This window comes from Lissotriton helveticus, chromosome 5_1 (genome assembly GCF_964261635.1).
Source record: "Lissotriton helveticus chromosome 5_1, aLisHel1.1, whole genome shotgun sequence".
NCBI classification, from domain to species: Eukaryota; Metazoa; Chordata; class Amphibia; order Caudata; family Salamandridae; genus Lissotriton; species Lissotriton helveticus.
In genome coordinates this window covers 812,505,773-812,794,130 of record NC_136065.1, presented here as the reverse complement: position 1 = coordinate 812,794,130, position 288,358 = coordinate 812,505,773, and the positions used below count along the sequence as shown (strand labels likewise).

General features: G+C 44.4%; 1 long non-coding RNA gene across 1 annotated transcript; it reads left to right on the top strand.

Annotated features, from left to right (window-relative positions):
- The first annotated feature begins 158,056 nt into the window (after positions 1 to 158,056).
- On the top strand, positions 158,057 to 263,475 carry LOC144753382 (uncharacterized). Its single transcript, XR_013594324.1, has 3 exons — positions 158,057 to 158,152; positions 175,573 to 175,633; positions 263,376 to 263,475. It is a non-coding gene; the product is annotated as an uncharacterized LOC144753382 (long non-coding RNA).
- Positions 263,476 to 288,358: the final 24,883 nt, after the last annotated feature.

Genomic DNA, 288,358 nt, shown 5'->3' with positions numbered 1-288,358 from the left:
TGCCAAGTTTTGAAGAGTTACAGATGAGCTAAATAGAAAAAAAACCTTTTATCTGGAGTATCAAAACTGAGTTTCCTGTGATTAATAAGGTTTCCTTTCGCATGTTTTACCAAACATCCTTCACAATTACTTACAGCTTATTTTCCTTCATTTATATTTTCCGTAATCATTTTTCTGAAAGCTGTAATGTTGCAGTTTTCATATAGACATATCTTTTACAGGTGTGGACTTCTATTTGGATAGTACGTATCCAACATATTTGTTTAAAGAATATCTTTACTTTCTGGATCATTTAATGTTAAGTATTCAATTTCTTGTACAGATTTCAAAACTCAGTTTTGTGTTGCAGCAAGACCTAGACTTATCCAGATGATTCCTCTTGAGTTCGCATGTAAACTTGCAGATGTCAATCGATCCGAAGATTTGTAGTATCCAGTTTCTCGATGTGAAAGCATCTTCACGCTGAAGGTGTACAATTTTTTGCTAAGTGTCTTCTCTTGTGAAATTTCTTTCCACATTTCTTTCAATTCTGTCTTCTCAGATTTGGTAATATATGAATTAACATAACGAGCAACAGCAATTGAGTTATCTGCAAAATACTCTTTGTCCATATTTGCATTCCACATTGTCAAAATCACTGGATTGTAATCATTAATGTACTTTGATTCTTTTGTTCTTTTTATAATGTAAGTATTTTTGGGTGATTTTTGACTGATAGTATGCCTCACTGATGACATAAAATTGTTCACTCTTCCTTTGAAAATTACTGGACGTGGAAAACCAAATCGACATTTTGTGCAAAAGTTTTCTTTTGACTTGTATTTCCGTCGACAATATTTTCCACATCGATGACTTTGAAACCTTAAAACTTGCTATCTCAAGTTGTTTCCTGCTTTTTCTTTTGATATTGTACAGGTAACATGTTGTTCAATAATAGACAGAACAGTCTCATCACTGTCGGTTCCAAATGTTGGTGCATTCTTGATCCATAACAGCATATGAATATGAGGTGCACCTCTAGGTTGATATTCCTTTCGCCAAATGAAATCAAGAACTTCACCAATAAGTGGATTCTTTTTATTACAGATGATAGACATCATAACTTCAAACCTATGATTAAAATATCTGCACACCTTTACAGGATCCAGGGACTATAGTTCTCCAGCTATCTTCAATTCAATATTCTCTATATTTGAATTTGCTTGTCGTAGAAAATCAAGTAAATCATCCCATGCACAGCTAAGTGTAACAAACCCTGTAGGGGTTCTTAAGTTCCTGAACATGAATTTTCAGTTCCCCATGACGTCAATACCAATATTCATTAGTGCCTCGTTGACATGCCATCAAATAACTAACTTTGTTTCTAATTGTTCGTCTCTTTCTTCAACTTTGTCCAACCAACCAACCACGCACGCAACCTAGGATTCATCCTTGACTCGAAACTCAGCACGACCAACCAAGTCAACGCAGTCTCCTCCACATGCTTCTACACCCTCTGCATGCTCCGCAAGATCTACAGATGGATACCGACAGACACACGGAAAATCATCACCCACGCCCTTGTCAGCAGCAGACTCAACTAAGGAAATGCCCTCTATGCCGGAGCCCTGTCCAAGCTCATCAACAGACTTCAAAGAATCCAGAATGCCTCTGCACACCTGATCCCCGATGTCACGCGCCGAGACCACATCACCCCCCACCTGAGAAACCTGCACTGGCTCCCCGTCGACAGAAGAATCTCCTTCAAACTCCTGACCCATGCACACAAGGCACTCCACAAAACCGGCCCAGCCTACCTCAACAACCGACTCTCATTCTACGTACCCAACAGAAAACTCCGCTCCGCCGACCTGTCACTGGCCGCCGTCCCACGCATTCACATAACCACTTCCGGGGGCAGGTCTTTCTCCAACCACGCCGCCAAGACTTGGAAAACCCTCCCTCTCTTCCTACAACAAAGTGAAGACCCGCAGACCTTCAGGAGACTACTCAAGACCTGGCTCTTCGACCACTAGCAGTGGCGCCCCCAGCACCTTGAGACCCTCGCGGGTAAGTAGTGCGCTTTACAAATCCTCTGATAGATTGATTGATTGATTAATTGCTTTCCAGAAACATCTGAAAAATGAATTCCCTTTTTTAATATGTGATTCACTGCATATGAAAGTGCAGAAAGGTCACTTTCAAATAAAAGATTAAACAAATATGGAATACTCTGTTGAAATCTTGGATCTTCTGAGTATAGTGGTAAAGTATATTCTGAAACTAGAATCTGAACTGATCGTTCATCATATCGTCCACCTTTTCCAGCAGGGAAGAGCTGTGGAAAACAACAACCTCCAAACTGTTTTCCCATTCCCTCATGGGAGTTCTTTTTGCTTTTTTCATCTGGAACAATTCAATACTGTCTCCTATCACTTCTTATGAGTGTGAAGTGTGTATAATGCAATGTTCGTATATTTCTTCTTTTCTGGACAACTCCACTTTTTATATTTGTCCACTGGAAATGTCTGTTTCATCTTCTAAACCTTTTTCTTGATCTTCTACATTTACAGTTGTATAGTAAATATTGTTTTGCACCAGATATAATGTAGTCTTTTCAACTTTGGTGACATCTACTAACTCTTGCCTTATTTTCCTACTCTTTGTAGGTACACTATTAACAAGTATGACTACAGGTTCAATATCCTCTCTTTCTATAAATACACAACTCTTCCTTTTAAACCTCTTTGTAGATCTGTTGGAGGCAGCTTACCTGTTTTAAGCTCCATACGAATTATAGCCTGAAACCGGTGCACAGACTTAATAAGGATCGGCTCATATGTATTTAAATCTTTAAGTTCTGGAGGCATAGCTACTAATTTTAGGTCACTATGGACGGTTCTAGCTGGCATTTTGTTCTCTTCTAATTTATTGTAACAATATCTACAAATACATTGCAAAATAGCCAACTCAAAACGACCTTCCACAATCAAATAAGCACCAAATTCCCTTCATTTCTTATTGTTTTCCTTTTCACTTTTTAAAAACACATCTACATTCCTAGTATGAATTTTGCAGTGAGTACGTCAGCAACAAATACAAATATAGTTGGAATTTTCACCAGAAACTATTTCAGACTTTCTTCTTTTTCAAACTTCACAACAGTAGTATCTTCCATCTCTTCTTCAACACCTACACTTATCAAACTCTCACTGTCTCTACACTCCTCTTGACCTGCAAAGAAACGTAACTCTATATCATCACAAACCTTTTTTACATCCAACACTGAACCATGCAAAAGAGCTGTGTTAATGTAATTTAGACATAATGCAGGACTTTTCACATAGTATAATCCTCTTACTAACTTCCACATTTCAGAATGATGAACTGCTAACATTCTTAAATGATGAAAATGACTTTGACACACTTTCTTATAAAGACAAGCCAGAGAATGACCTTGCAGCCCTGCATTTTTTCTCACTTTGCAAGGATCCAGTCCTTATAATATCTTAATCTTCTGTTTCACAGTTTTTGTCCATATTCTCCTAAGAAATGTAGTAATATATCAATAGATTCCTGTCTTATACTACACATACTACTACAATGCCATATAAACACTGGAGACTGGGTATGTCTTCCTTGAACTTCCTCAGCTATTACTTCTTCCACATTTCTAAGAACCATCTTTTCTTTTTCAATTGGACAACCATTTTTAAGTTCGTAACAACGACCACAGGTATCAACTGCGTGAACTAATATATTTTTGTTAAAAATAGCTTTCTTCATTAAAAAAGGTTCCGTACTAGAAAAATGCTTCCATTCCCCAGAAAATATTTTACCAAAGTTAGTTCTATTTCCAATTCTTTTTCGTTTACATTTCTCCTTCATAGACTGCATTATTGTATTTAAAGTTTTCAATCTGTTTAAAACTGAGATACCCATTTTCTTTTCAATTCAAATGCTTTTTCAATCACACTTAAAATCTCTTTTATTTGTTTGTAAAATTCTGATCACTTTTTGGATTTTTTTAACACATTTTGTAGTACTCTATTTTTATACAATCTTTTTCTAATCTCTAAAAATTGTTTCTTCCTTCTTTCAACATATTTTTTTCTGACAATCCAATTTTCAATTTTTTGGTACGTTTTTGTTTTGCTTTTGTTTCACTGTATTCCTTTTGTCTCTCTCTTCCTTATTTTCAGAATTTGTTTGACTCTTTAAAACTTTTTTCACAAATTGTTTAGCTCTCTTACCAGAAGAGTTTTTCTTTAACGGTCCATGTTGTAGTTGATCTTATTTTTATTTTTTCTCTTCTCTTTAGATATGCTTGTTTTTTTCTTCTCTTTTCCTTTGTCCTAATATTTATCCAAGCTATCTGTAGAAAAATATATTTTTTAAACTGTTTAATATAATTAAAATAATTTTATACAAACATTCACATGTATAAATATAAAAATACATTCAACTTTAAAACTACAAACATATCCACATATATTTTTCACATTATAGTAACACTTACAGCTCAGATATGTTGTACCATTTTCTATTACATTTTTTAAGCCCAATAGCCTAATTTTTGCCATGAGTGATTTCAGGATTGCAAAGGTAATATCTGTGTGAATGAACCAGTGAATAGCTAATGCATTAATTCCATGAGATTAGAGAACTACTGTGGTAGTGCTTCAGTGATTGGAGAAGTGTAAAGGTAGTGGATAGACACTGGCTAAGTGATTGGAAGAGTGCATAGATCCAAACAGGGTGATCAGAGGAGTGCATAGGTAGTGTATGGGTGATTGAACACGTGCATAGCTAATGCATTGATGATTGCATGATTGCAAAAGTAATGTCTGGGGATTAGAGAAATACATAGGTAATGTCTGTTGATTCCATGAGTGCACAGTTAAAATCTGAGGGATTTCAGGGGTGCAAAAGTAGTGCCTGGGTGACTTAAAAAGTGCTTTGGTAGTGGCTGTGTGATCGAAGGATTTCAGATGTAGTGGCTGGTTGATCGAAGGAGTGCAGTGGTAGAGTGTGGGTGATTGCATGAGAACAAGGGTAGTGCTTGGATGATTGTAAAAGTACTAGGGTAGTTCCTGGGTGGGTGGGAGTGATTGGATAAGTACATGGTGCTAGATGGGTGATAGCAGGAGTGCATAGGGTGTGACAGTATGATTGCTGGACTGCATGGGCACTACCTGGATAATTGGAGGAGTGAATCAGTAGTATGTAGCTGGTTAGAGGTTTCCATGGACAATGCACAGAGGACTGTAGCAGTGCATATGTTAGTGTCTGTGTCCTTGCATGACTATGTGGGTAGTGACAGGATGATTACAGTGCTGCTAAGAAAGTGTATGGTGAATTTATAAGTATTTCAGTATTGGCAGAGTGATTGACTAAAGAAGTATGTCTGGGGGCTTACACGAGTACATAGGCAATGCCTAGTGATTCCATGAGTGCTGGGGTAATGTCTGGGACATTTTAAGAGTATATACAAACTACTTGAGTGATAATATCTCTACAAACATATCACAAACCTCACTTTTGTGCTGCTGCTTAATCATTCTACAACTACTTATAATGATACACTAGTCAAATACAAAGCAGGAACCATTCACATGTCTCTGCTATAAGTCTCACCATAGTCCTGAAACATGCATGGATGTATCTTTACCACAACACTATGTATACCTCATAAATTCACAGAAAAAACTTCAAATGTAAACCAAACACCAAAAATGATGTGGCATATTTCGACTGTACTTCTCTAAAGACTTATAAAAACTAGTCTAATCACTATTACCTTAACTCAAAATATACAATCCCAATTCGAAAGCAACACCTAAAATGATGCGGTATACTACAAATGTACATACCCACAAACTGAAACAAGCTACCATAATCAGCAATCCATATTCCAAAATACACATAATACTAAACAACATTTTAATACATTACAACAAACTGTTATAAACATTTCTACATTTAATATTATATATGTCAAATTTCAAAGTACATGATTTATATTTTACCTTTAAAAACAAAGCCAGCACATAATACTCCTCACAAATGTATAACTCACCTTTCAAATTGATTTGTGGATTCTGAAGTATCAATAACTTAGAATAGATTTTCTCATGCACACAATCAATATACACCACTGCTCACAGCAAAGCAAAACCACACATATACATGCAAATAACAAATCACATTGCTTTCCAGATTATTTTAAATTCTAAAACTCATTTCTATTGGTTACACATATCAACCATTGCTAACTGACTTCTAACTGAACCCAAACTGCTTCTGGAATGTTTTGGAGTCTCACCTCCACCATGCACCATAAGTGGTGGCACCGCGAATCCATAGAGAGTTCAAAAATATATTACAAATAATTTTAACACTTCTAAAGATGGCACTAACTTGGGAAGTCTCACTGTAATAACATATTGCTTTAATATTAATAACAAATTCACATTTTAATTCTACAGTTAACTTTCAACCATAACCACCATTCTGCTTAATACCTGTTTCCATAGCAACAGTTCATGGGACACTCAACTGAACTCACAGGTCACAATTTCAGCATATTTTCATGTTCACCACACAATGTTGCAAATACAAACAGCAGGTGTGGTTGACTTTACAAAATATGAGCTTATTCTAGTTACTGTACCTTTCAAACATGTTTTACTAACCAATAAGAAACATGCTATTTAAAGACAGAAACATGCACCCTATTTTTCACTGTTCAATGTTCTTAAACAACCAATCATTCCTCTTCTTTTTCAAAAATTGCATCTTATACACCCTCTACCAGTTGCCTACTTCAGCTACAGACCTCTTTTCAGCGCATCCAGACTTCCCGTCAAGATGCCTAGAGTGTGGATTGCGCGAAACAGCTATGTTTCCTGGTGCAAAAGGTATGCTGAACACAGAGGTATTGACAAAGATTTAGCTTTACCAAATGTGAATTTTAAACGGAATGGACAAAAAGGATTAAAGTGGCACCAATTGATGCCTTTGGTTAAAACCTTTTCACATCTCCAACCCCCTGACCACATCATTATCCACTGTGGTGGCAATGACCTAGGCACATTGACTGGGTTATTGCTGGAAATGCTAATGAAGGACACCTTTGCAGAATTGATGTTGCTTTTTTCCAAACAGTCTTTGTATACTCTAACATATACCAAAGACAGAAATGGAAGTGGTCCAATCAATTCTGTCCACAAATTGAACAAGCTAGAAAAACTGTCAATAAAGCAGTTTCTGCTTATCTCAGAGACCATAGGATGGGCTCCATATACAACAACAAGCTGCGTTTCGATATGGATGGCATCTACAGGAGTGATGGTGTACACTTCACAGATAAGGGAAACAGAATCCTTCTCAACAACCTAAGGCTCTGCATCGGCACTTACATGTAGCTACAAAAATCTCCAAATATGAAAAAGGGCTCTTTTTTTGAGCCACCCTTTAACCCAACATATAATCTAGTTTTACAATTTTTTTAAACTTATTTATGCTTGGAGTTGCGCACCCATCACGACTTCAAAAGCCACACACCCATCACATTCACACTAGGGGGCCATGGGCACACTCAATATAATTATAGGAATGCCCCCGGGGCCTGACCTACCCGGGATATCATTTATATGAAGTGGGAAAGGCCCCACTTAATTTTTTTACATCTATATTCACACACCCAGAGCGCATTCGGATGTTTTAAAAAATATATATATACTATTTTTGGGTCCAGGGGTCCATGTGGGACGCCCTGAGCAGGCCTAGGGGGTCAGGGTGTTTCTACCCTGTAATCATTTTTCTAATGTTTTCTTGTGACTTGGTTCTACCGAGTCACAAGATGGCTGCCAACACTTCCTGGTTTGGAGAGTTGGCAGCCAATTAAAATGAAGCTCGTGGTCGGGAGGGTCACAAACCCACAGCAGCCAGAGATATCGAAACTTTTATTTTTTGAATTTCTCAGCCATTACTAAACGGGTTCACACCATTTTAAAATGCACTATCTTTTTGCCAAATGTGGTGTAATTCCGTTTAGCAGTACGGGCTGTAGCCTTGGCTAAAGTTTCCTATGGAAATGAACATGGGAAAAACACTTTTTGGGACCCCTCTTTTTTCTCAGCCCCCGCTTGACAAATCATCCCTAAACTTTCAGGATAGAAGCTGACCTGGATAGACCTTTTTTATAGAATTTCACGAAGATTCATCAAACAACGCCAAAGGTTCTTAGCAAATCAAAAAACGCTTTTCCTTTTGAAACTAGGTCCTAATTAAAACTATCTACTGACGAACAACAGTAGATAATATATATATATAATCTACTGTTGTTGTCAGTAGGTAGTTATAATCATATACTGGCGGTCACCAGTAGGTAGTTATAGTTAGGATGTAGTTTCCATTGGAAGAGCATTTTTGGTTTTGCCAATAAATTTGGAGTTGTTTGACAAATCTTCCCAAAATTTTCAAAACTAATGTGCCACTCACCTCAGCTGCTCTCTTGAGTTTTCAGGGTGATCTGCCAATCAGTGCAGAGAAAAATGGGGTGACCAAAAACGCGTTTTCCCCAAGTTAATTTCCGTGGGGAATTTTAGACTAAACTAGAGCCCCAACGGCTGAACAGAATTACATCAAATATGGCAGAAAGGTAGCTGTTGGTCCAGAAAGTGACCATTTTGTGAATTGTTGTAAATCCATTCAGTAGTTTTAGAGTTGTTTAAAGAAAGTTCCAGTTGTATATTCAGGGGCGGGGAGGGTTCATGATTCTGACGCTGGGCTATGCAAATGCATGCAGCAGTAGGTCAGTTGTAATTCAATGACTGCAATTGGAGGAAAATATTGTAGCCGCCAGTTCATGTTGCGGATCCAGACTGGGAGATTGTGTAAAAGGATTTAAAAAAAGCTAAAAGCGGTCAGGGTTGAAGTACCTTGACCCCATGGATGCGCTGTAGGGGTCTGTTAGTGTTTTTTTATAAGTTTTAGAAAGGCAAGTTCCTTTTTTTCCCAAATGCGGTTGGGGTCACAACCACATTGCAGCACTCAGCTTGGCCTCCGTTTAAAGCAGTGGTGAAGTCATGCATCCCGCTGGGCTTTGGACCATCATTTTATGAAGCCAGTGCTGGTCCCGGGGAATATTTGTACATAGCAAAAAGGTATCAGAGAGGTGAGGGTAGGGAAACCAGACCCTATAACTGTATTGTAGGGCATTCAGAATATTGTAAACTGTTCTTTTTGCCATGTGTCAAGAATCTCAACACTGTTGCTGTGCTCAGCACAGCCCCCTGTGTAAAAGTGCAAAGGAGTCACAAACTAGTAATGCATGCACTAACAGGCACACAGACATTCATACATCCACACACAACCCACTGATAGCGTCATGCAACCAGAATCATCCAAATAGTGACAAATCTATTCAAAGACTCATGCAACCACTCATGTATCTACTCAGACACTCATGCACCCACTCATAGACCTACTCAGATAGTGATGCACCCACTTGCAGACCCACTCAGACACTCACACACCCACTCACAGACCTGTTTGTAGACTTGTGCACCCACTCCTGAACTCACTCAAACAGTCAAACACCCACTCAAGACCAGGCCTGGAAGAAGTGACAAAAAACGGTAGCGTTACATAAGCGTAAGATCTTCGTGCCGCTCAGGTACAAATTCTGAGTGACAGTTCGCGCTCATGAGCTTTCTGTTGGCGAGTGCGTGTGGGGAAAAAACTCTGCTCCTTATGCGGAGCAGAGTTTTCTGGACTTTGCAACCTCTGAGGAGTGCAGAAAACTATAAAAACTCTGGTAACTGAGCGGAGTTCACTGCCCAGGCCTACTCAAGACCCATTTAGATACTCATATTCTGATTCAAACTCATAGCCCTTTATCAAGTCTTTTACTTCTAGGTACTATCCCGGCCAAACGCAGTGAGAAATTTGCACACTTGCTGCCATTCTTGGCTGGGGTTATCAATTCTTCTATTTCATATCCGTATTCAAAGTGCAGGCCATTTATCAAGCCTTTTTGTTGTAGCTACTACCCCGGCCGAAGGCAGTAGGAAATTTGCACACTTGCTGCCTTTCTTGGCTGGGGTTATCAATTATTCTTGAATTTCATATTCTGATTCAAAGTCAAGACCCTTTATCGAGCCTTTTGGCTGTAGCTACTACCCCGGCCGAAGGCAGTGGGTAATTTGCACTCTTCTAGCCTTTCTTATTTTTTACATTATTCATCTTCCACTCAATCAACACATCATCTACACATACACACACATACTTGCTCCTTTTTTTAACTGGGGTTATCAATTATTCTTGAATTTCACATTCTGATTCAAAGTCAAGGCCCTTTATCAAGCCTTTTTGTTATAGCTACTACCTCGGCCAAACACAACAGGACATGGCAAGAATATGAAAAACATCTAAATCTACAGCACTACATGCCAAAAAGAAATGCTTACTGTGTAAGTGACATGTGCCATTGTTAAGATATAAAATCTGTCAATAGAAAAGAAACATGTTCTCAGTGAAGTGAAATGACTTTTTGTGATATATTAGAAACTATTTTCACAACTTCTTTACTGTTGTATGTTGTTACAGTGTTTTTTCTCCTCATGTTCAATATCTTAAGCTACACTGCAACTATTTTCACAACTTCATTACTGTAATATCGATGTTTGTAGTACTCACATAAAACATTTTATGACACCTTGAAACTATTTTTAAACCTGGATTACTATAATATCAGTGTTTCAACTGCTTTCATAAAACTTTTTTGGATATATTTCAACTATTCTAAAAAATTCTTTACTGTAATATCAGTGTTTGAGTTGGTAACTGAAAATAAATGTGATACATTGTACAGTGTGGCTCACTACAATTTTAAAACAGATATGTGATAGTGTTTGCTGGAACTGTAAGGATACAGACCGAGGTATTCAAGGTATAAAACACAAGTATGACGGTGCATGGAAGAGTGCATACATAGTCTATAGGAGTTTGAAGCAGTCCATGCCTTAAGGCCCACTTTGCATCATGAGTACTTCAGTACTACCTGAATGATTCCAAGTCTGCAAGAAGTGTGTCTCAAACCATTATTATTTTATAATAATACATTTACTCTTGTAACATCTCAAAATTTAATAGAACTTTTAAAATAATTTCATCATGTATTTCATTTTCCTGCTTATCAATTTCAAAAGTCATATAATCATACTCGATGTCATCTAATGCTTCCGCAAAATCAGCATCCAAGATTTCGTCTACAAAATTACAACTGATATCTGCAGCATTGATTTCTTCCTCTTCATTGTAGCTATTTACAAAAAGTATGTTCAACTCTTCTATGACACTGTTATTAATTTCAAAACCGTCTTCCAACTTGTTTTGTTGATTTTCCATACTATTTTTCTTATTTTGTAGGTCCTTCTACAAAAACATAAACACTTCATTCTATCCTGACTGTAATATCAGCATATTTTGTACTTGAGTGTGTATTATTTTGAAAACATTCGAAAAATAAATACAATAAATACAGTGTCACTATGCATTGTGTCAAGTGCTTTACTTAGCATATATAAGAATGTTACCTTTCATTGTAATCACATACAAACCAAAACAAGATACAACACTGCAACTAAAGCACACTACATAATGGTACAAAGCATCTCATTGGAATGTTGGGTATTAGGATAACATACACAGCTCACATATAAAATGATTTTAGAAACTTGTTACTTTTTCGATGATAAGGATTAGTACTTTCTTTCCGAGAACACTTGAATATTTAGAAGAGTAAAGTAAGAGGTGAAGAACACAGGTAAGAAGTTACATCTCAAGATGCAAGAATGGATGAAAAGGGTGGTCCAAAATCTCAGTGCAGAGTACTAATATCGACGTAGAAATATCGCCTGACATTAATATCTCCGCAGAAATATCGAGTGGAACAAATATAGACAACAAAAATATAGTTTGACCAGAATATCGACTGACAGGTAAGTAATATCGGTAACAATAATATAGTTGTAATAAATATCGTTTACAAAAATATGGTTTACAAAAATATCGAATTATTAATAATGTTATGTATTTTAGTGTTTTAAATGAGAATTGTTTGTTATTTTATTATATGTTTTGGAATTGTATTAGTTATTAATGTTTTTTATGTTTAATTTTGTGTTATTACTTCCGTAGCAGGTTGTGGGTTTATAGGGGAATAGGGTGGGAAGTAATTTAATTATATGAAACTAATTGATTAATTAATGTGTTAATTAATTAATAATAGTGTAATAATTAGTTGTTAATTAATTTCAATTAGTCAATTAATAATTAATTATGTTAATTGTTTAATTAATTTTAGGTGTGTGTTGGGGAGTTCATACGTGTAAATGGTATGAAGGGTGGTAATTAATTAATTTATTATTGATTAATTAATAAATAATTTTTAAATTAGTAATTATTAATTGTAAATGTGTAATTATTTTAGGTGTGTGTTGTGGTGTTTTTAAGTGTATATGGTGTGAAAGCTGGTAATTAATTAATTAATTAATTAAAAAATATATATTAATTTTCATTAATTAATTAGTAAATATTATATGTAATTGTGTAATTAATTGTAGGTGTGTGTGGTGGATATTATAGTTTTAAATAATGTGTGTAATTTGTATTATCTTTTTTTTATTTTTTTATCCTCATTTGCCAACTCGCCACCCAGTTTACTAACTATTCCACCTGCTGTTTTTTTTTGATCTCATATGCTAGTATATTGAGGAAAAGATATCGGGGTCACCTCCACAAAGTCCGGCCAACGCGTTATCCGAGCCCTTGGTGCCTTTTGACCCATCCGGTGTGCCCATCTAGTCCTCATTCCTGGAGCCTGAGTGTCAACCCAAATACTAGCGAGATAGGCGTGGGGCCTAATCATAGGATTGATCTTGCTTTGTTCGATGAACAATTCAAAAAAAAAAATCCTACATACCAATCACCCAAAATGTAAAAGAAAAGGTACCCAGAATGCTAGTTTTTTTTTTTGCTGGTGTGATTCAACATATCTAATTTAGCTGTATATCTCATTGACTTTATCCAGTCCAAAACATTTGGAGAGAGGGAGGAGACCCATAACTTACAAAGTTCTCTACGTGCCAGTAATATGGCATAAAAAATCAATTTCACATTATCATTAATTCTGTTTTCCTCTGGGTCAATCCTCCCAGTAATTATAAGTTTGGGGCTTACCTCTATTTGTAGATTCAGAGCTTGAGATAGACAGTTACTCACATCTTGCCAGAAGCCCCTTATCTCCGGGCAAGAGATAAACATATGGAGGTCGTCGGCGTTGGGGGTCTTACATTTGGCGCACTCCACCACTCCACTTGTTTTGAGTTTCGTCAATCTGCGTGGAGTCCAGGTTTCTCCTTAAATTTGCAGGTTTAACTCTCTGTATAGTAAAGCCATAGATACTTGCCATTGGTTTTCTGTTGCAATCTTTGGCAAGCTTTGCTTCCACAGGACCTCCGGAAGTAAGAAAGGGCCATCTTCCATCTCCAACATTGACCAATACCACAAGGCCACCTCTTTCTTAAAAGACCCCTCCATCGCCAATTTTGCCTCGAAGTCATTCTGTGTTCCAATTCGAGATTCGACGCCCTTCGCCCAGCTCTGAATCTGTAAGTATTTATATCTTGAGAAGACTTGCCCCCACCTTTGTTGGCATTCACTCCATGCCAACAAATTACCCTCCTGAAACAGGTCCTTCCATCTCTGAACTGAGCCCTCTCTCTTTAATGGAGTTGCCAATGAATCCTTTGTCCAAGGCGGAGACCCTGGTGAGTCCCATATTGGAGCCATACAACTCAAATATGGTATCTTTAAATATTTCCTGATCTTGTACCACATCTCCGCAAAATCATATAGAACTTTCAGCCTAACCTTTTCAAAGAACTTAGTATCTGAAAACTTATACAAAAAACAAAATCTGTATAACCACCATTCTTTAACCCCTTCCACACTCATGACGAGCTGGGCTCGTCATGAGGTAGCCTCCTGCTACGCTGATGACGAGCCCAGCTCGTCATGTAACATGTGTTTTTGTTGCTTCCAGCACACAGCGGGAAAATGCATAGCATCGATGTGGTTAACATCACACCAAATAAATCACCAATTGGTAACTGAAAGCAGGTACCCAATAGCATCCTACAATTTTTCAATCCAAAAGCCCGTGCATAAATTTGCAGGTCTGGGGCAGCCAACCCTCCTTTACAAAGGCTCCATCTTATTTTCTTCCATGACAGTCGTGACCCCTTTGATGCCCAAATAAAAGAAGCTATCTCGCTCTGGAGTTTGACTAACCACTCCTTTCGAAACCAAGCGGAATAACCTCAAACAGAAAAGTTACCTTTGGCAGGATCAGCATCTTCACTAAATTAGTTCTGCCATATAATGACAAGGGTAAATTCATCCATCCTTTGAGCATGGCCGAAACTTCTTGTTTAACTCTGAAGAAGTTTGTTTTCGCCAAATCCGCAATCTTATGAGTAACCCTCACCCCCAGGTATCTCATATCCGCCTTAGTGACTAGCCCCTCTGTGGACAAGTTCCAAGCCATAATCTCAGTTTTTTCTTGGTTGCTCTTATAACCCGAGACAGCTCCAAAGTCCTTAGTAATACCTGTCAGGGCATCCAAAGAGCCATGCAAATTTGAAGAAAGAATAACAATATCATCTGCATAAAGGCCTATTTTTTGTTACCAATGTGCCACCCCAAAAGGCAGAATCCTGTTTGAGCTCCTTATTTTACAAGCCAGGGGTTCTATATATAAATTAAACAAAAGTGGTGACATAGGACAACCTTGTCTCGTACCGCGCATAATTTGCACGGGTGGAGTTAATGATCCATTAACCAGAACTCTGGATGTCGGAGAGTCATAGAGAGAAAAGATAGAGTCAGTAAACCTCTTTCCCAAATTAAAGTGTTGTAGAAGAGATTTTAAGAAAACGAAATTAACTCGATCAAAAGCCTTGGCGGCATCTAAAGGGATTCCCACCAAGGGAAGATCATTTGTGACTGCCATATCTATACTGCCAATAAGAGCAAAAGTTTGTTCTTTTAAATAACGACCCCTAATGAAGCCTTTTTGATCTTGGTGTATCAGCTTAGGAATCACTAGACTTAACCTATCAGCAAGAATCTTTGTGAAGAGCTTATAATCACAATTGAGGAGTGATATAGGTCTGTACGAATCTAACGATCTAGGGGATTTGCCAGGTTTAAGTAGCAAAGTAATAATAGCCTCGTTCCATGTACTCGGTATAGCTGCTCCACCCATAAAGATTTGATTAAATAAGTTACACAATACAGGAGCCAATTCTTCTACTAAAGTCTTATAGACTTCGGAAGGGAGGCCATCTGGACCTGATGCCTTCCCCCTTTTACTCTCCTTAATGACCTTGACCACCTCTTCTATCGTAATGTCGTTATTTAGCACCACCTTCAGATCTTCCGCAAGGGGCTCCACCTCCTGCAGCCATACCTCTATCTCCTCTAGCCTCGGGTGTAAATCCTCCCTATATGTATCCTCAAAAAAGGTGTGGAAGGCTTCTGCTATCCCTTTACTATCAATAATCAGAGACCCTGTAGCTGAGGTCTTAACCCCTTTAATTTGATTCCGAAGCAAGTCTTTTTTAGCTTTCCAAGCTAGCAATTTACTGCACCCTTCACCATAGGAGAAATGCGCTAGCTGGCTAGCCTCCCATTTTTCCTTAACTCTTTGTGACAATATAGTTGGTAATTCTAGCTTTAACTCAAACAGTTTGTTCTTTACCTCCTCCTCACCCAATATCCCCCCCCCCCTGAATCTGCATCTCCTCCCATGTGCGAATTTCCATCTCCAAATCCAAAACTTTCCTCCTGTATAATCTTCTCCTCTTGGCGCCCTGTGCTCCCAACCTCCCTCTCAAAAAAGCCTTGCAGGTGTCCCAAACAAATTCCGCTTTAGCCGAGCCCTCATTAACCTCAAGAAATGCTTGTATCTCACTCCTCAAGATACCTACATATTCCGTATCTAAGAGGACTGTCCGATCCATCCTGAAAAGTTGAAGTCGAACCCTCCGCTCCTAGTATTAACTTCAAGGCCACAGCCGAATGGTCAGAAAGGTGCGCCCCCAGATGTTCCACTTCCGTAACCTCATCCTTCAATCTTACATCGACCAAGAAATAGTCTATACGGGACTTATGGTTATATTTCTTATTATGGAAAGTGTATCCTACCTTCTACCCTGCTTTTATTCTCCAAATATCACAAAGACCCTGCTGAGCAGTGAGAAGTTTTATCCTGGCTGCCATCTTGCTATTTACTACTGCCCTGTTGTTGTTTGACTTATCTAGTTTATGATCTAACACAACATTAAAATCTCCTGCCATGATTATTTTACCAGAGAAATCCAGCAGTTCTGCAGCTAACTCATCCAGAGGGGTTTCATCATCTACATTTGGCCCATAATAACCAACCACTACTAGCTGTTCCCCGGCCACCCTCAATTTCACAATTGCCCATCTTCCACTCTTGTCCGCCACCTTATCTTCCATAGAAATATTAACCCCCTTTCTAACCAATATTGCGACACCTTTTGTCACTATCTCTTGAGGAGTGTAGAAAGCACTAGCAATCCACCGTTGTGAGGAAAAGATATCCTTACTCTCACTTGCAGATAGGTGCGTCTCTTGTAAGATTATCACATGTGCTGGGGAATCTTCAAGATACTTCAAAATCAGCTGCCTCCTGGACTTCACTCGCAAACCATTAACATTCCATGTAAGGAACCTTAACTCCACAGGCTTAACCCCATTCATCTCTGCTATCCCATCTTCTCCTTAGACTGGTGACAAGAATGCTCCTGAGGATGTTTTTTCGTTTTTCTCCCGTCCCGCCCTCACCTCCCAACCCTAATCCCCACCCCCCAGACCCCCCTCCCTCCCTCAACCAACACCCAACCCCTCCCCTGGAAAAACCCAACCAAAACATCCATGGCCAGTAGGCCCATTGGATGTCTTTGAGTGACGGTGCATCATTACCAACTACATTTTCTTTTTCAGTATATCATTAGTGCTGAGCTCGCTATTCTCCTTGGCACTGCTCAAAAAAATCATCCACCTCCTCAGTACTCTGAAATGTAAACATTTTATTCTGCCACATGACCTTCAAAAACACTGGAAACTTCAACTGAACTGTGGCCCCTAGTGCTCTAAGCGGTTCCATGCGCTTCCCCAGCTCCCATTGTCTATTTGCTGTCGCAGGAGATAGGTCTGATCTGATATCCACAGAGATTCCATCTATTATTATACTTTTCCTTTTTAAAGCCAATGCTAAGATCTTTTCCTTCAGGTTATAGGTCAAAAAATTAACTAGAACCTTCCTAGGTTTGGAGCGGTTCGGGTTCAACCGGAAGGGATCTCGGTGAATCCTCTGTATATCTTTAAGAAGAAATTCTTCTGACTCTTCTAGCTCTAACTCTGTTTTTAACAAGTGTACTATATAGGTCTTGATATCCGTCCCCTCCTTTCCTTCGGGTAATTTTAAAATTTTCAGATTATTCCTCCTCTGCATATTTTCTAGCCTTTCGACCCTATCTTCTATCTCAAGTTCTCTAGACTTAATAGCGACAATCTCCTTGTGATTATCAAAGACCCTCTCCCGCATCACTTTTACTTCTGACTCCAGGACTTCTGTGCGGGCACTCAGAATATCAAACTTAGTCTCAAGTTGGCTGCAGGAGGCTCTAATACTCTCTTGATTTTTCTTCGAGTCTTCAAAACTTCTATTCGACGCCTCAAACCCCTCATGAATATCCTTCTCCAGTTTCCTAAGAAGCGCCCCTACCGTGAGGTCCGAGGTATCAAGTTCAAGATCCACAAGCTTCTTCTCTGAGTCTGTGTGGATTAAATCAACACCCTCTCCCGCTGCCTCCCCCTGTGAGCTTACTCCGCCAGTTAATCCCACACTTAACTGTGGAGAGATATCAATTCTATCTGCTGCTGAATCAACACTTGACTGTATTGACTTATCCGAGTTGTCCGTGCCAGCTATTTGCTCCAGCTCTCCTTCATCCGCCATAGTGAAGACTTGAAATCTATTGGGAGTTGTATGTCGTGACCAATCTTGAGCTGCAATATTCTCTAAATTATTTACTAAACTAGAATCCTCTTCTGAATCTAGTTGGGATTTTAGCTGATTATTTAGAGTGTCTTGTGCTTTTAAAACCAGAATTTTTGGGACAGGTTTAAAGAAAGTAGTGAGGGAAGGTGTCGTTACTAACTGATGATTAAGCTTCTTTTTCCAGCTCCTTTTTTTTAACTGGCTCCACCCAATTCTCCTCTCCCCTGACAACTATCTTCTGCAAATTTTTCAGCTTATCAGAGGAAACCCCCAACTCTACTTTCTTAATACTTCTTAAGGGGTACCGGGGGGCTCCACTCTCGTTGTTGCTTTATCCTTACCGTTACCGTTGCCCACTTTCTGTTCCACCTCTAGCTCCTTCTCAGCTGCTCCCGTCTTTCCTACCAGCTTCCTAGTGTCGGCTAACTTAAGTGACAGTCCTTCCAGGGATTCCACACCTTTTCCTCGCCCACCAACTCCTCTCGGAGAAGACCTGGCCACTGCTAAACGACCTCCATTTAACTCTAATGCTGCTCTTCTCCAAGTAGCAGTCCGTGTAGATATTACGGGGCGCTGCACACTTTCATCTTCATCCAGCCCCTCCCAAAGCTGCGTAGATCCCTCAACCTCCGCCATGCGACACCGAGCAAAAAGTCTGAATCACTAAACTACTGAATTACTGAATCACATTGGCTGTAACAAAAAACAGTATGAGATATGCCCGATTATCAAACTGTGAGCTCTCTGTGTCCATATCTCCTCCCAGAGCCCCCAGTACCTCTGATACCTCCAAGCAAGTCCAAGCAAGTCCAAGCAAGCCCAGGCCAGACCTCCGCCTCCGCTGAAAATAACCGAGCAGCTACAGTTAATTTTCCAGACCATCATTGCAGGGGTAACGTTTCTGTGTTTTTTTTTACTCTCTTTTTTTTTCAAACAGTGGCCATTATCTGCCAGCGACCACAAACAAGACAGCTTCAGAACCGGACTGTGCTGAGCAATTCACGGCTCCTCCTCTCCTCGGAACCTCCGCACTGAGTTCGGCGGCTGGAAAAACTAGCACAACAACATGACAGAAGAGCCGAAAACAAGCCACAGGCGAGTCCACTGCAGCCCGGAGCTCGACAGGCTACAACCACGATGAGCGATCAGCCAAATGCTCTAAACGCCGTTCCTCTTCCCGTTATCTCCTAGCGGGAGGAGCACTCAGTGACCAGACAAACAAAACGCCGAAGCAGCATCTGCATCCTGTAACCACCGCCGAGCTTCATCGGGGGCTCCAAGCCCCCAACCGGACCGAGAAACCGACCGAGAAACTGCTCAGCCGCACCCAGGTAAGAGCCTTAAACAACTAACAGCAACAGGCGCCCAGCACTTTGCAGTAGCACCGCCACTCTCCCGACACCCGCGACCCGCTACCTAGCCGGCCGCCATGTTTTTCCTCCGCAGTAGCACCGCCACTCTCCCGACACCCGCGACCCCAATTTGTATTATCTTTGATAATAATAATATATTTAAAGGTATATATTAATTATGTTTATATTGGAAATTAAATAAAAAAATGTTTTGATAGTTAGTTTTTTTATTGTTTTGTGCTCCAGCGCTTTCCTTACTATTGTACTCACTGGAGTGGGAATAGTAATTTCTACCCCTACGCTATCCAACGCTTTCCCTACTGTTGCACTCTCTGGAGTGGGAATAGTAATTTTCACCCCTACGCTATCCAACTCTTTCCCTACTGTTGCACTCTCTGGAGTGGGAATAGTAATTTTCACCCCTACGATATCCAACGCTTTCCCTACTGTTGCACTCTCTGGAGTAGGAATAGTAATTTTCACCCCTACGCTATCCAACGCTTTCCCTACTGTTGCACTCTCTGGAGTGGGAATAGTAATTTTTACCCCTACGCTATCCAACGCTTTCTCTACTGTTGCACTCTCTGGAGTGGGAATAGTACATTTTACCCCTACGCTATCCAATGTTTTCCCTACTGTTGCACTCTCTGGAGTGGGAATAGTAATTTTTACCCCTACGCTATCCAGCGCTTTTCCTACTGTTGCACTGTCTGGAGTGGGAATAGTAATTTTTACCCCTACGCTATCCAACGTTTTCCCTACTGTTACAGTCTATGGAGTGGGAATAGTAATTTTTACTCCTACGCTATCCAACGCTTTCCCTACTGTTGCACTCACTGGAGTGGGAATAGTAATTTTTACCCCTACGCTATCCAACACTTTCCCTACTGTTGCACCCTTTGGAGTGGGAATAGTAATTTTTACCCCTACTCTATCCAACACTTTCTCTACTGTTGCACCCTCTGGAGTGGGAATAGTAATTTTTACCCCTACGCTATCCAGCGCTTTCCCTACTGTTGCCCTGTCTGGAGTGGGAATAGTAATTTTTACCCCTACGCTATCCAACGCTTTCCCTACTGTTGCACCCTTTGGAGTGGGAATAGTAATTTTTACCCCTACTCTATCCAACTCTTTCTCTACTGTTGCACCCTCTGGAGTGGGAATAGTAATTTTTACCCCTACGCTATCCAGCGCTTTCCCTATTGTTGCCCTGTCTGGAGTGGGAATAGTAATTTTTACCCCTACGCTATCCAACGCTTTCCCTACTGTTGCACTCTCTGGAGTGGGAATAGTAATTTTTACCCCTATGCTATCCAACGCTTTCCCTACTGTTGCACCTTTTGGAGTGGGAATAGTAATTTTTACCCCTACGCTATCCAGCGCTTTCCCTACTGTTGCACCCTTTGGAGTGGGAATAGTAATTTTTACCCCTACGCTATCCAACGCTTTCCCTACTGTTGCACCCTCTGGAGTGGGAATAGTAATTTTTACCCCTAGGCTATCCAATGCTTTCCCTACTGTTGCACTCTTTGGAGTGGGAATAGTAATTTTTACCCCTTTGCTATCAAATGTTTTCACTACTAATGTTTGTATTTTGTTATTAAATGTATGTATTAATATTTTTTAATACTTTAATGTGTTAATTAAATATAGAATAATATTTTTTATTCAAAAAGTTTTATATATGTGTTTATTTTTATAAAATATTAAAGTTTATAAATTAAATAAAGATAATAATAAAATGTAATTAAGAAAATATATGTATATGTACACATTTATTGTGTTTACATTAATTAAATTAAGTTTATTTGTTATAATTAGTTAAAATATAAATGTAATTTAATTTATTTTGTTAATAATATTAATATTATTTAATTATTTAATTTAAGTCATTTTATTTTTTAAAGTCGATATTTTTTACATCTATAGTTTTTTACATCTATATTTTTGAGTCGATAATGTTGTACTTACCTGTTTAAGTATAGGCATTCGATATTTTTGTAGTCGATATTTTTACATCTATATTTTTGTTAACTATATTTTTGTTGTCGATATTTAAACATGGAACCCAAAATCTCCATGTACAATACCCAGTGGAAACATTTTAAAAGCGGGTACACTCAAGGAATTCTATAATGTGCAATAAGTGTTGACGATAGCACCACACAGAATGGGCAAGAACGATAAAATAATGGATTGTATGTGCTTGGACTATGATGAGAATACACTGTAGAAGGACCACAGTCAAGTGAAAAGATGAAATACTTAAGACATAGCAAACGAAGTGACAACAAGAATCAGCAGGGTCGAAAAGTGGTGGAGGATGGGTTTCTTAACCCGTGTCCTACCTACTGTGTTGTAAACTTAAAACAGTGATGACAGCAGTGCCTTACTTTCACTCCCCCATTACGTTGTCATTTAGGGTTGAGGGAGAAAAAGGAAAGGAGTAAACTACATGTCTACAGATGTACTGCTATGTTCAGAACACTGGATCAAGCACTGAATAAACAAACTCAGATACAAAAGAAAATACACAAAACATACACAAAGGAAAGCTACACAAATAAGATGGTAACTCTTGAACACAAACTGGTAAGTCAACAAAACAACAAAAAGGCTAAGGACACTGCAACGGATGCTACGCTGTAGAACTCCTTGTCAGGTCCATGAAACTGTGCGGGCAGCTGGTAGGAGCCTACACAGGATGGTGGCAGTACGAGGCCCCTGGAGAAACTTGGGGGAGTGGCGGTCCCAGGGGCTGTAAGGTGAGGCTGTGAGCCCCCCCGCATACGTCAAAATAAAACCACCCCGTAGGGTGGCGTTCCCAGGGCTCCGAGGGCCTTACAAGCCCCCCATCAAGGAAAAAAAAAAACCCGGACTTGGGCCCCCGGGGGCTAATTAAGAATGAAACTGACTTCTATTTCTTTTTTCCTTTTCTGCCGCGTACGCGTACGATACACATACCCCCGATTTCTTATTATTTTTAAAAAAAATAAAAAATTGCAACCTAAAGATTCATGTAGGACCCCCTGATCAGGCCTAGAGGGTCAGGATGTTTCTACCCTGCCCCATTTTCTTATTTTTCAACTTTCTTTTACTGTTTTCTTGTCACTCGGTTCTACCGAGGCACAAGATGGCTGCCAATACTTCCTGGTTTGCAGTGTTGACACACAGTAAACATCCAATCAACATGCAGCTCGTGCTCATAATTGTACGGTTTTTGGTACACTTACTGTACGCGTAGGGGGAGGGGGAGAGGGGGGCAGCTGAAAACTTAAAAAGAAAAGCCCCAAGGAGGTTGCGGTCCCCGTAGCTATAGGGAGGGCAGCCGTAAGCCCCCGGCAAACTTCAAAATGAAACCCCGGGGAGTGTCGTTCCCCGGGACTCCAGAGACCTTACAAGCCCCCCATTATCATAAAAAAATGCCCCCGGGATTTGGCCCAGCTAAAACTGACTTCTACTTTTGTTTTTTCCTTTTCCATCGTGTACGCGTACAATACACGTACCCTGCGATTTCTTATTTAAAAAAATAATATTTGGACCTAAAGATCCATACGGGACCCCCTGAACAGGCCTACAGAGTCAGGATGTTTCTACCCTGCCCCCTTTCCTTATTTTTCAACTTTGTTTTACTGTTTTCTTCTGACTCGGTTCTGTCGAGGCACAAGATGGCCGCCAACACTTCCTGGTTTCGAGTGTTGACAGACAGTTGACATCCAATCAGCATGCAGCTCGTGCTCGTAATTGAACGGATCTCCGTACGTGTGCAGTACTTCGTCTCTGGATATCGCTATGATTTTACTTGTGATTTTCTCAGGAACTACTGAACGGATTTACGCCATTTAACAAAAAGCACAATCTGCAAACTGAACTCTACCTCTCTGCTAAATTTGGTGTAATTCCGTTCAGCCGTTCGGGCTGTCAAGTGGTTGTAAACATTCAAAATGAGGAACTGTTCGCAGCCATTTTGTGCCTCGGTAGAAGCGAGGCTGAGGAAGTCAGTGGAATATGTGTTCAAAACGGAGAATGGGGGCAGGGTAGAAATAATTTTACCCTCTACACCAGCTTAGGGGGTCCCAGAAGGACCCCCAGGGCATACATTTTTTGTTGTTGTTAAAGAAATGGCAGGTGCATTTACGGTGCGTGGACTGTGCCATAAAATAAATAAAATAAAATGGATTTTTTAAAATAATTAGTCTCTGGGGGTTTAAATACTGGGGGTAAAATTATTACATTTTATGTGGGGCCCAGAGGGGCCCCATAGCCTCGGGGATCATCAGCCCCCGGGGCTAATAAGAAAAAAATGGTGGGGGGAGGGGTAGAAGGTCCTCAAAGCCGCGGGGACCATCACCCCTCGGGGGTTTATGTATTGTGGGAGGGGGACTACATGGCTCCTCCTGGAGCACTCGAGGGCCCCGTTACACCCCCAGGCTACAAAAAAATGATGCTACAAAAAAATGATGGCTGGGAAGGGGGGCTGTAAGGTCTCCAAAGCCCCGGGGACCACCACTTCGCGGGGCTTTATGTATTGTGGAAGGGCCGGCTTTTGCAGTGTCCCGGGGTGCCTATCCCGCCCTCTCAGAGCAAGGAAATCTGTTCTCGCATTTCAAAATCTAAATCAGATTGCTTTTCCACATGGGGAGCTGCAAGTTAGTAGCTTGTGATGTGGAAAAGTAATGTCGGCTCCCAAACACGTAGAAGTGGTGCATCAAAGGCACTGGGGTCACGCACACTACAGATTATGAGTCGTGCATTGGTCCCCATTTTTAAAAAAGGGGACAGGCAGGACCCATCCTGCTACCGCCCAATTTCTCTCATAGACACCTTAATGAAGGTAGCGGGACGCATCATTTTAAAACGTGTGCAAAATTGGGTCGAAGATACTAACACCCTCTCGATCTTCCAGTATGGTTTCCGGCAAGGTAGGGGGACGGTTGAGCAGAGTCTTTAATTTCAAAATATACTATAGCAAAAAGAGGGAACCTTTTTATTACTTTTATAGATTTAAGTTCAGCTTTCGATTTTGTTAAACATAAACAATTGTGGGCAACACTAGAAAGCCTTGGTCTGGACCCCCCAATTCTCAATTTTATTAGAGAACTTTATAGGGATGCAGGAGCGAGGGTACGCTTTTGACAAAAGGGAGAGTGCTCGCCAAGATTTCCTATTAGGAGGGGAGTAAGACAAGGGTGCATTTTGGCACCCCTACTCTTCTCCCTCTATATTAATGAAATTGGCGATCATTTGAATAGCTTTCCCTATGACTACCCCGTGGTGCGGGGCTGCCCTGTCCCCATCATTTTATATGCGGACGCCGCCGCAATTTTATCCCGGAGCAGTTTGGGCCTTCAAAGGGCTGTTTCTAAGTTCACACTCTTCATGAGGGAAAAGGGACTGAAAGTGAATATTACAAAAACTTTTTCTATGTCTTGCTGTCAGGGAACGAAAAAAATACCCTGCCCCATTTTTATTCAAAACAGAAAAATAGAGACAACAGACCAATTCCCGTACCTTGGAATTTATTTTTTATAAGAAATCCACTTGGAAAAATGCAATTATAGCTAGAAAATTAGCTTTTTCCAAAGTGATTGGAGCTCTGCAGAATTTTGCTATTAAAATTGGGGGCAGACCTGTTAAGGAGCTGTCTGTTATTTATAAGGCTAAATGTGTGACCACGGCCACTTATGGTTCAGGGGTATGGGGGATCGATTCTGCACTTTGTATCCAACAAATGGAGAATCGTTTCCTCCGGTACTTCCTTGGGGTTCCTAAATCAACCTCTACTTTTTTCATTCATATAGAACTCGGTCTACCATATATCTCAGACATTATAACGACGGAACCCATTCTGCTATGGCACAAGCTCTGGTTAACCCCTGAGACAACCTTTAATCGCAACACCATAACTGACTGCCTGCAACTAGATGGTGCAAAGCGAATTAAATGGTTGTCGGTGGTAGAAAAAATGATGAATGACATTGGTCACCCGGAGTTTTTAAAAAATCCGCTTAGCATGGAATCAATCTCAAGGAAAGGGTTACGCAAATTGGTCATGGACCATTTAGAGAACAAAAGATGGAACATGGAGAAGATAAAAAAGACTGTCTTAGCCTATCAATATATTACTCCTGACCGGGGCCTCCAATTATATCTTACTAGTGATATTAATTGCTATGCCAGAACGCTCCTAACCAGATTTAGAATGGGTTCTTTTTTCCGACTAATCACATTTCCATCTTGTAATGATTGGTCGAGACAAACACTGCCTTGTCCCTGTGACGATACAGCCCCCAAATCGAATTTGCACTGCACCTTATTCTGTAAATTTTATCAAGTTCCCAGAAAAATGTTGCTTAGACCAATTCTCAAGGAGTGGGGCCTCCGTTCTTGTAAAGACGCTTTTTGTAGACTACAAAGGATGGAGACTCCGGAAGTGATGAATATTCTATTTAAATTCTTGAAATTATTGGTAAAATTTAGAAATTCGATGTAATAATTAAACGGACTGTATATATTTTATAAATTGTTTTAAAATATAGGGGTCCGAGAATCGGATACATTTTTTAATCATGAGTGTGATAAACCTCTCCCTTTTTTAATTCTAATTGAAATAGCACTGGCTCTTTGTAACATACATTTGTACGTGTATTGTGTCTTGTATGTATATGTGTTTTGACAATTGTATGCTTTTATGATATGAAATTTATATCGAAATAAAGCTTTTTGAATTTGAATTTTGAATTTGAGTCGTGCATCCAGGGCGTGCACACCAGGGGCCGCACTGAGCGCTGCGTTGGGTGCGAAGCTTTTACTTTTTCAGTAAAAAATAGCCCCTACCAGTACTTTCAAATATTCCCAGGGATCATATTCCCCGGGTCTTATAAAAAATGTTGGGGACCGTAAGAGGAGTCAGTATGCCCCCACGGTCCCGCCGGTTTCCGGCAATCTTCAGGGGCCGGCATTGCTTTTCCGCAATGGGATATGCTAACTTGCACATGGGAAAGCAATCTGCTTTGGATTTTGAAAGTGAGAACAGATTTCACTGCTCTGTCTTTCAAAATGCAAAATAAGTTTGCTATGGGAGGGTGGGAACCGTGAGAGCCCCGCCCTGTCAAAGTAAACAGCAGAGTCGTATATACTTCTTTTTTTTATTTACTTTTATTATAACAATAAATAACTGGAAACGTAACTTAAAGATATCAATACAATAAATAACTAGATACATAACTTTAGCAAAACAATATAATAAACAAAATGTGATATGGACTCCAATAGAAGTAAAGTAGGTAATCTGCAAAACAAAAAAGAAAATTAGTGTTTAAAATTAGATTGATGTGACTAAATGAGGTCAAACATTACAAGTCAAAGTAACACTTGACGATTTTTCCTTATTTTTATGTGTGCAGTGTGGCTGATACATTTGACTTGTCTTATAGGCGCACGTTCAAGCGGTGTCTGTATGGAAGTGCTACTGCATCAGATTTACACTATGGGTTAATTGGTCTTTAAAATGATACAGAGATGAGACAGAATTAGGTGAGAGATTAAGTCATTATGCAGGACAATATTCTTTAGGGCTTACTACAAGACTGTTGCGCCACATTTGTGTTACTTTTCTCATGTTGAAAGCGCCGCTAAAGTGGGGCAAAGGGCTTGTAAATAAGGTGTTTTAATTCTAATACATTTAATTGGCGGGATTGTATATGTAGGACGCTCTGCATACCTTGTGTAAACACTGTGACCAACAGAGTTCACAACTTGAACTCAGCTTTGGTTCTACACATCAGAATGGACAGCAGCGTCCATAACTTTAAAAGAGAAAGAGAAACGATATGAGAGAGAGTGAGAGAGAAAGAGAGAAAAAACATTAAAACATGAGAGAGAGAAAGTTATAGATGGAGCAGTTAATACTGGAGAAAATACTCGTAGCTCACCTTTTGCCTCCGTTGTGTGCCCAAGGACCTGCTGCTTCATAGTGCACCCTCCAGATTAGTGATCTGAAAGCTAGTTTAGAGAGTTAGTAATAGCATAGTACATACAAATGGACACGTATATATATATTTTTTTGTACACTCAGGATATTATATTACAACAGGTTCCACTGTAAGGAGGTGTCTGTGCGCTGTTTTTTTCCAAAGTACTATATCTCATGCATTCAAACTGCATAGCGCAGAGTTCTCAATATTGGGAATCTAGACTGTTGCACCCCATTGACTCGCAAAGTCCGGAGGTGAGTTTTTTTCTTTGGAAGTCAGAGGCAGATTTAGAAGCTACTTGCGCCATATTTCCCATGTTAAAAGTGACACAAAAGTGGCGCAAGGGGCTTGTAAATCTGTCCATCAGACTGTTGTAACCTATCTATTCTCACTGCTCTGAGGTAATTGTACATTCCTACGCAGTGAAGCTGCTGCACACTACCCACTTTCTCCTTTTACTGATGACTTGAGGTTGTTTCCAAAACAAGCTTTTTTGCTCACCTTGTGCCATAGGCCTGATTCAAATAGGGTGCACTAGGTGTCGAAGCAGCTTTCTCAGAAGTTGTTACGATGGCCACGCATCATTGCAGAATCCTCGTACGTTGAGTTTTAGAGGTGTTGGGGGGGAACGTAAATTTGTGAAATACAACCTGTAAGATAAGAAGTAAGTTAACATTGTGTGTAATTCTTTTATCAAAAGAGAGAGGAAGTGAGAGAGTGACTGCAAAGAATATTCGCAGCTCAACTTTCTGTCACCAGTGTGTTTTTCACCACGTGCTGGGACATAATGTACCCTGAAGCTCTACATCTAAAAGATAGGAAAAGAAAGATGTTATGAGTGGTAATTGTTACTATCTTAATGTGGAGTTTAATAACATCCCCCTTTCACACACATTCCCTCTCATATTTAAAATAACTATTTGTATAGTTTATATTCCGGACATTTGAGCGATTAAAAAAACTTTCCTGCTATTGGAAAAAATATATATACATGGAATTTGATACACTATATAGGACTGCGTTCGGCTAAATCACTGCGTCGCTTTTTTGTATCCAGTCTGCTGCACCCCATCGACTCCCTCCAATGCGCACCCCCAGGCCTCACTGCTCCCTTTTTGTGGACAGGACACCTTCTACATCATGTAGTCTCAATCTGCCACTAAGAAGTCTCACATATGGTGCCGAGACTTGATATCGGTATGGCTAATGACATACTCTTGCTCCCATCATCATCATCGCAGGTTCTTTACCCACTCAGTCCTTCTGGTACCACTAACTCAGTGACAGAAGAGGCCATACACATAGTGGTGGGCCCACTGTTCGGTGGTTCGGGCCTACATGAGTCGTCCGAACCACCAGGACGGGCCATCACAGCGCTTGCGATGGGAGCAACTCTTAAATGGCGTAGAGCACGTGCGCCCGTCTTTTTTATAGGTAGGGTCACGTGTGTAGTGACGCATGTGCTTGATGGGTGTGGTGTGGGTGTATACCAGCCATGAGGGAGTGTGTGTGCCATTCTGACAACTAGACCTGGAACTAAGAAATCACTACAATGGAAATCTGGGTCATGTAGCTTTGTTGTGTTTTCCTGGAAGCGTAAGGGCAGTGGGCTGGCCTGATAAATGCCAATGCTGCATGAGGCTCTGAACCACTCCGGAGCTATGGGCGTGGTCCCGTCGTGAGCTATATGAGAAATTAAGTTATTCGGTTATCCGTTTTGTAGTGCTGACGTCATCCGGGTCTTAAAAGCAAATGTGTCATTATATCTGTAAAGTTCCACAACTTGGCCAATATGGAAGGTACTGACTCTATATCTCTATATTCACTCATAGTTGCATACATAAAACATGGTGGACATGACACATTTCTGTGATTATGAATGTTTGTTGTGTATTCAGTGGAGTGTTGTAGCTGTAGTAATACAGGGCTGTGAAAGGTTTAAGTTGAAGTTTTTGGCACATGAAGGGCAGCTAATTTATATATGTATGTGGTCATTCAGGTACACTGTACAACTTGAGGCTGAAAATCAGTGTTCGAGTCTCAGAGTTGCATGCACATCCTGTTATTGTAGAGTAATGATGTAATGTACGCGTGCCTGAAAATGTATTGTAAATATGGTGCTCATGTAAATAGCTGGTGTAGTTTTGGGTTGATTTTGCGCTATATAAATATACTTTTTTTTTTAAAACAGAGGAATAGCCCACACTGATTGTCACAGGTAAGTTGGTTGCATACACTATTTATAGTGCAATATAAAGTGGTAGGGTGGAGGAGCAGCATTTTCCAAACACAATAAATACACAGAGACCGATAGATAGTTGAAGTGGGTACAGGCACATGAGCTCAATGGGACCTTGCTACTTTACAACATGAGCTCAACTCCATTTTATTACGTTGTTGTTGGTAACAAGTAGAATAGTAATCATGATATCATATACAGATATTTATTCATAACGGTTTATGACTTCTGTTGGACAAAGGTAGGAATATTGTAAGTGAAATAATGTACAGAACCTTCTATCGTAAAGGGTTCATGAGTTGTGGCGCACTGAAGTAGGTGCGGTTTGTGTGGAGCCTGCAACGATGCGTGGTTCAGGCAGACCGCACTGGTAAAAATGTGTTTTGTCTTTTGAATTTTGCCTTAACAAGGGCACGTGGCAATTATTTACGGTGTACTGAGTTAGTGGTACTTGTGGTATTTATCGTGTGCTCACCCTCCGTTGATGCGTGGTCTGAGCGGGATGCACTCTAATTATTCACTGTTGCATACTGGACTATATGAACTTTGAGGGGGGGAACTAGCATCAATGGTTATCAATTGCTCTGTAAACTAGGTCAACTGATTGCCCCCATAACAAATTAAACGATTGCATTTCACGTAGTGCATTCTAACTTTCTTAAAATGAGGACGTATGTCTGGTGGCGATGTTGAAGGTGATGTCCCAGAGGTACTTGGTATTGCCGGTGGTGGAGGTACATTTTGCCACAATTTTCTACATTCTTTGTTATTATAGTTCACAGAATGCAACAATTGAAGGAGCTTGCGCATACTAGCAGTGCAAGAGCAATATTTTTTCTCTGCTTTAAATTATTCGAGGCTGAATTTAATTCTGTCAGTAGTGTAGATGAAAAGGTAAATTCAAGTTGTGAAACCTACTGTGCACAGTGTATATGGAAGCTAGTAGTCCAAACAGTTATAGAATAATGCTTTTTCCACTTGTTTTAACAAAATCTGAATACATACAGTATAATTGTCTCTGCATTAAATAAATCAAGGTTGAATTTCGTACTGTCTATAGTGTAGATGCAAAGGTGAATTTAAGTTTTAAACTCTGCTGTCCGCAGTGTACATCTTAGGGTGGAGTGCATCATCAGCAAACATAGTGGAAGTGGAAGATCGAACATATATGCAGAATGCATTTGATTATTCAACTAAATCTATAAGTGATATAAAAAAATATTTGAAGGAAGCATACTATAGTGATATTGTCTCGGTTTTGATAGGTATTATACTTATTTTGGTTTCCACTGAGTTAGTGGTACCTGAAATAACAAGGTTCTGTGGAGCCTGCGATGATATGTGGACTGGGCAAGACGTACTGATAGTAATGTTTTTTGTCTTGTGAATTCTGGCTTAGTAAGGGCAAGTGGTGATTTCATGTAGGTTTGAGGGAGGTTACTTTATATGGTACTGCACTTTAAACATAATGAATGAAGAATCAGTTCAATTCTGCCTGAAAACGGCCATGTGGTGATAAATTATGGTGCACTGAGTTAGTAGTACCTTTGGGACTGAGCGAATATGTAACCTGCGATGATGCGTGGTCCGGATAGGCCGCACTGGGGATAATTTTTTTTACTTCAGAATTTTGCGTTAATAAAGGCTTGTGGTGATTATTTATGGTGAACTGAGTTAGTGGTATGTCTGCTGTTTAGCGTGTGCTCATCCTGCGATGATACGTGGTCTGAAGGGCTGCACTCAAAGAACTGAATGTTGCATATTGGATTGTACGTATTTTGAGGGGGGAAAAAAGTGCTATCAATGGTTATGAATTCCTCAGCAACAAAATTATCAGAATCAGATGATTCTTCCAGTGGTGTTGCCATTTTTGTCTCCAAAAAAGAAATTCAGGTTTTCAATGAAGAAAAAGTGAGGTTCAAAGTGTGACCTATGCTATCCATAGTGTAGACTATCATTAAGTGTACCTTTGCACTTGCAGCATGAAATTTATTATTCAGGAAAATCTATATGTGATATAAAAAAAAGTTGTTAAAGGAAGCCTAATAAAGGGATATTGTATAGGTTTTGATAAATGTTAGTTTGGTATTGTAGTCTGCAAACAATAAATCAACAGTGTAATAAATTGTAGGCTCTGATGACCGCAGTGTAGGCAGGAGGCAGCGGTTAGCAAGAGCCCATGACTACATGACATTGATTAGAGATGCACAGTACTGGTAATTTAGTGTGTGTGCACGCAGCGATGATAAGTGGTGGAAAGAGTTAGTGGCACCTGAAGCAACAAAGTTCTGTGGAGTATGCGATGATGCGTGGTCCAAGCAGGACGCACTGTTAGCAAAGTCTTTAAAATCAAGTTTTCTAATAAAAATTGGTTGTCCATTCACAGAAGTAAGTTGAAGTATATCTCCAAAAACTATGATATATTTTCTTCTAAATAAGTCATCTCATTCAATACAGTCACGTGGCGATGATTTCCTTGTGCACTGAGTTAGTAGTACCTGTGGTGCTGAGCTTGTACGTACCCTGCGATGATGCGGGTTCGGAGGGGAGGCACAGTAATTGAAGTATTGTCTTTTGTTGATTAAATTCTGCATGAATTCCATTTAAAAGTGACAATATGCCTCACTGTGACATACAACTGTTCATTCTTCTTTGCGATGATTTATGGTGCACTGAGTTAGTAGTACTTTCGGCGCTGAGTTTGTACAGACCTTGCGATAATGAGTGGTAAAGGGGGGACCGCATTTTGACCAATGTTTTTTCTCTATTGAATTCTGCTTGAATACGGCCACGTGGCGATGAATTATGGTGCACTAAGTTAGTACTACCTTTGGGACTGAGCGTATACGTAACCTACGATGATGTTTAGTCCGGGCAGGCCGCACTGGGAGCCATGTTTCTTGCCTAGTGAATTCTGCCTTAATGAGGCCACGTGGAGATGACTTGTGGTGCAGTGAGTTAGTGGTACCTGAAGAACTCAGCATGTGCGCACCCTGCGATGATTCGTGGTTCGGGCAGGTCACATTGGTACAATGTCTCTTGGCTATCAGAATGTGTCATGTGCAATTGCCATTCCACCTGAATCATGAGCCCTCACAATGTAGATCGAAGGCAGTTGTCAGCACAGATATCGATGAATGACTTTTGTGACTTATGTAAATGCAATCTGAACATATGCAGTAGAATTGCCTCTAAATTTAAAAAATCAAGGATGAATTCCCTAGTGTTCGTAGTGTAGATGGAAAGTTGAATTCAAGTTGTGAACCCTGCTGTCAGCAGAGTAAATCTTGGCAAGAGTCCACAGAAACATCGACGAATGCTTTTTTGACACATACGTTAACAAAATCTGACGACACAGTAGAATTGTCTCTGTCTTCAATAAGTCGAGAGTGAATTCAATTTTGATTGTAGTGCTTCACCACTTCTGGTATCAAGTGGTAAACTCTGTTAATCGCAATTGACATTTGAAGGTAGTACTTAGTACAGACACAGGAGAACATTTTTTGTGGCATCAATTAATAAAATTGACTCTTCCTTTCATAAATCAAGGCTAACTTGCATGCTGTCCGTAATTGTCTCTGTATTAAATCAATGAAGGCTGAATTTCCTACTGTTCAAACTTTAACAAAATCTGAGGACATAGTGCAATTGTTTCTGTTTTAAATAAATCAAGACTGAATTCAATGTTTTCTGTAGTGCTGATGCGCAACTGGTATCAAGTTGTCAACTCTACTGATCGCAGAATAGGTTGAAGGCAGTTCTCAGCACAGATACTGAAGACACATTTAGATCCAAAGTTGAATTCAAGTTGTGAACCCTGCTGTCCGCAATGTTCATGGAAACCACTAGTCGATACAGACATAAGTCTGTGGTGGAGTAGTGCTGAGTTCGCAATCGGCCTGTATCGAGGAAGCACGTGGTCATGGTGGCAGCCACGTGGTAGGGTGGGGACCTTTGCTACGGCGCAGTCTCTTCTCTTTGCAGAAGTGAACCACGCCTAAGGCGTAGCCTAATTATTTGTAGTCTTAAGTTGACGTTGTTTACGTTGGACTAGCCCACTCCGCTTCTGGAGGGGGGTGAACACAGGTACATGACCGTAATATTCCCTAGTGTCGGAGATAATATGGTTGCGTCCATTATTCAGTACACTACACGTATCAATGGTATATGTACACACTGAAAAGTTTTTGATTTCTATAGTGAATTGTGTATAGTATTTACCGGTAGTCTTAGCGTTGTGTACATTATTGTTGATGTTCGAGTTCATTCCCTTATACATACTTGGTTGCTACATCTCTGTAGATTACGCTAGTGTACTGTTGAGGAGATATATTATTTTGGAGAGGTCCGTAGTACTGTTTTGCGCTACCTCTGAGGTAGTAGGGGGAGGCATAAGTGAATATGGTTGTGGTGATCGTGGCGCTGGATATTTTGATTTTGTTGGGTGTGGGAAGTGTATAATTAGAAACTCTATCACATATTGCTATTTAAACATGAGTGTGAGTGGAATGTAATTCTCGCAGTACATATTCAATGTTCTTACATGACTTAAATGTTGATGTTAATTTGTTAGTGGTAAGAGGAACTATTGCCTGATTTTTAGGTAGCAATATTTTTAAAATTATATTTTGGAAGCACAATATTTATGCTTTTGATATATTGTCAGTGAACCATGAAATTGTCAGTATGCAACTTTATGCAGTTTCATATAACTACTCACCATTTGCATTAAAAATTTACTGTGAATGCAACAAATAACAGAACATGAGCAAAAATGATTTGTTTAAATGCATCTTCAATGCAAAGATTGAAATTAACCCTGGGCGGTGAACTCCACTCCGCTCACGGAGTCTGTAGAGTTTTCCACACTCTGCGTTACGCGGAGCTTGCGGAATTCAGAAAAACTCTTCTTCGTGCAGCGGAGAAGAGTTTTTTTCCTCGCTCGAGTTCACCAACATCTGGTTGGCAAGCGGGAGCGATAAAAATCCACCTCCTGGCAAGATTTTTCCTTGTTCGCGATCGTCAACATCAAGTTGGCGAGCGTGGAAAATAAACCTCCAGGTGAGATTTCTCATTGCGGGGGGACGTCAGGTTTCTCATTGCGAGTGGTTGCATATGCTTGCGACCGCCCGCGTAGAGAAACTGCCCATTCGCATTGAGAAAGCTGCCGCTCCAGTAAAAATCTACATTAGCACCAGAAAAGAAAAGAAGGGACCTTGCGCTGTTCATGATCCTAATCGTAATGATTGCACAGTGTGGACAAGCATCCAGCAATGTGCAATCACCGCAAACAGCATTTTTCTATGAAAATCCACCGCTTGCGGAGCACCGCGTAGTGCAATGGAGATTTTTTGCCAGTTCATGGCAACTCCGTGAACTCTGCCCTGGGTTCATTGAGATGAAGGTGCATTTTGTACCTAACTATAGAGCAAAATGACAGATTTCAGTTTCACATAATTATGCCTAATTTCAAGTAATTTTGTTAAAGTTTCACTTAATTACATGAAAGCAAATTACACACATTCTGCACACCCCTAGTACAGGTGACTTCCCAATGAACCTTTACAAAGCATTTCAGAATAATTTAGCAGAATACTTAGCCAAAATGTTCAATTTAATGGGGGGTATGAAGAGTTGCAAATCCACCATATACATGGTCTTCCTAAAAGCAAGGAAAGATCCCTGTCAACAAATAGCTTCCTTTTAACAGTGGTGTAAAGCTATTTACAAGGAGCCTGGTTACAACACTATACCTGATCTTGTCAGAACTGATCACCCCATCCTATTGCAATTTGTCTGAGGACTATGTGCCCACATCAGTACAATTCTAGTGGTGAATCGCTTTGGCATAGCTACTAAAAATAAATCCCCAATGATCCTTCTCTTGCTTGATGCGGAGTAGGGCTTCAACAGAGTAGATTAGTTATACATCCAAAATGTCCTTTCCATAACTGCTTTAGCTCAGTCATGTCTTCCTTTATTATGGAAAATGATGTAAATTCCAGCATCTCAAATAAAAAGATATATGAAACGACTGCATATGTTTTATCTAATGAGGAAACAAGACAAGAATGACCTCTGTCCCCTATAATATTCGATCTTGCCTTCGGATCACTATCAATAGAATCATCAATATACAAGCTATATAAGGCATAAATAATAAAGGCAAGATGTTCAAACTTACACTTTTGCTGATGATATATTATGTTTCTTGACTCACCTGGCTGTGTCCATCGAAGCTCTTAAAGAAGAATTCAAAACCTTCCCTAGAGTTTCAGGATTGCATACTAACTATACTAAATCTTCGGGGATAGGAAGCACAAATCCGTCCCAAAACACAAATCAATTTATCCAAAGTGAAGGTTTCACATATACAAAGTGAGCTTTCCTTCTCTCAGAATATGGGCACTGGCATGATGATTATTAATTGCACTCTACCCTCATTTTGGGATATTCTTTTAAATAATCTGCCATTGGGATAGGCTGAACCTTTCATGGATTAGTAGAGCTAACAGTATCAAGATAAACTTTGTTCACCGTTTACTGTATGTAGTTTAAATGATCCCGACTACTTCAAACAGATTTCGAAAGCGCTACAATCTTGTCTTGTCTCTTGTTTTCATACTATTTTGTAAAAGACATACAAAAGGAGGTCTATTTCTTCCTGATGTCTTAAGCTATAGTGCTCAGATCCAAGCAGCCATTGATCAATGCAATCACAAAAGATAAAGTCTTGCCTCATGGTTGTAAAAGCACCCTCTACGATCCCATTACAACATTTACTCTCTTTCCATTATAGATCAGACAGATATACTCCTGTATATCATATATATAGTGCTTGACTCCTGGAAGTTGTTTGCCTGTTAAGAGAGAGTAGCATCCATTCCTAACCCCGGAACCCATTGTCACAGAAGTCTGATTAACCACCCGGCCAACACGACTCCCTTTTAGAACCATTATGGGCATGGTCCACATAGACTAGGAGATGTTATAAGGGACTGGAACCAGTTGTACTACTCAATATCTAACTCCTCAATATTGTGGTACCAGAATATCAAGGACAGAAGTTCAAGGGACGAAATATTGAAATGTGGGTGCATATAGGGAACTAAGGATTTCCTATTCCTAACTCCACATCTATGTACCTTGAAGATATATGTACTTCACAGGCGATATATATGGAGTGAGTTATAGAAAGTTTATACTTACTTACATGTTGATATTTCTGTTCAATATTTTGTCCTTGATCTTGTGTCGCATCGCCATACTGGGATCAATATTCAGGGTACACACCTATATAATCCAAAAATCCAGGAAAGAATGCAAAGCCTCTTTATACAGTATAGAGAAGAGACAAGTTTAAACTAATACAGGCTTTATACTGTGAAAGCATCAGGGAAAGATAAACTAAGGGCAGATATGCGATGATTTTAGTAGAGTAAATATTTGATCAGGCCTCAAACCGTAAGGGCATTTCCTTGCTTATATCAGGCCTTTGACACACAAAACAGAAAAGGTATGACATTATTATATGATACAATGGGAGGAAGAGCTTGTGAGAGGCATAGATGAGGAAGAGTGGGAATCTAAAGGGATAACGGTGATGACATCTTCCATTTGCACCGCTGTTTAGACAAAATATCAAGTTGCAAATATCTACAGACAAGAATATCAGACCTAAAATATTGTGACATGGAAATATCGATGTCAAGAATATTGATTTGACAGTAAGTAAATTTGATTTTTGAAAAATAGAAGTCTTTAATATAATTTGCAAAAATATAGTTGTTTATAATATAGTTTTTAAATCAGTGTTTATTTTATTTATTTATTTATTTTATTCAATTTATATAGCGCGTTATACCCTGGGGTCTCTAAGCGCTTGTCCAGGTAACATCGCTAGATTCCTAATTGAGCACAAACAGACAAATTTCAAGTTTTACAGCCAGCCTTACAACCCCGCCCAAGCATCCTGACATAGCACAGTTTTTAGCTTCTTGCGGAAGGCCATCAAATTAGACTCCCTCCGCAGATCGGTCAGCAAATTGTTCCATACTGCAGGGAGAGTATTTGATATCGCACGTCCACCCACCGTAACTAATCTGGCGCGTGGTTGGGTGAGACGAGAGGCATCAGCAGATCTTAATGCCCTGCCCGGTATGTATGGAGTTAGACGGGTCTTGATGTATCCTGGGGCCTTACCATACAGTGACTTATGAGCAATGCATAGCCCTTTAAAGAGCACTCTCTGTCTCACCGGCAGCCAATGTAGCTGGCGTAAAAGTGGGGACGCGTGCGAGTTCCTAGGTTTCTTAAAGATGAGCCGAGCGGCGTCGTTCATCACCACTTGGAGTTTGTTGAGAAGTTTTTGGGGCAATCCTATGTAAAGCGAATTGCCATAATCCAACCTTGAGAGTATCATTGCGGAGACCGCCTGTCTCAAGGTTGAAAATGACAAGAGTGGTGCGATTTTCCTGAGTTTACGTAATAGTCCCACACAAGTTCCGACCACCATACTAACTTGCTTCCGCATGGATAGTTTATCATCCACATGGATACCTAGACTCTTAACCGTCGCTGCAGGTACTGGGGGAGGACCGAGTTCTAAGGGCCAAAACCCATCATGCCAAGGGCTGCCCGCCAAAGTAATTGGTAGAACCTCAGTCTTGTCAGGGTTAATTTTTAGAGAATTTAGTGACATCCAGTTAGTTATATGCTTAAGGATGTTTTGCAACCTTGTGGACACCCCAGGGACCTCATCCATTTGGATGAGGATTTGGGTGTCATCAGCATAGTTGTATACCTGACAATCCATTTGATTCAGGAGGGCAATCAGTGGTTGTAAGTATATGTTAAATAGCAGCGGTGACAAAGCTGACCCCTGCGGCACTCCGCACGATGTTACCGTTGCTGTGGAGACTAATTCACCCAGCTGCACTCTCTGTGTTCTTCCTGACAGGAAGGAGGCAAACCAGGTGAGAGCTGTGCCCTGGATGCCAGAATCTCTCACCGCGACAATAGTTGTTTATGACACACGGTGTCAAACGCCGCGGAGAGGTCTAGCAACACCAGGGCGCCAGGCATCTTTCTGTCCGCCCTACTCCTGAGCTCATCTAGAATGGATAGCATAACCAGTTCCGTGCTGTGATTCGCACGGAATCCCGATTGATTGTATTCCAGCAGGCTGTTCCTTTCCAGATGGTCCGAAAGGCAAGGAAGTACCTGCTGCTCCAACACTTTAGCAAGGAAAGGGATCTACGATATGGGTCTGAAATTTTTCATGCATTTCACATCTGCCCCAGGTTTTTTTGGCAGAGGCACTACGCAAGCTTCCTTAAAGGCAAGCGGAACCTTTCCAGATGCTAAGGATGAGTTCAAGAGTGTTAGGACCTCCTCCTCCATTCCTGGCAGCGCCAGTTTGAATATTTCCGGAGGACAGGGGTCGGTCTGGGATCCTGATTTAACTCGTCCCATGAGCTGTGACAGTCCCTCCTTCGTAATCAATGGTAGGGTGTCTAAAGGACTGTCCACCCACTTCTTAGCCGGATTGATCTGTGGGGTGCAGTCATGTAGGGGAGCGTCAGCGATCTCGGAAAGTAGATCAGTGATTTTACCAGTAAAGAAATCCTGGAACCTCTGGCAGTCCTCCCAGGTGAACTCCGGCCTCTGTTCTTTCATTGTCCTAAGTTCATTTAGTACCCTAAAGATTTCTTTCTGTGGGTCCATGGCTGTGGTGATTCTTTCTTCATAGAACTCGGCCTTCCTGGCTATTATAGCACGTTTGTAGGTCGCAAGTTCCATTAAGTAGAGGCTTCTCGCCGTGACATCATAGGCTTTGCGCCAAGCTCTTTCCATCCTGCGCAGAACCCTCTTCTTCTCCCTAAGAGAGTCGTTATACCAGGGAGATCCAGAGCCTCTATTCACTAGGTTGACCCTTTGTGCTGGCGCTACATAATTAGCCGCCTTCCGGAGTCTGCCGTCCAAATCGCTAAGGAGAACATCCGGATTCTTGTCACCCGGGTTCAGGGGTGGGTTCACTAAGAGATATGTCACCAATCTATCTCCATTGACATTTTTCCATTTTCTCACCACCCTCTGCCCCTCTACGGGTTTCCTTTTTTGCGTGGTCAGGAGTTCTCCTTTCACAAGGTAGTGATCCGACCATACACAAGGCGTCGCAGTCGGCGACCCCTGTGCCGGCAATGTCGTCCACACCAAGTCCAACATGTGTCCTTTCACATGTGTAGGGCTTTTTACTTGTTGGTATAATCCTAGCGTTAGCAAAGCTTCATCAATCTGACTTGCCTGTCCGTCCTTGGGGCTAAGTTCCCAGTGATAGTTAAAATCCCCTAATATGACCATATTGTCATATCTGGAGCGTAGATCCTGCACAAGGTTCACGAATAAATCTGGGAAATCTGACTTACCCCATGGAGGGCGATACACCACCAAAACTAACAGACAGGCCATCCCTCGCCTCAGTTTGACTCCGAGTACCTCCGACCCTCCTAGATTTTCTGCAAGGATTATTTCTCCTCGCATCTGATCTTTAAAGAATAGGGCTACTCCTCCACCTTTCTTCTCACCTGTTCTATGACAACATAGAACCGAGAAGTTTGCCGGTAATGCCGCCACAAGATCTGGTAGCGATGTGTCCTCTAGCCACGTCTCTGTGACTCCCAACATATCAAACTCCCCATCCTCCAATAAGGAATACACCTCGACGTTGTGTTTTTGGAGGGAACGGGTGTTTAATAGGCCATAGTGCAAGACCTCCCCCTGATACGTATGGGGGCCTCCAGGCTCAATATCTGGGGCCTTCCAAAGACCTTCCTGTCGGAGAACGGCTGCGCTCCCCTTCTCTAGAGATATCTTACCACAGTTTAATAACTGTAGCTCCGCTCTAGCATAAATGACTCGCCGACCAGGGGTCCTGGCCCCGGGTCCCGTCTGGTCCCTGATGGGCACAGATGGGCTCGCCTCTGGCGCGCCCGCTGCGCGCGCCCGCTGCGCGCGGACGCTGCACGCTTGCATGGCCCGGTTTAAATGGGCTCCTGTGAGCCTGTGGCGTCAGGCAGCAGCTAGCCTGCTGACCAAGATGTCTGCCGCAACCGGCACTCCCACTGCCTCTCCCAAGATGTCCCCTGTCCAGCAGTGCAACTAAAAGGCCACTGTAACAGCGGTGATTCTTCCGATTAGGGTGCTAGCAATGTCCTGATGATCCCCGGTTCCCCACAGTCATAAGGCACAATTTAAAACGGCAAAAACACGAAAAGGAAATAATTCCCTGAGAATAGTGTGGCGCAGTTAAAACGGCAGAAGCCGAAAAGTAAATTGCCCAAAATAAAAATAAAAACGCAACCAGTATTGCGTTAATGCATTATTATTAAGCAGCGTCTTAATTATAAAAAGATTATGCCCGTTTGTCTGCAGGAATCGCAGCGCTTACCTTTAGACCGAGCGCCCTCCTCAATCTGTCTTAAATGGGTTCCTGTGAGCCTGTGGCGTCAGGCAGCAGCTAGCCTGCTGACCAAGATGTCTGCCGCAACCGGCACTCCCACTGCCTCTCCCAAGATGTCCCCTGTCCAGCAGTGCAACTAAAGGGCCGCTGTAACAGCGGTGATTCTTCCGATTAGGGTGCTAGCAATGTCCTGATCATCCCCGGTTCCCCACAGTCATAAGGCACAATTTAAAACGGCAAAAAGCCGAAAAGGAAATAATTCCCTGAGAATAGTGTGGCGCAGTTAAAACGGCAGAAGCCAAAAAGTAAATTGCCCAAAACAAAAATAAAAACGCAACCAGTATTGCGTTAATGCATTATTATTAAGCAGCGTCTTAATTATAAAAAGATTATGCCCGTTTGTCTGCAGGAATCGCAGCGCTTACCTTACGTGTTACGTATTTTAGTTCCTCATTACGGTGTTGGGACAGTCTCTGAATGGTTCCTGACTGAATCGGATTCAGGGAGTCTGACCGACCATTTACCATGGTTCCGAACACTGTCAGTTGGACTCTCATTGACTTTAATGGGAGAATGTGTTCCGACCGACTATACAGGCTCCCATTGAAAAATGGGGTGGGTGGGGAAAATCGTGCACTCTGTAGCAGGAACCCCATGGTGCCTGCCACAATGTGCATGGTTAGAAAGAGGGCCCCAGGTGAAGGGGGGCCTTCTACTGACCATTAAAGTTGCATTCCGACTGACGATTCGTGTTGGAACAACTGATTTGGAAAGCCTGTCCGAATCTGACATTTTAATATGTTGGTCAGAAACGCACTCCGTAGACCTATACAAGTCTGCTCTGAACGACTCGGTTACTCAGATTGCCATGTGGTACCAAGTCGGAACCAAATCAGAAAGAAAGAATAGTTTCCGACTATCATAATCGGTCAGTCGGAAGGCTTTCCGAATCGGTCAGAAAGACGGGTTCCGAATCGGATTGAGACGAACAGAATGCGTTTCGGAGCCTTTCCAACTGACGTTGTAATCAGCCCCTTAGTATTTATTTTAAATGTATGTGATGTAAAGTGTTGTTTATGTTTTTTAATATGTCTGTAGTTATTTAAATTACTTTAAATACATTTTGTGTTTTGTAGCTCCGTAGTGTGTTGTGGGTTTAGGGGGGAATAGTGTGAGAAGTAATTTAATTATAATAAATGAATGATTATTTTCATTTAATTATATTTATTTGATATTTCATTGTGCTAATGATGCTTGTACTTTTTGGAGGTACATTTTATGTGTGGGTTGTTGGGTTTATAGGGGTAAAGGGTGGAATATAATATATTTTAAATTAATTAATAATTAGTTGTTAATTCATATTAACGAATGAATTAATAATTAATTACATTAATTGCATCAATTTGTGTAGGTGCAGGCTTTGGGGTTATGGGGTAAAGTTTGCAAAGTAATTTATTTTTAATTAATAATTAGTTGATAATTAATTCTAATTAATTAATTGATAATTAGTTTTGTTAATTGTTTATTTTGTTTTTAGGTGTGGGTTGGGGTATTATAGGATAATGGGTGGGAAGTAATTTGTTTTAATTAATACATAATTAGTTATAAATTATTATTCATTATTTAATTGATAATTAATGATATTAATTGTTTATTTATGTTTTTTGGGTGTAGGTTTTGGGTTTGTTGGGGTAAAGTGTGGGGAGAAAATTATTTTAATTGCTTTATAATTAGTTGGTGAATACTGTTAGTTATTCATTTAAAAATGAAAATTAATTGTGTAATCATTTTTTGTAAGTTTATTTTAGGTTTGTGTTCTAGGGAGTAAAGGGGTAAAGGGTGGGAAGTTAATTAAGCGTAAATATTATAATTTAGTTTCCAAATAATAATATTGGTTTAATTGATTATTAATTATGTTAATGTGCAAATAATTTGTTTTTTATTTTAGATGCGGGCTGTGGGTTTTGTAGGGCTATAGAGTGGGAAGTAAAATAATTTAAAGCAATTAATAATTCTTATTTTAAATGATAATAAATATTAACTTAATAATTAATTATGGAAATTGTGTAAATATATTTGTGTTACATGTTATGAGTGTGTTGTATGCTTTGTGGGGATTTATCCTGGGAAGTATATTAATTATAACTAATTAATAATTAATATTTAATTAATGAAAATTAACATGTTGATGAATATTTATAGTGTAAATGCAGGTGCATGTTGTGAGTTTTTGGGTATATACGGAGGGAAGTAACCAAACTAAGGGGCTTATTACGATGTGGGTCAGAGTTACCTTCGCCTGACACAGTCTCTGGCTCAGGACCGACCGACCTGATTACTATGCGACCAAACACTGTTTGGTCGGATTCCCACTGTTCTTTATCGGAGCTGCGGAGAAAATGGGGCCAGCTAGGGGCCGCCAAACTCACTTTACAGTAGTCTTTCCAATTTTGGAAAGGCCGGCACGGAAAGGCTGTTGGAAACCGAAGTTGAAATACCGACGGCGGAATCGCCCTCAATAGGGGATCATGGTATTGTTCCAACCATGGTGTTCTTCCGACCAACAGGAATACTCTGAGAGATGGTCCGAACTGAGTTGGAATGACTGGCCAGCTTACGTTCTGACCACTGACATCATAATCGGTTGGTCAGACCGAATATCGACAGAGGCGGTCGGAAAGTGTCCGACCGGAGTCGGAAATCTTCCAACTAGCGGTCGGAGTAAAAGAATTTATTTGTATGAAAATAATTTTGGTTTTATATTTATAATATTATTTGTAGGTATTTGTGATATGTATTTAAGATTGTTATATGTTTTTATTTGCAAAATATCTTATATTAAATATATTTTTATTTTATTTTTCGACATTATATTTTGTTATTAACTCTGTTTTTAAAATAATTGTATTTTGTTGAAGATATTTTGTTTGTTTTTAATGTTGAACAGACTGGAGTGGGAATAGTAAATTGTACCCCTCCACTATCCAACTCTTTCCCTACTGTTGCACTTATTGGAATAGGAATAGTAAATATTACCCCTCTGTAATCTAACACTCTCCCTACTCTTGTACTGGCTCGAGAGGGATTAGTACATTTTGCCCCTCCCCTATCCAATATGTTACCTACTGTTACACTCATTGGGTGAGAATAGTGTACTTTACCCCTCCTAAATCTAACACTTTACCTACAATTGTAGTGATTGGAGAGGGAATAGTAAGTTTATTCGCACTGCAGCAGTTTTGCAGCAGTTTTGCTACTGTTGTACTGGCTGGAATGGGCACAGTAAATATTACTTATCCGCAATTCAATGCTGTTACTACCGTTGCATTTATTGGAGGAAAATCTGTAAATTTTAAACTGCTTTATTATTTTTGCATTCTGTGATGGGGAGCAGTACATTTTTCATACATTAATTTTAATTGTTTGCGTAGTTTGGTATAAATAGTAGCGAGAATAGTATTTTATATATTTGTATGTTGTTCTCATTTATATTATTATGTTTTTGTGAATTTAAATTAATAATATTTTAAAATGATTATTATTTTTAATTTGTAAAATCATTTTTGCTACATTTAAAATTTTTTAAGTTGTTTAATTTTTTAATGTAATTATTATGTGGTGGCGCTGAGTGGTGCTGTGGTGGTGCTGATTGGTGCTGTGGTGGTGCTGAGTGATGCTGTGGTGGTGCTGAGTGATGCTGTGGTGGTGCAGAGTGGTGCTGTGGTGGTGCTGAGTGATAATGTGGTGGCACTGAGTGATGCTGTGGTGGCGCTGAGTGATGTTGTGGTTGCGCTGAGTGATACTGTGGTGGTGCTGAGTGGTGCTGTGGTGGTGCTGAGTGATGCTGTGGTGGTGCTGAGTGGTGCTGTGGTGGTGCTGAGTGATGCTGTGGTGGTGCTGAGTGATGCTGTGGTGGTGCTGAGTGGTGCTGTTGTGGTGCTGAGTGATGCTGTGGTGGTGCTGAGTGATGCTGTGCTGGTGCTGAGTGATGCTGTGGGGGCACTGAGTGGTGCTGTGGTGATGCTGAGAGGTGCTGTGGTGGTGCTGAGTGATGCTGTGGTGGTGCTGAGTGATGCTGTGGTGGTACTGAGTGGTGCTGTGGTGGTGCTGAGTGATAATGTGGTGGTGCTGAGTGATAATGTGGTGGTGCTGAGTGATGCTGGGGTAGCGCTGAGTGATGATGTGGTGATGCAGAGGGCAGAAAGGCACAAAAACAGTCTAAAAAAGGGCAGAAGGGCAGAAAAACAAGGGCAAAACGAGTCTAACAGAGGGTAGAAGGGCACAAAAAACGAGTCTAACAGAGGGCAGAAGGGCACAAAAACAAGGGAATAACAGAGGGCAGAAGGGCACAAAAAACGAGTCTAACAGAGGGCAGAAGGGCAGAAAAACAAGGGAAAAATGAGTCTAACAAAGGGCACAAGGGCACAAAAAATAAGTCTAACAGGGGACAGAAGGGCAGAAAAACAAGGGGGAAACGAGTCTAACAGAGGGCAGAAGGGCAGAAAAACTTGGGAAAAACGAGTCTAACAGAGGACAGAAGGGCACAAAAAACGAGTCTAACAGGGGGCAGAATGAATCCGGCCCTGCGTGTTACTCCACGAAGATGCCACCTTTTTGTGCAATACCTCTACTGAACTGGAGTACTTTCTACTGTCTAATCAGTAAGTGCTGCCTCATTGGCTAAATGTATTGGGGCAGATTTACAATAACGGGCGCATCCCCAGGGATGTGCCAGTTATTGTGCGCCACAGCCCTGCCACCCATTGTGCGCCGCATTTACAACGCTGCGCACCATGTGGCAAAAACGGCACAGATGCGTCACGCATCTGTGCAGTAAAAGCAGCGCATTGCTGGAGCTGCGTCGCACTTGCGACGCAGCTCCAGCAATGCTCTGGGGGGCCCTATCTCCCCAATGCTGCATCAAGCCTTGTGCCTGCTTCAAGCAGGCGCAGGGTTTTGACGCAGCATTGGCCTAAAAGTGATTGAGTGAAACCTTGTAGATTTCACTCAGCCACTTTTAGGAGGCGTTCCTGCACAGGAACGCCCTCCCCTGCGCCGGAACGCCTCCTGATGGCGCAGGGCTTTACAACGTGATGCATCTCTCAGATGCGTCACGTTGTTAATACCCAGCACCATGGCGCATCTTTTGTGCTGCCACTGCGTCACAAAAGGTCTCGGTAGAGGGTGGCAGTGGTGAACCAGAGGGTGGCAGTGATGAACCAGAGGGTGACAGTGATGAACCAGAGGGTGGCAGGGGAGAACCAGAGGGTGACAGTGCTGAACCAGAGGGTGGCAGTGCTGAACCAGAGGGTGGCAGGGGTGAACCAGAGGGTGGCAGTGATGAACCAGATGGTGGCAGGAGTGAACCAGAGGGTGGCAGTGGTGAACCAAAGGGTGGCTGTGGTGAACCAGAGGGTGGCAGTGGTGAACCAGAGGGTGGCAGTGATGAACCTGAGTGTGGCAGTGATGAACCCCTCTCAAACCCTCTGCGACTCCCTAGCATCATTTTTCCACAACAAGATTGCACACATCCACAACAGCTTTGACAACCAACCCGGAAATCAACCCACCCTACCATTTGCTGATCATCTTCCCCCCGTGAACACTCTCAACGACTGGAACCCAATTTCCGCTGAGGACACCATCCGCCTGATGAATTCAATCCACTCAGGATCCCCCACAGACCCATGCCCTCACCACATCTTCAACAAAGCAGACTCCGTCATAGCTCCGCACCTCAGAGACGTCATCAACTGCTCCTTCAACTCCGCCACCTTCCCGGAAGACTGGAAACACGCTGAACTCACCGCCCTTCTGAAAAAACCAACAGCGGACCCCACCGAACTCAAAAATTACCGCCCCATCTCGCTTCTCCCATTCCCGGCCAAAGTCATCGAGAAAGCTGTCAACAACCAGCTCGCCACCTTCCTCGAAGCCAACAAATCCCTCGACCCCTCCCAATCTGGCTTCCGAGCAAAACACAGCACTGAGACCGCCCTCATCGCAGCAACAGACGACATTCGAACGCTACTAGACAATGGAGACACAGTCGCCCTCATCCTCCTCGACCTCTCCGCAGCCTTTGACACAGTCTGCCACAGCACCCTCCTACAACGCCTCTATAACATCGGAATCCAAGGAAAAGCACTTGAATGGATCACCTCGTTCCTCACCGGAAGAACCCAGAGAGTCCGCCTTCCTCCTTTCAAGTCCTTGGCCTCTGAAGTCATCTGCGGCGTACCACAAGGATCCTCACTCAGTCCCACCCTCTTCAACGTATACATGAGCCCCCTCGCGGCCATCGCACGCCAACACAACCTCAACATCATCTCTTACGCGGACGACACTCAACTGATCCTCTCTCTCACCAATGACCCCAGCACCGCCAAAACTAACCTACACGAAGGAATGAAAGAAGTCGCCGAATGGATGAAACAAAGCCGTCTGAAACTGAACTCAGACAAAACAGAAGTCCTCATCTTCGGTACATCCCCCTCTGCATGGGACGACTCCTGGTGGCCGGAAGCCCTCGGAAAAGCACCCACCCCGACAGACCACACACGGAACCTAGGCGTCATCCTGGATTCTTCACTCTCAATGAACAGACAAGTCAGCGCCGTATCCTCTTCCTGCTTCAACATTCTTCGCATGCTCAGAAAAACATTTCGCTGGATCCCCTCCGATACAAGGAAAACAGTCACCCACGCTCTGGTCACAAGCCGACTGGACTACGGAAACACCCTCTACGCGGGCACTACCGCAAAACTCCAGAAGAAACTCCAACGAATCCAAAACGCCTCAGCCAGGCTCATATTAGACCTCCCACGCAACGAACACATCTCTGGTCACCTTAAAGACCTACACTGGCTACCCGTCAATAAGAGGATCACTTTCCGACTGCTTACCCACGCACACAAATCACTCTACGACATCGGTCCAGACTGCCTCAACTCACGACTGTCCTTCTACACCCCCTCACGCCAACTACGTTCCTCCAACCAAGCCCTCGCCATTGTACCTCGCATCAACAAGACCACCATGGGAGGCAGATCCTTTTCATACCTGGCTGCTAAAACATGGAACTCACTCCCCGCTTACCTTCGCCTTACCCAGAACCACCTAGCATTCAGAAAGCAACTTAAAACGTGGATATTTGACAAGTAATCATCCTCCCCTTCCTAAGCGCCTTGAAACCCTCTGGGTATGTAGTGCGCTATACAAATCCTACAAATCCTATGAACCAGAGGGTGCTGTGCCCATACACAACCACATGGGTAACTTCGCCATGCAAGCGACCCACGAACATGCAAAAAGCCGCGCGAACACGCAAAAAACACCGCGAACACGCAAAAAACCCAGTGAACACGCAAAAAAACAAAAATCCGCAAATTCGCACGAATTCGTGGATTTTGCGGATTGTGAATTCGATTTCGCGCAAATTCGCATAAAGCAAATTCGCAAATTTCGCCCATACTTAGTTATGTGCACATCCCTAACTTGTGACTATATTGATAGTGCCATAGCAACACATCATTTACAGCAGTGTCCCACTCCCTGGAGGATGGATTACTTTCACACACTGCGTGACACACCACATGTGGGTGTGTTGGCAAATTCCACATGCATACCCACCCATGGAGGTTGCTGGTGAAATACACACCCTACCATCTTGACACAATAGTGTATAGTGATGTAACAGCTACCAAACAAAGAGAGCAAAAGGGAACACACAGTGTCACGCACATCCCAGGACTGATATGAATGCCCAGGTGGTGGTCAGACCACCAAGATGTAGGCTATCATGGAAGGAATAGGGTTGAACCCCCTTAGATACAATTCACAAAACGGTGAGTCTTGTGCCCAAATACCCTGCATAACATCCCCCATCATAGGGGTAGGCTGTGATTATACTCATGCATAGTGGTGAAAAGGTTCAATGTGTGAAAAGGCATTTGTACATACTCAAAACACAAGTATAGTGATTTGCAAGGATGGCACAGATGAATGAGCAGTAGACATCTGTGAGCAGGCATGGCCATTGTTCAAGGGAACCGTCACCAAAAAAGGAAATGTGCACACATGTCAGTACAACAATTGTGCAACTGTCTGCAGTGAAGATGCCATGTGTCACAGAGGAAGGAACACTCCTTGGGACAATTTCTCTAGCCAAACTGAACACACACAACCAATGATTAATTTCAGAGACTTTGTGATGGCACACAGATACCATGGTCCACCTCATGACCGTCAACAAAAACATCTTTCAGAACCCCAAAACATTACCATGACACCAACTCCAGGTCCCTCATCACCAACATCAAGTACCTGAAATGCAATAGTGGTGAAAGTAAAATAAAAGGCTTTTTTCAACACAAACAAAAAAGATGTTGGCCAATGCCAGTCCAGAAATTAGTCCTTGTAGGGGAACGCTGGGTAGGTCGTCTACCCCAACTTGCCTGCACATGGAGTACTCAATGTGATGTGGACCCTTGGGGGGCATCATCGGGGGCAGGACTAGGCACCGCAGGGACAGGAGTGGTAAGGGTAGGTTTGGTGGGTGCAGGGGTGGACGTATCCTCCTCAGTGCAGTGTGCAGTGCCAAAAGTGGACTCATACTCAGCGCTGCACACTGCAGCCAGTTCGGCCTGCCCAACCCCTACACCCAAGGACACAATTGGAGTGGAGGGAAGGGCTGTGAGGGTTGCGCACCGTGACTCTGGCTGCATGTCTGCGGTCTAACCCTTGTGGGTGTGCCTGCAGCCCCCTGAGTGTGCATGCCAGGAGGTGTGCGCTTCGACTTTTGTGGGGGTGTGCTGCCTGTGTCCGTTGGTATGCGTGATTGTGTTTTCCTGCGTGTGCCTTGGACTGGTATGGGAGAGGGGGGGTGGATGGGTCCGAAGGAGGGTGGGGGACGGACCACTGCAGGAGGGAAACTGCTGCCGTCAGTGAGGAGTCCATGGACTGCATGATCCGACGTTGGTCAGACATCGTTGCTGACATGCCCTCCATGAAAGACAGCAACTGGGTCAGGATTTGAGTGTGGCCATGGAGGACACTCAGCATCGATGTCTGACCAACATGCAACTGGCGGAGTAAGTCCACAGACTCTGCACTGAGGGCAGCATGGGTGACAGGGGCAGGGGCTGCGGTGCCGGGGCAGAAGGAGACATGGGAGCTGCACGGACAGAAGGGATGGGAGCAACTGGGAGGATGGAGATGGTGCTGGAGGGGGCGGGCACAGACTCTGTGAAGCTGCCCGGTGTTGCTGCATATTCCTGCTCCTCCAGGGAGCCAGAATCGGATCCGTCGGCCTGGTATGATGTTTTGCCTTCCATCTGGTCTGCAGACTGACTCCCCTCACCCTCCGTGCCACTGGCACCCTCTTATTCCTCCACGCTGGTGGCACCGTGGCTGTGTCCCTCCTCTTGGTCTGTGCAGCTGTCTCCTCCAGTTTCTGGTGATGATGTTGTGGGCAAGGAGAAGAAGCAGAAATGCATCAGTCACCTGTACACATCTGACACATGAGCACAACATTAGTAGGTCACACTGCAAATCATGCCATGCATCATGAGTAACAGCCAGATAACTCTGCACATATTTGAACCTTGTACTGCCCAGTTGGTATAGACACAATGCTACTTGGACACAATGATCTAAAGAACACACCAGGCCACAACTTGAATGAGAAATACACAGAGAAGCTAGTGTTTGTTTACAAGAGAGCAGATCAATACAATGAAGTGATGCCACCTGAAGTTCACAAAGAAAGAAACAGTAGTGGTGCCCTTCAGGGCAAACTAACCCACCTCACTCCCCAAGGTGACACCACACTCAGAGCCCTGTAAGTACATTGGGCAAAAAATAAATGTGAAAAAAATGTTGGTATCTTGGGGTCACCATACTTTACACAATCAACATGTATTGAATGTGGTAATTCGCCATCTTGTGAAGAGAACACATATGTGTCACTATGAAAGATGTCTCATAATAAAATGCTCAATAAAAAACATTTACACATTCATTGAAAAAGCTGGCACCCTTTCAGAGAAAACACTGTTAGAAACAGATGGCGTTGCAGATTGTCCATATACATGGTCCAACGGAGGTCTTGATGTCTGGACACTCATTAGTTTGTATAATTGACAACAAAGGAGTTTCAAAACCTCAAGACCACTGTGGGGACATGTATATGGATATCAAGGCACACCATTAATCGCTAACACAGGCCTCTTTGAATAGGTGCCAGCTTCTTTCAAGAAAGTGGAAATGTTGCTTTGTGTGCACTACCTTGTGAGAGATCTATCATGCAGGCACATAAATGTAATTTATACAATTGGTGTGAGTGCCAAGGTACAAACATTTATGTGACACAACTTCAAATATGTCAGTCCTCACATGGGCATCCACTCCCTGATGACACACTTGCTTGCACATAAAACCTACTGGCTGTCATGTGGAGTGGCACACATGTCCCAACTCTGGACAATAAGCTATTGGGCCAGCAATTGTGAGGAACAAAATCATTGCTAAATTGTGGACACACCGTCATCCCCAGGCAAAATGTCAACACAGAAGTGTGCAACCGAAGACAAAACAGCGCTGCATCGGAACTACATACATGTGGCAAAATTGTATGACCCTGAATCGTGTCAGGAACAAAATGACATAGGCTGCCAAGTCCCAACTGCAAACACTGGCCGCCATCACTGGGGCAGTGCATGGTAAATCATTGTTCAGCCAATTCTCACCCACAGGTCAGACCTGGCAAGGCTAAATCAGGCAGGCCCATTTAGACCTCATTGTGATTGATACAGCTCAAGAAGTGAGACCTCTGAATCGAGGTAACAAAAACTGTGCAGCAGCAATTCCAAAAGTAACCCAAGCTCACCCTGTGAGGCTGGAAATAAATTTTTGCGACAAACAACCATCAACAGATTGTTGTGAATAGGCATACATGCACTGCCCAGTGTGAGTACGCACAAGCCAAATGTTGTATCCCTGTCCAGTGGACACATGTAGCAGACACAGGAAAAATACAAACTATGCCAGGGACCAATGCCACAGAGGCAGACCCATGCTGAACCCACATAGAATGGGCACAGTGTTGGATGACACACATGATTAGGAGGCCAGGGTGTCTCAGGGGACTGTAGTGGACACACTGATCCGTGGGTCTGGAATGGGCCTACTGTACCATGAGTAACCATCATGGCACTATGCAAATTTACCACTGTTGTACATCATGTCTGAAAACACAACATAGGTCATGCATGCTGCAAGGGTGTGCAGTTGAAACCTCACACTCCAATGTTGAGACCCAGCATCAGTGCAAACAAATATGAAGGCCAAACACAGTGTGCAGGTCATGGCACAGGCAAGGTCCCAACACATGTCACACAACACCCTCCCACATGGTGCGGAAATCAATGTGCAGTCTAATTTTCTTGCACCCTAGATGAACATGTGCAAATTTGATTACACATGGACTAGGGGACAGATGTTAAGGAGGGGAAGGGATGAAAAAGAGCACCAGGTGACTATGGGGATCGAAAAGACACTGCACATATAACCTGTCTGACCTGACACCCCGACTGTGGGAGTGTAGCCAGGCTCCACAGCACTTCAAAAAGCAGGTGACGCACAACACTACAAAACAGCCATGTACCTATCCCCTCTTTGCTGCTGTCTCTCCTGCAACTGCCTATCGAGGTCTGAGAACACCCCCGCCAGGACACGGAGCATGTGGGGGGTCAGGTGACTGTGTCCTCCATGCCGGCGTGGAGGTGACAGCTTCAGCTGGACCCAGGCGATACGCCCGGTCAAGCACCGGATGTCCTGCCAACTCTTCTGCGCGTTGCGCAGCCGCCGGCGAGGGCCCCCCGCACATCTCACGGCCCTGACGATGTCCCTCCAGATTTCACCCTTCTCGTAGGCAGTTACCTGTCAGGAAGACACAGTGAAACAACATCACTACACCTGCTCTATGTCCCAGAGACACACCCTTGCACACCTTTGATAATGTGACCAGGGCATAGGATGCTGACAGAACTTGCATCATTTTCCGTGTGAATTTGGCCGGTGTTCAAGCCCTAATGCACTACATGGCATTGAAAGCCAACAGATAGCGTAACGGGTGCAACACACTCACTCTTCATGGCACACACAGGGCAACACATGTAACTGCAGGGTGTGGGACAGCACGTGCCAAGCAGTCACATATCCCACTCCATAGAGGAACCCTCAGCAGTCCAAACAGATACACCCTGGCACAGATCACTCGCCTGTCACTGACAACAGTGGATACAACTAAGTATGGGCGAATTTTGCGAATTCGCGATCCGCAAATTTGCGGATTTGCGACTTTGCGATCCGCAAAATTCGCGAATTTGTGGATTTTTTTATTTTTGCGTACTCGCGGGGCGCTTTGTGTGTTCGCGGGGTGTTTTGGCATGTTTGTGGGGCGCTTTGCCTGTTTGTGGGTTTTTTTTTGTGCGAGACCGCGATGCGCCCTCTGGTTCATCACTGCCACCCTCTCGTTTTTTATGCCCTTCTGCACTCTGTACCACTCGTTTTTGTGCCTTTCTGCCCTCTGCCCCACTCGTGTTTGTGCCCTTTTGCCCTCTGCCACACTCGTTTTTGTGCTCTTCTGCCCTCTGCCCAACTCGTTTTTGTGGTCTTCTGCCCTCTTCCCCACTCGTTTCTGCCCTCTGCCCCACTCGTTTCTGTGCCCTTCTGCCCTCTGCCTAACTCATTTTTTGTCCCCTTCTGCCCTCTGTCCCACTTTGTGCCCTTCTGCCCTCAGCCCCACTTAGAATGGCGCCGACAAGCTGCCAGCGCCATTCTAAAATAGCTACAAAGTCAGCTTCAACAGGAAGCACTAATAGATAAAGTAAAGCAGGTGCTCGAGTTGAAGGTCAAATTAAGTTACACAATCATTAATCACCCCAAGTTTGGGGTGATTAATGATTGTGTAACTGAATTTGAGCTTCAACTCAAGCACCTGCTTTACTTTATCTATTAGTGCTTCCTGTTGAAGCTGACTTTTGTAACTATTTTAGAATGGCTCTGGCAGCTTGCTGGCAGCTTGCCGGAGACATTCTAAAATAGTTACAAAAGTCAGCTTCAACTTTTGACCCAATCCGTTCCGCTCGCGGATTTTGCGGGAAACTCGCGAATCTCGCGGACCGCGAATTTGCCAAAAATCCTCAAAATCCACGAGCGGAACGGATTTTCCGCCCATGCTTAGATACAACCCTCATTTTGCACATGTGCCACTTGCCACTGGGGTGTCACAGGTGTCGTGCTAGCCTTGCAAGTCAGGCACATAGCACTGGTCACTTGTCACATCAGATGGCTAGAGCTGCTGCATACGCCATGCAGCAGTGGTGCAACACATCACATACCCACATGAGAAGGCACATTCACACACATCAATGTCCATGAGGTTGTACACATCATTTGGACAATCTCACCACAGGTCCCCTCAAGTCATGAACATCTGTGAGTACAGTCGCCTGTCACTCCGGGGGGACCACTCTTCCAGCCCTGGACATTTTGAAATAAAGCCAACAAGGGCTGGCACGGCTGCATGTGTCATTCACTATGCAGTGAATGTCACTGTAAGCACAATGCAAGTGAGGAGTGAACACACATGGACTACATCATGCTCAGCATAACAGACACCACTGTATACACCCCCTGGGACTCACTCCAAACCACATTGCATGTCTGTCCCACCAATACACAATGCCTGTTGTGACACTCACACAACAGGTGCACAGTCAAAGGTAGTGTAGTCAGCACTCACCTGCTCTTCTGGTCTCCCACACAGCTTGCTGTACTGTGGTAGGACGCTGTCCAGGAGGGCCTGGTTTTCCTCCTCAGTGAAAGCAGGGGCTCTCTCCATAGTACGAGCCATTGCAGGAGACTGAGGATGCAGAGACAGCAGCCTTGTGGTCCACTCCAATGTTGTGCAGGCAAGTGCCCTCTCAGGGGCTCATGCTGCCTTAATTCAGTGCTGCTGAGGGACTTTCAGTTTGGGGAGTACAGAGTGATAGGTCAGATTTGTTTGCATTGTACGTTTCCTCCAATCCCTTTAAACATACAGCTCTGACACGAATTCGCATCATTTAAAATTTGAGCTTCAGCTCCACAATCAATTTGCAACATTGTATTTTTTTGGCCAACTGACTTTTGCAGGACACCTGTTGGACACATAGCTTGCGTAGGGCACCATTTCAATAGTGATAGGAGCCGCACACACGCCATGAATGTTGTGGTACGGTGCATTTTACCCGCTCGCGTAGTGCACCATTGAAATAGTTATATGAGCCGCTCACACGCCATGAATGTTGGGGTACAGTACATTTCACACGCTCGCGTAGGGCACCATTGCAATAGTGATAGGAGCCGCACACACGCCACGATTGTTGGGGTAGGGTACATTTCACGCGCTCGTGTAGGGCACCATTGCAATAGTGATACGAACCGCACAGACGCCATGAATGCAGGGGTACGGTGCCTTCCACATGGTGCTTTTCAGACGCAGGGGTACTGTGCATTTCAACATGGTGCGTTTCACACGCAGGGGTATGAACAAGAGGGTGACAGTGATGAACCAGAGGGTGGCAGGGGAGAACCAGAGGGTGACAGTGCTGAACCAGAGGGTGGCAGTGCTGAACCAGAGGGTGGCAGGGGTGAACCAGAGGGTGGCAGTGATGAACCAGATGGTGGCAGGAGTGAACCAGAGGGTGGCAGTGGTGAACCAAAGGGTGGCTGTGGTGAACCAGAGGGTGGCAGTGGTGAACCAGAGGGTGGCAGTGATGAACCAGAGTGTGGCAGTGATGAACCAGAGGGTGCTGTGCCCATACACAACCACATGGGTAACTTCGCCATGCAAGCGACCCGCGAACATGCAAAAAGCCCCGCGAACACGCAAAAAACACCGCGAACACGCAGAAAACCCCGTGAACACGCAAAAAAACAGAAATCCGCAAATTCGCACAAATTCGCGGATTTTGCGGATTGCGAATTCGATTTCGCGCAAATTCGCATAAAGCGAATTCGCACATTTCGCCCATACTTAGTTATGTGCACATCCCTAACTTGTGACTATATTGATAGTGCCATAGCAACACATCATTTACAGCAGTGTCCCACTCCCTGGAGGATGGATTACTTTCACACACTGCGTGACACACCACATGTGGGTGTGTTGGCAAATTCCACATGCATACCCACCCATGGAGGTTGCTGGTGAAATACACACCCTACCATCTTGACACAATAGTGTATAGTGATGTAACAGCTACCAAACAAAGAGAGCAAAAGGGAACACACAGTGTCACGCACATCCCAGGACTGATATGAATGCCCAGGTGGTGGTCAGACCACCAAGATGTAGGCTATCATGGAAGGAATAGGGTTGAACCCCCTTAGATACAATTCACAAAACGGTGAGTTATGTGCCCAAATACCCTGCATAACATCCCCCATCATAGGGGTAGGCTGTGATTATACTCATGCATAGTGGTGAAAAGGTTCAATGTGTCCATGAAGGCATTTGTACATACTCAAAACACAAGTATAGTGATTTGCAAGGATGGCACAGATGAATGAGCAGTAGACATCTGTGAGCAGGCATGGCCATTGTTCAAGGGAACCGTCACCAAAAAAGGAAATGTGCACACATGTCAGTACAACAATTGTGCAACTGTCTGCAGTGAAGATGCCAGGTGTCACAGAGGAAGGAACACTCCTTGGGACAATTTCTCTAGCCAAACTGAACACACACAACCAATGATTAATTTCAGAGATTTTGTGATGGCACACAGATACCATGGTCCACCTCATGACCGTCAACAAAAACATCTTTCAGAACGCCAAAACATTACCATGACACCAACTCCAGGTCCCTCATCACCAACATCAAGTACCTGAAATGCAATAGTGGTGAAAGTAAAATAAAAGGCTTTTTTCAACACAAACAAAAAAGATGTTGGCCAATGCCAGTCCAGAAATTAGTCCTTGTAGGGGAACGCTGGGTAGGTCGTCTACCCCAACTTGCCTGCACATGGAGTACTCAATGTGATGTGGACCCTTGGGGGGCATCATCGGGGGCAGGACTAGGCACCGCAGGGACAGGAGTGGTAAGGGTAGGTGTGGTGGGTGCAGGGGTGGACGTATCCTCCTCAGTGCAGTGTGCAGTGCCAAAAGTGGACTCATACTCAGCGCTGCACACTGCAGCCAGTTCGGCCTGCCCAACCCCTACACCCAAGGACACAATTGGAGTGGAGGGAAGGGCTGTGAGGGTTGCGCACCGTGACTCTGGCTGCATGTCTGCGGTCTAACCCTTGTGGGTGTGCCTGCAGCCCCCTGAGTGTGCATGCCAGGAGGTGTGCGCTTCGACTTTTGTGGGGGTGTGCTGCCTGTGTCCGTTGGTATGCGTGATTGTGTCTTCCTGCGTGTGCCTTGGACTGGTATGGGAGAGGGGGGGTGGATGGGTCCGAAGGAGGGTAGGGAACGGACCACTGCAGGAGGGAAACTGCTGCCGTCAGTGAGGAGTCCATGGACTGCATGATCCGACGTTGGTCAGACATCGTTGCTGACATGCCCTCCATGAAAGACAGCAACTGGGTCAGGATTTGAGTGTGGCCATGGAGGACACTCAGCATCGATGTCTGACCAACATGCAACTGGCGGAGTAAGTCCACAGACTCTGCACTGAGGGCAGCATGGGTGACAGGGGCAGGGGCTGCGGTGCCGGGGCAGAAGGAGACATGGGAGCTGCACGGACAGAAGGGATGGGAGCAACTGGGAGGATGGAGATGGTGCTGGAGGGGGTGGGCACAGACTCTGTGAAGCTGCCCGGTGTTGCTGCATATTCCTGCTCCTCCAGGGAGCCAGAATCGGATCCGTCGGCCTGGTATGATGTTTCGCCTTCCATCTGGTCTGCAGACTGACTCCCCTCACCCTCCGGGCCACTGGCACCCTCTTATTCCTCCACGCTGGTGGCACCGTGGCTGTGTCCCTCCTCTTGGTCTGTGCAGCTGTCTCCTCCAGTTTCTGGTGATGATGTTGTGGGCAAGGAGAAGAAGCAGAAATGCATCAGTCACCTGTACACATCTGACACATGAGCACAACATTAGTAGGTCACACTGCAAATCATGCCATGCATCATGAGTAACAGCCAGATAACTCTGCACATATTTGAACTTTGTACTGCCCAGTTGGTATAGACACAATGCTACTTGGACACAATGATCTAAAGAACACACCAGGCCACAACTTGAATGAGAAATATACAGAGAAGCTAGTGTTTGTTTACAAGAGAGCAGATCAATACAATGAAGTGATGCCACCTGAAGTTCACAAAGAAAGAAACAGTAGTGGTGCCCTTCAGGGCAAACTAACCCACCTCACTCCCCAAGGTGACACCACACTCAGAGCCCTGTAAGTACATTGGGCAAAAAATAAATGTGAAAAAAATGTTGGTATCTTGGGGTCACCATACTTTACACAATCAACATGTATTGAATGTGGTAATTCGCCGTCTTGTGAAGAGAACACGTATGTGTCACTATGAAAGATGTCTCATAATAAAATGCTCAATAAAAAACATTTACACATTCATTGAAAAAGCTGGCACCCTTTAAGAGAAAACACTGTTAGAAACAGATGGCGTTGCAGATTGTCCATATACATGGTCCAACGGAGGTCTTGATGTCTTGACACTCATTAGTTTGTATAATTGACAACAAAGGAGTTTCAAAACCTCAAGACCACTGTGGGGACATGTATATGGATATCAAGGCACACCATTAATCGCTAACACAGGCCTCTTTGAATAGGTGCCAGCTTCTTTCAAGAAAGTGGAAATGTTGCTTTGTGTGCACTACCTTGTGAGAGATCTATCATGCAGGCACATAAATGTCATTTATACAATTGGTGTGAGTGCCAAGGTACAAACATTTATGTGACACAACTTCAAATATGTCAGTCCTCACATGGGCATCCACTCCCTGATGACACACTTGCTTGCACATAAAACCTACTGGCTGTCATGTGGAGTGGCACACATGTCCCAACTCTGGATAATAAGCTATTGGGCCAGCAATTGTGAGGAACAAAATCATTGCTAAATTGTGGACACACCGTCATCCCCAGGCAAAATGTCAACACAGAAGGGTGCAACCGAAGACAAAACAGCGCTGCATCGGAACTACATACATGTGGCAAAATTGTATGACCCTGAATCGTGTCAGGAACAAAATGACATAGGCTGCCAAGTCCCAACTGCAATCACTGGCCACCATCACTGGGGCAGTGCATGGTAAATCATTGTTCAGCCAATTCTCACCCACAGGTCAGACCTGGCAAGGCTAAATCAGGCAGGCCCATTTAGACCTCATTGTGATTGATACAGCTCAAGAAGTGAGACCTCTGAATCGGGGTAACAAAAACTGTGCAGCAGCAATTCCAAAAGTAACCCAAGCTCACCCTGTGAGGCTGGAAATACATTTTTGCGACACACAACCATCAACAGATTGTTGTGAATAGGCATACATGCACTGCCCAGTGTGAGTACGCACAAGCCAAATGTTGTATCCCTGTCCAGTGGACACATGTAGCAGACACAGGAAAAATACAAACTATGCCAGGGACCAATGCCACAGAGGCAGACCCATGCTGAACCCACATAGAATGGGCACAGTGTTGGATGACACACATGATTAGGAGGCCAGGGTGTCTCAGGGGACTGTAGTGGACACACTGATCCGTGGGTCTGGAATGGGCCTACTGTACCATGAGTAACCATCATGGCACTATGCAAATTTACCACTGTTGTACATCATGTCTGAAAACACAACATAGGTCATGCATGCTGCAAGGGTGTGCAGTTGAAACCTCACACTCCTATGTTGAGACCCAGCATCAGTGCAAACAAATATGAAGGCCAAACACAGTGTGCAGGTCATGGCACAGGCAAGGTCCCAACACATGTCACACAACACCCTCCCACATGGTGCGGGAATCAATGTGCAGTCTAATTTTCTTGCACCCTAGATGAACATGTGCAAATTTGATTACACATGGACTAGGGGACAGATGTTAAGGAGGGGAAGGGATGAAAAAGAGCACCAGGTGACTATGGGGATCGAAAAGACACTGCACATATAACCTGTCTGACCTGACACCCCAACTGTGGGAGTGTAGCCAGGCTCCACAGCACTTCAAAAAGCAGGTGACACACAACACTACAAAACAGCCATGTACCTATCCCCTCTTTGCTGCTGTCTCTCCTGCAACTGCCTATCGAGGTCTGAGAACACCACCGCCAGGACACGGAGCATGTGGGGGGTCAGGTGACTGTGTCCTCCATGCCGGCGTGGAGGTGTCAGCTTCAGCTGGACCCAGGCGATACGCCCGGTCAAGCACCGGATGTCCTGCCAACTCTTCTGTGCATTGCGCAGCCGCCGGCGAGTGCCCCCCGCACATCTCACGGCCCTGACGATGTCCCGCCAAATTTCACCCTTCTCGTAGGCAGTTACCTGTCAGGAAGACACAGTGAAACAACATCACTACACCTGCTCTATGTCCCAGAGACACACACTTGCACACCTTTGATAATGTGACCAGGGCATAGGATGCTGACAGAACTTGCATCATTTTCCGTGTGAATTTGGCCGGTGTTCAAGCCCTAATGCACTACATGGCATTGAAAGCCAACAGATAGCGTAACGGGTGCAACACACTCATCTTCATGGCACACACAGGGCAACACATGCAACTGCAGGGTGTGGGACAGCACGTGCCAAGCAGTCACATATCCCACTCCACAGAGGAACCCTCAGCAGTCCAAACAGATACACCCTGGCACAGATCACTCGCCTGTCACTGACAACAGTGGATACAACTAAGTATGGGCGAATTTTGCGAATTCGCGATCCGCGAATTCGCGGATTTGCGAATTTGCGATCTGCAAAATTTGCGAATTTGTGGATTTTTTAATTTTTGCGTACTCGCGGGGCGCTTTGTGTGTTCGCGGGGTGTTTTGGCATGTTTGTGGGGCGCTTTGCCTGTTTGTGGGGTTTTTTTTGTGCGAGACCGCGATGCGCCCTCTGGGTCATCACTGCCACCCTCTCGTTTTTTATGCCCTTCTGCACTCTGTACCACTCGTTTTTGTGCCTTTCTGCCCTCTGCCCCACTTGTGTTTGTGCCCTTTTGCCCTCTGCCACACTCGTTTTTGTGCTCTTCTGCCCTCTGCCCAACTTGTTTTTGTGGTCTTCTGCCCTCTGCCCCACTCGTTTCTGCCCTCTGCCCCACTCGTTTCTGTGCCCTTCTGCCCTCTGCCTAACTAATTTTTTGTCCCCTTCTGCCCTCTGTCCCACTTTGTGCCCTTCTGCCCTCAGCCCCACTTACAATGGCGCCGACAAGCTGCCAGCGCCATTCTAAAATAGCTACAAAGTCAGCTTCAACAGGAAGCACTAATAGATAAAGTAAAGCAGGTGCTCGAGTTGAAGGTCAAATTAAGTTACACAATCATTAATCACCCCAAGTTTGGGGTGATTAATGATTGTGTAACTGAATTTGAGCTTCAACTCGAGCACCTGCTTTACTTTATCTATTAGTGCTTCCTGTTGAAGCTGACTTTTGTAACTATTTTAGAATTGCTCTGGCAGCTTGCTGGCAGCTTGCCAGAGCCATTCTAAAATAGTTACAAAAGTCAGCTTCAACTTTTGACCCAATCCGTTCCGCTCGCGGATTTTGTGGGAAATTTGCGAATCTCGCGGACCGCGAATTTGCCGAAAATCCGCAAAATACACGAGCGGAATGGATTTTCCGCCCATGCTTAGATACAACCCTCATTTTGCACATGTGCCACTTGCCACTGGGGTGTCACAGGTGTCGTGCTAGCCTTGCAAGTCAGGCACATAGCACTGGTCACTTGTCACATCAGATGGCTAGAGCTGCTGCATACGCCATGCAGCAGTGGTGCAACACATCACATACCCACATGAGAAGGCACATTCACACACATCAATGTCCATGAGGTTGTACACATCATTTGGACAATCTCACCACAGGTCCCCTCAAGTCATGAACATCTGTGAGTACAGTCGCCTGTCACTCCGGGGGGACCACTCTTCCAGCCCTGGACATTTTGAAATAAAGCCAACAAGGGCTGGCACGGCTGCATGTGTCATTCACTATGCAGTGAATGTCACTGTAAGCACAATGCAAGTGAGGAGTGAACACACATGGACTACATCATGCTCAGCATAACAGACACCACTGTATACACCCCCTGGGACTCACTCCAAACCACATTGCATGTCTGTCCCACCAATACACAATGCCTGTTGTGACACTCACACAACAGGTGCACAGTCAAAGGTAGTGTAGTCAGCACTCACCTGCTCTTCTGGTCTCCCACACAGCTTGCTGTACTGTGGTAGGACGCTGTCCAGGAGGGCCTGGTTTTCCTCCTCAGTGAAAGCAGGGGCCCTCTCCATAGTACGAGCCATTGCAGGAGACTGAGGATGCAGAGACAGCAGCCTTGTGGTCCACTCCAATGTTGTGCAGGTAAGTGCCCTCTCAGGGGCTCATGCTGCCTTAATTCAGTGCTGCTGAGGGACTTTCAGTTTGGGGAGTACAGAGTGATAGGTCAGATTTGTTTGCATTGTATGTTTCCTCCAATCCCTTTAAACATACAGCTCTGACACGAATTCGCATCATTTAAAATTTGAGCTTCAGCTCCACAATCAATTTGCAACATTGTATTTTTTTGGCCAACTGACTTTTGCAGGACACCTGTTGGACACATAGCTTGCGTAGGGCACCATTTCAATAGTGATAGGAGCCGCACACACGCCATGAATGTTGGGGTACGGTGCATTTTACGCGCTCGCGTAGTGCACCATTGAAATAGTTATATGAGCCGCTCACACGCCATGAATGTTGGGGTACAGTACATTTCACACGCTCGCGTAGGGCATCATTGCAATAGTGATAGGAGCCGCACACACGCCATGATTGTTGGGGTACGGTACATTTCACGCGCTCGTGTAGGGCACCATTGCAATAGTGATACGAACCGCACAGACGCCATGAATGCAGGGGTACGGTGCCTTCCACATGGTGCTTTTCAGACGCAGGGGTACTGTGCATTTCAACATGGTGCGTTTCACACGCAGGGGTACGGCGTGTTTCACATGGTGATGCGAATGCAGGAGTACGGTGCATTTCACATGGTGATGCGAATGCAGGGGTACGGTGCGTTTCACATGGTGATGCGAATGGAGGGGTACGGTGCGTTTCACATGGTGATGCGAATGCAGGGGTATGGTGCGTTTAACACGCTGATGCCAATGCATGGGTACGGTACATTTTACATGGTGATGCAAATGCAGGGGTATGGTACGTTTCACATGGTGATGCCAATGCAGGGGTATGGTGCGTTTCACATGGTGATGTGAATGCAGGGGTATGGTGCGTTTCACATGATGATGCCAATGCAGGGGTACGGTACGTTTCACATGGTGATGCGAATGCAGGGGTACGGTGGGTTTCACATGGTGATGCGAATGCAGGAGTACGGTGCGTTTCACATGGTGATGCAAATGCAGGGGTATGGTGCGTTTAACACGCTGATGCCAATGCAGGGGTACGGTACGTTTCACATGGTGATGTGAATGCAGGGGTACGGTGTTTTTAACACGCTGATGCCAATGCAGGGGTACAGTATGTTTCACATGGTGATGTGAATGCAGGGGTACGGTGCATTTCATATGGTGATGCGAATGCAGGGGTACGGTGCATTTCACATGGTGATGTCAATGCAGGGGTACGGTACGTTTCACATGGTGATGCGAATGCAGGGGTATGGTACGTTTCACATGGTGATGCCAATGCAGGGGTATGGTACGTTTCACATGGTGATGCGAATGCAGGGATACGGTGCGGTTCACACACTCGCGTATAGCACCATTACAATAGTGAATGCAGGGGTACAGTACTTTTCACATGGTGATGCCAATGCAGGGGTAAGTGCGTTTCACATGGTGATGCCAATGCAGTAAACTGCATCTGCTGTTGGTGCATCTAACATGGGTCTGTGTTGAGATGGCAATGGTTTCACATCTACGCACACCATGCCACATATGCATTCCCACAGCTGTTGGGTCTGATGGCATCAGACATCATATTTCCCCAGGCCTACATGTCTGCGTCATGACAATGGCCGTGCTGTTATGATGTCACGTGTACACCGTAATCGCAATGTGTTTGATATGTACATTTGACATTCCATGTGACCTGTGCATGTGTCTTGCAGTCATCTGTCTGTGTGGGATGAAAACCTTCCACTGCAGGTATAGTGACGTGTGTCACTCCAGTGATATCTCGGGCCGTTCACTCAGACCAGCCCTGCAGCTATTTTCAGGGCATGTCATGTTTATTTGTCAATCAACCGGTGTATCTGCCTCTTTTGTAGGAGTGCCAGCAAGCTGGCATATGTGTCCTGGATGTATTTCACACGCCAGACTCCATAGTGACATGATGTCTAGTAGTAGTTTTGCATATGCTATGTACATTGCCATCGACGTTGGCTGACTGTTAATCTTCATTTTTCCCAAATATGTCCTGCAGGGCACTGCCTCTACCAAGGCCATTCCCAGACTTGGCTACCATGAGGGAACGTGCCTGCATCCAACGTTACAGATTCACTCAACAGTGATTCAGGAGTTGACAAACAAGCTGGCACCACATCTCCAACCGCTACACAGGTATCCTACTGCACTGACCCCCTAAATAAAGGTGATGCAGCCCAACATTTTTTTGCTACTGGTACGTTTCAATTAACCATAGCTGATGTAGGTGGAATGTCACAGACGATGTTCAGCCGTGTCCTGCGTGATGTTTTGGTAGCCATGTTGGAGCACATTGATGAATTCATCAAATTTCCAACTCCTGAAGAGTTGAGAGATGTCAAGGGTGATTTCTATGCCCTGGGAGGGATGCCACATGTCATTGGGTCCATTGATGGGACACATGTGGCTTTGGTGCCACCACAGGCACAGGAGCAGGCATTCCGCAACCGTAAACATTATCATTCAATAAATGCCCTTGTGGTGTGTCTTGCTAACATGCTGATTTCCCACGTTTGTGCATGTTTTCCAGGATCGGCACACAATGCATTCATCATGAGGCGTAGCAGGGTGCCACACATGATGCTGCAGCTGAGCAACGAGCAGGCATGTCTTGTTGGTGAGTTGACTGTGTTTGACCTGTGTGTTTCAGTATCTTTTGCTCCGACGGCATCTCCTGAACCACTTATTTACATGATGTATCTATGTAGGTGACTCGGGATATCCCAACATGCCATGGCTAATGACACTTCTCCTCAACCCAAGAACAGCTGCAGATCAGCGGTACAATAATGCACACGGGCAGACCAGGTGAGTGATTGAGAGGACGTTTGGTCTCCTTAAGAGCCGATTCCGGTGCCTCGATAAGACCGGTGGATCCCTCCCATGTGCACAGGACAAGGTCTGTAAGATCTTCATTGTGTGCTGCATGCTGCACAACATGGCAGTTGAGAAGGCAGTGCCACTCATCCTGGATCCTGAGGAGCAGGAACATCCGCCCATTGAGGATCGATGGCTTGGTCACGATGCAAGTGATGAGGAGGATGATATCCGGAGTCAGCTCATACACAAATTCTTCTCATAATTGTGAGTCACTGGGAATGAGTGGGCAAGCTTGGAGCCTTGAGTGGCATGTGTTGCAATGTGTGTGTCCATCCGACTGTATGGAAAGTCACTTTGATGTGTCTTCTGATGTGTCACGCAAGTGCTAATGTCTTGCCACACAGTAATGTCCAAATACTTTCCTTGAACATTGCATGTGTCCTACATTGTTCCTGTTTCGTAACTGACCAAGTCTTTTGTAAAGATTTTTAATGGTGAACTCTTGTGTGTCTGTCATTCCAAGGTTGCTGTGCCTGTTGTCTGTTCGTGTCATCTTAGACCTCCGGCTATTCCTCATGATGATTGCTACGTGGGCTGAATCAGCGTTCCATGCACGAACATATGTAAATGTCAGTTCGGGTAAGAGATCCAAACGGGCTGTTTGTTGTTGGTACGGTTTGGGAATGTGTGGGAATTGTTTCTGAGCATGTTGTAATACCATGCATACATGTCGAATCACCATGGATCAACTTACATGTTGCACCACTCCCAAGACATGCCAGTCACCCTTCTCGACATTCATCTGTAGTGGAGTGTATCAATGTGTTTAAACCTTGCCCCTGACACATTGCTTATACCATGGCTTGACATTGTGTGGGACATCACAGCAACAGGCTCTATGGGAAATTGCAGCCTCGCTGTGTGCAGCAGGATGTGTTTGGCTCATCCACTTAATCTTATGTGCCAGTACATTTTGATTTCCAACAACCATGTTGTGAAGATGTTGGCCAGCGTATGTCCCACATGTTCTGTCAACTGTCCTGTGAGTCTGTTCGCATGGATGCATTGCACTTTGTGCCAGTATGTCATGTCACTGTCACGTCACTGACTCTGGGCCGGTGGAGAACACATCTTTGCAAGCCTTCTCGGTAAGTGACAGACAAATTTCTATTCCCATGAAGCCAAGAACGTTGCACTGATGACGTCACAACGTTGCGCTGTAGCAAATGTAAACGCTTCCGTGGCACCACTCAGGTCCCGTTGATTCCAGGACTCTCCTGTGGCGTGCTGCATATCCTGGTCACAGTAGGGGTGCTTTTGTGCTATCGCTCATCATTACTCTCTGTTGAGTTCAGGCCCAGCAGCTTGTTCTGTCTGGCATTTCAAAGCCCAGTTGGACGAGCCGATGACTAGCTCTTGCAGGGCTTCCTCGTGTTTCCCAAATTCCCTCCCTTGTTAGAAGAACTTCTTAGGCTCTTGCGGGGGATGTGTAATTTCCTTCTTGAGCATCACTGATTCCCTGGGGTAACTAAGGATTGTTGGCTTTGTGTGAGTGGGACTGCAGTGCATTTTCATTTCGGTTTATTGGACCTTATTCATACACTGTGATTTTCAGGATTAGCGCATAGCTTTAATTGCCTTTAGGCAGCCTGCAGAGCGTTATCCCGCCTTCATATCGCTGCAATACTCAGCTACCTTTTATGTTTCTTCTGTGATCCCTATGCTAGTTGCACAATCCTTGAAACAGGATCATAATAAGGGCCATTTCTTTTGCTACTCGTACAACATAATCTTTGGTGTGTTATAGTGTTTCATCACCTTTCCATGTGCTATTAATTCATGGGGATTGTTCATCTCTGTTTTCACAGCAGGGGCTTGTAGTGCTCGTCCTGAAGTTAGCTCAAATTTCCCAGTTACGTGGCTGTTAAGACTTTTTTGGGTATGTTGAAAACTGCTGGATAATCACATGTAAACGTATGGAACAGCCTTCTTTGTAAGTGTGTAGTAATGTCCTTGTTTGATCCTCAGATCTAGTAGCACTTCCATTACTGTGATCACAACTAGGATACAGTGGCTGTTGTTTTCGTTTACAGGCGTAACTGTTATAGTATTGGTCCTGTGGTATTCAGTGATTCAGTGAAAAGAATTGTTGAATCCTTATGCTTGTTTACCTTTGTTTCAGATCTCCCTCCCTGCTGTTCCCTTCCTTTCCTTCCCTCGCCTGATCACCCTTTTGAGACTGTCATTTCTACTCAGACCAAGGGGCTATCGGGAGATGGACCACTTTGAGCATCACACGTTTCAGAGGATTCAAGGCCCTGACAGTCACAGGCAGTCCTGTGCACATTGGTTCACCAGCAGTACAGGTATACTCATTACATGACTGTTCATTTCTTCTGAGCAATGGCACTGGCCAAGGACATTGGCTCATGCAGCATGGCCTTAACACATACTTGATCCGTTTGTGTAGTAAATGTGTTCACAACACTACAATGTGCCTCATCACTGTCACCGCAGATCTCTTGCCACTTTGCATGCGTCATCTATGGCATAATTTACGAAGATTGTGCATATGGGAGTATGTGTACTTTGCCAACCTGCATGTAGTTATTCATGGCTAATGATCCTTATTGTGCATGCAGTACTTGGTTGTGTATGTATTTGTACAAGTTGCTACCCACAACGGGCAGGCAACACCTGCAGATGCTGTGTGTCCTGGGACAGCTTGGCCTTTTGGGGCCTGATCCTGTGTCCGTCAGTTTTGGTGATTGTTCATCCATTTTATTTGAATGACCCATGAGTATCCAGACACTCCTTCCTTTCCATACACCTGTTACACTGTGTCTTTCTATCCTCCATGTCTTTGTATGCTTCTTTTTGCCTGGTGTCTCACCCCTTCCGCCATCAGGTGTTCACTCATTCCTGCTGCTGCCTCCCCTGCGGCACCACGGCACCACACCACCGAGTGCCCTGATTCTGCAACCCACACGTCTCTCAGAAGCTCCTCCCTCCCTCCACCCATTCTTAATGCAGGCAGCAGCTTGTCTGTGCCACTGTAGCGCCACCTCCGTGCCAAAGGCAGGACCGTCAGCGCCGGCAACGTGCACAGTGCAAGACCCACTGGTCCTTGCATGACCCAAGTAACACAACAGACTCATGCTCCAGCCAACCTCGAAACAATGAACAACAGAATATCAACCACCTGCTATCAGGCAACCTCTAAGCACACACATGACAGCTCCACATGCTGTGTGTGCAACTCCTACTGTCTACACCGCGCTGCACCGCCTTACAGACCATGTCCGTACAACCAGGTCATGTGCCTTCTACTGCACACCGGCTCCATCCACCAGCATGCCACTGGACTCTGTTACCTCCTCAACACAACAGCCCCACACAATGCCTACATTACAGTAACCTGGTTGAACGCATCCTCAGCACACAACTTCAACGTTGCCATCACAGACTGATACAAGATCACCTGCAGGGACCGCACCAACAATCCAGGAGGATGAATTGCAATTCATTCTGATGTACACCCTCGGAGTCACATACAACAACAGGGACACACTCAGCATTGTGAATCACCTGCACTTCATGTTTCACACCAACACCCTGGCCACCCTCAGTCTAACACTCATCTACAGATCTCCAGGCCTACACCCACAATTCCGCTAAGCCATCAACAACTACATCAGAATGTAGGCCCTCACCTACACAGACTACATGTGGCAGGGGGACAGCAACTTCTGGCAGGAGGACAACCACACCACCATCCTTCATTGGTACATCAACATTTGCATCCAGTTCTCTGACAAGCAACACACTGCCCCACACTCCGCTACAGGTGTCCCAGAGATGCTTGACCTAAGTCACCACAGACAAGCTGTGTGGCACCCTCGCCTAGGACACTCCAACCAACGCCACCGCCACACCCTGTAACCTCACACACTGGATAAGCGACTGATACAACACTCTTGCCACATTGGCGGACTTTCCTGTGAAGTACAACAACAGTTAAGCCACCTGGGAAAAGGCAGACCCACTGGACTCATACAGGTCTAGCCGGACTCGTGTGCAAACCTTGCGAAACAAACAACCATAAGTTACCTTTCAGCCCTGAAACCCGCCACACACAGACATCACCATATCATCAGCATGGACACGAGGACATCCTTCAGGTAGGGCATAGGTACCAATACACACAACATCAAGGAGCTCATAAGCATCGTGTGTGAACTATCTAACCCCAGCTCTCCATCCAAAAGACATCCCACTCTTGCAACGCCAAGGGGATCCCTCGCAACATTCTACCACTGCAAGCTCATGGACGTACATGACAGCCTCGTCACACAGAGGCAGACAGCGCTATTATCCACAGGGCATACCCCCCTCAGTTCCTGGACTCCCATCAGCAGCAAAGACACCACCCAGCTCATGTATACAATCCACTCCGGCTCTCCTTCAGGACCCTTCCCACACAACATCTCAATCATAGCATACCCCATCCTTGGAGTCCACCTCCGTCACGTCATGAATGTCTCCTTTGAGTATGTCACATTTCATGGGAGCTGGAGGCATGCAGACACCCATGCCCTTCTTTAACAATGGACGGCAGTACCACAGGATTACCAGGAAGATCACCCTGCTTTCCTACCCGGCAAATGTCATGAATAAGACAGTCAACAAGCAACTGACCATCTCCCTTCAAGCAAACACCTCCAGGCAACCCGCCCCAGTCCATCTTCCAAAGTCATCACCCCACTGCAACAGCCCTCATTGCCACCACCAATGACATCTTGGACCCTGCTCAACAATGGTGAGACCACCACCCTCACCCCCTCGACCTCTCAACGGCATTCTACACCATGTGCTACCACACTGTCGGATCATACATCTCCTATACTGGGATCAAGAGGAGGGCCCAGGATGAAATTGCAAAGTACCTCACCAGCAAGGCCCAGGGGAGTCTGTCTCCCCCCTCAGCACGTAGTACACTGGGGTCATCGGGCCCATGCCCCAGGGCTCATCTCTCAGCGTCACAATCTTCAGTCTCTCCATAACCCCCTCTCCACCATCACATGCGCACACGACCTCATCATCATGTCCTATGCCATTAACACCCAGCTGCTTCTCACCCTCACCAGAGAACCAGCCACTCCCAGATCAAACCTTCAAGATGGCATGAGGTGCCTTGACGAATGGATGAATATCAGCCACCTGGGGCTGGACTTGGACAAGACTAAGGTCATCATCTGAGGATTGTCCCCTTATATCTGGGACAACTCCTTGTGGCACACCAGCCTTGGCAGTGCACCAGCACACAGAGCCCACGCACGCAAACAGGTGTTCATCGTACACTCCTCACTCACAATAACCATGGAACTCAACACAATCTCTACCTCATGTTGCAACTCCCTCTGCATGCTGCAAATGATCTTCATAATGATCCACTCCTAGGCAAGACAGACATTCACCCAGGTCCACGACACCAGCCAACTCAACTAAGGCAACACCCTCTATGCAGGAACAACAGCCAGACTCCAGCAGGACTTGTGCACATCCAGGGTGCATCGGCACACCTCATCCTCAACATCACCTGCCACAGCCACATGACCGTCCACCTAAGATACCTACAATAGGCTCACTGTCAACTGCAGGACCAACTCCTCAGCCACACTCAGGAGGCACTCCACAACCCCAGCCCCAAACACGTACATGGACGTCTCACATTCAACATCCCATTGCCCCAACTCCGTCCAGCCAACCTTGCCCTGGGCACCATTCATCACATCCACAGTACAACTGCATGCGGAAGATAGTTCTCCCACCTCACCAAACAGACCTGGGCACCTCCACATGACCCATGACCCATGAACTCTACGCCTTCATAAAACTCTTCCAAAACTGTCTGTCCGAGCAGTATGGCAAGCCCACCCCCCTCAGCAGCTTGAAACCATCACAGCTGAGTATTGCACTCAATGTATGTATTTGATGATACATTGTGACCTATGTGTGTCCTCGGCCAGACTCAAATCCCAGTGTAGGGATGGCTTGAGTTTGTTCCACACTCTGGCACACTTTGACATATCCCCACACGTATGTTGTTGACTCATGCAGAATGGCAGCAACACCAATTTTACTTGTGATTGTGTTGTTTATTTGTCCGTCTCGTGCGTGAAACGTGAGTGAGTGATAGGTGCTGTACAAAAATGTCGGGAATCCAAAGTACACAGAGGGAGATGTGATGTCTTGCAGTTTGAGTAAACAGAGTCCAGACCACAGTGCTTGGCATCATTATTCAGACTGCAACCAGCAAGTCCATGTGGGAGAGTAGGACAGTCAATGAGGTGATGCTGTTGCACACAAGGTCAAGGTGCCAGACCAGGTGACCTGGGAGATGTGCATGGCCCGCTGCCTCTCACTGTCGTTTCTGTGGATGACCCACCTTCCTTAGGGGACCCTCATATGCAGGCCTTGACGATGCATGGGACGCTCCGTCGGACGTTCCGTCGGACGATTCCTCCTCCTCCTCCCTCCCTGTGACTTGTGGCGGTCTTTGCCTAGATGTTTCTTGCCTGGTGACACAGGGATGGTGCTCCATGTTGTCTGCGATCTGACGGATTGAATGGCTTATGTCCCTGTGCACCGCCAGGAGCTCATCCATTCTTGCCTTCATCCGTCCTTGGTGTTGTTGTTAACTGGCATGTTGCTCGGCCTGTAGGTTTTTCATCTCTGTGAGGGTCCCCACTACCTGGCTTATCTCCCTGGTGTCCCGCCGGTATACCTCCATGATGTTGCGTAGTTGAGACATACCGGGCCCTCCAGCTGGCTGGTCAGGGTCTCGCCTCCACCTGGCACCACTACCACCACCCCTGCCCACACGAGTCTGGCCTACCCTTATGGACACATCGGTTTGACGGGACCCCTGAGGGATCGCAGTGGTGGTGTTGTCTGCTACCTCCTGGGTGCCCGGCGAACCTTGTCCCTCATTGTCAGACTGGCTCTGTTGTTGACTGTGGGCAGGGCTCCGAGATGTCTGCTGGGATGTGGCAGGAATGGTGGTGGTGGTTGGCGCAGATGAACCTGATCCAGCAGCTGCACGGATTTGGGCACCAGAGGTGCCAGGTTGGTCGGGGTCATCCATGGAGTGGTGAGAGGCGTTGCTGTCTGTAGGATGAGGGTCCTGCGGAGCCTGGGACTGTTATTCATCTCCCCCATTGTTGGGGGTAGATTCCACACGTTGCCTGGTGGATGTGAGAGACAGACAAGGTTAATGTCATTTAATGCAACATCCATTTTTCAAACACATTGTAGTTGGCACTGTTCCACCTGGTAGTTGTCTATGCTTTGCATTCTCCTCAATGTTCACTTGTGGATGGGTATGTTGTGGGGTTAGATTGATCTGTGCTCAGGAGTCATTGACATGTGGGGGCATATTTACAATAACTGGCACAGCCCTGCATATCAGCAGGGATTGGCCAGTCATTGTGCACCACAGCTATTCCAGCATGGATGTGACACATTTATAATGGGGCGGTACAAAAGGGGGTGAACTGGGGTGGCAGAGTGGGCTAAAGAACGGTGATGGATTAAACCCAGATCTTTTGACTGGGTGTGAGTGTTTGATTGATTCAGATGCTCCGTCCATCACCACCCCCTTTTGTACCTCTTTTGGCCACCATAAGTGTGGCAGGGTATGGTCAGACGTGAGTCCCTTGCTCACTTTGCCACTGGATTCAAGCAAGCCGGGCTGAAGACGGCTGGAATGCCAGAAACCGGTCCTCTGAAGCTTGTTTCTGATCCAGGGAAGGCATGGCTTGGCAGTTCGGGCTGGACTGTTCCCATGAGGCACAGGGTCAGACTGATTTGCATATAGCCATGTCTGAACTGGGGTGGCAGAGTGGGCTAAAGAACGGTGATGGATTAAACCCAGATCTTTTGACTGCGTGTGAGTGTTTGATTGATTCAGATGCTCCGTCCATCACCACCCCCTTTTGTACCACATTTATAATGGGGAGCACCATGGTGGAAAACGGCACAGCTGCGTCACGCATCTGTGCCGTAGAAGTGACGCATTGCTGGAGTTGCGTCACTGGCCCAACGCAGCTCCAGCAATGCTCTGTGGGGCCCTATATGCACAATGCTGCATCAATCCTTATGCCTGAATCAAGCTTGCGCTGGGTTTTGATGCAGCATGTGCTTAAAAGTGACAGAGTGAAATCTTATAGGTTTCACTCAGCCACTTTTATGAGGCGTTGCTGTGCAGGAACGCCCACCCCCCGTACCAGTACACTTACTTCCGGCACAGGGCTTTAGAACGTGACACATCTCCCAGATGCATCACCTTGTACATACACAGCACCATGATGCCACTTTTGTGCAGCCGCTGCGTCACAAAGGTGACGCTAGGGCGGCATGGAAGAAGCGCAAGGGGCTTATGAATCTGCACCTTGCATTTTTTTGCTTGGATACTTCTGCAAATCTGTATTGGTTTTGTTGTGTTACATGACCATTGTGACAGTGGGGCACTCCATTGCCTGTCCCAGGAGGGTATGTTTGTGTAAGGGGTGTGTGACAGGCCATGCTGGTAGTTGCAGTCTTATTTGGAACTGGGCATCACTCGTGGTGTGGCTGTCCCCCCATGGAGCATGCTGCCATGACAGTGGTTGTGAGTTCCTTTCAAATATATCTGACCTTGTTGTCCTGGTGTATGTGTTTGCACTGGTCCCAGGTGGCCTTGTGCTGCTTACACGAGGGCCCAGTGTCAGCTATCTTGTCATTACTTTCCCACTCTGTGCATTGAGCATTGAGCATGGTGCATGAGTGTGTACCTGGGCCACATGAGATGAGAGCAATTGGGCATGGGCGTCCACAGAAATGTTTCTAGTGGTGGGAAAAATTTTAATGTCACCACCATCCCCCTTGCACCCTTCTCACTACTGCCTTGTACCCTTCTCCCCTCACCCTTGCACCCTTCTCCCCCTCCCCCTTGCACCCATCTCCCCCTCCCCCTTGCACCCTTCTCCCCATCCCCCTTGTACCCTGCTCCACCTCTGCCTTGAAACCTTTTCTACCTTGCACTCTTCTCCCCTCTTCCTTGCAACCTCCTCGCACTCTCCCTTGCACCCTTTTTGCCCTCCCCCTTGCACCCTGCTCTCCCTCCCCCTTGTACCCTGCACTACCTCTGTTTTGCACCCTTCTCGCACTCCCCCTTGCACCCTTCTCGCACTCCCCTTGCACCATTCTCACCACTGCCTTGCATCCTTCTCCCCCTTGCACCCTTCTCCCCCTCCACCTTGTACCCTGCTCCACCTCCGTCTTGAACCCTTTTCTACCTTGCACCCTTCTCCTCTCTGCACCCTTCTCGCACTACCCCTTGCACCCTTCGTGCCCTCCCCCTTGCACCCTTCTCCCCTCCCCCTTGCACCCTTCTCCCCTCCCCCTTGCACCCTTCTCCCCCTCCCCTTGCACCCTGCTCCCCCTTGTACTCTTTTCCCCTCCCCTTGCACCTTTCTCCCCATCCCCCTGCACCCTTTTCCCCCTCCCCTTGTACCCTACTCCACCTCTGCCTTGAACCCTATTCTACCTTGCACCCTTCTCCCCTCTGCCTTACTCCCTTCTCCCCCTCCCCCTTGCACCCTTCTCCATCTCCCCTTGTACCCTTCTCCCCCTCCCCCTTGCAACCTGCTCCCCCTCCCCTTGTAACCTGCACCACCTCCCCCTTGCACCCTTCTCCCCCTCCCCCTTGTACCCTGCTCCACCTCAAACTTGAACCCTTTTCTACCTTGCACCCTTCTTCCCTCTGCCTTGTACCCTTCTTGCACTCCCCCTTGCACCCTACTCCCCCTCCCCCTTGTACCCTGCACCATCTCTGCCTTGCACCCTTCTCCCCTCTGCCTTGGACCCTTCTCGCCCTCCCGCTTGCACCGTTTTTCCCTCCCCTTGCACCCTTCTTGCACTCTCCCTTGCACCCTTTTTGTCCTCCCATTTGTACCCTGCTCTCCCTCCCCCTTGTACCCTGCACCACCTCTGTCTTGCACCCTTCTCGCACTCCCCCTTGCACCCTTCTCACCCTCCCCTTGCACCCTTCTCACCACTGCCTTGCATCCTTCTCCCACTTGCACCCTTTTCCCCCTCCCCCTTGCACCCTTCTCCCCCTCCACCTTGTACCCTGCTCCACCTTTGTCTTGAATCCTTTTCTACCTTGCACCCTTCACCTCTCTGCACCCTTCTCGCACTACCCCTGGCACCCTTCTTGCCCTCCCCCTGCACCCTTCTCGTCCTCCCCCTTGCACCCTTCTCCCCTCCCCCTTGCACCCTTCTCCCCCTCCCCCTTTCACCCTGCTCCCCCTTGTACTCTTCTCTCCCTCCCCTTGCACCTTTCCCCCCTCCCCCTGCACCCTTATCCCCCTCCCCTTGTACACTACTCCACCTCGGCCTTGAACCCTTTTCTACCTTACACCCTTCTCCCCTCTGCCTTGCTCCCTTCTCCCCCTCCACCTTGCACCCTTCTCCACCTCCCCTTGTACCCTTCTCCCCCTCCTCATTGCACCCTGCTCCCCCTCCCCCTTGTAACCTGCACCACCTCCCCCTTGCACCCTTCTCCCCCTCCCCCCTGTACCCTTCTCCCCCTTGTACCCTGCTCCACCTCCGACTTGAACCCTTTACTACCTTGCACCCTTCTTCCCTCTGCCTTGCACTCTTCTTGCACTCCCCCTTGCACCCTACTCCCCCTCCCCCTTGTACCCTGCACCATCTCTGCCTTGCACCCTTCTCCCCTCTGTCTTGTACCCTTCTCGCCCTCCCCCTTGCACCCTGTTCCCCCTCCTCCTTGTACCCTGCACCACCTCCATCTTGCACCCTTCTCTCACTCCCCCTTGCACCCTTCTCTCACTCCCCCTTGCACCCTTATCACCCTCCCCTTCCACCCTTCTCACCACTGCCTTGCATCCTTCTCCCCCTTGCACCCTTCTCCCCCTCCCCCTTGCACCCTTCTCCCCTCCACCTTGTACCCTGCTCCACCTCTGTCTTGCACCCTTTTCTACCTTGCACCCTTCTCCTATCTGCCTTGTACCCTTATTGCACTAACCCTTGCACCCTTCTTGTCCTCCCCCTTGCACCATCCCTTTGCACCCTTGTCCCCCTCCCCCTTGCATCCTGCTCCCCCTCTTGTGCTCTTCTCCCCCTCCCCTTGCACCCTTCTCCCCCTCCCCCTTGTACCCTGCACACCCTCCATCTTGCACCCTTCTCACACTCCCCCTTGCACCCTTCTCGCCCTCCCCCTTGCACCATTCTCACCACTGCCTTGCATCCTTCTCCCCCTTGCACCCTTCTCACCCTCCCCCTTGCACCCTACTCAGCCTCCCCCTTGCACCCTTTTCCCCTCCCCCTTGCACCCTGCTCCCCCTCCCCTTGTACCCTGCGCCACCTCCCCTTACACCCTTCTCTCCCTCCCCCTTGTACCCTTCTCCTCCTCCCCTTGTACACTGCACCACCTCTGCCTTGAACCCTTTTCTACCTTGCACCCTTCTCCCCTCTGTCTTGCATCCTTCTCCCCTCCCCCTTGCACCCTTCTCCCCCTCCCCCTTATACCCTGTTTTCACCTCCGCCTTGAACCCTTTTCTACCCTGCACCCTTCTCCCCTCTGCCTTACATCCTTCTCCCCCTCCCTCTTGCACCCTTCTCCCCCTCCCTCTTGTACCCTCCTCCACCTCCGCCTTGAAACCTTTTCTGCCTTGCACCCTTCTCCCCTCTGCCTTGAACCCTTCTTGCCCTCCCGCTTGCACCCTTTTTCCCTCCCCTTGCACCCTTCTCACCCTACCCCTTGCACCCTTCTCACCCTCCCCCTTGCACCCTTCTCCCCCTCTCCCTTGCACCCTGTTCTACCTCTGCCTTGAACCCTTTTCTACCTTGCACCCTTCTCCCCTCTACCTTGCACCCTTCTCGCACTCCCCCTTGCACCCTTCTCTCCCTCCCCCTTGTACCCTGCTCCACCTCCACCTTGAACCCTTTTCTACCTTGCATCCTTCTCCCCTCTGCCTTGCACCCTTCTTGCACTCCCCCTTGCACCCTTCTCGCTCTCCCCCTTGCACCCTTCTTGTCCTTCCCCTTGCACCCTTCTCCCCTCCCCCTTGCACCCTTCTCCCCTCCTCTTTGCACCCTGCTCCCCCTCCCCCTTGTACCCTGTGCCACCTCCCCCATGTACCCTTCTCCCCTCCCCCTTGCACCCTTCTCCCCATCCCCATTGTACCCTGCTCCACCTCCACCTTGAACCTTTTTCTACCTTGTACCCTTCTCCCCTCTGCCTTGCACCCTTCTCGCACTATCCCTTGCACCATTCTTGCCCTCCCCCTTGCACCCTTCTCCCCCTCCCCCTTGCACCCTTCTCCCCTCCCCCTTGCACTCTGCTCCCCCTCCACCTTGTACCCTGTGCTACCTCCCCCTTACACCCTTCTCCCCCCCCCCCCTTGCACCCTTCTCCCCCTCCCCCTTGTACCCTGCTCCACCTCCGTCTTGAACCCTTTTCTACCTTGCACCATTCTCCCCTCTGCCTTGCACCCTTCTCGCACTACCCCTTGCACCCTTCTCACCCTCCCCCTTGCACCCTTCTAGGGCTCCCTCCTGCACCCTTCTCCCCCTCCCCCTTGTACCCTTCTCCCCCTCCCCTTTGCACCCTGCTCCCCCTCCTCCATTTACCCTGCACCACCTCCCCCTTGCACCCTTCTCCCCCTTGCACCCTTCTCCCCCTCCCCCTTGTACCCTGCTCCACCTCTGCCTTGAAACCTTTTCTACTTTGCACCCTTCTCTCCTCTGCCTTGCACCTTTCTCGCACTCCCCCTTGCACCTTCTCCCCCTCCCCCTTGTACCCTTCTCCCCCTTATACTCTGCTCCCCCTCCCTCTTGTACCCTGTGCCACCTCCGCCTTGCACCCTCCTCCCCTTCCCCTTGTACCCTGCTCCACCTCCACCTTGAACCCTTTTCTACCTTGCACCCTTCTCCTCTCTGCCTTACACCCTTCTCGCACTCCCCCTTGCACCCTTCTCCCCCTCCCCCTTGCACCCTTCTACCCCTCGCCCTTGCACCCTTCTCCCCTCCCCCTTACACCCTGCTCTCCCTCCCCCTTGTACCCTGTGCCACCTACGCCTTGCACGCTACTCCCCCTTCCCCTTGTACCCTGCTCCATCTCTGCATTGAACCCTTTTCTACCTTGCACCCTTCTCCCCTTTGCCTTGCACCCTTCTTGCACTCCCCCTTGCATCCTTCTCCCCCTCCCCCTTGCACCCTTCTCCCCCTCCCCCTTGTACCCTTCTCCTCCTCCCTCTTGTACACTGCTCATGCTCTGCCTTGAACCCTTTTCTACCTTGCACCCTTCCCCCCTCTGCCTTACATCCTTCTCCCCTTGCACCCTTCTCCCACTCCCCCTTGTACCCTGCTCTACCTCCGCCTTGAACCCTTTTCTACCCTGTACCCTTCTCCCCTCTGCCTTGCACCCTTCTCCCCCTCCCCCTTGCACCCATCTCCCCCTCCCTCTTGCACCCCTTTCCCCCTCCCCCTTGTACCCTGCTCCACCTCCGCAATGAACCCTTTTCTACCTTACACCCTTCTCCCCTCTGCCTTGCACCCTTCTCGCACTCCCCTTGCACCCTTCTTACACTCCCCTTGCTCCCTTCTCTCCCTCCCCCTTGCACCCTTCTCCCCCTCCCCCTTGTACCCTTCTCCCCCTCCCCCTTGCACCCTTCTTCCACTCCCCCTTCCACCGTGCTCCACCTCTGCCTCGAACCCTTTTCTACCTTGTACCCTTCTCCCCTCTGCCTTGCACCCTTCTCTCACTCCCCCTTGCACCCTTCTCCCCCTCCCCCTTGCACCCTTCTCCCCCTTCCCCTTGTACCCTACTCCACCTCTGCTTTGAACCCTTTTCTAGCTTGCACCCTTCTCGCACTCCCCCTTGCACCCTTCTCGCCCTCCCCCTTGTACCCTTCTCACCCTCCCCCTTGCACCCTTTTCGCCCTCCCCCTTGCACCCTTTTCTCCCTCCCCCTTGCACCCTTCTCCCCCTCCCCCTTGCAACCTGCTCCCCCTCCCCCTTGTACCCTGTGCCACCTCCCCCTTGCACTTTTCTCCCCCTCCCCTTTGCACCCTTCTCCCCCTCCCCCTTGTACCCTGCTCCACCTCCGTCTTGAACCCTTTTCTACCTTGCACCCTTCTCCCCTCTGCCTTGCACCCTTCTCGCACTACCGCTTGCACTCTTCTCGCCCTCCCCCTTTCACCATTCTAGCCCTCCCCCTTGCATCCTTCTCCCCCTCCCCCTTGCACCCTTCTCCCCCTCTCCCTTGTACCCTGTGCCACCTCCCCTTGCACCCTTCTCCCCCTCCCCCTTGCACCCTTCTCCCCCTCCCCCTTGTACCCTGCTCCACCCCCTTGAACTCTTTTCTACCTTACACCGGTCTCCCATCTGCCTTGCATCCTTCTCGCACTCCCCCTTGCACCCTTCTCCCCCCTTGCATCCTGCTCCCCCTCCCCCTTGTACCCTGTGCCACATCCGCCTTGCACCCTTCTCCCCCTTCCCCTTGTACCCTGCTTCACCTCCGCCTTGAACTCTTTTCTACATTGCACCCTTCTCCCCTCTACCTTGCACCCTTCTCCCCCTCCCCCTTGCACCCTGCTGCAACTCCCGTTGTACGCTGCTCCACCTCTGCCTTGAACTCATTTCTACCTTGCACCCTTCTCCACTGTGCCTTGCACCCTTCTCCCCTCCCCCTTGCACCATTCTCGCTCTCTGCCTTGCACCCTTCTCGGCCACCCCCTTGTATCCTTCCCACCCAAAGGAGGGGGCAGCCACCTGGAACAATGTCACCATTTCAAAAGCATGATGGACTAGGTCTGGCCCTGACTGGGCCCACACCAGTCGCACTGGTGATCCCCTTGCGGACGCCCATGAAATTGTGTCTGATTTGGAGTCCCACAATGCATTTTGTGTCACCCACCCTCCCAGCATACCAGACGTCCATTTTTGGGTCTGTGCTTCCTGTAGCATGGGACATGGCATGGCATGGCTTTCTCAATGGGGCATACACATGTTTGTGGTATTAGCGTTGTATTCGGATGTAGTTGTGGGTCGGTGAGCGCTTAGGGGTTGGTGCAGGCATTTTCTGTACTTGGGGTGTGGATGCCATTACCACCATTTTACATGAGCTGTTTGTGTATTAACCAGGCTCTACGACTCCTTCAATTCCATGTACTCCCAATGGCGGTAGCAGGGCGATCACCTTCTCCTCCCAGGGCTGGTACTGTACTGGTCTGCAGGGACCACCACCTCCAGTTTGCTGGCTCTGTTGGTAGTCCTCGTCCATCATCCGCTTGATCATCCTCAGCAGATCGTACCACCTGGCCTGGCAATCCTTCCTTGTGCGTCTGATTGGTGCAAAAGCATTCACCTTATTGACTATCCTCTTCCACAGCTGTGTTTTCTCGGCTATGCTGGTCCGTCTGACCAATGCGCCAAACAGCTGTGGCTCGACTCTGATGACTTCATCTACAAGGATCTTCATCTCTTCCTTTGTGAACTTTGGATTCTTCTTTGCCGACATGGTGTGGGGTGATGGTGTGAATGGATGTGGGTGTGTGGGTCTGAATGTGAAGGGGGTGTGGGTCAGATTGTGAATGGGTGTATGTGTGAAGGTGGATGTGTGCAGCTGGTGGTGTGTTGTCAGTGTGTCTTGCGAATTGTGTCTGTTGAAAAGGATCATGGTTTGTGTGTGTGGGCCCTTTTTATTGGTCCATTTGTGGGTGGGGCTTAGTTTGAATTTTTGGTGGGTGTGTTATAAAGGTTGTTTCTGAGTTAGCCCCTCTGTTTGCCTGTTTGGATCTGGCCAGGACATTAATTTCCATGGTTTGTACACTGGAGATGTGTTTTGGGGTGGCCTAGAAGGGTGCAAGGGGGAGGGCGAGATGGGTGCAGGGGTAGTGCCAGAAGGGTGCAAGGCAGAGGGGAGAAGGATGCAAGGTAGAAAAGGGTTCAAGGCGGAGGTATCGTTTTCACACTCCTTGTGCTGTTTTACAGTGTCTGCATGGTTCAGTACGGCTCGTTTACTTGTATTTGCTTCTGTTTATTTGTGTGTGCAACGCGATGTTGTCGCGGTACGAGTCGTTTTCTACATCCTTGTGCTGTTTCACGTGGTTCACGTGCGCTTCATTCGGGGGGTTCATATCATATTGGATTTTGTGGTTTGCTCATATGCGACGTTTTTACAGGGTTCGTGTGCGCTTTGTTCAGGGGGGTTCGTATCGTATTGGATTTTCTGGCTAGCTCATACGTGACGTTTTCCGTACAATTCGCATTCTGATTCCCGGGTCTGGATCGTACTTGTCGGGTCGTACAGTTCTCTTTCAGGGTCTGTTTCGTTCGGTTTTCCCCTTGTTCTTCATACGGTTCGGTTCACAAAGATTCGTATGTATTTTTTACCTACGGATCGTACTACGCAATTCGGACGGATTAGTACGATTCGTACAGAAACAGCTATTAATACGATTTGTCGTACGGATTTGTTTCCTGAATCGGAATCAACCCCTTTATGTTAATGCTTTATATATATATATATATATATATTCACTGAAAAAAACATAGGTTTCACACCAGTTATAGTTAGCCGGAAATTTTACTCGCATAAAACCATTGAAATTCCCACGTTATAGTTAGTTGGACTCACTATAACTTGCGCGTGCAATGCACTGCTGATGACGTCACATATTACATCACTCATGATATGGTCAGTGACATCACTCATGACATCACTGATGACACCATCCAGTGAATGTGTGTCTTTCTGAAAAATAAATATGTTTTTATAATGAATTTTATATTGTATATTTATGTAATACTATTTGTTTTATGTATATTTTTCCCTTTTTTTTTTGCCTTGGTGCGCTCACGGTGCGCGTACCGGTGAGCGCACCGCTAAGCGCAGTGTTGCGGCGCGCCCTGGTGCGCGTACCGGTGAGCATCCCGTTAGCGCTATTGCCGCGAACGAAAACATCATCGTGACGTATCACGTAGCCGCGTGATGCGTCTTATGACGCACGGCGTAAGCGCACCCAGAAGCGCCCGAGCGCATACGATCGCGCAACGTAAGCGCCCCCGGGGCGCGTAGCATAAGCGCGTCGGGTCATGTGACCTGAAAATAACACTTTTCATTGGTTCAGTTTACAATTCCCTGTTTTTTGTTTCTCCCCATAAAAATTAGAAAAAAAATATAAAATTGTTCATAAAAGCCAAAAAAAGTAAAAAATGTTAAAAAAAACAAAAAAAAGTATAAAACAAAAAAAAGAATAAAAAAAACAGTTCTTTTTAGAACTACCTCCAATTTATAAAAAAATGCTACATTTTTTAAAAACTCTGTCATTCTTTTTTCTCCAGGGTACGCTCCCCGGTACGCTCCCCGGTGCGCGTACCGGGCGCTGTCCCCGCGGAAATTGAAAAAAATAATAATTTTTTTTGCCCCGCAGGGCCCTTTTATGGCCTCCACATCAAACCTAGGGGGTCAGGGGGGGTCTACCCTGCCCCCTTTTGGTCATTTCCCCCTTTGTTTTTGCCACCTCTTGTGTCTCTATCCTACCGAGACACAAGATGGCGGCCGCTCCGGACTGTTTGGAATGTTGACAGACACCCGAGAGTCAATCAGCTTTCCGCTCACGTACTCGCGTTGCGCGCTGGTACGCGCCCCGGTGCGCGTACCGGGGCCCGCATATAGATATATATATTTTTTTTAACCTAAATTACTCAAAATCCACTGGAGCACATATCATGAGACATAGCAAAGGCACATCGGGCTACCAGTCCCTACAATTTTTCCAATTTTGGTGGAAATCCATTCGACCGCCAGTAGGTAATATATTATTATTATTATTATTATTATTATGCGTTCTTATATAGCGCTCGATTACCCGTAGGCATCTCGGCGCTTGCCTTGGGAACCCGTCCTGGCTTTTCCCTGTGAGATACCCATACTGGGCATCCTCAAGGTGAAAGCCAGGCATCCCGCCGCAGGGGGGCCGTAGTGGAGATTAAGCATGCTGATGCCCAGAGCTGCAGAGTGTGAACCCATGATTCAAGTAGGCACCGAAATGAGAATTATCGAGTCCGTGGATATTTTGGGCTCAAGACCCTGCCGCATCGGGAATTGAACCCTGGTCCCGGGTCTGACCTCTGCTTCAGGGTCTACCTCCTCTAACCAGTGAGCCACACTTCGCGTAGCCGCGTGATGTGTCTTATGACGCACGGCGTAAGCGCTCCCGGGCATGCCCCAACACGCTTACGCTATGCGCCCCGGGGTGCGCCCCGGTGCGCGCCCCCGGGCGCGTAGCGTAAGCGTGTCGGGTCATGTGACCTGAAAATAACAATTTTCATTGGTTCAGAACAGTTTTGTTTTCCAAATGATGAAAGCCCCCACCTTTTTCCTCATTCTCACTTTGTTCTTTGACTGAGGAAGACCTGTTTCTATTCATTGAGAAATGGCTACAGCAGCAGCAGGAGCTTCTGCACCACCACCACCACGACCACCACCACAAGGACAACCACAACACCACATTGGTGGTGAAGAAGAAGAGGAGGAGGAGGAGGAGGAGAGGCAGTTCCTGCCTGAAGATAATACCCCATATAAACCGAAGGAGCACTTTGTATGGGAGTTTTTTTAAATCCCAAGGGGTGCAAAGAAAGTAAATGCTGCAAAAGTGACATGTCTCATCTGTGGCACTGTACTTTCCAGGGGGAACCCTGCAAAAAAATATCCATTTGGGAACCATACAATGCTTCGCCACATGCAACGCAGGCATCCAAACAACTATGCTGCGGCAGAGGTCAGAGAACTGACCAGAAACCCTCCCCAATCTTCTCCGAGCACCTCCAAAAGTAAACTACCCACTCCATCGGGTCCAGAGACAAGGGAGATGGTCCCAAACATCCAACGCCAGTTTGGAGATTACAAAATAGTTTGTATATTTTGCGGGACTACAATTTCCCATGGGGAGCAAAGCATCAAACTCATCCACCGTGCTGGGGACAACCACAACTGCAGAAAGAAACCTTAATTTTTTCCTGATTTTTTTTTGCTCCAGTTGAGCCGTTTACAATTCCCTATTTTTTGTTTGTCCCCATAAAAAATACAAAAAAATATAAAATTGTTCATAAAAGCCAAAAAAAGTAAAAAATGTTCAAAAAACCAATAAAAAAATATAAAACAACAAAAAGAATAAAAACCAGTTCTTTTTAGAACTAACTCCAATTTATAAAAAAATGCTAAATTTTTAAAAAACTCTGTCATTCTTTTTTTTCCATGGTACGTTCCCCGGTACGCTCCCCGGTGCACGTACCTGGCGCTCCCCCGCGAAAATTGAAAAAAATAATATGTTTTGTCCCGCGGGGCCCTTTAATGGCCCCACATCAAACATAGGGGGTCAGGGGGGGTCTACCCTGCCCCCTTTTGGTAATTTCCCCCTGTGTTTTGCCACACCTTGTGTCTCGATCCTACCGAGACACAAGATGGCGGCCGCTCCGGACTGTTTGGAATGTTCACAAACATCCGAGAGCCAATCAGCTTTCCGCTCGCGAACCGGGGCGCGCTTATAGATATATATATTTTTTTTAACCTAAATTACTCAAAATCCACTGGAGCACATATCTTGAGACAATGCAAAGGCACATCGGGCTACCAGTCCCTAAAATTTTGCCAAGTTTGGTGGAAATCCATTCAGCCGTTCGGGCTAAAAGTGAATCCAACCGCCCTATGGAAATTAACATGGGGAAAACACGTTTTGGGACCCCCCTTTTATCTCGGCCCCCGCTTCACAAATCCCCCCAAAACTTTCAGGGAAGGAGCGGAGCAGAGCTGGCCATTTTCTTGGGGAAATTCAGCCAATTCCGTCAATCAACGCCAAAGTTATTCCCAATAGAATGTTGCGGATTTCCAGTTAGGACCTAGTTTCCATAGGAAATTGGAAAAATTGTAGGGACTGGTAGCCCGATGTCACTGACCAAGTCATGAGTGATGTAATATGTGACGTCATCAGCAGTGCATTGCACGCGCAAGTTATAGTGAGTCCAACTAACTATAATGTGGGAATTTCAATGGTTTTATGCGAGTAAAATTTCCAGCTAACTATAACTGGTGTGAAACCTATGCTTTTTTCAGTGAATTTAATAGGTTTTTTAAATACTAATTCCTAACTATAACTGGTGTGAAACCTATGGTTTTTTCAGTGAATATATATATATATTACCTACTGGCGGTCGCCAGTAGGTATATATAGTTAGGATTTTTTCTCTATGGGATTTTTGAAAATTCTATGTCTAATAACTTTGGCGTTTGTGGACGGAATTGGCTGAAATTTTCAGGAAAATGGAACATTTTGTTTCTGAGCAGCCCCTAAAAATTTGGGGGGGGGTTTGTCAAGGGGGGGCAGAGAAAAAAGGGGGGTCCCAAAACGCGTTTTTCCCATGTTAATTTCCATAGGGCGGTTGGCCTCACTTTTAGCCCGAACGGCTGAATGGATTTGCATGAAACTTGGCAAAATTGTAGGGACTGTTAGCCCGATGTGCCTTTGCTAGGTCTCAATATATGTGCTCCAGTGGATTTTGATAAATTAACGTTCCAAAAAATATATATATCTGTAACAGCGCTCCTGGTAGCGCTCCGGTTCGCGTACTTGACGCGTAACGGAACTTCACGAAGCGAAGCTGATTGGCTCTCCGGTGTCAGTCAACATTCTAAACAGTCCGGAGCGGCCGCCATCTTGTCTCTCGGTAGGATCGAGAGACAAGAGGAGGCCAAAACAAAGGGGGAAATGACCATAAGGGGGCATAGTAGATCCTCCCTGACCCCCTAGGTTTGATGTGGAGGCTTTAAAAGGGCTCCGCGGGGCAAAAAAAAACCCATGTTTTTTTTGCGTGGGGAGCGCCCGGTACGCTTTTGTGCAATGGGCGGTGGTAATCTAAATGATGAGGGGGGGGCAGCGTTCAAAGCACATCAGCGTGCATAAACACGAAAATGTTTTTATCTACCACGTACTTGACTTATCTCTCTGAGATGCATTCCCTTGTGTTTCGGCAATGGTAGTCTGTTCATTACATAGATCGCCCGAGGGCGGTAGTACAGACCGCGCGTAGGAAAGGGTCAAAAGCCAGGGGTATAGGAGTATGTAACAAGCGAGCCATTTAATTGAAAAAAATAAATGTGACAAACGGTTGCAGGATCAGTGAAGGTTGATTTTATAATTGAAAGTATAACAGGATCAGTTACAATAAAATCGTCCATACGCACACCATGGGCGAGTATCATGGGTAACATTACTTCGAAGCTTTATTAATACAATAATCAATAATGAAAAATCGACATCAATAGGGTTGTCCGTATGCCCAGTCAGTACCCTTCCCGCCCGCACAAAGACCGCATACATCCCCCATAACGTCAAGGCTAAGTAACTAGAACGTCATAAGGAGTTGCAAGTCGCTCCCAAACTGGGGCCATTTTGGTCGAGGCCAGGCAGGTTCAGAGTATAGTTCAATGTCTCCAATAAGTAGCGGCAGGACCAGAATCCCTTTCGGCAGTTCAAAAAGTTCGTTAGCGCCAACAGAAAGAACAGGCAGCATGAACCATGACTCGAAGGCGAGGGAGGAAAAATCTTCCCTACCGGGTCACGCTGAGGTCCCACCGGAGCTGATCAAGTTGGCAGTCTACAGTGTCTCTTAGTAATTCGGACAAAAACTGGCATCAGCATGAGAGCACTACCATCCTGTGACAATGTTGTGGCCACTTCCGGAGAGCGGGACAGCAGGCGCATCCCTCCGCCGATGCACTAAATCAGCCTCCCTCACGGCACCAGATGTGGATAAGGCGGCGGACACCCGTGGCAGCGGTATATCCATGGGGGAAAGTCGAGCAACAGTGGCGGTTGCCCCCATCGGAAGCCCGCGGGAGTCGAGGGCCAACGACTCTCGTAGAACCTTTAAAACTGAGAGGACGTCTTCAAGAGTGGGGCTCATGCCCGAGCAGGCAAACATTCGAGTTCCAGGGTAGTCCAGAGTTGTTCTAGTGGACCAGGCCCAAATCCGGGGAGTCGGCCGCCATTTTGAGCGTTCCGCAGCAACAGCCGCTCTTCACCCCGGCCACCGGAGCGGGTCCCCGGCCATCCAACCGAGTGGAACGCCAATGGCAGTCATGGTGCAGCTGACCGGGGAGTGAAACGCTAAGGGTCGCCCTGCTGCAGCTGACCGCGGGGACGGGCCTTGGCGCGTGGTGTCGCCCCCGGGCTATTTCCACAACGGTCCTCCCCCCCTAGGCCACCACCTATGCTACCTCGACAGGAACAGCGTCATGCATTTGGATCGATGTTGCAGCAGGCTGCCATGTAAATAGTTATTTAATAAAACGTTTTACCCTGTTACTTTGCTGGTGTGTTGTATATATTTATAATATATGCATAGGGTTTGTCGTTATTTTGGGCGGGTGGGCGGCGGAGCCGAGCTAACTTCTCTTATTTAGTCAGCACATAAATTGACTTACTGGTGCGCATTATTTTGGGTGTACATTTGGAATATCGGTTGGGGTCGGGTTCGTCCTACTGAAATAACCCTTCAAGTTTCTGGTGTAGGCTACTCTCCCATTCACTAGCTCCAGAGAGAGTCGTTCCTAAGTAAGGAAAGTGCTATATTCTTTTTCGTCCTTCACATGCGGATACCATGTTCGGGCTTATTTTTCTCATTCCATTAACCGTTCGATCAACGCCTCAGTCATACAAAAAGCATTCTTTTATTGACCCAGTCGTGCGCCACACATACGCATTCATACCGTACAAATCAGGGCCTATGCGCACATTCATACCATACAATCTTTCACGCTCCCAGAGATAGCTCGTACATATAATGTACCGTCTCACAGAGCTAGCCTATTTTTCCTCGCGTGGAACATGGTGCGGTTTAGGTCTTCTCCATACTTTAGCTGAAATTCCAATGTAACCTGCAGAAAAAGAAAAGAGGGGGGGGCAGCGTTCAAAGCACATCAGCGTACATAAACACGAAATTTTTTTTATCTACCACGTACTTGACTTATCTCTCTGAGATGCATTCCCTTGTGTCTCGGCAATGGTAGTCTGTTCATTACATAGATCGCCCGAGGGCGGTAGTACAGACCGCGCGTAGGAAAGGGTCAAAAGCCAGGGGTATAGGAGTATGTAACAAGCGAGCCATTTAATTGAAAAAAATAAACGTGACAAACGGTTGCAGGATCAGTGAAGGGTGATTTTTTATTCCAAAGTATAACAGGATCAGTTACAATAAAATCGTCCATACACAAACCAAGGGCGAGTATCATGGGTAACATTACTTCGAAGCTTTAATAATACAATAATCAATAATGAAAAACCGACATCAATAGGGTTGTCCGTATGCCCAGTCAGTACCCTTCCCCGCCCGCCATGTGCACAAAGACCGCATACATCCCCCATAACGTCAAGGCTAAGTAACTAGAACGTCATAAGGAGTTGCAAGTCGCTCCCATACTGGCGCCATTTTGGTCGAGGCCAGGCAGGTCCTTTCAAGTGGTGTGGGACCTGCCTGGCTTGGGGAATCTTTCAAGTGATGTGACTGAGGAGCAAATTGTGGACCTCTTTAAAAACTTCAACCCACTACATGTCAAGAAATGTCAAAGCGGAATGAAATGCTTTGCATTTGTAGACTTCAGTTCGGCGAAGACCCAGCAGAATGTTATAAGTAAATGTCATGGCACGAAGTTCAGTGGGCGGTCTGTCATTGTGAAAGCTTCAATTAAGTTGAATGGCTGCAAGAGCCCCGATTACACCAGCAGCCCTGTTAATATGCCGATCTTGGAAAAAGTTCCTCTGTTGGATTGCAATGGCTGCAGTGATGGTCTTGGGAAACTGCTTCCGAAAACTCTAAAGGCCATGAAAGCTTGCTATGCTGTTTCTTTGGAAATGCGGTGCTGGAAGTTATTGAAGAGTTGGCAGTGGTGTTTTTTGTAGATTTTGGACGCTCTGCCACAGTCCTGGCTTCGTCATTACGAGCACTTGAAAACAAGACATTCTGGGCAATACCACCCTTGACGCAGCCCTTTATGCTACAAGATGGTGTCTTCCATACAGAAAATATTGTTGGCAGCATTTTGAAAGGAAAGATAAACATTTCTCCTAGTGAGTCTCACATTCTTACATTTATGAAGAATGTTGAAGAGTAGTATGTTGAAAATCTGAAGCCATCGTTCTACAAACTCTCAACCAGCCTTGGATGGAAAAATCCTGAAGAATGTACAAACTGAAAACCAGTTTTTGTCTGCATAGCATCAGCAGCAACACTTGAGTCAGCTTTGTGTGAAGCCGCCATCTTGATCCAATCAATACCGTCCCCCCGCACACATTCAGGGACCAGGCCGCATTGCGAGGGCACCGCAGGACGTGTCTTCAGGTCAAACGGATTGTTGGACAAGGTCCAGAATGGAAGAGTCACCAAAAGGCTAAAAGTCCCGCCGGACCCCGGGAGCCGGCCGCCTATGTCAGGGGCGATCTCAGGCAACACCAGGGCAACAAGACTTGGGGAGGGGGCAGGAGCCAAGCGCCCCCTCCGAGTCCGCGCCACCACACCGCCCCTCGGGGGCCTCCGTCAAGCGGCTCAGGGAGACACCGCAGGCAGCGGTTCTTCAGATCAGTGGCTCTCACCGGCAAGGCTCCCCTCCGTCAGCAGCGATCGTTGGCGCTGTGGTTGCGGCCGGAGGCCCCGCCTAGTCAACGCCCCGGCCTTTCCATCTCATAGGCCGCAGAGTAGTCAGGAAGAAATCCCGGGAACGGCGGCATGCATTACACATCACTAAGATGGCCGGGCCTACGACCCTGGGTTTAAGAGTCTCATGCTCGATCGATTGAGCTGGCCGGATCAGGCAACAAGAAGGTGGGGGGGGTGGCGGCATCAGCAAGGCATCCCCCCACACAACTTGCTGGACATCATCTCTGGGTGTATTGGGGATGAGCCTTGGCGCGTGGTGTCGCCCCCGGGCTATTTGCACAACGGTCCTCCACCCCTAGGCCGCTACCTCGCCGGGTGATGGCCTTTGTAGATTTTCTAAAGCCCACATCCTACTAAAAAGTAGCCCAAAGTAGCCCAGCATTGCTACTTTAAGGAAGGAGGGACAGGAACAGCGTCATGCATTTGGATCGATGTTGCAGCAGGCTGCCATGTAAATAGTTATTTAATAAAACGTTTTACCCTGTTACTTTGCTGGTGTGTTGTATATATTTATAATATTTGCATAGGGTTTGTCGTTATTTTCAGTGGTACACCTCTTATTTTTTTTATGTGGTGAATCTAAAACATGCCAATATCCCCAACTCCTGGACTGAGGGAGAGTTGTTTCTTCAGACGAGGAGTTACCATATTCGGGCTTATTTCCCCATCCCCTTGATCGGTAGACCAGCATTTCAGTCATACAAAAGACGTTCTCACCAACGACCCGGGCATATGGAATACATACATACATTCATACCATACAATCAGGGCACGTACGCACAGTCACACCATACAATTTTTCACGTTCCCAGTGATGGTCTGCACTCCATGCAATATCTCACAGCGCTTGTCTATGTCTTTCCCTACATGGAGCACGGTGCGGTCCATGTCCACTCCATTCTTCAGTCGGAACTCCGATGTAACCTACAGAGGAGAAAAGAAAGGGGGGGGATACAGCATTCAGAGCATGTCAGCGCGCGCAAACACGAAAAAGCTTCTACTTACCATGTATCAGACTAGCTGCAGGAACGTGTGATACAACAGATCTTGGCTATCCCTTTCGCATTATTTTTATGTGTAACATATCCTCCCCTTCTTATGATGCCAAAAAATGTTTCATTTTGTTTGTCTCTAAATTCGAGTTCCCTCTTCGTGTATTTGTTTCTCAATTAGTCGTATTTTATGGGACAAAATACCACACCTTACGTTCGGCAGATACCTTAAGCTACGGTCGACCATTTTCTAACAATTCTGGAAAAAGGGCAGGTGTGACGGATACAAATTTCAATCAATCCAAAATTCAGGCAAAGGGTCTGCATTATCTGTCTTCTATTGTTTGGGAATAACAGCCATTATTCAAAAACCCTACCAACCTAGACGATTGTTATGACGCTGATTCCATACTTCCTTCGAAAACTCTTTATTGCAAAAATATCAGTATACAAATACGGGCCTACAACCACGTGGGCCGGCCACGGAGCAAACTGGAATCGTATATGATGAGGGGACATTTACACTGTAGAAAAACGTAACGGGCGGGCCATTAGGTTGCAGGAATTAAGGTGTCTCACAGTTGCGGAATCGGTGGACGTTAATTTTATAATCAAAGTACGACAGGACCAGTTACAATGAAATTATCTAGATATACATTTGCGGGCAAGTACCATGAGTAACGTTAATTCGAACTTTCAATAGTACAGTAATCAATAATACATCAGAACTTAATATCAATAGGGATGTCCAAATGTTCAATCAGTACCCGTCCCCGCCCGCCATGTGCTCCAAAACTGCATACATATCTCGTGATATCAAGGCTGAGCAACCAGTACACATCAAGGAGTTGCGAGTCTCATTTATTCCGGCGCCATTTTGGGCGAGGCTGGGCAGGTCCAGAATATAGTCAAAATGTCTCCACCAACCAGCGGTCGGACCAGAACCCCTTTCAGCAGTCCAAAAAGTTCCGTTAAATGACAACAGAAGGGACAGGCCACAAGAACCATCAGTCAAAGAGGGGAGGGCAAGTTCTTCCCTACCGGGTCACGTTGGGGCTCCACCGGAACTGACCGAATTGGTAGTCTACAGTGTTTCTGGATGTTTCAGATTGAAGCTGGCGTCAGCATGAGAGCACCACCATCCCGTGGCTACGTCGTGGCCATTCCGCGAGCAATCATGGCAGTCGCTCCCCACCGGAAGCCTGCGGGAGTCGGGGGCCCCGGTGACTCTTGTAGAATCTTCAAGGCTGAGGGGACGCTTTCGGGAATGGGGCCCATGCCCTAGCAGTCAAGCGTCCGAGTTCCAGGGTTGCCCAGAGCCATCCTTGCAGGCCAGGCCCAAGTCTGTGGAGCCGACCGCCATTTCGTGAGCTCCGTGGCATCCGCCTGTCGCTGTACCGCAAGAGTGGGTGCAATTCAGCCGGATGGCGGGTGAGACGCTGTAGCCGCAAGAGCCGGCGAAACTCAACCGGCCGAGTGAGGCACTGTGCCGCAAGAGCGGGCGCAACTCAGCTGGCCGAGCGAGGCACTGTGCCGCAAGAGCGGGCGCAACTCAGCTGGCCGAGTGAAGCGCTGGGGTGCAGCTGAGGAACCTCCACCTGGGGAGGTGGGGGAGGCTTGTTCGCGCCGCCTCTCCCTCCCAGTGCACCACACGCCGTCTCCTGGCGCAGGTATATGTGATGGTCGGACCAGGCAATAAGAGGGGGGGTCATCAGCAAGGCATTCACCCCCCCAACCGTGGCTCGCTGGATGCCACCTCAGGGTGGACGAATGGGAAGGCCAGTACAACAACATCGTGGCCGTGGTGCTTCCCAGCCATCCACCCAACGACCTCTTCGGCCGATGGCTGCCAGCAAGACCCCGCCCTATACGTGCCGGGGGCCTCGTCTTCCGGATGGGCATAGCCGCGGACCTGCTGCACAAGGAGGGACAGAAACAGCGTCATGCATTTGGATCGATGTTGCAGCAGGCTGCCATGTAAATAGTTATTTAACAAAATGTTTTACCCTGTTACTTTGCTGGTGTGTTGTATATATTTATAATATTTGCATAGGGTTTGTCGTTATTTTGGGCGGGGTGGGCGGCGGAGCCGAGCTGTCTTGCAGACATCATGGCGTCGAGCTCGGTTCCTCTCACTAGTTTCATATTTCTCATGAGGGGTTGTTCCTAATATTTCTATTTTAGCGAGGTCAAAAAGTGATCCCATCAGTGGCCTACTGATTTTGCTCGATTCCTTTTGTTTTTTCTAACAATTTTTATGTTATAGTTTGCTAGCACGATACAGCGGCTAGTCCGCATTTTATATATATGTCCTTTTTATTAGGGGTGTCCTCCGGTGGAGTCGGATAATCTACCTCTAATAAACGGTCCGGGTTGAACCAACTACCAACAAACGGGGCAGAGATAGGCATGACGGGTTACAAAGGGGACAAAAGTCTGCACTACCTATCCTTCACTATCCGCAAAGACTAAACAGAGTATTGCGACTCTGTGCTTATTTGTGAATAGAGAATCACCCAAAGAGAACCAATTCCGAACGATCATAGGCTATTGGCAGTGGGCAGAGAGGCCATGACACACAAAATGGCTGTCACTTACGTGCATGATGGGGCCTAAAAGGGACTAGATGGCGTGGCCACTGTTTCGCGACTTTCACTTTACTTTCAACAGTGGCTGTGGTGAACATAAATGAACGCCGCTTATGTATACCTAATTTTAGTCATTTTCCACAAAAAAGCTTTTGATATTTGCTATTAAAAAACCATTGCAATTCACTGAAAAAACCATAGGTTATAGACCATATATAGTTAGGAATTAGCATTTACAAAACCTTGAAAATTCACTGAAAAAAACATAGGTTATAGACCATATATAGTTAGGAATTAGCATTTAAAAAACCTTAAACCTTATTTTACTCACACAAAACCATTGAAATTCCATATATAGTTAGTTGCACTAACTATATATCGTGCACCCGCAATCCACTGCTGATGATGTCACATATTACATCATTCATGACATGGTCAGTGACATCACTGATGACATCACTGATGACATCTCAAATGACATCACTGATGACATCACTGATGACATCTCATTTGACATCAATGACCACATCACTGATGATATCATTCATGTGACAATACAATGCATCTCCTCACATTTTAATATAACCTCTGTTACACCCAGTGTTAAATACAGAGTATAATTTTTGAAACCATTGACACACCAATACTAGTTACTACATACGCACTCACTGATTCCTACGTCTACACACACATTCACTCATTCACCCATACAATCATTCATACATACAATCACTCATCTTTACAACACTATCATATGCACTCATACACCTATACAGACACTCATACTCTGCCACTCATCCATGGAGTTACTCACACACCTAGTCAGTCCTGTAAAGAATCAATCACACTTCCATTTTCTAATCTATACAGTTAAACATAGAGCACCTTACATTTTCAAACATATACTAACACATACTTACTCTCTTATACAATCATTGATACAAGTACACATTGATCTGCACAGAGTCGCACACCTCCCAGCCAGCCACACACACACTCAGTCTCCCATACAAATACTTGGACAATCAATCAATAACCCATATAGTTACTCGTATAGCTACTGATCAACACATGCAGCAGTTTACAGAACAACAGACATAATGATGCACAAATTAAGACAGTTTAGTCACTAACCCATGCACTCAGTGAGACACATTTAATCACTCACTCATACATTCAGTCATGCACCTACTAAATCCTTCGTCCAGACACTTATACTTCCACTCATTCTTCAATATGTAAGACATATTTTAACTTTACAGAAACATACAGTCACTGGATGTTGTCATCAGTGATGTCATCAGTGATGTCATTTGAGATGTCATCAGTGATGTCATCAGTGATGTAACTGACCATGTCATGAATGATGTAATATGTGACATCATCAGCAGTGGATTGCGGGTGCGCGATATATAGTTAGTGCAACTAACTATATATGGAATTTCAATGGTTTTGTGTGAGTAAAATAAGGTTTTTTAAATGCTAATTCCTAACTATATATGGTCTATAACCTATGTTTTTTTCAGTGAATATATATATATATATAACGCTCAATTTTCCTGTAACTCCCCAGGAAAAAAAGCACTCTAGAGGGTAGCAGGTTTCAACGGGGTATTTTAATCGATTAACAACAAACGCGTTTCGGCGTTTAGCCTTCGTCAGTGTCGATGACACTAGACTCATGCACACTAATAAAGCATGGACAATTTCATAGTAACAGACAAGGGACTGAACCCTCTGTATCGAATAAGACGCCATCTTAGAGTGTGTTACAAATGCACATAAAAGCATATTGTACCTGCCGCAAATCGGTTCATTAAGATACAGAGGTGTAACATAATGCAGAAATGTACATTACACAGTTATCTAGCCGTGGATCGGCTATTTTCCCTTGAAGGTTGATATACGAAATTCAAGCTTTATAATTCCAAATGAAACCAATAATAATTCATACAATTGATGTCAATATATCCGAATCAACAATACTCACGCAGCTGCCCAACTAATATATATACACATTATTCAAATCAGTAATCCAATGCATTGAATCATCCCCATTGTCAAAATCCATTAAACAAGAAGAAACGTATTGCACAGAAAATTCCTGAAAAAATCCATATTTCATTTAGGAGAGTCATATAGCTTAAACCCAGACATGTTTACATTTTGTAATTTCATTTCATTTCCCTAGATGCACTGCCATCTCCTCCCCACTATTCAAGCCTCTTGGATATTTAGTCACCAAGTTGATAATATATCTCGATAGAGCACTACCATCCTGTGACAATGTTGTGGCCACTTCCGGAGAGCGGGACAGCAGGCGCATCCCTCCGCCGATGCACTGAATCAGCCTCCCTCACGGCACCAGATGTGGATAAGGCGGCGGACACCCGTGGCAGCGGTATATCCATGGGGGAAAGTCGAGCAACAGTGGCGGTTGCCCCCATCGGAAGCTCGCGGGAGTCGAGGGCCAACGACTCTCGTAGAACCTTTAAAACTGAGAAGACGTCTTCAAGAGTGGGGCTCATGCCCCAGCAGGCAAACATTCGAGTTCCAGGGTAGTCCAGAGTTGTTCTAGTGGACCAGGCCCAAATCCGGGGAGTCGGCCGCCATTTTGAGCGTTCCGCAGCAACAGCCGCTCTTCACCCCGGCCACCGGAGCGGGTCCCCGGCCATCCAACCGAGTGGAACGCCAATGGCAGTCATGGTGCAGCTGACCGGGGAGTGAAACGCTAAGGGTCGCCCTGCTGCAGCTGACCGCGGGGACGGGCCTTGGCGCGTGGTGTCGCCCCCGGGCTATTTCCACAACGGTCCTCCACCCCTAGGCCACCACCTATGCTACCTCGACAGGAACAGCGTCATGCATTTGGATCGATGTTGCAGCAGGCTGCCATGTAAATAGTTATTTAATAAAACGTTTTACCCTGTTACTTTGCTGGTGTGTTGTATATATTTATAATATATGCATAGGGTTTGTCGTTATTTTGGGCGGGTGGGCGGCGGAGCCGAGCTAACTTCTCTTATTTAGTCAGCACATAAATTGACTTACTGGTGCGCATTATTTTGGGTGTACATTTGGAATATCGGTTGGGGTCGGGTTCGTCCTACTGAAATAACCCTTCAAGTTTCTGGTGTAGGCTACTCTGCCATTCACTAGCTCCAGAGAGAGTCGTTCCTAAGTAAGGAAAGTGCTATATTCTTTTTCGTCCTTCACATGCGGATACCATGTTCGGGCTTATTTTTCTCATTCCATTAACCGTTCGATGAACGCCTCAGTCATACAAAAAGCATTCTTTTATTGACCCAGTCGTGCGCCACACATACGCATTCATACCGTACAAATCAGGGCCTATGCGCACATTCATACCATACAATCTTTCACGCTCCCAGAGATAGCTCGTACATATAATGTACCGTCTCACAGAGCTAGCCTATTTTTCCTCGCGTGGAACACGGTGCGGTTTAGGTCTTCTCCATACTTTAGCTGAAATTCCAATGTAACCTGCAGAAAAAGAAAAGAGGGGGGGGCAGCGTTCAAAGCACATCAGCGTGCATAAACACGAAAATGTTTTTATCTACCACGTACTTGACTTATCTCTCTGAGATGCATTCCCTTGTGTCTCGGCAATGGTAGTCTGTTCATTACATAGATCGCCCGAGGGCGGTAGTACAGACCGCGCGTAGGAAAGGGTCAAAAGCCAGGGGTATAGGAGTATGTAACAAGCGAGCCATTTAATTGAAAAAAATAAACGTGACAAACGGTTGCAGGATCAGTGAAGGGTGATTTTTTATTCCAAAGTATACCAGGATCAGTTACAATAAAATCGTCCATACGCACACCAAGGGCGAGTATCATGGGTAACATTACTTCGAAGCTTTAATAATACAATAATCAATAATGAAAACCGACATCAATAGGGTTGTCCGTATGCCCAGTCAGTACCCTTCCCCGCCCGCCATGTGCACAAAGACCGCATACATCCCCCATAACGTCAAGGCTAAGTAACTAGAACGTCATAAGGAGTTGCAAGTCGCTCCCATACTGGCGCCATTTTGGTCGAGGCCAGGCAGGTCCTTTCAAGTGGTGTGGGACCTGCCTGGCTTGGGGAATCTTTCAAGTGATGTGACTGAGGAGCAAATTGTGGACCTCTTTAAAAACTTCAACCCACTACATGTCAAGAAATGTCAAAGCGGAATGAAATGCTTTGCATTTGTAGACTTCAGTTCGGCGAAGACCCAGCAGAATGTTATAAGTAAATGTCATGGCACGAAGTTCAGTGGGCGGTCTGTCATTGTGAAAGCTTCAATTAAGTTGAATGGCTGCAAGAGCCCCGATTACACCAGCAGCCCTGTTAATATGCCGATCTTGGAAAAAGTTCCTCTGTTGGATTGCAATGGCTGCAGTGATGGTCTTGGGAAACTGCTTCCGAAAACTCTAAAGGCCACGAAAGCTTGCTATGCTGTTTCTTTGGAAATGCGGTGCTGGAAGTTATTGAAGAGTTGGCAGTGGTGGTTTTTGTAGAGTTTGGACGCTCTGCCACAGTCCTGGCTTCGTCATTACGAGCACTTGAAAACAAGACATTCTGGGCAATACCACCCTTGACGCAGCCCTTTATGCTACAAGATGGTGTCTTCCATACAGAAAATATTGTTGGCAGCATTTTGAAAGGAAAGATAAACATTTCTCCTAGTGAGTCTCACATTCTTACATTTATGAAGAATGTTGAAGAGTAGTATGTTGAAAATCTGAAGCCATCGTTCTACAAACTCTCAACCAGCCTTGGATGGAAAAATCCTGAAGAATGTACAAACTGAAAACCAGTTTTTGTCTGCATAGCATCAGCAGCAACACTTGAGTCAGCTTTGTGTGAAGCCGCCATCTTGATCCAATCAATACCGTCCCCCCGCACACATTCAGGGACCAGACCGCATTGCGAGGGCACCGCAGGACGTGTCTTCAGGTCAAACGGATTGTTGGACAAGGTCCAGAATGGAAGAGTCACCAAAAGGCTAAAAGTCCCGCCGGACCCCGGGAGCCGGCCGCCTATGTCAGGGGCGATCTCAGGCCACATCAGGGCAACAAGACTTGGGGAGGGGGCAGGAGCCAAGCGCTCCCTCCGAGTCCGCGCCACCACACCGCCCCTCGGGGGCCTCCGTCAAGCGGCTCAGGGAGACACCGCAGGCAGCGGTTCTTCAGATCAGTGGCTCTCACCGGCAAGGCTCCCCTCCGTCAGCAGCGATCGTTGGCGCTGTGGTTGCGGCCGGAGGCCCCGCCTAGTCAACGCCCCGGCCTTTCCATCTCATAGGCTGCAGAGTAGTCAGGAAGAAATCCCGGGAACGGCGGCATGCATTACACATCACTAAGATGGCCGGGCCTACGACCCTGGGTTTAAGAGTCTCATGCTCGATCGATTGAGCTGGCCGGATCAGGCAACAAGAAGGTGGGGGGGGGGTGGCGGCATCAGCAAGGCATCCCCCCACACAACTTGCTGGACATCATCTCTGGGTGTATTGGGGACGAGCCTTGGCGCGTGGTGTCACCCCCGGGCTATTTGCACAACGGTCCTCCACCCCTAGGCCGCTACCTCGCCGGGTGATGGCCTTTGTAGATTTTCTAAAGCCCACATCCTACTAAAAAGTAGCCCAAAGTAGCCCAGCATTGCTACTTTAAGGAAGGAGGGACAGGAACAGCGTCATGCATTTGGATCGATGTTGCAGCAGGCTGCCATGTAAATAGTTATTTAATAAAACGTTTTACCCTGTTACTTTGCTGGTGTGTTGTATATATTTATAATATTTGCATAGGGTTTGTCGTTATTTTCAGTGGTACACCTCTTATTTTTTTTATGTGGTGAATCTAAAACATGCCAATATCCCCAACTCCTGGACTGAGGGAGAGTTGTTTCTTCAGACGAGGAGTTACCATATTCGGGCTTATTTCCCCATCCCCTTGATCGGTAGACCAGCATTTCAGTCATACAAAAGACGTTCTCACCAACGACCCGGGCATATGGAATACATACATACATTCATACCATACAATCAGGGCACGTACGCACAGTCACACCATACAATTTTTCACGTTCCCAGTGATGGTCTGCACTCCATGCAATATCTCACAGCGCTTGTCTATGTCTTTCCCTACATGGAGCATGGTGCGGTCCATGTCCACTCCATTCTTCAGTCGGAACTCCGATGTAACCTACAGAGGAGAAAAGAAAGGGGGGGATACAGCATTCAGAGCATGTCAGCGCGCGCAAACACGAAAAAGCTTCTACTTACCATGTATCAGACTAGCTGCAGGAACGTGTGATACAACAGATCTTGGCTATCCCTTTCGCATTATTTTTCTGTGTAACATATCCTCCCCTTCTTATGATGCCAAAAAATGTTTCATTTTGTTTGTCTCTAAATTCGAGTTCCCTCTTCGTGTATTTGTTTCTCAATTAGTCGTATTTTATGGGACAAAATACCACACCTTACATTCGGCAGATACCTTAAGCTACGGTCGACCATTTTCTAACAATTCTGGAAAAAGGGCAGGTGTGACGGATACAAATTTCAATCAATCCAAAATTCAGGCAAAGGGTCTGCATTATCTGTCTTCTATTGTTTGGGAATAACAGCCATTATTCAAAAACCCTACCAACCTAGACGATTGTTATGACGATGATTCCATACTTCCTTCGAAAACTCTTTATTGCAAAAATATCAGTATACAAATACGGGCCTACAACCACGTGGGCCGGCCACGGAGCAAACTGGAATCGTATATGATGAGGGGACATTTACACTATAGAAAAACGTAACGGGCGGGCCATTAGGTTGCAGGAATTAAGGTGTCTAACAGTTGCGGAATCGGTGGACGTTAATTTTATAATCAAAGTACGACAGGACCAGTTACAATGAAATTATCTAGATATACATTTGCGGGCAAGTACCATGAGTAACGTTAATTCAAACTTTCAATAGTACAGTAATCAATAATACATCAGAACTTAATATCAATAGGGATGTCCAAATGTTCAATCAGTACCCGTCCCCGCCCGCCATGTGCTCCAAAACTGCATACATAGCTCGTGATATCAAGGCTGAGCAACCAGTACACATCAAGGAGTTGCGAGTCTCATTTATTCCGGCGCCATTTTGGGCGAGGCCGGGCAGGTCCAGAATATAGTCAAAATTTCTCCACCAACCAGCGGTCGGACCAGAACCCCTTTCAGCAGTCCAAAAAGTTCCGTTAAATGACAACAGAAGGGACAGGCCACAAGAACCATCAGTCAAAGAGGGGAGGGCAAGTTCTTCCCTACCGGGTCACGTTGGGGCTCCACCGGAACTGACCGAATTGGTAGTCTACAGTGTTTCTGGATGTTTCAGATTGAAGCTGGCGTCAGCATGAGAGCACCACCATCCCGTGGCTACGTCGTGGCCATTCCGCGAGCAATCATGGCAGTCGCTCCCCACCGGAAGCCTGCGGGAGTCGGGGGCCCCGGTGACTCTTGTAGAATCTTCAAGGCTGAGGGGACGCTTTCGGGAATGGGGCCCATGCCCTAGCTGTCAAGCGTCCGAGTTCAAGGGTTGCCCAGAGCCATCCTTGCAGGCCAGGCCCAAGTCTGTGGAGCCGACCGCCATTTCGTGAGCTCCGTGGCATCCGCCTGTCGCTGTACCGCAAGAGTGGGTGCAATTCAGCCGGATGGCGGGTGAGACGCTGTAGCCGCAAGAGCCGGCGAAACTCAACCGGCCGAGTGAGGCACTGTGCCGCAAGAGCGGGCGCAACTCAGCTGGCCGAGCGAGGCACTGTGCCGCAAGAGCGGGCGCAACTCAGCTGGCCGAGTGAAGCGTTGGGGTGCAGCTGAGGAACCTCCACCTGGGGAGGTGGGGGAGGCTTGTTCGCGCCGCCTCTCCCTCCCAGTGCACCACACGCCGTCTCCTGGCGCAGGTATATGTGATGGTCGGACCAGGCAATAAGAGGGGAGGGGTCATCAGCAAGGCATTCACCCCCCCAACCGTGGCTCGCTGGATGCCACCTCAGGGTGGACGAATGGGAAGGCCAGTACAACAACATCGTGGCCGTGGTGCTTCCCAGCCATCCACCCAACGACCTCTTCGGCCGATGGCTGCCAGCAAGACCCCGCCCTATACGTGCCGGGGGCCTCGTCTTCCGGATGGGCATAGCCGCGGACCTGCTGCACAAGGAGGGACAGAAACAGCGTCATGCATTTGGATCGATGTTGCAGCAGGCTGCCATGTAAATAGTTATTTAATAAAATGTTTTACCCTGTTACTTTGCTGGTGTGTTGTATATATTTATAATATTTGCATAGGGTTTGTCGTTATTTTGGGCGGGGTGGGCGGCGGAGCCGAGCTGTCTTGCAGACATCATGGCGTCGAGCTCGGTTCCTCTCACTAGTTTCATATTTCTCATGAGGGGTTGTTCCTAATATTTCTATTTTAGCGAGGTCAAAAAGTGATCCCATCAGTGGCCTACTGATTTTGCTCGATTCCTTTTGTTTTTTCTAACAATTTTTATGTTATAGTTTGCTAGCACGATACAGCGGCTAGTCCGCATTTTATATATATGTCCTTTTTATTAGGGGTGTCCTCCGGTGGAGTCGGATAATCTACCTCTAATAAACGGTCCAAGTTGAACCAACTACCAACAAACGGGGCAGAGATAGGCATGACGGGTTACAAAGGGGACAAAAGTCTGCACTACCTATCCTTCACTATCCGCAAAGACTAAACAGAGTATTGCGACTCTGTGCTTATTTGTGAATAGAGAATCACCCAAAGAGAACCAATTCCGAACGATCATAGGCTATTGGCAGTGGTCAGAGAGGCCATGACACACAAAATGGCTGTCACTTACGTGCATGATGGGGCCTAAAAGGGACTAGATGGCGTGGCCACTGTTTCGCGACTTTCACTTTACTTTCAACAGTGGCTGTGGTGAACATAAATGAACGCCGCTTATGTATACCTAATTTTAGTCATTTTCCACAAAAAAGCTTTTGATATTTGCTATTAAAAAACAATTGCAATTCACTGAAAAAACCATAGGTTATAGACCATATATAGTTAGGAATTAGCATTTACAAAACCTTGAAAATTCACTGAAAAAACCATAGGTTATAGACCATATATAGTTAGGAATTAGCATTTAAAAAACCTTAAACCTTATTTTACTCACACAAAACCATTGAAATTCCATATATAGTTAGTTGCACTAACTATATATCATGCACCCGCAATCCACTGCTGATGATGTCACATATTACATCATTCATGACATGGTCAGTGACATCACTGATGACATCACTGATGACATCTCAAATGACATCACTGATGACATCACTGATGACATCTCATTTGACATCAATGACCACATCACTGATGATATCATTCATGTGACAATACAATGCATCTCCTCACATTTTAATATAACCTCTGTTACACCCAGTGTTAAATACAGAGTATAATTTTTGAAACCATTGACACACCAATACTAGTTACTACATACGCACTCACTGATTCCTACGTCTACACACACATTCACTCATTCACCCATACAATCATTCATACATACAATCACTCATCTTTACAACACTATCATATGCACTCATACACCTATACAGACACTCATACTCTGCCACTCATCCATGGAGTTACTCACACACCTAGTCAGTCCTGTAAAGAATCAATCACACTTCCATTTTCTAATCTATACAGTTAAACATAGAGCACCTTACATTTTCAAACATATACTAACACATACTTACTCTCTTATACAATCATTGATACAAGTACACATTGATCTGCACAGAGTCGCACACCTCCCAGCCAGCCACACACACACTCAGTCTCCCATACAAATACTTGGACAATCAATCAATAACCCATATAGTTACTCGTATAGCTACTGATCAACACATGCAGCAGTGTACAGAACAACAGACATAATGATGCACAAATTAAGACAGTTTAGTCACTAACCCATGCACTCACTGAGACACATTTAATCACTCACTCATACATTCAGTCATGCACCTACTAAATCCTTCGTCCAGACACTTATACTTCCACTCATTCTTCAATATGTAAGACATATTTTAACTTTACAGAAACATACAGTCACTGGATGTTGTCATCAGTGATGTCATCAGTGATGTCATTTGAGATGTCATCAGTGATGTCATCAGTGATGTAACTGACCATGTCATGAATGATGTAATATGTGACATCATCAGCAGTGGATTGCAGGTGCGCGATATATAGTTAGTGCAACTAACTATATATGGAATTTCAATGGTTTTGTGTGAGTAAAATAAGGTTTTTTAAATGCTAATTCCTAACTATATATGGTCTATAACCTATGTTTTTTTCAGTGAATATATATATATATATATAACGCTCAATTTTCCTGTAACTCCCCAGGAAAAAAAGCACTCTAGAGGGTAGCAGGTTTCAACGGGGTATTTTAATCGATTAACAACAAACGCGTTTCGGCGTTTAGCCTTCGTCAGTGTCGATGACACTAGACTCATGCACACTAATAAAGCATGGACAATTTCATAGTAACAGACAAGGGACTGAACCCTCTGTATCGAATAAGACGCCATCTTAGAGTGTGTTACAAATGCACATAAAAGCATATTGTACCTGCCGCAAATCGGTTCATTAAGATACAGAGGTGTAACATAATGCAGAAATGTACATTACACAGTTATCTAGCCGTGGATCGGCTATTTTCCCTTGAAGGTTGATATACGAAATTCAAGCTTTATAATTCCAAATGAAACCAATAATAATTCATACAATTGATGTCAATATATCCGAATCAACAATACTCACGCAGCTGCCCAACTAATATATATACACATTATTCAAATCAGTAATCCAATGCATTGAATCATCCCCATTGTCAAAATCCATTAAACAAGAAGAAAACGTATTGCACAGAAAATTCCTGAAAAAATCCATATTTCATTTAGGAGAGTCATATAGCTTAAACCCAGACATGTTTACATTTTGTAATTTCATTTAATTTCCCTAGATGCACTGCCATCTCCTCCCCACTATTCAAGCCTCTTGGATATTTAGTCACCAAGTTGATAATATATCTCGATTCGGGCCTCCTCAGTCGTCTCAAACGGTCCCCTCCCCTGACATTCGGTGGTACAGTGTCTAAACCAAAGAATTGCAGTTTGTTTCTATCCTTCCCATGCTGGTCTGCAAAATGTCGGGCCACAGGGTATGCCAGATCGGCTTTATCAATGGCCCGAAGATGCTCCAATATACGCATCTTATGTGGATTAATCATGCTACCCACGTAGCGTAAGCCACACGAGCAGACCAAGCAGTACACAGCATAGGAGGTACTGCAGGTGATAAATTTCAATATCTTCACAGATTTCCCTGTTTCCTGTATATCATAGGTAAGGACCCTCCTCCTTGCCGCGCAGGCCTTACAGCGGCCACAGGGATAAAATCCCCTCATAGCCTTCAGAGTGTTTGTTTTAGTTATGGGTTTTTCTAAGTGGCTTCTGACCAGCTTATCCCTTAACGACCTTGCTCTATTAAAGGTCACTAGGGGGTATGGTGGTAAATCGTCCTTCAGTGCATTATCTGTAAGGAGAATATGCCAGTTTTTTCTCAGCATAGCTTTCAGGTGGTTCGCCCCAGAAAAGTATGGAGTCACCAGTCTAAATTTCCCTTCTTTAATTGTCTCACTGTACAAAGATTTTTTCTTCAAAACCTCTTTTCTCGGTATCCGTCTCACTTTTTTGAGGGTGTTTTGTATCAACCTATCATCATACCCTCTAAGACTAAAGCGCGAGAGACAGTCCGTGGCAGCCGCCTCGAAGTCCTGATCCCTCGAGCTGTTTCTGCGTAGTCTTAGTAGTTCCCCATAGGGTATGCTTTTGACCAACGGGAGTGGGTGACTACTGCTGGCGAACAGGATGGAATTGCCAGCAGTTTCTTTTCTAAAAAGTGCAGTCTGGATTTTACCGTCATCAATGAACACCCTCAGGTTTCATGGAACCTGAAAGGTGCAGATTGTATTCATTGTCATTCAAGATCTCCACATACCTTTCTGCCGTACTCATTGCCCCTTGCCACACAATGAATAGATCATCTATATAACGGTACCAGTACAACACCTTCCCACTCTCCTGTCCCACACTACAGCTCCTGGGCACCTGCTCCTCCCACCAGCCAACGAACAAGTTTGCATAGCTGGGGCAAAGCAGGTGCCCATCGCCATCCCAGATACCTGTTTGAACAGTTCTTCTTCAAATAAAAAAATGTTGTGTGTGAGACAGAATTCCACAAATTCTAGCATCATCATATTATGCTGCGCGAAGTGCAGCTGGCGCTGGTCAAGGTAGTGCCGGACCGCATTCAGACCATGTTGGTGCTCTATATTCGTATATAGGCTGGTGATGTCCAGCACCATCAACAAATAGTCAGAATTCCAGGTCATATCCATAATGTTGTACAAAAAATCTTTAGTGTCCTGAACATAGGACTTGAGGTTAACCACAAAGGGAAACAGTACATTGTCCACAAATCTAGACATGTTTTCAGTGAGACCGTTTATCGAGGAAACAATAGGACGCCCCGGTAGGTATATACTGTTCTTATGCAATTTTGGGAGATGGTAGAATGTAGGAGTCATAGGGTTATTGCTGCGTAGGAAAAGATGTTCCTCCCTGTCCAGCATTGCGAGATCGTACCATTTACGCACTAGAGTGTCATACTCTTTGATCCTTTGATTATATATCGCATTGTTGGTAACCCTATAATACTTCTCATCGGACAGCTGTCTCATCGCCTCCTGATGGTAATACTCTCTACTAAGCAAGACCACGTTTCATCCCTTATCGGATGGTTTTACGATAATGGTATCGTCACTCATTAAATCATGCAGTGCCTTTCTTTGAACTTCCGTGTGAAGCGGAAGAGATCGATTCTTGCATGAGTTTACTCCAATTTGGTACTGGGGCAAAATGTCAATCCAAGGCTTAAGAGTTCCCATTCATCCTCAGTCAGTGGCCTATTCGTGAGATTGACCACAGTTAAGTTGGTCATATCCCTTGGCTCCAAATCAGTTATTTCTTTTTGTTTTTGTTTTTGTTGCGGCTGGTCAACTCGGGGTTCCTGTTCTTCCTCTGCCCCTTCCTCCTATTGCCGCCCCCTGCCCTTCTGGTCCTCCTTTTGTAATCTCTGGAGGCTTTTTTTCCCCCCTCGCAGCCACGATTGCCTGATGAGTTTGAATTCATCGTGAAAAGGGACCACGTTTCCCCTCTGATTTCTCTTGGGGTCAGACTGGTCATCACTCGACTCATTCTCCGTTACCTCGGACTCAGAGGTTACCACACTAGGATCTGGTGATGTTTGTAAATTAAGGCGGAGAGCTTTCCTCGGTGCATCAAATTTCCTCGAGAAGGTTAGAACGCGACCCTGTAGATAATAATTTTCGTCGCGGTCATACTTCTCTTGCTTCCGGCTTTAATTTTTTGTTCGTATTTAGTCAAATGAGTTTTCATTAGCCCCTTCAGCTCCTGCACCTTTGAAGTTTCTTCCTCCTTATCAATTTCTTCCTCCAGACTTTTCATCTCCACCAATGCCTTCTCTATATCACTCCAGGCATACTTGACGAGGATTTTTAGTGTCCCCTCGCAATACAAGGCTGTGTGCTCCGCCCAATCAGTGAGGAGTTGGGGGTCAGGGTGTTCGTACGACAGGACCGTGTATACTCTCAGGCCTCGGGGTACACGATGCTCCTCGATATAACTCGTGAAGCTCGTGGCCTCCCACCACTTTCGAACTTCCCGTTCGTAAAGCCTCTCCAATTTTACCATGTTGTCTTTACGTTTACTGCTTTGCGACTCTGCTGCTTGCATTGTTGGTTACGGCGGCTTTTCATGCCGTTTGAACATATCTTTAGCCACAGCGCGGCGTTCAGTTTCACAGAACATGTCCATGAGTCAGGTAGTTAGTTTATCTCTTGCTCGATATATTTCCCCGTAGTGACTCCCTCTAGGACGCTTTGCCGCAATACTAGCTGCAATGTTGCAAATGCAAAAACGGGCTCACCGGCTGGTTCGATGCACACTGGATTCCGGCCCGGGTTGCTCGAAGGGCAGTCCTCCGGTCTCTCCGGTATCTCCAATCTGTCTCAAATGTCCAACAACTGCGGCGGTGCTCGGATGTAATGAAAGCCGCTCAAACTCCACAGAAATGCCTCCGAGCACTCACTAGCGGGTGCTGTTAGTGGCTCGTGGACATCCGCAAAACATAACGCTCAATTTTCCGGTAACTCCCCAGGAAAAACAGCACTCTAGAGGGTAGCAGGTTTCAACGGGGTATTTTAATCGATTAACAAAAAACGCGTTTCGGCGTTCAGCCTTCGTCAGTGTCGATGACACTAGACTCATGCACACTAATAAAGCATTGACAATTTCATAGTAACAGACAAGGGAATGAACCCTCTATATCGAATAAGACGCCATCTTAGAGTGTGTTACAAATGCACATATAAGCATATTGTACGTGCCGCAAATCGTTCATTAAGATATAGAGGTGTAACATAATGCAGAAATGTACTTTCCATATATGTATATATATATATATATATTTGTTTTTATATTATTTTAGAATTATTAGTTTAATAACTTTTTTATAAATAGATATTTGTAATTATATTTTAATTATCATATATGTATGGTTAACTTTTTTAGTTAAGTTTATTTGTTTTATTTGTTAAAAAATCTATTAAATATTTGCTTACTTTTTTAATTAATTTTCACTATTTTGATTGAATTGAAGGCTTTATTTCGATATAAAAAATATCATAAAAGCATAATACAATGAGTTTAAAAAATCAACGTTTAGGCAAATTCATACTATTTACACAGATAAAACATTGTATGAGCAGTTAAGACAAGCATTAAATTGACAAAGAAAGCCTTTTTGATCGAATTGCCCAAGACCATTTTAGGAGCTTGGACATGGCACAGGCAAACAAGGTGCGTGTGTCGGACATTAAAATTCGGAATGCCACTTTATACTGCCGAGTGCCTAATAGTCGGCATAATGGTTTGAGCCAGCACCGCCTCAGCGCTAGGTAAGCCGGACATTCAAAGAAAATATGGGCAACCGACTCAACTCGTGTTAGGCATGTCGCACAGAAAGGAGAACGCTGGTGGGAAGTTTTCCAGCGGGCAGTCAATTCACTTACAGGCAAAGTCCCAATTCTAAATTTAAAATACAAAGCCCGGTCTACAGGGTTAGATATAATATCAAGGTACGGTTCATAGGCCACCACATCCTTAAACTTCATAAAGTTAGTAGTGGATTTGCAATGTTTTGACTCAGTGGAGATTTTATAGGAGATCCAGTTCCAATACAGCTTCTTCAAAATGGCCTTGGGGGAGGGGGGGTGGGGGGGGTCTCCTGGATTCCCAAGCATCTCCAAGACCTAAGTCCCCCAACAATCGTTTCACATCCCTCAACCACTTGATCTTAGACCAGCCCTCCATTAGCATAACCTCTAGTAGAGTCTCTGCATATGAGGCCAGCTCGGGCACACGCCACAAGCGCGCCCAAAGTAACAAGGGGCGTAATTGGGCTTGATCCTTGATCGATCTACAACCCAGATCCATTAGTACGGGAACTGTAGGGGTGCTCTGCGGAAGGGCCATCAAGTCCTTCAGAAATTTACTCTCTGATCTTGATAGCACTTCAAGGTTACACGTACCCCACAGCTCTGCCCCATACAAAGCAGCGCTAACCCCTCTTGCTTTGTAAATCTCCAAGACTGGGGCAATAGGCTTAATTGTAGAGGAGCGTTGCTCCTTAAGGAGGGCGCCACCCACCCTTTTATGGCCAAGTAACATCTTTTGGATGTGTGATTTCCAGTGCATTGAATCTGTAAGACAGATGCCTAGGTAATCAAATTCGGCCACCCTCTCCAGAGGTACGGAATTCAACCCCGGGGGGGCGGGCCAGTTTTTTGGGCAGGTTGAGAACCAGATATTTGGTTTTATTGGTGTTAATAATCAAGCCTCTATGTGAGCAAAACTCCTGAAAACTATTTAGAAGGCTCTGTATACCCATAGTGGTCTTTGAAATAAGGAGGGTGTCGTCAGCGAAGAGCAATGTGGGGATGCGCTTGCCCGCCAGGGATGGTGCATCTGCAGGTGTTCTTAGCAGGTGCTCAACCACTCCGTTCACATAGAGAGAGAATAGAGTGGGAGCGAGCACGCAACCCTGGCGAACGCCCTTTTCTACTGGGATCCTATCAGTTTTCTCACCTTGCATGCCCCACCGCACCTGCACAAAATTATCAGCGTGGAGCCTCACCAGTAGGGATAGAATGTATGGGGGCAACCCCATCTCGGACAGAACCCTCCACAACCCCTCCCTCAGTACTAGGTCAAAGGCAGTCTTCTGGTCTATAAAGGCCAAATAAAGACTGCCTTTGCCCAGCACCACCACCTTCCAATAAAGGAGGACCAGTCTAAAGGCCTGTTCTATAGTCCCCGTTCCCGAGCGAAAGCCGGCTTGGAAGTCCGACAAGATGTTATTATCGTCTACCAACTGAAGCACCCTCCCCAGAATCACTTTCCCTGCCACCTTTTGCGTTGAGTCAATAAGGCTTATGGGCCTATAGTTGGCGGGGTCGTCCCGACACCCCTTTTTAAATATCGGGACGACCTCCGCCCCTTTCCAGGATTCAGGAACAGGTGCACCGTTGTTAATAGCATTAAGTAGAGATGAAACCAACCTCCCCCACTCTTTATGATTAGCGCGCAACAAATCACCCGGTAACCCGTCAGGTCCAGCAGCTTTGAGGGGCACCAGGGATTTTATTACGCTCTCAACTTCTCTTGGAGTGAGGGGATCGCCCATTGTGTCCCCCAGAGTTTCAACTTGGTAAGGGCTACTATTTAAAATTGTCCGGGTATTCATCTCATCGGAGGTGTAGAGGGAGAGAAAATGGTTGTACCAGGTTTGGGCTGTGATGTTACATGTAATTATAGTGCTATCTGGTCTATTCCTAGTTCTAATTAAATTCCAGAACCCTTTGGAATCTCTACCCACACTTGCTTCCTTGAGGTTAGACCAATACCTGTCCTCCCACCCTTTCTTGGCTGCAATAATGGTCTGGGTATACTCTTTCCTAGCATGCCTGATCTCTGACGGGGATTTACTTTTAACGGCAGTGATCAAGGCAGATTTTTTCCCCCTGCATTTTTTAGTAAACCAGCCTGGTTGGTTCTTAAAACTCTTATCTTTCCCCCCTGGAGGATCCCTGCTTTGGAGAAGGAAGAATTTACCCAGGCCCTTGATTGTATTACAAAAGAGGGATGTCACATCGCTAGATGTCTGGGTGGGCGAGTCCAAATTGATCTGAGCTGTGGTTAAGAGGGCCCCCATGGCTAGCATTTTCCCCTCGTTCATAGCGACACTCCACCACTTCAGATGCCTCCCACAGTTGGAGGGACGTACTTCAGAAGTAGGGGCTGGATTTGGGGACATACGCACACCCAATTCCCCAAGCAACAAGGGGAGCAAAGTCAGAGAGAGGGGATTGTGGTCACTATCGACTGTCGGTAGAACCTCCATGTCCCGCATAGAGCTCCATAGCTTAACGTCGAGGAGAATATAGTCTATCCTCGACGTGTGGTTAGCCCTGTTGTAAGTGTGAGCTCCCAAGAGTTCCGAGGGCGTCCTCCCGTTCACTGCCCTCAGACCAAATTCCAGGGACAAGGAATTAAGTTGTACTGCCCGTTGGGTCCATCTCCTAATAGGAGGGATGGTTAGTGTGGGAATTCCACTCCTGGCATCTTCGGTGGCAAAGCCCAGGATGTCCTCCGTTGCAAGGGGCTCAAACGTACAGTTAAAGTCCCCTGCGACCAGGACATGTGATCTAACCGGGCACTGACTAAGAAGATCCTCCAAGCCTGAGGCTGTAGGTGACAGCGAACCTCCTTTCGACCCCCTAGCATAGATATTGATGATGTCCAGGGTGAGCCCTCTCTGGGGCCCCTTAAGTGAAATTCTAAGAAGGTCATGGGAATAGGTCGCGTGCTGCACAACTTGGCACCCAAGTGAAACAGCAACCCATATGAGAAGGCCACCTGAGGGGCGACCCTTCCCTGAGGAAGAGGAAACTGCTGGTATGAAGAAGGATGAATACCCCACCTTGTGGCATGGTTCCCTGCACCACATTTCTTGGAAGATGCAGATAGAATAAGCCTCTATAAAAGTATTGCAATCAGGTAGATCCAGCTTCCTAGAGATGCCCGCTACGTTCCAGCTGAGAATCCTAAAAACTGGATCCGCCACAGCCGGTTCCCTGCGGGAATCGGGCCTGGATGTACCCATCTGCTCAAAAAAGGCCAGTGGTGAACCTTCCCCCACAGTCCCTCCAATGCTAGAATCGACAAAGCTGGGAGCTAAGACTGGTGGCAACCTAGGGGGTGAGGGACTAGGATTGGAGGGACTACCTGGATCAGGCTGCGGTGGAGGAGTGACACTAATAGTTCCCGAGACGCAGGTCGTGGGAACAACTACTGGGCTCAGACAGAGGAGTGAGTCCCAGTAGCAAGTATCAGATCAGTAACCAAACACCCTCCTTTGATTCCCAGGCCAAGGAAATGGTGGATAGGAAAAAGAGTAGTGGCGGTTCTCCGGACAAAAGACACCCCACCCTAGCTGGTTAACATTTGAAGTACCCAACGGACTGGCATAAAAATAGCTCAAGTCTACTACTCCGATACCCACCCCTCCGTAGCCTGGCTGCTGGTTGCAGATGATTTGAGCAACCCTGACGTCTTTGAAATTCACCACCACACAGTCCCCCTGGAATTGCTTGCGACCATTTCCTACCCATCCTACCCTCCTAACATTAAGTATCTGGCCTTCCAGCTCACTAGGGAGAGGTCTATTCACTCTTAACCACTGCATGGATTTGTTTTCAAGCGCCTGGTAGGTTTCGTGCTGGTCAGCCTGCAGGGGCGGAATATTGGTAAGGACATCAACGTAAGGCTGACACTCAGGTGGGAGGTTTACGGGAGGAAGTCTAGCAGCCTCAAAAGGAGGCTGGAGTGGCTGCTGAATGGTAGGAACAGGTTCAGGTCTCTCTCTCCTAGGTCGCTCTACGAAGGCTTTAGGGTCCTTCCTAGAATGCGGTACTTGTGATTGCGTATTATGGGGGCCCTTGGGGTTTGTAACTATAAGAGCAGGGCTGGCTGGCTGTTGCCCCGTAACCTGCGGAACACTGGCACTGGATAAAAAGCGTGCCAGAAGAGGGTCCAACCGGTCCTGCAGCCTGCTGCACAAACTCAGGAGAGTGAGCCGATGAAGGGGTAGGCTGGGGCCTTACAGCATCAGGGGCTGGGGCTTCTCCATGAGTACTAGTCTGCTCTCTCTCTCTCTCAAAATGTTCTTAGCTTGTAATTTCAACAGAGATTTGAGAGAGAAAAAGTTGTCCAAAGTTGACTGTTCAAATCTATCTAGTCGGTCTGCAATATCCTTGACCCTTTGGAGTACAGGGAGGATCAAGGACATTACCAACTTCTCAATCTGCTCTATAGGGGGAGAGGGCGAGGGAAAGCCAATAGCAGGAGAGCTTGCTGCTGGACCCTCCGGGTGTGAAACTAGGTTGGGCAGGTCAGAGGTCATGCTATTTTCTTCAGATGGAATCAAAGGGTGTACCCTCCCCAACGCTGCAAGTTCCTCACCACCATTAATACATTTAACTTTAAGTTTTTTTGAACGCTTGGCCGGCCCACCCCTTCCTCTATTGGTAAGTCTTTTCCTTTTAAGAGCAGGATTTCTAGAATTTCTAGAACCCCCAACCCCCTCAGCTTTCCCTTTTAGGTGGGAGATGCTAGTAGCATTTAAGTCTTGGGGGTGAATATTATTCTGCGAGGGAAGAGCGAGCGGCACTGAATCAGAAGAAAGAAGCTCTGGCGACTCGGAGGGAACAAGAGACTCTAGCCTTGAGACAACTACCCCATTCAGCCTATCGAGGCTGGCCCTAATAGCGCCACTACTATCGGGGTCGGGGCCGGGGGCACTCCAACACCTTGCATAGTGATATTGGCTGGGGATGTAGCTAGTGCTAAGGCCCCTAAAGAAGAACACTTTTGAAAGATAGGTTCAAGTGACAATCTGCGTTCAGTAAAGGCGATTTCTTTCTCCAGCACAGAAAATGCGCGAGTTATAAAATTGTCGAGGGTCCCATTAACACTCCCACCCCCCCACCTTCCTACCCTTTCCAGATCTGGTTGTCATGGGCATGGGCTAAATAGAACAACCGTCCCCAGCAATGTCAGTGGCCTGAAGGAAAATAAAATATAGTATTTGCAAGCTAGAGAGGAAAATCAAGGTAGTCAAAATGTTGGGGGGTGGCCCAGCCCAGCCTTCTCCGGCCTGTGACGGCCTAGGACGGTCCTGCCCTTGTCTCGGGCTTTGCCCGGCGCCGTCCGCGCGCGTTCCGCGGGGCGGAAGTGGCCGACTGGAGATATCTGGTAGGGTGGGGGCGGGACTGTGTGCGCCGGTGGTTGTTGGGACAGCGAGTCCCTCGCGCTGTTGTCCGCCCACCGCTCTACCTCTCACAGGGCTCCCAAGGTCCGTTTGCACTCTCCACTTGCCACAAGAGCGCTGCGTCTCCCGCGAAGCGGGAGGCGCGAGGTCAATTTCAAGCTGCCCGGTAGGTGGGGGCGGGGCTGTGCGCGCTGGTAGTTGTTGGGACAGTGAGTCCCTCGCGCTGTTGTCCGCCCGCCGCTCTGCCTCTCACAGGGCTCCCAAGGTCCGTTTGGACTCTCCACTTGACACAAGAGCGCTGCTTCTTTTACTATTTAATATATTCAATATGTATTATTTTATTTGATATCCATTTAAAAATCTATATTTTCACAAGTATATTATTGACATTTATTTTTTTTACTGAGATTTTTGTGGTACCACTATAAGTGTTGGATGTTGATGTTTTTGACATCGATATTTTGGTCACAATATTTTTGGATGGGTGTATTTTTAGTGTCAATAGTTTGTCAGTGTACCATTTGCACCTAATACAATGAGAGTACATTAAAGATATTCACCAGGTGATACTTGACTCCAGTCAGACTTGAGGCCATTCTTTGGGAAAACAATATATGTTTGATGGTTTGTAGAAAAAGGAATAGAATGGTGGTCCAGCCCACAGGCTCAGTTCTACAGGGCATCCTTGTGGAACCTCATAAAAGATATAATAGGAGTTGCACTAAAGCTCCATCCACTTGTGATTTTTCTAAGATAGAGTTTATCCCATGCACTCCCACATGGGGTGAATAATTGCACACTTTATTTTAGCAGGTAGACTAACGCTAGCCCATTGATGGAAACAGAAAGCTTCACATCCACTGGGCATATGGTGGACAAATTTTTGGCACATTTATTCAAGGAGCAACTGACTGCGCTACTTACAGATAAAACACTTGGCAACCTTAGAGAATACCACAGATTGGGGATTAGAGTATGTTCTTACATGTTCCTCACCAAAGGCGCTTTTACGTATAGGACACATTATAAAAATGGGGTTTCTGGTTGGCAGAAGTGCGCACCCTATCCAAGCAGAAACTACAATCCTAGTCAGGATACCTGTGCTCATCCTATTGTAACTTTGCACAGAGCAGGCAGGCTTAACTTAAGAGGCAATGTATGAAGCGTTTGTGCAACAATTCAAAGAGTAGCACAGTAATAGAACCAGAAAAAGCCTCCACACCAAGTTATCAAAATAGCATCTATTTTTAAGAACAAAACAAGATAAAAATTACAAAAATCCAATAAGTAAAACCGGAATGATGAATTTTCAAAGAATACATGAAAATATAGTGCTTAAAAGCTTACTGCATCAACTGGGTACATTTGGTCACGCTTGATTGGGGTAGATCCAAACGTTCAGGTCAACTGCAATGGTGCGCCGGTTGGATACCGGGAACAGCCTTGACCTAATGAAACAGTACCATGGATGCATTGACGTTGAAGACGATGCGAGGAACAGAATTATCGTTGAGTCTTTCAATGAAGGAGATTGCGTTGGTTTGGAGCTTCGTGATATCGAAAATGCATCAAGAGTGGACTACAAGAAGCACCAAATGATGCATTGTCGTCAAAACAGCTGGATTGTAGGCAATGTAAACAGCAAGAAGCGATGTGTTGGTGCACAAGTATGGGATGCATCAGAACCTAGAGTTGAAGAACCGTCTTTTATGTCCTTGAGACTTAGTGGAGTCACTCTGGGTTTGAGTAAGATGGGTCCAGCCCTTCCTCAACAGGGCAGAAGGTAGCAGGCAACAGAGCAGCAAAGCAGAAAGGCAGTTGTTCCAGAGCAGCAGTCCAGCTGAGTGGCAGTCCTTGTAGCAGCACAGCAGTCCTTCATCCTGGCAAAGTTCTTCACAGGTCCTGTGCTGTATGTTGGGGGGGGGGTTAGAGACCCAATACTTACACCCAGTTTTACCTTTGAAGTGTAGGTCACTTCAAAGAGAGCTTTGAAGTGCACAGAGGTCATCCCTCCCAGCTCTTGCTCCAGACTCACTACAGGGGGTATGCAGACCTTTGTATGGAACAAAAGGCACAGCCTCTTCAGGTGTAAGTGCCAGCTCCTCTTTCCCATCCTTCCCGGGATGGTGCATCAGGATGTGGGTGGTCACTCAGTCATACCGAAGCTTCTTTTGTGTGTGGCTGTCTACAGGGAATGCGAAAGTCCAGCTGTCACCCGCCACAGGTGTGTATTGGAGACAGACTGCAGACACACAGGGCTAAGAGCAGAAAAGTGCCATCTATCTAAAAGTGCCATTTTAAAAAGGATAGTGATAAATTCATCTTTACCATTAAAGAGATGCTATCATTACCATTCTAATTATATAAAACGTGACAGAGCTACCCCTTCTCAATAGTAGTGAAAAAACAAATTTGGGTGTTTTTCACTACCAGGACATGCAAAACTTAAAAGTACATGTCCTACATGTGGCCTACCTAGGGCCTACCTTAGGGGGTGATTTATATGTAAGAAAGGGGGAGATTAAGGATTTACATGGGGATGTACGTGCCATGTCGGCATGGCAGTGTAAACAGCACACACAATCTCTGCAGTGGAAGGTCTGAAACATGTTTAAGGAGCTACTTAAGTGGGTGGCACGATTAGTGCTGCAGGTCCACAAGTAGCATGTAAGTTACAGGCGCTGGCAACAGGTAGTGTACTTTACTAGGGAAATATAGGTAAATTAAATATGCCAAGTGGGAATGAGCCAATGTTACTATGTTTAGAGTAGAGAGTGTATGCGCTTTAGCACAGGTTAGCAGTGGTAAAGTGCTCAGAGTCCTAAAGCCAAAATAAAGGTGGTCAGAAAAAGAGGAGGGAGGCAAGAAGATTGGGTTGACCCTACAGAGAGGGCCATTTTCTTATAGCACACTTTTCCCTTTTGTGCCACGGCACACCTTCAAACAGGTGCACAATCTGCAAACAGGGGTAGTGTGCCCTATTAAGTTGAATGTGCTATCCTCAGGCCATCCTCAGACTTGTGCTACCCTGGGGGCAGCGCATTCAAGAGAAATATGGAGTGGCTGCTTTAAAGCCCCTTTATGTTTCACTGTGCAGGTGGCACCTGCCTGAACTTTAAAGAAAAGAGAGAGATTGCCTTGTAGATGTGTGCAGTGATTGAATGCACCAGCTTGCATGGAGATATCTGGTTGGTCCATAGGACCCCCTTGACACCCTCCAGAGGGCTGCCATCAGGGAATGCACTGACATAAACTTCCCTTCTCCTGAGCTAAGGACATTCCATTGTTATTTCTTCTCAATGTGATGAGCAGCCTCATTTGATTTACCCCTGCTTCGTTCCTTCCACAAGCCCCCTTCTTTTTGCAAAACCCTCTTGTTAGGCACCAAAGTTGGAAGGTTTGTACTGTCTTGTAACATGAATTAAAAAAGAAACACTGGAATGCAGTTAAGGCACTACACAGTACAAATAGACTCTCCTCTTATTCAACCAGGTATTGTTTTTTTATGTTGTTTTTTTAAATCAGTCTCCCACTTGTCCATCTATTTTCAATTATTGATACAAATGGTTTTGCAGATATCCTGATTATTGAAATAAATGGCATACACATATGATAAAAAAGAAATTACTAGTATTAAATGAAGAGGATGCTCTTAATTTTCTTCACTCTATAAATAATCATACAATCAATAAAAGTACATATCTCTCTGCTTTATCTGGCACAAAAACACTGCAGAAGAATTTGAAATGTGTATAAAATTTGTAGCACAAAAAATCTCTAAATATTCTTACCGATGTTCATTCCCCATCCCTGTTCAGGCACAAATCCCACTGCTTTGAACATGGGATTTCATATCTATTCTAAAACCGCGCGTATGATAATAAGTGATTATTCTTATATTCATTCTTCTAAAACATCTGCACCATCATAGGAGTAATCAGTGAATGTCAGGGTTGGAGCTCAGGTCACATAACTCGTACGGAGCATGTGTTGAGTTATCCATTCATATAACTGTTAACAGGTTAGTAGACAAATCTATAGTTAATGTCTGAGGGGTCTATTAGTATAGCAGGTGGATCGCCGATCTGCCTGCCATTTCCCACCACCCACCTACCATTTCCCCCCCGCCATATTACGCGGGGGACCCTGGCAAACGGAAAGATCATCTGCCAGTTTTCCATCGGTCAGCAGGTGACCTGGCGGAAAAGAGCTCCAATATGGTGGCAGACACCGCCATCCATATTAAGATGAATTCGGAGACATGCCTTTCCATGCATGCGGTTTCTCCCTTAGGGGGCCCGTTGCGGGCCCCCATGGTGATTGGGGGCTGGGGGGTGCACTCGGGGGGGTATTGCCATGGACAAGATGGCAGGCACTGCGCGGTGCCTGACACCTTGTTCATGCCAATGTACAACGTGCATTCACAGCATAGTGGCAGGCGGTGCTGTGAGCACCGCACACCACAATGTTGTGAATGGGGAATGCCACTATAGCAGTGGCATCCTAATGGCCACAGCGGGACTGCCGCACCTCTGGCGGATGGTCCTAAACACCGTTATAATGCCCGCCATCGTAACAGGGCCCCAAGTGTTCATCAAGAGAGAATAGTCTTGCTTTGAGACATTTCTGATTATCAATGCATTTTTCTTAAAATTCCACACATAAAACGATACCCTGAGATGATTAAAGTTTTTAATTATGTACTTATCAGTCGATTTTGGAATGAGCTTGTCTGATGTTTTCAAAGAATAAAGATGCATCAAGATTTGGTGGCTATAACTGTTTTTCTAGATTGCACAAGGTAAGTAGAAAACTGAGATTCAGTACCAGCAACAGCAGAAACATCTAGGAGACAAGCTCTGGCTGACCGTAACTATCTAGACGTCAAGAGGCTGATTTCAATGTCAGACGGATTTGCTTCCGACCGACACCCGGTCAGTGGTCCCGACCACCCCATTATGATGCTACCGAACACTGTTTTGTTGCATGCTCCCTTTTCTCAATGGAAGCTTGTTTTACTGCCGTGCAGAGACGTTTCAATGCATGGGCAAAGTGGGCTCTGGCCCAGGGCCCCAGCCTTTCAGGGGGCCGGCTGACAGAGTCAGCTCCGTTCTCCAGAGTTTTGCCCTAATGACCTTAAATATTGCTTAAACAGATTGTTTTAATTACTGCTTTCCTTTAATTCATTTGTTATGTACCTGATATGTGAGAGGTCTAGTACAGCCATTTTGCAGAGAAATGTTGTGTTTATGTTTCATGCAATATATTGAAAAAAGTTTCTTTTAGATAAAAACAAGGCCTAACATATAAGAAATGAGAGGGCGTCACAGAGATTATTTACAGTAATATTAGCGAGCTTCTGCTGCTGCTGTGTTACAATATTGAAAACACACATAACTATCCCTGAATATTAGATGTAAACACATTTAGGGCCGTATTTATGAGAAGTGATGCATCGCTTTGTGAAAACAGGGATGCGTCACTTCTTAGTGCGCCCTCCTTGCAACATGATGGATGCGTCATAGTTACTGTATGGCTCATCAAGTCACAAGGAGTTACAGATATGTCGGTATTTCTGACGTATCTGTAGGCGCAAAAGTGATGCATTGTTGGGGTGTGTCTGAAAATAGACGCAACTCCAGCAATGTGTCCGTTTCACATGGGGCTTGCCTGCATCAGTCTTACACCTGCTGTGAAGCAGGTGTAAGATATTGAAGCAATGGCATCCTAGAAGTGGCGCACTGAGTTCTTATACATTTCAATGCGCCACTTCTACAAGGCTTTTTACGGAGCAACACCCACCCTGCATACATTATACCTGGCGCAGGTATAATGTGGTGCAGGGGTTTACAAAGTGACATATCTGCCTAGATGCGTCACTTTGTAAATAGGGCGCAACATGGCACATTTTTTACGCTGCCGGTGCGTCACAAAAAGTGACGCACCAGCGGCATAAAAGTGAAGCAAGGCCTCATAAATAAGGCCCTTAGAATTTGAACGAGTGTTCCTTTGCACTGTCATGGCCCTAATGAAATTAAATAGTGTATTTAATAATGCGCACAGCTACTCAGACTAGAGTATCCTGGCTTGTGACAGCAGGAGGAAAACGTGCAGAAAAGACCCATCAGTTGTTAAAAGCCAGGTTTTTAAGTTTTTCCTGCAAGAGAGTGGGCAGGGGCGGACAAGGGGCGGACAAGATGGCCGCACTGCGGTGAGGCTCTGCCTCACTGAGAAACTATCCGACCATTATCCGCTGCATCCCGCACCCCCGACGACGCAAAAAGTCTTGTGTGGGCTGTAAATCGACTTCTGCATTGCCTGATGTAATTTGCTGCTGCATATTCCTACCTTTGGCTGTGAGCTGGGATGTCTCCCCTCGTCTTGCTGTTCGGCCTGGTAATGGCGGCCGTCGGAACCCGGTAGGCTGCTAGCCGAGCCGGAGTGAATCCGTGGGCCCTGCGGGCTTCCTATGCGGCCCCCTCCGGGCTGTTGGAGGCTGACGCGGTTGCGGAGACTGTGGCGTGCCTTCCACGACGGCGGCTGGTGCGGGGCAGTGAGACCGGAGTCTGCCTGGCCTGGAGGAGGACTCGCTGTGCTGCTGTGAGCCGCGCGGGCGGCATTGCCGGTGGGAGTCCACGATTGAAGTTAGAGATCTGCGGCTGTGAAAGTGCGGGCCCTGCAACTTGAACAACGAAGTCTATCGGTGCCGAACGCGGTGAGTGGGTCGGCCCTATCTGAGGCTCGGGACCCGGAGGTGGGATCGGGCCTGTGACCGGGGCCTACCCGGCTGGCTGTGTCTGGTGCGGGCCTAGTACGCGGCGGAGGGGCGGCCGGTGTGCTGTGGCGTCTGGGGCTTGGGGAGAACCTCTGAAGACATCGAGACGGTGCGGGACAGCTGCGCTGACAACGGCGACTGTGGGAGTGCCTGCTGGGGGCCGGGCAGCGATTATTGGGCCTCCTTAACTGCTGGCGATACTGGGCCCAGTGAACTTGGGATGGAATGGCACTGGATTTCACGGCGGTTCTGTTGGAGGCAGGATATTACTATATATAGGGCTGCCAGCTACTGGTGCTAGAGTTTTTAGGTGTTAGTCTGCCGCATACTGCCTTACGTAGCCCGGGTGGATGAGAGCATATGGTCACTGTGAGCCGATGTCTTTGCTGCATTGTACTATACCCAATGCCTGACCCTAAGATGGCCGCCACTGGGGACATCAGACACGTGGAGCTATCCCTTGTTTTTGACCTAAAAGCAGCAGTATAAGGGTCCAGGAAGGATCATACCGGATCCTAAAATGGTAACTGACCGCCCACCGGAAGCAGGTTACGACCCTCCCAGCGGGCAAGGAGGGGACGTCTTGAGGCTATTTGACATGGCCACATGGCCTCAGGAGTGCGGCAGTCACCAGTCAGCCAGGCTATTGCCCAAAAGCAGCAGCACTCCAGGTCCTGGAAGGATGATGCCTGCCCCTAAAAATGGAAGCCTTCCCCTGCCGAATGTATAACCGAATATGGGGATCAGCTTAGTGGCCTCGGCAAACTTTGAATAATCAACTCACTACACAATCAAACAGCAGAGAATGCAAGAAATAAGTGAGCCTGAGCCTCCCTCACAAATGAAATTTTACACAAACTCCTAAGCGCAAAGAGACTGATCAACTAGGTCGTTGTTTGGTGGAGCTGCCTAGACAGCTATAGAGGAGATCGACTCTTGGTCAACCCCTTGGCCGTCACCTACCCAGCCGGACCTTGGGCATATTTCTCCTCATCTCTACCCCTACCTCTGATCCCTAACCTCACCCCTCTCCCTCCCATGCCACATTCGTCTAGTATCATGTACCTGTGTAACATTGCGTTTGTCTTTTTTGAGTATGCATCACCATGCTCCAGTAACTGTTTGTAACCATGTATCTTTTACGAATTACCTACCCCCTACCCCTCCCCGCTCTACTCCTCTCCACTTTCTTGCTACTGACCTCTGCCCTCACCTGTCCTGGCCCTAGTCCCCACCCTGTTTACCAGTGAATTTTCCCTCGTCATTTGAGATCTAGCTAATTTGTCTGATGCCCGATGAAGCTACCTGGTTTAGCTATAGGGGAGACATGTCGGGGATTCCCTCCTTGGACGTCACCTACCCAGACGGCCTTTAGCCAGACTTCCTTTCGTCTCTCCTGTCGTCTCTTCCCGCATCCTCCCTCTATTTATGTCTCTCTTTCTCTCCTCTCTCAATGTATTGAGACTGAACTATTTTGTCTGATGCCCGATGGAGCTACCTGGTTTAGCTATAGAGGAGATGGGCCGTGGACTCCCTCCTTGGTCGTCACCTACCCAGTCGGCCTTTAGACAGACTTAATTTCGTCTCTCCTTGTGGTCTCTTCCCCTATCCTCCCTTTCTCACCTTCCCTGTCCCCTCCCCTCTACGCTCCGTTTATTTTGCCCTCCATGTTCTTTAAATGTTTCCCTTGGAGACCTAGCTATTTGGCCAAAGCCCGATGGAGCTATCTGATAGCTATAGAGGAGATGGGTTTTGGGACTTCTCCCTCGACCGTCACCTACCCAGCCGGACTTTGGGCAGACTTTCCTTCGTCTTTCTGCTGTATCTCCCTCCCACCCCTTTACCCTTCCCCTCTACACTTCTCCTATCTCGTTTTCAATGCTCTTGTAATTGTTTGTCTAGCAACTGATGTAAATTGGAACTGATGTAATCTTGTAACCTTGTGGAACCTCATGTAAAGCGCTCTGATACCTCTGGGTCTAGCCAGTGCTATATTAAACTCTTAAAATAAAATAAAAATAAAAATAAATAAGAGTAGGTCTATGGTTAGTCTCAGAGACTCGGGGAGGCTATTCTACAATTTTGCCCCTAGAAAACCGAGGTATCTGCCTCTAGTGCGGACACGGCATATTTTAGGCACGATGGCCAGGTTGGCATTGCAAGATCTCAGGGGTCTAGATGTTGTGTAGTGATTAACACGCTTATTCAGGGAGCTGGCTCGTAAGCCAGGGAAAGCTTTAAAGAAGTCAGTCATCGCTTTGAAGTCTATCCATTCTTTTTTGCGGAGCCAGTGTAGAGACTTAAGAATATGGGTCATACTAAATCTGGGTTTAGGTCTCAGGATGGCTCTGGCCGCTGCATTTTGTAACATTTGTAGGTGCTGGATAAGGGATTTGGGAAGACCGAGGTACAAGCTGTTGACATAGTCAAGTTTTGATGTATCCAGAGCCTGCACCATGATGTTTCTGCTCTCAAGCTGTAACAGTGGCAGGAATTTATTTTAATATCCGGAGTAAGCCAAAGCAAGCGCCAGTTAGATTTTGGATTTGAAAGCGCATGGAGAAACATGACAATCCCTACGTTTTTTACTTTCTCCTTTTCCGCGGGCGGGGTGGCAGATCTTATGACCACCAAAAGCTACAGTCAGGTGTTTCTAGATTACCAACGAAAACAACTTCAGTTTTGTCAGGATTGCACTTCAGCTGATTGATCACAAGCCAGTTAAAAACCTTTGTGAGGCAAGACCTAATCATTGCCCTGTCAAAGTCGGTTCCTTTTTCACACATAAAAATAAGCAGAGTGTCATCAGCATGGGAACAATTTTGGCTCCCTCTTCCTCTATCAGAAATGCAAGGGGATAGATATATATTAAAAAGGGTAGGACTGAGAATGGAGCCCTGAGGGACGCGTACATTGATGGCCTGAACCGGGGATGAAAAAAGGGGGGAGCCGGATGTCCTGAGATCTATTTGCCAAGAAGGATGACATCCATGTTAAGGCTGCCCCCCCAGGCTGATGTTAGCAAGTCTCTCCAGGAGCCTCTCATGTGGGACCGTATCGAAGGCAGCCCACAGATCAAGCAGTATCAGAACAGCCTTGCCTCCCTGGTCCAGCATACCCTTGAGAAATTCAGTCACTTCTAGCAGAACGTACTCCGTACTGTAGTTAACGCTAAAACCAGGTTGGGACTCATGAAGGAGCTTCCCATCTTCAATGTGTGTTTGGAGGGCCTTGTTTCCATGCTTCACTGATACTTTGGAGAGGGCCGGAAGAAGGCAGATTGCCCTGTAGTTGGCAGGGTCTGTCGGTTTGGTGTTAGCCTTTTTTATCAGTGGAAGAATCTTAGCATACTTCCATAATTTTGGCATGTTGCGTAAGGAGAGAGAAACACTAAGAGCTGGTTTACCGTGGGGTTTATGGTGGGAGCTAATAGGTTCAGGATATTTTCTGGACATGAGTTGGTAGGAGAGCCAGACTTAATCCTTTGGATAAGGGTCAGTGACTCTTCAAACTGAAACTCAGGGAAAGCTATTAGAGATGGAGGATCTAAAAGGTGAAATATGCTATTAGTACCAAGGTAGAAGGTCAGTTCTTCCTCTGAGATGTTAGTGAAGGCTTGTTGGATCACGGAGATCTTTTTGTGGAAGAATTGAGCTATTTACTTAGACCATTCTTCCGTGCATGGCCCTTCCTTTGTACTGGCTTTTGGAGCGGTAAAGGATTTAACAATACTTACTCTTATTTTGGGCATTTTCTCTCTTGGTTCGAAAGAAGTTTTTCTTGGCTGCCTTCATGAGAATATAATGAGCTGTTAGGTTGTCTTTATAGACCTTCTTGTCCTCAGGTGGATAGGATTCACACCATTTCTGTTCAATTTTTCTACAATTTCTTTTGCTAGATCTGAGGGAGTCTTTAAACCATGGAGCTGGTGGGGCGAACTCTTTTAGGAGCGGGAAACAACAGGTACCACTGCATCAATGTTGGTTCAGAGCCATCAATCTATTGAGAGGGTGTCCGAGTCGGGGTAGCAGGACTGCTCCGGCAAGAAATGACCGAAGGCGTCTGCTAACATCGGGATGGATATTTTATTGATCGTTCTGTAATTAACGACCCTCTGCCCTGCGTTAACACGCAGGGCTGTGGCAGAGTTGGGAATGACAACTTTTAATAGGAGGTGGTCTGACCAATTAATGGGAAGAGGTAGGCTTACTGATATGTCAAAGTTGTGAAAGATTTGGTCTAGGGTATGGCCTTTCTCATGGGTGGGCAAAGAAATAGATGGAATCATGTTGCAGGTCTGCAGCATCTCTAGCAAGGAAATTGTTTGAGGGTCTTTTCTATTGTCCATATGTATATTGAGATCTCCCAGAATAAGGCAGTTTTATTTTAAGGCGAGGGAGGAAATGGCTGTATTAAGCGTAGTAATAACATTTCCAATTGCACTGGGAGGTCTGTAAATCAGAAAACCAGCTATTCTATGATGGGGGATAAGGTATAGCAAAAGCCTAAGGACTCTGCACCCGCAATGTTTTCCGTCGGGATGGGAGAGCAGTCTAGTTTTTGATTGTAAATTATGGTGACACCGCCCCCCTTCCAATTCGGTCAGTTTCTCCTGAGGATTTTATAACCCATAGGGATGGCAGAGGTGATAGTAGGAGAAATAAACAATCAGGCTGGGTGTTTAAAAGTAGGCCATAAATGTGCGGTTCATGCTTTTGCATAGAGCGACAATTTAAAATGGTGGCCTTTAAGTCCTCTGTTTTCTTATTGTTTTTACACTTATTGTTGCATGGGATGATCTTGGGTGTGAGATTCCTGGGCTGGCAGAGAGACCAGTTGCACTTATTGCATCGAAAAGTCTACCTCCAAGCTCGGATCAGCCGCTGTACACTGACATAATGCTAGCCGCCTAAGGCTAAGCAGTATTTCCCTATTGTAATATAGTGAACGAAACTCACCGGAGGGGAACTGGGCAGCATGGCTGGCACTAGACGCCTACAGGGCGCCTCTTGGCACAGACGGGCTTGCCTTTGGTGCACCTTTGACGCGCCCACTGGGCGCGTCTGTTTGCATTGGGAATATATAGGCTAATGCTCATGATGCAAACTGGTTCTCTAAAGCAGCTGAGGAAGTGGAAACTGCGTGGGCAGAAGTGAGGAGCCCGATTGTAGCCCCAACCCTCCGCACAATCGGCATATCAGCCTCGGCGGACCAGGACTGGAGAAAAAGCGAGATGCGAATCCAAGCAGCTAAGTAGGTGTAGGCAAGCAGAATCAAGTAAAGTGCAAGTACACCTAGGTAGGAGAAATTGTTAAAAAGCACAGACTAATTCAGCCACACATATACAATTTAAAAAGTATTAACAACCTAGTAGGAGGGCAGGAAACACTAAATCCAACTGCTGTCAGCTGCGCTCGTCCGTTTGCATCGGGAATATACGGAAACTGCGTGGAAAACAGGAGCTCAAATTGAATCATACATTCAATGCTGTTTTGACCAGGGGCCCTCAATTTATGTTTGGCCCAGGGCCCCCAAAATCCTTAAGATGTCCCTGCTGCCGTAAAACAGGCCGTAACACAAGCTCCCATTGAGAAAAGGGAGTTCATCTTTGCACCCCGTGGCAGGCACCTCAAGGATTTTATAAGTGCATGAGTACTGGTTGAGGCATTACATAAGCACAAGAATAGTGCGTGCTTCATTAAAAGAGTGCAAGGATAGCGACTGGCTGATTGAAGCACTGTATAGCTAATGCATTGGTGATTGCATGAGTACAGATGTACCATATGGAGAATTAAAGGAGTACATAGGTTACACTTGGGTGATTGCATTACTAGAGGGGTAATATCTGGGGATTTACATGACTACATAGAAAGTCACTGGGTGATTATATAAGTGCATGGGTACTTCTTGGGGGATTGCAGCACTACTGAGGTAGTGGTTACGTGACTAAAGAAGTGCAAAGGTAGTGCCTGGGTGATTATATAACAGCAAGACCACTGGCTGACTGATTACATAAGTACAAGTGTAGTGCCTCTGTGATAGAAGGAATGCAACGTCAGTGCCTGAGTGAATATATAAGTACATGAGTAGCGGCTTCCTGATTCAAAGAATGCATGGGTAGTACCTTGGTGATTGCATGAGGGTATAGGTAGTGCCTCTATGTTTGCAAGAGTGCAGGAGTAACGCCTGAGTGATTACAGCAGTGCATATGTAGTGACTGCATCATTGGAAGACTGCATGGGTAGAACTTGGGTTTTAAACCTGCTTGGATTTTTATAACTGCATGAGTGTTGGGCCTAGTCAAATAAAAACAGCAGCAGACTATTATATGACTCAACCATAAGTCTCTCCATAGTGTTAAAAGCATACATACAAATGTCTCTACCTTTTCAAATCATTATCGTATCTAAAAGAAATATTTATGCAATATATCAGGAATATTGTACAACCGAGAAACTGAGCCAAGTAATAAATCTGCTTGAATGAATGCATAACTCCATGCATAGTATTTGGGTGATTGTATGACTTCAAAGGTAGTCACTGGGTATTTGCAGGAGAAGATAGATAGTGATTGCCTAATTGCATAAGTGCACAGATAAACATTGAGTGCATGGATAAGTGTGTAAATAGCACCTATATGTATAGATGACTCATTGACTAGTCCCTAGGTGAATACATGAGTGCAACAGTAGGACCTGGATAATTCTGTGACTGCAAGGGTAGTGCCTGGGTTATTGCATGAGTGCATAGGTACAGCCTGTATGATTACATAACTGTTGGGATAGTATATAACTAGTACCTGTATCATTCCATGATTACAGGGGTAATATCTGTGGGATTAGTGAAGTATATAGGAAGTGAATGGGTGATTTTATAGGTCCATGGGTACTGTCTGAGTGATTATAGATGTATTAAGGTGCTGCTTGAGTGATTACAGATGTACAAAAGTAGTGATTGTGTGATTTTATAACACCATGACTACTGGCTAAGTGATAACATAAGTACAATGTTAGTGCATCTGTGATTGAAGGAATGCAATGTTAGTACCTGGGTGATTATATAACTGCATGAGTACTGGCTAAATGATTCAAAGAGCACATGCACAATACCTTGGTTATATGAGTGAATAGGTACTGCCTGGATGTTTGCATGAGTGCAGGAGTAATTCCTAAGTGATTACAGCAGTGCATATGTAGTGACTGGATCATTATCAGACTGCATGGGCAGTACTTGAGTGTTTATATTACTAGATGACTGTTCATCCTAGCCAAATATAAAGCACAAGACTATTACATGACACAACCATAAGTCTCTGTATATTGGTAAAAGCTTGCATACACATGTCTATACATTCTCAAATCATCACCATATCTAAAAGAAATATATATACAATATTTTTGGAATATAGTGAAATGTAGAAACTGATCCATGTAATAGATCTACTTGAGTGATTGCATTACTCCATGCATAGTGCTTGGGTGATTGAATGATCCCAAAGTTAGTCGCTGGGTAATTGTAGGAGAAGATTGATAGTGACTGGCTAATTCCATGAGTGCACACATAAAGGCTGAGTGCATGGAGAAGTGTATAAATAGCACCTGAAGGCATAGATGAGTCACTGAGTAGTACATATGTGAATAGATGATTGCAACAGTAGCCCCTGGGTGATTCTATGACTGCAGGGGTAATACCTGGTTTACTAAATGAGTGTATAGGTACAGCCTGCATGCTTGCATGACTGCAGGCGTAGTACATAACTAGTGCCTTTATGATTCCATGACTACAGGGGTAATGTCTGGGGGATTTTAAAGGTGTACAGAGGAAGTGAGTGGGTGACGTTATAAGTCCATGAAGACTGCCTGGGTGATTACAGAAGTACTAAGATACTGCCTGAATAATTATGGGAGTACAAATGTAGTGCCTAGGTGATTTTATAAGTGCATGAGTACTGGCTGAGTGATTACAGAAGTACAAGAGTATTGCCTCTGTGATAGAAGGAATGCAACGTTAGTGCCTGAGTGATTATATAACTACATGAGTACTGGCCACATGATTTAAAGAGCACATCGGTACTACCTTGGTGATCACATGAGTTCATAGGTATTGCATGGATGGCTGCAAGAATGCAGGAGTAATGCCTGAGTGATTACAGCCGTGCATATGTTGGGACTGGATCATTGGAAGTCTGCATGGGTAGTACTTGGGTGTTTTTATTACTACATGACTGTCCAGTCTAGCCAAATATAAAGCACAAGACTATTACATGACTCAACCATAAGTCTCTGCATATTGTTAAAAGCTTGCATACATATGTCTCTAAGTTATCAAATCATCATCATATCTAAAAGAAATATATGTATATACAATATTTATGGAATATAGTGAAACATAGAAAATGATACATGTAATAGATCAGCTTGAGTGTTTGAATTACTCCATGCAAAGTGTTTGGGTGATTGAATGACTCCAAAGGCAGTCGCTGGGTAATTGCCGAAAGTGATGGATAATTCCATGGGTGCACACATAAAGGTTGAGTACATAGATAAGTATATAAATAGCACCTGAAAACATAGATGAGTCACTGAGTAGTACCTACGCGAATAGATGAGTGCAACAGTAACGCTTGGGTGATGCAATGATGTTTAGGGTAGTGCCTGGGTAATTACATACATGCACGACTAATGCCTGAGTGATTACATAAGTACAAGTGTAGTACCTCCGTGATAGAAGGAATGCAACGTTAGTGCCTAAGTAATTATATAAGTACATGAGTAGTGGCTAAATGATTCAAAGAGTGCCTGGATGTTTTCATGAGTGCAAGAGTAATTATAATTCACTGAGTAGTGCCTAGGTGAATAGATGAGTGCAACAGAAGGGCCTGGTGATTGCATCACTGCAAGGGTAGTATGTAGATTATTACATGACTGCATAGGTGATAGGCGATACCCGAGAACACCTAATATCTTTCTAACTCATTTATACCATATGTGAAAAAGCAGTGCACAGTTCTCTAATTATTCATTTTACTTCATTCTATCACACGAACGAACTGTTTTGCACGCATCTAAAACTAAGAATCCAACAGAGAACCACTAATTCAACATGGAATATGAAGATATAGCTCGTTCAACGGAAGCAAGAGCCGATACTTTCGCATTTGCCAATGAGGAAGCCTCTAGAATATACGCTCTTATCCACGAGGACATCTCACAATCGTCAACAAGCAGGAACAAAGAACAGAATATAAAACAATTAATCTATCTGTCCAAAAGACAAATCAATCAAAAACTACACGCTAACACGCTAGTGAAGTATCATAAAACTCAGCGCATTCCCCGAGGTCTGCGAGTTGCATTGAAACCGTCATTGTGCAAAAACTCAAAAACCTTTCAGGATCGCTGGTACGCAATATTAAATAAGTGCAGCCTGGATTTGATCCTTTTGATCATAGAGGAATTATCTAACATCTTACAAGATCTTGAAAAAGAAATAATTGAAACGAATGAAGAACTCAAGAAAAACATGACGGCGGACGAATTAGATGCTCTTATGAAAGACATTAAACAACAACTGGATAAACATACCAATGAGATCAATGACCGTAAGTTGAGGAAGTATCGTCGTGATACACTTGACTATAAATTAGGGGAGGTCTACACCTGGGCGGAGGTGTACGCCCAAAAAAGACGAAGTCGCCCCTACACCCAAAATACAGAAACATCATTGTCAGATAGTGACATTTCTAATCGTCAAAGAAAACAACCAGTAACGCGACCACCAACATCGAGCGAACAAACATCAAGTTCAACCTCAACAGTATCCAATGTTGATTTTTTAGAACAGGTCGTAGAACCAGAAGATCCAGGAGGAGCAAAGTCAAAAACAGGTCAACCTCAAACAAGGAGTACAACACAGCCGAAAAAAGACAACAAGAAAAAACAGAATCTCAACTAGTCATTAACATATCTGACTATTCTTTTACAGATCAAGAGATGAATTTATTACAAAAAGGCACTTCGTTCGTACCAACGACAACAACGGATTTATTGGAGCTAGAAATTAGCACATTTAAATTGACAAGAAAACTTAAATTACGCCACTTCTTTACAAACATCATGCCTCCAACAGGGATCAAAGAACCTGACCCCTTGATGGGTCTCAAAACAACAAGTTCATTTCAAGCTCCACAGAGCCACAAAACTATTGATTTGTTTGAACAATTGGTGAAACGAGATTTGACATCAATCAATTTTGATAAACATCAATACAAGAATATGACTCAAAAAGATCGTGACACACTAAAGAGAATAGCTAACAATCAGGACATAATCTGCACGAAAGCAGACAAAGGCGGCGGACTAGTGATAATGAATTCAACCATGTATCACCAGAAACTTCAAGATCACCTATCAGACGATCAAACATACTTAAAACTTCCAGGCAACCCTACCATGGAATATATGAAAACTTTAACAGAGATTGTTGAAAAAGCAACATCACTAGGAGTGATTAATCAAAAAACCAAAAACTTCTTGTTGAAAATCAATGTCAAAAGTCCAAATATATATGCCACACCTAAAATACATAAAAATCTCATGGATCCCCCAATTCGACCGATAGTATCAACTCGAAATAGTATACATCAGCCAATTGGCCAATATTTGGACCGCCACCTACAAACAGTTGTACAATCTCTACCTAGTTATGTCCGTGATACTACAGAATTTTTGAAAAAACTTGAAGCTATTCAAATGGAGCCCAACGAACAATTATTGTTATGCACTGCGGATGTTAATTCGTTGTATACGAATATCCCACATAAAGAAGGCATAGAATCCATGGACCAGGCTATCTTGAAATTAGAAGTGGACGAACCAATGAAAATATTTTTGATGGAACTCACAATGTTTACTTTGTATCATAGTTATTTCAAGTACAAAGACAACTGGTTTCTGCAACTAGTGGGTACCAGTATGGGAAACAGCGCTGCCCCAGCATACGCTAATATATTTATGGGAGAATTTGAACAGACCCATATCTGGACAAACACACAGTGGAACAAACATCTGAAATTATACATACGATTCATTGATGATCTTTTCATACTTTGGAAAGATACACGAGAGAACTTAGAATTAGCTCTATCGATGTTAAACTCAGCGAATCCTCGAATCCAGTTCACATGGTCAATTGATTCTACGACGATCACTTTTTTGGATGTCCAAGTCACACTTCAAGATAATAAGATAACAACGGATATCTTCAGAAAACCGACAGATCGCAATAACTTGCTACATTATAGTAGTTTCCATCAGGATTCATTGAAGAACCATCTACCTAAATCTCAACTGATGAGAGTGAAACGAATTAGTTCAGACATTACACAGACAGAAACAAGAATGACTGAAATGATTGATCGATTCAAAGAGAGAAAATACCCAGACAAAATATTGGCACAGGCCAAAAAAGAGGTAGATCAAATGGACCGATCGAGTCTACTACAACAGCACAAAAAAGATAAATCTTGTGACAGGATGGTCATAGTATCAAAATTCTCAAATGTCAGTAACACCTACAAAAAAATCATTCTCAAGCATTGGCCAATGCTAGAATTAGAAACGGATTTTAAAGACATGTTTAAACACAAACCAATATTTGCTCATACAAGGAGTAAGAACTTAGGAGAGATTCTTAAACAACCTAATGAACAACATCCAATAGCAAAAGGAACTAGACCATGCAACAATTGCAATAATTGTCATAACGTTATCACTGGAAACACTATATCACATCCAATGAAAGGATTTAACATCAAACTGAGAGTCACAGCGACATGCGATTCTAGTAACCTAGTGTACCTTTTAAAATGTCCATGTGGAAAGGTGTATGTAGGTAAGACTGAACGCAAACTTAAGATTCGCTTAAACGAACATAAGTCAAACATCCGAACTAAGAATCTCAAATCATCAGTGGCATCACATTTTTTGGATATGAATCACAATATATCTCAATTAAAATTCATGGCATTAGAGATCATCCAGAAAGCAGAAGGCAGAGACAATAACAGGATGCTGCTTCAACGCGAAAATTACTGGATTTATAAACTTAATTCGACCAAACCCTTTGGTCTTAATGACAGAGTGGAATTTGCGTGTTACTTATGAACTGCTAGCCTGATGTGTTTTTCTGTTCGTTTACCCTGCTTGTTGACAGTGTATGAATTTCATAGAATGTAATCTATAAATACCAGTCTAGTTTTATTTTATTTTCCAATATTTATTTTTCAGTATATTGTTGCTCATTTACATAGTACTTCATCTCCAGCAAACTGTAGCGCGATAAGTCTCCTTTCTAGCTCTATAGCCCTTCACTACGATAGTCCGTCCTTTAACTTTCTGCATTTGACCCAGGCTGTTGTTTCACAACCGCCGTAACACTTCCGGGTTAATCTTGCCGGTTCGCGGCATGGGAATGCTAAGAACCACGGAGACACGTAAGTTTAATATGAAGCATCGTCAGTTTGACGCGCTTGTTAAATAATGGTTACTCAACAGAACCGCGATTATGTTATCTCTAATGTTTAACACGTTAACTGCTTTGTTATTGCAAATTTAGATAACATGATATTATTGCTGGTATTGAGTCTGAGTTAAATAGTGAAAATCGTCATACAAGCTAGGTTGTATCTAGATAGATTATGGTGCCTTCCCCTTTTGTTTCCCTACCCGTTTTTTACTGTCTGGTATGTAACATGAGAATTATACAAACGTTATTATGTTTCTTATAGATGCTCCCCGATGAAGGGCGGTGGCCCGAAATGCATTGGAGCAAACTCTACTAATGTATAATGCTGAATTGGAAATGCATTTTTGACTCGGAATGCCTTTAAACGATATGAAGTGAATATCTAGCTTGATTAAGCTACCAATACCGATTCTGTGAAAAGAAGAAATCTTTGAATGAAATTAAATACTTATGGAATGTTTAACATTTATTTCTCATTTGAATTTTTTGGAGGAATACACCAGTCTGAGTGCCTAGGGGATGTTATCAATGGTCCATTGATCACACGTTATTTCATTATATAGATATTCGCCTGAGGGTGATAGGCGATACCCGAGAGCACCTAATATCTTTCTAACTCATTTATACCATATGTGAAAAAGCAGTGCACAGTTCTCTAATTATTCATTTTACTTCATTCTATCACACGAACGAACTGTTTTGCACGCATCTAAAACTAAGAATCCAACAGAGAACCACTAATTCAACATGGAATATGAAGATATAGCTCGTTCAACGGAAGCAGAGCCGATACTTTCGCATTTGCCAATGAGGAAGCCTCTAGAATATACGCTCTTATCCACGAGGACATCTCACAATCGTCAACAAGCAGGAACAAAGAACAGAATATAAAACAATTAATCTATCTGTCCAAAAGACAAATCAATCAAAAACTACACGCTAACACGCTAGTGAAGTATCATAAAACTCAGCGCATTCCCCGAGGTCTGCGAATTGCATTGAAACCGTCATTGTGCAAAAACTCAAAAACCTTTCAGGATCGCTGGTACGCAATATTAAATAAGTGCAGCCTGGATTTGATCCTTTTGATCATAGAGGAATTATCTAACATCTTACAAGATCTTGAAAAAGAAATAATTGAAACGAATGAAGAACTCAAGAAAAACATGACGGCGGACGAATTAGATGCTCTTATGAAAGACATTAAACAACAACTGGATAAACATACCAATGAGATCAATGACCGTAAGTTGAGGAAGTATCGTCGTGATACACTTGACTATAAATATGGGGAGGTCTACACCTGGGCGGAGGTGTACGCCCAAAAAAGACGAAGTCGCCCCTACACCCAAAATACTGAAACATCATCGTCAGATAGTGACATTTCTAATCGTCAAAGAAAACAACCAGTAACGCGACCACCAACATCGAGCGAACAAACATCAAGTTCAACCTCAACAGTATCCAATGTTGATTTTTTAGAACAGGTCGTAGAACCAGAAGATCCAGGAGGAGCAAAGTCAAAAACAGGTCAACCTCAAACAAGGAGTACAACACAGCCGAAAAAAGACAACAAGAAAAAACAGAATCTCAACTAGTCATTAACGTATCTGACTATTCTTTTACAGATCAAGAGATGAATTTATTACAAAAGGCACTTCGTTCGTACCAACGACAACAACGGATTTATTGGAGCTAGAAATTAGCACATTTAAATTGACAAGAAAACTTAAATTACGCCACTTCTTTACAAACATCATGCCTCCAACAGGGATCAAAGAACCTGACCCCTTGATGGGTCTCAAAACAACAAGTTCATTTCAAGCTCCACAGAGCCACAAAACTATTGATTTGTTTGAACAATTGGTGAAACGAGATTTGACATCAATCAATTTTCATAAACATCAATACAAGAATATGACTCAAAAAGATCGTGACACACTAAAGAGAATAGCTAACAATCAGGACATAATCTGCACGAAAGCAGACAAAGGCGGCGGACTAGTGATAATGAATTCAACCATGTATCACCAGAAACTTAAAGATCACCTATCAGACGATCAAACATACTTAAAACTTCCAGGCAACCCTACCATGGAATATATGAAAACTTTAACAGAGATTGTTGAAAAAGCAACATCACTAGGAGTGATTAATCAAAAAACCAAAAACTTCTTGTTGAAAATCAATGTCAAAAGTCCAAATATATATGCCACACCTAAAATACATAAAAATCTCATGGATCCCCCAATTCGACCGATAGTATCAACTCGAAATAGTATACATCAGCCAATTGGCCAATATTTGGACCGCCACCTACCAACAGTTGTACAATCTCTACCTAGTTATGTCCGTGATACTACAGAATTTTTGAAAAAACTTGAAGCTATTCAAATGGAGCCCAACGAACAATTATGGTTATGCACTGCGGATGTTAATTCGTTGTATACGAATATCCCACATAAAGAAGGCATAGAATCCATGGAACAGGCTATCTTGAAATTAGAAGTGGACGAACCAATGAAAATATTTTTGATGGAACTCACAATGTTTACTTTGTATCATAGTTATTTCAAGTACAAAGACAACTGGTTTCTGCAACTAGTGGGTACCAGTATGGGAAACAGCGCTGCCCCAGCATATGCTAATATATTTATGGGAGAATTTGAACAGACCCATATCTGGACAAACACACAGTGGAACAAACATCTGAAATTATACATACGATTCATTGATGATCTTTTCATACTTTGGAAAGATACACGAGAGAACTTAGAATTAGCTCTATCGATGTTAAACTCAGCGAATCCTCGAATCCAGTTCACATGGTCAATTGATTCTACGACGATCACTTTTTTGGATGTCCAAGTCACACTTCAAGATAATAAGATAACAACGGATATCTTCAGAAAACCGACAGATCGCAATAACTTGCTACATTATAGTAGTTTCCATCAGGATTCATTGAAGAACCATCTACCTAAATCTCAACTGATGAGAGTGAAACGAATTAGTTCAGACATTACACAGACAGAAACAAGAATGACTGAAATGATTGATCGATTCAAAGAGAGAAAATACCTAGACAAAATATTGGCACAGGCCAAAAAAGAGGTAGATCAAATGGACCGATCGAGTCTACTACAACAGCACAAAAAAGATAAATCTTGTGACAGGATGGTCATAGTATCAAAATTCTCAAATGTCAGTAACACCTACAAAAAAATCATTCTCAAGCATTGGCCAATGCTAGAATTAGAAACGGATTTTAAAGACATGTTTAAACACAAACCAATATTTGCTCATACAAGGAGTAAGAACTTAGGAGAGATTCTTAAACAACCTAATGAACAACATCCAATAGCAAAAGGAACTAGACCATGCAACAATTGCAATAATTGTCATAACGTTATCACTGGAAACACTATATCACATCCAATGAAAGGATTTAACATCAAACTGAGAGTCACAGCGACATGCGATTCTAGTAACCTAGTGTACCTTTTAAAATGTCCATGTGGAAAGGTGTATGTAGGTAAGACTGAACGCAAACTTAAGATTCGCTTAAACGAACATAAGTCAAACATCCGAACTAAGAATCTCAAATCATCAGTGGCATCACATTTTTTGGATATGAATCACAATATATCTCAATTAAAATTCATGGCATTAGAGATCATCCAGAAAGCAGAAGGCAGAGACAATAACAGGATGCTGCTTCAACGCGAAAATTACTGGATTTATAAACTTAATTCGACCAAACCCTTTGGTCTTAATGACAGAGTGGAATTTGCGTGTTACTTATGAACTGCTAGCCTGATGTGTTTTTCTGTTCGTTTACCCTGCTTGTTGACAGTGTATGAATTTCATAGAATGTAATCTATAAATACCAGTCTAGTTTTATTTTATTTTCCAATATTTATTTTTCAGTATATTGTTGCTCATTTACATAGTACTTCATCTCCAGCAAACTGTAGCGCGATAAGTCTCCTTTCGAGCTCTATAGCCCTTCACTACGATAGTCCATCCTTTAACTTTCCGCATTTGACCCAGGCTGTTGTTTCACAACCGCCGTAACACTTCCGGGTTAATCTTGCCGGTTCGCGGCATGGGAACGCTAAGAACCACGGAGACACGTAAGTTTAATATGAAGCATCGTCAGTTTGACGCGCTTGTTAAATAATGGTTACTCAACAGAACCGCGATTATGTTATCTCTAATGTTTAACACGTTAACTGCTTTGTTATTGCAAATTTAGATAACATGATATTATTGCTGGTATTGAGTCTGAGTTAAATAGTGAAAATCGTCATACAAGCTAGGTTGTATCTAGATAGATTATGGTGCCTTCCCCTTTTGTTTCCCTACCCGTTTTTTACTGTCTGGTATGTAACATGAGAATTATACAAACGTTATTATGTTTCTTATAGATGCTCCCCGATGAAGGGCGGTGGCCCGAAATGCATTGGAGCAAACTCTACTAATGTATAATGCTGAATTGGAAATGCATTTTTGACTCGGAATGCCTTTAAACGATATGAAGTGAATATCTAGCTTGATTAAGCTACCAATACCGATTCTGTGAAAAGAAGAAATCTTTGAATGAAATTAAATACTTATGGAATGTTTAACATTTATTTCTCATTTGAATTTTTGGGAGGAATACACCAGTCTGAGTGCCTAGGGGATGTTATCAATGGTCCATTGATCACACGTTATTTCATTATATAGATATTCGCCTGAGGGTGATAGGCGATACCCGAGAGCACCTAATATCTTTCTAACTCATTTATACCATATGTGAAAAAGCAGTGCACAGTTCTCTAATTATTCATTTTAATTCCATGAGTGCACACATAAAGGCTGAGTGCATGGAGAAGTATATAAATAGCACCTGAAGGCATAGATGAGTCACTGAGTAGTACATATGTGAATAGATGATTGCAACAGTAGCCCCTGGGTGATTCTATGACTGCAGGGGTAATACCTGGTTTACTAAATGAGTGTATAGGTACAGCCTGCATGCTTGCATGACTGCAGGCGTAGTACATAACTAGTGCCTTTATGATTCCATGACTACAGGGGTAATGTCTGGGGGATTTAAGGTGTACAGAGGAAGTGAGTGGGTGACGTTATAAGTCCATGAAGACTGCCTGGGTGATTACAGAAGTACTAAGATACTGCCTGAATATTTATGGGAGTACAAATGTAGTGCCTAGGTGATTTTATAAGTGCATGAGTACTGGCTGAGTGATTACAGAAGTACAAGAGTATTGCCTCTGTGATAGAAGGAATGCAACGTTAGTGCCTGAGTGATTATATAACTACATGAGTACTGGCCACATGATTCAAAGAGCACATCGGTACTACCTTGGTGATCACATGAGTTCATAGGTATTGCATGGATGGCTGCAAGAGTGCAGGAGTAATGCCTGAGTGATTACAGCCGTGCATATGTTGGGACTGGATCATTGGAAGTCTGCATGGGTAGTACTTGGGTGTTTTTATTACTACATGACTGTCCAGTCTAGCCAAATATAAAGCACAAGACTATTACATGACTCAACCATAAGTCTCTGCATATTGTTAAAAGCTTGCATACATATGTCTCTAAGTTATCAAATCATCATCATATCTAAAAGAAATATATGTATATACAATATTTATGGAATATAGTGAAACATAGAAAATGATACATGTAATAGATCAGCTTGAGTGTTTGAATTACTCCATGCAAAGTGTTTGGGTGATTGAATGACTCCAAAGGCAGTCGCTGGGTAATTGCCGAAAGTGATGGATAATTCCATGGGTGCACACATAAAGGTTGAGTACATAGATAAGTATATAAATAGCACCTGAAAACATAGATGAGTCACTGAGTAGTACCTACGCGAATAGATGAGTGCAACAGTAACGCTTGGGTGATTCAATGATGTTTAGGGTAGTGCCTGGGTAATTACATACATGCACAACTAATGCCTGAGTGATTACATAAGTACAAGTGTAGTACCTCCGTGATAGAAGGAATGCAACGTTAGTGCCTAAGTGATTATATAAGTACATGAGTAGTGGCTAAATGATTCAAAGAGTGCCTGGATGTTTTCATGAGTGCAAGAGTAATTATAATTCACTGAGTAGTGCCTAGGTGAATAGATGAGTGCAACAGAAGGGCCTGGTGATTGCATCACTGCAAGGGTAGTATGTAGATTATTACATGACTGCATAGGTAGACACTGCATAATTCTATCACTGCAAGAGTAGTACTTAACTACTGCCTGGGTGATTTCATGACTACAGGAGTAGAATATGGGGGATTACGTAGCAAGTAGGTGGGTGATTTATAATTGCATGAGTACTACTTGGGTAATTGCAGGAGTACTGAGGGAATGCCTGGGTGATTTTATAAGTGCATGTGCACTAGCTAAATGATTGGAGGAGTGCATTGATCCTGAGAGGGTGATTGGAAGAAACAAAAGGTATTGCCTGGGTAATTCAACAAGTATATAGCTAATGCATTGGTGATTGTATAAGTGCAGAGGCAATGTCTGGGTGATTAGAGCAGTACATACGGAATGTCTGGGTGATTGCATGAGTTAAGGGATAATATCTGGGAGATTATAAGAGTACATAGGAAGTGCTCAGTTATTTTATAATTGCATTGATACTGCCTAGGTGATTAGAATAGTAAGTAAGTAATATTTATTTGCATAGTTAATTAAAACCATTGCAGTACAACATCAAAGTTTAAGAATAAATCTACATGCTTGATAAAATCGCAAAGATGCATCCTATTTAATTGGCCTTGAAAATAGATACACTTTGTTTTGTAACATTGTCTAAAAACATTTAGAATTTAAGTTTTGGCATTTTCTTTTCCACCGCCTACATAAATTTCACAAAACTGCAGTTCAACTGTGGGTCCTGAGATGCAAAGCAGGCGAGAACTTTTTTCCTTCGTGAACGTATCCCTCGTTGATTAAAGTGGTGTTTCAGCAGATGTTTTCGTTCATTCAGAAATTTGTCACAGGAGCATAACAAGTGCAGCATATCCTCTGGCACTAAGCCACATAACCGACAAAGGGAGCCTACTTTGTCTTTTAGCCTGTGGGAAATGTTGTATGCAGGGTAGCAAGCCCAACCTGTACCTTAAAAACCTAATTTTAGCGGTTTTGGCGTAATCCAAACCAAATTAACTCTGTACTGCTTGTGTTGAATAAGAGGTCAGGGTCATCCAGCCATGTGATCTTTTTGTGAGGGCTGCCTTATCTTCAACCCACGAAAGATGCTTGATTGTTTTCTTGACCAGATTTTTGAGAGTTGTATGGTTTGTGGGAGTATCCCAAAGCTGCTTTAAGCCCGTATTTGCCAGGCTACTTTTAAGATACTTGGCAGCTGGTGAGGCAGGGTGTTGCTCTAGCTCCATCCATAGATACTCATTTAGAGTTCCTTGTTTGGATTTTCGTACTTTATCGCAGATAGTTATATATGCCCCCTGCCTTTCCAATAGCTGTTTTTGGACACCGAACTCTAGCCTAAATTGTGCTGTTAAGGTTCGTTTGGGCAGGCTAAAGATAATTCTATATGCAGCTATAATTGTATTGTCGAGGGTCTTTGCATCTCTGCCTCTCTGTACTTCACTCCCATAGGTGATTGTTGGCAGGAGTTTAGCTGGGATTACTTATACCAGAGGTAGAAGGGAGGTCCCAGAAAGTTTGCTATTGAATGTTTTTAAAGAGATTGACAGAGCAAGACCTTTACCTCTACTGCTAGATTTTTGTACAGTAAACTGTCCGCTGTTGTCAATTTTTACTCCTAGGTATTTGTACACTGACACATTATCAATTTGTGCATTGTTCCAGTACGAGGATGTCGATTTTTTTCTTGTTCTTACTGATAGTCATTGTCTGCGTTTTCTCCAGGTTTATGGTCAGTTCATTTGCTTCAGAATAGCCATGTGTAGTATTCACAAAATGTTGTAGCCCTACCTTTGTGTGGCTTATTAGGACTATATCGTCTGCATAGAGAAGACACATTAATTGAAGCCCTCCCAACTTGGGGGCTTGAGAGTTGCAGTTGTTTAGGATTGAAACAAGATCTCCTAAAAACAGATTAAATAGTGTGGGAGCCAAGACGCAACACTGTTTGAGGCCTTTGTTGGTTGGGATGCGCCTTGACAGGAGTGATCCATCACCCACCTTTATCTGGACCCAGGTCTCTGTGTGAAGGTTAATCAGCAAGTCTAACAGAGGCCTCAGTATCCCCCAACCATTCAGTTTGGACCATAAAAGGTTCTGATTTATGTGGTCAAAGGCAGCCTCATAGTCTATAAAACAGAAGTGGATGGGCATTTTATTTGATTCAGCCTTGTCTATTAACATACCCATAGTTAGAATATTAGTCGTTGTTCCAACTGATTTGGCAGAGCCTGTCTGGTTGGCCGGAATTAGGTATTTCTCTGTGGCCCATGCCTGCAATTCCTCCAAGAGTGTATCTGCAAAGTACTTTGCCTCATTGTCAATCCATAGTTTTGTGGGAGAGAATTGTCCCCTGTCTTAAAAATTGGAGAGATGATAGAGCCCTTCCTGGAGCCTGGCAGGCTGTTAAAGTATCTTATTTCTAAAAAAAAGTGGTTCGAGCGCTGCTGCCCATCTGTTTACATCTTGTTTGTAAAGAATGGGCGGAATTCCATTCGGACCTGGGGCTCCCTCTCTTCTTCCTTTCTTGATTTGGCGTGATTAGAACAGCATTGTGGCAGTGCCTCAGTAATAAAAGGAGTTTTATATATCTATCATCTTCAGAAGCATAAAACATACCATAATATATGTGAAAGTAGTCAGAACACCATCCATAGCTCAAAACTTCCCTGACTACACTTACATTTTCAAACAAACACAAAAAAGTATGCGGTATATATGAAATATAATTTTCCATACATCATACAAATTACTCTAATAAATCACATCTCTACAAACATCTCGAACATTATTTTTGGGCCGCTCCTTTACCATTGTACAACTAATTAAAATGTTACACCAACCCAAATACCAGGCAGGAATCCTTCACTTGTCTTTACTAAAAGTCTCACCATATTCCTAAAGTGTAGTTTTGGAATCACTCTGGCAGATCTATTACATGTCTCAATTTCTATGTTTCACTATATTTCAGACATATTGTATACATATTTCTTTTAGATTTGATGATGATTTGAAAAGGTAGAGACATATGTATACAAGCTTTTAAAAGTATGGAGAGACTTATGGTTGAGTCATGATATAGTCTTCTGCTTTATATTTGACTAAGCCCAACAGTGATGTAGGTATAAAACACTCAAGTACTTCCCAAGCAGTCTTTGAATGATCCAGGCACTACATATGCACTACTGTAATCAGTCAGGCATTACTTCTGCACTCATGCAACCATCTAGGCACTATTCATGCGCTCATGCAATCACTATGGTATTGCCCATGCACTGTTTGAATCATGTAGCCACTACTCATGCAGGAAAAGAGGTGTAAAAAGAGGCAAGCGATTTGCATAAATAGGGAAGAAAAGTGCAGAAAGAGGCAAGTGAGGTGCAGAAACAAGCAGGAGCAGTGCAGAAATAACCAACAGATGTGCAAAAAGAGCTATTAGGGGTACAGAAAAAGGTAAGAGGGGTACACAAAGAGGCAACAGAGGTACAGAAAGTGGTAGGAGGGGTGCAGAAAGAAGCAACAAAAGGGCAGAAAGAGGAAATAGAATTGCTGAAACAAGCAACAGAGGTGTATAAAGAAGCACGAGAAGTGCAGAAAGAGGCAGGTGAGGTGTAGAAAGACACAAGAAAGTGTAGAAAGATCCAACAGAGGTGCTTAAAGAGGCAAGTGAGGTATAGAAAGAGGCAAAAAATCTGCTGAAATAAGAAAGAAGGGTTCCTGAAAGAGACAAGTGAGTTGAAAAAAGAAGTAAGAGAGGTGTACACATTTAGCAATAAGTAATAGGTGATCATTCTTGTTTTCTTTTACATCTTTCTTGCGTTTTTCAGCATTTCTGTTGCTTATTTGTGCACATTTCTTTTGCTGCACTTCTCTTTCCTCTTTCTGCAAATCTCTTCTACTTTCTGCACATCTCTTCCCACTTTACACATGTTTGTTGCCTCTTTCTGTACTTCATTTCCTTCTTGTTGTACCCCTCTTGCGGCTTTGTGTACCCTTCTTTCCTGTTTCTGCACCTCTCTTATATTTGTCTGTATCCCTCTAAATCTTTCTGTACCCTTTTTGCCTTTCTGCACTTCTGTTATTTCTTTTTAGACTTCTCCTCCTTTTTTCTGTTTTGCTTCTTTCTGTACCTCACTTGCCTCTTTCAGGACCTCTGTTGTTTTTTTCTACAGATCTCTTGTCTCTTTCTGCACCTCACTTGCATCGTGGAGCACCTTAGTCAGTTCTTTCTACACGGCTCTTGCTTCTTTCTACACCTCATTTGTATCTTTCTATCCTTCTCTTAGTTCTTTCTACACCTCTGTTGCTTCTTTTAGCAATTCTTTTGCCTCTTTCTGCACCTCTCTTCTTTCATTCTGTACATCTGTTTGTTGTTTCTGCACTTCTTTTGCCTGTTTCTGCACCCTTCCTGTCTCTTTTAGTACCTCTGTTGTTTCGTTCAGCACTTTTTCTTCATAGTGTTCTGCTCATGCGATTTTCACCATCCTCTTTCCGTTTATCTGCACATGTATTGGTTCTTTGTATAGTGCTTTTGTCTCTTTCTACACATATCTTCCCCTATTCTGTACCTCTATTGTTTCTTACTGCAGTGTTCTTGCTTCTTTCTACAGATCTGTTGCAATCCATTTTTATAACACGACTTAAACGTCACTTTTTTTTTCCGCTTTACTATTTTAGTAATGTTCAAACTGTTGGGCCTAGGCAAATGTAAAAAAAAGCCTATAGCATGTGTCAGGTGTCAAGGTCACCATAATCCGAAAACCATGTATGCATTTGTTTGTGCCTTTTAAGTAGCAGATATTTCTTTAGCAATAGATAAGGATATTTGTATATAAATATTTTAATAACATTCAATTATTTTTTTACTTTTTTTTAGATATTCTCCATTATTAATAAGAAAAATTTACATTGGCAAGAAAATGTGAAAAGAAAAGACAGCAAAAAAAACAGTACTAGTTAAAGGAGAGAGAAAAGCAGAAAATAGATGCAGTACAACATGTGAAATTGAAGAAAAAGCCTTCTGGTAAGACAATTAAAGAATTTGTTAAAAGACTTTTAAGATCTCGAAAGAATTTTGAAAATGAGTAAAACAGAAAGAAAAGGTATAAAATCAAATAAAATGAAACAAGAAATGTGCAAATTAATGAGAAATCTGGTTCTGGGAAAACAATCTCTGACGAAAGAATGATGAAACAATATAAGCACATTAGAAAACGAATGTACAAAAGTAGAGTACTACAAAAAAATTTTAAAGATTGGAAGAAATATAAAAGAAGATCTGCATTTTACTAGAAAAAAAGAAAAGATTGAAAGTGTAGTCGAAAAGGCTTTTGAATTGAAAAGAAGATTGTTTATATTATTTTTGAAAAGAATGCAAACATTAGATAAACCAATGCATTCTATCCGACCTTAATTGGAAGTTAATTCAGCGTACAATCTGCTTCACGAATGTAGATAACTGACAAAAAGGGCAAGTTCTCTTCAATTACTCAGCAAGGGGCAGGGATTTAAGAATCTGTTCCTGGAACATTAACGGCCTAGAAAGCAAAAAGACCGCCCCTGAATTCCTAGAATATCTACTCACATTTGACCTCCTATTATTACAAGAAACCTGGGAAGACACAGGATTCAATCTTCAGGGGTTCACGTCCTGTTCCATACCGGCAAACAAAAATTCAATCTTTGGTCGCAGATCGGGAGGGATGACGGTCCTCGCATCCATATCAACAATAGGCAAAATCGAGGCAATGGACTTTCACATTTCTCCACCAAGTGTCATCCAAGTGGTAAAGCTCTCACTTGGGCTAACAATGCAGCCCCAAGAAACAATCATAATCAACACCTATGTTCATCCCAAACAGAAACATAAGGCGGTAGAAGAGCTGGTGAAAGTTTTAGAAAAAATAAGGGAAGCCAGTCTGTCTGATCTATTTTTGATGGCTGGTGACTTCAACAAGCTTCTCATCAGCAAAGATCAAGACAGCGACCTCATTCAAGAACTAAACACAGCATGCGGTGTGCCGCCTCAAGGCACCACAAAAAATAATACCTGAACGAAGCTCTCGAAAAAATTCCTTTCCCATTTGGAACAACTCAATCTAAGGGCCTTAAACGGTCGCTACGCCGATGACGACCCTCCAGTAGCCAGCTTCCACTCTAACTTGCACTCCTCGCATCTCGACTACATCTTCGTTTCTCTGAACATGTTTTGTTGGGTTTCTTCCTTCAAAATTGGAGCGAGCGACTTCAGCGACCACCTGCCCCTAGTGGCTGAAATAAGACCCAGCTCGAAACTGGAAATTGCGCCCTTTACTGGCCCTTTTACAGATGTTAGTTCAAACTTAAAGCGGCTGCGGTGTAACTCCGGCAACATTGACTCCATCAGCCTCACCGCGAAAACCCTTTTTTCTCAAATCTCTGGGTCCTCCACCAAGCTGACAGACGTCTGGCAAAACTTTTGCGACGCCATGATGGGGAAAATGATAGGTATGGCATCCAAAAACCCAGGACAAATAAAGGGGTCTTCGATCGGGAAACACTTAACCATGGACATGAAAGTACAAAAACGAATAATAAATCAAACCTTGAGACTAATGAGAAAGGATCAGGCAAACTGTAGCTTGCAAACAGTTTTCCGGGAAGCTAAAAAACAGCTTAAACGGATGATATGGGAAAGTCAAAAGCAAAGAAAGGACGATTTTTGGATAAAACATGTCCACGAGGGGAAGCAGAAAAACAGCTCCAGGTTTTGGCGAATGGTAAAAAGATTGCAGAACCCCGACCATGTAGGGCGAAATTCTCATATATCTGAGGAAGTATGGATAAAATACCTATCATCACACTTCAATGATAATGACGCTATAGGTGTCACGGCAACAATGTCTCCTGGCTTAACACCTCTAAGGCCTGGAAACGGGGAACGACTCAATTACCACGAGATCGCGAGCATACAGGGAACATGGGAGGGTGATGGAATAAGGCCAACGAAATCTGACTATCCAAAAGAGGAAGAAAGTCTAGCAAAGGACGCTGAGCAAGAGCGAATGAAAATTATCCAAGCATACATCAGTCGGCAACTAAAAAAAGGGAGACCTAATGGACCGCCAGGGCCAAATGGAATACCATCTATGCTGTATAAATCAGATGCAGATTTTTGGAGTGCATCTCTGGCCCCAATATTCACCAATATAAGCTCCACTTTGACGCTTCCTGACTCATGACATGGGTCCGTCATAAGTCCTATTTACAAACACGGGACCAAGAGCCATCCAAATAGTTACCGTCTCATTGCTTTGCTTGACGTTGAAGCAAAATACTTTGCAGGACTTATCTTGGAGGAATTATCATCATGGGCCTCTGAAAATGCCATAATTCCCTTCAATCAAACGGGTTTCTGCAAAAGTCAAGGGACCATCACCAACATCATGGCTCTGTCCCTTGTGATGAGTGCAGCAAAAGCAGCTAAGTCACCCTTATTCCTTACATTTATCGATTATTCTGCAGCTTTCGATCACGTCGATCGCAACAAACTTTGGCTGAAACTTTACAACTGGGGCATTACGAAGCGCCTCCTAGATGTTCTAATACTGCTCCACTCCAATACCTGGATTAAAATCAAGCTTGGGGCTGGCACACACGTCTTGAAGCCGATCAGGACGACAAAGGGATTAAAACAGGGTTGCCTTCTAGCGCCCATCCTATTTAATCTCTTTTTAGCGGATCTGCCTGCAGAATTAGAGAAATGCCGTAATCACGCACCCAAGTTAAGGAACATCATTCTCTCAAATCTGTTGTACGCCGACGACCTTGTGTTGATAAGCCGCTCCCAAGTAGGCCTACAGCACCTCCTGAACGCAACCTATGCCTTCTCAGCAAAGAACGGCCTCCAAATAAATCTTCATAAGTCAAAATCCATGACGGTCAATTATAGGAAAAAACGGAATCCTTGCTGGTACCTGAATGGAGAAAAACTTGACAGGGTAGCCTCATATAAATATCTGGGTGTCCTCTTGGATTCAAACAACAACTCTAGACCTCAACTCCATTCCATCCGAGGGAAAGCCACAATGACGTACCTGGCATTAAAATCTCTAAAGGCAAAACTCCCTGATCTCACATTAAAACCTTTTCTTGAAATGTTGCGTGCGAAACTACAACCAACTCTCACGTATGGGAATGAATCACTTCATGGGAAGGATGCCAAACTGCTGGACACGGTCATAACCAACTCCTATAGGGCCATTTTCAACCTTCCTACATATGTCTCCCCTGCCCAGATTCGTTTGGAATTCGGCATCATCAAACAAACTCTAGAAAGGCGGAGTGCGTACGTAGCAACCTGGCGCAAAATCCGCAACGCAGAAGCCGACTCCCTAAACGCCAACATATGGTCTGAGCTACTACGGCACCGCACGTCGCCGCATAGAGTTTATCATTTTGAATCAATTGAAGACCTAGGTTTGTCTGACACCTGGGAAACGTCTAAAGACATCCAGTCCTTAAAAAAACTGGCTAAAAAATCAGCACGCATCATCTCTGCGATTGAAGACAAGAAAGTCTTAGCAAACAGAGCGCACAGATGGACAACCCTGGGTGGCTATGGTAAAACACAAAAACAACAAGTGATGGACTGAATGTGGATCAATGTCACACACTCCCCCAGTCAAAAGATCTGGGCCCAAATCCATCGTTTTTTTGCACTCCACACCACCCTGGGTTAGACAATGGCGATATGCAAATCAGCTCTGACCCTGTTGCCCCATGGGAACAGTCCAGTCCGAACTACAAAAGCCATGTCCTTCCCAGAACGGAATCAAGCATCCGAGGACCGGACCGGTTTCGAGGTAACACCTCTCTTCAGCCCGGCTAGCTTGACTCCAAGTGGTGTGGAGTGCCTGGGACCCACGTCTGGGCATCCCCAGCGCACTTAGGGCGGCAATTGCAAAAACAACAAGTGATGGACTGAATGTGGATCAATGTCACACACTCCCCCAGTCAAAAGATCTGGGCCCAAATCCATCGTTTTTTTGCACTCCACACCACCCTGGGTTAGACAATGGCGATATGCAAATCAGCTCTGACCCTGTTGCCCCATGGGAACAGTCCAGTCCGAACTACAAAAGCCATGTCCTTCCCAGAACGGAATCAAGCATCCGAGGACCGGACCGGTTTCGAGGTAACACCTCTCTTCAGCCGGCTAGCTTGACTCCAAGTGGTGTGGAGTGCCTGGGACCCACGTCTGGGCATCCCCAGCGCACTTAGGGCGGCAATTGCAAAAACAACAAGTGATGGACTGAATGTGGATCAATGTCACACACTCCCCCAGTCAAAAGATCTGGGCCCAAATCCATCGTTTTTTTGCACTCCACACCACCCTGGGTTAGACAATGGCGATATGCAAATCAGCTCTGACCCTGTTGCCCCATGGGAACAGTCCAGTCCGAACTACAAAAGCCATGTCCTTCCCAGAACGGAATCAAGCATCCGAGGACCGGACCGGTTTCGAGGTAACACCTCTCTTCAGCCCGGCTAGCTTGACTCCAAGTGGTGTGGAGTGCCTGGGACCCACGTCTGGGCATCCCCAGCGCACTTAGGGCGGCAATTGCAAAAACAACAAGTGATGGACTGAATGTGGATCAATGTCACACACTCCCCCAGTCAAAAGATCTGGGCCCAAATCCATTGTTTTTTTGCACTCCACACCACCCTGGGTTAGACAATGGCGATATGCAAATCAGCTCTGACCCTGTTGCCCCATGGGAACAGTCCAGTCCGAACTACAAAAGCCATGTCCTTCCCAGAACGGAATCAAGCATCCGAGGACCGGACCGGTTTCGAGGTAACACCTCTCTTCAGCACGGCTAGCTTGACTCCAAGTGGTGTGGAGTGCCTGGGACCCACGTCTGGGCATCCCCAGCGCACTTAGGGCGGCAATTGCAAAAACAACAAGTGATGGACTGAATGTGGATCAATGTCACACACTCCCCCAGTCAAAAGATCTGGGCCCAAATCCATCGTTTTTTTGCACTCCACACCACCCTGGGTTAGACAATGGCGATATGCAAATCAGCTCTGACCCTGTTGCCCCATGGGAACAGTCCAGTCCGAACTACAAAAGCCATGTCCTTCCCAGAACGGAATCAAGCATCCGAGGACCGGACCGGTTTCGAGGTAACACCTCTCTTCAGCCCGGCTAGCTTGACTCCAAGTGGTGTGGAGTGCCTGGGACCCACGTCTGGGCATCCCCAGCGCACTTAGGGCGGCAATTGCAAAAACAACAAGTGATGGACTGAATGTGGATCAATGTCACACACTCCCCCAGTCAAAAGATCTGGGCCCAAATCCATCGTTTTTTTGCACTCCACACCACCCTGGGTTAGACAATGGCGATATGCAAATCAGCTCTGACCCTGTTGCCCCATGGGAACAGTCCAGTCCGAACTACAAAAGCCATGTCCTTCCCAGAACGGAATCAAGCATCCGAGGACCGGACCGGTTTCGAGGTAACACCTCTCTTCAGCCCGGCTAGCTTGACTCCAAGGGGTGTGGAGTGCCTGGGACCCACGTCTGGGCATCCCCAGCAGACTTAGGGCGGCAATTGCAAAAACAACAAGTGATGGACTGAATGTGGATCAATGTCACACACTCCCCCAGTCAAAAGATCTGGGCCCAAATCCATCGTTTTTTTGCACTCCACACCACCCTGGGTTAGACAATGGCGATATGCAAATCAGCTCTGACCCTGTTGCCCCATGGGAACAGTCCAGTCCGAACTACAAAAGCCATGTCCTTCCCAGAACGGAATCAAGCATCCGAGGACCGGACCGGTTTCGAGGTAACACCTCTCTTCAGCCCGGCTAGCTTGACTCCAAGTGGTGTGGAGTGCCTGGGACCCACGTCTGGGCATCCCCAGCGCACTTAGGGAGGCAATTGCAAAAACAACAAGTGATGGACTGAATGTGGATCAATGTCACACACTCCCCCAGTCAAAAGATCTGGGCCCAAATCCATCGTTTTTTTGCACTCCACACCACCCTGGGTTAGACAATGGCGATATGCAAATCAGCTCTGACCCTGTTGCCCCATGGGAACAGTCCAGTCCGAACTACAAAAGCCATGTCCTTCCCAGAACGGAATCAAGCATCCGAGGACCGGACCGGTTTCGAGGTAACACCTCTCTTCAGCCCGGCTAGCTTGACTCCAAGTGGTGTGGAGTGCCTGGGACCCACGTCTGGGCATCCCCAGCGCACTTAGGGCGGCAATTGCAAAAACAACAAGTGATGGACTGAATGTGGATCAATGTCACACACTCCCCCAGTCAAAAGATCTGGGCCCAAATCCATCGTTTTTTTGCACTCCACACCACCCTGGGTTAGACAATGGCGATATGCAAATCAGCTCTGACCCTGTTGCCCCATGGGAACAGTCCAGTCCGAACTACAAAAGCCATGTCCTTCCCAGAACGGAATCAAGCATCCGAGGACCGGACCGGTTTCGAGGTAACACCTCTCATGGACTGAATGTGGATCAATGTCACACACTCCCCCAGTCAAAAGATCTGGGCCCAAATCCATCGTTTTTTTGCACTCCACACCACCCTGGGTTAGACAATGGCGATATGCAAATCAGCTCTGACCCTGTTGCCCCATGGGAACAGTCCAGTCCGAACTACAAAAGCCATGTCCTTCCCAGAACGGAATCAAGCATCCGAGGACCGGACCGGTTTCGAGGTAACACCTCTCTTCAGCCCGGCTAGCTTGACTCCAAGTGGTGTGGAGTGCCTGGGACCCACGTCTGGGCATCCCCAGCGCACTTAGGGCGGCAATTGCAAAAACAACAAGTGATGGACTGAATGTGGATCAATGTCACACACTCCCCCAGTCAAAAGATCTGGGCCCAAATCCATCGTTTTTTTGCACTCCACACCACCCTGGGTTAGACAATGGCGATATGCAAATCAGCTCTGACCCTGTTGCCCCATGGGAACAGTCCAGTCCGAACTACAAAAGCCATGTCCTTCCCAGAACGGAATCAAGCATCCGAGGACCGGACCGGTTTCGAGGTAACACCTCTCTTCAGCCCGGCTAGCTTGACTCCAAGTGGTGTGGAGTGCCTGGGACCCACGTCTGGGCATCCCCAGCGCACTTAGGGCGGCAATTGCAAAAACAACAAGTGATGGACTGAATGTGGATCAATGTCACACACTCCCCCAGTCAAAAGATCTGGGCCAAAATCCATCGTTTTTTTGCACTCCACACCACCCTGGGTTAGACAATGGCGATATGCAAATCAGCTCTGACCCTGTTGCCCCATGGGAACAGTCCAGTCCGAACTACAAAAGCCATGTCCTTCCCAGAACGGAATCAAGCATCCGAGGACCGGACCGGTTTCGAGGTAACACCTCTCTTCAGCCCGGCTAGCTTGACTCCAAGTGGTGTGGAGTGCCTGGGACCCACGTCTGGGCATCCCCAGCGCACTTAGGGCGGCAATTGCAAAAACAACAAGTGATGGACTGAATGTGGATCAATGTCACACACTCCCCCAGTCAAAAGATCTGGGCCCACATCCATCGTTTTTTTGCACTCCACACCACCCTGGGTTAGACAATGGCGATATGCAAATCAGCTCTGACCCTGTTGCCCCATGGGAACAGTCCAGTCCGAACTACAAAAGCCATGTCCTTCCCAGAACGGAATCAAGCATCCGAGGACCGGACCGGTTTCGAGGTAACACCTCTCTTCAGCCCGGCTAGCTTGACTCCAAGTGGTGTGGAGTGCCTGGGACCCACGTCTGGGCATCCCCAGCGCACTTAGGGCGGCAATTGCAAAAACAACAAGTGATGGACTGAATGTGGATCAATGTCACACACTCCCCCAGTCAAAAGATCTGGGCCCAAATCCATCGTTTTTTTGCACTCCACACCACCCTGGGTTAGACAATGGCGATATGCAAATCAGCTCTGACCCTGTTGCCCCATGGGAACAGTCCAGTCCGAACTACAAAAGCCATGTCCTTCCCAGAACGGAATCAAGCATCCGAGGACCGGACCGGTTTCGAGGTAACACCTCTCTTCAGCCCGGCTAGCTTGACTCCAAGTGGTGTGGAGTGCCTGGGACCCACGTCTGGGCATCCCCAGCGCACTGAGGGCGGCAATTGCAAAAACAACAAGTGATGGACTGAATGTGGATCAATGTCACACACTCCCCCAGTCAAAAGATCTGGGCCCAAATCCATCGTTTTTTTGCACTCCACACCACCCTGGGTTAGACAATGGCGATATGCAAATCAGCTCTGACCCTGTTGCCCCATGGGAACAGTCCAGTCCGAACTACAAACGCCATGTCCTTCCCAGAACGGAATCAAGCATCCGAGGACCGGACCGGTTTCGAGGTAACACCTCTCTTCAGCCCGGCTAGCTTGACTCCAAGTGGTGTGGAGAGCCTGGGACCCACGTCTGGGCATCCCCAGCGCACTTAGGGCGGCAATTGCAAAAACAACAAGTGATGGACTGAATGTGGATCAATGTCACACTCTCCCCCAGTCAAAAGATCTGGGCCCAAATCCATCGTTTTTTTGCACTCCACACCACCCTGGGTTAGACAATGGTGATATGCAAATCAGCTCTGACCCTGTTGCCCCATGGGAACAGTCCAGTCCGAACTACAAAAGCCATGTCCTTCCCAGAACGGAATCAAGCATCCGAGGACCGGACCGGTTTCGAGGTAACACCTCTCTTCAACCCGGCTAGCTTGACTCCAAGTGGTGTGGAGTGCCTGGGACCCACGTCTGGGCATCCCCAGCGCACTTAGGGCGGCAATTGCAAAAGGCACTCCACACCACTTGGAGTCAAGCTAGCCGGGCTGAAGAGAGGTGTTACCTCGAAACCGGTCCGTTCCTCGGATGCTTGATTCCGGTCTGGGAAAGATAGAGAAGTGGAGAAGTGTGGCTCAATGGTTAGAGCGGCAGACCTTGATGCAGAACGCTGGCCAGGGACCAGTGTTCGATTCCCGCCTCGGCGGGGTCGGGCTTAAATTCCTCTGACCGGATATTCTCGCCTCAGTGCCGAATCTAAGCATGGGCCCCACGCTGCAACTCTGGGCAATAGCTTGCTTAGTCTCCACAACGGCCCCCGATGCACAAGGGATGCCTGGTTTCACCATGGGATGCCCAGGAGTGGACACCTCACAAGGAAAAGCCAGGAGGGGTTCCCTTGTGGTAGGAGTACAAGCGCCGGGATGCCTCCGGGTTACTGTTCGCGCTATACAAATACAACACATTTACATTTACACATTTACATATGGCTGTTGTAGTTCGGACTGGACTGTTCCCATGGGGCAACAGGGTCAGAGCTGATTTGCATAAAGCCATTATCTGACCCAGGGTGGTGTGGAGTGCAAAAAAACGATGGATTTGGGCCCAGATCTTTTGACTGGGGGAGTGTGTGACATTGATCCACATTCAGTCCATCACTTGTTGTTTTTTGCAATTGCCGCCCTAAGTGCGCTGGGGATGCCCAGACGTGGGTCCCAGGCACTCCACACCACTTGGAGTCAAGCTAGCCGGGCTGAAGAGAGGTGTTACCTCGAAACCGGTCCAGTCCTCGGATGCTTGATTCCGGTCTGGGAAAGATATGGCTGTTGTAGTTCGGACTGGACTGTTCCCATGGGGCAACAGGGTCAGAGCTGATTTGCATAAAGCCATTATCTGACCCAGGGTGGTGTGGAGTGCAAAAAAACGATGGATTTGGGCCCAGATCTTTTGACTGGGGGAGTGTGTGACATTGATCCACATTCAGTCCATCACTTGTTGTTTTTTGCAATTGCCGCCCTAAGTGCGCTGGGGATGCCCAGACGTGGGTCCCAGGCACTCCACACCACTTGGAGTCAAGCTAGCCGGGCTGAAGAGAGGTGTTACCTCGAAACCGGTCCGGTCCTCGGATGCTTGATTCCGGTCTGGGAAAGATATGGCTGTTGTAGTTCGGACTGGACTGTTCCCATGGGGCAACAGGGTCAGAGTGGATTTGCATAAAGCCATTATCTGACCCAGGGTGGTGTGGAGTGCAAAAAAACGATGGATTTGGGCCCAGATCTTTTGACTGGGGGAGTGTGTGACATTGATCCACATTCAGTCCATCACTTGTTGTTTTTTGCAATTGCCGCCCTAAGTGCGCTGGGGATGCCCAGACGTGGGTCCCAGGCACTCCACACCACTTGGAGTCAAGCTAGCCGGGCTGAAGAGAGGTGTTACCTCGAAACCGGTCCGGTCCTCGGATGCTTGATTCCGGTCTGGGAAAGATATGGCTGTTGTAGTTCGGACTGGACTGTTCCCATGGGGCAACAGGGTCAGAGCTGATTTGCATAAAGCCATTATCTGACCCAGGGTGGTGTGGAGTGCAAAAAAACGATGGATTTGGGCCCAGATCTTTTGACTGGGGGAGTGTGTGACATTGATCCACATTCAGTCCATCACTTGTTGTTTTTTGCAATTGCCGCCCTAAGTGCGCTGGGGATGCCCAGACGTGGGTCCCAGGCACTCCACACCACTTGGAGTCAAGCTAGCCGGGCTGAAGAGAGGTGTTACTTCGAAACCGGTCCGGTCCTCGGATGCTTGATTCCGGTCTGGGAAAGATATGGCTGTTGTAGTTCGGACTGGACTGTTCCCATGGGGCAACAGGGTCAGAGCTGATTTGCATAAAGCCATTATCTGACCCAGGGTGGTGTGGAGTGCAAAAAAACGATGGATTTGGGCCCAGATCTTTTGACTGGGGGAGTGTGTGACATTGATCCACATTCAGTCCATCACTTGTTGTTTTTTGCAATTGCCGCCCTAAGTGCGCTGGGGATGCCCAGACGTGGGTCCCAGGCACTCCACACCACTTGGAGTCAAGCTAGCCGGGCTGAAGAGAGGTGTTACCTCGAAACCGGTCCGGTCCTCGGATGCTTGATTCTGGTCTGGGAAAGATATGGCTGTTGTAGTTCGGACTGGACTGTTCCCATGGGGCAACAGGGTCAGAGCTGATTTGCATAAAGCCATTATCTGACCCAGGGTGGTGTGGAGTGCAAAAAAACGATGGATTTGGGCCCAGATCTTTTGACTGGGGGAGTGTGTGACATTGATCCACATTCAGTCCATCACTTGTTGTTTTTTGCAATTGCCGCCCTAAGTGCGCTGGGGATGCCCAGACGTGGGTCCCAGGCACTCCACACCACTTGGAGTCAAGCTATCCGGGCTGAAGAGAGGTGTTACCTCGAAACCGGTCCGGTCCTCGGATGCTTGATTCCGGTCTGGGAAAGATATGGCTGTTGTAGTTAGGACTGGACTGTTCCCATGGGGCAACAGGGTCAGAGCTGATTTGCATAAAGCCATTATCTGACCCAGGGTGGTGTGGAGTGCAAAAAAATGATGGATTTGGGCCCAGATCTTTTGACTGGGGGAGTGTGTGACATTGATCCACATTCAGTCCATCACTTGTTGTTTTTTGCAATTGCCGCCCTAAGTGCGCTGGGGATACCCAGACGTGGGTCCCAGGCACTCCACACCACTTGGAGTCAAGCTATCCGGGCTGAAGAGAGGTGTTACCTCGAAACCGGTCCGGTCCTCGGATGCTTGATTCCGGTCTGGGAAAGATATGGCTGTTGTAGTTCGGACTGGACTGTTCCCATGGGGCAACAGGGTCAGAGCTGATTTGCATAAAGCCATTATCTGACCCAGGGTGGTGTGGAGTGCAAAAAAACGATGGATTTGGGCCCAGATCTTTTGACTGGGGGAGTGTGTGACATTGATCCACATTCAGTCCATCACTTGTTGTTTTTTGCATGGTAAAACACAGTCACAAGCATACCTTAACATCGGGATGTAAATACAAGTCAAAGAAAAGTTCTTAAAAGTGCGCCTCGGTTTAATCCCGATATTGCCACACCTTCCCCCCTGGGTGAGACCACCCGCTTTGCAACAATGTCGCCTGTGCAAGTCTGGCACGGAGGATATTGTCCACATGATATGTATATGGCTTAGACTTAGGGACCTGAGGCGCAATCTCCTGCTTCCATCTTTTAAGTCACATGCTGTACGGACCTGTAGGCAGTCAGTTATACTATGATTTACTTCTAGCAACACAAAATTTAACTGCCAGGTCGTGAAGTTCTTTCACTCATTAAAAAAAAGACTTGACATCATTTGAAGTTCTTCACTAGCACCTGAGGACATCTTTGATCTGCTCACAGCAATGCAGTATTCTTTTTTATCCTAATTACAGTTTGGTTTTTAATGTTGCTACTGGTATTTTATATTTATGTAACGATTTTAATTAATCATGCACAGATAAAAATATTACATTACATCAATGCATTCTATGAAGGACAAAAGTAAAAGGAAAAGACTGTTTAATAGAACTAACTTTTGTACAAAAACTTTGGGTGAATGGAAGCACTCTTCTAGTTCAGAACCTTTTTTTAATGAAGAGAGCTTTCTAAAAAATAAAAAAAAATAGTTCAAGCAGTTGATACCAGTGGTCATGTGTATGAGGTTAAGAATGTTTGTGCAATTGAAAAAGAAAAGATGGTTCCTAGAAATGTGAAAGAAGTAATAGCTGAAGAAGTTCAAGGTAGACGTCCACAAGCTCCAGTGTATACATGGGATTGTAGTAGTATTTGTAGTATACAACAGAAATCTATTGATGTTTTACGAAATATAGAAAAAAAGTATTAAAAAGAAAAATAAGATGTTGCAAGGACTAGAACCTTGTAAAGGGAGAAGCAATCTGGTTTACAGGGTCATTCTTTGGCTTGTCTTTCTAGAAAAATTTGTCAAAGTGGTTTTCATCATTTGAGAATGTTTGCAGTACATCACTCAGGAATGCATAAGTTAGTAAGAAGATTGTACAATGTAAAAAGTCTGCATTACGTTTAAGAGAAATAAACACTGTTCTTTTGCATGGTTCAGTGTTGGATGTAAAAAAAGTTTGTGATGACATACAGTTTTATTTCTTTGGTCCTGAAGAGGAGTGTAAATGAAGTGAGAGTACAATGTAGGTGTTGAAGAAGAGGTGGAAGATACTACTACCGAGAAGTTTGTGAAAGAAATTACAAAGTTTAAGGTAATTTGTTGTGAAAAACCAAACTATGTTTTCATATATGTTGTCGTCGTACTCACTATAGAAATCAAACTAGGAATGTTGATGTGCATTTAAAAAGTAAAAAGGACAACAATGACAAGTGGAAGCAATTTGGTGCTTATTTGTTGGTGGAAGGCTGCTTTGAGTTGGGTAGTGATTAACTTATCTGTATATATTGCTACAGTAAACTAGAAGAGAACAACATGCTAGCTAGAGCTGTACATAATAGCCTAGAGTTGGTACCTATTCCTCCAGAACTAATAGATTTAAATACAGATGAATCTATTCTTATTCAATCTGTGTACCCATTTCAGGCTATAGATCGTATGGAGCCTAAAACTGGTAAGCTGCCTCAAGCGGATTTACAAAGAGGTTTAAAAGAAAGAGTAGTGTATTTACCTTTAGATTTTAAGAAACATATTGAAACTGTAGGTATAGAGAGAAAGGAAAGTGAACCTGTAGTTATTTTAGTCAAAGGTGAACCTACAAAGAGTCGTAATATTTGGCAAGAGTTAGTAGATGTCATCAAAGTTACTATGTTATATCTCATAGAAAGCACTATTTATTATAAAAATGCATATCTTGAAGAACCAGAAATGTCTTTAGAAGATGATACAGAAATTCTAAGTGGCCACATCAAAAATGTGGACAACTCTAGTAGTGAAGAAAATTTTGAACGTTATAGTATTCATCCTTTAAATTCAAAAGAAGTGATTGGAAATACTATTAATTTATTCCAAATTAAGAAAGCGATGGGACCTCCTATGGGTGTTTGGGAAAGAAGTTTAGAAGCCCGTTGTTTTCCACAGCTTTTCCCTATTGGAAAAGGTGGACGATATGATAAACGACCAGTACAGATTCCAGCTTCAGAATACTATCCAACAAGATTGTATTCAGAAGGGTTCGACAGTGTGTTCCATATTTATTTAATATTCTATTTGAAAGTGACTTGTCTGGACTTTTATATGCAGTGAACTACATATTAAAAACAGGATTTCATCTTAGAAATCTTTCTGCAAAAAATGTTTTGGGCAAAGTTGAACAGAAAGACAATCATTTAGATTCTTAATTAATAATTTCATTACTTGTCAACGTGGTACCAGTGAGTATTGGTATTATTGTCACAGAGAACAAAAATGTATGTTGAGGAACTTAAGAACCCCTATATGGTTTGTTACGCTTAGCTGTGCTGAGTACGCATAGGACGACTTACTAGAATTTCAACAAGAAGTAAATTCAAATGTAAAACACATTGAATTAAAAACCGCTGGAGAACTATGTTTCTTGGATCCTGTAAATGTGATATTTTAATCATAGGTTTCAAGCTATGATATCTTTCATCTGTAAGAAAAGTAATCCACCTCATGGAGAAAATATTGGTTTTTGGGAGAAAGGAGTACCAAGTACCAAGCCAGAGGTGCACCTCATATTCACATGCTGTTATGGATCAAGAATGCACCAAAGTTTGGAACTGATACTGATGAAAGTGTTTTGTCTTTCATTGAGGAATATGTTACCTGAGCCATACCAAAAGAAGGACAAAACAATTTGAGACAACAAGTTTTACGGTTTCAAAGTCATTGATGTGGTAAATATTGTCGACGAAAATATAAGTCAAAGGGTAGATTTTATACAAAATGTTGTTTTGGATACCAATTTTAAAAGTAAGAGTGAACAGTTTCATGTCGTCATTAAGACATACTATAAGTCGGAAATCTCCAAAGCATACTTACAACATAAAAAGAACTGAAAATTCCAAATATAAAAATTACTACAATGCAGTGATTTTGATTATGTGGAATGCAAATATGGATATCCAGTATGTTGCAGATAATTTGATTGCTGTTACTCACTATGTTACCTCATGTATAACCAAATCTGAGAAAACGGAGTTGAAAGAATTGTGGCAAAAAATTTCACAAGAGGAGACACTTAGTAACAAATTGTGCAGCTTTAGTTTGAAGATGCTTTCCCATAGAGAAATTGGATCCGACAAATGTTCGGATCTGTTGACCTCTGCAAGTTTACATTCAAAGTCAAGAGGAATCATTCGGGTAACTCTAGGTCTTGCTGCAACACGGAATCGAGTATTGAAATCTGTGCAAGAAATTGAATACTCAGCATTGAATGAACCAGAAAGTGCAGATATTGTTAAATAAATATTTTGGATATGTACTATCCTAAAAGAAGTCCACATATCGAAAACATATGTCTCCATGAAGTATTGCAACATTACTCCTTTAGGAGAACTGTTACAGAAAATATAAATGAAGAAAAATATGCAGTAATTGGATGTGATGGATGTTTGGTAAAACATGCCAAATGAAATCTTATTATTCAAAGAAAAGTCAGTTGTGGTACTCTAGATAAAAGGGAATTTTTCTATTTTGCACTTCTGCAACTCTTCAAACATTGTCATACTGAAATGGGACTAATTCGAGATTTTGACTGCTATGAAGATTCTTTTAATGCATGTAAAGATAGCATTGAATGTGCAATTTTTCCAAATTATCTAAAAATGTTGAATAAATAGCGTGAACAAGAAACTACTATTGCAGCTGAAATAGCTAGAGACAGTTCTCAAGATAGTCAACGTTCTGCTACACTAAGTCAAGATCCACTAGGACAAACAATTATTGAAAATGAAGCAGCAATAGCCATGAGTAAAGTAGAAACAGCAATGTAACAAGCACAACAGGATATTATTGAGTTGGAAAAGTTAGAAGAACAACCAAATATTGAACAGAAAGAAATATATCAGAGAGTGAAACAACAGATACAGCATGGTTTACTGCATGAAAAAAAAGATTGCCAATGCACATCATTTAAACCTATTCAAATGTATGTCAGTGGAGTAGCTGGAATAGGAAAAAGTTTCTTATTTAAAGTTTTGACCAGCTCATCTATACAAAACCACTGAATCACATTTATTTTGTATTGTAACTGTTCCAACAAAAGGGATTACATTACATCGATTGCTCATGCTACCAGTTGAACATGAAATTAAGTTGATATATCACAAGCTATCTGGAGAAGCTTGTTATGAAGTTTCAAGAGTATTCAGCAAACTGAAACTTCTGGTCATTTATGAGGTGAGCATAGTCTCAAACTTAATGCTTGCTTTTATACATTTAAGAATGCAACAGATTTCAAAAAAATATTATGATGTTTTATTTGGAGAATAACATGTAATTTTATTTGGTGATCTACTACAACTCACTCCTGTGAAAGGACAACCAGGTTTTAAAACACTTCTCCATGAAGACACTAAGGAATCTTTGGGAAGTATTGGAAATGTGAACATTTGGTCTCTTTTTGAATATGAAGAAAGTATTAAGAATATGCGACAAGCAAGTGATGAACATTATAGACACATTCTTCAAGATATTAGAATTGGTGTTTTGACAAAACATGGTAAAGAAGCTGTAGAAAGTCGGCTACTAACAAACTTATTTCCAAAAGAAAATATTGCACCTGAAATAATGTACAAAAAACATTGGAGAAAATAAGTCAATAGTTTGTCTTATGCCAACACTTCAAGAGTGTTCTACATTCGATCAAGAACTTTTGAAACTGGAGAAAAAACCAATAGTGAAAATGGAAGCCATTGATAAAATGGAACACAAAGAAGTTACTATTCTTCTCTCAGAGAAATTACTGTAAAAATTAGATTCTTTAGAAAATACTTTATCTAAGACTGCTGGTTTAGAAAAGACTTTGAGGGATATTCACAAGGAAGTGGCTGGGAGAGACATTAGCCTTCTTGGCTTAACGCCTCTCTTCGCCACTTCGGGAAAGCAAGGCTGCACCATATTCACAAGGACATGGTGCAGCCCTGCTTTCCCCCCCGCGATGGCACTAAGTTTCACAACTTAGTGCAATGCAGGCACCCTTGCATTAGAGCGCAAGGGTGTCTGCAAGCAGGGAGGTTTGTTTATGTACAGGAAGGTATCCCTTCTTGCAGATAAACAAACCTAAAATGCCAGTTTATAACTTACATGTGTGCTGCTTCATGCAGCACACAAGTAAGTTACAAAACGGCATTTTAAAAAAAAGTTTGTTTATGTACGGAAAGGGACACCTTCCTGTACAGAAACAAACCATGGGATTTTGCATTTTCCATGTGTGCTGCCCAAGGCAGCACACATGGAAAATGCAAAAATGAGGAGAAATAAAGCATTTCTCCTCGTATCGTCAACTTAAGACCAGGGTTTTCCTGGTCTTAAGTTTGGAGTTTGCTCCTATTTATGCTGCCCTTGTGAATGGGGCAGCGTAAATATCAATGGGTGTTGCGGAGAAACGCCCACCACAACACCCACTGCATGCCCCTTTCATGCCAAGCACAGCGTGAAAGGGGGCCTATTTACAAGGCAGCGTTAATCCAAGTTAAGTGGCTTAACGCTACCTTGTGAATAAGATGAGGCCCCCTATCACCACCGCAAGGTTATTGAAAGGGACGTTGTGGTGTCGATAGGGGCTTGTGAATATGCCCCTTTAAAATGTATTTGTAAACTGTCGGGTAATAATACGGCGTAATTTGGATGTAGAAAAAGTTCTAATAAATGGATCAATGGGAAAAGTTGTTGATTTTGTTAATTATGAGAAGAGAGATGGAAATGAATATTTGAAGATTAAATTTGATCAGATTGAAGAGGTAAACAGATTGGACGTTGTGCTGTCCGTTTTCTGCTTGTAAAAGACTTGTATGTTCGTAGAAAACAGTTTCCTCTTTTTTTAGCATATGCTGTAACCATTTATAAATCTCAAGGTTTAAGTGTAGACAGTGCTTTGGTAAATATTGGAAGTTCAGTATTTAAAGAAGGCATGGCATACGTTGCATTGTCTCGAGTAAGAACATTATCTGGTTTGTATTTGGTTGATTTTGATGAGAAAAAGGTTAGTGCTGATGCAAACTGCGTGATAGAGTATAATCGGTTAAGAAGACTGTATGCTCCTAACTTAGGTAAATATCCTGTATATGTAAAACGTGTAGTGTGCCCAAAATGGAAATATGATAAATATTCTACTGGGATTCAAAAACAGAAAACAATTAATGAGAATGATGAAGATGTAAAGAAAAAGAAAATGGACACTGCTGAAGAGATTGTAGGATATCAGTTAGAAAATAGTTCAGCTATCAACTGCTATGGTAATGTAATTGCATTATATTTTTCAAAAGTTGGTAACTGATGGAACTAAAATCCATACTGATTCTGGCAATCGTCATCTTTTGGATACATGTACTGGTTCTTTGCAATTTACACTTAATGTACAAAAAGATGCAGCAGCGCCAGACACCTTGAGTGCTGCATTGGACTTTGGCGATTGTTCTGGGAGTCGGGTCCCTCTTTCTTCTGAGCAGGAGCTTTTTGCTGGTGTCTTCAGTATAGCCGGCAGTGCGGAGTGCAGTAACCGCGCTTCCTAGACGGACCTGCAGCAAACTTGGACTCAGAGTCCCAGAAGCCTCTGGGATACTGACACCTGCTCCAGGGCTGCCTCCGCCCCCAACACCGGCGCACAGAGTATAATTACCTCGCCGCACCCGCTATCGCGGGTGCCGCAGCGCCAGTCACCTTGTGTGCTGCATTGGACTTTGGCGATTGTTCTGAGAGTCGGGTCCCTCTTTCTTCTGAGCGGGAGCTTTTTGCTGGTGTCCTCAGTATAGCCGGCAGTGCGGAGTGCAGTAACTGCGCTACCTAGACGGACCTGCAGCAAACTTGGACTCAGAGTCCCAGAAGCCTCTGGGATACTCACACCTGCGCCGGGGCTGACTCCGCCCCCAACACCGGCGCACACAGGCATTTAAACTCTACACAGCTCCCGCGTCGCGGGACCGCGCGCGGACCAGCGCCGGGCTAAGCCCGGGACAAGGGCGGGCCCTCTGTGGCCCTCAGAGGCCGGAGGAGGCCGGGCTGGGCCACATCCCTAACTTCTACCACAAGAGGTGAGCAGGGGATAATCCAACATGGGGAAGCGAAATAACACGCCTACAGTGCCTGCTCCCACGGGTTCCCCCAACCCACCTCCCTCATTTGAATGTTTACTCGAGAATGCACTAACACTGGTCCAGGAGGAAATAGCTAACACAGAAAGGAGGATGTCACTGGGTTATAACAATACTGTCTTACATTCACCCCAAGCTAATCCTCCCAACAACCTCCCGCTATCTCCTGTAATTACCATCATGAAACCCCCTACCACATTAATATCATCAGAACTGCAGCCTGGGGATAGCAGTCCGGTCATAACCATTGACTCACAGCCTGACTGTGCTGTACAGCTCATAACTTCATCCCCGCTCACGATCAATAAAGTTGGTGAGGGTAAAAGGAAAAGGGGCCCTTTAAAATCGATTGTTAACAAAAGGAAGCAACCTGTCCGAAATAAGAACCAGTCAACTCCGCAGAGCATGTGGACTAGAGGGAAACAACAACAAACTGGGGATCAAACCGACAATATTGATACGCCGCAAACTGATGCACTAGCCCCGTCCATATTCATCTCCAACGATGATCACAATTCCCTGGGCACACAGACTGAGTTTTTGACTGAAAGTACTATTCAACCCAAGCCCAATGGGAATTTTATCGAGACAATCGTAGATACTGTTTTTAAACAACTGGAATGTCAAATGATCAAGCAATTTAATATTGTTTTTAAAAGGTTAGATAAATTAGAAAATTTAGTTAAAAAGGAAGAGGTTAAAAGGAAAGGAGCGATTAGCCTTGACCAACTTAGGGGTGACCGCCTTTTGAAGGACCTGGAGTCTGTCAGTAAGGTTATTCTGTGTGGTGCGCCCAGCACCAGCAGTAGCAGCACGAAGGACGTTCCTACACCTGCTAGCAGTAACCCAATATCCAATAATACACCCAGGCCCACTAACACAGGGCAAACTAAACCTGTCACTAAAGCTAAGCCAACCCCTCTCGTAGTCGCAGGCTCTTCTAACCCTACTATTATTCCCAACAGTACACGACAGGAGGGCCACAACACAACCACCCCTACTGTAAATCCTGTGGTACAAAGCAGTAACAACGCCAGGAATGCCCAACCAACAGCTAGTAGACCCAGAAAATCACAAGAACCTACCCTTCATTTACCACCTGACGCCTGCCCTTACGTTTTAGTATTGGCTGGCGTCCCACCTCTCAAGGAAGGACAGGGGGAATCCTGGGTCCAGTTGAATAATAAGTGTATTGACTGGCTGACCAAACACAAGGGGGTAGGCTATGACATTAGGAATGAAATTGTGTCTGCCCGTCGCGTGAGTTGGATTGGTCCCTTACGCAAAGACTTCAATGGGGACTGTATTGTTCTAAATTTTAGGCACCCTGGCACTGCTAAATACATACTTAACCACAATAGCACCAACACAGGACCTTCTACTGTTGTCACCTTCTTGCCCTTGCGTTATTTTTATAGGCCCCCACCTATGCAACCCTTTTCAGCCCCACATTCCTTCCAACCTTTTCCAGCGCAGTTGCCTTTCCCACTATTTAATAGATTTTCCGCATTGGCAGATACATGGAGTTTGGACTGACCATTAGATACTCCTTCTTACACCTTAGCTAATGATCACACCAACAATGAGTCCCTTGTCGGCAACTTACCCGTTTGTCCCAGTGCAACATTGTTGAATTCCTCAGACAGGTGTAGGATGTCATTTGATCCCACAAAAGGCGTTTCTGGCCAAACCTCTACTATGGACTCTGATGAATTCTCCATTTTGAGTTGGAACATTGCAGGCCTCAACGCGAAAATGAATATAAAGTCTTGGACTGATTGGGTAACAAGCTTTGATGTCCTAATATTGCAGGAAACCTGGTGCACAAGATCTTTACTCCTTGAGGGTTACAGCTGCCATAATTTGATTGTTCCATCTCATCCCATTGGCCACCCCAGTGGGGGTTTATCAATCTGGGTCAAAATTACAGCTGGTGTTAAAACTGAACTACTGCCAACCACTAACAAAAATGTTATGGCATTGAAATATACAGGACGGTTAAAGTTATGTTTTGTTAATTTTTATAATAATGATTTTACAACCCATCCCAACATTAATTTTCTGGATTTGTTTACATTTATTGACGAAGTAGTGGATGGCCAAAAATATGGAAGCTTTGATGGCATTTGCTTGGGAGGCGATTTCAATGCACACATTCACTATAGTTCCCTGCCTTGTAGGAGAGGTGAAGAACTATTAGACCTGTTAGAAACACGTGACTTAGTTGATGCTATGGAGAAATTGGATATAGATGTGAATTACATACCGGCCCCTACGTACATCGGCCGTGGGAGCTCTACCACTATCGATTATGTTTTCATTTCATCCCTCCTTGAGGATCTCCTTTTGAAATCTGAGGTTATCACGTCTCCGTATAGCGACCACTATCCAATTTTAATTTGCCTCAAATCAACCAAAACACCAATGAACAGAATAGAAATCGGGGCAAAAAACTTAATGGCATCAACAGACAGGTTAAGGGTGGCTTGGAGGGGGATAGACAACCAAGGAGTCTTGGCTAGAGTCATTAAAAAACATCCTACTCTAGTCTCAGTATGTTTTCAACTACCAGCCCGGGGCTTGACATTGTTATCTCTTTTTGTGAGCTATGCAAGGTAATAAAAGGGGAAATCTCCAAACCAGCCCCAGCCCACACCAGTAGCAATCCCAGGTGGTTTGACACCTCTTGTTCCAAAGCCAACCGGGAACTTAGGGCTGCCCTTACTGCAGCACCACGAGATCTGTCTCTGGTAAGGACTTTGAGACTCAGATACAAACTTTGTCTAAAAATTAGATCAGACGAACTATTAAAAGATCACTCGGATTCCCTTGTTCGCACTGCAGCCCTACGAGACGTTGGAGGGTTCTGGAGGGCTGTCAAGAATCTTAGGTCACTGGGTTCTAACATCTGCCCCATTAATTGCAATATAACAGGGGATGCGTGGGTTGACCATTTTTCGAAGATCTATGACGCCTCCGCGACTGGCAACCCAATTACAACTATCCCAGTTATAAAGCCTTTAAATATTTTGTTGTCTGATGTTGAGGATGCTATCATTGAAAGTGTTGGTAACAAAGCTCCTGGCCCAGATGGTTTATCCATCGATCAAATTAAATCTGAACCTGACTTTTGGGCACCCTTGTTATGCAATGTCTTCAATAATTTATCCACTACTGCTGTTCCGGAAACATGGTCCTGTAGTACCATCGTACCCATATTCAAAAAAGGCAATAGACTTGATCCTGGCTGTTATCGCCCAATATCATTAATTGACAATACTCTAAAGGTCTTAGGCAGGATCCTTTTTAATAGAATTAGTACTTGGGCGGAAGAAAATACCATCTTACATCCCTGCCAGCTAGGGTTCAGGAGTAAAGTGGGTACGGTGGAACAGTGTCTGAACCTAAACCTACTTATGGCCAAATATACGATCGTCAAAAAATCACCCATATATTTTGGTTTTATGGATTTAAGTTCTGCGTTTGATTTTGTTAATCGTTCTCGTTTATGGTCAATTCTGTTAAATTATGGTTTAGATGAATCTTTAGTTTATTTTCTGGCACACCTTCATAGTGATTTGAAAGCTCGTGTTCGTATAAATAATGATGGTGAAGTCTCTAATGATATTTTAATTGGTAGGGGGGTCAGACAAGGCTGTGTTCTGGCCCCCCTACTTTTTATCCTGTATATAAATGATCTGAGTGTTTGTTTGAGCAAATTAACTAATGATGTTCCGCAAGTTAACGGCAACTCTGTCCCTGCTTTACTATATGCGGACGATGCGGTCCTTATGGGCCGCACACCTAACGCTTTGCGAATTTTTATTTCTGGTTTTGTTAAATTTATGGCAGACCTGGGCCTTTGCACTAACTTCAAAAAGTCATTTATAATGTCTTGTGGCCCTAAAAGTTACAAAATAAGCCACATTCAATCAGGGGATGATATTCTAAAATGCACTTGCACTTTCCCTTATCTTGGTCTGTTATTTTCCAACACTGGCTCTTGGCAATCCCATGTCGCCCTGGGAAGGAATAAAATGAGCAAGGCCATAAACTCACACAATTACAGACCGAAGAAAATAGATTTTGTCTGAAGATTTTAGGGGGGGTTATAAGTGCACCAACTTACATCTGCCATAGGGAATTAAACCTCCCTTATATTGAAGATTTTATAAGATCGAGACCGGCATTGTTTTGGATAAAAATCTGGTGTAATTCCGCTGCCTCCCTGTCACGAGATATTATTAGGGATTGCCTAAAATGTGAGAAGGCTAACTGTATACCCTGGTTTAGGGCTGTAGAAAATAGTTTATCAAGTGTGGGCCTGGGTCATCTTTTTACATCCCCACAACTGATTGACCATACGCATAAGAACTTAACAAAAAGGGCTCTCTATGAATGTTATCGCAAGGAGAGGCTAAGGTGCGACTTGACAAAATCTACTACAATTAGATACACCTCCTTTATGGAGTTAAGTGAGAAACCATCTGCCCTGCCTCAGAGTTATCTACGCTTAAAACTAGGCAGATGGAATAGGAGTTTGCTATTCCGATTCAGGGACGGTAGCATTATAAACTTACTTTGTTTTCCGTTAGGTTTTAATAAATATGTGGGAAACTTAAAATGTCCCTGTAATCTTGGTGGTACACAAAGTTTGCTCCACTTCATTTTCTTTTGCGGTTTTTATAGAATGCACACTTTGCACTTTTTAATGCCGTACTGTAGGAAAAACGCTTTGACCGATTTTAATCTAGCTTTTAAAGATTTTTTAATGTTAAAGACGGATGAGGCCATCTTCAGAGTGAGCAGCTTTCTTAAAGCAGCCGTACGATCACGTGCTTCTCTGCTAATTGATTGAAATATTTGCACTATGCACATTTTTGCACACTTGCCTAATGCACAATGTATACTTTGCACTAAGAATTGTATTTTTGCACATGATAAAATTGTATACTGTTATGAGTTTGTAATAAGTGGGACGGAATCTGTGTTTTATACTATTGTTGGATTTTATGTGTACTTTTATGGATGTTTTACAATCCGAATAAAGATCATTTGACTTGACTTGACTTGACAAAAAGATGCACAATAATTTTTTATGTTTATGCTTGCAGTATTATAAGATAAAGGAATAGAAATTGAAGATTTCCTTGGACTTAGTTACTGATGGAATCATAAATGTGAAGAGTGTTCATTTTCTTCAACCACTGAAATAGACACTGAACAATTAATATATTGAACAATACTAAATTGCAAATCAGTGTATTTTAACACATTACTAAAATCAGCTAATCAAGATATGAAATGTTCTCATTGTAAATCAGAAATGTTATCAACATTATTTATAGAAAGATTTAGAAAATATGTCATGTAATGCTACACTGTTGTAGAGCAGATGGAAGAAAATTGGAAACCAAAATCAAAAATGTTGTGGCAAGTCAACTATCAATTTCAGGAAGAACATTTAAAGCTGTGGCTATTATTTTCCATGATGGACCTACTACTACATCTGGACCCTATACTCTATACTTCAAGTGCAATAAAGGATGGACACATTGCAATGATGTGCATTTGGAATTCAAATGTAGATTGCTTTTCGAATACAAGATTCATTTTTTAAGCCAAAGTTTTGAAAATATCATTCAGCCTATTGGGAAGATGTGAACATAAATACATGAGTTTATTTTGGATATTTTCAATAGAAAAGGTTTTGGAAACATCATTTCGCTTATTGGGAAGATGTGAAGAATTAATATTTGCATTATTGTTTCTACTATTTATTATTGTATTTGAAAAATTGTGTTTAAAGGAAGTAGTTGATATAGTTGTTCTTTATATTTTACGTGATGTGTATGAGAGTGTATATTTAAAAAAAATTACTTTAGAGTAATAAATGATTTCTTGTAGTTGAGTAAAGCAATTTATAAACTGTAGATAGGTAAACATATAGTTGAATTTGTTTTGTAAATATTTTCAATGCAGATTTCTTTTTTTACAATCATATATTTTTTTTGTCCTCATTTGCCGAACCCTTATGTGTAAAAAAAGAAAACCGCCAACCACCACTTTGTGCTACTTTGTCAAGCCCACCAGATCTAGTAGTGTGCCTCCGACACTTGCACAAGAGACGAATGACAAATTGGCGGAAGAAGGAGAAACCACACACAAAGAGGGCGACCTTCAGAAACTCCATCTAGGCATATTTCAGCCTGTTGGACCAGAATTTTGGAAAAGACACTTGCTATAGGTCCATGGAGCAGGGAAGATGGCATAATCATAGGACCTGGGGAAAACAACCAAAAAAAAAAAACGGAATCCTACCTCCATTGTATCAAACACTCCCAAAAAGCAACCTTTTTCCTACTGCAAGGTCTGGCCATGTCTACTTTAGAAACTTCATATAGGGACGATAGCCATCCCACATATGTTGGAGGGGCTATATCTACCCAAAACCTGCAGATCTGTCTCCTTGCCATTAGATTCGCAAAAAAAAAGAAAGGATCTGGCATGCCCTAAGATGTTTTCATCTATCCCAAAGATGATCAAAGGGAGAGTAATGCTCAGTGTGGTGTTAAGAATAGAGGATAAGGCATCCATCACCTCTTCCCAAAAACGACTAATGGCTGAGCACTCTTTAAACAAATGCACATCTGAGGCTTTTACAAAATCACATTTATTGCATTTTTTCCCTTGCTGTAATTTGGCTAGCTTTTGGGGAGACAGATATGCTCGATGTAAAGTATATAGGTGGTTTCGCCTCAGCCAAGCTGGTGTCACAATTTTATACAATAGGCTAAAAGAGTTCAGCCACAACTGCTGGCACTGTTCACCCACCTTACTACCCCATAGCACCTCAGGGAGATTGGTGTCATCATCTATCTCCTCCAGGATCGCCCAGTACCAACATGCAACCTCCTTACCCCCCCTGGCCTTGTCACCAATAGATTTTCTATATTACTATAATTTCCCAGGGGCTCTCGCTTCCTTGTCAATGCCTGAGCCCAGCTAGTCAGTTGCATATATTTAAAACTAGATAAGCCTGGCCCAACTTTCTCCCGCAAAGCCTTCCAAAGTATCATTGAGCCACCTGCTTTCAGCTCTCCCCAATTCAAAATTCCAGATTCCTTTATTGGACATGCCAGTCTGTCTTTAAGACACAAAGGAGTGCCTGGCGAGTCCCACATGGGTGCTAAGTTGGAGAAATAGCTCAGTCCTGTTCGTTTTCTAATTGTGGAACAACTACGGGTCAATGATTGAAGAATTTGAAATTGTATTTTTTTTTAAATTTCTGGTCCCCAAACTTGAAGAGAAAACCGTCAGATGGAAGATCAGACCCCTCCGACATAACTCGAAACATCCTCCCCCTAGGGTTATCCACTCATTCTCGAGTAGGATAATTGGAATGCCCAAGCGTAATATTGGATGTCTGGTGACGTTAGCCCTCCTTTTTCTCTCCTTCTCCTCAGCTTTTTCCAAGCCAATCTCGTGCTCTATTCCTCCAAATAAAAGAGTTAATTTCTTGTTGACATTTGGATATTTGTTTGACATCAAAGGCCATAGGGATAGAATTCATCAAAAAAGTATATTTAGGCAGGATAGACATTTTTAGAAGATTTGTCCTCCCAAAGATAGATAGCGGGATTAATTATGCAGATGATCTGCAGTTACTCTTCACCGTTGATAACTCTGAAAAATCCGTCAGTCACTTCCAGTCAACCATGAGGTTTATTAAATCCTGGATGGATCAAAATCAACTGAAATTAAACCCAGGTAAAACCGAACTGGTACTGACTGGGGATAGCGCTAAATACTGGGGTTCTCAATATTGGCCCTCAGATCTGGGCCAAGCTCCGCAACCATCACCATCGGCTAAAACGCTAGGAGTCATTGTGGATAGTGACCTTTCACTAAAGGCACAAGTGGGCCAGGTGGTCTCCAAGTGCTTCTACCAGCTAAAAAAAATCAGGAAGGTTCGGCGATTACTAACGCTAGAGGCCACTACCCAGGTTGTGATCGCCACTGTTCTGTCCCATCTGGATTACGTGAATGCCATCTACTTGGGTCTCCCAGGCTATCTACTCAAGCGTCTCCAGATGGTACAGAACTATGCTGCCAGGATGATCTTGAAGCAACCAAGGTGGCAAGCAGCAACCCCCCTCCTCATTAAACTGCACTGGCTTCCGTTCACACAACGCTGTGCCTTCAAGGCAGGCTGCATGATTTTTAAATCACTGCATGGCAGAAGCCCTAAATTCATCAATCAATTAATTACCAGATATGTTCCACCCGCAACCTCCGCTCACTCCACCTACGCCTTCTTCAGATCCCCCCGTTCAAGCTTAAATGTTCTGGTGGACGTAGGTTTGCAACACTTGCCCCCTGCTTATGGAATACCTTTCCACTGGAAATTCGGCTCTGCCGAAATCTTCTACTTTTCCGGAAAGCACTGAAGACCTGGCTTTTCAGACAAACTTTTTAACCTACCTTTCTTTACCTCTGTTGTGTTACCGTCAAATTTTAGCGCCAAGAAACTAATCAGTGTTAGTGCGCTTAATAAATGATTTAATAACATAACATAACATAGCGGGAGATAATTCCATGCCTTTAGTTGTTTCTTACATTCCTTATGTACTCGCTCAAGATTGTAAGTGGCGATTTTACTTATATCTTGGGTTATTCTAATAGCAAGATACCGCATAGAGGACACTACCTCCACCTGAGTGTTAGGGATATTCCAGGCCATAATTTCTGTTTTTTCGGAGTTTATGTTATATCCGGAAATTTTACCGAACTCCTCAGCCCTCCTGATCACCGAGGGAAGAGCCAGATCTAGATTAGATGTCATGAGGAGGATATCATCGGCATATAGGGCTACCCACTTATCCCACCCTCCAAAGCTAAATGATGGTATAGTAGCCTCCTCTCTAAGAATCTGTGCAAAAGGCTCGATATAGAGGTTGAAAAGGAGTGGAGAAAGCGGGCAGCCCTGCCTTGTACCTCTTGAAATTTCAAAAGGCTCTGTTAGGGAGTTATTTACATAAAGCCTTGCCGTCGGAGCCTCATATATGAGTGAAAGCATAAGGCAGAAGTTTTCGGGCAAATTGAATTTCCTCATGACGGCCGCCAAGTAGGACCAATTGACCCTATCAAAGGCCTTAGTCGCGTCCAGCGTAAAGGCAGCCAGAGGCAGAGAAAAGGTGGTAGCGATGTCAATTATCACAACCAGATCTTGCGTGAGGTCAGCTAAATGTCTACCCTTAATAAAGCCCTTTTGGTCTTCGTGAATAATAGAGCTTGTCACCCTTCCCAACCTAGTTGCCATAATAGCAGCAAAGATTTTATAGTCGCTGTTGAGGAGCGAAATTGGGCAGTATAACCCACATTCTTTCAGATCTTTCCCTGGTTTAGGTATTAGGACCACCGTGGCATTGTTCCAAGACTTTGGAGGGTCTCTACCCTCCAAAAGGATGTTATTGAAAACGGTAGCCATAACCGGGGCAATCTCCTCATTGAGAGCCCTGTAAAATTCCCCTGGTAACCCGTCAGGGCCCGCTGCCTTCCCCCGCTTCACTTGCCCCAAAACCTTACTGATCTCTTCAACAGAGATCTCTTTCTCCAACGTCCTGCTTTGTCCTGGTGATAGCTTTGGGATGGAAATTTGGTCTAATCAGGCCTCCCTCCCTGCCTTATCCTCCAGGGTATCTTCCTTATAGATATCCTGAAACAATTCCCGGAAAGCGCCTCCTATTTCGTCCTTTCGTAGTCTGCACCTGATCTAGTTTGGGCAACCAAGATGTTTTCGATAGTTTTAATTTCCCCCTCCAGGTTTTCAATACTTTCCCTATATTTATTTCTTCTATAAGAAGCTCTGCTCGTAATACACCCCCTCCAGAAAGCTTTTAAAGCATCCCACATAATGTGGATTTCCATAGAATCTATGTTTGCCTCCAAGAAATACCGGGTCTCCGATCGAAGAAAATTGACCTCCTCATTTTCTAAAAGAATGGTACGGTCAAATTACCAAGAAGTATGACTATGTTTGTGTCCTGGTTTCAATATAAATGAGATGGCCGAATGATCGGAGAGATGTGAGGGAAGGTAGGAAATATTTATCAATAGGTCTTTCAGACTATAACTAAAAAAGCATAGTCTTTCCTAGACACATGTTTGTATTTAAAGTTTAGAAAAGAAACCCCCAATGTATCCCCTGCCCTTCCCTCCAAATATCTGCAAGACCTAGTTGTGACATTACTGTTAGAAGATCCTGTCTAGATTTGCAGAGGACACAGGCTCTAGATTTAACAGACTTATCTATTTTTGGGTCTAATACAATATTAAAGTCACCCATCCAGATAACTGGGTCATGAAAAGCCAATAGGTTGTCTAGTATGATGTTTAGATAGGAGGGGTCATCCTGGTTTGGACCATAATACCCGACCAAGGTGAAAGGACGGCCATCTAGCATAACCCTTACAATGAGCCACCTGCCGCTCCTATCCTCCCTATACTCCACAATTTGTGCTTTAGCTTGTTTTTTAAAAATAAAAAGCACCCCCCTAATATTTGCTGATTGATATGTGCAAGAAAAATTATCTACCCATTTTTCCTCCTGTATGGCTATGACCTGTGCCGGGGAGTCTCTCAAGTATTGAAAAATCTTTGCACTCCTACCCCTGGTGCGCAGGCCATTGACATTCCAGGATAAAAAATTTAGCTGAGTCATTTCCTCAAACAGTCACCACCTTCCCCTACCTCTTCCAAATTCCCTAATACCTTATTGTCATATCTTTCTCTAATTTTTTTGGGGCATGAAACCAAAAATATCGGTCGATAGGCTAGGCTGTTTACAATGAAATACCTTTTGGGTTCAGACATTTGAGTTTTGCGCCCTCTGGCTCCTCCACCCCCCTCCCCCCCTCTACTACCGAGCTGCGAAGTAAGTAGTGCACGGGTACTTCCTTACAAACAATATGCAAAAGAAATACAGGAAAAGAACCTCCCAGTGACTCTAAAACAAACACATTTTCAAACCTCCAGCCTCTTGCGAAAAAAAAAAATGTTTGAAATCCTTATATAGATATGTATATAATTATTTTTTTTCCTTCCTTTTTTTTCCTTTCTTTTTTTATTGAGCAATTTATTTAGTTTGCCCCCTTTATATCTTTTTAATTACATTTTTACAATAATATTGATTGTATTTTTTTGATGATCTAAATTGAAATCACTGTGAATGGTGAAATCCAATCGACTCTGAGAACAGCAAAAAAGAGAAACTGAATATGGTATCTAATTGTGAAATTATGTTGTGTTCTTAAAACTATAATATTACTTGCAATAACAGTTTTTTCTTCTCTTTTACAGAAAGTAATATTAACGTTTGAAAATATTTTAAATTTAGATCATAATAAAACAACTACAAAATAGTTTGAATGAGTTTGATATCGACTTCAATAAAAAAGGTAAGATAAAATAATGTAATAAACATAATGTTATGAATTAATATTTACAGTCAGTTTTATTGCAGTCATTCATTTTTTAAAACTCAATCATCTCACTCATCAAATCACCTCAGCAGAACCCATGCACTTCTTCAAACACTGAAGTATAACCTATGTACTTACAAAATCACTTATGCATTACTAATCCACACCTTTAATCACTGTGGCAGTACCCATACACTTCTGCAATCACACATACATTACTTCTTGAATCTTGCAATCACCCAAGTATTACCTATGCAGTCCTTCAATCGTCCAGATATTTCTACTCCACTTCTAGAATCACCTGATCAATAACCATGCACTCATGCAATCATCCAAGCAACACTCATGCACTTAAAAAGTCACCCAAGCATTACCAATGCACTCCTCCAATCACCCAGGCACTACTCATCCACTCATGCAATAACTCAGGCACTACACATGTACTGTTCCAATCAACCATGCACTAACCATGCACTCCTCCAGTCACTCAGCCAGCACTACCCATGCATTTATAAAATCACCATACAGTACTCTTGCACTCCACCAATCACTCAGGGAACACTGATGCACTCATGCAAACGCCCAGGCACTACCCATGCAATCATGCAATCATCAAGGCATTACCCATAAACTCATGCAACCAGCAAGGCATTATCCATGCTCTTACAAAATCATTCAAGCAATATCCATGCACTTACAAAATCACACAGGCATTACAAATGCACTCCTGCACTACTAGTCCACTGATGGAATAACCGAGGTACTACCCACTGCTCCAATCACCCATGCACTCCTCTAATCACCAAGACACTACTCATTCACTCCTTTGATTAGCCAGTTAGTAGGCATGTACTCCCCCAATCACCCAGCCACTATCCATGCAATTTTATAATCGCCATGTGGTATCCCTACACTCCTCCAATCACTCAAACACTAACCATGCACTCATGCAATCATCCAAGCATTACCTATAGACTCATGTAATTACCCACGCATTTAAATAATCACCCAAGCAATACCCATGCACTTACAAAATTACCCAGGCACAACCCATGTACTCCTGCAATCACCCAGGCACTACTCATCCACTCATGCAATAAATCAGGCACTACCCATGTACTGCTCCATTCACATATGCACTACCATGGAGTTCTCCAATCAAACTGACACTACTCATTCACTCCTTCAATTACCCAGGCACTACCCATGCACTCCTCTAATCACCCAACCAGTAGCCATGCACTTATCCAATCACCCTGCTGCAACTACCCATGCACTTATAAAATCACCATTCACAATTCTTGCACTCCTCCAATCACCCAGGTAGTACCCATGTACTCAGGCAATCACCCAGGCACTAACCATGCACTCAAGCAATCATCAAGACATTACTTATAAACTCAAGTAATTATCCAGGCATTACCCATGCACTTACAAAATCACCCATGCAATAACCATGCACATACAAAATCATCCAGGCACTACACATGTACTCCTGCCATCACCCAAGCTCTAGTAGTGCACCTATGCAATAATCCAGGCACTATCCATGCACTGCTACAATGACCTCTGCACTACCAATGCGCTCCTCTAATCACCTAGATACTACTCATTCACTCCTTCGATTACCCAGGCACAACCCATGCACTCCAGCAATCATCCAGTCACTACACATGCACTTATAAAACCACCATACACTATCCTTGCACTCCTCCAATTACCCAGGCAGTACCCTTGCACTCATGCAATCACCCAGACACTAACCATGCACTCGTCCACACATTACCCATAAACTCATGCAATTACCCAGGCATTACCCATGCACTTACAAAATCACCCAAACAATACCCATGCACTTACAGAATCATCCAGGCACTACACGTGTACTTCTGCAACCATCCAGGCTCTACTAATCCACTCATGTAATAACCCCAGCACTACCCATGCAGTCCTATAATCCACTAGACACTATTGATTCACTCCTTTGATTACACAGGCACTATCCATGCACTCCTCCAATCAACCAACCAGTACCCATGCACTATCCAAACACTCTGCAAATACCCAGGCACTTAAGAAATCACCATGCACTATCCTTGCACTCCTCCAATCACCCAAGCAGTGTCCATGCACTCATGCAATCACTAAGGCACTACTAACCAAGCCCTCATGCAATCATCCAGGCATTACCTATAAACTCATGAAATTACCCAGGCATTACTCATGCACTTACAAAGTCACCCAAGCAATGCCCATGCACTTACAATATCATCCAGGCACTACACTTGTACTCCTGCAATCACCCAGGCACTATTCATACACTGATGCTGTAGTGTAGCTCCTATTTTCCCAATAGGCTCTGCGCATTGGAATAATACCTACAGCAGTAAAGGCCTAGACCAGACGTTAACTAGGTCTACTACTGTCGATACTAGACTTAATTTTTGGGTTTGCCAGCGTAGCTCAGAGTTCGCTAGAAACTTTCTCGAATGTTCAAGGAGGAATTAACTTCCCTGATTAGACAAGAAGGGATTTAGTTTCTGACAACCATAGAACATGACAACTTTGCTCTCCCCTAATCAAGAGTCAATCTCGAGAGTCGTGTGAGCACAAGGCAATTATTTTACTCAGTCAGTACGTGCATTCTTAGTCTCATCAGAATGTAGAGAAAAGGAAGAGACGGGCGTGTTCAATAAAAGATGTTATTTATTGATCAGTCTCTTTTCTCGTACAAGAGAAATGGATCGATATTATTGCAATACTTATAGTTAAGTAAAGTGCATACATTAAAAGCAATAGTATAAAATAATACTGTAAAAACATTGATATGGTTTCTGAGCCATATGATGTTTGAAATGATTAAAATATATTTACATACACATATACATTTGACTAAACATACTCAACTGGTGTTTCTAAATACGCCTACCCCGTGTACCTGACCTAAGTCTAATGCGTGGGCGGGAATAGAAAGTTACAGTTTAAGTTAAGTTTGTTTTTGCCAAGTGAATAACTAAAGAATTCTCTGTGAGGGGTTATTCAGTTCTGTACCTGGAAGTTAGGATGAATGAGGAATGGTATCTCTTTCTCTGCTCTCGATATTCCAGGCTGCCTGCGAGGGCTGCCCAGAAGCGCCGGTGCTGGGTCTCTCGGCTTGAGATAGCAGCGCGTCTCTCAGCGCGTCAGGAAGGCGGGGCTGCTGCCAGCGGGGTCTGCTTCTGCTCTCGGCTTCGGCAAGTATGGCTGCTCCGTCTTGTCACCACGCGTGTGTTTGCATAGGGCAAGATCGGCAATATTTATACCTTAAAGGTGCCGAGATTGACGTAAAGATGGACATAGATACGTCAATAAAGATGTCATACGACTTGCTCGTTAGCACATTCTTTTACTGAAGTTCTCTTTGAAATCAAAACAATGGCCGCACGGATTTTCCAGGTTGTCATAGGTTTGATTTGTTATGAGAACGTCGTATGCCTTATCAGGGGCTGGAGGAATGTCGCTTGTCTAATTAGATCTCAAGCGTTATGACCTAATCAGATAACACATTCCTGTGCCGTAGTGTGACTGCGTCAGATAACGGTATCTGCATCATGGGGGCTGTTCTTGCCTCATGGGCTGACTGTTAGTTAACTTGATAGTTAGTTTAACCAGAATAGGGTCAGGAATAGGGGGATCGATTCAGAACCTATAGGAATACACGACACCCACTCCACGCTAACTATGGTCATATTTACTAATCTATGCATAGTATAACATAGTACAACATACTATAGAGAATAGTGTATACCTTACCACCCCAAAATACATAAATGCATTTTGAAATTTTCAAATATACTGAAAAATTGCAGTCATATATATTGTATGCACTTAAGCTATGCTACGCATTTGTAGACATTATTGCTTATTTGGTATATGAGAAATACACATGAAATGGCTCTTAATATGGCTATACAGAAAGAAAGTTCGAGACCATCTCATCACATAATAAAATATTTGTGAACATCCCAGCGGGCAACTAAAGTTTATAAAGTATCTAAAAATAGAAATCTTAGTTCTCTAGGAATAGTTTCTTACTTTAAGCAGAAGATAAGTGTCCCGAAAAATTTGTGAAAAATAATTTGGGGCTGCTAAAAAATTGTTGTCCGTGAACTGGTGGGAAGAATTGTTCATGTGACTTTATTTTTAAAGTTGAAGGCCGAATTCAGGGAACGCCGTGTGCGAGCTTGCTCAAAAGTCTCTATTTCTGTTCTGGAGAGAACATCATATCATTCAGGCTTTCGAAAAAACTGTCAACAGCTTCATGGGAAAGTTCCACTAAGTCGGAAATAGGGGTAACCATGCATTCGTGCGCATGATTATCTGCATTGACATTCTGATTCGCATTGCTGACAGAAGGTCGTACCTGTTCGATGCTGCTTTCATCTTGAACTTCACTACTCTTCAATCGCAGTGGTGATTCCAGGAATGCCGTCATCAGGATTGGCAGCCTTTGAGGGCAGCACAAAGCGTGAACCTTGGTAGGAACCAACAGTGTATCTGCATCCACTGGCGCATCCGATTGTAGCGTCAGACAGGTGTCTAACACGCATTCTTCTCCGCATAGCAGACACCTTAGTACAGGTAAAACACACCTTTGCCACATTGGTCGAAATGATAGAAACCAAGTCATGTTTAGGTCTCTAAGCCGGGAGAGTCCCAGGATTTTTGATATCCGGTCCCGGTATCCAATGGCTAGGATCGTATCTTCCATTGTCGCGAGAGTTTGATCTGTGACATGGGTTGCCATAACGAAAAATAAGGACTAAGAATAGGATTCCTGCAATTAGTCCCAGGATCAGGGGAAGTCCGCCAAAAATCGAATGGACGAAATCTGGAAAAATACCCAGTATGGCTTTGAATGGTGTTAATGCCATCGAAAATACTGTCTTAAATACCTTTGAGACCCCAGTGGTATCAGAAATATTTAAGATTTCGCTCAGGATTTCCGCGAAATGTACGGGGGAATTAGTTGATAATAATGTATGTATCTCTGCAGTCGTCCTTGCGACTTGTAGATCATACGTTTCTTTTGATGACGTGAGCCTTGTAGGCGTCTGAAGAAGCACTGTTTTCATTCTGCTTAAAGTATCTATTCGAATAGAAGTAATTTTCAAACTGGGCCATGCCCTTGCCTCCCTGTCTGGAAAGGAGCTGGGGAATAAAGAACGTCCACAGCACTTGACCTTCGCCGTTGTAGTGACTAGATAAGGAGTCCCGGGCATAAGACTACAACATCTGCGGTCTACAATAAGAATGTAACTCCCATTATAGAGTCTTTGAAAGAATGGTTCTATTTCAGTTGCAGGTGCGCCTTGCTGGTGACATGAAAGGTTGTACGAATTCCCTTCACAGGCTCCGTGCAAACTAATACCGTTACACAGAAGCGTGCCGCTTAGTGACATAGCACAATTGTTGCCACTAAGAAACACTTTCTGTCCTTTATTACTGACACATGCATGTGAATAGGGCAGGTTCCAAGTTGTTTTAAGGTACCCCTTTCCCAATTTCTCGTACATGCCAGCCTGTATATATTTTTGGCAGTATTGAAACCTGAAGGTTGAGATTGGAATATTTATGATTCCGTGGATTATCCATTCACTGACAGGTCGTTCTGACATTGTCATTGGTAATCTTTCTAGTTTTTCAATGCTCAAGATTGTATAATCAGCACCCTTCTGCGCCATACCGATTTGTCTATCAGTAAGGTTAAAGATTTGGAATAGTGACGTTGTGTTGATTAAACGCCAAGGCACGTAGCCTGAACGCAGATTTTGTAACGTCCAGCCAAGCTGTACAATGGAACGCAATTGTGACTGACCATGTTGTAATAACAGTAAGTCTTGCGATAATATATCGATTGCTGAAGACACAATGCTGTCCAATGAAAAAATTCTGGAGGACAGAGTCATTAACCCATTGTCCACTACAGAAAGTGATTTTTCCAAATTAATACGGTCAATTTCCCGTATTCTTTCTGCTGTTTCAATTTGAGTAACCTTCCAGGCCTCATTGTATGCTGCATATACAGAGGCTGCTATGAAACGCTTTTGACGCTGTTTGCGTGGTCCCATTATGAAATCACGCAAGTCAGCACCATCAGTAAGTAAAGTTAGGTGTTGCTTAATTTCAGGCAGTGTGGAAGTTTGTAGCCATTGAAGGCATAATTTGCCCACACTGTAGGTTGTTATTATCCCTGGGTGATGTCTTTGGGGATATCTTGGGTCTGGCCTGGTCATTTTGAACCCCTGTGTTTTATTCAGGAATCTGTCTTGACAGTTATTTGTATCTGTGGGCCAGATCAACCATTGTTTCCAATCAGGATGTGTTCTGTTTTGGTTTAGTATATGGTTTACGTCTATCTCTTCATCTGTATCAGAGCTATTGCTAAACATTGTTGGCTTTGGAATAGACGGTTTAATTAAATCTTTGATTTTGGCTAAGCCAAGACAGGTGGTTTGTTGAACAGTGTCATTTAAAAATATCATTTGTTCTGGGATCATACAGGCTCTAAACAAAGCTCCTATACCCTGTACTTGCCATTCTTTTGTACCCCAAACACTTTTCAAATCAACATTTTTGTCCCAATAATCAAATCCAAATGTATTCATTTTTTCAAAGAATGAATCTGAATATATCAATTTTGTGTTGGTTATCATGGTTTTCATCCCTGTCTTGTTTGACAATTTAAAATAAAATGTTTCAGCATTACTTATGTTAAAACCTGAAAAATATGAATATTTGTCATATACGGTTCTAGAGCTTCCTTTTGGAGGTGTAGCACAATGTTCCCATTGATTATAACTTAAAACATTTCTAGGTTGTGCAGATTTATGTAAAAAATGGTTACCATAATGGTTATAGCAATACATACTATCATAATTTGTAGAACCTTGCAAATAATCATGTTTTGTAAATTTAGCAGACATTACTAAGTCAGACATCATGTTGTTAATACTTTCGAAGTCCCAATCATCAGCAAATGAGTTTGGTTTTGCAAAGTCACTCAAGGAGATCTTGATTTGGTGTGGATATTTCAGGATCTCGACCGGACCATAAATTTCATAGTCAGTGTTGTCCCAGGCTACCCCACCAGGTATAGGATTGGCTGTGAAGTTGGCTGAAGAAAGTTCTCTTTTCTCGACGTGTGAAGATGTGTGTGGTTTGAGGACCAAGTTGATGTTCTGACTTGCTGTGTCCATTTTAGCATATTTTCCGTCAATGAAGCGTCCCAAAGTAAATACCATGATGAGCCAAAGTATGAGGATAAATGCACCAAAACCCACCCAAAATTCAATCCATGGAGAAACCAGATATGTTTCTTTCAGTTGTTTCAAAAGTTCCTTCGCTTTGTCTTTAAAGGATTTTGATGATGGCAGTGTCTTTGATTCACTGAAGCCGTCCGAGGAATCATCGAAGTTGATGAAGTAACCGGATGCAGTTCTGTCAATTGTTCCAATTGGTTCATGATTTCTGTTTTTTGCATTTTCACTTGGTACTTCAGTATAGATTGGTGTGTCTCTGCTAAATGTCTTTATTTGGGTTTTCAGAGGCCTGAGTTCTATTGCATTGTTGCATAGTCCTTCTTGTTCTTCTTTAGGTGTTTCGAATGTGATGAGCCTTTTTGTTAGGACCTCTGTGCTGGTAGCAAACCTTGGTGTTCTGCTACTTATTGGGAGTCCACTTGGCCTACTGTTTGTTATCGGCCACATGTTGTGGTTTTACCAGGTCGATGGATACAACTCGGTTCTCCTTTTTACCAGCAAGTGGCGGTAGTACAACTGATCTTGTCCCGTTGACAGACAAGACAGGAACTGCTTTTCTGTAGGAAGGCCCAAATTCCTTCTTTACCGCGATCTTCTCCCTGACTAGATCCCCGACTTTTGGAATCCAGACAGGTCTTGCTGGGACAGGTGGTGATTCTTCAGTGGTCGTTGGCTGTTGTTTCAACTGTATGTTGCTCAGGTCTTTTCTTGTTTTGTTTAAGTCCTGCAAAATAGCCAAACGGTCTTTGACATCAAAGCTTTTTTCTTTAACCACTGAAGTCTGACTATCAAGGTCAGAGATCAACATCCTAGTTCCAAATAATAATTCGTACGGACTGAATCCCTTCAGAGAATTTCTTGGCAAGTTATTTAGACTACGTTGGACACTTATTAGATGTTTGACCCACCCAGCTCCCGAACCTAATATCCTTTCCATTATAGATTGCTTTCTGCCTTGGTTTTTTCTTTACACCATCCAGTACCCTCAGGAAGGAAGTGAGAAGATTCCCGCTGGGCTGTGCTCATTTGGCCATGTTTCCCCCCAGGCTGGTATGCCTGAGTGAAAACAATGGTCAAACGTAACATGCTCTTAGCGTATATGCCATTTAGACTCGCAAATCTTGTATAATAGTCCGGACGTCAGCCGAGTGCTGGTGATCTACATTATAAGTGGAAACTAGCCTGTATATGTTAATCGCAAGCCATTCTTTTTGCTGGTAATATTATCTGCCTTGATACGACGAGGTATTAAACTGCTTCTCTCCCCACTGCGATCTCTGTTGCAGTTTGGGCAGTTTTTTACAAACATGGTGTAGTGCAGGCTCATGCCTGGCCACCAGTACCGTGATTGTAATTCTTCCAGAGAATCTTTTAATTTAAGGTGTCTGAGACCCTCGCCCATGTGTGCGTCTGCGATTAACAAGTTTCTCCTGTCCATGTTTGGAATCACTCTTTCCCCCACTCCAGGGATTCGAGCAAAAGGGACGGAGTTTGCATCGATTATGTATGTATAATTGAGTGGATAGTTGATCTGTAACGCTGAGCAGTCGCCTTTTGATGACGTTTTCACCGCCAGCATTGTTTCACCGTCAATGTATTTTAATGTACGCTTTTTTCGATCTACGGGAGCCGGTTTAGTGGCTGCCGCTGCGGCTGTTTCAGCCAATGAATTCCCTACAACGTGAACGCCATCACGCTGATGACTCAGTGAGTGAGTCACGTGAGTCTTTGGTAGTTCTTTTTGTAAAAGAGCTATTTGTTCCCAGAGCAGTTTCTGCTTTATTGGTGCATCTGTGTCATCTTTGTAACCGTTCTGAATCCATGTCTGCAAATCCTTGTTATATGCTTTGACGCAGTAATATGAATCTGACACTATAAGTGTCGGGAATTCGCGATCCGCATTATCTAGCGCCATTTTCAAAGCTATTATTTCAGTTTGTAGTTCTGAATTTGTTTCTACTGAGTGTGATTTTGTTAATAGAGGTCTTAGTTTACCTCCCCGCCACACTTCTTTTGTAATCTCACATGTGGGGTTGTATGCTTGTTCTCCCCAAACGGAGGGTTGAGCATGTCCGTCTGTATAGATTACACAGGCGTAATGTCGTAGAGGCAGAATGTCGATTGGCAGAGGATACGTCTTTTCATATTTTAGATTTTTTAATTCTTCTAGTTCTGGATCAAAGTAGTAGTATACTTTGTCCGTTGTGATTGAATTCACCCATTGTATCCATTCCGGATTCAATGTTGTTGTTGGTAAATTACAAGGTGTTGTTAGTGCCTCAAAGGCTGATTCTGCTGTTCTGACTGTGATGTGTCTACCGTCAGCTATGTCTTTTTCTCTAGCTATTGCGGTTTGAACTGCACGAATGATTTTTTCTGTATTACTGAATTTCTGTTCATCTTCTGTGTACAAGTGTGATTTGAATGCAATTGGTACCTTTTCTCCTTCATTAGAAGTCAGGTATGTGAATCCGCATCTCCCTGGGATGACTCGAATCACAAGATTGCGTGTGTTATCACGTGTTTCTAATTTTGTTTTAATTAGCATGTCTGTTTGTAATGATCTCAAAATTTCTGTGTGTGTTTGAGTCCAACTGGATCTTTTAAAGTCTGGTTTAATTAGATCATAAAGGGGTTTGACCCTTTCTGCGTAATTTGCAATGTATGTTCTTCCGAAATTTAGGAAACCTAGAATCGACTGTAGGTTTTTTAGTGTTTTAGGAGCTTGGATTACGGCACATTTCTCTAGGAAATTGTCAGCCAGGCTTTTGCCTTCACTTGATAACTCATATCCTAAGAATAGGACCGTCAGATGGGCAATTCTGGACTTTTTAAAGTTGAATTTGTAACCCTCTGCAGCGAACCCAAGTATTATGGTGTTCACCCTTTTCAAGTGAGTCTCCAAGTCATCATCTGTTAAGTAAATGTCATCGACATAAGATAATGCTTCATCATCATATAGTTGTAGTAATTCTGTTACTCTCGCTGAGAATACCCCCGGGCTGTTCTTGTACCCCTGGGCTAACCGACAGAATTGTTTTTGAGTGCCATTTACTGAGAATGCAGTTAAATATCTGCTCTCTGGTGCTATGTTTTGACAAAATAATCCATTGGAGATGTCCAAGGTTGTTTTGTATTTTTTGCGCACTATGTTATTCATTAGTGCAGCACTGTGTGAGTTTTGCACTGCAAAGGTTTTGCAACTTGTGTTAAGGTGTCGGTAATCCAAAACTAGACGATATGAATTGTCTGGTTTGGAGACCGGAAACAAAGGATTGTTCATTTGTGAGGTGCAAGTTTCAATCACCCCCTGGTATTCTAGCTGATCTAGTATTTCATTTACTTGTTTTTTAGCTTCTTGCTTAATTGGGTACTGCCTTTGTGCAGTAGGTTGTGATTTTAACTGGATTTTGTGAGGAGGGGAGTCCTCATCCCATCCTACATGATTTTTATATAAAGCAGGTGCTAAGGCCACTGCCCACTTTCTAGCAAGTGTGTATTTTTTATGAATCGGGATTTGATTCGAGAAGGCAGGCATAATTACTTCTTCGCCATGAGGGCACTCCCTGACAAACTCTGGTGGCCAGTCTTTTTCAGCTAGAAGGATGTCATAACCCTTTGAGAGGTTATCCCAAAATAGTCCCCTTATTTTCCTAGTCTTATCTCCCTCTATACGTAATGTTATCTCGTATATCTTGTGGGGCTTGCTAACTCTGGTGTCTGCAGTTTCCACTTGAAGGTATTCATTCGTGTCCACTGTCTCCAGATGATTCATAAGGACTTTGCGAGCTATGCTCACCTCTGCTGCGCTGTCTAGCATTGTCTGAGCCCACTCTCCGTTTTTCAGTTGTGTCCTCAGTATCCTCGGCATTTTTAACTACCTTGATACTGGCTACCTTCTTTTTTGGAAATTGTAATTTCTTTTTTAGCTGAGCAGGTTCCTTGTCTTTGGACTTGGCGTGCTCTTCTGATCGTCCTCTTCTTTCCGATTTCTGCGAGGAAGTCTGAAAAGATTGAGAGGGACGTGTATCAATGTCTTGATATCTATCAGGTTTTTTAATATTATCCCTATTTCTAAGGTTATATCTATTCCCAGAGGGGTCACTCTGTGGTGACCTTTGTCTTTGGTTTGGAGATTTCTCTCTTCGCCTGGGAGACCTCCCTCGGGACTGGAATTTCTTTTCTTTTGGATTGGATTGTTTGTTTCCATCCCAGTTCTTTTTTGGTGAATTATTATTAAAAAATATTTTTTCTGGACTTTCAGTCAGTTGCGGTTTTACTGGTATTCCACCTAAACTATCTCTACCTAGTTCCTCATAGGATTTTTCTATGATTCTGGCAATTTCAGCTGGTTGGTCTGCTATATCTGTCTCTTTTAACCTCTGGCGGATCGCCACGTTTGCTGCCTCACCTTTTATGTTGGCTAATAATATAGCCGAGACCTGCTTGAAGTCTTTTAGTAATTTCATACCAAGAGTTAAAGCAGGTTCTGGACCGTATTCATCTTGAATTTGTTTTAGCACATCTGGTATTACCGAAATGGATGGAACACCGTGCGTTTTTGTGTAGATGGAAGCAAAGACTGTACCCCAAGTGTCACAGTCCTCAATGTGTGGTGCGATTCCCATTGGGAGACATATAGTCAGAATCCTGTGTTTTTCTATCGAGGTGGTGTCAGGAAACACCGCCTCTATTTGGGTGATTTTCTGTGCCAACCAGAATGGTATCTGTTCCCGTTTAGCCGGAACTTTACCTAGGCAGGATTGGATGTTCTGTGGTGTAATTTTATTTGTGTTCCCCTGGTGAGGGGTCAGCTGTGGAAGTTTAATCGCTGGCTGAATTGTTGAAGTCCGCATTACCTACTGAACTAATTGTCTATGAATTTTTAGTAATTGTTTTAGCTGTATTAACAGCTCTCCTGTAGACATTCCTTCGATGTCTGGGTGTGGTGTGTATCCGGCCAAGACCGGCCACGTTGCTCCTGGTCTACCTAAAGGACCGAGCCTTGTAATGTGATTGTTATGTTTTAGGGCGCCATCAAATAAGAGCAAATGCTCTTGGAATTTGAGTGGTACTTCCACCTCCTCGAAAGGAGTGTACGTTTCAGGAGGTTCCTCTACTTTGTAATAGTGGAAGTACTTTGTTACAGCATTTGCTGCTGGAAAATGTATCCATGAATAGTATACCTCTGTCTGCCGATATTCGTGTGCCTCGATTACGAATATGACTCTGCCACCTCTAGGTGTCAGTCCATTTTCTATAAGTTTTAAGGTTATAGATCTCCTTTTAATGACCGGAATGAGTGTTATATTCGGGTCTGCTGCTTGCATGGTAGCATCAGCATCTGCGAGTTCAGTTGCTAATGTAACTGCCTCTCTTTCATCATCACTCTCTGCCATTTTACAGACAGGATGGTATTTTGTTTGTTTGCAGATCAGGTTTCTTTATGGAAACAGAGATTAGATGCACAATATTTTGGGAATGTTTTCATCCTTCAACGTTGACTATACCAAGAACCATACATAGGAGTTCCCTCCTGCGAGGTTTTGGAGGATATTACCTTTCACCCACTCCAGACGTCTTTGGAGTATTTGGGAAAAGGGGTCTGAGTGAGAAAGCACGACTGAGTTACTCTAAATGTCTTACGTTAGTTTTATCGCCCTTTCCAAACGCGTTGGGCGCCATGTAGTGTAGCTCCTATTTTCCCAATAGGCTCTGCGCATTGGAATAATACCTACAGCAGTAAAGGCCTAGACCAGACGTTAACTAGGTCTACTACTGTCGATACTAGACTTAATTTTTGGGTTTGCCAGCGTAGCTCAGAGTTCGCTAGAAACTTTCTCGAATGTTCAAGGAGGAATTAACTTCCCTGATTAGACAAGAAGGGATTTAGTTTCTGACAACCATAGAAAATGACAACTTTGCTCTCCCCTAATCAAGAGTCAATCTCGAGAGTCGTGTGAGCACAAGGCAATTATTTTACTCAGTCAGTACGTGCATTCTTAGTCTCATCAGAATGTAGAGAAAAGGAAGAGACGGGCGTGTTCAATAAAAGATGTTATTTATTGATCAGTCTCTTTTCTCGTACAAGAGAAATGGATCGATATTATTGCAATACTTATAGTTAAGTAAAGTGCATACATTAAAAGCAATAGTATAAAATAATACTGTAAAAACATTGATATGGTTTCTGAGCCATATGATGTTTGAAATGATTAAAATATATTTACATACACATATACATTTGACTAAACGTACTCAACTGGTGTTTCTAAATACGCCTACCCCGTGTACCTGACCTAAGTCTAATGCGTGGGCGGGAATAGAAAGTTACAGTTTAAGTTAAGTTTGTTTTTGCCAAGTGAATAACTAAAGAATTCTCTGTGAGGGGTTATTCAGTTCTGTACCTGGAAGTTAGGATGAACGAGGAATGGTATCTCTTTCTCTGCTCTCGATATTCCAGGCTGCCTGCGAGGGCTGCCCAGAAGCGCCGGTGCTGGGTCTCTCGGCTTGAGATAGCAGCGCGTCTCTCAGCGCGTCAGGAAGGCGGGGCTGCTGCCAGCGGGGTCTGCTTCTGCTCTCGGCTTCGGCAAGTATGGCTGCTCCGTCTTGTCACCACGCGTGTGTTTGCATAGGGCAAGATCGGCAATATTTATACCTTAAAGGTGCCGAGATTGACGTAAAGATGGACATAGATACATCAATAAAGATGTCATACGACTTGCTCGTTAGCACATTCTTTTACTGAAGTTCTCTGTGAAATCAAAACAATGGCCGCACGGATTTTCCAGGTTGTCATAGGTTTGATTTGTTATGAGAACGTCGTATGCCTTATCAGGGGCTGGAGGAATGTCGCTTGTCTAATTAGATCTCAAGCGTTATGACTTAATCAGATAACACGTTCCTGTGCCGTAGTGTGACTGCGTCAGATAACGGTATCTGCATCATGGGGGCTGTTCTTGCCTCATGGGCTGACTGTTAGTTAACTTGATAGTTAGTTTAACCAGAATAGGGTCAGGAATAGGGGGATCGATTCAGAACCTATAGGAATACACGACAATGCAATAACCTAGGCACTATCAATGCAGTGCTCCAATCAACTGTGCACTATCCATGCACTCCCCTAATAACCTAGACACTACTCATTCACTCCTTCAATTAACCAGGCACTACCCATGTACTCCAGCAATCACCCAGTCACTACCCATGCTCTTACAAAACCACCAGACACTATGGTTGCACTCCTCCAATCACCCAAACAGTACATATGCACTCATGCAAGTATCCAGACATTAACCATGCACTCATGCAGACATCCAGGCATTACCTATAAACTCATATAATTACCCAGGCATTACTCATGGACATACAAACTCATCCAAACAATACCCATGCACTTACAAAACCATCCGGTCACTAGACATGTAATCCTGCAATCACCCAGGCACTACTCATGCACTTATGCAATAACCCAGGTCCTACCCATGCACTGCTCCAATCACCTGTGCATTACTCATGCACTGTTCTAATCACATAAATGCTATTCATTCACTCCTTCGATTACCCAGGCAATACTCATGCACTCCAGCAATCACCCACTCAATACCCATGCACTCATCTAAACACCCAGTCAATACCCATGCACTCATCTAAACACCCATGCACTCTTCCAATCACCCAGTCAGTACCTATAAATTCCTGCAATCACCCAGACACTACTCATGCACTTATGCAATAACCCAGGCACTACCCATGCACTGCACCAATCACTCATGCACTACCCGTGCACTCCTCTAATCATTCAGACACTACTCATTCACACCTTTGGTTACCCAGGCACTGCCCATGCACTGCTCCAATCACCTATACACTACCTATGCACTCCTCTAATCACCCAGACACTACCTATTCACCCCTTCATTTACCCAGCCAGTAGCCATGCACTCTTCTAATCACCCAGTCACTACCCAAGCACATATAAAATCACCATGCACTATCCTTGCACTCCTCTAGTCACACAGACAGTACCCATGCACTCATACAATCATCCAGACCATATCTTGCACACATGCAATCATCTAGGCATTACCCGTAAATTCATGCAATCACCCCGGCAAAACCTATGCACTAACAAAATCATCCAAACAATACCTATCGTCTTACAAAATCACCCAGGCACTACTAATGCAGTCCTATATTCACCCTTGCACTACCCATACACTCATGCAATAACCCAGGCAGTATCCAAGCTCTGCTCCAATCACCTGTGCACTAACCATGCACTCTTTCAATCACCAGACACTACCATTGCAGTTATAAAATCATTCAGCCATTACGCATGCATTCCTTCAATTAGTCACACACAACCCTTGCACTAATGCAATTAATGAGGCTTAGACATGCAGTCATAAAATCGCCCAAACATTACCTCTGCATTCATACAATCAACCAAACATTTATTTTGCACTCTCACATTCTCCCTGGCATTAACCATACACTGCTTCAATCACATATACAATACCCATACACATCTCCATATATTCCATTTACCACAATTGATACAACACTTACAATTTCTTTCTTTTTTAAACCAAATAGGTAGTTCTGAAAACAACCATTTTTTCCTTCTTTTTACGTTTTATCATTTTTTTGTATTTTTTTACACTGTTTTTAAAAAAAAAAGAAAAAATAGCACCAACAAGAAAAACATTGAAAAAATATGCAATTAAAACTCATTGCATAAACAAAAAAACAAAAAAACTAACACTGGTGGTTCTGAATTGCAATCGGGATAGCATTCACTGATTGCTCCCCAAAACACACAATCAATTTTTGCACTTCAAACAGCGCTGCTCTACTCGAGCAAAATCTGGCTGAACATTAATTACGGCAGTTGTTGTGCCACTAGAAGCGGTGCTGGGTCAAGTGGTGTTGTCATCAGCAGCCTCTTTTTCTTGCTGGTGTCACAGTTGTTCTCTTGTGAGCAGGTGAGGGTGCATGGTCTGCAGAGTATATTTTTCAGTTCTGCGTGATAGTGCATTCTGGCAGATCGTACACATCACCTTCCTGGCATTTACATTTTTTTCGCCAGGTGGGATGCTAATAAAAGCCCACACAACGCTCTTGTATCCCTTACCTCGAGGTTCTTCCAGATCATCCTCATCCTCTAGTGCAAGCTGCTGTGGTGGTTGTCCAGCTGCCATTTTTAGAAACTCCCCAAATAAAAAAAGATTAAAAAAATTAAATCCAAAAGAGAAAATGTCTGTCTCCTTAGATGGTCCTGAAAGAAAGAAAAAAAAATGGGTGGGATCCTTCAAGTTCGAGAATCAAAAGTCTCAAAACCAATGAAAGTCTTTATATTGAAGTCACATGGGATTTGCGCACCGGGCGCGCCATCAGCGCACACCAGACGCGACTTCTGGAAAATAAATTTAACAATAATATATCTTAATTCCAGTTACATATACATTATATTTACAATTATCTTAATTCATGTCTTGGTATGATATATAATAAAATTATATACATATACTTTTAAAACCTAAACATTTGCGGTGGATTCATGCACCCGGCGCGACCAACGGAGCCATGTACGTGATGTTACACGGGGCCGGAATCACGCACCTGTCAAGTATGGAACACACATCCTACACGACTTAACAAATATGGTGGCAAATAGTAGGATTTGTGCACCCATCGACACAGGTACACAATCCGTTTGCAAATCCATTAAAAAATATATATATATACATACATATTTATATTTTAGAAAAGAGAAGAAATTATAATATTTTTATAAGAACTTAAAAACTAAAGAAATAGTTTTGGGACATTATACTTAGAAAATAGCATTTAAAAAACCTTTGAAATTCACGGAAAAAAACATAGGTTTCAGGGACATTATAGTTAGAAATTAGCATTTCAAAAAGCTTGGAAATTTAATGAAAAGAAACACAGATTTCAGGGACGTTATAGTTAGAAATAAGCATTTAAAAAACCTTTGATATTCACTGAAAAAACACAGGTTTGAGACCTTACAGTTAGTTGGATTTTTACTCATACAAAACCAGAGGAATTCAGATGTTATAGATAGTTGTTAGTATAACTTGCGACCCGCAATGCACTGCTAATGACGTCACATATTACATAATTCCTGACATGGTCAGTGACATCACTGATGACATCACTGATGACATCTCAAATGACATCACTGATGACATCATCCATGTGATCATCTGATGCACCTCCTCACACCCTAATATAACCTTTGATACACCGATTCTAAAACATAGAGACACCAATACCAGTTACTACATACCCACTCACGGATTCCTAGGTCTATACAAACATCCACTCATTCACCCATACAGTCACTCATACATGCAGTCACTCATCAATACAAAACTATCATACACACTCATACACCTATACAGACACTCACACACTGCCACTCATCCATAGAGTTACTCACACACCTAGTCAGTCATGCAAAAAATAAATCACACTTTGATATACTCACCTATACAGTTATACACACACCACCTAACTTATTCGTAAAGATATTAACACATACTTAATCTCTTATACAATCACTGAGACAAGCACACACTCATCCATACAGCCAATACCTCACTACCACACATTCATTTATATACTCCAACACTCACATAAACTGCCTTTCACATATGTAGTTACTCACACACGTACCACTGAGACATCCATTCACTCACCCATACAGCTTTTCACACTTGAACCCATACACCCAGTGAATCACCCACTCACACACCTATACACAGACTGCCGAACTCCCCACTCACCCACACAGACACTCAGGCACCCATACAGATACTCATGTAGCTACTCATGTAGCTACTCACCAACCCATGCAGCCACTTACACCCCAACTGATAGACTGATACAGACATTTACATGGTTTACTCACTAACCTATGCATTCAGTAAGACACATTTAATCACTTACTTATACAGTCAGTCATGCACCTACTAAGTAATCTATTCAGACACTCATACACCCAATCATTCTTCAATACACCTTGGCATTTATATATATAAACATATTTAAACTTGACAGTAAGTACAGTAAGCACCACAGATCTGCGTTACAGAGAGGTGGTCCCAGGCCATGCCCCTTTTTTCACCTCTCTGCAACGCAATTCTGTGTGCTTACTGAAGGTACCTGGTGGGCTTGTTGGCCCCCAGGGACCCACAGGATACAAAGGGACTTAATCCCCCAACTTAAAATGCTCCACTGAGCGCGTTTGCACACTTGTCACATCAAGCCCCACCCCCTGCCTTCACCACAGTGCAAATGCACCACGTGGCTCGTTTTAAGTTGAGGGATTAAGTCCCCTTAAATTCAGAAGGTCCCTGGGGTTCAACTAGCCCACCAGATATCTCCAGTAAGCGCCACAGAGCTGTATTGCAGAGAGGTGTAAAAAGGGGCTCAGCCTCGGACCACCTCACTGCAACGCAGCTCCCTGGCTCTTACTGGAGGTACCTGTTACCCGTCTGCAGAGTGATGCAGGGAGGGTGCAGGGCCTCCAGCATGATGCAGTTTTTTTTGTTTTTGTTTGTTTCAGCAGGGGGGCTTGTGCCCCCTCTTCTTTACCAATTTTTGAGGCCCTGGGGACCCCTTCCCCAGGGTCTGACCCCTATTTTTTTATAAATAAATTGGAAGGGGGCCACTTGGCCCCCATCCCGAGGCCAATTTCGGCTCCAGGGACCCCATCCCACGGGGTATGGCCATAAATGTATTTATTTTATATTATAGAAAATGTAGGAGGGGGGCTGCGTGACCCCCCGCCTGAGGTCTTAATTAGCCCCGGGGACCCCATCCCCTGGGGCTGTGCCTCTTTTTTTATTTTTTTGTTATTGAGGGAGGGGGGCCTTCAGTGGGTAGTTATAGTTAGCACCTAATTTCCATAAGAAAGGCATTTTTTGATTTGCTAATAACTTTGGCGTCGTTTGCACTCTTGGCAAAATTCTCCCAAAAAAAGTCTATCCAGGTCATCTCCTTTCCTGAAAGTTTGGGAGTGAAAAAGTGTTTCCTTCATGTTAATTCTCATAGGTAACTTTAGCGAAGGCTGCAGCCTGAACTGATGAACGGAATTACACCACATTTTGACAAAATATAGCGCTTGGTTCAGAGAGCGACTTTGTCCTCAAATGGTGTAAATCCGTTCAGTAGCTGCTGAGAAATTTTAAAATTAAAAGTAAAAAAATCAATTTCCCATGTGAAATTTTAGCCAAGGCTACAGCCCGAAGGACGGGTCCAGGGAAGGCATGGCTTGGCAGTTCGGGCTGGACTGTTCCCATGAGGCACAGGGTCAGACTGATTTGCATATAGCCATGTCTGAACTGGGGTGGCTGAGTGAACTAAAGAATGGTGATGGATTAGGCCCAGATCAGTTGACTGGGGGTGAGTGTTTGATTTGTTCAAGCGCTACGTCCATCATCCCCTTTTGTATCGCTTTGTTCGCCCTAAGTGTGGCAGGGTATGCTCAGACGTGAGTCCCTTGTTCACTTGGCCACTTCCGGTCCAGGGAAGGCATGGCTTGGCAGTTCGGGCTGGACTGTTCCCATGAGGCACAGGGTCAGACTGATTTGCATAAAGCCATGTCTGAACTGGGGTGGCAGAGTGGGCTAAAGAACGGTGATGGATCAAACCCAGATCTTTTGACTGGGTGTGAGCGTTTGATTGGTTCAGATGCTCCGTCCATCACCACCCCCTTTTGTACCGCTTTGGCCACCATAAGTGTGGCAGGGTATGCTCAGACGTGAGTCCCTTGTTCACTTGGCCACTGGATTCAAGATAGCCTGGCTGATGAGGATTATGAATCCGAAACCGGTCCCAGGATGCTTGTTTCCGGTCCAGGGAAGACATGGTTTGGCAGTTCGGGCTGGACTGTTCCCATGAGGCACAGGGTCAGACTGATTTGCATATAGCCATGTCTGAATTGGGGTGGCTGAGTGAACTAAAGAATGGTGATGTATTAAGCCCAGATCAGTTGACTGGGGGTGAGTGTTTGATTTGTTCAAGCGCTCCGTCCATCATCCCCCTTTTGTATCGATGTGTATTTGTAAAGCGCACGATTACCTGTAGGCGTCCTGGCGCTGAATAATGATATTTATTGTTACCCAACTCAATGTTACTCATTTTATCAACCTCAGATGGATGAAAGGCTGAGTGGACCCGCTGGGATTTGAACCTGTGACCATGAGGTCGAACACAGGCCCTTGCAGTGGCTGCTTCAGTCCACTGAGCCACCAGACCCGGCTATAATCATACTGCCACCTCCTCTGGGCTATTTAAATTAGGTGCAGGAGGGCACACAGCCCTCCCGCAGCCCCAGGGACCACCACCACCCTGATTGCTTCAATAAAGGAAAGAAGAATTGCTTTTGGGCATGGGAAGCTGCATTTTAGCAGCTCCTGTTGCCCAAAAGCAATGTCGGCAGAAACGGGGAGACAGTGAGACTCTAGGGGCATTGGGGATCCCCAAATGGTCCTCAACAGAGAGGCCAGCCCCCAGGGGATGTAGTCCCTGGGGCCAGAAGTGGTCTGGGAGGGGGCTCCCCTCCACTTTAAAAATGTAGATGTGGGCATGCCTCGGAAGATGGTGTCCCCGAGGCAAATGTAAATTAATGAAAGTGAACGTTTTTTATTTTTCAAAAAGTTTTACCGTAGAGCAGCCCCCTAGTGTGAACACAAAGGGTGTGCGACTATCAGCGCAGCCCCCCTGATGTGAATATGAAGGGTGAGCATCTCTCAGTGCAGCCCCATAGTGTGAACGAGCTGGGTTCACAGCTCTCAGCGCAGCTCTACAGTACTTTTCAATTCTTTAAAACACCGAGGGGAATATTTTCAAGGACACATCGCCGAGTTAACGGCACTTTATTGCAGCGAAAATGATGATAAATTTGACACACCATTCACAAGCTGGTGCAAACAGCCCATATTACCAGTTTACCAGCAATAGCAGCCTCAAAAAAACATTGTCATGGATGACCCGGGCAAACATCGCTAATGAGATGCAGAGTAGGCGTTCCCGTGCAAAAATCTTTTTCAACCACCATCAAGATCGGCAAAGAGAATACAAAACAGGCTATATGGTGCGTTAGCAGCAAAGGAGTTTACACCTGCTCTCACCTGGTGTAAAGTCAGACTACAATCTGCAATACGAAATGGAACCCAGCCCACAGCCACACCTGAACGACAACAGATGCCATGGAGCCAACGATCATGAAGCTCGGACACCCAACAGTGCCCCGGCACCCACAGCACCCCGCCACCAGCCCCGTGTATGCCATCCCCCCTGACCCCCAACAAACAAATGTGGCAGCAACCTTACTAAACCTGGAACGTAACAAATCGACTGATGTTGCACAATTATAATAAACAAGATGCATGTGAGGTTTGACAAATGAGAATCACATTCATGTATGGATATACATATAAAACATTTTATTTAAGCAAAACAACAACAAATAAAAGTAGGCCCAGCCATTGCGTGTCATCCCTTGACAATTTGTGAATCGCAGCCTGTAAGACAAAAAGCAAAATAAGATTGTGCATCATGTGCCCATCAAAGGAGAGAGAGAGAGAGAAAGAGGGAGAGAAAGAGAGTGAGAGAGAGAAAGACGGAGAGAAAGAGAGAAAGAGAGAGAGAGGAAGAGAGAGAGAAATAGTGAGAGGGAGATGAAGGGAGGATGAGAGAAATATAGAATTAGTGTGAGAGAGGAAGAGAGAGAGAAAGAGTGAGAAAGAGAGGAAGAGAGAGAGAAAAGGTGTGGGAGAGAGAAAGGAAGAGATGGGGAGGGAGTGCTGACACAGTGAACAAAACCTTCATAGCTCACCTTTCCGCCACCGGTGTGTCTCCAACCACGTGCCAGGACATAGTGCAGCCCTTAAGCTCACTCATCTGAAACATAGTATAGAATTAGTAATGGCAAGTACATAGAACTGCACATGCCTAAATTGCTGTCCCGCCCCTGCACCCCAGGCTGCTGCACCCCATCCACTCCCACCAAGCAGAGGTGTCTGCCCATCCCTGCGCACCCAAGCTGCTACACCCCATCCACTCCTCATCCACTACCCCTGCCCAGAGGTGTCTGCCCGCCTCTGTGCACCCAAGCTGCTGCACCCCATCCAGTCCCGCCGCCCAGAGGTGTCTGCCCACCCCTGCGCACCCAGGCTGCTGCAAACCATCCACTCCCATGGCCCAGAGGTAGCTGAACGCTGCTGCTCAGAGAAGCCACTCTGCTCACCTTCCGCCACCGGCGTGTGTGGAAGAGGGCCCTCCACGTGATGAAGCAACCTACTCAGCCGTGCCGTACATGCGGTCGAACCGAGCTCACAATTCAAATCCGGTCTTGATTGCCAGGATGGTGTATGGAGGCCATGCATCATCGCAGGCTGCACACCCGCTCAGTTCTGGTGGCACTAACTCAGTGGAAATTAAGTCATCGCCAAGTGGCGGGAGTCGACAATCTGTGAATCACAGCCTGCAAGACATAAAGTAAGATAAGATTGTGCGTCATGTGCCCTTTAAAGGAGAGAGAGAAAGAGTGAGAGAGAGGAAGAGAGAGAGAAACAGTGTGAGAGAGAGGAACAGAGAGAAAGAGAGAAAGACGGAGAGAGAGAGAAAAAGAGAGAGAAACAGAGAAAGAGTGTGAGACAGAGAAAGGAAGAAATGGAGAGGGAGAGTGAGTGCCAACACTGTGGACAAAACCCTCACAGCTTAACGTCCTGCCACTGGTGTGTCTCCAACCACGTGCCGGGACATACGGTAGCCCTCAAGCTCACTCATCTGAAACATAATATAAAATCAGTAATGGCAGAGTACTTACAACTGCACACGCCAAAATTGCTGTCCTGTCGCTGCACACCCAGGCTACTGCACCCCATCCACTCCCGCCACCTAGAGGTGCCTGCCTCCCCCTGCGCACCCAGACTGCTGCACCCCTCCACTCCCGCCACTTAGAGGTGTCTGCCCGCCCCTGGGCATCGAGGCTGCTGCACCCCATCCACTCCCACCGCCCAGAGGTGTCTTCCCGGCCCTGCACACACAGGATGCTGCACACCATCCACTCCCACCGCACAGTAGTGACTGCCCACCACTGAGCAAACAAGCCTCTTTGCATAAATGGAGTCGAGTGGAGCTCACAATTCAAATGCGGTCTTGATTGCCAGAATTGTATATCGAGGCCATGCATCATTGTAGGCTGCACACTCGCTCAGCTCAGGTGGCACTAACTCAGTAGAAATCAAGTCACCGCCACATGGCGGGAGGCCTGTGTCCGGCAAAGTGCCTTGGCTGCCACCAACTCTGTGTACTTCAAGTCATGGGAGAGAAAAGAAATGGCCTTCAGCACGTGTGCCTGGCCCTTTCTATTGGCAGGGTCACATTTTATGTGATATCTCAGATGCATGGGTGTGGGTGGGTGGGTATAAACCAGCCATGAGGGAGTGGCTGTGGCATGGTGACAACTAGACCTGTGATCAGCAGATCACTAGAGGGAAGACCAGGCACATGTAGCGTTGTCGTTCCTCCCTGTAAGCGAAGTGGGTTGGGCTGGTGTATGCCAGTTCTGCGTGAGGCTGTGAATAATGACTCCGGAGCTGTGGGTGTGGTTCCATCCTGGGCTGTATGAGGAATCAACGGATATGGGTGTCTCTGTTGTAGTGTTGCCGCCATGCGGGCTGCAAGCACCAATGTGTCACCCTGTTACCCAAGTCCCACAACATGGGCAAAATGGAAGGTAGGGGGAATCACTGACCCTACATTCATCCATACTTCCACACATCTGTGTGGATATGAATGTTTATTGCATATTCAGTGGAGTGTTGCAGCTGTAGCAATACAGTGCCATGCAAAGCTGAAATTTCAGTTTTTGGCCCATGGAGGGCAGCCAATTAGAGCCAAGCTCGTGCTCTGGGTTAGGCTCTGCCAACGTATGCACTTATGCAATCACTCCGCCAATCCCCAAGCACTTATAAATTCACTATACACTCTCCCTCTAGTACTCTAATGATCTATTCTCTACCTATGTACTTATAGAATGACTGAGACAAAGTTAGATAACCAATGTTTTCCCCACTGCCAGAGGTAACATGGTTGTATGCGCTATCCACAGCATAATGTAATGTGGAAGGGCACAGGGGCATCATGCATACATAATAAACACACAGACACAGTTAGATAGCTAGTGGAACTGGGTACGGCACGTGCTCTCAGCCCCTTTTTATTACCAGGTCACATGTCCAGTGACATCTGTGCTGGATGCTTGTGGGGTGATTGTAAGCCAGCCTTCAGGGAATGGTTGGTGCTGGCAAAAAGTACAACAGTAATTATTGGATCAAACACAGACATTCAATCATAAAGTGTCTATGACTTGTGATGCACTAAGGTAGGGGCACCAGATGTGAAATAATACACAAATTATTCTATTGTAGAGGGTCCATGGCTTGTGGTGCACTGAGGTAGGGGCAGCAGATCTGAAATCATACACAAAAGATTGTATCATAAAGGGTCAATGAGTTGTGGTGCACTGAGGTAGGGGCGTGAGAAGCATTCAGCGTGTGTGCAGCCAGTGATGATACGTGGTCCGTACGGGCTGCACTGGAGCAATGTCTGTTGCCTACTGGACTGCGTCATCTGTAATCGCGACTCGATCTGAATTGTGAGCCCTGCTGTACGCAATGTAGATCGAAGGTAGTAGTCAGCACAGACATCAAGGAATGCTTTTTTTTACTTCCTCTTGACAAAATCTGAGGACATAGAGTACAATTCTCTCTGCAATTAATAAGTCAAGACTGAATTCAAATTGTGAGCTCTGCTGACCGCAATGTAGGCGTATGGAAGAAAAGATGAAATATGTATGGAATTCATTGTCGAAATATGTAGATTTCAGAGACGTTATAGTTAATTGCCTACTGGACTCTGAAATTAATGAATTGAGACTGAATTTGAATTGTGAGCCCTGCTGACCACAGTGCAGGCAGAAGGCATCGGTCAGCAAAGGCCCACAGCGACGTGGCGTTGACTTGAGCTGCACAGATTGAGAGCATTTGGTCTTCTTAACCGAAATAGTCTCTTACATAATTTGCATTGGTACTAATCTTGAATTGTGAGCCGTGCTAAATGCAGTGTAGGCCGGAGGCAGGGTCAGGAAGGGCCCACAGCCACGTGGCATTTACTTGAGCTGCACAGAGTTAGTGGCACCTGAAGCACTGAGCGTGTGCACAGCCATCGATTATGCATGGTCCGGGTGGGCCGCACTGGGAGCAATGTCTCTTGCCTACTAGACTGTCATCTGCAATCGCGACTCAATTTGAATTGTGAGCCCTGCTGTTCGCAGTGTAGATTGAAGGCAATAGTCAGCAAAGACATCAAGAAATGCTTTTGGTCACTTGCTCTTCACAAAACCCGAGGATATAGAGTACATTTCACTCTGCAATTAATAAATCAAAACTGAATTGGAACTGTGAGCTCTGCTGTCCGCAGTGTAGACTGCCATTCACTGTTCGTTTGGACTTGCAAGATGAATTTGGTCATTGTAGTAAAGCTATAAGTGGTATAAAACAAGTTCTTAAAGCAAGGATACTAAAAGGATATTATCTAGGTTTTAGGGACATTATACTTAGTTACCTACTGGACTGTGCAATTAATGAATCAAGACTCAATTTTAATTGTGAGCCATGATGACTGCAGTGTAGGCTGAAGGCAGCGGTCATCAAGGGCCCACAGCCACGTGGCATTGAGTTTAGCTGCATAGTTAGTGGCACCTGCAGCAGCCAGCGTGTGCGGAACCTGCGATGATGTTCGGTCTGGGCAGGCTGCACTGGTAGCAAGGTCTTTTATCTAATGAATTCTGCCTTAATAAGGCTATGTGGCGATGACTTGTGGTGAGCTGAGTTAGTGGCACCTGAAGCACTCAGCGTGTGCGTACCCTGCGATGGTGCATGGTCCGGGTGGGCCGCACTAGTTGCAATGTCTTTTGTCAAATGAATTCTGCCTTAATAAGGCTATGTGGCATTGACTTTTGGTGCACTGAGTTAGTGGCACCTGAAGCAGCCTGCGATGATGTGTGGTCCTGGCAGGCCACACTGGGAGCAATGTCTCTTGCCTACTGGACTGCGTCATCTGCAATCACCACTCGATCTGAATTGTGACCCTGCTGTCCGCAGTGTACATCGAAGGCAGTAGTCTGCACATCTCCACTACACTTGGCAGTGTGTGCATTGTTATGGATTGATGACTTGTGTCTTTCACACATACTTGGTTTCCACATCTCTCAACATTTAGCTATTGTGCGGCTGAGGGGCCATGTCATTTTGGGAAGGTCCGCTGTCCTGTTCTGCGCTGCCTCGGTGGTAGTAGGGGGGGGGTGTGGTCTGGGGGGGGAGGTCCTGGGGGTGGTGGCGGTGGGTGTTGTGGCCTTCTTGGGTGTCGGAGTTACATGATCAGTAGCTCTATGACGTGTTGGTCTTCAGATGTGGCTCTTGGCTGGTCTCCCTTTCATACTGTAGATAGTCGTCCTGCTTTACACCAGTAAAAGGAAGATGTTCATTTCTTACTGCTAATGCGGCTTTTCATCTGTTTTGGATCACAATTCAGATTTGACTGTTCATTGAAAATATAGAGAAGTGATGTTTTTGTTTTATTTTTGCACGGGAACGCCTACTCTGCATATCATTAGCGTTAGTTCTCGCTCTCATTTGTGGCGATTGTTTTTGCGGAAGCTATCGATGGAAAACTGGTGATATCGGCTGTTTTCACCAAGTTGAGAATAGGATGATAATTTAAAAACATAGGTTTATTTAACATTATAATTAGAAATTAACATTTAAAAAACCTTTGAAATTCACTGAAAAAAACATACGTTTCAGGGACGTTATAGTTAGTTGGACATTTCACTCGTACAAAACCAGAGAAATTCGGCCTTTATAGTTAGAAGAGCTAATACAATAACTCGCATAGAGGTCCTGCCATAATTTGACCCTGATTGACGCTACAGGAGTAGCCAACTTGCCTTTTCGCCTTGCCAGGAGCCCAGCGTGCAGAGGAGCCGACCAGCGAGGCCGCAGCGGAGGTGAGAGGCGCGGCCCCGGGACTGCGAGGACCAGCAATCAACACCTTCAGCTGGTCCTCTTCCCGCGTGAGCCGCGCCCCCTCCCAGTGCCCCGCCCCCATCAAAGTGCTCTTTACCTCTCGCGGCCCCCGCTTCGCGGGAGCCGCTCGCATAGAGGTCCTGCCATAATTTGACCCTGATTGACGCTACAGGAGTAGCCAACTTGCCTTTTCGCCTTGCCAGGAGCCCAGCGTGCAGAGGAGCCGACCAGCGAGGCCGCAGCGGAGGTGAGAGGCGCGGCCCCGGGACTGCGAGGACCAGCAATCAACACCTTCAGCTGGTCCTCTTCCCGCGTGAGCCGCAACCCCTCCCAGTGCCCCGCCCCCATCAAAGTGCTCTTTACCTCTCGCGGCCCCCACTTCGCGGGAGCCGCTCGCATAGAGGTCCTGCCATAATTTGACCCTGATTGACGCTACAGGAGTAGCCAACTTGCCTTTTCGCCTTGACAGGAGCCCAGCGTGCAGAGGAGCCGACTAGCGAGGCCGCAGCGGAGGTGAGAGGCGCGGCCCCGGGACTGCGAGGACCAGCAATCAACACCTTCAGCTGGTCCTCTTCCCGCGTGACCCGCGCCCCCTCCCAGTGCCCCGCCCCCATCAAAGTGCTCTTTACCTCTCGCGGCCCCCACTTCGCGGGAGCCGCTCGCATAGAGGTCCTGCCATAATTTGACCCTGATTGACGCTACAGGAGTAGCCAACTTGCCTTTTCGCCTTGCCAGGAGCCCAGCGTGCAGAGGAGCCGACCAGCGAGGCCGCAGCGGAGGTGAGAGGCGCGGCCCCGGGACTGCGAGGACCAGCAATCAACACCTTCAGCTGGTCCTCTTCCCGCGTGAGCCGCGCCCCCTCCCAGTGCCCCGCCCCCTTTCACCAAGCAAGTACTTTAGTGATTTCATTAACGCGCATCGCGGGTCGCAGCCCGGGGCTAAGCCCGGGCAAAAGGCGACCCTCTGTGGCCCTCCGGGGACCGAGGAGCCGGGTCGGGGCCATACCCCTTTCCATTACCAACCCACGTCAGATATTAGTATAATAAACGTGTGAGTTACAAATTAATGCTCAAATACTACTTTAGTTCCCTTCTCGAGTCTGGAATTATCCTTTACTATGCCCTCCAAACTGGTAACTATGGACAACTTTTTAATTAAAAATGTTGCGCAAATTAACAGCAACAGAAGGGCCTCTCTGGGGTTGGAGCATTCTCCTACGATTACACTGGAGCTTCCACTTACTGCTATGGACACACCTTTCACAGAGGAACCCCCTGCCCCTGCAGGCAAAGTAACTACCGTAGTTGCCATGGTCCACGCGGGTCAGCACGACGGGGATTCCAACGTCCAAGCCCTCATGGGGACAGGTATAGGCTCTTCTGAAATATACGAGTCTGCAGCAAAGGAACCCCCTAGAAGATTTAAGAAAGCCCGAGTGAGACGCAGGGGGAAGCAAAGGAAAATCAGCCATAATATTACACAAGGAGGGGGGGTGAGTTTGGATCTTCACCACTATTTTCAGAAACGAGATTAGTTAAATTAGGAGAAATAGGGGTTGTCAGCGCGCCCAAACGCCCTAGAGATTCTTTGCTTCTTATTGATTTATCACACTCAGGGGTCACAGATAATATTGATAATATTGAAAGCATTTCTGATGACCCCACCTTGATAAGCAAGCATCTCTTGTCTAGTACCCCTGCTAGTACATCCGCATTGGACTTACTTACTGGGAATGATAGTGTTAGGCTATCGGGCTCCCCAAAACTCCCTATTGAGCCATCACCCAAGTCTTTTACATCCCCCCTTATTATGAGAAATAGCAAAAAAAGGGGGGGTGAGCCATTGGGAAATCGAGCACATAAAATTAGGAAAGGGGTTGTTCACTCCCCCCAATCACAAACTGGCCAAACCCTAGCATGTGAGGCGGCCATGATGGCCAAAATTGTAGAACTTATCAGGGGTGCGACGCAACCACTTCTAGATAAGACTATTATGATGTGTGCACATCTAGATCAAATAGAGAAGAAGGTCGAACAGAATTCCCTCCTCTTACATGACCTGGTAAAGGGGCTAGAAAAACCTAAGATGAACTCTCTATTAAGAGCCAACCCACCTGTGAAATCTATAGCAACAGCTCCCCCTCCAATACTAGTACCTAGATTACCAGCATCAACAACACCGGTACCTGCACAAAAACAGAAATCTGTGCAAGAGGGGGTAAGATCGGGTAGCCCTGCGATTACGTTAATAACTCCAACCCCACAAATGGCCATACCTCAACTGGCGGCTCCTGTAACTAAGGAGCAAACACCTAAACCAGGGGGAACTCAAAATCAAGGTGGTAGTAAGGATTTATTAACAACCAAGTCAAGTAAAGGGAATGTTTTGGCCATCGCTCCCGACAAAACTAGTCGTGTTATAGACTTAACCCCTGATTCTGCCCCTTATGTTATTGTAATGGCAGGGGTCCCAGAACTGCCTGCAGGTAAATGGGAAGATCATGGAGCACTACGGAACAAGGTTGTCTTTTGGCTTCGTGATAACAGACCGCTACCTGCATCAATAAATTGTGAAATTATAAGTCTAAGGCGTGCCAACTGGGTGGGAGCCAGGCCAAAAGATAGAAATGGTGATGTTATAATCATCAATTTTAAGGATCATAGAGCCGTGAGGCATATTGGGGATTGGTTTGATGCTAGAAGCAGCGATTCCATCTCTACACATCTTCTTTCCTATTTCTATCCCTATGCACCCCCAAAAAGTTTTAATAACTGGGGTAGGGACAGGCAGCTTATTAAGAAGCCAGTCCACCAACGTCGGGGGCTTGGAAATGTAAGACCATGGGATAGGGTCGGGCCTGGGGGAGCATCGCCAGCGCTGGGTAGTTCTGGTTATGCATGTGGTCTAGGCCCCTCTATTTACACTCAGAGGCCGGAGGACTCTTATCTCAGAAATGAGTATCAGGTCTATCAATACCCCCCTCTCAGTAATCATTATCCACCATACTTGGGACCCAACCTCACTCAAGGTAGACCATGGAACAATAGAGGATTGCTTCCTCATATGTATAATTTACCGATCCAAAACCGCTTCCAGATCTTCTCTGGTCTGGATGGGGTAGATTGACAGCAAGCCCAGATTCCCATAGAAATTGTGGCCGGGAAAAAACCCCCTCCCCCAGTTTCTCAAGTTCCTACTACTGGTGGGGTTCTCTCTAATAGCATTGAGGCCCCCATTGAGTCATCTCAAGAAACTCCCATATTAAATAAGACCCTCACTCTCGATAGGCTGACACCTTGTGACAGTGATTTTCTGGAGCAGATGCAATCTATCGCAGGTGACAATAATGGGAGTAGAGAAAAGACAGGAAATGGCTCGTTACAGGTGAAGAGTGACTTTTGTGCACTGCTTTTCTGGAACGTAGCTGGGTTGAGGCAAAAAATCATTAACCCAGCCTGGGAGTCTGTAATAAGCGACCAGGATATAGTGGCCCTGCAAGAAACATGGATCCAGGACCCAATCCACGTAAATGGTTACAGAACCTTTTTCACCCCAGCAGTTGGAGGCCATTTTGGAAGGGCAAAGGGTGGTTTGACTACGTTTGTTTCAAATCAACTCAAAATTAAACAGGTCCAGTGTCATTTACATTCTAACTATTTTCAGCTCATAATTCTAAGAGACTTTAAAGGAGCAAAGGTGATCATTATTAATTTCTATAATAATGTCCCGAGGGAAGAAATTTTGGTTGCAATGAAGCAGCTCAAGGAGGAAGTTCAGTTAGAGGTAGATAAAAATGACAGAGAACTTGTAATTTTATGGGGGGGGGATTTTAACTGTTCACTCTGTACCAAAGGGAGTCAGGGCCTATGCGGCCTAATGACAGAGAGAGATATGTATCTGACTCACTTTGATCACACCTTGATGAGGGATTTGTTGAACGAATTATTATTCATGTTTGACCTAGGGTTTGCTAATGAAACAGCGCTAAAACCCACACCCTTTGTCCCGACCTTTCTTGGTAGAGGTTTGGTGTCAACCATTGACTTTATTATCTCCTCCAGTAATCTTGCTCATAGAGTTGAGGGGGTTACAAATATCCCATTGCCTATAAGTGATCATCTCCCCCAATGCCTTAAGGTAGTAGATTTATTCCCAGACCCATCCTCGGCCGCGCCTTCCGTTGAAGCAGCGGTTGATGTGGTTCTCGGGAGACAAAATGGGTACACACTTAATTGGAGTAAAGTAATCCCCGCAACATTCTTCAAGGAACTTTGGGAGGCGTGCTCTACTAGCTTTATGACCTGTTTGGGAGATAATTCTAGTAGTGATCAAATAATTGAGCACTTTGGTATTATAGCTAAAAACATAAAAAGTAGCTTAAGGGTGGAGTCAAAACGTAGAGGTAAGGGAACCAAGAGTTGGTTCGACAACGCATGTACCAGGGTGCTGAAAAATCTAAAACATGCAGTACACAGAAGCCCCAGGGACACAGGTGAAATAAGAGCATGTAGGTCTGCATATAACCAGGCCCTTAAAGTAAGGAAAACTGTGCTAAACAAGGAGGCAATAGATTCACTCGAGGCTTCAAAGACTAAAAATTGCGCCGCATTTTGGAAAGTAATTAACACCCCTTTCCCCTACGAAACCCATACGGCGCGAATCGAGATCGCAATAAACGAGGATAACTGGGTGGATCATTTCTCCAACCTTTACAAGGCTCAGGATGATACCTGTAGTGGAGGTCCTCAGATCAGCTTGGAATTACAACCAGGCCCTAATTTGGTTGTAACACTTAAGAGCTACCAAAGGAGGAAAGGCTGCTGGGCCTGGCGGGATCCCTGCGGACCTATTCAAAGTAAACACTGAAATCTGGGGCCCAATGTTGGTACAACTTTTTAATGCGGCTTCATTGAGGGGCTTAAAAGATTCTTGGTTCACCTCTGTCATCGTCCCTATTTACAAGAAGGGGGACAGAAACAGTTGTGCCTGTTACAGGCCAATCTCCCTTCTCGATTCTTCAATAAAAATCTTGGGTTGAATAGTGTTGGCAAGACTCCAAAGCTGGGCGGAGGAAAATGAAGTCATGAGCGACTTGCAATTTAGTTTCCAAAAAGGGATTGGCACAATTGAGCAAGGCCTAAATTTAATGTTATTGCAACATAAATATATAAGGATTAAGTCGGAACGCTTGTATTTTACCTTTGTGGACCTTTCGTCAGCGTTCGATTGTGTGTCACACACCAAATTGTGGGCAATAATGAAAAGTTTGGGAGTGGACAACACCATCATCTGTTTCCTGAGGGAACGTATTAGTGGAGCCACAGCTTCTGTTCGTTATGGTAGGGGGGGCGAGTGCTCCAGACAATTTAGTGTGGGTCGCGGAGTGCGTCAAGGTTGTGTATTAGCACCTTTTCTTTTTCTTCTTTATATTAATGGGCTTGAGCATCATCTGCTGCAGGAGTGCAGAGACATGCCCAGGGTGGGGAGGAGGGCAATCCCTGCGCTCATGTATGCGGATGATGCCGTGCTTATGGCACGTACTCCCCAGGCTCTGCAACAACTAGTAGTAAGTTTTGAGAACTTCATGCTGAATCTAGACCTGCTAGTAAATTGTAGTAAAACTTTTACTATGAACTGTGGTCCAAAATCAGGTAAACCGATGAAACGGATGTTTTTAAATAATGTTCCACTAGATAACACCCCAACCTTTTCCTATTTGGGCATTTTATTCCATGAGTCAGGTTCTTGGACAAGCGCAATTAAGGCCAGAACTCTTTTATTTATGAAAACGATCATGGCCTTAAAGAATTTGTTAGAAAACTGGGCAGGAAGCCGATAAAAGAAATGCTAATTATATACAAAGCAACATGCTTATCCGTGGCTATGTATGGTTCAGGCTTGTGGGGGTACGCAAATGTCGATCCAATCCAGGTGGTGGGAAACAAATTTATGAGGGAAGTCCTTGCACTTCCACAGTGTGTTGCCACATTTAACTGTCACGCTGAACTTGCTCAACCCTACATAACAGACATTATTAAAATTCAACCTATCCTGCTGTGGCATAGGGTATGGACCACAAATGAATGCGTTATAAATCGGGCCCTACTACAGGATACCCTCAGCCTGGATCACGTGGAGAGATCAAAATGGCTGGCATACGTTAAGTGCTTCCTGACTGAGATTGGGCGCTATTCCTATTACTCGGATCCATCTACAATGGATAGTATCTCAAGGAGTACACTGAAAACCCTCTGCCTGGACCATCTTGAGGATAAGAGGAGGAGAGCTGAAACTTTGAAACACACAGTACATTCTCACCTCCTAACTCTATGTGAGATTAAGTCTGTACAGCCATACCTATCCCTGCCCATGACAAACTATGATCGCTTTCTTTTAACTCGTTTTAGATTTTGTATATTTTTTAGATTGGTGTCCTTTCCCAGTATGAACTCATGGATACGTATATTGCCCACCTGCCCGTGTGATGACATTTCACATCAATCGGATATTCATATCCTTTTCTTTTGCAGGCTTTATAGTGCCTCTCGCAGAAAAATTATCGTCCCTTTTTTAAAAGAAATGAATTTAACCAGATGTCGCCCAGCTTTTTTAGAAGTCCAGAGAATGGATACGGTTTTAACTGTAACTGTGGTTCTAAATTTTTTAAAAAGTGTCTCTAAATTACGGAAACAAATGGTAACGGAAATGGTTTAAACCTTTTTCTACTGAATAACTGTATCTTGATCCCCCTCACCGAACTTACATTAAGAGCTGTAATCATTGTAATTTGTTTTTATGTCTGTTACTTTTATGGTTACTTGTTTTTAACCGAATAAAGTTCTTTGAATCTGAATCTTGAATCAATAACTCGCGCCCCCGTAACACACTGCTGATGATGTCACATATTACATCACTCATGACATGGTCAGTGACATCACTGATGACAGCACTAATGACATTTCAAATGACATCACTGATGACATCATCCAGTGAATGTGTATTTCTCCACTCCACTGCTCGGCAATCTTGCCACTTGCAGAAGATGGTTGTTCTCTCTGTGAACTTACCTGAGTCACAGCAAAGTGTTGTGGTTCATTCATGCGGTACCTCCTGGATGTAGCTGCTTCTTGCCTCTTCTGGAGGGGACATCTATTTGACAATGGCCTACGAAGAAAGAAAACCAAGATAAAGTTGAGTGCCTTAGAATGCAGCCACACATGCATGGGAAAGCAAAGGAAGAGTACCTAAGAAAAACCCAAGGCTACACAACAAGAACTGCAGTTATTTTCACACTGCAATAAGCATACCAGGGAAAGTATCCATGTTGCACACCAGTGACAAAAAACATGGATGAAGTGTTATTAAATAAATTAGCGACTAATTGGGTGAATGTTGCTCTTGCACCAATGTACACCTACAATTAGCTAACACAGAGGTTGATAATTATACAGCTGTATGAGTGAAGTGTGATTCGCGACTAATCAATAAATACATAGAGTGAAGGTATTGTAGTTCAAACTGATTATCATTTACACAGATACAAAAAAAATGTATTTAAGAGATATTGAAGAAATACCCTTGGTGGTGAGACTGTAGATGTTTATCAGACACTCAGGGAACCGGTTGGCTGTCTCTTATTATTTTATCCCATTCCCCCATTCCCTTTGGTGCCCTACCTGTGTAAGTGTTTTTATCACTCTCTCGGTCGATGGAAAGCATCGGGGAGAGGACCTATTGTCTTCGTCCATTTTTCCTGCAAGGCGGACTCACAGGTTAGTCTTACCACATGTGACACTTAGTTTCATTACACTTATTATATCTTGGACAATATCCTCTGCAGAATCTTTAAAATAATCTTAGGGGTTTAAATTGACGGTTGGCTCTATGTCTATTACATTTTGTAAATTAAATTATTTGGTCACATTTTTCCTGAACCTTTATTCTTTTTGTGTTTTGATCTCGTAACATTTCGTTAGGGAAAGATAATTAATTACCAGCGGATGCAAACATTCTTAGAGCAGTCATGTATTTCTCAGCTGGCTCTTCAAAGAGTTGTCTCCTACTAGGAACCTGTGTATTGCCACAACCTCATTGAGCTTTTTACATAGTTGTTTTATATCCTCCTTGGAGTTGCTTTGTATTCCTATCGTCCTTTTTTCTCCATCCTCAATCAATGTTCATGGTAAGTCTTTCAAAACATGCCGTACTTCTGACCCCTAAACATTGTTTTAACGTGCCATTCTTCCTTTTCCCATACATACGCCCAATACTTTCTGCTAGCTTAACCTGTAAAAGGATGCCAAATATAATTAGTAGAATATAGTGAATGAATGCTGATTGCATTTAAATTAGTCAAATCTGAAATCTTATCAAAATAGAGCAACCTGTGACAACACATTAATGACAGTTTTATAAGTCATAGCACTTGCTTTCTCAGTCGAAAAGCATGCAGATTTCATGTGAAACTCGTTGATAATAATGCAGAGTTGGAACAATACCATGAGCTGTGCGGTCACCGCCCTGAAAAGAAGGAAGAAAAACAATGGATAGTAAGCGCCTAACGCTGTGTAGGGAGGGAGCACAAGGTACAGCCTGAACAATTATTATTATTTATTTTTTTAAGAATCAAAGGCAGCAATCAGAGTGCGTGAATCTCAAGAGCGGTGTGATAGGAACACCGTCAAACTTAAAAGAACAAAAAGCTTGGTTTTTTTGTAAGTGAGGACTCATGCATACTATGTTCACAGGTACATAGTTGGCAAAAGTTGTTTAAAGCGAAAAGGAAGTTGTGTGGTAAGAACCTGGGCATTATTCTCTCTAGTACCCTATAATTAGGATCCATAGATTTCTGTCCGGCCTTTCTGTATACTAAACTTCTAGAAGCAGGAGAAAACCAAGGGTGCGAAAAGGCATCTGATTCACCCCTTTAAATCGCATCTGTCTCTCCAGTTGATCGGATCAGTTGATCGCAGGTATCCGAGCAGCATGCGACCCTGTCAATAAGCAGAGTGTGGAAGGGGGTAATTCAAAAGGTAGCCCAGGACTTAAGTACCCAGGTTGTCCTCTCCTTACAAGGTTAGACAACAAAATTCAGGAGATGTAGAAGGAACCTAGCCAATATAAGACCCTCTTCCCTTGAGCTTAACCCATCTTTGTCAGTAACATCACTCTCTAGAAGGAACTGTAGAGCGTAGGTGATATGGGTCCATATCGGCTCTGAGATGCCACGGTACAAGGGCTAAAGATAAGACTTGACCGTTCAGTCTGTCACTATGGTAGACTCCAGCTAAGGTAGTGCCAGATGTTACATATAGTTTTATGAACTCGTGTCACCTTGCTGAGCTGCTGCCTACGTCATCACCTTGCTTTCTCGTTGTTGAAATGCTGCTCTGGTAATTTTCTTAAGGGCACATACAAAAGAAAAGCTTGAATTGTGTCCTGTACCTACATACCTACTTCAGATCTTCTAGCTTTGCCCAGCTCCTGTGCTACATACACATTGAATGCTTGGACAGTTACTTAAGGGGGAGTCCCATGGGTGACACATGGGTGTTCCCATGCAGCCACTCTAGGCAGCTGTAAACATTGAAGAAAAGTTTTGTTTTCAACAACATTTTCTGACTGTGCATGTGTGTTTTATTGTACAGCACATATAGAAATGGAAAAGTTTTAAACTTTGTTTAAACATAGGGGCAGATTTAGAAGCCCCTTGCGCCACTTTTGCGTCACTTTTCCCATGTAAAAAATGACGCAAAAGTGGCGCAAGGGGCTTGCAAATCTGCCCCATATTGTTTAGTACTGGGCATATATGCTAGGCAACAAGCACAGCTCCTTACAAGGGTGTGTGTGTGTGTGTGTGTGTGTGTGTGTGTGTGTGTTTGTGCTAAAATACCCTAAAGTGCTCCAACACAGGGAAAGAGAGATATAGCTCCATATTTTAGGCGATAATATGGTAGCTTGCTCTCTTGTTCACGCAATGTATCGTAGCACAACAACTTTGGTTGTTACACTGCGTTTGTGTAAAAACTTTGTAAATGTGGCCTGTTGATTTTCGAGAAAGCATCTCCTACATGCATATGGCTGTCAGGATTACAAAAAGGAGCAAAGCAACAGAAACAAGTAGATAGTTTTAAGAATTTCCAATCGCTTATTAAAACATGAAAGGAATGGTAAAAAAAATCAAACGGCATAAATCTTGAAGATGTCATAAGAACACTAAACTTGGTACAGGATTAAAACAATGCTGTGCAGTTAAATATAACAAATATGAGGCACGGTATGAATTTGAAATTAAAATTGGAATTCAGCCCAAGTGCATAGGCTGAATTGCAAAACCTAAAATGAATTCAAAATTAAAATTGGAAATCAGCCCAAGTGTATAGGCTGAATGAATTGCAAGACTGAATCAATTGAGAAGGTGGGGGACATCTCGCGTACTTTGCTTTTGAAGCAAGCCAGTGTTAACAAAGTAAATCGTATGCTCAGTTTGCAATCTGTTTCGAGTTTCTAAACATCATATAACTCTGCTTGTTTGTTGTATGAGACGGTTTCTATAATTGAAGTTTGCTATAGAATATCGATTACTAGTAGCGGCATCGTAACAAAATGCTCATAGTTTGTTTTGGTAACTCTGTCTTCACAAGTTACCATTAACAGGCGCATCAGTAACTGTTGAGGCAAAAGTACTGAGTATCATGAGTGGGACCTTCCTGTTATTCCTCATTTTCAGTCTTTCGTTAGTAGATTTTGGCTACTCCAGCAGGCGAAATGTTTATGTGCAATCCACCGGATCTAGCATATTCGGTATTTCCAATGGGGCTTGAACCTCCTGTTGCTGGCCCCATCTGTCCGCATTAAAAGTAAGAGGCTCCATCAAAATTAAGACACCAATAGTGTTAAGTCTCTGTTTTCAGAAATGTTTCCTGTGACAAATCTTCTCTTATTAGTGTTGTACTGCTCTTTATTTTTCTAAATCTTTGAAGAAACATATTCTTAACACTGCATCCATTAATCCTCCAAATCTGAAAAGGGGGGGCCCTCGGCCCCCCCGCACGCATGGCGGCGCGGCGACCGCCTCACCCCCTCTCCCCGCGGGTCCTTCGACGGTGGGGGCGTGCCCTGGGGGCGCGGCCCACCGCCGATTGGCTGGCGCCCCTCCTGACCCGGAATCAATGGACTGGTTCCGGGTCGGGGGGGGCGGGCGTTAGGAGGGGCCACCCGGCCCCTCGGGAATAAGAGGTAGGGAGCGCCCAGGAGACCCCCTTGTCTCTGGACGCTCCCTCGCTGAACGTTGTGCCCCGCGTTCGGGGCTTCTTTGTTTTAATAATTGTCCCGTTTTTTATTACAGCGTGGTAGCAGTATCGCAGGAGGCATCGCCTTGGTCGGCGTCGGGACAGCGAGAGGAGACTCCGGCTTGATCGCCTTTGTTCGGCGTCGGGACAGCGAGCTGAACTTTCCTGTTTTATATTTCAGCGTGGTAGCAGTATCGCAAGAGGAGCCGCGGCATCGGGACAGCGAGAGGAGACTCCGGCTGGATTGCCTTTTTTCCGGTGTCGAGGCTGCGGGCTGGGTATTCGAAGCGCCGGTGCAGGAGCAGGCGAGAAGCGGCTGGAAAGCGGTGCGGGCCGCTACAGGTTCGAGGTATTGTGCGGGGCGGGTGTTCCGGGGTCGGCGAAGCTGCCGGTGTGAAAGGAGACCCGATTGGTCTTGAGGCCTGCAGTCTGTTCGGTGAGCGCCCGGTTGTCTAGGCGGGAAGAGCGCAAGCACTAGAGAGTGCGGGAACAAGTTTGTTGGGAAGAAGGGGCGGGCAGTTGGAGGGGATTCATAGTTCTCCTTGTGATCGCGCCTTCCGCTTTCCCGCGCTTTCCCGCACTTACAGTCACAGGCCGGGGTAGAGAGGGTATACGGAGCAGGGAAGTGAGGCAGGTGAGACCCATTTCGAGTGTAAATCGGTGATGAGAGCGGGGAAGTATCTGCAATTGCACAGAGGGAATGAGTCATTATAAAGTGGCCTGCTGAATTGTTTTACAATTATTAAGAGCAGTGAGTTGATGTTCATGATTTTGCTCACAAGATCGTTTCTATTTATTTAGAATTTTTCGCATTTGGGGGGGGGACACAAGGGTGCAAATTGCTGAAACAGGGTGATATTTTGTTGAGTTTTGACTGTAACTGTGGTAATTTAGCGATTGGGTGTCCATATCCCTATAGTTCTGGGGACTGAGTCCAGGGACGAGTCCAGGATTGTCCTGCCCTGGATAGGAGGGTCGATGTTGATTTTCGCCTATGCACGGTGATAACTCTAAATTTGTATTGCAGGCCATTTACCGACGTTGTTGGGGGCAATCACTAGCGGACAGGACGTGAAAGTATTCAACGCGCAAGGTGGTGTAGACCAAGGACAAGGACCAGTCGGTAAGAGGGGTACGGGGGGCTAGCATTCATTGCTCCAGGTGGCCGCCGGGTGGGTCTACATTAGGTTTACTCACCCCCTTACATAAGCGGACAAGCCGCTAGTGTTGCGGTCGCCGTTGCATGGTGCTGAAAGCCCCCTGGTGACCCTCCATCTGAAAGGTACACACAGCTGACCGATTGGGAACTGAGTAGGCAGCGGGTGTTTTCTGGGGGTCAGCATCATGCCAGGTCCAAGGGGTGGAAAAAGGGGGTCCAACATGGAGGCTATGATGCGGGCTATGATGCGGGAGATGAGCGACATTAAACAACAGCTAGGACAAATTAAGGAGCGGGAAGCCCGGTTGGAGGATAGAGATGGCGAGGCACCAGGCCCGTCCGGGAGACCGGTCCGCAAGAGGGTGGCACCAGTGCCAAGAGGTGAATTTGTCACCCCACAAGGGAAACCTAGGTCCAAAAGACCCAAGGAGGCGGTACCTACCCCAGTCCCAGGGGATACGTTACCCGCCGCACCGCCCGCGGTGGTCCCACCCCCGCAGGTGCCTACACCCATTGCCCCTGTGGTGCCGGTGCCGACAGGTCAACCAGTAGACGCTGGGGCTGCTTCCGCACCGGTGCCCACAATCCCGGGTACAGGCGGGCCACACCCGATACCCGCTCTGCCAGCGGTGCCAGGACCAATGGGCATAACCCCAGTGGTACCTGTTGTCCCGGGGGGTAATGTAGATTCAATGCCACCCGAATTGTTATCTCAGTTGACGGCCATGATGCCATGGCTCCAAAAAGGGGGAGCCTTCCCGAATTCAGCAGATTATGCGGCAGAGGCGGCAAGGTTCGTAGAAAGAATCAGATCGGCACCGATCGCCGACAGTGTTGCATTGCCAATTTCTTCTCCCCTTGCAGGCTCAAGTGTTCCCCAGCTGGACGGAGTACAAGGGCAGCCGCCCCCGGTGCCCGCACTTGGTAAGGAAGTGGCATTGCCGCTCTTGGGGGACGGCGTAGTACCTTCCAGGAGCGAAAATCTAGCTCAACATGTGTCTTTAGCTGTTAAAGAAATGATTTGGGCTGATAAATACGTGTACATTTATTCTTTATTATTGGATAATAGGGAAATGGAGCAAGCAAAAGCACTGAAAGAGTGGATGCTCCCGAGTGAATGGAGGGCGCAGTGTACTAGATTCAGGGTTGAGGAAAATCTCAATAATTGGATGCAAGCATGGGCCGTTTTTACTGCAGTTAAGGCTGAGCGTCCTCCAGATCTGCAGGCTGCATTGGCCTGCTATTCGAGCAGGATTGTGGGGTGGAGTCAACAGTATTCTGGGGAAGCATGGAAGGGTTATGATGTAAATTTTAGGAAGGCGTTGGAATTCAATAGAGCATTACCATGGGACACGGTAGACTCCATGGCCTGGCACAAACAGTTCTCTGACACTGCACCTCCCCCTCAGTTCGGTGCGGGCAGGGTGTTCACTAGACCGCAGCAGCCCTTTCGGCCCCCCCAAACGAGTGAAGTGCCTGGGAAATTTAGGGCAGGTGGGCCAGAAAAGAAAGGGGTGTGCTGGGATTTTAATAAGCGTACCTGCACAAGGGCCGCGTGTAAGTTTAGGCATGCATGTGCCTCCTGTGGGCACCCCTCTCATCCAGAATCTACCTGTAGGTCCAAGCAAGGTAACACGGGACAGAGGGGTAGGGGAAGGCCACTATAAGTCAGACACGTCACGCCCCCCCACTCCAGTGGATGTGGTGGCAATGATTCCATTCTTGAACAGATACCCTGACCACAAAGCGGCCACCCTACTCCAGGAAGGTTTTTCAAAAGGTTTTAGGATCCCGGCCGGGGGATACACAGGCAGTGCGCACTGTAGGAATCAATTATCAGTCACACACAATCCGGCTGTTGTGGCCGCCAAAATTGACAAGGAGCTTTCCTTAGGCAGGATATCTGGCCCTTTTTCTGCAGTGCCAGTACACAATTTTGTGTGTTCCCCACTGGGAGTTGTCCCCAAGAAAGAGAAGGGGCAATTCAGATTGATTCATAACCTGTCAGCGCCAAAGGGGGCCTCCCTGAATGATGCCATTGACGAAGGTATCTGTAGTGTTAAGTACGCCTCTTTTGATCAGGCTGTGACCTTATTACAGGCCACTGGACCCGGGGCGCTGATGGCGAAATCAGACATAGAGTCCGCCTTCCGCCTCCTCCCAGTCCACCCGGCAGACCAACATCTTTTAGGTTTCACCTTTAGGGATAGGTTTTACATGGACAAATGCATGCCTATGGGTTGTTCTATTTCTTGCGCCTACTTTGAGATGTTTAGTTCCTTTCTTGAATGGGCCATGAGACAGGTGACAGGCCATCAAAGGGTCATGCATTACTTAGATGATTTCCTCTTCCTCGGTACAGCGGGTTCTCAGGAGTGCGCACTAGCATTGCAGGAATTTTGCGTGCTCATGCGGGCTTTTGGGGTCCCGCTTGCGCCTGGGAAGACAGTGGGCCCGACCACCTGCTTGGAATTTCTGGGCATTGAGATTGACTCAATTGAGAAATGTTTTAGACTACCTAAGGACAAGGTGCGCAAATTCAAAACGTCGCTACAGTTATGCCTCCGGAAGGAGAAGGTCACTTTGCAGCAATTACAGGAGGTAGTAGGGCAACTGAATTTCGCACTAAGAATCATCCCAATGGCTCGCCCCTTCTCTCGCTCCATCGCGCTCGCGATGAAGGGGCTGGGGGAAAAGCACCACCGCACGCGCCTATCGTCTGAAATTCGCCAGGATATGCTTATCTGGATGGCATTCCTGGAGGATTTTAACGGTAGGGTGGTCTGGCCCGGCCCGCTCACTACATCAGCGGAGTTAGGACTATGGACTGATGCGGCCGGTAGTGTGGGCTTTGGAGCCATCCTGGGGCATAGGTGGGTCGCTCAACAATGGCCAGAAGAATGGAACACATGGGGTTTGCTCGGCAACATTGGCTTCCTGGAACTGTTTCCAATATGGGTGGCACTGATGGTTTGGCCCGAACACCTATGTAACCAATCAGTGGTGTTTTGGTCAGATAACATGACAGTGGTGGAATGTATCAATCAGCAGGGGGCGCGGTGTCCGTTCATACTTCGTCTGATCAAAGAAATTGTTCTGCGGTGCCTTAAACTGAATGCTAATTTTAGAGCCAAACATGTCCCTGGTGTTTTAAACAATGCTGCTGACTCCCTTTCTCGCTTCAAAATGCAGGTTTTCAGGGAACATCTCCCCACAGCAGACCCCTCGCCAGCACACTTCCCAGCGGTACTTTGGCAGATTGGTGCCCCAGATTACAAGACCTCGTGGTCGCTAGCTTAGCCCCCAGGACCAAGACGGCGTACGAAGGGGCGTTTCTGTCTTATTGTTCTTTTTTGGGGCCGCAGTGGGGAGTGCTTTGGGCGAAGGAGGATGGGTTTGCAGCCTATTTAGAATGGATGCACAAAGAGGGGCGCTCAGTGGCAGCGGCAACCAGACATAGGGCAGCAGTGTCATTCTTCGCCCAAGCTAGGGGCTTCCGGGATCCCACCAATACCTTTATGATACGCAAGGCTTTAAGGGGATGGCGTCGTATTCAGGGACACCAGAAGGATAAGAGGAAGCCCATGGGGTTGGCCCGGCTAACAGCCTTACTGGGCACGCTGGAGATTGTTTGTAACTCAGAGTGGGAAGTGCTTCTTTTTAGGGCGGCATTCTCCCTGGCATTTTATGGGGCACTGAGAATTAGTGAACTTGTGGCAGGATCTAAGGCTGACATACTAGGTGGCTTGCAGAAGGCTGGGGTGACGATAAGGGGTGACACCATGTGGGTGATTATCCAGAAATCAAAGACCGATCAGGAAGCTAGGGGTCAAACCATAGTTCTGCAACGGGCCCCCGCCAACCCGTGCTGCCCGGTGAGGCACGTGGAATCACTCATGAGTTTACTGGTCGGTTCAGCAAGTAGGGCGTTGCTCTGTCACGCCGACGGTAGCCCCTTGACCAGGTATCAATTCAGGAGAGTGTTCGAAATAGGGGTTACAAAAGCGGGTCTTGATCCTAGAGATTTTGGATCTCATTCCTTCAGGATTGGGGCAGCAACTGAGGCGGTGGCGGGGGGCCTCCCAGTGGAAAGAGTGAAGACAATTGGGAGGTGGTCGTCAGACTGCTATAAACGTTATGTTCGGATTGACATGCTATGATTACCTGTCACTCACGCTTGGTCTCTTTTCCGCTCTCTTACAGTTTCTCAGACCTGTTACGCAGGGGAGGAATTTGTCGTCGGGCACCGCCAATATTCATCGGCACGGAGCGGCGACCAGGAAACAACAAAGAACAATGTCTGGATTGTTGGTCATTCATATGTGAAGCGAGCGGAATGTGTCTTCCTGTCAGGTGACAAGAAAGAAAGGGCTGCACAGTTAGGGTTGAATATCACGTTCTTTGGCAGAGGAGGGTTGTGTCTTCACGAGTTTAGGGGATTCTTCCAAGGGCTGTTAGCACGCCAACGGGCTCCACCGTCAGTGGTGATACTTCACCTTGGGGAGAACGATTTGGCAACATTGGGCAGGCGCATCTTGATTGAGGAGATTATCTCAACAGCGGGTTGGATAGCTAGGACCTGCCCCGGGTGCACACTAGTATGGTCACAACTAATACCTCGACTTCAGTGGCGGGGGGGCGATTCAGTCAGGGCGTTGAATCACTCGGTAAAGAGGATCAACACACGGTTGGATAGGTTGTTCCGAACCCCCGTGTTACAGTCAATACCTCATGGGTGCATTTGGGGTCAAAAGTATTACTTGAAGGACGGGGTTCACCTGACAGAGGAGGGAAATGTCCTATGGGCTGACAATATCTGGGCTTGGCTAGAGGGCTGGAGTAGGAGGATGTGTCCTTAGATAGGGGCTAGAGGGGGAGGCCAGATCGTCGGTTAACAATACTGGCCTGTGGCGGTAAGGTCATTATCGGTGAGCACATATTTGAGGTCTGAGGGGGCGGGCATCATCCTATGGAGGTTCCCGCCCAGGGGGAGGGGCCTGCGGGCAACTCCCAGTACTCCAGGGGCAAGGTAATATGCAAAGGAGCGCGGGTAGGAGTAGTTCACGCTTTCCTTAGGCTGGTAGCCACCCCGCGCGCGTGGACTCATGACGCCATCGGCGCAGAGTAAGGGCCCTCCTTTAGTGGGTAAATGGAGTTTGGGGCGTAGACCGGGCAATTCCCGGGGTAACACTGCGCATGCGCACTTCTAAGGGGAAGGCGCAGCTTGTAGGACCTGACACCGGTAGTGACCCTGCCATATGGCCAGAAATGTACAAAAATCAAGATAGGATGTTTAGTTAAGCTAGGAACAACTTGTATTAGAGTTTTGTTAAGGTCAGGCTCTCAAACTTGTTGAAAACGATTGTATAACTGAATGTCCTGCTGATTTTTGTATTTCATTGTTGATGATGCAATTAAAACCCTTTTTAATTTCATACTTTAATAAATACGGCCGGGCGACTAGCGCCCGCCTTCCAAAAAGTAAACACGTCTCGTGTCCACGTTCCTTGGTGTTGGGTGCCGGATTGGGGGGGAGGCGGCAGCTAGTCGCTGACCATGTGAAAAGGGGGGGCCCTCGGCCCCCCCGCACGCATGGCGGCGCGGCGACCGCCTCACCCCCTCTCCCCGCGGGTCCTTCGACGGTGGGGGCGTGCCCTGGGGGCGCGGCCCACCGCCGATTGGCTGGCGCCCCTCCTGACCCGGAATCAATGGACTGGTTCCGGGTCGGGGGGGGCGGGCGTTAGGAGGGGCCACCCGGCCCCTCGGGAATAAGAGGTAGGGAGCGCCCAGGAGACCCCCTTGTCTCTGGACGCTCCCTCGCTGAACGTTGTGCCCCGCGTTCGGGGCTTCTTTGTTTCCCACCCACCATCCCTTGGTACAAAGTTTAAGCAGCGTTATGTCCGGTCTGATGTTAAGTCTCATAAGCATATACCGCGGGAGAGAGAGGTTCTGTGTATTTTGTGATCTGTTGTCAGGACTTTTTTCCTTTGTAGAAAAGTGGTGTATGAAGGGAACTCTATTTGAAGATATGTGTCTTTAGGCCTTTTTTCCCTTTGTAGATATACGTAGATAGTGTGATTTTGAGCAACATGTGTGAACCGAATTGTAATTTTATGCCATGTATCGTTAGGCCTTTTTTCCCTTTAGCTATGCGTGGATACTGTTTTATTAGCCAGTGTAGCTGTCCTTTAGAATTTTTTCCCATAGGTCGTCGTATTTATTAGGTATGGGGCATGCGGTAAGGTCATTATCGGTGAGCACATATTTGAGGTCTGAGGGGGCGGGCATCATCCTATGGAGGTTCCCGCCCAGGGGGAGGGGCCTGCGGGCAACTCCCAGTACTCCAGGGGCAAGGTAATATGCAAAGGAGCGCGGGTAGGAGTAGTTCACGCTTTCCTTAGGCTGGTAGCCACCCCGCGCGCGTGGACTCATGACGCCATCGGCGCAGAGTAAGGGCCCTCCTTTAGTGGGTAAATGGAGTTTGGGGCGTAGACCGGGCAATTCCCGGGGTAACACTGCGCATGCGCACTTCTAAGGGGAAGGCGCAGCTTGTAGGACCTGACACCGGTAGTGACCCTGCCATATGGCCAGAAATGTACAAAAATCAAGATAGGATGTTTAGTTAAGCTAGGAACAACTTGTATTAGAGTTTTGTTAAGGTCAGGCTCTCAAACTTGTTGAAAACGATTGTATAACTGAATGTCCTGCTGATTTTTGTATTTCATTGTTGATGATGCAATTAAAACCCTTTTTAATTTCATACTTTAATAAATACGGCCGGGCGACTAGCGCCCGCCTTCCAAAAAGTAAACACGTCTCGTGTCCACGTTCCTTGGTGTTGGGTGCCGGATTGGGGGGGAGGCGGCAGCTAGTCGCTGACCATGTGCTTTAACCTGCAAGAGAATGTTCTTAATGGACTGGATGGAGTTTATTGTGACTTTTCTCCCACAAGCTTACATTTAGAAGAAACGTACTCTTGCTTTTTCTTTTTAAAGTGTTAAACTTTGTGACATTTACTGAGAGCTCAAATATATTCAAATACTCTTCCCAATACACCCTGGGCTCACTTACTCTTACTAATAACAAATCTATCTTCTCTCTCCATTTAAAATATTTAAATTCCTCTTCTCGTCCGTTTGAATTAACTATATATCTGCTCTCCTGTCCTTCATGCTACACTTTTTTTGAATTATTATTAAATACATTACACCACTCTACCACCCTCTCATATTGTTTAAGATTTAGACAAATGGTTATTCCCACATTCCCTTTCATGATTCATATTTCCATCGTTCCTTCCGCAGCAACAGCTTTATGTCGATTTTATTATTTTCCGTGCCTTTATTATTAGATCAAATATGATTTTTTTTCCAGTAATGAGCTACTTGTCTTTAACTTTTTCATAGAGCAACATTTGTAATTTCAGTAGCATTATTTCTCAAGGGATTCAGTTACAATGCACTGAACACTATTTCTAGCTATATGTGTGGGTGTTTCATTTGAGCAATCATTTCCAAATCATGCTAATTAGTGTTTTCTATTTGATTTAATTACGTGGAGTATCAAACAAGTCATTAACACATTTAAGAATCAATACTAAAACGTTGTGTGTGGTTTAAGTAAAAATAGAAGAAAAATAAACAAAATGTTCCAGAACTCATAAAAGTTGAAAACTCAAAATACGATTTAAGCATTATAACTCAATTTCTGCAGGTTAAGGCAGCATTCAGTTCCACCCAGATTCGGATTACATTTCCTTGGTTTGAAGTGAATGGTTGACCTGACCTATTGAAGGCAGGCTCCATTTCCAAAATTGTGAATTACGTTTTTGTTCCTTTAGATGCCCAATTCTGTGATGCACTGTTTAAAAGCCTTTCGAAAAAGCATTTTTTTTAAATTTATTTCAGCAAAGCACTCTCGGTGTACTCAAAATAAGCACATACACTAGTGGAGAAGGCCCTAACGCATTATGAATTATAACATGAGTGAAGACTGACGTTTTCTGTCTATCTCAGCATCCGGAGAAAGGATTTTAGTTAGAAAATTGAGGTATTAAGAAATATTTGTCATAAAGTGAGGGTTACAGTTTGAGTTAGGAAAACCCATTAAATTGAAATTAGTAGAATGATAAGGGCAATTTGTACTGTTTGCCAATTTGGTTCAAATGTTTTTTTCTAAAAAAATAGGTAGATATTTGGGAAAACATCACAGATGATAATTTGAAAATCAGAATAAATACCAAAACACTTTAAGTTTCAGGAAAACAATCACCGTGTCACATTTCATCATTTTCAATTTACCAACAAGAAGAAAGTGCTTTCTCCTGGAAGCAGCCAATGGAAAAAGAAAATGTCTCACTTTTCTGAGATAGTTATTTTAGAAAGGCAACATGCCTTGTACACTGTAAGCTATTTACAACTACATGATGAAGACCTATTTGTTTCCTCATGTAGCACGAAATGAAGCAAGTGAGTTGCTGAGTCATCTTCTACAGCGACCAACTGTGACCAACTGTGTCATTATAGGTTTCATATGAAGTTAACTACCTCGGATTCCCGTTACTAAGCGCTATAAGAGGAGGTATATTGTCCAACCTCACTGGCACTCAACATATTGACCCAGAAGGATGAAAGGCTGAATTAGAATTAACACATGAACTCGTGACTCACATGTTACAAACAAGATGTTGCTTAGGGAACATAAAACTTTGCTGGCAAAATTTTTCCCTTGTGAAATTCTCATAAGGATTTTCCTATCAGACATGCGACAGGATAGATGTAATTTAGTTTTAAGATCTATATTCAATGTTTTTGCTTCTCTCTGCACTGCAACATGGTTTGGACACTGTTGAAGTGATCCCACAATAAAAGTACTATAAATTAGATGTGAGTTCCTTCATAATATTAGTTCAAAGAGGGAACGTAAGCGACTCAGAAAAGCAAGAAAAAATTGAAGAGAAACCATGATGGAATGCCCAACTCTCTGCGAAACTAAGTCCACAACAATAATCTCAAAGAGAAGAAGGACTCTGACCGAAAACATGATACAATCCTAACCTCCTCACTTAGGGCCAGATGTACAACGGTATTTAGCATGCATAAATGGGTTCGCAACCCGTTTGTGTATCCTAAATACCTGTTGTCAATGTACAAACACCATTTTGTGAGTCGCAAATAAATTCCAACTCGCAAAACAGTTGTTAGTTACTCTCTATTAGGAAGTGGCGTTCCCTTCCTAATAGCGACCGCAAAGCCATGCACGAATGTTTTGCGACCGCAATTTCGGTCGCAAAACACACCCAATTTACCGCACTCTTAAAGAGAGTGGTAATGTATTCAGAAAAGGGAAAGGGGTCCCAGGGAGATCCCTTCCCCTTTGCAGATGGAAGCAAAAATATTTTTTAGGGGTAGGTAGTGGTCCCAGGGACCACTACCTGCCCTTAAAAGATGAAACAAAAGCATTTCATTTTTCTTTTTTGAAATGCATCCCATTTTCCTTTAAGGAAAGCGGGCTGCATTTAAAAAAAAAACCTACTTTATTAAAAAGCAGTCCCAGACATGGTGTTCTGCTGAGCCTAGCAGGCCACCATACCTGGGAGGGCCTCCCATTCCCAATGGGGTCATTAATATTCATGAGCCTCGCATTTTGAGACCCCATTGGGAATCACAATTAGTGTCTCTGACACTGTAGTCCATTGTAAATTGAGACTCACAATTTGCAACTCACAGTCGCGTGCAAATTGCAAAGCGCAATTTACAATGGTCATACATCTGGCCCTATATCCGATAGTTCTGCATCCGGAAAGCCATATACAAGCAGTTGAGCAAGTAAGGGCCCCTTCGAACAAAAGGAATGTCTGTATCACAAGATTTAATAATGCCTGAGCTACAAGAACACCCTCCGGTCAGTCCTCCAGATCTCTCAACATCAGCAGCACCTCTGTGGGGTACAGGAGCTACAACAGCAACATCACAACTAACCAGGGCCCCGGCCCCCAGTGTCAGCTGCAATGCCGAAACTTTGTATTCAATTAACCCAGATGATGACCAATGCAGCAAGTCATCTACCCCACTGGTTAAGACCATTCACAGATTGGTGACCGTGGCTTCTCACCACCCACCAAATCAAAGAGTTACCCGGGTCAAGACATCCAACACTCAAGGCACGTCCTGACAAGCAGAGTCATTTGTGCTGCCACCACAAATGTCTTCAGCCATGAAACAGTTATCAGGGGTCAGCATATTGAAGCAGAGGAAGGCAAGGCTGGAGCTGATACCTCGTTATCAATTTAAGGGGCACCATGACATTTTAAGCAGGAGTGCAGTCCTAAAGCTGATCGGAGCACTACAAGGCCTGAGCCATATAAGATCCAACAACATAGAAGGGGTTGAATTTAAACAGAACCTTATGATAGCAGGACATACCTGGACAGATGAAGGTATTGCAATCCAGGTTTGGCAACATAGGGAACAATTTGCAGGATGGGGCATTGACATGAGGAAGCCTGAACCGGTTTGTTACCTAAGTCCATTGCTTCCGGTAATGGATATCTCACCAGAGGCATCCAGCACACACCGGTATCTGTTAAAGGGGGCGATTGGTCTTGCGCATCCAACAGCAGCCAGGGAAGGTTTACAAATAACCAGATCACAACTGTCATACCATGGAGTATAAATTACAGTAAATTCTGGCATCCATTTGCCAGTGCCATATTCCAGTGCTCTGGCCTTTAGGGTTTCATGAGACACACATTACAGAGCCTTCTCTTTGGTTCACCTTTTAAAATTCTGCTCTTGCAATCTGAACAGTCTTAGAAGCAAGGTGAAGGATGAAGAACTGTTAAGCTTCCTATGAGGTGTTTATCTTCTGTTGTTACAGAAAACGTGGTTACAGATACCGACCCCCATTTTAAGCTTTAAACAATACCACATTGAGCCACAAAAGCCGCCAGGTCGGGGAGGTTGCTATGTGGGCTTTCGCCCAACATTGCCACCAATCTTCTGTGGGATCATGAACACCTGGGCTTATCCTGGATAAAGTGTGTCAAACTCTTTGCATCATCTCACCCAGAGCAGCACCTCACATTATTAATCTTGAACCTATATATCCATTCAGGCAAGAAGACAACCTGGGCACTCTGGTGCAAACCATACCAACCGAGATAACACCTAAGTTCAATGTGCTTCTACAAATGATTTCAACCTTTAAACCATCAAATCACTTGCATTCTTATCACAAATTGTATCCTGCCTGTTAGCCCTGGCTTTTCCATGTGGGTTTATTCCCAGACTTGTTGCTTTTTGGCCTCCTGTTTTTGACCCGTTTTTGGTTGGTTTTACGAGTCTGGGAAATTTACCACTGCTGATCAGTGCTATAGTGTATATGCTCGCTATGTAAATTCTTGTCATGGATTAGTGTTTCCATAATCTGCTTATTTGATTTACTTCTAAGTCCCTAGTACAGTGCACTGTGTGTGCCCAGGGCCTATAAATCAAATGCTGCTAGTGGGCTTGCACGATTCAAAAAGGGGGGTGGTGATGGACAGAGTATCTGAATTAAGCAGAACACTCCTACCGAGTCAAAAGATCAGGGCTTGATCCATCACCGTTTTTTAGCTCACTGCACCATCCCAGTTCAGAACCTGGCTACATGTAAATTAGTCTGATCGTGGCCCAGTGCATCATGGGAACAGGGCAGACCAAACTACAAAGCCAATTCTTTACTGGAAAGGAAACAAGCTTCCGGGGACCGGTTTCTGGCATTACAGCCGTCTTCGGCCCGGCTTGCTTGAATCCTGATGGTGCGGTGAGCAAGGGACTTACATCTGAGCATACCCTTCCACACTTGTGGTGGCCAAAACGATTCAAAAAGGGGGGTGGCGATGGACAGAGTATCTGAATTAAGCAGAACACTCCCACCCAGTCAAAAGATCAGGGCTTGATCCATCACCGTTTTTTAGCTCACTGCACCATCCCAGTTCAGAACCTGGCTACATGCAAATTAGTCTGACCCTGGCCCAGTGCATCATGGGAACAGGGCAGACCAAACTACCAAGCCAATTCTTTACTGGAAAGGAAACAAGCTTCCGGGGACCGGTTTCTGGCATTACAGCCGTCTTCGGCCCGGCTTCCTTGAATCCTGATGGTGCAGTGAGCAAGGGACTCACATCTGAGCATACCCTTCCGCACTTGTGGTGGCCAAAACGATTCAAAAAGGGGGGTGGTGAGGGACAGAGTATCTGAATTAAGCAGAACACTCCTACCCAGTCAAAAGATCAGGGCTTGATCCATCACCGTTTTTTAGCTCACTGCACCATCCCAGTTCAGAACCTGGCTACATGCAAATTAGTCTGACCCTGGCCCAGTGCATCATGGGAACAGGGCAGACCAAACTACCAAGCCAATTCCTTACTGGAAAGGAAACAAGCTTCCGGGGACCGGTTTCTGGCATTACAGCCGTCTTCGGCCCGGCTTGCTTGAATCCTGATGGTGCAGTGAGCAAGGGACTCACATCTGAGCATACCCTTACACACTTGTGGTGGCCAAAACGATTCAAAAAGGGGGGTGGTGATGGACAGAGTATCTGAATTAAGCAGAACACTCCTACCCAGTCAAAAGATCAGGGCTTGATCCATCACCGTTTTTTAGCTCACTGCACCATCCCAGTTCAGAACCTGGCTACATGCAAATTAGTCTGGCCCAGTGCATCATGGGAACAGGGCAGACCAAACTACCAAGCCAATTCTTTACTGGAAAGGAAACAAGCTTCCGGGGACCGGTTTCTGGCATTACAGCCGTCTTCGGCCCGGCTAGTGGGCTTGCAGCGCTGGTTGTGTCACCCATAAAAGAAGCCTTGCAAAAGGTTCTCAGATCTTTCATTGCAGTGTCTGTATGCAGTCTAGTACTGCCATGTCAAACTGGCAAGTGAACCCACTTGCCAGGCCCCAACTTTCCCTTTTCTTACATGTAAGTCACGACTAAGGCAGAACCAATGTACCTCAGAGGGCAGGGTGCAGTGTATGTGAAAGGTAGGACATGCCCTGGTGTGTTTGATATGTCCTGGTAGTGAAATACAGTTTATTTGTTTTTCACTATTGAAAGGCTGACTGTCCCATAGGATAGAATGGGCGTTTATTTATGACATCTTATAAATATAACTTCCCATTGGAACAAGAAAGAAAGATGGAGTTTAGTATTTCTAAGCTCAGAATAAAATAAATACGTCTTTTAGTAAAGATGATTTTTATATTGTGTATTTGAAATTGCAACTTTTAGAAAATGGGTATTTTCTTACTTAGCCATCCTGTGTGCCTCTGCTGGTTTGTGGATTGACTATCTCACTTTGGAGTTACTGGGGCTGGGGATGTGCATTCTCTCAGACAGCCACTGGAGGGTTGGTTTGTGCCTGTCTTTACTGAATGAGTCAGGGCTGTGCTCAATAGACCTGGGCTGCCTTTAGAGTAGGGGCAGGACATTTCCTTGCACCTGAATGGGCCTGGTCTGGCTTACACAATGCTGTTTTCACCTCCTGTCGTGAAGCTGCACCAGCGAGGACAGACCTGGTTTTGGCTGTGCAAAGAGCTTCTCTGCCACCAGAGAATAATGGAATTTGTACTATAAATAGTGGGACTCAGACCCCAGACTTTTAGATCATTTCGTAAAATTCAAGAGGAACCATTTCCAAGGAGAAAAGCTGGAGAAACTGAAGGTGAAGTTCTGCCCCTTTGCTGTGTGCTGTCTGAGGTTGGCCTGCAGTGGCTGGCTCTACCAAGGAAAGGACAAGCACTTTGGTTCACCACCAGTTTCTCTGAAGTTCCTTGACGAGAATTCTGACCTGCCAGGAGATACCTGTTACTGAATTGGTCCTCTGGAGGTTGTTCCTGCTGTTGAGGGCTGGAAAAGAGATGCAACTATGAGAAGCGTGACACATCCACTCGTGCTTCTGGCACATCGCTGAAGAAACTGACACAGCGCCTGTATGTGCCTGGAGAAATCGCTGCATACCGCATCAAGTGCACTGATCTACGAAGTATGAGATCACTGCACCGATTCTGATGCAGGCCCTCTGTGTAGCTGCAAGAGCCAACACATTATGGGACCCCTGGCAGAAGAGACCAATGCAGATCCGTTGCCGCAGCTGCCGTATCAAGAACTGCTGCATCCCCGATCCCCACGCATCACACCGGGGCGCCAAGTCTACAAGGACACCGGGGCCGCAGTAAGAAACTGACGCTTCACCTCCCTGCACTGTGAAGAACCAAAGCATCACCTCCCCTTCTGTAGGGAACCAAAGTAGGAAGCTGACTCCGTATCTATTATACCAAAGTGAGGTATAGGGTGCACAGAGTCCAGTGGAACCCCAAAGGTAGGCAGAGGTAAAAGTAGATAGCACCTTACTCTCTATTTGTGGTAGTGTGGGCAAGCAGAAAGGTTTTATCAAAGGGTCCTGTTAAGCATTTATTGTACACACTTAATCAGCAAATGATATCACACACTCAAAGACTGAACGTCAGACCAATTGGTTTTGTGTAAAAATATTTTTTTAGTTATTTTATTTTCTAGAACCAAGCAAGCCTGGCACTGGTAGTGATAAGTACTTTGCAGTAATAATACAGTTTGTAACAGTTTGGATTGTAGTTGTATATATACTTGGGTTTGATTACAGTAGACCTTCTAGTAATGCAAAATGTTTTGAAATATTGTACATATACTTTGTATTGGCTTTTTAGTAGAATGTCAAGTAGATTACTTTACAGATTACTTTTTTTTTACACAGTGCAGCAAACAGGCCAATAGGGTTGGGGTCAAGTCAGTGGGCGTTCTTCACTTCTTAGCTTTGGCATGGCTGTTCAGTCCTCCGTCTCCTTTTCTTCTTGTAGTTTCTTATCTGAGGTGGCAAGGTTAAGGGGTGCTCATAATTACTAGATTTAGGGGCATTTCAGGTAGGTAAAAAGGTTGGAACAAACAGGTCCCTTCCCTGGGGTGGGTACACCCCCTATAATGCCACCCTCCAGTGGGAGGGAGGCATATGCCTCAATCTGGTTGGCTGGGTCACCCCATCTGCAAGATGGTGGGGACTGGTTCATTGTGATTCACATAGCCTCCCCCACCTGAGGGGTGGGGTTGGCAGCGGTGGACACATTTCCCTTTCCTCACTTGGTTTTCCCACCAGCTCTCTCGCCCAAAGTAGAGGTCAGAACCAGTGGGGACCAGTTGCTGGTAGCAGCAAAAGGCCTGGGGAAGCTCTCAAAGGCAGCAAGCCTTTGAAGCTTCCCCATCATGGACCCTACCCATCCTGGGGGAGGAGGCTTGGCACCTCGTCCCAGGATGTGCATTGTTTCAGGCCCCGAGTGCAGCAGGCTCTCGACCCAGGGGTCCAGGAACATATCTGGTGGTGGCAGCTCAAAGCAGCCACTTAGCCTGGATACTGGTATTAGGTCATTTTTCAGGGGGCATCTTTAATATGCCCTCTGTGTGCATTTTTCATTAATTCAACACTGGCATTAGTGTGGGTTTAATGTGCAACTTCTCAGTTTTCAGTACAGCCATTATGGTACTGTGGAGGTCATAATGACAAACTTCCAGCACCATATACTCTTAATGGCAGTGTTACAATAGAAATGGGTCTGCGTGTGCATTATCCTATGTAAGTTAGCATTCACAGCACCATTTTATTGTTAGACGCAATTTTAAATCAAGATCAAAACTATATCTGAGAAAGGGCGTCTGCTAGTTTTCATTTCTCCAAGGGTGGGTTTTGCTTCACTAATGAATAGACTGTTCCTATTAGTGCATACCGTTCTCACTAGATAGAGGCTTTCTCCCACTTGTCTTTTGATGGGCCCGAGTGGAACAACCTTGGACATTGTAACTCTATGTAAAATATGAGCACTGAGAATGATGTTCTCTTGTATACCATTGCTTTGCAGCACCTGCCTGGAAAATTCCACTATGGGTGTGTCTTAGCTCAGTTATGAAATGTATGAAATGTATCTTTATGCTTGTCGTTTTCTGTCCATCTTCAGCACTCCTAGCGACTGGGCAGACTGGGCTCCACTCTGAGTGTACCTGAATAAACGGATATTGGCTTGTATTCTCTACTGTCTGACCGACTCTTCATTTGGTATAGAAGGCTGAGAGGTGGTCATTAGTGACCCGAGTGACCCGAATTGGGCCACCCGAACAGGGACTCCTTCGGATGAGTAACCCATCCCTTTCCTTAGACTGAGGGAAGTATGAGGCTATCGTCGGTTCGGACTGATGGTTCACGGAACCATGCATGAGGAGTATTGATTGCTCGCAGCTGCCCCTTCTGCCTTGCCGGACGGTGCCTCACCCAGTGGTCATCCCGACTTGAGTCCTGAACGGCGAAACCCTTGGATCTGACCACTTGGTCTGAAGAGTCGGCAGTGGAGAATCGGTTTGTTTGTGCTACTCGTGTCAGGTGAGTTTGTTTTGGTTCTTTGTGGATATGGTATCATTATGGCTTGAGTTTGGTACAGTCTGAGGACCGTTTTTGATAAAATCATTTGCAATTGCTCTGCCAGGCATAAATAACAATCTTTTTTTCTTTTTGAAAAATGCCTGGAATTAGTAAGTTTCTCTCTTTGTGTTGTAGTTGGCACCTCCAGAAGGCACTCCAAATTTTGATATGCAAGTCGAGCATGGTCTTGGCCCTATTATGTGTACTACATTATGGCACAAATATACGAGGGACAATGCCAAGTTACATTGGCCTTTGTCTGGCACTTTTGATGAGCAAAAGATTGTGTTTTTACAGAAACAGTTATTCAAAAGACGAAGTAGGAAGTCTATGTTTGATTCCCTCAGAAAGTGGCAGAAATTAGCTAGGCAGAGATGACTGAAGATGGAACAAGATATATGGAAAGGGAAGACGTAAACACTGACTCAGAAAGCTGTAGCATATTAGAAAGAGAAGCAGTAGGCAGAAGTTGAATGTGAGGATAGAATGTTTTGGTTACAGATTGATGAATCTTATTTGACCCAAGAGGAAAATGATACTTTTGCGGAGGAATTGTTAGACACTCAACCCCCACCCCCATATGCCCTGCAGGGGATATATCCTGTTGCTTCTTCGTTATCACAGCAGCCTGTTACAACTGCTCCAACTGTTCCTGTGTCTACTGCTGATGTTTTGATGGCTTTGGCTATCGCAGCCCCGGCTCCCACTTTGTCTTCGCCATCTGTGGCAACTGTAACTGTTAGCACACCTGCTGTCTCAACTGCTATACCTACTGCTCTCTCATCTCCAGCGCAACTGCCAGTGATAATTGTACCTGTTACTTCTGTTGCCTCTCCTTCTATGGTTGTTCATCCCCTGACATTTTTGAGTGTTGAGACGCCAGTACATGGATTTGAGGATAGAGATTGAACTAAATCTAAAGAGCAAATGGGCCCATTAGTGCGATCTGGGGTGGGGGATGAGGAGAAGAAGGTAGCAGCTGATCAGGCTATGCAGTGGGGTTGTAATCGCATTTATAGCCTGGAGGATGTTTGGGCAGTTATACTGGATTTTGAGCCCTTTGTACAGCAGCATGCTCTTTAGTATATGTCTCCTATGTTGATTAGTCTTTGGCAGCAACACTTTGGGGATGATGCACTGCACATTCTATTTGATATAAGAGATCATGGTGGTTTGCAGCCTGGCCAAGTTTTCAGGAATGTTACGATGTTAATTAGTTATAGGGGTAGTTTGCATGAGAAGAGTCCTACCCCAATGTCTCAGTTTCCGATGCAAGAGGGTCATCCTATATATCACCCTGAAATACCAGGGTTAACAGATCAGTGTAGTACTGTCACCAGACTGGGTGTAGCGTCCCATTTTCAAGTACAGTGGGTTTATACTCCGTGGAAAAGAAGTGAGGTTTTAACCCTTAGGGCTCATTTGCCTGATCCTAGGATACATCCTACTGCTTATTATAAAAAACTAGCAGAGGTTGCAACTGTAATGATCCTTGCTGATATTGAAATGTTTTTTGGCCTTCTTGTTCCGGTCGACATTTAGAGACAGGTTCATACTCAAGATCATGTAGCGGAGTTGGGGGGCACTTGGGAGGCGAATAAGGGATGGGATCAGGAATGCAAGCCAGGTGATAAGGCCAGAGCCGAGATACTTGCTTTACCCGGTCGTATTATTACATATATGCATTCTCTTATTCCGCCGAAGAGAGTTAGTTGGAACCAGTTGATGACTTGTCGACACAAAATGGATGAAAGTGTGTTTGATTTCTTTACCTGGTTTGAAGGTTCATGTTTGGATTATAGAGGGCAGGATATGTCTATTGAGGGAGGAGTTCGGTTGTTTGTTGACAGTTTTGTTTCTAATTTGCTTCCTGAAATTGCGACTTGTTTACAGGCATCTGAGAGCACTTTGTCCACCTCTTCCCCTTCTCTTTTTTTGATTATGGCTCAATATTATGAACATTGTGACCAAGAGGAGAAAGAGAAGAGTGAGAAAAAACATAAGGATCTAAAGACGAAGGTGCTGTTGGTGCAAGCATTTAGAGGGAATGGTAGAGGATGTGGTGGTCCTGCCAGACAGCTTCCACGCATTAATAGGCAGCTAACCACAACACCTTTGGGGTCGAATAAGTGTGCATATTGCAAGGAGAAAGGTAATTGGCATAGCGAGTGTCCTGTGCTTTTGCAAACGTGGCAGTTCCTAGAGGGCGAGGTCCTCATGGAAGAGGTCATAGGACCGATAGAGCTCAGAGTGCTGCCGTTTCACAGGGTTGGTTTGACACCAATTATTTTGATGACCATCATGATTAACCTTGGGCAGTTGACTACCCTATGCTCGCGTAGTCTGCGTAGTTTTGGTAACTTCACGGTTCGCATAGAATGCATAGTTACCGAATACTACGCAATCTGCAATGTAGCATAGCTGTTTTTCTTCTTCGCACGCTCAATATGCGTTCTTGCAGGTGCGGTAACGACTTACCGTGATTCTGCTTCCGCCGACTCGATTTTCTATCCGTTTGCGGGCACCATGAGATTTGGAATCCGGCCGCACTATCCCGCAAGACTGTGAGAACGCGAACTGCTGGCGGCAGTGTTGGTAAGATCGCGATCCCGAACACGCAGAAACTACAATCTGGCAAAGAATATCTCTCAAGCATCATAAAACCTTCTTGAAAAGGATCATTTTGCTAATAAAAACTCCTCAGATTGTGATTTATTTGTAGTTTTTTGTGCAAGGAGTACTTTTTCTTTTTTTTCTTTTTTTTTCAAGAGGAAGGAAGTGTCCCCGATCTACAACTTCCTGTTCCTGTCCAGCAGGCTCCTCCCAGTGCTTTGTCCATATACTGTTCACTTTCATTTGGATTTGGAGCTGAAAGGATCACTTTTTGTGTCTGTCTGCTGCATCATATCATTGGATTGGATTTGAGGACTTTTGTATTTGAGATTTTACAAGTAAGTTGTAGAATTGATGGACATGCTTGTTTGATTGGGGCTTGTTTGTACCTACATTTTTTGGAGGATTTTCATCATTTTTAAAATGTATTGTTGTGGGTGGCCTGTAGTTTCAATAGGGGCCTAGTTGTTTTTCTTTGAAATTTCCGCCAGTAGGCCCAGAGGTACCCATGGGTGCATGTTTCTGTGGTGTATGTTGAATTTAATCATCATGTCGGGCATGGAGGGCATAGGATTGAATTGCTGAAGGTGGTTGTGGTGTTTTTCACTTTTTGGGCGTGTGTGTTAATAAATAAATACCCTTGTTGGATGTGTGTGTTTGCTTGATGTGTAACTTTCTAACCTTTCATAGCCCTGTTGATTTTAACTTTTTCATTTTTGTATTAAAGCTGTGCTGTTTAGCAGGCCTCCTTTGTCTGGTCAAATATAGGCCTGCTTCAGTTCATTTTTTTCCATGACCTGTTGTGACTGTGAGTGACCATGTGGCTTGGGGCCATTTTGAGGTGGCAGTTTAGTAGTGTGCTGCTTTTTCCATATAGGCCTGCATGTATTTTTTCTTTGTTCCCCTTGGCTTATGCTTTTTGTTGTTGTTGTCTGGCCATGTGGGTGTTGGCCATTTTGTGAAGGCAGGCGGAGGAGGTGTGTCATCATCGCCCATTGTGGTGCCAGAAAGACGTCCTACTGCTGTACACGACGTGACGTGTGAGTGACCTGATCCGACATCTCTGCAACTTGTGTAACTGAGTGCTGCTGACATCTGAAGAAGATGGCCCCAAAGAAAGCAGGTACCAGGTCCTCCAGTACCAGGAAATGTGCTATTGAGAAGAAGGAACAGAAGAAGGAAGTGACACTTAAATATGGTGTGCCGCCCAAAACTTTTTTGGCAAACCAAAAATGACACCTCCAGGAGCGGTGTCCGAAGGGCAAGCTGGGGGCAGCACCTCCGCATCAGTGGGCCCAACCCACCAACACAGGCCCACGCAGAGGTAGCCAGCGTAATGGTGGAAACCAGATATGCTGAGCCTGAGCTAAACTTATCGCTATCTCAAAGTAGTACCCAATCAACGCAGGAGGAAACACATCAGATAAGTGGTCAACAACAACAGCCACAACCACCGCCCGCAATAGTAGTTGTTGTTGCTCACGAAGTAGGGACAGTTCAGGAAATTGAGCCGCATGCAGAGGAAGAAGAAGAGGAAGACACTCATTCAGGAGATCCATTGTCTTCCAAACCCCCAACATGGAAAAGGAGGGTCAGTCCATCGAGTTCTTCGCCAAGCAAACCTTCTGATGATCTAGATGCCACTTGGGAGCCACAACAACCTGAGAATGAGAGGGAGCCATGTCCCAAGACCAGGCTAAGGAAAAGGAAGGTTCCAAAAAGCCCTACACTTATGGAGGTCAATGTACAACAGCAGGATGAAGATGATGATAAGCCAGTCATCACAAACATCACTCCCGGCCCGAGGAGATGGAGACCAACATTATTACCCTATCCAAAATGGCTGCGAGGGATGTAGCACGCATACCTCCAACACAGGTAACACCAACACGACAACCAGCTTCCATATTTACTTTAGTAAAAGCCCGGCAGCCTCCTACATCCAGCACAAGCACCACCTCAGTAGAAGTAGGTAGCGGTACTGCACAGAGTCAAATTCAATGCATACCCTTCAGTTCATCCGGCATTGGAAGTGGCACCTCCAGCAGGAGACAAAAGTTAAGCTCCCCAGTGTGGGACTTTTATACAGTTAGCGAAAAGGAGGAGAACATTGCTATATGCTTTATTTGTAATACCTGTTAGTCGGGGTAAACTTGGTACAAACTATGGTACCAGAGGCCAAATGACCCATCTGAAAAAACACCACTTGATCAACTAGGAGTACCACCTTTGCCACATAAACGAGTAGAAGATCGGATCATGGTGGAACAGGAAGAAGAGGGAGACATTCTCTCTCGTAGTGGTACACAAAGTAGCCCTGTCTCCAGCACTGCAGTGGTACTGCCCACATCCTCAGCAACATCTCAGTGGCACAAGAGTAAGAGTCAGCCTGAGACACCAAGGAGTACTGCAATGAAAGAAAGTGCGGTGTTGAGCCTAATAGAAAGGAATACCACGCAGCCTACCATTATTCGCATGTTTACTAGGCCAGCGGGGTAGTACGAACGCAACCACCCAATAGCACGTTTGTACAATGCGAAGCTGGCTAAAATGTTAGCACTGGACCTTCTCCCTTTTTCTTTTGTTGAAGGGGTGGTTTTTCTGGAATTTGTGACAACCATCTGCCCAAAATGAAAGGTTCCCAGCCACTCCTATTTAGCCAGAGTTGCTGTTCCAGCACTACATCACGACGTGCTGGAATTGCTTGGAAAAGCATTAAAGCAGAGTGCTGTTCAGAGTATCCACCTGACAACAGACATGTGGACCAGTTGCCAAGCCACTGATTACATGTGCATCACTGCACACTGGACCTCTTTTTTGACGTTAGAGAAAAGATATTTGCAGGTGTTGACACTGCTGAGATTTTTAATGCCACTCGCAAACATGCAACTGTAGCCATGTTTGCTATGGAGAAATCTCGTACTGCTGCAAACATTTTGGATGAGTTTAACAGCAAGGTCTTTGAGTGGCTCCACCCAAGAGGGCTTAACATTGGTTTTGTTGCCACGGACAATGGCAGTAATGTAGTTAGGGCCATGAAAGATGGTGGCTATTTCAGGGTCCAGTGTTTGGCACACTGCATTAACATTGATGTTCAAGACTTTCTGAAAAATGAACACAAAGTCAGCAACTTACTGGCCACCTGCAGAAGAATATGCACACATTTCAACCATTCTTTTAAAGCCCGGAAGCAGCTGAGGCTCATTCCATGTGAGCAGAAAATGCCAGTCAAAGAACTCATCAAGGAGGTGCCAACACGTTGGAACTCAACTTATTACATGCTTGATCATCTGTTTGAGCAGCACATACCACTCAATGCTTATGTCATGAAAAGATTAGGGGATCCTACTGTGAGAGGCATTACCATTGAGATGGCCCAATGGGACCTTGTTAAATGCCTGACAGATATGCTACTTCCTTTTGAAGTCTTTACAAGTGAAGTCAGCAGGGAGGACTGTACTATGGGCCAAGATATCCTACAGTTGCACATGCTACAGCAACAGCTGAAGGAGGTGTCTGAAATGTACGCAGGTGTGAATGACAAAGTAGACGCATATTATTTGGCAGACACCTTAGCCGTTCGCTTATCTGAAAATATAAGGATTGAAAATAACATTGAGTCACATCCACATTACAATCCTGCCACAATTTTTGATCCACGGTATAAAGTATTTTTAAACACTAATGCAGTAATTCCTTTTTCAGAAGTGGATGTTGCCAACTACAAAACTTTGATAGCTGAGGAAGCCACTGACTTTGAAAACGAACAGCTCGTAATTAGAGGCCCGCCACCCCAGGCCATAACAAGTACTACAGGGCATCCAGAGTCAAGTTCTACTTCAGAGCCTGAGAGCAGTGTGTTTGGCTCCCAGCAGTCATCAGCACTACCAATAACATCAACAACAGCGAGAACAGGATCATCATCAGCCACATATCAATCGGCAACTGATTGGTTTCTACGGAAAGGGTATGGTAAGTCCATTGCTAATGCAAAGGCAAAACACACAATAGAGGTCTTCATTGATCAAAGCCCATTGGAGTATTGGTATGGGAAAATAAGGCAATGGCCAGTGCTCAGCAGGCTGGCGATAAAGTATGTGGATTGCCCTGTTGCAAGGTCTCTTCTGAGCATGTTTTCAGTGCTGCTGGTGCCATTGTAACTGTGAAAAGGACCAGTCTCTCTCCCAAAAGCATATAGAGATTAACCATGAGCAAAATAAATCAGCAGTTTATACCACTGGAGTACACAATACCTGAATCACAGCATGAAGAGGAGAGCGACTTAAGTGATGTAAGTAGTGTGTTAGATGACCTGCTACTTCTGGTCGTACCAATGCGAAGGTATCAACCCAGGCCAAATTACAACACAAACACTGGCTATTTAAAGACAAAAATTATGCAAAAATTTTTTATGAACTATAACACAAAAAATATACTGTTGTAAAAAGTTTTTTTAATTATATTGATAAAAATAGATTAAACACATACATCATGTATACAAGATAAGTTGATACTATAAAAAAGTTTTTTTGTTAATGATAAAAATGAAACATTTGTTTTAAAAAAGGCTCGAGGGAGTTCTATATATTGTATTAGCGTGGCTGTAGTCTGTCAACGCGTTTCGACACGTCGTAGTGTCTTCCTCAGGACAATATTTTTTGCAGCCAAATTTTCTAAAAAGAACAAAACATCTTTAGCTTTTCTCAACATATCGTACATTGTGTTATAGTGCATTATTCTCTTATATTTTATATAAAAAAATGAACTTTTTCTTTAATTTCAGGTATTTTTTTTTAGCCAGGTACAAAAGTCAGATCAATGATTTTTCCACTGAAGATAGCCAAAAGAGCGTTCCTGACAGGAGTCTAAGAACCCAAGCCCTATAGTTAAGCTTGGCATCAGAAAGCGATTATACGTATATCTAAAACATTGTTTCAATACATCTGATAAAGGCAGTTAAGCACATGCTTAGTTGGTAAATAACGTGTAGATGCAGATAGTAACATTTTAAGGCTTTCCATCATAATCAGGCTTTCTATCATGTTCAAAAGCAAATAGTCATATCTTTGGATTTCTACATCATACTTAAAAAAGAGAGAGAGAAAAAAGTAATAGAAAGAAGTAAATTTGTTAGAGGTATAAAACCATGTTTCTATTTCTTGTAACTGGTGTATCTCCCAAGGATGGTCTGCTTACGAGTTTACATATTCCCTAATATCTATTGTAAAAACATTCTACATTTATTAAATTGTAAAATATTATTAATAGAAATGACCTATTTTGTATCTGCTTCCGATAGATACTTTTTCCGTTCAGTATAAATTAAAAAAGTAACTCACCATTATATATAGGATGAACTCAAAATCACTTAGATAGCTGTAATTTCTGCGATATCAGGTTAAAAAACAGTCGATATTCATCAAGCCTGAAAAGTCATAGTGAAAAAACAATTGGATATTATTTGTTTACTCATGATTGTTCTTTTTTTCCAATCGCTTGTTAATACATATTAGTATCATGATCCTAACTTTCATTGACTACTTTGCTTCCATATTCTTTTTTTATTACAACCAGTTATCCTTTGTTCTATTACTTTTTATCTTATCACCTAATGAGATTGGAAGCATTTTTTACCTGGAGTGGCTTCTTATATGCCATTCAGTCTTCACAATAACCACGAAGAATGAGGCACCTCAAAAGACTCTATGTTTCGGTATGTGAAATCTACAAAAACAAAATTGTATCTGTAGCTATTCCATCATGTCGCTATATACTACTCCAAAGTGGAATTCCTAATTTGCATAAACACGATGTAATATTTGTATATTCACGCGTTACCTTTTTTTGAAGATTTCACTGCTCACTTCTCATTCTTCGTTTCAGAGATAGAGAACCACTTTTTTCTTTTAAAACCAAAGTTCTATAATAGAAGAAATATTGGAACATGGAGTCAGGGTTTAGAAAAAACGTTATCAAATAGAGTTTTGAAGATTAAATTCCTGGTTTCTTACCGACACGAATGATGTTTTAGCTTTGAGGTCGTGTAAAAAATGCTGATACTGGAGGAAGCGCTCAGGACGTCATGATAAGTCTGGATGTTCCCCTTTACACCTAGACCATAAAAACCGATGTTTACAGTCTTTTAGTTTAAAGATATTTATTTAAATAGTTTTGCGTGTAAAAATGCAGGGGGTCTTCTTACCTTTTGGAATTACGCTATAGATATACAAATGATGATTTTCTATTGTTGATTTTATAGTGTGAGACTACAGCAGATTAGCTGAGTCTATCTTTTGGCGTATGGCTGGTAGGGGACACTCTTTATAAGCTTCAAGATGTGAAGACTTTAAGATGCGAAGTCTTTCCCAAAGCCAGGGTTTTGAGAAATCTAAGAGAGTAAGACAACAACAAATTAACATTGTCTTAGTATTCTAAAGTTTTAAGGAAAGAGAAAAATAAATATTCTCCCTTTCTGTTTGTTATTTTTATAGCGTTTCCCCGGTCTTAGTGCGCTTACCTCTAAGGATTCTCCTGCTCTAGTACTTCTGGCGTCTGCTGGCTGGTTCGAAAAGCAAAGGGATTTGTAAGCCACTTCTCCATTGGTATTTATACAGAAGTGTTGTGATGTCATAATTTCAAAGCCCTGCCCCTATTTAAAGGTGAAGCGTTTGTATAGTTAACCTATTCCCTCACATCGTGTTTGGATTTATAGAATGCTTATATTTATTGTTTACTAACCAATACATAGATTTCTCATACTCATGGTTTACAGACGAAAAATATTGCTTTAGATTTATACACAATTTACATTTTTAAACTGCATTGTATTCATGTAGAATATATTATACCTAAATGTATTCTCTTATGTTTCTTTTGTCTTGCTTACAAGTTCCTGTCTATGATTTAGACTTGCTACACAGTTGTTACACTTTAGACTTGCTATACAGTTATTTATTTTTTAAGTTATGGCATTTTCCCAGGGCAAATCTTGGTTCAAACCATGTTCAAATGTGCCAAGGGTAAAGATCCAAAATACCTCCCTCTTTTTCCTTATTTTTTCGCCTCCTTTGTTGTTTGGTATATGAATCTTTTCTAGAATACGCCACTTCAGTTCCTCGGGGGCGTGTCTATGTTCACAAAATGATTTACCAGTGGCGCTGTCAGTTTCCTAATTTTAATTGCTGATCTGTGTTCAGTTATTCGGGTCTTCACGGCTCTTGCTGTCTCTCCTACATATCCCACATTACAAGGGCATGTAATTAAATAGACAATATTTTGCGTGTTACATGTCCATAATTCTTTAGCTTTGATTTTAATGTTGTTAAATGTCATGACTTCTCCAGTGAGAATACTGTTGCATGACTTGCAAGAGCCGCAGCGGGAGGTGCCTTTTACTGCATTTGCACTTTCAAAAGACCTCTGTAGGAAAGGTGGGTTCTCTGTTTTTTTAGAAAAACGAGAGCGGACAATTTGGTCCTTCAAATTTTTATTTTGCCTATGTGCATACATCGGTTTAGCTATCTTTTGTTGGTTGTTGTTTAAGTTCAGTAAATGCCAGTTTGAATTGATTATTTGTCTGACAGTTGAGTCTAATGTTGAGTGTTTGGTTACACATACTAATTTGGGGTCTGTTTTCTGTTTTTGTGAATTAAGGAGTGCATCTCGGTCATAGAACCTGGCTCTTTTGTAGGCCTCTCTGACCAAGCGACGAGGGTATCCTCTGTGGAGGAATTTTTGTTTCATGGTTTCAGATTGAATATCGAAATCTCTAAGGTTGGTGCAGTTGCGCCTGACCCTTAGGAACTGCGAAAAGGGGATACTGTCTTTTTGACATCTTGGGTGGTAGCTTTTAAAGTGCAGTAGAGTATTTCTTGCGGTGGGTTTTGTATATAGGTCCACTTCTAGGAGGCCTTCGTTGTTTCTGATGTAGATGTCTAAAAACTCCACTTTTGTTCTACTAATGTGGGCAGTGAATCGGAGATTCTCATCCGCCTGATTCAGCCACAGGAGGAATTCTTTTAAAGTCTGTTCCCCATTGGTCCATACAAAAAAGATATCATCTATGTATCGGTACCAATGGGAAACAGACTCAAAAAAAGGAGCCACTTCATTGAAGATGTTCTTGGTCTCAAACAGAATCATATATATATTCGCTATTGAGGGAGCCATAGAGGCTCCCATACTGACTCCCTTTATTTGCAGGAACAGTTGTTCCCCAAATTCAAAGAAGTTTTCCTTCAATACCAGTGTCAGGCATTCTTTGATAAAATTATTGGAGCAAGGGCAACAATAGGCACGCCCCTTGAAGCAATCTCCCAATATTTAGATAACATACTTCGCCCTTACATCTCACTTTCACCATCATATGTTAAAGATACAGGCGACATTATAAAGAAAATTGAGAGCTTACATTTCAATGAACATAGGGACATTCTAGTTACTCTAGATATTGAGTCGCTTTATAGCAACATCCCACAAGCAGGAGCCATTGAAGCAACAATGTGGTTCATTGATAAACATCTGATCCCTTGCTCCAATAATTTTATCAAAGAATGCCTGACACTGGTATTGAAGGAAAACTTCTTTGAATTTGGGGAACAACTGTTCCTGCAAATAAAGGGAGTCAGTATGGGAGCCTCTATGGCTCCCTCAATAGCGAATATATATATATGATTCTGTTTGAGACCAAGAACATCTTCAATGAGGTGGCTCCTTTTTTTGAGTCTGTTTCCCATTGGTACCGATACATAGATGATATCTTTTTTGTATGGACCAATGGGGAACAGACTTTAAAAGAATTCCTCCTGTGGCTGAATCAGGTGGATGAGAATCTCCGATTCACTGCCCACACTAGTAGAACAAAAGTGGAGTTTTTAGACATCTACATCAGAAACAACGAAGGCCTCTTAGAAGTGGACCTATATACAAAACCCACCGCAAGAAATACTCTACTGCACTTTAAAAGCTACCACCCAAGATGTCAAAAAGACAGTATCCCCTTTTCGCAGTTCCTAAGGGTCAGGCGCAACTGCACCAACCTTAGAGATTTCGATATTCAATCTGAAACCATGAAACAAAAATTCCTCCACAGAGGATACCCTCGTCGCTTGGTCAGAGAGGCCTACAAAAGAGCCAGGTTCTATGACCGAGATGCACTCCTTAATTCACAAAAACAGAAAACAGACCCCAAATTAGTATGTGTAACCAAACACTCAACATTAGACTCAACTGTCAGACAAATAATCAATTCAAACTGGCATTTACTGAACTTAAACAACAACCAACAAAAGATAGCTAAACCGATGTATGCACATAGGCGAAATAAAAATTTGAAGGACCAAATTGTCCGCTCTTGTTTTTCTAAAAAAACAGAGAACCCACCTTTCCTACAGAGGTCTTTTGAAAGTACAAATGCAGTAAAAGGCATCTCCCGCTGCGGCTCTTGCAAGTCATGCAACAGAATTCTCACTGGAGAAGTCATGACATTTAACAACATTAAAATCAAAGCTAAAGAATTAAGGACATGCAACACGCAAAATTTTGTCTATTTAATTACATGCCCTTGTAATCTGGGATATGTAGGAGAGACAGCAAGAGCCGTGAAGACCCGACTAACTGAACACAGATCAGCAATTAAAACTAGGAAACTGACACCGCCACTGGTAAATCATTTTGTGGAACATAGACAAGCCCCCGAGGAACTGAAGTGGCGTATTCTAGAAAAGATTCATATACCAAACGACAAAGGAGGCGAAAAAATAAGGAAAAGAGGGAGGTATTTTGGATCTTTACCCTTGGCACATTTGAACATGGTTTGAACCAAGATTTGCCCTGGGAAAATGCCATAACTTAAAAAATAAATAACTGTATAGCAAGTCTAAAGTGTAACAACTGTGTAGCAAGTCTAAATCATAGACAGGAACTTGGAAGCAAGACAAAAGAAACATAAGAGAATACATTTAGATATAATATATTCTACATGAATACAATGCAGTTTAAAAATGTAAATTGTGTATTAATCTAAAGCAATATTTTTTGTCTGTAAACCATGAGTATGAGAAATCTATGTATTGGTTTGTAAACAATAAATATAAGCATACTATAAATCCAAACACGATGTGAGGGAATAGGTTAACTATACAAACGCTTCACCTTTAAATAGGGGCAGGGCTTTGAAATTATGACATCACAACACTTCTGTATAAATACCAATGGAGAAGAGGCTTACAAATCCCTTTGCTTTTCGAACCAGCCAGCAGACGCCAGAAGTACTAGAGCAGGAAAATCCTTAGAGGTAAGCGCACTAAGACCGGGGAAACGCTATAAAAATAACAAACAGAAAGTGAGAATATTTCTTTTTCTCTTTCCTTAAAACTTTAGAATACTAAGACAATGTTAATTTGTTGTTGTCTCACTCTCTTAGATTTCTCAAAACCCTGGCTTTGGGAACGTCTTCGCATCTTAAAGTCTTCACATCTTGAAGCTTATAAAGATTGTCCCCTACCAGCCATACGCCAAAAGATAGACTCAGCTAATCTGCTGTAGTCTCACACTATAAAATCAACAATAGAAAATCATCATTTGTATATCTATAGCGTAATTCCAAAAGGTAAGAAGACCCCCTGCTTTTTTCCACGCAAAACTATTTAAATAAATATCTTTAAACTAAAAGACTGTAAACATCTTTTTTATGGTCTAGGTGTAAGGGGTACCATCCAGACTTATCATGACGTCCTGAGCGTTTCCTCCAGTATCAGCATTTTACACGACCTCAAAGCTAAAACATCATTCGTGTCGGTAAGAAACCAGGAATTTAATCTTCAAAACTCTATTTGATAACGTTTTTTCTAAACCCTGACTCCATGTTCCAATATTTCTTCTATTATAGAACTTTGGTTTTAAAAGAAAAAAGTGGTTATATATCTCTGAAACGAAGAATGAGAAGTGAGCAGTGAAATCTTCAAAAAAAGGTAACGCTTGAATATGCAAATATTACATCGCGTTTATGCAAATTAGGAATTCCACTTTGGAGTAGTATATAGCGACATGATGGAATAGCTACAGATACAATTTTGTTTTTGTAGATTTAACATACCGAAACAAAGAGTCTTTTGAGGTACCTCATTCTTCGTGGTTATTGTGAAGACTGAATGGCATATAAGAAGCCACTCCAGGTAAAAAATGCTTCCAATCTCATTAGGTGATAAAATAAAAAGTAATAGAACACAGGATAACTGGTTGTAATAAAAAAAGAATATGGAAACAAAGTAGTCAATGAAAGTTAGGATCATGATACTAATATGTATTAACAAGCGATTGGAAAAAAGAACAATCATGAGTAACCAAATAATATCCAATTGTTTTTTCACTATGACCTTTCAGGCTTGATGAATATCGACTGTTTTTTAACCTGATATCGCAGAAATTACAGCTATCTAAGTGATTTTGAGTTCATCCTATATATAATGGTGAGTTACTTTTTAAATTTATACTGAACTGAAAAAGTATCTACCGGAAGCAGATACAAAATAGGTCATTTCTATTAATAATATTTTACAAATTAATAAATGTAGAATGTTTTTATAATAGATATTAGGGAATATGTAAACTCGTAAGCAGACCATCCTTAGGAGATACACCAGTTACAAGAAATAGAAACATGGTTGTATACCTCTAACAACTTTACTTCTTTCTATTACTTTTTTCTCTCTCTCTTTTTTAAGTATGATGTAGAAATCCAAAGATATGACTATTTGCATTTGAGCATGATAGAAAGCCTGATTATGATGGAAAGCCTTAAAATGTTACTATCTGCATCTACACGTTATTTACCAACTAAACATGTGCTTAACTGCCTTTATCAGATATATTGATAAAATGTTTTAGATATATGTATAATTGCTTTCTGATGCCAAGCTTAACTATAGGGATTGGGTTCTTAGACTCCTGTCAGGAATACTCTTTTGGCTATCTTCAGTGGAAAAATCATTGATCTGACTTTTGTACCTGGCTAAAAAAAGAATACCTGAAATTAAAGAAAAAGTTCATTTTTTTATATAAAATATAAGAGAATAATGCACTATAACACAATGTACGATATGTTGAGAAAAGCTAAAGATGTTTTGTTCTTTTTAGAAAATTTGACTGTAAAAAATATTGTCCTGAGGAAGACACTACGACGTGTCGAAACGCGTTGACAGACTACAGCCACGCTAATACAATATATAGAACTCCCTCGAGCCTTTTTTAAAACAAATGTTTCATTTTTTCATTAACAAAAAAACTTTTTTATTGTATCAACTTATCTTGTATACATGATGTATGTGTTTAATCTATTTTTATCAATATAAGAAAATAAAAACTTTTTACAACAGTATATTTTTTTGTGTTATAGTTCATAAAAAAATTTGCATAATTTTTGTCTTTAAATAGCCAGTGTTTGTCTTGTAATTTGGCCTGAGTTGATACCTTCGCATTGAACTAATTTCCCTGACCCAGGAACTTTATCCTTACCAGGGGGTCCTTGATATATCACATACTTCTGGTCGTACCACCCGAGTATGAGGACTAGCTCCTCTTCCCTGACAACTAGGCTTTCAAATTGTTACTTTCTTCCTTACTTTATTTGTTTTTGTCTCTGTCTATCTGGTTCTAACCTCAACTACCTCATAACCACCGTCTTCTCTTGTTATTTGATTTCCATATTGGAGTTGCACCTCTGTGCATTTCACTGTCCACTCCTCAGAGTCCTGCTCAATCTTCCTGAATTACCCTAAATACATTTTGTCCCTCAAGCCAGACATTGGATGGAGAACAGTACAAGAAATGTTTCCTCTAACAGTCCCTCCATTACGAGTGGAATGTGACTATAGCTATCCTCCTTTTGTTTCCGAGCCAAAACTCATCACTGTCAGAATTAGGCTACCGCCTCAGAGTCGGCAGGCATTCAAAAGCTCATCAATGTCAGAACTGAAGGTACTTGACATAGAAAGACAAGACTCTTCGAAGAAACTTGCTGACGCCTGCCATGTCACATTTCTGCAAACTCAGTTGACCAATGACCGCTACCCAGGCCATGGCCTATCTCACAGCACTGACCAGGTGAGCCAACTTCAACTGCGACAAAGTGCCACAGATGAATAAGAACTCCAAAACAGCAACTAACACTCAAAATGTATGTGGAGCCTCGGTAAAAAACACACACCAGTCAAAAGAACTAGGTGTCTGACAGCCAAAGAGAAGAGCAAGACAGGTAATGATGGCATGCATTGTATGCAGACTCAGAGTGATTGCTGTTTTTTGTTTGATGACGTTGTAGATGAAATCGAACTGTACTTGTAATTAATCTACCAACTCAAAGTGACTCAAGTGACAGCCAATGTTATGTTTTCCTTCTTGTTTAATAACCAAATTGTACTCATACTACTGCAGGCCAATATCCGTTGCATTTTTTTAATATGGAATAGGGACTTAATTGGAGTCGTACTCGGTACACTACAGACTGAGCTGGAATTGGAAAACAACACACGTACAACACCATGATGATGACCATACTATCTTCACTGTCAGTCAGTAGGATCAGAGATGAATGATGGAATAACTGCGTTTCATGAAGTGACATAAAAGGTAAACATAAGTCAACAAGAACCACAGCAGACCTACATGTAGTGGTGGAGCTGAGTGCAGTGGTATGACTGACAGTGGTGCATTGATTTAGTCACTTAATTTAGAAAATGCTAGGTTGCTGTATACGTGCTTTGTCTGGGTCTGTCAACATTTAAGCTAAATAGAGGTTTGGTCACTCACGGCTCGGTGCCGTGGGCCTGCTCTGTCCTGTTGTTGTTGTAAATAAAAATGCTGTAAACAGAGTAGACATGATGTATCCATGCCGCCGCCATCTTGAAAGTGTTCTCTTCTCTTGTTGCACTCCACCGTAATTGATGCATTTTTTTTATTCATTGATTTTTCAATATCCCATTTGTTTTTCCATTTACACTTACAGGCGGGCTTTCACCCTATGCTATACTTGGAAAAACAACGCACACTTACCTTACCAATGAATCTACATCTGCCAGGCAGGCAGTGGCGTCACCCAAGATTGATGGACGGAGCATCCATTGAAGGGACTGAGGACCAAGAGGAAAGCTGAGATGCAACTCCCCATTTTGACCGGGAGAACAGAGTAACAGTATCAACTTTCATCATCGTTTAAATAATTTGATTCATTTTTTGTCTTCGATAATTACTACCGTGTGTTGTTGTTATTATTAATTATGTTTGCTCTTTGCTTAGTTATAATTCATCGTTACAGGTATTTTTAAATTTTCTTTGTTATCTTTACATGTAAGCCTGGTACAACAGGACATTGCAAAATATTGATATACTGATGCCCTGAACTGTCTAATTTTCTAAAAGTAGTTAATAAATTTGACTCATTAACCATCAAGTTATCAATCATCATCATGCATGCATTTCCTTTTTTACCCTTAATAGATTTATTGATATGGTATTTGTTAGACCTGGCACCACTGACGTGGGTCTTCCTTCCATTTTTACTGTTGCAACATGTATTTTTGCTGGTATTAGATGCTTTGGGCACTGTGCTACTGCTATTCAGTGCCACAGTGCAATAGCTCCCTATTGTAAATTGATGTATTAATCAGTGGTTCCATGTTTGGCTATTTGGTTTACTTGTCAGACCCTAGTCTAGGGCACTGAGTGTGCCCAGGGCGTGTAAATCCAAATGCTGCTGGTGGGCCTGCAGCACTGGTTGTGCCACCCACAGAAGCAACTTTATAAAATGTGTCTAAGATCTGCCATTGCAGAGCCTGTGTGCAGTCTGGTAATGTCATGCTGACTGGGCAAGTGCACCCACTTCCCAGTCTCTAAACCTTTGCTTTTCTTCATATCAGTCACCCCCATGGTAGTCCCCAGGGCAGGGTGCATTGTAAGGATAAGGTAGGACAAGCCCTGGTGGGTGTGGCATGTCCTAATAGTGAATTACAGCCATTTTCGTTTTTCACTGTTGCAAGCCTACCTGTTCTCCATATGTCAGAATGGGCTGTTAGGAGTTATTACATTTTATAATCATACCTGTCTCAGAGAACATGGTGGAAATTCAAATTTAGTATGCCTGAACTCAGAATAATAAAATACATCTTTTAGTAAAGTTTATTTTAATATTCCGTGTTTGCAAATATCACTTTTAGAAAGTAGGTATTTGCTTGTCTAATCATTCAAACCTGCCTCTGCTGGGTTGTGTATTCCTATGTCTGGTTTTGTGAGTGACAGGGGTGGGGAATTCCAAGAGACAGGCTGAGTCACCCAGTGGTGAAGAGAGAGATCTGTATCAAGATGAGAGGGAAGAGTTGCACCTGAACCTTGAATAGGGCTGTGCCTGCCTTCCACAATGCTGGCTTCACCCCCTGGGGAGAGGCTGATGTCACTGCCCTTCACACTGAAAGATGAGAAGGAGTCCTGTGCACAAAGTGCTCCAGGACTGTACTTGCCTTCCACCATGTTGGCTCCACCTCCTGTGGGGCGTCTGATGTGCATGCCCTGAACTGTGAAAGGAAAGGAGAAGTCTGGTTAACAGAGTGCTTCAGAATTGGTTTGGATTGGGCAAAGGCCCCTCTCCCCTCAGAGAACAAAGGATTTTGGGGTATAAATATTGGGACCATGATCCCATGAAATTAGATCACTTTGGAGGACAAGAAGAAACCTTCACTGAGGAGAGGAACCTGAAGAAACTGAGGAGAGACTAATCCCAAGCAGAAGTGCTGCTTGGGGAATTGGCCTGCAGTGGTTGCCTTACTGCCAAAGGAAGGAGAAAGGAACTTTGTGTACTTTGCTTTCACCTTGTGAAGGATCTCCAAGGGCTTGGAAAAGAGCTTGCCTCCTGCTGAAGTCTCAGGGACAACAGACTTCACCCCCCAGCTCCCCAGAGTTCTTGTGGAAGTGCCTGCTGCTGCTTTGGGCCTTCTGAGGAACTGCGTGTCGCAAGGAGCTGGAAGCGCGACTCAATGAGAAGAAGCGTGTCGCCGGGTCTGCCGTCGCAACTCCAAAGGAGTGTGTCGCCGCTGGAACTGTCGCACTGCACAGCATTGGAGAGAAGCGTGCCGCAATGAAGAGGAAGCATGTCGCCATATCTGCTGCTGCCGTTGCAACTCTGAAGGAGGGTGTCGCCACTGTAGTTGTCGCACTGCACCGCACAGGAGAAGAATCTAGCAACGAGATCGGAGCGTGTCGCTGTGCCAGCCGTCGCAACTCAGTAGGAGGGTGTCACTGCTAGAACTGTCGCATTGCACCTCATCGACCAAGAGCACCTCATATCCCCAAGAAGCGCGCTGCGGTTGGAGCTGCTGCCGTCGCATCTTGGATGTCACCGCTGTAGTTGTCGTATCGAGCGGAAGCTTCACACATCGTGGGAGACGAGCATCGCCGCTGGATCTGTTGCCATTGCATCATAAGGGTGTCACCTCTGCAGTCTAAACATCGAACCGAAGACTTCTCCCATCCCCGAGAAGAGTGCCGCATCTGGAAGATATTCACGTCTTTATTTCTTTGTATCTGAACTTTGCCACAATGGCCATCACTGCGACATTGCTTGTCGTGGAAGCGCAACGCAACTTAAGGTACATTGGCACAGAGTGTGGCATCTAAGAACTGAACTGAACTAAGCTTAAATCTACCATCTTAAAGTAATTATAGTGTGTATTATTTTGTCGTTTATGGTCTAGTGGTAACTCTATATAAAGTCTACTTATTTTATATATAAAACCTGTGTGGTGTCCATTTGTAGTGTTGTCACTGGGTTACTGTATGTGGTCACAAAACTGCTTAACTTGCAACGCTTCTGAAGTAAAGCCTTTATGCTCGTGCCAAGCTACCAAGGGGGGTGAGCAGAGGTTATTTTAGCAGTGTAATCCCCTTATCCTGACTAGAGAAGAAGGTCCCTATTTGTCACAAGTACCTACCTGTGCCAACTAGAGACCCCCAAATCTAACAGTAGTCTACAAAGAATGTGTTTTCTTCTGTTGTTTGTCCATGGGTACTGTTTTTTTCTTTGTCAAACCTTTCCCAAAAACCCCCTTCCCAACCATTTATCAAACCCTAACCCTCTTTCCCCGGGCTGAGTAATTTTTTGAGGTGTGACTAAATTAAATGTATACCAATAATTGATCAGGCGCTTGCTGGGGCGGATGTGGCAAAAGCAACACTAATTCAATATCAAGGCAGGGGGAGGATCTTATCCTGCTTGCCCACCCATGATCAGTATATTTGCGACGTAACCTTTTTAACAAAGGAACCTAATCCATCATCATTAATTGCTGGCATTGATTCATCCTATTACACACAGCACTAAAAGTTACGCTTGTGTTGAGTGTAGGCCTAGTTGAGTGACTCGTCACAACTACAGTTTGTAACTTGTTGTACTAGGCTATCCCCTCCATTATTATGTTTTATTTACTTCACTCTACTACTCCTCCCAGAGTCTCTCTCAGGTGACTGACTGTCTCATTTTCTTTTTTTGTAAATGCTACTGCCAGTGTCTACTACTACCACCACAACCAGGGCATCTCAATTCTCTTCGGAAGCCCAACATGCATCGTTGTCATGCAGCCATCGCTGTGCCTTACAAACTCAGTCAATTATTTAAATCAATCAAACACTGGCTGTGATCCTGTAGCAGCAAGGAAACAGTGTGATGTAAAACACAAACCCTACCCACAAAACATTAACCACATTGTATGTAAAGTATAAATATATATCATTTAATCCTCTAACAATAAACTTTTTAAAAAATTCCACAACACCTGACCCACCCCTCTCCCTAACCCCATCCAATGTTCAAAATAAAAAACTTCCCAAAAATCCAATGTCCAATTGTCCATTAAAATTAAACCCCAAAGTCCAATTCCCACCCACCAAAAGAACTTATAAAAAAGGGGCAATTAAACAGGGTCTTTCTTTAGTGGCGGGCTCTTTGGATGTCGACCTCCAGGACCGTGACCATCTTTTTGAGCTCCTCTACCTCCTCCTCCAGTCGTGCATTCTGGAGGAGCATGCGGCGCGCATATGCCCTGCAGTTGCTTCCACAGAAGGGGGCAGCAGTAGTGGTGGATGTTATTGCTGTGAGGCGGCGGGCGGCTGCCTGACTGCGGCACAGTGCCGCTGGAGTGGCCTGGCTGGGGCCCAGGGCATTGAAGGACGCTGCAGCTGCAGTCGCTTCCTCCTCCTCCACCAGCGCCACCAGCCACCAGTACTCTGTTCTGATGGCCCCCCAGCTTCCGGCGCCGGGTCATAACAGCTAACTCCTTCCTGGTTGGTTTTAAAGGAGCTATATCAAGAAAGAAAATAATATTATTACCAATACTCTTAGCAAAACAGTGACACAAAATTATTTCAACACATAGTGGCATAGTAGCAGTAGCACTAGCAAGCACAGTACATAACATTTGTGGTATGTATCTGTCCTCCCACTTTCTCGGCCTCTAACATTTGTGGGAGTTTCAGGCACTATACTAGCACTATAGACTAAAGTAGTACACCAGTCTTCTTTTCCCTCTAATTTAGCAAAATTACATAACCTTGTTGTAGCCGGCGGCGGCATGCCAGTTCAGTGAGCGTGCGCACAAGACAAACATACTCGAGTCATGATGACGCAGACTCACGTTAGTTTTCTTTCCAACTGCCTGCAGGTGGGGAAACTCTTATTTTTCTATTACGGGTGGCACTGACCATACTCTCTGTTACATCAAGGGCAATTGCTCAATTTTGCTTTCACCCTGCCTTGACTACTACAAAAAGGCAGATTATATATCTTATCCAAAGAGCATTGCTTATATATGGGACAACATGAGGTACTTTGCTTTGATTGATTGTGTAACCAACAGATAGCTAGCCCACCCCCCATGGCAGGCTGGCTGACACACTCGAAAATAAATTAACATAGGTAGGGAGTGGTCCTCGTAGTCTGAGGAAGGCGCTTGATAACTACATACATACACAATATATATATATATATATATATATATATATATATATATATATATATATATATATATATATATATGGGTTTGCAAACTACTGTGAGTCAAGGGGGTATTAGGAAAATACAACAAAGTAAAAGTCTGGTCTGCATCCAGTGAGAGTCTCCACTAAGTATGGGCGAAATTTGCGAATTTGCGGTCCGCGAATTCGTGCGAAATTGCAAAAAAGTCCACAAGTTTGCGAATTTTCCCGCGAACTCGTGGATTTTTGTGCCAGTTGCACAAATATGTGACCACGTGTGCCTGTAACTATGCCAGCGCGCCAAAAGGCACCGAGGTCCCTTGAGTGAGCTGCCCATTATAGTGGGGATGGGCGGGAAGACGTTTCATACCGCTAGTGTGTGGTGGATGGGGCCAAATGGCCGAGGTTTCTATGCGAGTTCACCTGCATCTTGTTTATAAAGGGTCAGAGACTGAGCAGAGTAGCAGATGAGGAGAAAGCAGCCTCCTGGTCACAGGAGCTACACGGGGATGGCGCTCGGGAAACTCATAGATGCAAAAATACGTTTGCCACAGGACCCCAGAATCCTTCAGATGTCCAAGATAGCTCTGCTGCGCGTGTTGGTACAAAGACATTCTGATCCTGCTCAGTGGGTTCAGGCGCATGCAGCTGCTGCTGCTGGACAATGTCCCATTGCATACTAAACTGCTCCGTACAGGCATATGCTGGCGCTGGGTAGTGGGGTGCAGTGGCATGCGGGTGCTCTACGCCTGGTACATGCGCATACCGGTGCCAGGGGGGACACGTGTTTATTGGTGCTGTGTAGCAAGTTATGACTTTACATTTTGACTGCACCAGACGGTGGTACCACCTACACGGATCAGGAGCATCCAGGCACCAGATTTCATTGTGCAACAGCATAATGGTGCTGTGCGGTATGGGTATATATGTACTGGGGGCAGGGGGACACTTAGCACAATGTGTGCTCACACCCAGAGGGCTCCCAGGCAATTGAGCACGTGTCAAGAATGAAGGTTCCACTAACCTCTCAGCCGGATACAACAGGAGCGATGCTAAGATACCACTGCCCCTTCTACGGTATTCTCTGAGCTATGTATGAACCACTCCAGAGATATACCACAGCTGGGGGAAGGGTAAAAAGGGACAAAGGAAACAATAAAGTTGTGGCAGAGAAATCAATGAAGATCATGAAGCATAAGTTGGAACATCACTTCTATGCTTGCTCTCGGGTTCCTGCAGGCAAGACAAAAGGAACATACAATGAGTGGAACCTTCCCTGCCTTCCTCTATTTACTATCCCAATACTCAAGCATTCACTACACTTACTTAGTGCCCTGCCTCCAACTCTTCAATCAAAAAAAGCAGAAAAAGTAAAAAATAAAATAAAGAAACAGAAAGTGTTAACCTCTTTGTAAAGTCCGATTTGTTGCAAGGACTCCACCAAGTTATTTAACCAACCGTACAGGATTGTCAAAAACTTGTACTTAGCTGGCAGACGAATTAAAGCTGCCTCGTAGAATCAAAGATAAAACCCTCCTATGTATTCTGCAGCTCCGTGAGGGCCAGGGAGTTTTACTTTGAACTGTATCTCTGCGTCTTCTCCTCCAACTGATAGCATAGACACAAACTCTAAATCTCCCACGCCGGTTTCCGACAATAGCCCCCCTCGGACTTTGCCTTGCTGACTTCCAAGTCTCTCCAAAAGCAGAGTATGAATAAAGTCACGGAATACAAAAAAAGTAATGAACACGGCAGCTGCCGTGTTCGCTCATCAGCGCTAAACCAAAAGGAAGTCGCGTACCACAAACGCCGTTGAGCTGCAGCCGAATGCGCGTCTCTCCTGAAGCAGCCAAAACTCCAAACAATCCTGAAAATGAACACGCGTCTCAGTACGAACTCTTCTTCCAACAAGTCCCGAATCAAAATGCTCAGGTGACAAGCACCGGAGTGAGGGAGAAAGGAGCTTAGATTGTAAAACGAAGAGTTAAGAGGTAGGACTATCTACACAAGCATTCTGGGATACGTAGTCCCAACCCCTATTTCTCATAAGCTATGGTCTAGCTGTGACAGAACCCCCTCTCAAAGTCCGACGTCTCGGCGGACCACCAGGCTTATGAGGGAACAAGGTATGGAATCGCCGCAACAGGCCAGGGCAATGCAAGTTGCGTTTAGGCTCCCAAGATCTTTCCTCCACTCCATACCCCTTCCACTCTATGAGGTACTGCACTCCACCCCTCACTCTGCGGGAATCCAGTATAGAGTCAACCTCGTACTCCTCCTCCCCGTCCACCTCCACTGGAGGTGTTCTTACAGGCACTCTTGAACCAGGGAGACATGGCTTAAGAAGCGACACATGGAACACAGGATGTATGCGCCATTGCACGGGAACTCGTAACTTCATGGCCACCGGATTGATGACTTTCTCAATAGAATAGGGACACACATATCTAGGGTGTAATCTGCCGGATCCCTTAATCCTCAAATATTTAGTTTGCAGCCACACCTTATCCCCTACTGTATACAGAGGTTCGGGAACCCTTTTCTTGTCGGCATACTTTTTATCCCTGGCCCTTGCCACTTCCAACTGAACTTTAGAATCCAAAAGGACCTGTTTTCGATGTACATGATGGTCATGAATGGTAGGATTGGAAGACCTACCAGGCAACTCTAAAGGTAACATATTAGGATGAAAGCCGTTCATACAAAAGAAGGGGGAACAACCTAGTGATTAATGCTTGGCGTTATTATAGGCAAACTCAGCTGTCCACAGCAGAGTTCTCCATTCCTCACCATGTTGCAATGTGAAACAACGTAAATACTGCTCTAAGGTTTGATTTAATCTCTCAGTTTTACCATCTGTTTGGGGATGATAGCTAGTGGACAGTCTAGCGTCTATTTTCAGGATGGCACACAACACCTTCCAGAATCTAGACGTAAATTGAGACCCCCTATCGGTGATGAATTCTGACGGGATTCCATGCAGCCTGATTATATGTTGCAATATTTCTATGGCCAATTCTCCCGAAGTGGGCAACTTGCTCAACGCTACGAAATTACCCATTTTAGTTAGATGGTCTACCAACACTAGTATCGTAGTATTACCAAGACTGGGAGGCCTTTCAACTATAAAATCCATCGATACTGTGTGCCAAGGGGCCGGTGGAGTGGGTATCGCTCTAAGTAGCCCACTTGGTTTTTGATGAGAAGCTTTCGCTTGTGTGCATACAGAACATTCAGCGACATACTGATCTATGTCTTTTCTCATGGAATCCCACCAGAAGTATCTCAAAACATTCTGCATAGTTTTTTGTTTTCCCAGATGACCACACAAGGTGGAATCGTGAGTCCATTTAAGAACTTCCTGTTGTAGAACTCCTTTAGGTACATACAATTGTTTATCATGAAATAGCAATTGATCATTAATGGAATGGTGATTAGGATTCAAAGCTACCCATGCATCTTTATCCATCGTTTCAAGTTGCGTCTTCAGTGCACCCAGAAAGTCAGCAGACGAAACTATAGCCACATGATCAGACTGAAAGGTAGCTTTATTAAGGATAATAGGTGGTTCGGCAATGTTGATGGTATCATTGTTTGTAATAGGCAAGTTACGTGACAAGGCGTCCACCGTACCATTTTGAGGACCTGGTCTGTATTTGATTAGAAAGTCAAAATCTGAGAAAAACAAGGACCATCGCAGTTGTCTCGGGGTCAAAGCTCTGGCACTCTTCAAAAACAACAGATTCCTATGATCAGTATAGATTTATACTGTATGATGAGCTTCCATGAGATGATGTCTCCATTCTTCGCATTCCCTTCTTTATAGCCAGCAATTCTTTGTCCGAAATGCTGTAATTAACCTCACTAGGAGACAATTTCTTCAAAAAGAAGGCGATAGGATGTAATTGTCCAGTTTCCGGATGTCTTTGGGACTAGATACCTCCTACAGCATAATAAGAAACATCGGTTTCCATTACAAACGGTTGATGTACATCTGGGTGGCGCAGAATGGGAGCACTCATAAAACAAGATTTCAGCATTTGAAAGGCATGTTCTGCTGCTTCAGGCCATACAAAAGAGGCCCCTTTTCGTAGAAGATATGTTAAAGGTTGTAAGATGGTAGAAAATCCTTGAATAAAACGCCTGTAGAAATTGGCAAAGCCTAAAAATCCTTGCAGTGCCTTCACACCCACAGGAGACTTCCATTCAACTATTGCCTGTACTTTCTTCTGATCCATGCACAAGCCATTTGGTCCTATGACATACCCCAAGAATTCCACCTCCTGAGAATGAAACAAACACTTCTCCAACTTCACATACAACGCATGTTGCTGTAAACGCTCTAGTACTGCAATGACATGGCCCAGATGTTCTCTCATAGAATTGGAGTAGATTAAAATGTCATCAATGTATACAATACAAGACACATCCAGAAGTCCTCTCAACACGTCATCCATAAAATACTGAAATGCCGCTGGGGCATTACATAATCCAAAGGGCATAACGAGGTACTCGTAAAGCCCGAACTTTGTACGGAAGGCAGTCTTCCATTCATCTCCATGTTTCATCCATACCAAATGATAGGCTCCTCGGAGATCCAACTTTGTGAAGATTGTAGCTCCCTTCAGTTGATCCAGCAATACTGGTATTAAAGGCAAAGGGTACCGATTCTTCTTAGTCACCCTATTAATGGCCCTGTAGTCTATGCAGGTTCTCAATCCTCCTTCCCGTTTCGGAATAAAAAACAGAGGGGAGGAGGCAGGAGATGATGAAGGTCGTATAAACCCTGCAAGCAGCATTTTATCCAAGTATTGCCGGAGATAAGTAGTTTCTGCCTCCGTGAGCGCATACATTCGGCTACAAGGGATGTTAGCACCAGGTTCAATGTCAATTACACAATCATAATCCCTGTGAGGGGGCAGTTGACTAGCTTCCCGTTCACTAAACACGTTGTGATATGTTCCATACTCCTCAGGAATTGTGGTGGTTACACACACATGCTGTGTTCGACACGCGCTAGCAAGTAATATTGCCGGATTCATGTTGTGTACTTCCTCGTGTATCTTGTTACGGGTACAATTTTCCAAGCAAAACAACGAATTCAAAGATATGGTACGGTCCGTCCATTTAACTAGGGGATCGTGAAGCGTAAGCCATGGCATCCCTAGGATTAGTTGGAAATGCGGAGCATCTATAAGATCAAAACACATGTACTCATAATGAGTCTTTTCTGTTAACATCAGAATTTGAAGGGTGTGGAAAGTCACTGGACCCGAAGTCAAATCCGATCCGTCAACTGCCTTCACGGGCTCGGGCTTCTCCTTCCTGATGCATGGTACACCAATTTTCTGTGCATATGAACGATCGATAAAATTGCCTGTGGCCCCAGAGTCCAATAACGCGTGCACAAGCACGGGTTCCGCCTTTTTCCATTCCAGTGTATCACACACATTGATGAGGGGCGCTGTATGTTGCATTGTGTTTGCTAAAGCAGGTAAGACCTCTCCTTCCTTCATTCTCAAACAAGGGGTCTCTGACTTGTTTGAGAATAACCATTTCCCGACGTCTCAGATGGATATTCTACAGCTGGCACTTTACGGGATTCTTGACTTTCTTTAATCTTCCCCTGGGTTTTTGCCTTACAGTCTTTGATGAAATGTCCCGGCCTACCACAGTACATGCATAACTTTAGCAGTTGTCGTCTATTCCTCTCTTCCATACTCAAAGGCCTTCGCACACCGCTGATCTGCATTGGTTCACTCCCGTTACTTGCAGGAGAGGCATCTTCAACCACTGGCTTCATTTTAGGGAAGTAGAATCTGCCATCTGTGCGTTGTTTGTCTCCTTTCCGTTCCTGTAAACGATGGTCCAATTGTACTGTCAAGTCTATTAACTCCTCACAACTGGTAGGCATGTGTACAACTTGTGCCAAGACATCTTTCAGTTCACCCCTCAGCCCTTGGTAATACAACAACACTCTCTTTGCAACAGGCCAATCAGTTTCTATTACTAACCTGTTGAAATTAGTAATGTAAGTTAGTAAATCCTGCGATCCGTGTCGTAATGTAATAAGCTCTCTATCCAAAGATAATTGATGCGCCTTTCTATCGAACAATTTACGCATTTCATCACAGAATGCGTTGAAATCATTCAATACAGGGTCATTTCTTTCAACCAACGTAAAAGACCAGCTAGCAGCGTTCCCTCCTAAATAGGATATCATGAACGCTGTCTTAGTCTGATCATCTGGAAATACAGCTGGTTTACACAGGAAATGTAGCTTACATTGTCCTAAAAAAATACCAAATTTATTTGGATCGCCAAGGAATCTCTCTGGTGGAGCTAAGGGCAACTGAGGAGGCTGTAGTACCTGGATAGTAGACACCTCACCTCCATTCTCCTGACTTTGATTACCACCCAGGGCCGAGGGAGGAGGCAATGTCCAACTTCTAATAATAGGCACACCCCTGCTAGTAGTAGGGCTAGCGCGTGTCATTCCCGCCATCTCTCTACGCATCACACGCACCTCGTTACACAATTCCTGGCCTTCTCCCCTAAATGCATCAACCTCCATTCTTAAGGTGGTTAGGGTTTCAAGCACAGTGGTGAGAACCGTATTCGTGTCCATCGCTCGGGTTGTATTTGACCGTGGGCTTGTAACTCTGTCAAGAATGAAGGTTCCACTAACCTCTCAGCCGGATACAACAGGAGCGATGCTAAGATACCACTACCCCTTCTACGGTATTCTCTGAGCTATGTATGAACCACTCCAGAGATATACCACAGCTGGGGGAAGGGTAAAAAGGGACAAAGGAAACAATAAAGTTGTGGCAGAGAAATCAATGAAGATCATGAAGCAGAAGTTGGAACATCACTTCTATGCAAACTCTAAATCTCCCACGCCGGTTTCCGACAATAGCCCCCCTCGGACTTTGCCTTGCTGACTTCCAAGTCTCTCCAAAAGCAGAGTATGAATAAAGTCACGGAATACAAAAAAAGTAATCAACACGGCAGCCGCCGTGTTCGCGCATCAGCGCTAATCCAAAAGGAAGTCGCGTACCACAAACGCCGTTGAGCTGCCGCCGAATGCGTGTCTCTCCTGAAGCAGCCAAAACTCCAAACAATCCTGAAAATGAACACGCGTCTCAGTACAAACTCTTCCTCCAACAAGTCCCGAATCAAAATGCTCAGGTGACAAGCACCGGAGTGAGGGAGAAAGGAGCTTAGATAGTAAAACGAAGAGTTAGAGGTAGGACTATCTACACAAGCATTCTGGGATACGTAGTCCCAACCCCTATTTCTCATAAGCTATGGTCTAGATGTGACAGCACAAATGATTTTCACACGGAGAGGGCTCCAGGGCAGTTCAGCAGCACGAGGGCTCACACCCACTGGGCCCCGGGGCAGTTCAGTAGCGCGTGGGCTCACAACCCCAGGGCAGCTGAGCAGCGCAGGGGCTCACACCCACAGGGCTACCGGGCAGTTTAGCAGCGCCACCCTCTGGTTCATCACTGCCACCCTCTGGTTCATCACTGCCACCCTCTGGTTCACCACTGCCACCCTCTGGTTCATCACTGCCACCCACTGCTTCACCACTGCCACCCTCTGGTTCACCACTGTCACCCTCTGGTTCATCACTGTCACCCTCTGGTTCATCACTGCCACCCTCTGGTTCATCACTGTCAACCTCTGGTTCACCACTGCCACCCTCTGGTTCATCACTGCCACCCTTTGGTTCACCACTGATACCCTCTGATTCATCACTGTCACCCTCTGGTTCATCAATGCCACCCTCTGGTTCATCACAGCACCCTCTGGTTCACCACTGCCACCCTCTGGTTCACCACTGCCACCCTCTGGTTCACCACTGACACCCTCTGGTTCATCACCGCCACCCTCTGGATCACCACTGCCACCCTCTGGTTCATCACTTTCACCCTCTGGTTCATCACTGCTACCCTCTGGTTCATCACTGCCACCCACTGGTTCATCACAGCATCCTCTGGTTCACCACTGCCACCCTCTGGTTCACCACTGCCACCCTCTGGTTCAACACAGCACCCTCTGGTTCATAACTGCACCTTCTGGTTCATCACAGCACCCTCTGGTTCACCACTGTAGATTATGGGGAGAAAGCACACCTGCCCAGCCTCAACCGGGGGCTGGTTAATGTGTTACTGAATTTGAGCTTCAAGTCTGGCACCTGCTTCTTTATCTGTAAGTGCTTCCTGGTGTGGTGTAATTTTTGTGACAGCCTGGAGCATTGTGCCATACTTGTAACTATTCTCTGACCCTGCTTCAAGGGTCAGAGCAGGGTCAGAGAATAGATGCAAGTAGGCAACAACTCTGGAGGCGCCGCTCAGGAAGCACTTACAGGGTTACAGCAGGGGCCCAAGTTAAAGTTAATTTCTTTGTAACCATTTTGTAAATGGTTACAAAGAAATTAGCTTCAACTTGGGCACCTGCTGTAACCCTGTAAGTGCTTCATGTACTTCATTTTTTGAAAATCCGATCTGAACGCGATTTTGCGGATTTTTCTGCAATTTTGCGAGATTCGCAGACCGCGAAATTGCAAAAACTCCCCAAATTCCGTGAACGGAACGGATTTTACGCCCATGCTTAGTCTCACATTCACCCATGGGTTCTTCCTTGCTAGCCTTGGCTTTGAGTTTGACCCAAACACCGGTGCCGATTCTTGCTATCCTATCCACCCATACGGTGTTGCCCACCCAGGCAGGCATCATTTCTTTCACCTTCCACCCATCCTTCAACAACCCATGCATCTGATTCCTATCAGCCACCTATGCATGCTTCCAACGTATCCTTCTCTGCCAGTTATATTACATCTCACCCTTCCTTCCTCCTTCCACCTTTCTTTCCTTTTTTGTTGAACACATCCATCAAGGTCATCTAATCTGAATTTTAGTCATCTCCATAAAACTTTCACAGCTGAGTTGGAGTCAGATAGAAGAGGCCATTGGTTAGTCAACTCACATTGCTAATGCTATTGCTAATGCCATTGCTAAGTAAAGGGAGTCTTCTTCAACTTTTGTCTAATGTTCACTAGAAACAACTTCATACTTATTAAGTCTCAACAGTACATTGAGTGTACAGTACACCCTTCCCACTAGTGTAATGTCAATAAGTAAGGAATATAACTTACCACCGCCCGCCGTTTCTGCTGGCTCACCCCCTGTATTAGCTCCTGCAGGTTCCTGTATCACTTGCTCCCTCCGGAATGGCCGCATCGCTGCTGGCCCCAGCACTGGTGGTTGGTAGTATGCCTAGCAAAAACATTACTCAATTTTAGATGCCATATATACACCTCCACCTATTTATTCTTTTTCACTAGCAAGATTGGAAACAAAAGTTAATACATACAATCATATATATCATACATCACTAGTCCAAATCGTGTACTTGAGTAGAGAAGACACCAGTAGTGTTATGGTCCCTAGGGTCATTCTAGTCTACTCTACTCTTTGCAAAGTTAGCCTGAGCCATGCAATGCAACCATTTTAGCTTCATGTCTTTAGCGCACGCGACTTTACCTCCCAGCTTGTTGTGTAAGAGTGATGCCTTTGAGTCCACATGAGCTCATACAAGCCACTTTGTTATGGAGTTCTGATCAGTCGGTATTGCTTAACCATAACATGCTACACTTTTTGGCATGACTGAGAAATGCTTGCATTATACAATCTAACGGGCACCATTTTCTCGTAACAGGCAGAAGATTCCCTTCTACGAACCAGAGCTTTGCAGAGCTATGATGTAATCAGTACTTCTACGTTCTAAGGTGAGGTAACGCCCAGAAGTCACACAGAGATCGTTTGTCTTTGAAGGACTTGTAACAATGTTTATTGTTTTAGTCTTATGCAATTTGATGTTGGAGCTGACTCGTACAGTGTACCTACTGAATTGAATTGTAGAACAACGTACAGAGCTTGTTAGTTAGTTGAAAATAAACCTTTTGAACTTACACATAGACTCTGTGTTATTTGGTGTGGTGGACTTACACGAGTGAGGGAGCAAAAGGGTGTTATCATGTTCTGGGTGGTGTGAACATTGGGTATCTTCGGAGGGGGTTTGGGGACCTAATGAGAGGGTATAGATAGTCGGTCAGGGGATTGTGGGTTCTGACTGAGGTGTGAGGAAGATCCAACCTCCCATCACCAACACCCTATTTTCTTGTGCGTAGTTCTGTATGTAGCTGTGCAGAATCCCCACAACAGTAGTAGTATATCCTATAAAAAAAAGAAAAATATAATGGTTGGAAATTTTGTTGGTGGCAATTGTCGAAAAGCCTCAAGAAATATTTAGAAGACCAGAAGCGGACACCCCAAAGGACTGGAATCCATGGCTAGAGCTATTGGTGAATCTGAGTTTCATTTAAAACGTTTTAAATAAAGAGTGGCCATCTGGGCAAGCTTAGCTACAGACAGACTAATAGTAGTAGTACAGAGAGTCATAGCAAAGGCAGTTAGAGTCAGGAATAACAAGAATTTAGAAACAGTATACATCGAAGAAGATTTGGAAAAAAATAGAATTAGTAAACAGAAATCATAGTTTTGAAAAAATAAGGTACAGTAAAAGTTAGGGAAATATAATTGTTAATATTAACCCCTGGAGGAGTTACTTGGGCCAGTAGCAGAGCCCTCGGTAGAAAAGCGGTCCTGGCACTGGGAGGAATATTGTTTTTCTTGTCCCGCTGCCTGTGGCTTTGACCCCGTCTTCTTGCCCCTGGTTGCTAATCATGTAAGATATAATAAAGAAAGAGACAAACATTAATGATTGGTGTACTGTGAAACAAATACATTATTTAAAAAAATGCTCAAAAAACAATTTAGGGAACAAGAATTGCAATAAAATTGACCTATCAATCTCATCAGATCAACTAGTAATATAATTGCGGGATTGACGGACTGTCTACTTATTATTATTTATGAACACTAATCCAGTGGTCCATTGTGATTCCAGAATACTAACTAAGCCTATGTATCACCTAACGTAGCCCACATATTCCAGATGGGCCAAAAGTCTGCATTTAAATTTTAGCCCTCAAAAATGCATAGGTGGGGGACACATGCATACATTTGTGCATACACCAAATTGTTGGTTGGTTGTGTCTGATGTTCTGCTACCGACACTGCTAAGCCTTCCATTCACTAAACAAACTACAAGAGGTTCTACTAAGGACTGGGTTAAGCAGCACTCAGTGACAGAGAAATTGCGTCACACAGACCTCTAAAAAATTACCAACTAATACTAACTAAACCTATCAATCCATCCATCACTATCTCTTCTTAGTGACAGGAGGACAATTGAAGGACTAGAGTCTCTCTAGCAATAGCATTACCTAACTTCAGTTCTCTAAGTAAACTCTTACATAATCAGCCCAGGTGAGCGCAAAGTTGCAAACAAGTACGAGCAGCGCTGACGAGCACCTGTGTTCTACAATCACAGAAGATTTTGAAACGTAATTTACCTGCAATGTAAGCAGCAGTATTCTTACTATTCGGAAAAAAATAGCCACAATATTTATACTACTTGTATAATAGCTGCTCACCAAGCCCCACAACCTTACCACCTCGCAGGTCCAGCAGGTCCAAGATGTCTGACCACCGGTGGGACAGCTGGTTATGGGTGCTCCGGACCCCTCTTTGATGAAACACTGCCCGGTTCACCATTGCCCACCGGCAGTGACCCTCCTGGGTCTGGTACCCGGAGCCAGGCCTGCCGCCTGCTGCCAAGGTCAAGGGGAGGTAGCGCTGCGCAAAAAAACAAGGGCAGCCACCTCCGCCTCACCAAAAAGCTTCTGGGCCTGCACCCCTGAAGGGCACAGTTTGCCGCAAGGCAGGCGGCTCTTGGGTGCAGGTGCCTTGTCCTTGGAGCTGTTAGTGCCCTTAGGCATCATAGTTCTGGGGTGAGTGGGAGGCAGAAAAGAAAACTTAGAAGGGAATAATAAAGTCAGGGGAAGAAGTAGGAGCTTAAAGAAGGAAGAAATATAAAACAGTAGAAAAGTGAAAAAAACGCAGTAAAATATAGACTGAGAGGGATAGATAATAAATAAAAAAGATCAGAAAAAACAGTGTAAAAACCTAAGGAAGGCAAAGATAGAGGGAGGGTAGAAAAGCAGGCCCCAAAACCATAGCATAGAGTGAAAAACAAGATGGCCACGCCCATCGCGACCACGTGGGTAAGTTTGCCCATTATTTCACCCCGAGCATGCAAAAAGCATCACAAACACGTAAAGCGCGTTCCCAAACATGAAATGCGTATCGCAAACACGCTATACATGACCGGAACAGGAAATATGGCATGCGGGACATATGCGACCGCATGGGTATGTTCGCGAGATACTATTCCCCAAGCACTCAAACTCCCAAACACGCAATACGTATTCACGAGCAAGAAAAATGCATCGCGAATGGGCGGGACAAGCAACTACGATACGGATGAAGTGACAGGGATGTCTTGTAGCTAGGATAGCTGAGGACAGAGTGAGAGACCAGTTCCGATACCTGTAGATCAGCGTGGTCCTTATGTCACTACAGAGTTGCAAGGTTTGACTAAGGAATTTTTGGTGGAAACAGGTGCAACAAAGAGTTCTGTTTCTTGGTATATGGTCCATGGGGCGGCTCTGTCTGGCCACAATAATGTTTCGGTAGGTTTTTCAGGCATACCGGTTGTAAGCCCCATTTCAAGACCCCAAGCATTGACTGTTTGTCCTTTTACTGTGGATTCCCCATTTTTACTGACAACCAAATTGTGGAGAAAATTTGTTGGGTTTGGATTTTTTGAAGAAAGTGCATGCTACTATTCATTGTTCCCCTGAAGGTGGTTTTATGACAATTGGCCCAAATGTGAGTACTAAATAGTGTTTGTCACACCCTCTTCCCATTGAATTTGCTAATGTACCATCCACTCTATGGGCGACAGGTGATACAGATGTAGGACTATTGCATTTACCACCAGTTTTGATACAGGTCAAAGACAATGCATTTTGGGATACCTCAAGCCGGAGAACGAGCCCTTCTACGAATTATTCAGGATTTGATACTCAAAAGAGTAGTTGAGGAGACGTCTGCTAATATTTGTTATAGTCCTATTCTTCCAATTCTTAAACGGACACGCTCAGGTTCCCCAGATGATCGTGAGGATGCTTACCATTTTGTGATTGATTTGCATGAGGTTAATAAAATTGTGGTTCCTCTGTTTCCGGTGGTTCCTGATATCACCATGCTTTTGAAAATGATTTTTTCTATTGCTACATTCTTTTCCATTATTGATTTGAACAAAGCATTCTGTATTATTCCAATTCATCCAGATAGAAAATATTTGTTTGCGTTCACACTAGCTGGTAGAAGTTTTAGATTCTGTCAAGCTTCTCAGGGCTATACAGAGAGTCCCAGTATTTATGGTCATGCTTTAAAGAGTCAGTTGGATTCCCTTTTGCTTCCCTCAGATAACATATTGGTGCAATATGTCGATGACCTCCTCACTGCTTCTGATACTGAACAAGGTTGTAGAGATAGTACAGTTAAATTGTTGCTGCATTTAGCTCATCATGGACAGTTTCTCTTTATACATTTCAGTATTGTCGACAGGAGATCACCTTTTAGGTCACCTACTCACGGAGGAGAGTAGGAGGTTGACCCCAGAGCGTATTAGTACCATTGTTAAAATGCACATTCCACAAACTTAGAAAGATGTGCACGCTTTTATAGGTATCACTTTCTACTGTCACCAGTGGATTCCTAACTACCCCTTACAAATCAAACCCTTGATTACATTCACAAATAAAGAAGTGCATGCGCCTTTGGCTTGGATGCCTGAATGTACGCAGTCTTTTGAGCAATTGAAAGCTGCGCTTTGTCCGGCTCCTGTGCTTGGCACACCTAACTACGGTAAGCCATTTGTGTTATACCTCCATGAGATGGCTAGTTTTGTGCTTTCAGTCTGAACACAAACATTTGGGGATAAGCAATGGCTGTGCGCTTATTTATCTACTATGTTTGATCCTGTTGCGAGAGCCAACCCGAGTTGTCTAAGAGCAGTTGCAGCTGTGGCCACTTCGGTCAGACAATTGGCTAGACTCATACTTGATACTGACCTCACTGTCATGGTACCCCATGCTGTGGACACACTTTTGAATAAGACAAAGAAACAGCACCTTAACAGTGCACATCTTACCGGCTATGAATTGACATTGTTTGCTAAACATATCACTATTAAAAGATGTGCTGCTCTGAACCCAGCCACGTTACTACCCCTCCGTTCCAAGAGTAATGAAATTGATCAACATAATTGCATCTTCAGAACAGAGGAGGAGACGAAGGATGGGTAGACTTGACTGATGTTCCCTTATGTGACCCACAAGGGGAACTATATGTCCATATCTCTTGTTTTAAATTACCAGATGGTACCACCACTGCAGCTTGTGCTATTACCACACTGCGCAAGGTGGTAGAGACATCATGGGTCTCTTATCAGTCAGCTCAAGCTGCTGAGTTAGGTGCCCTTATTCGAGATTGGTAATTAAGCAAGGGACTGGATGTAAATATTTGTAATCACAGCCAGTATACCTTTGGGGTCGTGCTTAATTTTTTGCAACTCTGGGCAGAGAGAGGGTTCCTTACCTTACATGGCATCAAAAGCTAACATGATACCTCATATTGAAGCTTTTGTCTGCTTTGACACTACCCAAGAAACTGGCAAAGGTGAAGTGTAGTGCCCACCAGAAGGTCACTGATGATATAGGTACAGGAAATGCTTTTGCGGATCAGACAGCTAAGGAAACGGTCCAGACACAGATGAAGAGAATGTAGACGGTCCAGCTAGGTGGGTTCCTGAGGTTGTAATTTTTGAAGATGCCCATGAAAATGTAAAAGAGATACAAAGTGAAGCCACAACAGAAGAATTAGCGGTATGGCAGGAAAGGACAGCACAGTTGAATGATAAAGGATGTTGGATTGATAAATCAGGGAAGCAGAGATGGATGTTGGCAGATGCATATGTTCTTCCTGTGGTTACTATGACCCACGGTCTAGCTCATATTAGTGTGAAAGGCATTTGTAAATTGTTAGATCCTGTAAGGCAGAATGACAGTATCTGTAAGATAGCTGCACACTTAGTGAAGTACTGCATGGTAGTCATGGTGCATAATCCTGGGAAGGGTACTCCTACACCGCCTGGTAATTTCGCACCACCCACCTTCCCTTTTGAAGTCCTTCAAATGGACTACATCGAGTTAGAGAGATGTAATAATTGTAAGTATGTTCTAGTGGTTGTATGTGCATTCAACAAATGGGTTGAGGCTTACCCTACTAAAGACAATACAGTCATTACAACTGCAAAGGTACTCATGAAGGAGTTATTTCTTCATTTCGGCTTCCCCCGAGAAATCTGGAGTGACAACGGAAGTCATTTTAATGCGAAGTGATTCAATTGATTTGTGAGGGTCTTCATATAAAGAAGAAATTTCATGCTGCCAATCATCCTCAGTCAGCGGGTTTGGTTGAGAAGTACATTTGTGCTCTGAAACTTGACAAAGATACAGGAGACAACAGGGTTGAAGTGGCCAGATGCTTTGCTATTGGCTCTTTTGTCAATAAGAGCAACAACACATTCTAGAACAGAATTGTCAGCGTACGAGGTTATGTTTGGATGCCAGGCAAATGTCTGGGGTGTCCCGTGCCCTCGCCGGTTCTGTGAAATAGAGTACCCTATGTTACTTAATTATCTTTGCCAGTTAACAGAAAGTTTACTTTCTATTCACCAACAGGTTTGGGAGTCCCTGCCTTCTACACCAGAGGGACCAGGCCATGGCATTCAGCCTCACGATTGTGTTCCTCCCAGGAATTTTCAGCAAAAGAAATGTTTGGAGCTGCGTTGGAAGCGGTCAGAACAAGTCCTGTTAGTGACACGCACCGCTGTGAAAGTTGCTGACCACAAGAACCGGGTTTATGCGACCCACTGTCTTAGGGTTCCTTTGCCCTAACCCTATGATCAGTGGGTCAAGAATGGTATCGGGAACTCCGATTGCAAACAGATGCCTCGGTTTGTTCCCTTTAGCTATGCCCAACTGACATGGATGCAAACAGATAAGGAGAATGATTATGTGCTGAATGTGGCTGTTCCTTCAGAAATATGAGCTATCCGAGAGCCCTTATTTGATGAACATTCTGTGCCTGGAGCTGCCAGGGACAATTTATGCTCTCGGCTGAGGGAAAGTGCATCTAAGGAGAAAAAAGACTAGCTAGGGATGGACTGTGTGAGTTAGGCTGTACTCAGTTATGGTACCAATGGAGTTAGTGAGATTGATGAGAGATTTGCAAGTTGTTTAAATATTGGATAGGGAAAATTAAAGTATACCTTGTAGGTATACCATCCTGCTGTACAGAAATACAATGCCCCCGGTGAATGTTAAAGATTCGAGTACCTTTGGAATGAACACTAGATATGCTGCATATGGTACCGACGATGCCACTCTTGGGGTGATGTTACCATTAGGTGTGCCCAGTAAATACAAAAAGAGAAAAGCAGGGTTTCAGGTGTGAGGCACTAATGGGCGCACTGCTAAGATGGCGCACAGTTGGTTGTATGTAGGCAAAAAGGTGCATGCAGAGGAGAGGAAAAGCCCTGTAACCCCTCACGATGTGTTATTGGGACACACCAAGTACAAGAAAAACAAATTCTGCAGCACACTTATGGGGAAAGTAAAGTTAAGGCGATGTCTCAATGGACATGAGGTGCAAAGTTCAAAGGCGAAGAAGTTGTCCACCAAATTCAAGAATCTTCTTTTATTGTTCGTACATGAGCCAGCCGACACGTGTTTCGTCGCAAGAAACCACACTGTTTCTGCGACTCATCAGGGCTGGGGAGGATACAAAATAACGGATGGAGTATACAAAGTTTACAGCATGAAACAACTTGTAATGGTGACTGTATATGGTGTGGAGTTGTGATGTGAGCGATAGAAGTGAAAAGTTTAATATACACATTTCAGTGTGGATGCACAAATTACCACCTGATCACCGGATGAGAGTAAGCGAGTACAGTGTAGAAGAATAGGTGGAACGTTGGTGCCTACAAAAGTGATGTCTAGCACAGTTCTATATGTTACATCTGCCAGCGTAGCTAACAGCGACGCACCAAGAAGAAAAAGGGTGAGTAAGGTACCATAAATGAGGAAGTGAGTGGGGTTTCAGCTAACAAATAGAGAACAGGGTGTGCATCCTACCTGTAGGGGAGAAGTGTGAGAACAGCAGGTCTGTAATCAGGAAGGAAAAATATGTGGGGGGGGGGGGAAAAAAAGAAAAAAATATAAAAATTTCGTCACAGGGTGTTCTGACGTAGATCAGAGTTGTGATCAAATTACGCAAGAACGGGTGTCCCGGGCAGGGGCACATACAAAGCAAGGAAAAAGACTGGAGAGAATTCTCACCGCGGTGCCGGTGATAATTCCGACCCGGCTCCGCTCGAGACCGGGTGATGTTGAAAACACGGGTTGCGTAAAATGGAACGTTGTTTCTCGCGCAGTGCTGTGATGGCCCTGTGGACAGGTGAAAAGGTCTCATAAGTAGTAGACCCAAGTGAGTATCACAGAGTGAGCACCTTACTAAAAAGTGTCCCAGAAAAACTGGGTATTTAGCTCACCTTAGTAGGAAGACCTGGTTTCTCGAAGTGTACGTATTAAGGCTGAACAGGACCTCCGTGTCTTCAGAGTATTAAGGCAAGGGGCCTTATAGGACAGTAAGTCCCTGTAGGGATCCAAATTCGTCAGAAAGGGGAACAATCCACAAAGAAGCCGGAATGGAGGAATCCACGTTGAAAGAGGGACAAAAAAGATAGAGAAATTCACATGAAGATCCTTTTATCAGGAACTCCCTAGGGCACTAGTAACAAGAGATAAATCAATTTTTTCCTCAAACTCTGATATAGTTGTCACTCTGAAAGACGGTCGGTTGCCAGTAGTGGAACCGATGTAACAAAGCCAACAAAATAATATAGAACACGCCCAAAATTGAGTCTAATGGACGCAGGCTAATGTTAGTGTCTGAAGCACTGTTAGACACTATCACAGAAAAGCGCCACCGAGGCTCACGTTGATAACGCGAGTTCGCTTACACGGAGGCGTCCGTGTCCCTCTTTAAGAAGCAAGACCCATTTGCCCATAAGGGGAGGCGGCTATGCTCTGCATTCTGAAGTAGAGAAAGCGTTTCTGGTAGGTTTAGAAAGTGGACAAGAAACCCTGAATGTAGCAGTAAAGGAGCAATTGCTCCAAAAACGCAACTCACCCGTAGTGCGGGGATGCTTCTGGCGTGACTTCTCCGAGTCTGTGTTTCTGTTCCGGGTGCGGTCACGTGTCCCCGCACCCGGAAGTGAATTTATAGCCTTCTGCCTACCAGGTCCCGGATGTTGGTAAATAGAGCGCCGGCTCCGTTAAACCAAAAATGATTCTTGCGCGTACCTAATATAACCCAAAACCGATCTGGTAGCGAGAAAGAGATCAGGAGTATCTGATCAGGAATTCGTGTGGATAAAATAATAATTGATTATGAAAACTATCTTGAGGAAAGAAAAAGAAAACAAAAGGGGTGCATATTTTAACGCATGCAAAGTGTTCAAAGAGACAAGTTCAAAACCGTGACTATTATTGAAACAGTCTAAAGAAAATTCACATATCGCAGCAGAGCAGGTAATCAAAAATCATTCAATCTGATGGTGCTGGATGACATCCACATGACATTATATATGGAGGGTGCACCATCATGGGGCAAAATCACACAATACACATTGTGATTATACTAGATAGAATTTTCGTGACATATATTTACAGAATGCATTAGTAATAGATTCACATACTACGTGATTCACATTCCTCCTCCTTTGTGTAAAGTCTTTTCTGAGTGTAGTGTGGAGCGGAAAGTTTGAGGGAGCATCCCCTCAACAATAATACAAGAATAACTGGGCCCTCATGTAGGTCTCAAAGGGAGTGTAGGGATTAGTTAAGACATTAGGTTGATACGTCTAGTCACAGCTCACCTACGGTGAGATGATTTGCTGGAGTCGTATACCTGAAAAGGTTAAGTGAGAAAATGCCTGATTCAAGGGGATATAGTCTCATAAGAGATAAGTTACTTCTAATCACCCAAGAAGTATTGCATCTCGTGATCAAAATTTAATCCGTGGTCGACGCTCCGTAAGCGGAGAATCCACGTGGCTTCTAAGCGTCTAAGTCTGAGTTCCCGGTTACCACCCCTTACTCCTAGAGGTACAGTGTCTATCCCATAGAAGGATACCGTTTTGTCAAGGTTCTGGTCCGAGCATGCAGCCGCATGCAAGGCCACGGGATATCTCGGATCTTGTTTCTGAATAGCCCTAATGTGCTCTGCTATTCTGTCTTTAAGAGGACGGATGGTACTGCCCACATACATTTTCTTGCAAGCACATTCAATAATGTAAACTACAAAACGTGTAGTGCAGTTAATGTTCGTTCTGATGTTGAATTTGGTTCCTTTTGTGTCGTAAAATTCTTTAGTCTTGTGTTTTGCCCAACGGCACATGGAACAAAATCCACATTTGTAAAATCCAGTGTTTTGTACTGTGAGCCAAATATTAGTTGTTGAGTCTCTTGGGATGGTGGGACTAAGTCTGTTACGTAGCGTTCTTCCCCTTCTGTATGTGATCAGAGGGTATTCGCCTATGTATTCCTGAATGCTCTTATCACTTTTTAGAATACCCCAATGTCTGACTAGACTTCTGCGCAGTGATTTGTTTTGACTGGTATAGTCTGTGATCAAACGGATCTTGGATGTGTCAGATACTTTATCAGTCCGTTTTGTCATTAATGTATCCCCTCTTTTGATGTTTTTCACACGAGTGGTTGCCTTTTGTAGTAGCTCATCAGTGTACCCTCTTCTTTGGAAGCGGGTGGTCATTTCCCTTAGATTGAGCATAAAGTCTTTGTCATCACTGCAATTTCTGCGTGCTCTTAGAAATTCACCATAAGGAATGGTGTTGATTTGGTGTGGTGGATGGGCGCTGTCTGCACGTAGGGTTGAATTACAGGCCGTGCTTTTTCTGAAAAGTCTGCTATTAATTCTGTCGTTAGAAATGTAAATCTCAAGGTCCAGAAATTCTACTCTGTCTTGACTAGACACAATAGTAAAGCTCATATCCCACGTGTTGTGATTCAAGTAAGCATGGAAGTCATTCAAATGTTCTTGTGTGCCTGACCAGATTAAAAAGCAGTCATCGATGTATCTTCCCCAAAATACTATTGAGTCTACAAAAGACACACCCTTAGGTCCCCAAATCAGGTCCTTTTCCAATGCCCCCATGAAGAGATTGGCAAAGGAAGGGGAAAACTTAGAACCCATGGCCACACCTCTTGTCTGTTTGTACCATGAGTTGTTGAACATAAAGACATTGTTCTTAAGGATGAGTTCCATCATTGCAATCAACATGTTTGTGTGTTGCCACATGGTAGCCGGTCGATTGTGTAGGACCTTGGTGATTGTCTCCAACCCTAATTCTGGTTTGATGCTTGTGTATAGTGACACCACATCCATGGTGACTAGAATGTTACCTTGTTGCCACTGTAGATCAGAAAGAAGGCTCAGAATGTGTTTTGTGTCCTGAATATATGAGGGAAGATTACGTACTAAGGGTCCTAAAAATAGGTCGACATATTCTGATAGTTTTTCAGTAGGGCCCCCTATGCCAGAGATGATAGGTCTGCCAGGGGGGAAAGGGAGGTTTTTGTGAACTTTGGGCAGTGTGTAAAGCCATGGGTACGAGGGTTTAAAAACTTTTAGATAAAGGTATTCGTCCTCATTTAGAAGACCCTCCTCCTTCCATTTTAGTAAAGCTTTGTTAATCAAGGTAGTAAGGGAGGCAATCGGGTTGTGGTTCAGAGGTTCATAGCATGAGATATCCTGTAACTGGCTAAGAATTTCATCATTGTAATCTTTTTTGTTCATAACCACTATATTTCCGCCCTTGTCAGCTTCTCTAATGACGATGTCATGATCTTGGATTAGAGTGTTAAGGGCTGCCCGCTCCTCTAGTGTTAAATTGTCTTTGTATCTAAATGTATGTCGATCTTTGAAATTGTCCATTCTGTCAATATCTTCCAAAACCCTTTTGTGGAAGTTGTCAATTGTATTCCCACCCGGTAAAGTGGGGATCCACTTAGATTTAGACTTGAGCCCACTAACAATGCTGAAATCAGACTCAATGTTGAGTTCCTCTAGCAGTTTTTCGGTGTCATAAGGAGAGTCTTCATGGTCAGTTAAAGAGAGAAGAAGTTGGGTAGTGTGAATGTCATTTATAGTAAGTACACCTGGTTCAAACTCAGTTGGAATGTTTGTAGTTGTTTTATTGGCAGTAACACGATTAGAGAAATGTTTTTTAAGCTTTAGGTTGCGTACAAATTTAAACACATCGATTTTCAATTTACAAACATCAGTGTTAGTGTAAGGGTTAAAGTTAAGGCCCTTGCTAAGTAGGGAAATCATAGTAGGGGATAGTACTCTCGTAGACAAGTTGATTACTTGGACTTCTCCCTGGTCTTTGTCTATTGTTTCCGGTTGTTCCCAGATCGGAGTTTCTTTCTGTAGTCTTCTACGTTTCCCCCTCCTACCCCTCCGGGATTTGGATCTAATATGCGGTTGCCTCTTCTGATTCGTTGTATCTCGCATAAAAAAGGGGTAGTTTCACTATCTGTGCGGGTGGCATCGTCCTCACTGACGCTGACTACGCTGAGAGATGTGGTGCTCGAAGAAGCTGAGCTGGCATCGGTTTCATGGGTTAAGTCTCTTCTTTTCTGAGTTTTGTTCTTGATCATGAAGTCATACTTTCTATCATAAGTAAATATTCTGCCGTCGGTGTAATCGGCCTCGTCTCTTTTTAACTGTCTCGCTTTGCGGCTTTTGATCTCATTCTGGTGTTTCAATAGGATTTCATCTAACTTGTTATAGTTTTTAACTGTAGATTCAGGACGATTAAGATCTTTAATTTCTTGTTCTAGAGTGGCAATTTCGGCTTGTAATTTTGCTACTTTTCGGTCAGAACTCTCGATGAGAATGTCCATGAGGGTGTGAGAGTTGTTGGTGAGAGCCTCTTCCCATTTCCCTAGAAGATCGCTGTCAAGATCGTCATAGGTGGGGAAGATCTGTGCCCTTAAACCCCTTGGTACGCGTCTGAGTCTAGCGTATTGTTTAAGGGTTGTGCCATCCCACCATTTGGAATTTTCTTGTTTTTTCAGTCTTTCTAATCTAATAAATTTTTCTCTAAGACCCTCCTCCTTGGTGACACTGGGAGTGCCACTGGTGGTTGCTCTATAGGTGGACATGCCCTTGGCAAGATTTTCGAAAAGTTCTTCAGCAACTTTATCTCGATTCATATTGTGGATGAGTGACTCTCCTCAAAAAAGTGATGTGCGGCGGCAGCCCACCTCACCAAATTAGTTAAAAAGAGAAAAGCAGGGTTTCAGGTGTGAGGCACTAATGGGCGCACTGCTAAGATGGCGCACAGTTGGTTGTATGTAGGCAAAAAGGTGCATGCAGAGGAGAGGAAAAGCCCTGTAACCCCTCACGATGTGTTATTGGGACACACCAAGTACAAGAAAAACAAATTCTGCAGCACACTTATGGGGAAAGTAAAGTTAAGGCGATGTCTCAATGGACATGAGGTGCAAAGTTCAAAGGCGAAGAAGTTGTCCACCAAATTCAAGAATCTTCTTTTATTGTTCGTACATGAGCCAGCCGACACGTGTTTCGTCGCAAGAAACCACACTGTTTCTGCGACTCATCAGGGCTGGGGAGGATACAAAATAACGGATGGAGTATACAAAGTTTACAGCATGAAACAACTTGTAATGGTGACTGTATATGGTGTGGAGTTGTGATGTGAGCGATAGAAGTGAAAAGTTTAATATACACATTTCAGTGTGGATGCACAAATTACCACCTGATCACCGGATGAGAGTAAGCGAGTACAGTGTAGAAGAATAGGTGGAACGTTGGTGCCTACAAAAGTGATGTCTAGCACAGTTCTATATGTTACATCTGCCAGCGTAGCTAACAGCGACGCACCAAGAAGAAAAAGGGTGAGTAAGGTACCATAAATGAGGAAGTGAGTGGGGTTTCAGCTAACAAATAGAGAACAGGGTGTGCATCCTACCTGTAGGGGAGAAGTGTGAGAACAGCAGGTCTGTAATCAGGAAGGAAAAATATGTGGGGGGGGGGGGAAAAAAAGAAAAAAATATAAAAATTTCGTCACAGGGTGTTCTGACGTAGATCAGAGTTGTGATCAAATTACGCAAGAACGGGTGTCCCGGGCAGGGGCACATACAAAGCAAGGAAAAAGACTGGAGAGAATTCTCACCGCGGTGCCGGTGATAATTCCGACCCGGCTCCGCTCGAGACCGGGTGATGTTGAAAACACGGGTTGCGTAAAATGGAACGTTGTTTCTCGCGCAGTGCTGTGATGGCCCTGTGGACAGGTGAAAAGGTCTCATAAGTAGTAGACCCAAGTGAGTATCACAGAGTGAGCACCTTACTAAAAAGTGTCCCAGAAAAACTGGGTATTTAGCTCACCTTAGTAGGAAGACCTGGTTTCTCGAAGTGTACGTATTAAGGCTGAACAGGACCTCCGTGTCTTCAGAGTATTAAGGCAAGGGGCCTTATAGGACAGTAAGTCCCTGTAGGGATCCAAATTCGTCAGAAAGGGGAACAATCCACAAAGAAGCCGGAATGGAGGAATCCACGTTGAAAGAGGGACAAAAAAGATAGAGAAATTCACATGAAGATCCTTTTATCAGGAACTCCCTAGGGCACTAGTAACAAGAGATAAATCAATTTTTTCCTCAAACTCTGATATAGTTGTCACTCTGAAAGACGGTCGGTTGCCAGTAGTGGAACCGATGTAACAAAGCCAACAAAATAATATAGAACACGCCCAAAATTGAGTCTAATGGACGCAGGCTAATGTTAGTGTCTGAAGCACTGTTAGACACTATCACAGAAAAGCGCCACCGAGGCTCACGTTGATAACGCGAGTTCGCTTACACGGAGGCGTCCGTGTCCCTCTTTAAGAAGCAAGACCCATTTGCCCATAAGGGGAGGCGGCTATGCTCTGCATTCTGAAGTAGAGAAAGCGTTTCTGGTAGGTTTAGAAAGTGGACAAGAAACCCTGAATGTAGCAGTAAAGGAGCAATTGCTCCAAAAACGCAACTCACCCGTAGTGCGGGGATGCTTCTGGCGTGACTTCTCCGAGTCTGTGTTTCTGTTCCGGGTGCGGTCACGTGTCCCCGCACCCGGAAGTGAATTTATAGCCTTCTGCCTACCAGGTCCCGGATGTTGGTAAATAGAGCGCCGGCTCCGTTAAACCAAAAATGATTCTTGCGCGTACCTAATATAACCCAAAACCGATCTGGTAGCGAGAAAGAGATCAGGAGTATCTGATCAGGAATTCGTGTGGATAAAATAATAATTGATTATGAAAACTATCTTGAGGAAAGAAAAAGAAAACAAAAGGGGTGCATATTTTAACGCATGCAAAGTGTTCAAAGAGACAAGTTCAAAACCGTGACTATTATTGAAACAGTCTAAAGAAAATTCACATATCGCAGCAGAGCAGGTAATCAAAAATCATTCAATCTGATGGTGCTGGATGACATCCACATGACATTATATATGGAGGGTGCACCATCATGGGGCAAAATCACACAATACACATTGTGATTATACTAGATAGAATTTTCGTGACATATATTTACAGAATGCATTAGTAATAGATTCACATACTACGTGATTCACATTCCTCCTCCTTTGTGTAAAGTCTTTTCTGAGTGTAGTGTGGAGCGGAAAGTTTGAGGGAGCATCCCCTCAACAATAATACAAGAATAACTGGGCCCTCATGTAGGTCTCAAAGGGAGTGTAGGGATTAGTTAAGACATTAGGTTGATACGTCTAGTCACAGCTCACCTACGGTGAGATGATTTGCTGGAGTCGTATACCTGAAAAGGTTAAGTGAGAAAATGCCTGATTCAAGGGGATATAGTCTCATAAGAGATAAGTTACTTCTAATCACCCAAGAAGTATTGCATCTCGTGATCAAAATTTAATCCGTGGTCGACGCTCCGTAAGCGGAGAATCCACGTGGCTTCTAAGCGTCTAAGTCTGAGTTCCCGGTTACCACCCCTTACTCCTAGAGGTACAGTGTCTATCCCATAGAAGGATACCGTTTTGTCAAGGTTCTGGTCCGAGCATGCAGCCGCATGCAAGGCCACGGGATATCTCGGATCTTGTTTCTGAATAGCCCTAATGTGCTCTGCTATTCTGTCTTTAAGAGGACGGATGGTACTGCCCACATACATTTTCTTGCAAGCACATTCAATAATGTAAACTACAAAACGTGTAGTGCAGTTAATGTTCGTTCTGATGTTGAATTTGGTTCCTTTTGTGTCGTAAAATTCTTTAGTCTTGTGTTTTGCCCAACGGCACATGGAACAAAATCCACATTTGTAAAATCCAGTGTTTTGTACTGTGAGCCAAATATTAGTTGTTGAGTCTCTTGGGATGGTGGGACTAAGTCTGTTACGTAGCGTTCTTCCCCTTCTGTATGTGATCAGAGGGTATTCGCCTATGTATTCCTGAATGCTCTTATCACTTTTTAGAATACCCCAATGTCTGACTAGACTTCTGCGCAGTGATTTGTTTTGACTGGTATAGTCTGTGATCAAACGGATCTTGGATGTGTCAGATACTTTATCAGTCCGTTTTGTCATTAATGTATCCCCTCTTTTGATGTTTTTCACACGAGTGGTTGCCTTTTGTAGTAGCTCATCAGTGTACCCTCTTCTTTGGAAGCGGGTGGTCATTTCCCTTAGATTGAGCATAAAGTCTTTGTCATCACTGCAATTTCTGCGTGCTCTTAGAAATTCACCATAAGGAATGGTGTTGATTTGGTGTGGTGGATGGGCGCTGTCTGCACGTAGGGTTGAATTACAGGCCGTGCTTTTTCTGAAAAGTCTGCTATTAATTCTGTCGTTAGAAATGTAAATCTCAAGGTCCAGAAATTCTACTCTGTCTTGACTAGACACAATAGTAAAGCTCATATCCCACGTGTTGTGATTCAAGTAAGCATGGAAGTCATTCAAATGTTCTTGTGTGCCTGACCAGATTAAAAAGCAGTCATCGATGTATCTTCCCCAAAATACTATTGAGTCTACAAAAGACACACCCTTAGGTCCCCAAATCAGGTCCTTTTCCAATGCCCCCATGAAGAGATTGGCAAAGGAAGGGGAAAACTTAGAACCCATGGCCACACCTCTTGTCTGTTTGTACCATGAGTTGTTGAACATAAAGACATTGTTCTTAAGGATGAGTTCCATCATTGCAATCAACATGTTTGTGTGTTGCCACATGGTAGCCGGTCGATTGTGTAGGACCTTGGTGATTGTCTCCAACCCTAATTCTGGTTTGATGCTTGTGTATAGTGACACCACATCCATGGTGACTAGAATGTTACCTTGTTGCCACTGTAGATCAGAAAGAAGGCTCAGAATGTGTTTTGTGTCCTGAATATATGAGGGAAGATTACGTACTAAGGGTCCTAAAAATAGGTCGACATATTCTGATAGTTTTTCAGTAGGGCCCCCTATGCCAGAGATGATAGGTCTGCCAGGGGGGAAAGGGAGGTTTTTGTGAACTTTGGGCAGTGTGTAAAGCCATGGGTACGAGGGTTTAAAAACTTTTAGATAAAGGTATTCGTCCTCATTTAGAAGACCCTCCTCCTTCCATTTTAGTAAAGCTTTGTTAATCAAGGTAGTAAGGGAGGCAATCGGGTTGTGGTTCAGAGGTTCATAGCATGAGATATCCTGTAACTGGCTAAGAATTTCATCATTGTAATCTTTTTTGTTCATAACCACTATATTTCCGCCCTTGTCAGCTTCTCTAATGACGATGTCATGATCTTGGATTAGAGTGTTAAGGGCTGCCCGCTCCTCTAGTGTTAAATTGTCTTTGTATCTAAATGTATGTCGATCTTTGAAATTGTCCATTCTGTCAATATCTTCCAAAACCCTTTTGTGGAAGTTGTCAATTGTATTCCCACCCGGTAAAGTGGGGATCCACTTAGATTTAGACTTGAGCCCACTAACAATGCTGAAATCAGACTCAATGTTGAGTTCCTCTAGTAGTTTTTCGGTGTCATAAGGAGAGTCTTCATGGTCAGTTAAAGAGAGAAGAAGTTGGGTAGTGTGAATGTCATTTATAGTAAGTACACCTGGTTCAAACTCAGTTGGAATGTTTGTAGTTGTTTTATTGGCAGTAACACGATTAGAGAAATGTTTTTTAAGCTTTAGGTTGCGTACAAATTTAAACACATCGATTTTCAATTTACAAACATCAGTGTTAGTGTAAGGGTTAAAGTTAAGGCCCTTGCTAAGTAGGGAAATCATAGTAGGGGATAGTACTCTCGTAGACAAGTTGATTACTTGGACTTCTCCCTGGTCTTTGTCTATTGTTTCCGGTTGTTCCCAGATCGGAGTTTCTTTCTGTAGTCTTCTACGTTTCCCCCTCCTACCCCTCCGGGATTTGGATCTAATATGCGGTTGCCTCTTCTGATTCGTTGTATCTCGCATAAAAAAGGGGTAGTTTCACTATCTGTGCGGGTGGCATCGTCCTCACTGACGCTGACTACGCTGAGAGATGTGGTGCTCGAAGAAGCTGAGCTGGCATCGGTTTCATGGGTTAAGTCTCTTCTTTTCTGAGTTTTGTTCTTGATCATGAAGTCATACTTTCTATCATAAGTAAATATTCTGCCGTCGGTGTAATCGGCCTCGTCTCTTTTTAACTGTCTCGCTTTGCGGCTTTTGATCTCATTCTGGTGTTTCAATAGGATTTCATCTAACTTGTTATAGTTTTTAACTGTAGATTCAGGACGATTAAGATCTTTAATTTCTTGTTCTAGAGTGGCAATTTCGGCTTGTAATTTTGCTACTTTTCGGTCAGAACTCTCGATGAGAATGTCCATGAGGGTGTGAGAGTTGTTGGTGAGAGCCTCTTCCCATTTCCCTAGAAGATCGCTGTCAAGATCGTCATAGGTGGGGAAGATCTGTGCCCTTAAACCCCTTGGTACGCGTCTGAGTCTAGCGTATTGTTTAAGGGTTGTGCCATCCCACCATTTGGAATTTTCTTGTTTTTTCAGTCTTTCTAATCTAATAAATTTTTCTCTAAGACCCTCCTCCTTGGTGACACTGGGAGTGCCACTGGTGGTTGCTCTATAGGTGGACATGCCCTTGGCAAGATTTTCGAAAAGTTCTTCAGCAACTTTATCTCGATTCATATTGTGGATGAGTGACTCTCCTCAAAAAAGTGATGTGCGGCGGCAGCCCACCTCACCAAATTAGTTAAAAAGAGAAAAGCAGGGTTTCAGGTGTGAGGCACTAATGGGCGCACTGCTAAGATGGCGCACAGTTGGTTGTATGTAGGCAAAAAGGTGCATGCAGAGGAGAGGAAAAGCCCTGTAACCCCTCACGATGTGTTATTGGGACACACCAAGTACAAGAAAAACAAATTCTGCAGCACACTTATGGGGAAAGTAAAGTTAAGGCGATGTCTCAATGGACATGAGGTGCAAAGTTCAAAGGCGAAGAAGTTGTCCACCAAATTCAAGAATCTTCTTTTATTGTTCGTACATGAGCCAGCCGACACGTGTTTCGTCGCAAGAAACCACACTGTTTCTGCGACTCATCAGGGCTGGGGAGGATACAAAATAACGGATGGAGTATACAAAGTTTACAGCATGAAACAACTTGTAATGGTGACTGTATATGGTGTGGAGTTGTGATGTGAGCGATAGAAGTGAAAAGTTTAATATACACATTTCAGTGTGGATGCACAAATTACCACCTGATCACCGGATGAGAGTAAGCGAGTACAGTGTAGAAGAATAGGTGGAACGTTGGTGCCTACAAAAGTGATGTCTAGCACAGTTCTATATGTTACATCTGCCAGCGTAGCTAACAGCGACGCACCAAGAAGAAAAAGGGTGAGTAAGGTACCCTAAATGAGGAAGTGAGTGGGGTTTCAGCTAACAAATAGAGAACAGGGTGTGCATCCTACCTGTAGGGGAGAAGTGTGAGAACAGCAGGTCTGTAATCAGGAAGGAAAAATATGTGGGGGGGGGGGAAAAAAAGAAAAAAATATAAAAATTTCGTCACAGGGTGTTCTGACGTAGATCAGAGTTGTGATCAAATTACGCAAGAACGGGTGTCCCGGGCAGGGGCACATACAAAGCAAGGAAAAAGACTGGAGAGAATTCTCACCGCGGTGCCGGTGATAATTCCGACCCGGCTCCGCTCGAGACCGGGGTGATGTTGAAAACACGGGTTGCGTAAAATGGAACGTTGTTCTCGCGCAGTGCTGTGATGGCCCTGTGGACAGGTGAAAAGGTCTCATAAGTAGTAGACCCAAGTGAGTATCACAGAGTGAGCACCTTACTAAAAAGTGTCCCAGAAAAACTGGGTATTTAGCTCACCTTAGTAGGAAGACCTGGTTTCTCGAAGTGTACGTATTAAGGCTGAACAGGACCTCCGTGTCTTCAGAGTATTAAGGCAAGGGGCCTTATAGGACAGTAAGTCCTGTAGGGATCCAAATTCGTCAGAAAGGGGAACAATCCACAAAGAAGCCGGAATGGAGGAATCCACGTTGAAAGAGGGACAAAAAAGATAGAGAAATTCACATGAAGATCCTTTTATCAGGAACTCCCTAGGGCACTAGTAACAAGAGATAAATCAATTTTTTCCTCAAACTCTGATATAGTTGTCACTCTGAAAGACGGTCGGTTGCCAGTAGTGAACCGATGTAACAAAGCCAACAAAATAATATAGAACACGCCCAAAATTGAGTCTAATGGACGCAGGCTAATGTTAGTGTCTGAAGCACTGTTAGACACTATCACAGAAAAGCGCCACCGAGGCTCACGTTGATACGCGAGTTCGCTTACACGGAGGCGTCCGTGTCCCTCTTTAAGAAGCAAGACCCATTTGCCCATAAGGGGAGGCGGCTATGCTCTGCATTCTGAAGTAGAGAAAGCGTTTCTGGTAGGTTTAGAAAGTGGACAAGAAACCCCTGAATGTAGCAGTAAAGGAGCAATTGCTCCAAAACGCAACTCACCCGTAGTGCGGGGATGCTTCTGGCGTGACTTCTCCGAGTCTGTGTTTCTGTTCCGGGTGCGGTCACGTGTCCCCGCACCCGGAAGTGAATTTATAGCCTTCTGCCTACCAGGTCCCGGATGTTGGTAAATAGAGCGCCGGCTCCGTTAAACCAAAAATGATTCTTGCGCGTACCTAATATAACCCAAAACCGATCTGGTAGCGAGAAAGAGATCAGGAGTATCTGATCAGGAATTCGTGTGGATAAAATATAATTGATTATGAAAACTATCTTGAGGAAAGAAAAAGAAAACAAAAGGGGTGCATATTTTAACGCATGCAAAGTGTTCAAAGAGACAAGTTCAAAACCGTGACTATTATTGAAACAGTCTAAAGAAAATTCACATATCGCAGCAGAGCAGGTAATCAAAAATCATTCAATCTGATGGTGCTGGATGACATCCACATGACATTATATATGGAGGGTGCACCATCATGGGGCAAAATCACACGATGCCACCCGCACAGATAGTGAAACTACCCCTTTTTTATGCGAGATACAACGAATCAGAAGAGGCAACCGCATATTAGATCCAAATCCCGGAGGGGTAGGAGGGGAAACGTAGAAGACTACAGAAAGGAAACTCCGATCTGGGAACAACCGGAAACAATAGACAAAGACCAGGGAGAAGTCCAAGTAATCAACTTGTCTACGAGAGTACTATCCCCTACTATGATTTCCCTACTTAGCAAGGGCCTTAACTTTAACCCTTACACTAACACTGATGTTTGTAAATTGAAAATCGATGTGTTTAAATTTGTACGCAACCTAAAGCTTAAAAAACATTTCTCTAATCGTGTTACTGCCAATAAAAACAACTACAAACATTCCAACTGAGTTTGAACCAGGTGTACTTACTATAAATGACATTCACACTACCCAACTTCTTCTCTCTTTAACTGACCATGAAGACTCTCCTTATGACACCGAAAAACTACTAGAGGAACTCAACATTGAGTCTGATTTCAGCATTGTTAGTGGGCTCAAGTCTAAATCTAAGTGGATCCCCACTTTACCGGGTGGGAATACAATTGACAACTTCCACAAAAGGGTTTGGAAGATATTGACAGAATGGACAATTTCAAAGATCGACATACATTTAGATACAAAGACAAGTTAACACTAGAGGAGCGGGCAGCCCTTAACACTCTAATCCAAGATCATGACATCGTCATAGAGAAGCTGACAAGGGCGGAAATATAGTGGTTATGAACAAAAAAGATTACAATGATGAAATTCTTAGCCAGTTACAGGATATCTCATGCTATGAACCTCTGAACCACAACCCGGTTGCCTCCCTTACTACCTTGATTAACAAAGCTTTACTAAAATGGAAGGAGGAGGGTCTTCTAAATGAGGACGAATACCTTTATCTAAAAGTTTTAAACCCTCGTACCCATGGCTTTACACACTGCCCAAAGTTCCAAAAACCTCCCTTTCCCCCCTGGCAGACCTATCATCTCTGGCATAGGGGGCCCTACTGAAAACTATCAGAATATGTCGACCTATTTTTAGGACCCTTAGTACGTAATCTTCCCTCATATATTCAGGACACAAAACACATTCTGAGCCTTCTTTCTGATCTACAGTGGCAACAAGGTAACATTCTAGTCACCATGGATGTGGTGTCACTATACACAAGCATCAAACCAGAATAGGGTTGGAGACAATCACCAAGGTCCTACACAATCGACCGGCTACCATGTGGCAACACACAAACATGTTGATTGCAATGATGGAACTCATCCTTAAGAACAATGTCTTTATGTTCAACAACTCATGGTACAAACAGACAGAGTGTGGCCATGGGTTCTAAGTTTTCCCCCTTCCTTTGCCAATCTCTTCATGGGGGCATTGGAAAAGGACCTGATTTGGGGACCTAAGGGTGTGTCTTTTGTAGACTCAATAGTATTTTGGGGAAGATACATCGATGACTGCTTTTTAATCTGGTCAGGCACACAAGAACATTTGAATGACTTTCCATGCTTACTTGAATCACAACACGTGGGATATGAGCTTTACTATTGTGTCTAGTCAAGACAGAGTAGAATTTCTGGACCTTGAGATTTACATTTCTAACGACAGAATTAATAGCAGACTTTTCAGAAAAAGCACGGCCTGTAATTCAACCCTACGTGCAGACAGCGCCCATCCACCACACCAAATCAACACCATTCCTTATGGTGAATTTCTAAGAGCACGCAGAAATTGCAGTGATGACAAAGACTTTATGCTCAATCTAAGGGAAATGACCACCCCGCTTCCAAAGAAGAGGGTACACTGATGAGCTACTACAAAAGGCAACCACTCGTGTGAAAAACATCAAAAGAGGGGATACATTAATGACAAAACGGACTGATAAAGTATCTGACACATCCAAGATCCGTTTGGATCACAGACTATACCAGTCAAAACAAATCACTGCGCAGAAGTCTAGTCAGACATTGGGGTATTCTAAAAAGTGATAAGAGCATTCAGGAATACATAGGCGAATACCCTCTGATCACATACAGAAGGGGAAGAACGCTACGTAACAGACTTAGTCCCACCATCCCAAGAGACTCAACAACTAATATTTGGCTCACAGTACAAAAACACTGGATTTTACAAATGTGGATTTTGTTCCATGTGCCGTTGGGCAAAACACAAGACTAAAGAATTTTACGACACAAAAGGAACCAAATTCAACATCAGAAACGAACATTAACTGCACTACACGTTTTGTAGTTTACATTATTGAATGTGCTTGCAAGAAATGTATGTGGGCAGTACCATCCGTCCTCTTAAAGACAGAATAGCAGAGCACATTAGGGCTATTCAGAAACAAGATCCGAGATATCCCGTGGCCTTGCATGCGGCTGCATGCTCGGACCAGAACCTTGACAAAACGGTATCCTTCTATGGGATAGACACTGTACCTCTAGGAGTAAGGGGTGGTAACCGGGAACTCAGACTTAGACGCTTAGAAGCCACGTGGATTCTCCGCCTTACGGAGCGTCGACCACGGATTAAATTTTGATCACGAGATGCAATACTTCTTGGGTGATTAGAAGTAACTTATCTCATTGAGACTATATCCCCTTGAATCAGGCATTTTCTCACTTAACCTTTTCAGGTATACGACTCCAGCAAATCATCTCACCGTAGGTGAGCTGTGACTAGACGTATCAACCTAATGTCTTAACTAATCCCTACACTCCCTTTGAGACCTACATGAGGGCCCAGTTATTTCTGTATTATTGTTGAGGGGATGCTCCCTCAAACTTTCCGGTCCACACATACACTCAGAAAAGACTTTACACAAAGGAGGAGGAATGTGAAATCACGTAGTATGTGAATCTATTACTAATGCATTCTGTAAATATATGTCACGAAAATTCTATCTAGTATAATCACATGTTTATTGTGTGATTTTGCCCCATGATGGTGCACCCTCCATATATAATGTCATGTGGATGTCATCCAGCACCATCAGATTGAATGATTTTTGATTACCTGCTTGCTGCGATATGTGAATTTTCTTTAGACTGTTTCAATAATAGTCACGGTTTTGAACTTGTCTCTTTGAACACTTTGCATGCGTTAAAATATGCACCCCTTTTGTTTTCTTTTTCTTTCCTCAAGATAGTTTTCATAATCAATTATTATTTTATCCACACGAATTCCTGATCAGATACTCCTGATCTCTTTCTCGCTATACCATCGGTTTTGGGTTATATTAGGTACGCGCAAGAATCATTTTTGGTTTAACCGGAGCCGGCGCTCTATTTACCAACATCCGGGACCTGGTAGGCAGAAGGCTATAAAATTCACTTCCGGGTGCGGGGACACGTGACCGCACCCGGAACAAGAAACACAGACTCGGAGAAGTCACGCCAGAAGCACTCCCCGCACTACGGGTGAGTTGCGTTTTTGGAGCAATTGCTCCTTTACTGCTACATTCAGGGTTTCTTGTCCACTTTCTAAACCTACCAGAAACGCTTTCTCTACTTCAGAATGCAGAGCATAGCCGCCTCCCCTTATGGGCAAATGGGTCTTGCTTCTTAAAGAGGACACGGACGCCTCCGTGTAAGCGAACTCGCGTTATCAACGTGAGCCTCGGTGGCGCTTTTCTGTGATAGTGTCTAACAGTGCTTCAGACACTAACATTAGCCTGCGTCCATTAGACTCAATTTTGGGCGTGTTCTATATTATTTTGTTGGCTTTGTTACATCGGTTCCACTACTGGCAACCGACCGTCTTCAGAGTGACAACTATATCAGAGTTTGAGGAAAAAATTGATTTATCTCTTGTTACTAGTGCCCTAGGGAGTTCCTGATAAAAGGATCTTCATGTGAATTTCTCTATCTTTTTTGTCCCTCTTTCAACGTGGATTCCTCCATTCCGGCTTCTTTGTGGATTGTTTCCCCTTTCTGACGAATTTGGATCCCTACAGGGACTTACTGTCCTATAAGGCCCCTTGCCTTAATACTCTGAAGA